The sequence below is a fragment of the Delphinapterus leucas genome, chromosome 8, assembly GCF_059928025.1.
Source record: "Delphinapterus leucas isolate spDelLeu-1000000601 "Yukka" chromosome 8, BTC_Dleu_Yukka2, whole genome shotgun sequence".
In the NCBI taxonomy this organism is placed as follows: domain Eukaryota; kingdom Metazoa; phylum Chordata; class Mammalia; order Artiodactyla; family Monodontidae; genus Delphinapterus; species Delphinapterus leucas.
The window spans coordinates 101,840,215-102,128,572 of record NC_143136.1 but is presented as its reverse complement, the minus strand read 5'-3'; the positions used below and the strand labels follow the sequence as shown (position 1 = coordinate 102,128,572).

The 288,358-nt window shown below is 43.4% G+C and overlaps 3 protein-coding genes, 1 long non-coding RNA gene and 2 pseudogenes across 8 annotated transcripts; 1 reads left to right on the top strand and 5 right to left on the bottom strand.

Moving 5' to 3' along the window:
• Positions 1–5,769: 5,769 nt before the first annotated feature.
• LOC111183414 (ubiquitin-conjugating enzyme E2 N-like) lies at positions 5,770–6,671 on the bottom strand (annotated as a pseudogene).
• A 67,516-nt stretch (positions 6,672–74,187) lies between these two features.
• On the bottom strand, positions 74,188–107,026 carry LOC111183404 (vomeronasal type-1 receptor 3-like; annotated as a pseudogene).
• Positions 107,027–109,480: 2,454 nt separating this feature from the next.
• On the bottom strand, positions 109,481–114,553 carry DBI (diazepam binding inhibitor, acyl-CoA binding protein). The gene is made up of 4 exons (XM_022590623.2): positions 114,422–114,553; positions 113,276–113,393; positions 111,149–111,211; positions 109,481–109,770 (listed from the first exon to the last, which is right to left on the bottom strand). The coding sequence occupies exons 1-4, from the start codon at positions 114,428–114,430 to the stop codon at positions 109,697–109,699; spliced, it is 264 nt and encodes an 87-aa protein (XP_022446331.1). The 5' UTR covers positions 114,431–114,553; the 3' UTR covers positions 109,481–109,696.
• Positions 114,554–114,645: 92 nt separating this feature from the next.
• On the top strand, positions 114,646–201,420 carry C8H2orf76 (chromosome 8 C2orf76 homolog). Of its 3 annotated transcripts, XM_089916902.1 has the most exons (8): positions 114,716–114,748; positions 116,973–117,014; positions 145,498–145,566; positions 148,454–148,598; positions 174,251–174,301; positions 186,443–186,480; positions 193,637–193,718; positions 201,246–201,420. In XM_089916902.1, exons 4-8 carry the CDS (start codon positions 148,466–148,468, stop codon positions 201,320–201,322), a joined length of 381 nt encoding a protein of 126 aa, XP_089773028.1. In that variant the 5' UTR covers positions 114,716–114,748; positions 116,973–117,014; positions 145,498–145,566; positions 148,454–148,465; the 3' UTR covers positions 201,323–201,420. The 3 variants fall into 3 exon arrangements, with proteins under 3 accessions (XP_089773026.1, XP_089773028.1, XP_089773027.1); XM_089916900.1 differs by lacking the exon at positions 116,973–117,014 and having other exon boundaries at positions 114,646–114,748; XM_089916901.1 differs by lacking the exons at positions 114,716–114,748; positions 116,973–117,014 and adding an exon at positions 118,862–127,354.
• Positions 189,695–205,301, bottom strand: LOC111183370 (uncharacterized). Its single transcript, XR_002646972.2, has 3 exons — positions 204,660–205,301; positions 202,751–203,516; positions 189,695–196,184 (listed from the first exon to the last, which is right to left on the bottom strand). It is a non-coding gene; the product is annotated as an uncharacterized LOC111183370 (long non-coding RNA).
• A 39,715-nt stretch (positions 205,302–245,016) lies between these two features.
• On the bottom strand, positions 245,017–287,955 carry STEAP3 (STEAP3 metalloreductase). Of its 3 annotated transcripts, XR_016394187.1 has the most exons (6): positions 287,868–287,934; positions 263,905–264,404; positions 261,443–261,970; positions 256,006–256,170; positions 247,320–247,708; positions 245,017–246,112 (listed from the first exon to the last, which is right to left on the bottom strand). XR_016394187.1 is itself a non-coding variant. In XM_022590627.2 (5 exons), the coding sequence occupies exons 2-5, from the start codon at positions 264,382–264,384 to the stop codon at positions 247,427–247,429; spliced, it is 1,455 nt and encodes a 484-aa protein (XP_022446335.1). In that variant the 5' UTR covers positions 264,385–264,404; positions 287,868–287,955; the 3' UTR covers positions 245,017–247,426. The 3 variants fall into 3 exon arrangements, 2 of the variants coding, with proteins under 2 accessions (XP_022446335.1, XP_022446336.1); XM_022590627.2 differs by having other exon boundaries at positions 245,017–247,708; positions 287,868–287,955; XM_022590628.2 differs by lacking the exon at positions 287,868–287,934 and adding an exon at positions 281,880–282,213 and having other exon boundaries at positions 245,017–247,708.
• Between the last annotated feature and the right edge of the window lie 403 nt (positions 287,956–288,358).

Below are 288,358 nucleotides of genomic sequence, written 5' to 3'. Positions count from 1 at the left end.
GCCCACGTCCTGGGCTGTGGAGCTGTTCCCACTGGATCTCGGGTAGCCCAGGGGCCTAGAGCAAGAATGATGAGTAACTGGGCTTCGGCATCCAAGTAAAACCTACCCCAAACCCCAGACCAAACTGCCTCGGGCGCCTGCCAGCTGCCGCTGCCAGAATCATCAGTACGCATTGTTCCCCTAGACGGGTCCCCTCCGCACTTTCAACCACGGGTTCTGGGGGCGGGCTAGGTGTGGCTCACACCACGTGGACAGGCACAGCGTCGTGGGATCTGTTCCCCAAGCCGCTCTCCCCACAGCCTCCAGCGACAGGGTCATGGGGAGGAAGGTAGCTCTTGGGCTGGATCAGGGTAGAGAGCCTTCACCAGGTCCTGAAAGCTGGCTGACCTTGGCCTCGGGCTCCTCAGCTACTCAACAGGCTAATCACGTGGCCCTCGCGGTCTCATAGGGTTGGTGTGAAGGATGCAGGAACTCCTGAGAAAAACATGGAGCCGGAATGAAGTGCAGTGTCCCTGCTACTTCTCAGTGTGCTGGGAGGCGTCAGGCTTCGGGCAAAGGGTTGGGGGGGCCTGGTCGCACAGGCCCGGGTTCCCACGTCAGCCTCCTCTATCCAACGCACGTGACTTTCTAAGCTTCAGTTTCCTCATCTGTGAAATGGAGCCCGTGAAGCTGGAGGCTGGGCAGGCCTGGCTCTCAGCCCAGTGCCGGGGGCTGGGGGACTTGTGACCATGACACAGAGACCCTGCAAGGTGACTCTCTAGGTCAGGCCAAGCATCACGGACAGAACAGGGGCCACATCCTCTCTGGGAGGCCAACGTCAAGACACACCTCTTCCACGAAGCCCTCTTGAGTCCTTCCAGCGCGGGCCTGGGCCCCTCCTCTAGACAACTAGATCCCACGGCCTCTAGGCCATTCTCTTTAGCTCTTAAGCACTGCAGGGGACACTGTTATTGGGGTGGGAAGTGGACTGTCCAGCAGACTTGCCCCTCGCCCTATTTGAGAGGAAAACCCCTTTAATGTGATACTGGCAGGAAATAAACCGCCCGCTGTGAAAGGGGGCAGGTGTACCCTCACCTAGTTCCTGGGCATATTGACCAGGCTTGGCCAAAAGGACACTCCCATCCAGGGCTCAGAATCTTAAGCGGTGACATCATTCAAAGGGAGAGTTGGACTCTGTTCCCCATGGCTGCGTCTGTGAGCAGTAGTCCTGCAGGCCAGCCGTGGTGGGGTGGACCTTGCCCAGGGCACCTGGGGCTGTGACTTGGCTCTGCTTTTCGCTCCTGGCCTCCTTTGGCACCTGCCCACTTCCTGAGCTTTGTTCTCCCACCTTCCTGCCAATTCTGAGCTCCCTGGCAGCCAGAGTTGGGTCAGGTCTCTGTTGTTCACTCAACACACATATTTGCCTTGCATGATACCAACTGTTCCAGGCGAGCAAATACTCTTTCCCTCAAACGGATTACACCCCCTGGGGGCAGAAATGCTGCCTTCCACCCTGATGTATCGCCCACCGAATGCCTCCCCGTGGGCATGTACACCATGGTTAATTTAATGAACACTGCTGTGTGTTATGTATGAAAGTTGTTAAGAGGGTAAATCCTAAGAGTTCTCATCACAAGGAAAAATATTTTTTTCTATTTCTTTAATTTTATATGTGTATGAGATGGTGGATGTTCACTGAACTGACCTTGATAATCGTTTCATGACATCTGTAAGTCAACTCATTATGCTGTACACCTTAAACGTATACAGTGCTGTATGCCAATGATATCTCAATTAACCTGGAAGAAAAAAAAATTTTTTTTAATCTTGTTTCTTGGTTGAAGTTTCCAAAGGTTTATATTTCCTCTCCCAGAAAAAAGCATGAGTTCCTTGAGGAATAAGACTTTGTATTTTTCATCTTTTTATCCCTCACAGCATCCAGTGCATAGTACAGGCGTACTTTGTTTTACTGTGCTTTTTTTTTTGGCGGTACGCGGGCCTCTCACTGTCGTGGCCTCTCCCGTTGCGGAGCACAGGCTCCGTACGCGCAGGCTCAGCGGCCATGGCTCACGGGCCCAGCCGCTCCGCGGCATGTGGGATCTTCCCGGACCGGGGCACGAACCCGTGTCCCCTGCATCGGCAGGCGGACTCTCAACCACTGCGCCACCAGGGAAGCCCTCGTGTGCTTTTTAAAAAATAAATTGAATGTTTGTGGCAACCCCGTGTCAAACAAGACTATTGGTGCTGCCATTTTTCCAACAGTATTTGCTCAGTTCATGCCTCCGTGTCACATTTTGGTAATCTTTGCAATATTTCAAACTTTTTCATCATTATTATATTTGTTATGGTGATCTGTGATCCGTGGTCTTTGATGTTACTAGTGTAATTGGTTGGGGCACCGTGAACCATGCCCATATAAGATGGCAAACGTAATCTATAAACGTGTGTGTTCTGACTGCTCCACCCACTGGCTGTTCCCCAATCTCTCTCCGTCTTCTTGGTCCTACCTGTTCCCTGACACACAACAATATTGAAATTAGGCCAATTAATAACCTTACAGCGGCCTCGAAGTGAAAGGGGGAGTCAAATAAAACACTAGAAAGGAAGCTTAGTGAGGAAGGCATGTCGGAAGCCGAGACAGGTCGGAAGCCAGGGGCCTTGTGCCACAGTTAGCCACATTGTGGATACAAAGGAAACATTCTTGAAGGAAAGTGAAAGGGCTGCTCCCATGAACTCACGAATAATAAGAAAACCAAAGTGGGGAGGGGTGTGCCTGGAGGGCTGGACACCCTTCTGGAGCTGAGTTACTTAAGAAAGAAGATGGTTTTCCCCTCTCTTTGGATTTCCAGCCCTTGGTTTGGGGCAAAAAGAAAACATCTGCACACGACAGATGAAGGAACTTGCTGTTTTTTGATTTCCCCGGCAGCACGTAGGTAAATAATTATTATCAGTTTGGCGCAGTTGGGTTCAAGGGTGACTACGTGAGTCTTTCAGTACTGATGGTTCTAGGGAAGGGGCGGGAATCTGAGTCATTCCCATAAAGTCTTAGTGCATGAAAAAGCCAGAGGCACCTCCCAGGAGCTGGGACAGGCGGCAGAACAGGGTAGAGCTGGGTTTGGCCTTGGATTTTACAGCCAGCATCTCTGGGCAGTCACTTTCCTTCCTGACATGTTTATACAACAGAGATGGTTGTTGCCTGGATTTAATACATGTTTTACAGTTGGTTATAATTTCTGACATTGGAAATGTCCCCACGTATCATGGAGAGGTCAAACTTCCTTGAAGAGCAGAGAAGAAAAATTCCCCAGGATCGCCATGGCATTGGAAGTTGTCACTATGCTGGGCCATAGCCAACATCACTTTGGATCTGGACCCTGGATAATGTTGCAGTGTCTGGGCTAATTGTCTGTTCATTCATTTATCAGTTTATTTGTTCTACTAATTTGTTCCTTATTTATGACCCTACTTGGTTCTGGTCATTCTCCTGCTCTGATGTCCAGGGCAGCCTAGATGAAAAGATGAATAGTCAAGACGGGAAATTCTCTGACACTTTTTCTTAATTTCCTGTGCCAGCTTGTCTTTCTCAGGCCAGGCTTTAAATATTGGTGAGCAAGGAATGCAAAAGACAAAGCCTATCTGAACCTCACTCGGGCATGTGGTAAAATTGTGTGCAGTCTCCTTGTGGACCAGACAGAAAGAGACCATGTCAGGAGCATGGGTGTTGCCACTTTCTAGCTGTATGTCCTTGGCGAGTTACTTAGTATCTGTGACCCTCCTATCTCCTCAGCCTGCAGAGTAAGGATAAAACTAATATCTACTAGGTACCCAGAACCCTGCCAGGGCCTATGGTAAGCACACGACATGTATAATCTGATTTTTGTCTCACAACAACCATATGAAGTTAGGACAGCCAAGTCTTTCCTTTCATAGAAGAGGAAACTGGGAACTTAGAGAGGTTAGTACTTGTCCCTCGTCACAGGGCTGGTTGATGGTTTAAATGTCTGAAAACCAGTTTCACACATTTTGTTTTGTATTTTGGGTGTTCAAGGTGGAAGGGTAAATTTGGTCCCTATTAGTCCATCATGCCCTTCCAGTGTTTTGGGAAAGCTTATTCCTTAGATGGCCCCTCAGGAAGGGCTTGTAGGACAGTATTCCCCAAGTTATCATGTTCATAACATTTTTCTATGGTCTTTTTACATAGAGGTTTATTAGGTTGATGTAAAATCTGTGACATATTGTTTGAATGTGTTGGCTATGTTATTCCATTGTCTTCTGGCATGAAGAATTGCTATCAAAAAGTCGTATGATGATGTGGTTATATTTCCCTTTTAAGTAACTTGGTCTTTTTGCCAGGATGCCTAAAATAATTTTTTCATAAAGTCCAATAATTTTACCAGGCTATATCTTGAAATTGGCCATATACGTTACTTTCTCTAGGATCATGGTATGCTCCTACACTACGTAGTCACAAATTCTTTTATTTCAGGAATGTTCTCTTGAATTATATATTTTAGTCTTTGTTCTTTTCCTTTGCTTTCATGGACTTTCTTGAAAAGTCCATTATTATACATATGTTGTATCTTCTTTGCTTTATCTTTTACATCTATCGTTTTTCTTTCAGTCCTTATTATCTCTTTTAAAATAGTTTTTAAAATATGTCTTCTTTTCCACCTTGTCTTTATCTTAAGACATTATTGTGTTTGTTCTTTCTTGTGTTCCTTCTATTTTGGTCTTCATTTTTAAAAGATTTTTTTCTTTTTTCTAGTTATGTCCCAAGTTCTGTCACTTCTCTTTTCAAAGCTTCCTATTCTCTAGTCACCTCATTTATAAGATTTTCTAATTTTAATTTATGCTTTTCTTTAATAATTTTTATCATTTTCATAATACATTTTAGCTTACTTTTTAATATTGGATTATAACTTCTATCTCTTGTATGCATGTCTTTCTGGTGTGTTTTATTATCTGGGGGGATATTTATTCTCTGGTTCTTCTATATTATTATATATACATATAATACTCCCCATTCTTCTGTTTCCTCAGAATTATCTTCTTATGGGATTTGATTGGTTTTTTTTTTTTTCTGTTGCTCACTTTTTATCTGCAATGCATTTTTCTTGCTTTTAGCATGTAAATGTGTGTCAGAATAGCTTTTTTGGCTTCATCCCTGTAGAGTTCCCTGGTTTTTTTTTTAGAATAACAAAAAATATTTTACTGAAACATAAGATTTACAGAAGTTTCCAGACAAACCATACAAAATGTTCATAAGCTTTTACTTGAAGGGAGAATTTTACACTTGACAGCAAAGTCACAATGTTATTAGTGAGGGCTGTGATGTTTGTTTAATGTTCCCGTGTTGGTTCAAACAATGAAGCTTGTCCATCTACAGCATCTGAATAAATAGAGAGCATATTCTAAAGAACTGGTTAGCTGCTTTTAACCAGTGCAATTAGATCATCATAAAAAGAGGGAAAGGAGCCCATAAAATAAACATAAAACTACCTCCCCCCCCCAAAAAATAATAAAGAAAACACCCACATCCCTGCAGCTAACCCTGACAACTCTCTTCATTCACAGTGCTTTATACTTAAACCTTGATGGGGGAAATGAATAAAAGCAGAGAGGGGCCACTGTTTCTAAATGTTTCGCAGTAATCCAGATGATACTTCTAGCCTCTGCTCGTGTTTTACAGCAGTGGATCAGGACGAGACCTAGATTTGCTAACGTAATAAATGCTAATGGCTTTTATTCTGCAGTGTTTCTAAGACTATGCCCATTAAATGGAAACAAAAAAGGAAGAAGTCTTGGCAGAACAGGAGAAGTGATGCACACCTGATGATCAAATCGATTTAAACATTATTCGTGGCATATAGCCTAGTCCATGCTCTAGCTGTTTCTATGGCTTGGGCTTTGTTGCTCTTCCACTGCTCCGACTCATCATTTGCTAATGGATCAGCTGGATTGGAAGCATTTAACAAAGGCTTGATCAATAGCAGAACTGTGCGGATCTGCAGTGCTGGGGACCACTCAAAATATCTAAACATATTCTTCCCAACTTGTTTACATTAGGATGACAAATTCTGGTCATGAAACATACTTCAGGGGCTGCCACTGGGTATTCATCTGGAAGGAAGAGTTCAAGTTTAAAAGTTCCCACCTCGGGCTTCCCTGGTGGCACAGTGGTTGAGAATCCTCCTGCCAATGCAGGGGACACGGGTTCGAGCCCTGGTCTGGGAGGATCCCAAATGCTGTGGAGCGGCTGGGACTGTGAGCCACAACTACTGAGCCTGCGCGTCTGGAGCCTGTGCTCCGCAACAAGAGAGGCCGCGATAGTGAGAGGCCTGTGCACCGCGATGAAGAGTGGCCCCCACTTGCTTCAACTGGAGAAAGCCCTCACACAGAAATGAAGACCCAACACAGCCATAAATAAATAAATTAATTAATTAAAAAAAAAATGTCCCCATCTCAAAGGGGGAACCCTGGGGGCCAGCAAGGACCACATGAAAATAACGTGTGTTGCTCTCATCTGGTTCTGCTTTGATGCTGGGAACTGGTCCAACCAGCAAATGCTGGGTTTCCTTGATAATCCCATGGGGCAGCCCGGCCATCTTGTCAGATCCCAAGATAAGCCTCTGGTCTCTTCTCCCTATAGCTCCCTCTTACGTTGTTTTCACAAAATGATTAAAAGCATGGCCTCACACTCTTGGAGATCTGACTATTCGCTTCCCCTCTTCTGCATTATTTTTTTTTAATTTTTAAAATTAAAAATTTATTTATTTATTTATTTATGGCTGTGTTGGGTCTTCATTGCTGTGCGCGGGCTTTCTCTAGTTGTGGCGAGCAGGGCCTACTCTTGGTTGTGGTGTGCGAGCTTCTCATTGTGGTGGCTTCTCTTGTTGTGGAGCACGAGCTCCAGGTGTGCAGGCTTCAGTAGTTGTGGCACATGGGCTCAGTAGTTGTGGCTCGCGGGCTCTAGAGCACAGGCTCAGTAGTTGTGGCGCACGGGCTTAGTTGCTCTGCGGCATGTGGGATCTTCCTGGACCAGGTCTCGAACCCCTATCCCTTGCATTGGCAGGCATATTCTTAACCACTGTGCCACCAGGGAAACCCCCCCTCTGCTTTTATCTGGACCTTTCTTTCCTTTGCTTCTACTCTCCTTATCCTGCTCAATTTGGATTCTGCTTCTATCTGTTTCTTCTCAGTCTGGATCTCTGCTTTGGAAAAGAGCTTTGATTTGTTTGTTTGTTTTAAAGATTTTTTTTCTTTTGATGTGGACCATTTTTAAAGTCTTGATTGAATTTGTTACAATATTGCTTCTGGTTTATGACTTTTGGTTTTTTGGCCCCGAGGCATGTGGGATCTTAGCTCCCTGACCAGGGATTGAACCCATGTCTCCTGCATTGGAAGGCGAAGTCTTAACAACTGGACTGCCAGGGAAGTCCGTGCTTTGTTACATTTCATGAGTTCAAGGGCCCATAGTGCTCCAGTGCTATCAGCTCTGTCATATGGACCCATTGCACTTGCCTCCTTGTTGGATCCTTCGAAACCTAGTCCTCAGAATGGCCCACAGCACTTTCCAGTTAGTTCATCCTAGTGACTTGGGGCTTCTTCTGTCTTAGGAGCCTTAGGAGCCCAGTTGTCGCCCTATGCACCATGCAGTCCTTGTAGCTTATCTACCAGTGGGTTGTTCCCACCTCCTCGTATCAGGAGAATACTGGGGAGATCTTACCACCTAGTTTTGTTGCAGATGTTGTCCGTGGGTCTTCAGTTTTGCTATCTTCGTTGCTCTGTGGGACAATTTGGGAAGATTTAAAAATACCACCACCGTTTTCTAAGAATTCCGGTGTGTGTTGACTATTTTTTTGGTTTGCACAGTTCAGCTCTTAATCTTTTCTGTTGATCCCAAATAAGAACCAAGACTGATACAAAAGTATTACCATACGGGAGATGCAAAAGAAGTGGGGACATCGCTTCCAAATAAAGTGGTCACAGGCTGTGATTTCAGTTCCCATTAAAGAGCAGAACATTTCGACCATAAGAAGTGATGACCTGCCCCCTCCACTCTGGTCAGCCCCTTGGGTGCAGCATTGCATTCTGCTCTGTGCACCAGAGTTTTAACAGACACTCATCTGGAAAGTGTGTTTAGGAAGGAGAGGCAGTTTGAAAGTAGGCTACAAAAGTAATTGTTGAGGGAACGACCATAACTGGTATAATTTTCCGACTGCTGCTCTATGCCAGGCACAGTCAACAAACATTACTGATATAATCTTTACGGCAACTATATAAGTGCTATTCCTGTCATTTCCACTTGATAGATGAGACTTCAAGACATGAAGAAAGTTGTCCAAAGTAACAGAGAAAGCAGCAAAGCACAAATCTATTTGTTTCCAAACCTGTACTTTTAAACATTTCAGTAAGGAAAAAATTAAGATTTTTGAAAACAATTTGGCACCATATGACTCTAAGAATGTTCCAGAAGGAAGGACAGGACTAACGTGAATTGATGACTTTTTACATGCCAGTCACCGTGTAAAAGCTGTCTAACTTCATCCTCAAAAACAAAAACACCAAACAAACAAACAATAAGAAGCATGTTTCAGTACCCTAAAGTATCAGTCAGGACCCCGTCAGGAGATAGAAACCATATTTATACAATGAGAAATTCATTTAAAAACTGTTAACCAGGGGGACTTCCCTGGTGCTGCAGTGGTTAAGAATCCAATGCAACCAAAAAATAAAATAAAATAAAAGGGTTAACCAGATATAAAGTTGTTAATTAGGTAACTGAAAAAGTAAGAAGGAAACTAAGTTATTGCCAATGTAGTAACTGCTGGAAGCATCTAGTACCCTGGGGCTGGTGAAGGGATGGAAGAGATTAGAATTATTAAAACTTAATAATTTTACCTAATTAATAAAATTGTAATTGGAGGAGAGGGCCTGTGGAGCTGACACTCAGATCTCTGGAGTGTAGGAGATGCTGCTGGTCTGGGGCTGAGTCTCTGAGATGCAGCACCAAGGGGCTAGGTTCTACGAAGCCTGGGAAACTGCAGACTGGATCCCGCTGCTGCTATGGGAAGGAACTCCTGCCATGGGGTGAAGCAGTGTGGCTGGAGTGATGGAAAGCGGACGGAGAAGGAGCAAGTCCTGTCCTCCTCCGCCGGCCCTGCATCCTCCTTCCAGCGCCCTTTATGGGCTGAGCCTAAAGTAGCTCCAGCTGGCGATGCAGAAATGTGGTTTCAGCACCCCAGCCTCAGCATCACAAGGCACAGGAGCGAAGGGTGGCAGGAAACGGAGGCTCAGAAACGTGTTTCAGGGCTCAGGGCTGGTGAACCACTCCCACTCCACTCTACTACCCAGCCTTCTGCAGCACTGGCTGCTTTATGGCCACTTTGTTCATTTCCTACAGCCCAGGGGCCGACCTAGCCTCCTTCTGGCACTTCTCTGCCCTTGGCCAGAGCTCTGGCCTCCACGGGAAGCACAGCCTGACATGCGGCCTTGGAGCTCGGGTCCCAGGAGGCCTGGAGCACGCTCTGTGCTCCCCTCCACGCCCCCGATCTCTGGTGACACATTCCCTGACTTGGCCTGAGCCCCTGTCCTGGCAGGCCCAACTGCTCAGTGGTAACTTGGTCCCTTCGTTCCCAGCTCAGCCCGGTCTGTCACCTGCCTCTCAGAAGCCTCAGGCACCATGTCTGGGCCAAGCCCCTGAGGCAGGTCCTCAGAAAAGAGGTCTGCAGAGGGCTTCACACATGCTGGCCCATGTTCTGAGGGGCAGGACATTGGTCCCAAGAACAAGGAGACTTACTCTGGGGTGGTGGGCTTGTGGGGGAGGAGGTGCCCTGTGCCACGCACCCATCCCATGCAGGCACCCCGCGAAATATGTACTGGGGGCAGACTATGCGGCAGGTGCAGTGCTTGCTCTGAAAATACAGTGGTTACGAAGGTTCCATCATCCGCCATGATGGGACTCGTGGCCGAGTGCAGGATCCAGACCATAGCCAAGTCAGGAGAGGAGACAGGTGTGAATTTCATTCTCTCAGTTCTGGTGTGCAAAAAACGTATCGTTAGTTTTCTTTAATTCCTATTCATTTCTATTTTGAAACTTCATTTCATTGGGAGAGTACATCCTTGATGGATCGCCGTTAGTTCGGGGTTCCCTTTCCTTTTCTAGGGTTGCCTCTGGGTGCTGAAAGGCTTGTGTAGCTCCATTGACAACTTATACTGCAGGGTCCCTGAGTGCAGCCCACTGTCCGGCAGGTCCAGCTGCTGTTCTGGGGCTCGCTCAGAGCCCCTTCCTTGGGCTTATGCTTTTTCAAGTTCTGGCCCCAAAGCAGGGCATCGGGCCCTCTCCCTGAGACCTCCCCTTCACTGGGCCTTGATGAATATCCCATAAGTACAAACGTCCCCACAAGCAAATGAATCTCTAACAGCAAATTATATCAGAGCCGTGAAGGAGAGGAGAGGGCACTCTGAGTGGAGAGAGAGCTTGTTCCAGTTGTGGAGAAGCCAGAAAGTTCTCCCTGAGGGGGTGACATTTGAGCTGAGAAGTCCAGGAAAGATCTAGAAGGATCTAGTGAGCAGAGGACACAAGAGCCCATGTGAAGGCTCTGAGGGGGGAACAGGTGCCCTGGTCCGAAGGGCCCGTGGAAGCTGGTGTGAAGGGCGTGGGCCCAGCCGTCCTCTGAGGGAGTTCGCTGGGGTCCATCTAATCAGCGTCTCTCCAGCCGTCTCTGTCCTCCTGGGAGCAGGTGTGTGCTCTGCGGCCACCCTGCGGCTGCCCCGTCACAGGACTGCAGGGAACTGAGAGAGCAGCTCACGGTTTACACGGAGCTTCACCCCATCTGCTTCCAGACTCTGAGGTGGGGTCTCCTCCCCCGTGAAACCCTTCCGGACCACCCCCAGGGAGACACTACCCCAGGTCCTCAACCCACACCTGCGCACCACCTGCGAGGTGGGCCCAGCTGGGCTTCTGCACCCCACCCCCTCTCACTCCGGGTCTTTCCCTCCCTGACCCCACCCTGAGGTTCCTCTTGTTTCTCTCCACTTTCACTGAACTTACGGTGACGAAACAAATAATGACGAAGGCTTTCACACTCAAGCTGAGAGGCTCCATCTGTAAGCCTTCCCAGGAACTTTTGCATTTTTATTTTATTTTTTTCTGTTTTTAAAACCTTTTTATTGGAGTAGAGTTGATTTACAATGTTGTGTTAGTTTCAGGTGTACAGCAAAGTGAGTCAGTTATACACACACCTATATCCACTCTTTTTCAGATTCTCTTCCCATATAGGTCATTAGAGAGTATTGAGTAGGGTTCCCTGTGCTATGCAGTAGGTCCTTGTTGTTTATCTATTTTTTATATAGTGGTGTGTATGTGTTAATCCCAAACTCCTAATCTATCCCACCCCCTTTTCCCCTTTGTTAACCGTAAATCTGTTTTCTATATCTGTGACTCTATTTCTGTTTTGTAAATAAGTTCATTTGTATCATATTTTAGATTCTACACATAAATGATATCATATGGCATTTGTCTTTCTCTGTCTGACTTACTTCACATAGTATGATAATCTCTAGGTCCATCCATGTTGCTGCAGTGGCATGATTTCATTCTTTTTTACGGCTGAGTAGTATTCCATTGTATATATGTACCACATCTTCTTTATCCATTCTTCTGTCAATGGACATTTAGGTTGCTTCCATGTCCTGGCTATTGTGATTACTGCTGTTATGAACACTGGGGTGCATGTAACTTTTTGAATCATGTTTTTCTCCAGATGCATGCCCAGGAGTGGGATTGCAGGATCACATGGTAGCTCTATTTTTAGTTTTTTAGGGAAACTCCATAGTGTTCTAAAATAGGTATCTTATTTTATCCATTTTACAGGTAAGAGAATTGGGATTCAGAGAGGTTAAGGGATCCATCCATCTCAACACAGTGAGGATGGTATCAGACCCCAAACCCCTATCCCTACTGTGACACCCTGTGGCCTTGCTGTGTGTCCCATTGCCCCAGAGGCTCCAGGTCTGGGAAGAGTGTGGCAGCAGGGCTCTATGAATGGTTTTCAATCTATGAATTTTCATTCTATGAATGGTTTTCAGGGCCTGGGTTCAGTCCATCCTTGGCCCTTGACCTCCTGGACCAGGGGTCGGGAATTTCCACAGGAAGTGTCCAAGTATCAAGTGTGATGCACCCTGACAGCTCCCCAGGTGTTCAGTGACAGTCTGGTGGAACCAAGCAAGGGGAGAATAGGGCCTTAGCCAAGGAACCCAAACCACCGGGAAGTGGAAAGGGCTCAAGTGTGTGGTTTTCCCGATGCGTGAACGGGCAGGGCTAGGGGAGCAGCTGAACAATCCAGGGGTGGTGGGGGGCTAGGCAGCAGCTGGGCAGAGTCTTCCTGACCCTCAGGAGAGAGATGGCAGCTCTCCCTCTTTCTCACCCACATCTTACTTCTGACCCCACCATGGAGGGTAAAGCTAGGAGTGGCTAATCCCCGTCTCAGTTCCCAGCACTCCCATTGCAGACATGACTAAAGAACACTGGGCTGCAAACCCCAGGGCACAACCCCTCTCATGTCTGGAGCCTTGGAGGTTCCAATCTTGTTACGTAGGGGAAACCCCCATTAACACCATCAACAAGAGGGGTGTGGCCAAGATGGCAGAGCAGAAAGATCCTGAGATCACCTCCTTCCACGGGCACACGACAATTACAACTATTTACAGAGCAATATTGATGAGAAAGTCCTGAAGACTAGCAGAAAAGATCTTCTACAACTAAAATATATAAAGAAGAAACCATGATGAGATGGGTAGGAGGGGCAGAAACACAGCATAGTCAAGACCCATATACCCGGGGTGGGCGACCGGGAGAATAATTCCAATTCCAGAGGTTCTCCCCAAGGAGCAAGGGGTCTGAGTTCCACACTAGGTTCCCCAGCTTTGGGGTCCTGTACTGGGCATATGAGACCCGAGAATGTTTGGCTCTGAAGGCCAGCGCTCAGAGGGCTACGGGAAACACAGTCTCCACTCCTAAAGGGCGCCCACAAAATCTCACGCTCCAGGACCCTGGGCAGAGCAAGTAATTTGAAAGGAGCCTGGGTCAGACCCACCTGCTGGTCTTGGAGAAGCTCCCATCGGACAGCTCACTGCCACTGCCCAGCGTTATGAGAGAGTACCGTACTGCATACTGCCAGCCTGGGAAAAGATCAAAACTCAAAATTCCAAGTATGGTTTCTATTGAATGCGTATCACTTTTGTACTACCCTCAAGTCAAAAGACCGTAAGGTGAACCATGGTCAGTTGGGGACCAGCTGGAGTCTAACATTAGTGTAATTGCAATTTTCAAAGGAGAGAAAGAGAATGAAAGATATAGTTGAAGAAACAATGGCCACAGATTTTTCAAGTTGGAGTATGATTATAAACTCACAAAACCAAGAATATCAATGAACCCCAGCACAAGAAACACGGATAAAACCACACCACGGCAGGTTATAATCAAATTGATCACAACCACTAATAAAGAGAAAATGTAAAAAGCAGCCAGGGAAAGAAGTTATGCTACATATGAAAATGAATCAGACATTGCAATAAATTTCTCTTCAGAAAAAAATGCAAAGAGTAGAGCAAAATATTTAAAATTTTGTGAAGAAACAGTAGCAACAACAACAATAATTTAGAAGTGGAAAAAGTCTTTTTTAAATTAAGGTGAAATAGAGGATTTTTTCAGACATACAAAACCTGCAAGATCTGCATTTCCAACCCCATGCAGACTCCCAAAACAGAAAAGAAAATACAGAGAAAATAAAATTCTGGAGAAAAGAATTATGTAAAACGTGTGGTTCCAACTTCTTTTTTTAAATTTAATTTTTATTTTATATTATAGTTGATTTACAGTATTGTGTTAGTTTCAGGTGTACAGCAAAGTAGTTCAGTTATACATATACATATATCCATTCTTTTTCAGATTCTTTTCCCATATAGGTTCTTACAGAATATTGAGTAGAGTTCCCTGTGCTATATGTGGTTCCCTGTGCTATATGTGGTTCCCTGTGCTATATGTGGTTCCAACTTCTTGATTTTTAGAAATGGAATAATGACCCTGTAAGATTCTGTGATCCCCTCTAGGGGATCTGCACCCCTAGAGTGGTGCAGTGGGGTCACTGCATGTTGCCACCTGAGACATTTGGGATGAAGGGGGAAGATTCTGGGGGGACCAGGCAGGAGAACGGGTGAGGGATCCAGGTGGGGGGCATGCTGGGGCCTTAGCAGGTTCTTAGGGAGGTATTACTGGCCCTAATTTGGAGTCAGGTCTGCAGACCCAGCCCTATTCGGGATTCTGTGTGGAAGGAGGTTTTTTGCTATTTTAAACCCCAGCTTCTTTCCAAGAGGGATGGGTGGGGTTAAAGGAAAGTCTCTTGCTGGGCTGAGACCAGAGCAGGGGCTGGAAGGGGGCTGAGAGAGAAACTCAGGGGAGCTGACACTCCTCCTGAGGCACAAAGAGAAACTAGGATTTCCGGGAGATGGGAGAGTCTGGGAGGAAAGAGGCTGGGATGAGAGGGGACGGGTGGCCTGGGATGAAGGGCCAGGGGCATACTCCATGTGGAGAAGGGGCTGGGAAGCTCTTTTTTTTTTTTTTTTTTAAATAAATTTATTTATTTTTGGCTGTGTTGGGTGCTCCTTGCTGCACGCAGGCTTTCCCTATTTGCGGTGAGCGGGGGCTGCTCTTCCTTGCTGTGCGCGGGTTTCTCATTGCGGTGGCCTCTCTTGCTGCAGAGCACGGGCTCTAGGCACGCAGGCTTCAGTAGTTGTGGCACGCGGGCTAAGTAGTTGTGGCTCACGGGCTCTAGAGCACAGGCTCAGTAGTTGTGGCGCTCAGGCTTAGTTGCTCTGCAGCATGTGGGATCTTCCCGGACCAGGGCTCGAACCCGTCTCCCCTGCATTGGCAGGTGGACTCCTAACCACTGCGCCACCGGGGAAGCCCTGGGAGGCTGTTAAGAACGGGACAAAGCCTGATGCTCTGTGTGTTCACCCCTCCTCTGTACTTACAGAATCTTTAGTACAAGGAGCCGAAAGGGAGGGAGGGAAAGAGAGAGAGAGACACAGAGAGAGAGAGAAAGAGAGAAGGAGGGAGGGAGGGAGCTGTCTCCCTTCTGGTTTGTGGTGGGCTGAGCCTGAACTCGGGGTAATCCTTCAAGAAATTCGCAGAAACCTTGGGGGACGCCTTGAAAGCCATAGAGAAGAGAACGGGGGTTATGAGGCTATTAGTTAAAAGTATCTTCAGTTGCTGCTCAGGAGAGAAGCGCCCATGTTTCTTTTCGACTAAAATGTGAGGGTTTTTTGTTTGTTCGCTTGTTTTGGTGATTCTGTACAGACACGACCCTGGCCCAACCGTTCAAGCGAAAGAAGGCAAAAGGTCCCATTCTGGGGCCAGTGCAATGGGCTAAAGGCCCCGGGGCGCACTGTCGGGCACTGGGGCTGGGAATGTTTTGGCCTCGCCCTCCGCCTGGTCCTGAAGCATTGCCCAGGCCACATTTCTGGCCTCACCCTGGGCCTGAGCCTCTGCAGCTTTGATGACAGTGTCACCCCTGGGCTCTAGACCTGGCTGGGGACGCAGCCCTCCTCGCAGAGACCATTCCGGGTCGGCAGAGCCTCCCTGGAGCCCCGCCCCTCCCCGTGCCGCCGTCAGAGAACAGGCTGCCTGGAAAGGGTGTTTGTTCCTACCCAGAATAGTGTGTTCAAGGCTCATTTGCCCTCACCTCACCTGGCCATAGATTGACGGCTCCGATGCCTCGGGGCCTGGCTGGACAAAACTGGTCCCGGCCAGGCGGACCCGCCCGCTGGCTCGTCCCACCCCTCCCTCTGGGAGGTCTTTTTCTGGAGGGAAAAGACCTTTTCTGTCTCTCTGCAGCCTTTTCTTTGTCACTTCCTCTCTTTATCACATTTTCTTTCTCTGGTCCCTGCCCCTCCCTTCTGTCCACAAGGGCAATATTTCTTTGAGAAAACCAGCTACTTTATTCACAAATGAGAGTCTCAGAATTAGCCCTCAAACCCTATCTTTGGAAAAAATGATGGGGGGACCCAGCCAGCTGGGGAGGGACTCTGGCGAGGGGGCAGTGCTAAAAGTGGATTTGGAGGGAAAATGTTCATAAGAGTTTTCAGTTTCTGTCTTTGACCTTGCCCATACACCTCCTGCAATAATAAGAATAAATACATAAATAATAATAATGGTTAATCTTAAGGTCACAATTTACCGTCTGTCAGGCGCTGTGCTAGCTATTTCACGTATAATATTGTGTCCAATCACCAGAACAGTCCTACAAAATTGGTCTCATTGCCCCTTTTAGTGGTTGAGGAAACAGAGGCTCAGAGAGGTCACTCAGTCCTACATGGCAGCACAGCACCCATCAGACCCCTGCACAGTCGTGTCCTCTGCACCAGGATGGCTCTGTGTGCTGATTGTTTTTGCTTTAGGAGTTGAGGGACGTGGGGAAAGGGCCGATGCCACCTTGTCATTTGCCACAGGAGGGCGACATGGGGGGCTGTGGAGCCCTGCCTGTGGTTACTCAGCTGGTCAGCAGTGATGAAACTCAAGCATCTGACATCCGGGAGAAGTGGGCTCAGGACCATGCTTGTGGCTCTTTCCCTGGTGTGTCGCCCCGACAAGCCCCTGCCCCCCTCTGAGCCCCACTTTCCCCATCTGAAAGCGGGGACCCTAGAATCCACTTATGGGACTCTGTAGAGCGGTCTGGCTGGGGACACTATGAAGAAGGGCTTTATTTTTCAAACTTGAATTTCATCATATAATTGACTTCTGCCTGAGACTTTCCTAGCTGAGAGCCCATCCTGTGAATCTTGAGGAATTAAGCAAAATGATGCTTAAAAAAAAAAAGCAGCTCTGTGGATGTGGCTGTAATGAAGCTGGGTTCACAAGGTATGTCTCTCCCCAAGATAACCTACCGAACCCCATGACAGAGGGATTGTCTCTTGATTTACAAGTGTTTTCCTTCACCTTTTATTGTCTTGTAATATTTTTTTGAAGAAACAGAAGAGTTTGTACTATAATTTCCTACAACCCGCTCCTTCCATTTCATCCCCGTGGTATTGTTTGACATCTTCCTCTGTCTCCTTTACTTGCTTTAAATTGGTAGAGCTAGCGGCTTGATTAGAATAGGCTTGGTTCGGATTTTGGCCAAGCCTACTTCCTGGTTATTCGGAGGCACATGATACCTGGGTAGCTTTCTTTTTGTCATGTTGGCAACTCCTGGCGATCATTGCCTCGATCCATTAATTCATTAGATTGCCCTCAGAGAGCCTGACTTAGCAGGTCTAGGCTAGGGCCAGGAATTTGCATTTGATCCTCCACAATGGATTCTGTTGCAGATGGTCCACGGACCACAGTTTGGGAAACAGCTCTAAAGAATACTGAGTGGTCGGGGAAGGACCCAAGGCAGTGCTTTTCAGGAGCGTGTGTTTAAATAAAGGACGGCTTCAGGCAATGGCGAATAGCAAGGGGGCAGGGCGGTGGGTTGGTCTGTCCAAGCAGGGAGGACTGCTTTATCACTGACCTTGCTGGGGATTTCTGGGATGTGGTGATAACACACAGGCCACCTGGTGTGTCTCTGCACCTGCCAAGGGACTCTCTCAGGGAGATGGACAGTAGAACGGGGGGCAGTGGGTAGAAGAAACAAATGCCAGGCTGACTTATCTTTCATAACCAGGTAACTGGGAGCCACGTCTGGTTCTTGAGCAATAGGAGAGGGTGTGGCAACGTCACAGTTTTCTCCTGGGTCTCTCCTTCCGCTTCCTGTTTTCATGGACCAAGAGAACAGAAGTGGTCCAGGTTTCCTTGTTCCAAAGGGGCTTTCTAGAACCTTGCCTTGGACTCTAAAACCACTTACACTTTGTTCCTTGTCTCTTTGGTCTTTAAAAAAAAATCCTTCTGCTGCTTTCCTGGCATAGCCAAGTTGGGGCTGTTAATTAACTTGAGAATCCTTGTAGAGAAAGATTAAGAAACGGCAAAGCGAGCGGGTAGCTGCACTCCAATCCCAGAGGGAAAGAAAACATGTTTATGGAGAGGAGAGAGGACAAAGGATGGGGCTGCCTCTCTGTTCCACTTGGCTTTTATTAGGGGAGCATGAGGGCCGGGGGTGGGGTCACCTGGTCAGGGGGCTCGGCCTACATCTTTTTGGCTGAAGGGACTGCTGGACTGTCCAGGCGACAGCCCCGTGCCATGTAGTCCCAGCTCTGCCGTCACTACCTCTATGAGCCTGTGTTGCCATCTGTAAAAGGGAGAAAATGCTGTTTTAGAAGGTTGGAGGCGGGAGCATAAATGGCTTAACAGCATATTTGGCTAATTGTAGGTGCCTAATAAAGGTCTAAGCAGTGAGAGCCAAGGGCTGCTGTGAGGCGGGGGAGCTGCAGACAGAGTGGCTGATGCGTGTCTGTTTCCTGGTGGGGCTTCTGAGCTAGTCTGAGGATTGGCATAGCCGTGTTAAGATGTGATTCAATTGTGTGTTTGTTCAGGGCAAGGGCTGCATTGTATGAACATTTACACCCACTGGAGCTGTGAGAACACCTTGCTGGTACCTCTGGGAATAGTTACTCTGAGACCCCTCAGGCAAGGCACTGCCCCACATCCGGGCTCCCTGGGTAAAGGCTGAGTCCTATTCATTTCTGGGTCCCCGGCACCTCCCAGGGGCACATGGCAGGTGCTCAATGAAATCACCTGCATTTCTTATGGAAGCACTTGTTTGCTTCAAAGATTACATTGATTTAATTTTTTTTTTTTTTTTGGTGGTACACGGCCCTCTCACTGTTGTGGGTCTCTCCCCTCGCGGAGCACAGGCTCCGGACGCGCAGGCTCAGCGGCCATGGCTCACGGGCCCAGACGATCCGCAGCATGTGGGATCTTCCCGGACCGGGGCACGAACCCGTGTCCCCTGCATCGGCAGGCGGACTCTCAACAACTGCGCCACCAGGGAAGCCCTGCTTTAATTTTTTAACGCTTCTTTACTTCATTTTTCCCCCCAGAACATCAAAGTAATATTTTTTGGTTTAATAACCTAGAAAATACAAAGAAGTTTGAAGAAATTACACATAATCCCGCATAAAGTTATTTTCTAAAGTAATGCCTGCTTTCTTGTTAATATACAGTATAAATATCTATATCTATTTATCTATCATCTATCTATTATCTATCTTTCATCTGTCTATTATCTATCTATCATATATCTACCTATCATCTATCTATCTACCTGTATCTATCTATCATCTATCTATCATCTATCATTTATCTATTATCTATCAATCTGTCTATCATCTATTATCTTTCACCTGTCTATCTAATATCTATCTATATATCATCTATCTATTATCTATCTATCTATCATCTTCTATCATCTATCTCTCATCTGTCTATCTACCTATTATCTATCATCTATCTATTATCTATCATCTATTATCTATCTATCATCTATTATCTATCTATATCTATTATCTGTCTCTCATCTATCTATCTATCTTATGATGCCTAATGCCTGGTGTTTACTGAGCCGTCCCTCTGCCAGGCACTGTACTTAGCCGTCTCAGCCGTTATCCTATTTGAAGGCAGGTAGGCTGGCTCTGGGGGTAGCCCTTACCCCCACCCTGTCCTATCTTGGTGATGGGGGTGGGGGGAGGATAAGGCATTAGGTGAAGGGACCGGACCAGCAGATGTTCTGGAGGCATTGAGAGAAGGGTGAGGTCCCCTGAACTAGAAGAGTCAGGGAAGGCTTCCTGGAGGAGGTGAGATTGAACCTGACCTGGAAGGATGGAAAGGGCTTTCTTCTGCTTGAGTGTGAAAGCCCGGGAACCATTCCCAGCACAGGTGCCATTTGACCGTGGTGTGGAGGTGCAGGCGTGAGCTTCTGATTTTTTGGAATGCTGGTCTTATCACAGTCCCCCTCAGAGCAATCCTGGGGAGCAGGAGGGTAGGACTAGTTAAAGCCTGGATGCTGGAATCAGACAGGCCTGGCTGGAATCCTGGCCATGTCCTAGGGCCACAGGAAGATCATGTAGCATCCTCGTGGGTACCTCGGGCAAACAACGGTGCTTGCTTCACAAGGACGGCGTGAGAATCAATGACAGCCTGGTGCCCTGACTCGGATGTAGCCTGGCACAGGGTCCGTGTGCAATAAATGCCGTGGATACTAGTGGTATTTCCACAGGCCAGGGAGGAGACGGAGCTCACAGAGCCACTGGGCCCCTGCTCCCCAGCGGCCATGCTCCCCCTTGCATGGAGACCCTGAGGTGCACACAGGGAGGATGGCCCAGCCCAGATGGAGCTGGTCTCAGGGGTAATGGGCTCAGGAGGGGAGCAGCCTTGGGTGAGGCTGTCAGGGGCAGTGGTTACCGCAGCCCTCTCTGCACGGCCCAGCACACTTCCCTCCTTGCCTCGAGCTCACTGAAAATCCAGCCTCCCTTTGGGGTCAGGAGGCATCTTAAGGTCTTGGCCGTGGTCTGGGGTAGACGACTGCCCATTCAGTCTCTTCCCGACTGCATGGCTAACCACACCCTCTGCTCTTTCCCTTGCAAAGGAGCTGGGGGCCCTCTGCACCCCAAAGTGTGGTGGGGTCCTGCAACTCCACTCTCCTCCCCTCAGTGTAGTGTGCCTCCTTTCCTGCCTTGCTGGCCCCCTTGGGAGAGGGTACACTTAGCCCAGCCCTGAGGGGTCAGCCAAGGTCACCCCGACTCCCAGCCCCCTCCTCTCTGTGACTCATCACAAGCCTATTGCACTTTCCTTCCTGAGCTTGGGGAAGCGTGGAGGGCGCGTCCCGGGCCCAGCGATGGATGGCCACACACGGGGGCCCCGCCTTCCACTGGCCCCTCTGGTTCACTGTCCGGCAGTTTCAGCTGCTCCCATGACGCTTAGCCCCTGCAGGACGTGCTGGTCATTTTCTTTGATCACTGCTTTGTACCCCAACCCCATTCATTCTCCAGTGCTTTTCAGGCCAGAACTGAGTGCCTATCACCAAAAACGCCCTTGGCTGTTGGAGCAGAAACACGCGCAGCATTATACGCATGTTTCAGAGGTATTTGGACCCATATTTTTCATCTCACCTATCTCTCTCTCCCCACCATTGTGTCCCATTCCTACGTTTGCTGAGGGCATCTGCGTGTTGCTCTGCCCCGGACTCAGCCACCCTCTTCCTAAGGACTGAGCGGCCTCTGCAGGGTAGCCGGGGCTAGGCGAGGCTTGGGGAGTCGGACCTTACTGTGAGGTTGTGTCCTCCGGAGCTCACACTCAGGTCGATGAGACAAGACCTCTGTCTTCAGAGACACTTCCCACTGCCCTTTGAAAATTACTTTTCATTTTGAAATAATCATAGACTCACAAGAAGTTGCAAAAATAGTGCAGAGACATCTGTGTACCCTTCACCCAGCTTCTCCCAATGGCATCGTCTTACATAACATGTTCTCAAAACCAGGAAATCGACATAGGTACAACTTTACCGATCTATTCAGTTTGCATCATTATTACATATCATGTGCGCATGCGCACGTGTGACTGTGTGTATCTATATATTTTAATAACAAATATAGGTTCATGTAACCATCAAGCTCCAGAACCAGTCCATCACTCCAGAGTCACACACCAGCTGTGTCCCCGCCTCGCCCTCTGCAACCCTGGCAACGACTAATCTGCTCTCCTTCACCGTAATCTTGCCATTTGGAAAATTTTATATAAACAGAATCATACAGTACATAACTTTTTTTTTTTTTGGCCGTACCCCACGGCATACAGGATCTTAGCTCCCTAACCAGGGATCGAAACTGCACCCCCTGCAGTGGAAGCGCGGAGTCTTAACTGCTGGACCGCCAAGGAAGTCCCAGTACATACCTCTTGATTTTTTTTTACCTAACATAAATATATGTGTGTGTGTATATATATAAAGTAAAACATTTAAATAGAACTGAAGGCCATACTCAGTTCCCTTCTCATCCCAGGCCTCAGGTCCTCCCTCCACATGCAAACTTTGTTAACAATTTCTTGTGTTTCCTTTTAAACATTTTTATGCACATATAAGCACACAACTCCTTTTTTGCAAAATTGCAGAATACCCCCAATTCTCGTCCTTTAAACTGTGTTTAGATACAACTGAGATTGGTTAAAGTGATGACCTGGGTCCTCCTGTCTGGCATCAAACCCCTAGACGTCTACCACTTCTTACCTCCAACCGACCTCTCCCTGCACCCTCGCCAGCCCCCTCCCATCCTAGGGCAAGCTGACCATCTCCTGCTGGGAGCATCACATCTAATCCTGCTTCCCCTGTGGCCCTCTGTGGCAGTGCTTCTTAGCCAGGCACTTTTTCCAGCAGGGGACACAGGGTAAGGTCTGAAGACATTTTTGGTCAGGAAGAAGGGGTGCTACTGGCATCCAGTGGGTAGATGCCTGGGATGCTTTGAAATATTGTACAATGCACTGCACCGTACCCCCCACCATTTAGAACACTAGCACAAAGACTCATCAAGCCCGAGATGTCATTTAGAGGTTTTTTTGGCCATGCCATGCAGCTCGTGGGATCTTAGTTCTCCAGGATGAAACCCAGGCCACCACAGTGAAAGCGCCAAGTCCTAACCACTGGACCGCCAGGGAATTCCCCTTACCCGAGATGTCATAGTGCAGAGGTTGAGACACCCTGGTTAGTGTCTAGTGCAGCTGCCAGAGGGTCACTCCTATGCTCAAAACCCTTCAGTGTCTTCCCAGCTCTATTGGCATCAAATCCATGACCTACGAACGACCTATAAGGCCCATTAACACCTCTGACCTCACCTCTCCCACTTCTCTGCTCCAGCTTCACTGTCCGGTCTGCTGACCCTCAAACACACCAAGCACACCCCACACTCTGTGCTTGCCCAGAGGGTCATGTGTTAGGCTTCACCGCTGCATCCACGGCCCTGCTTTACTGTCATCCTCTAGGGAAAGCCTTCCCGGACCACCTGTCTAAGACACCACTTCCCAGCCGTTCCTCCCCTTGCCCTCCGAGCATCTGTCTCCATCTGACATTTATTTGATTGATTTTTCATGGACTCATTCTCCCCATTACAACGTAACCCCTGTGTGTTTTGTTCACTAACGTATCCACGCCCCTAGACGAGTACCTGGGACATAGTGGGCTCTCAATAAATACCTGTTACTAGGTGAATCTTGGCCGAACACCTCACGTGTGCCCGTGGCCCACTGTGAGCCGCGCGCACAGACCGGCTCTGAGGGATGTGCCGGGAAGCCATCAGTCCTGCGGTCCCCAAACCTATGCCACCACCCTCCCCCCGACACACCTGGGGCTTGCTCTGTTGTCACCTGCTCTTTAAAGCACTTGCTTACAGGTATAGCAGCTCCAAACTGTTTTTGCTGGTGACGTTTCAGATGACTGCTGTATTTAGTTTCGGACCTGGAGCTCCCTCTGTTTTCGTTCCTTCATTCTGCCGCCCGGGCCTGACATTGGGGGCCCTCCTCTCTGGGGTGGAGGAATGAGGAATTTGCTTTGCTTGTGTTGGTCCCCTGTTGCCGCTAAATAAAATATTTAAAGGAGCTGCCCCCTCCCTCGGGCTTAGGAATGCTGCTTTTAGGGCACAGAAAAAGCCTGTCCTAGTGTCCAGGCAGCCAAGGACAGACACACGGATGGGCACTCCCTTCTCACCAATCGCAGAGGACAGCTGGGTGACCAGGAGGTCCCAGGTTCCTCATCTGGGGCTCTGGTGAGGTGGTCGGCCCATCTCCTGGACCAGGTCTGAGTGGGCAGGTCAGATGCAGCCTGGGGGGTACGGGTAGGGTCTGGTGGGAGCTCTCCCTGAGGCTGGGGCCTGCTCTGCAGACCTGGGCATCTTCTGCTGGCCTCGGCAATGGCTGCTGCCACTTACTGAGGGTGAGGGGCACAGCCAGAACCCACAGCCAGCGACTGATCCTCATATGCCTCCCACCTTCTGTTCCCTTACCTGTTGAATTGAAACAATACAGTATCTGACTCACAAGGTCCCTGGGGTCTTTTTTTGTTTTTTTAATTAATTTTTATTGGAGTATGGTTGCCTTAGAATGTTGTGTTAGCCTCCATTCCCTGGGGTATTTGAATGAGACGATACGTTTTAATTTTTTTAATTGAGACATAATTCACACATAGTAAAATTGGCTCTTTTTTGGGTGCAGTTTCATAAGCTTTATGTAACCATCACCACCTCAATGGAGATATAGAGTATTTTCATCACCCCCCAAAAGTTTCCTCGTGCCCCTCTGTAGTCAAACCTTTCCCCCACCCCAGACCCAAGCAACCCATCTGATTTCCGACCCTGTCATTTTGCTTTTTCCAGAATGGCATATAAATAGGTATGTCATCCAATAGGTAGCCTTTGAGTCTGTTTTCTTTCATCTTTCTAGCAAAATGCATTGAAGATTCACCCTGGTTTCTGCATCCTTTTCATTGCTGAGTAGTATTCCGTCGTGTGGCTATGTCACAGTTTGTCATCCACCTACTGAAGGACTTCGGTTGTTTCCAGAATTTGGTGACTATAAATAGAGCTGCCGTAAACATTCCTGTACAGGTTTTGGGGTGAATATAGTTTTCATTTCTCTAGAGTAAAATGCCCAGGATTCTGACTACTGGGTCATATGGCAAATGTATATCTGACTTAAGAAACTGACCAACTGATTTCCATGGTGGCTGTACCACTTTGCATTCCCACCAGTAACGTTTAAGAGTCCCAATTTCTCGGCATCTTTGCCAGCACCTGGTTTTGTCTTGTTTTTGCTTTTTAACTTTAGCCATTCTAATAGGTGTGTACTGTCAAGTTGTTTTTTATCTGCCAATCATTGGTTCCCAGTTTTTGCAGGCAGTATTGAAATGTGGGTGGGAAACAGGGCGCTAGAATCAAACCAGCTGGGTTCGAATCCTAACTTGATTATTTACTAACTGTTTAATTTTTCAGCTTTCTTATAGAAAAAAAAAATGGAATTCAAATGGGGTGGTCGAAGGACTTAAGTGTTACAATATAGGACAATGGCTTAGCTTTCTCAATATGAAGCCACTGTCATCACTAGAGTATAACATTCCTTATCTCTAGTTCCCCAACAAGCATCAAGGCGGGTGTTCTCATGCCCATGTTATAGATGAAGACATTGAGGCCCAGTTAAAAGACCACATTTCCCCATCTCCCTAGCAGGCAGATATAGACGCGAGTAAGTTCTGGCCAATGAAGATGTAAGCTTAAGCGTCACGTGGGACTTCTGTAAAGTCTTCCTAAACAGGAATGAGGCATATCTTTTTCTCTTCCTCCTTCTGTCTGGGATGCAGGTTTGTCGGCTGTACCTCTAGCAGCCTTTTAGGACCACCAAGTGATCTTAGAACTATAAACCAAGGGCTGAGGACGAAACAGAGGTGCCTGGGGCCCTGATGGCATCATGAAACCATCCTATTAACCCTGGACTGCCCATCCCTAGATTTCTTTTCTGAGAAAAATAAACTTCTGTTTCATCCGAGCCAACAACAGAAACACAAATTTTAGTGGCTTACAACAATAAGCATTTATTCTCCTGGCCATGGTTCTGCAATCAGCTGAGGCTCGGCTGACTTAGCTGAGCTTGGCTGTAGCTCTACCCCGAGCTGTAGGCTGGCTGGACTTGGCTCTAAGCTGAGGGTTGAATTTAGCTCTTTTCCTCATGTGTCCCATCATTCTTGGACCAGCAGTGACCCAATTTCACAAACACCTTGAAAGCCTCTGTTTGCACGCTAACATGCACTAAAGCCTCCCCCATACGCTCACGTGCCATTGGCCAAAGCACTTGGCCAAATCCAACATCACTGGGGTGGGGAAATATATCCTTTCTGTAATGGGAGCCACATGCCAAGGAGGATGGCTACAGGGGGATGTGAAAAAATTGGGAACAGTGTTACCATACACTACAGCTACCCTGGAGAATTACCATCGTCTCTGCCATTTTCCAAGATGGCGGCGACATGATGTTGAATATGGGATAGAGCTCGTGAATAATGTATGTGCAAAGCTTTTCTAATGAAAAATATTGGAGCTTCTTCATCCGAAAAGCAAAATACCACTTTCCCACCCAGACAGAAAGCTAAGGCAGAAGCAGGAAGATTTGACTTCAGATTTCTGGCCAGAGAGGGAGTTGATGAACTTCTCAAGCATAAGGCTCGTGTGCTTTTTTTTTTTTTTTTTTCTGCATACCTTCCCCAATACCGGGCACAATTCCTGGCACAGAGTCAGGGTCAGACAAACTTCCACACAGTCATTCATGAATATTTCTGATTCAGTCTGTTATCACCAAAGATTCAGTAAGACTGTCATTAAGTTGATATAGAACAGGATTTCTTTTTTTTTATTGAAGTATAGTTAATTTACAATGTTGTATTAGTTTTAAGTGTACAGCACAGTGATTCAGTTATGTATGTATATGTACAGTATATATGTATGTTCAGTTATGTATATACACATATATATATTCTTTTTCAAATCCTTTTCCCTTATAGGTTATTGCAAGATACTGAATATAGTTCCCTGTGCTATACAGTAGATCCTTGTTGTTTATCTATTTTATATATAGTAGTGAGTATATGTTAATCCCAAACTCCTAATTTATTTCTCCCCACCTCCCAACAGGGTTTCTTAACTGCTGTATTATTGACATTTAGGGCCAGATCCTTCTTTGTTGTGGGAACTGCCCTGTGCATTGGAGGATGTTTGGCAACATCTCTGGCCTCTACCGGCTAGATACCAGGAGTACCCCTCCCCAACTGTGACAACCAAACTGTCTCCAGACTTTGTCAAGTCACCCTTGATGTAGAGAGAAGAGCTTACATTGTCCATCCTCTCAATTCTCAGAAGAATGTTCAAAGTGCAGAAATTTAATTTAAAATGATAGAGGGAGGGCTTCCCTGGTGGCGCAGTGGTTGAGAGTCCGCCTGCCGATGCAGGGGACACGGGTTCGTGCCCCGGTCCGGGAGGATACCACATGCTGCGGAGTGGCTGGGCCCGTGAGCCATGGCCGCTAAGCCTGCGCGTCCGGAGCCTGTGCTCCACAATGGGAGAGGCCACAACAGTGAGAGGCCCGCGTACCACAAAAAAAAAGCAAAAACAAAAACCATGATAGAGGGAATTCCCTGGCGGTCCAGTGGTTAAGAATCTGCGTTTTCACTGCCAAAGGCGTGGGTTCAACCCTTAGTTGGGTAACTAAGACCCCGCAAGCTGTGCGGAGTGGCCAAAAAAAAAAAAAAAAACGATAAAAATGAAAAATTGTATCAAAACCGTTGAATTGCATCCATATATTTGCAGCTAAGTAACTTGGAAGTTAATTTTGCAAGTTTGGAGATATTTTATGCAATTTCTCACAACTTTAGAGACAATGGCCAGTACAGGGCAGTTTATTGAACTGTAGGCATCTCTGTGATGGTCACCAGGATTTTATTCTGGTTAAAGGCATAGGATTCTCAATGGGTGGACAAAATTCCATTCTTTTACTTGACAAATAGCTGTTGAGGGTCGGCTCCCAGCACTGTTCTTGGCACTGGGAATACAGCAGAAAATGAGACGCATCTCTTCCCTTGTGGAGCTCACATCCTAGTATGAAAGAAAGCAGTGAGCATATAAGTACATAAATATTTAGCATAAACATTTTAGTTACAGGTGCTGGGAAGAAAATAAACAGAAAATGACTTGAGTGGGCAGCCATTTCAGGCGGCAAATGCTATAGGAGGTGGCCTTTGAACGTGGAGGTTTGGGAGAAGGACAGTCCAGACAGAAGAAAAGCAGTGGTTTCTTTCCATGGAGCAACATTACACAGGATGCAGACTTACCTTCTCACCCTTTCCTTCTTCTTCTCCTTTCTTCTAAATAATCAACTGAGATCATTCTAGTCAAGAGACCCCTATCAGATTCCTTTGCCCAGAAACTTCTGTCAAGCAGGTGTTGTGTCTGGCCAATTCCCCCCGCCTCCCCACCTCGGGCCTCAGTTTCCCCATATGTCCAACGGGAGGGTTGATTCAGACACTCGGGGACTTTTCTGGGCAGAGGGAAGAGAGAAGTTATGGTGCCCGACCTGGGTGTGAATCCTGGCTCCAATATTCTCCAACAAAATAGTTGTGGCAAAGTGTGTCTGCCTCTCTGACCCTCAGTTTCTTCAAAACAACACTCTTGGGAAGGGATGAAGTGCCCCGAGTCCAGCCTGGTGCATCTGAAGCCAGAGCCCTGTCCCTGCACCACTCAGACCCCCAGGGCTCCAGACTGGGACCAGGAGCCAAGGAGCCCGGTTAGAGCATCCATCCGACGTTATGATGACCTTGTTTGCGGCTTTCTGGGTTCTTCAGAAGGCTCCTCAAGCTTTTGCGAGTCCTTGGGTCCAAAAGGCTTCACTGTGGACCTAATGTCAGGAGAGTGAAGGCAAATCCGGGCTTCCTGCTCCTGGGGGCGTGTCCTCGACAGTTCTGGAAAGTCAAACACAATTACGTGATCGTTGGAATATCCTCGTGATAGGAAATCTGTCCTGTGCATTTGGGCTTCCCACGTGTTTGGGTTCTGGGAAGGGAGGCATTTTCTGAATGGAAATCAAGACCAACCCAGGTGGCCAGGTCTGGCTATTGACAGTAACCGAGGTCCTGCCGGAGGAGAACTTGGTGGGAAGGTGTGGGGAGCAGGTGAAAGCAGGGGAAAAAGGAGCCAACAGGGATGGGGGAGGGAGAGGGACCACACGCCCTGGGCATCAGGTGGTCAGGACCGCTGGAAGTCCCCACCCCCATCAGAACCTTGCCCTCAGAACCCAGGCTTAGTTGGGGGCAGAGTCTCCCCTTCCCAGACTCCCTGGCAGAAAGCAGTGACTATGTGACCTAGGTCTGGCCAGTGACATGTAGGGGTGCTTACCTCGTATGGGGCCGGATGCCACACCGGAGGAGCAACAGCCGTCTTAGGGGCAGGAGGGAGGAGGCCACGTGCTAAGGATGGTAGAGGAAAAGCCCGAGTGTACCTCCCCCTGGTGCGTGGGATCACTGTGCTGGCCCTGATTGCCCATCCCTGGACTTCTTGATACTCGAGAAAAAGTAAAGCCCACTCATTTAAGGCCCCAGTTGGGTTCTTGCTGTACCCAGCGGGACTCAGTGCTAACAGACTCCATGTGCCATCCAAATGCTCCAGATCCTGGGCTGGGCACCCTGCCGCGTTACTTCACTCGGTCCTCACAGCCCTCCTGCAAGGGTCACATCTGAGCCCCGTTTGGCAGATGAGGAAACTGAGGCTTGGAGAGGTTTCCCCCGCCTCAAAATCCTACGGGTAGTAAGTGCTAGAGTTGGGGTTTGAACTCCAGAACCACCTGATTCCAAATGCTGCACGCCGTACCTCACACTGTCACTTGAACCATGAATAGTACTCAGGGTTGCAGAACTGACTGTGGGTCTGAATCCTGGCTGTTCACTTGCTAGTCCTGTGACCTGGCGAAGGTTTTCAGTACATCTGAGCCTCAGTTCCTCCTCTGCAACCGGGGGTAATAGCAGGACCTACTGTACAGTGTCATAGTGAAAGGGGCACTGGCTACATGGTGATCCCTGACTTCCTCTGGCTCTGTGGCAGTTCTGCTGGGCTAAATGCATTTTAAAGTGCCCGGCGATCCTCCCCAGCTGTTGCATTAGCTTCTCTGAGGTATTGTATGCTCTCTTCCCAGGTGAGGAAACTGAGGCTTGGAGAAGGTGAGGACCACTCTGAACCTCAGTCTCTTCATCTATAAAATGGAGGTGAGAATACTAACTGCTTTATTTGTTATTATTGGATTAAATGAGATAAGATACAGGCAGAACTCAGACAGTGCCTAACACATAGTAAGCACTCAATTCATGGAGCTGGTGCTATAATTTGTTATTATTATTACAAAACTCCGTGCTGGCCATGCCAATCATCTACTTCATCACTGCGGGGGATTCCAGGGGTGGATGTGCAGCCCAGTTCAGGCTGAGGCAGGCCTCCACCCTACGGTGAGCCTCTGTGTGGCTTTGCTGAGACTGAGCTTGCGATGGCGAAGCCTGGCTGGAGGCCAGGCCCGGATCAAGCCCATCACAGCTCTGCCCGACCCATGGGGACCAGTTGTGACTCCCCACCCCAGACCTTTAGTTCTGGGAGGCTGAAGTCTCTCCATTCTCACAAAGGCCTTCCTCACAGATGCTTGGGACAGATAAAGAACCGGCTCTGTTCAGGCCCCACTGCCAGGGGCTACTCCTGATTTATGGAGAAATTCCACTGTCTGGGGTGTGACCTTGCCTCGATCCCTGCAGGCACCTGCTAAATACGCCAGTGGCAGGGCCCCTGGCTGTCAGGTCACCTTTCTGCCGGGCAGTCCGGGAGGGGGGCCAAGATACACACAGACACACAGACACACACACACACAGACACACACTCACACATACTCACATTCACTGTGAGCGATGCTGTGGGTTCCAGCTCTCAGCACGGTGCTCGGCACACAATAAGGCTTTAAGGCCTTTTTTCTGTGGGGATGGATGGACGGATGGACAGATTTACACAAGACCGACCAGTTGAGTGTGTGTTCTGCAATGCACGTGTTCAGCCTCTGTCTGTTGAGCACCTACTGCATGCAGGCTGTGCTCTAGGCACCACCCGTGCAGTGCAGAGCAAGGCTACACAATCCCTGCTCTCAAAGGGCCACCAGTCCAGGTGACAGGTAAACGAGCAGAGGGAGAATGGTGGCTCTAGCACCCCTGTTTCCCAGGGGAAGCCCATGTTCCTCCATGGCTGATGGTGGCATCTTCTCGTTCTGGTCGCCAACGCAGGGCTGGGACTCAGGCCGACCCTGCACTTACCACCTGGGAATAGGCGCCTCCCTCAGCGTTGTCCCCAGGCCCCTGGCTTGCCCCACACCCCGGACCCAGATGCTCCTGCAGCCTTGGGAGAAGACACTGGACCTCATCCAGGGTTCTCACTGATCCAGGGCTGTGAGGGGATGCGGTCGCTGCCCCGGAAGTTTCCACCTGAGCGTCAGACAGAACAGGCCCGTCCAGGCCATGAGAGGCAAGTGGGAGACAATGCTCATGGCCCTGAAATCGACAGGTTGATGGCGTGCTGGGGCTGGACCAGACCGGCGTGCAATGTCCTCACACCCATTTCATGGTGATGACAGCTCCCCAGTCATGAGATGAACAAACAGGTGCCAAGAGGGCAAGTGACTTGCCTGGGTGCCGACAACAGGGAAGAGCCAGGGTTCCAACCCTCTCCTCTGCTGTTTGCGAAATGTGAAGCCAAGCACGAGAGATACAGGCATGGCGAACGGCCAGAGGGTCCAGGCCGACTCTCGGAGGACGGGGCGCTGGGGTGAAGCCTTGGAAATGGGTTTATCTGAATCAAAGGTGTGGAGGTGGGTGGAGCCTGGGCAGGCACCACACAAGGATCCCAGGTTCCTGCAGTGACAGTCCTTGCCGTATGTGTGCTATGAGATGAGGCCCAGAGGGGGCATCTCCTTGCGGGAGGCCACAGAGCGCTGCAATGGCAGAGCCAGGGCTAGAAACAGTATGCTTAGCCAGGAATCACAACAAACTAAACAAAAACCAAAACAGAGAAAAAACCCAAAGCAGTATTTTAGTCTACCAGGTACTGCAGTTAAAAAAAGAAAGCATCAGCCACCCGTCATGTGGTCTTGTAGGCAAAACAAGTGGCCCTGGATGTCACCCTGGCCTTTGCACCCTGTCCCAACTGTTCCTGCCCCCCTCTCCCTGCACCCGAGACCCAGGGGAACGAATGCTGGGGGAAAAAACCTAGGCCTCGACTTTCCTGAGGCTGAAAGTCGAGTTGCCAAAACAAACTTCATTCGTCTTTCCTCGTTTTTGTTTCCATGTTTAAATAATAATAAGCTGAAAATGAAGCCATTGTGCTCAGGTGTAGCTCGGTCAACATGCCTGCTGAGTCCTGAGTGTGTCTTCTGAAGCAGCTGTCTGGCCGGGCCTTGTGGCCCATCTGGCCGGGGTCCCACCCCCAGATCAGCACCCTCCCAACTCTGGCACTGCCACGATTTTCCCTCCTGCGTCTCATCGAAACTTCTCCACCCAGGGTCTCACTCGGGTCCATTTCTCTGCTAAGAGTATGGGACAGTTCTCCCCAAGACACTGCTGGTTGTGTGTGGTTCCAACCCTGTAAGACAGTTTGCCTTTTAGAGACACAGACTTTCCCAATCTTAAGGTGTGGATGCTTCTTAAGCAGTGGCATTTGGGTAGCAGCTGCGAGGGGAATTCTGTTACAGAGGAAGGGTGTTTGGAGGCCTCATGTCATGTAAGTGCACGCCCTCTGCCGGGCCCCGGTCCTCTTCTGCCTCTTGCATGGCAGACTGGGCAGGCAGCCTCACTCCAGGCCTCCGTGGCCCGCGCAGAGAAGCCCTCGACGGCAGGGCTGGCCTGCTTGACTACCGCTGCGTTCTCTACTCAGCAGTGACCTCTCCGGGGCTTCTCCAGGAACCTTCCTCCTTCTTCCACCCCTGCAGGTAGCCCAGGGAGCCTGGTACCCAGTGGATGCTCCATGGGGGTCACAGAACTGAGCAGGGAACACCTGAGCACCCTCTCCTGCAGTCTGCACCCGTGGCAATCACTTAGCTTGTTCCTTTGCTCGCAGGCCTCTCCCTTCCCACGTGGGCTCTGATGCTCCTAGGGCATCGGGAGAGGCCATGCTGGGGATGGGGAATCCCACAGCCCGTGGCCATGGGCCATTCACTTAACCTCTCTGACCCCCTGCTCTCCATCAGCATGTCTTACAGGCGCGGGGAGCGTTCAAGGAGCTAATGTCATCAAATGCATCTTTCTTTTTGCGTCCACATATAAGCGATGTCATATGATATTTACCTTTCTCTGTCTGGTTTACTTCACTTAGTATGACAACCTCTAGGTCCAGCCATGTTGCTGCAAATCGCATTATTTCATTCTTTTCAATGACTGAGTAATATTCCATTGTATATAGAAAGAGACCCACAGACACAGAAGACAAATGTATTGTTCACAAAGGAGAGCGGGGGTAGGGGGCGGGATAAGTTAGGAGTTTGGGATTAACATGTACACACTACTATGTATAAAATAGATAAACAACAAGGACCAACTGTAGAGCACAGGGAACTCTACTCAATATTTTGTAATAACCTATGTGAGAAAAGAATTTGAAGAAGTATAGGTACATGTAACTGAATTGCTGTGCTGTACACCTGAAACTAACACGATATTGTAAATCAACTATACTACAACAACAAATAAAATAAAATAAGATAAAAAGTTGCTCGGTAGAGCTCCAATTTGTAGTAGGAGTTTAATAAAGGAAGGTGCTCCTCTGTATTTATTATCTTAAAAAAATTTTTACTTATTTATTTGGCTGCACAGGGTCTTAGTTGCAGCATGCGGGGTCTAGTTCCCTGACCAGGGATCGAACCCAGGCCCCCTGCATTCGGAGCGTGGAGTCTCAGCCACTGGACCAGCAGGGAAGTTCCTGTATTTATTATCTTAAAAGGCAGCAGCAGCTAAGAGTTACTGAACACGTGCCACATGCCAGGCACCGTGCTGAGAGCTTTTACACTTCATCTCCACGCCGGTGCTATACGGTAGCTGTCTTTCTTGTCCCCATTTTACAGAAGAGAAAACTGAGCTAAGCTGGACTCAAGCCCAGGATTAGCATCTTTCACATGCTGGAGATTATTCCATGAACTCTGTCAAACCCCAGGGCCAGCCCTTGCCTTGTTCCTCCTGCCATCAACATAGGTTGTGGAGTAAGGGGAGGATGCCCTCGGTCCCCAAAGCCTCAGCCCCGCATGACACACGCACACACACACGTGCACATAGGTACACATCTGCACACACAAACAGGCACACACGGGGAGGCGAAGGCCTTTACAGAAGCGGAGGTTCTGCCAGGCTCTCACACGGGCAGACGTGGGTGCTCTCAGGGTGGGGTAGGGAGGGCTGCTGCCTTGTTCTCAGCTGTCCGTCTCTGGCTGGGTGGCAGGAGGAGGGTCCCAGATGTGGGATGGAATCAAGGCAGTGGCCTGGGGTGTCTGGCTGCCTCTAGAGGGTGGAGGCCCAGGCGGCCACGGGGCCCCAGGGGCCGCCGAGCTCTGCAAACACGAGGCCCAGCCCAGACCTGCTTGGCTGGAAACTGCTGACCTTGGGTTGCTGGGACCAGTTTCTCCATTCTGACCTCTCTGAGGGCAGGGGAGAAAGCACAGGGGGTGAGCCTGGCTCAGGACAGAGGCAGCCTAGGGAGGCCAAGATGCACCCAGGGTTCAACACCCACGGATGCATCTGGAGGTGCACGTCACTGGCCATCCCCAATATCTCGGTCTTGGAGCCCACCAGCCTTCCCCAGCAAGTGGAAAGGCCTAACGCCCTGGCCACACTATCCATCATAACTTCCTACGGTGATGGAAATGTTCTCCACCTGCTCTGTCCTATAGGGTAGCCAGGTGTGGCTACCAAGCACTGGAAATGAAGCTGGTGCCACTAAGGAACTGGATTTTTATTTGACTGAATTAAGTTTAAATATAAATAGCCATGTAAGGTCGCGGCTTCCACATTGGATGGTCCAGCAGGGAGAGGCGGGGGGCCTGAGCTCTGGGATGGTGCAGAGTGGGGCTTGAGTGGCAGCTCCTCTGTTCGATGGCTGTGACCCACCCTTGGCCATGTAAGTGCACCCCCCAGGACCCCCCATAGCAGTCACTGTGAGCGCCCAGGCCAGCACCTGGGAACAGGTGTATCAAAGTTGAACAGATGTGCGGCTACCTGGCCATGGGCCCTGCAGATGGATGCAGGCTCTGGGATTTCTCACCTCTCCAGCTCACCAAGGCACCAAGGGGACAGCTCTTGGGGAACCTAAGCCAGTGGCCCCAATGTCTTGGGCCTGGAAGAGGGGTGCAGGGGCTTGCCAGGTATGTGTGTGAAAACTTAGCATTGAATAGGATCCCTCGGAGCAAGGGGGCTTGATTCATCCAGGGGGGCCCTGCTTCCATCTTATCAGAGATAACATTCCTCCCAACTCTCAAAGCAAATCCTCCAGAAGTGGGAGAAAAATGTTAATGAACTTCCATTAAAATTCCTTCCAAGGCTTGTCCGTCCGGGCAGGCAGGCTCCTGACCTGCTCAGAAGCCTGCGGGTCTGAAAGAGCCAGTTCCTGCGTGGGGCCCCGGAGGACCTGACGGATCCTGGGGCTTGAGCCGAAGATCCTGGTTCGGGGCAAGCATCCCGCATCCAGGCCGGGGAATGGGCCAGGGTCCTCCACCAGATCCACGTTGCCACCCTCCGTTCTTTCATGACAGAAAGATGTAGCATCTGTCCAACACCCGCAAGGGACCAGCATGTCCCCTGCTCTCTCTCCAGGCCTCCCAGCCGACTTGCATGGCTGAGGAAGAGACTCAGGTTCAAAGTGACGAAGTAACTTGCCCAAGCCACAGGTGCTGGGGTTCATGACCCCTAACACAGGAGGTTTTCAGCACTTCCGCTGCCTGCAACACAGCCTGAAGCCAACAAGGCTAGGGACAGTGATGGGTATTTTCCAGACACAAGAGGCAGCCTCATAAACTAAGAACTTTTCTTTCTTTTTATGAATTTATTTTATTTTTGGCTGCATTGGGTCTTCGTTGCTGCTTGCGGCTAGCAGGGGCTACTCTTCGTTGCGGTGCACAGTTTCTAGGTGCACGGGCTTCAGTAGTCGTGGCTCATGGGCTCTAGAGCGCAGGCTCAGTAGTTGTGGCACACGGGCTTAGCTGCTCCGTGGCATGTGGGGCCTTCCTGGACCAGGGCTCCAACCCACGTTCCCTGCATTGGCAGGCAGATTCTTAATCACTGAGCCACCAAGGAAGCGCCCCCCCCGCACCCGGCCTTTTTGTTTTTAAAGAAACACAATAAAACCTTCTTATGCAAGGGCACCTTGCCCCTCCTCCCTAGGCCTCTCCCACAGGAGCAGGACGACCGTGCCACCAGTGATGTCTGTCCCATTCGCTGCCAGCTGCTGCCTGGGTCTTCTTTGGGAATTAATTTCCGCATCCATCTATGAGCCGGTTCCTTTGTCCACAACTTGTTTGTGACAAACCAGTATTGCCCAGACTGACCCCCAACCCCGGACGGGTGACTTTACTGAATTACATTCCGGCGCCATGCCAGCTGAGTGCTTCGAAGATGCTGTTTTAAAAAGGCTCTCCAGAAACGCCCTACTCACTGTTGTAGGGATGTGGTCAGGACATTGTCCCTTCATCCCACGAGACCAATTTTATTAGGAACCACAAAAGACATTGGCTTCAGAGCTCATGTTCAGGAAAGCCTGTGCATCTGACAGTCAACTTGTTTATAAATTGTAGAATATGAGCGCCTTGAAGTTGACCATTTTCCCTCTTTGCTTTGGCCACTAGGAAGCTTGGGATCACATTTGTAGCCCACTTCTAGCACTATGGTGCATGCGTTTTACGTACCGACTTTGCTCTGTTTTGACTTAAACTTTCATTTTCCCCTTTCATCATTTATTTACTTTATATTTTCTTGTTCACACACCTTTTAAAAATCAACTCAAATCCATTTCAGAGAGAGCAGGGTAAAAATAAATAGGAAGCTATGATTGATTGTCTACGTCATCTCCCAGACCAGGCTTTGGATGCTTTTGGTCATTTCCAAAAGTCAGTTCTACTCTCAACCTGAAAATCTCAACCTGGAACAAGTGTTTTGCCTACCAGGTGATGAGTGTGAAGGAAAACACATGCTTGGGTGTAGGATTTCTTAGGATTTTGCTGACACGTCACATGCTTAGTTTATAGTTGAATCTGGCATGCAGGGTGGGTTGGGCAGTCGAAAGAGTCAGGACACTGGGTTTATACTCTTCACTCTGGTGCCAGCCAACTGTGTGATATGGAAGAAATGGCTTCACCTCTCTGACCTTCGTACCACTGGTATGGGGGTGCAGACATGATCCCAAACCCCATTTAAACAGCTTCCGTAGGATTTCTATAAACCACTGATGGTATGGGAGGGCTGGAAGGAGACACAAACTACAGGCTGGCTTACCCAGCCTTGACCTTGGGGTTTGGGTTGGACCACAGGGTCAGAGTTATGACTCTAGTGGTGTAACCAAACTTTAGCCAATAGCAGGTCACAGAATTTTTGGAGTTTTGCTTCATCCCGCAGGGCCTGTTGTAGCTTTGCTCCCCCCTAGTAAGGATCCCACACTTACCAGGGAGGTCGCAATCCTTGACAAGCATGCAGGGCACACCAGTGGGTGCTCAGCACCCCCCCCCCATGGCCCTGCAGGTACCAAGAGGCTGAGCTTGTGGTCCTTGGTCATGGTTAGAAAGCTAAAATCTACCCTATGAGAAAATTTCTAACCATGACAGGCAGGTTTCCCCTTTATGACAATCAGGGATCAGTTATGTCACATTTGCACCTCCCCCTGGGCTGCCAGGAAGCTCAGAACTAAGTATGAACGTCAACTATGACCACTTCGTAGATCATTGGCGCCTGGATTTTGATGTTTCCGTTTCTTTCTCCTATAGCCCTGATTTCCTACCCTTATTTATATTTTCCTGGTTTTGATTTCTTTTTCTAACTCACATGTTTTAACTTTATTTTATTGAAGTACAGTTGATTTACAATGTTGTATTAATTTCTGCTGTACAGCAAAGTGATTCACATATAAATGTATATATATTGTCTTTTTAAAATAAATTTATTTATTTTTGGCTGCGTTGGGTCTTCATTGCGGTGCGCGGGCTTCTCATTGCAGTGGCTCCTCTTGTTGCAGAGCACAGGCTCTAGGCACGCGGGCTTCAGTAGTTGTGGCTCGTGGGCTCTAGAGCGCAGGCTCAGTAGTTGTGGCGCACGGGCTTAGTTGCTCCACGGCATGTGGGATCTTCCCCGACCAGGGCTCAGACCCATGTCCCCTGCATTGGCAGGCGGATTCTTAACCACTGTGCCACTAGGGAAGTCCATGCATATTCTTTTCCATTATGGTTTATCATAGGATATTGAATATAGTTCCCTGTGTCTAATTCATATTTTAATTTTTCCTAGTTTGAGGTCACTGTATTCACCCAGATGTCTATAAAAAAATCTGTAACAATAATTTGAGTTTCCTGAACTTTTTCCAGAATAGAATTAAATCTTAACTTTTCTGGGCCTAAATTTTTACGTCTTTTTAAAAAAAGTTTATTTTTAATTGAAGTATAGTTGATTTACAATGTTGTCATATTTTTAAATTATACAAATATATTCTACTTGAAAAAAATTGAATCAGTACGAGAAAAATCACCTCTTCGGTCCTCTTTGATCACAGGCTAATCCCACTCTCCTACCTGGGGGCAACCCCTGCGTTGACACATACATGTGTCTGAGAAAGCACGTTGCATTGTTGTTGTATGCACGTTTTCACACGTGGCGTGGTACTGGTGGTATCGCTCTGGGACTTTCTTTTTTATTCTAACAATAGTATGACTTGGAGCCCTGTCCCGGTCAAGTCAGAGGAACAACCTCATTATCTGTAACGCAACATGTTATTGTTATTTCATTGTATGGTCATATCACAGTTTCTTAGGCCTGTCCCCAGCTGTGACGTTTAGGTTCTATCTCTTGTTTTTGCTCTTTTAGAGAAGGCTGTGGTCAGCAAGTTTGTATATGGCTCTTTGCATGCGTGTACAAGTGTTTCTCATGGGTACATACCAAGAAATGGAATAGTCAGGTCACTGTATACGAGATTTGAAGTTTGAAATTCACATAGCCAAATTGCCTTCCAAAGTGGTCATATCTATTTACACGCCCCACATCAGGGCATGAGAACGTCCATTTCCATATCCTCTCCATTCCTGAGGTCCTTGAACTTTCTAACTTCTGCCCAACTCATGCAAGAGAAATAGTAATGCATTGCGGTGTTTGCTTACATTTCCCGATTGTTAGTGAGGACGAGTCTCTTGTCAAATGTTTACTGGCCATGTGGATTTTCTATTTTGTTAAGTGTGGTTCAAATCCTTTTTCCATTTCTATTGGGTTCTTGGTCTTCTATTATTGTTGTTGATTTGTAGGAGTTCTTCACCTGTTCTGGATATAAATTATATATATATATATGTATGAATACAAACAAATATTGAAGAATAAACAAAGAAATAAAGAATTCTAGGTAATGTAGGACAAGCGTCAAATCACCACTTTTTTCAGTAAATTTCATGAAAGTTCAGAATAGGGTGAGATCACCAGGGGCCAATGGAGCTGGGAAAACCTCTGTAAAAGTGGACGGACATGATGTGGGCAGGGTTCAGGCTAACGTGCATCCTCGGGATTCGTTATTCATTCACTAATACTTTGATGGGCATCTTCTCCACTGCAAGCCTCGAGCTGGGCGTGGGGAGTGGCCACATGAGGGCGGATGGGCGGGGCCCTCCCTGGCCAGACAGGAAGCAGGGGCAGGGGTCGGGGTGCACATGCCTGGATGGACGGGCTGCTGCAGCTGTGGGAGCACCCAGGGCCAGGGCGGCTACACAGAGGAAGGCCTTGGCCGAGACCTGCTGGATCAGGAGCTGATTGCTGGGGGCAGACAGAGGGTGAGTGCCAGGGCAGGACAGCGGCTCCTGTACATGGAGCCCCGGGTACAAAGGGCCCGGGGGCAGAAAGAGTCTGGAATGTTCCCTCCAGAGCCTTGAGCTTGCAAGGTGGGAAGGGATGGTCGGTAAAAGGCTTTGTCTTCCACTCAACGGGGATCAGACTTTGTTCTGCAAGCAGAAGAAAGACATAATCAGATTTGCATCTTGTAAAGGTCACTCAGGGTACAGAACAGAGGGGAGGGAGCCAGCCTGGAGCCCACGTGGATGTGGGGGACAGTCTCAGGTCAGGGCAGAGAGGATGGCTGGCCAGATGTGGTTCTATACGCTTCATTCAGTGCTGGTTTCTTTCATGATTTTTCTCTTAATACTGGAGTGGTACATGATCATTTCTAAGAACAGAAAATATCAACTAGCAAGAAGGTCCTGAAGGACAGCCACAGATGCAGTTGCCCCGAGAAATGATTGTTCACAGCTTGTGGCCCGTGAATGCGCACACACACATCACCCTGCCCCTCCCCGCAAATATCCTACATGATGATTTAAACTCAAGTCTAATTCTTTCAACAAAATCCATATTGCTGGACATTTTTGTTTGAACTTCTTACAATGACAGGTCAGAAGAGGAATAATCGACTAAAAATGAACCAGAATGAAAAAGAAAAATAGTCATCTAAATCTGACAAGGAATAGACAACCAACAAGGACCTACTGTGTAGCACAGGGAACTATATTCAATATTTTTTAATAACCTAAAAGGGAAAAGAATCTGAAAAACTATATATATATATGTATATATATACACATACACACAAGTATAACTGAATCACTGTGCTGTACACCGGAAACTAACACAACATTGGAAATCAACTTCAACACAAAATTTTAATTAATTAATTAATTTTGGCTGCATTGGATCTTCACTGCTGCGCGTGGGCTTTCTCTAGTTGCAGCGAGCGGGGGCTACTCTTCGTTGCCGTGACTTCTCTTGTTGAGGAGCACGGGCTCTAGGTGCATGGGCTTCAGTAGTTGTGGCATGCAGGCTCAGTAGTTGTGGCGCACAGGCTTAGTTGCTCCGCAGCACGTGGGATCTTCCCGGACCGGGGATCAAACCTGTGTGCCCTGCATTGGCAGGCAGATTCTTGACCATTGCACCACCAGGGAAGTCCTTCAATACAAAATTTACATTGAAAAAACTTAAAACTGACAAGGATGCTTGCTCACAGGTGCACCGAACTCAGCAACACATGCAGAGTCGGGAGCACAGCGAGTGAGCTCTGAAACACGCCATGCCTCCTGCTGGCCAGGGGGACCGCCAGACAAGGGCTCCAAACTGAGCCAACTGGGCATCCCCACCTTGGTTTCTGGGCCCCCAGGCCAAGTTAGGGGCTGCCCTGGGCTCCCCTCCAGACAGGCGGAACCCCACCAGTTTGGTCTCCTTTGGAGTTCTGTCTCATCCTGTTGGCCTGGAGCCTTGTTGGAACTCAATAGACGTGCATTCAACAAATGAGTCAGGGAATAATTGTCTTGATGAAGTAAAGATGTGGAGGGAACTAACCCAGACAGAAACAAGGCACCTGCGAAAGTCACTTACACCCTGTAACTTGCTCCCCAGGAAGAAGTCACTGAGATTTTTTTAAAATTTTGAGGTTGGGGGATTTCTTTTTTTTTTTTTTAACAGCTTTATTGAGGCATAATTGACATACAACAAACTGCATAGATTTTAAAGTGTACAACAAATTTTAACCTATGTACACTCTTGAGACCATTATCACGTTCAAGGTCATGAACATGTCTGCCATCTTCCAAAGTTTGCTTGTGAAGGCCTTTTGTAATCCCTTCCCTCCCAAGCCCCATCCCCGTGGATCAGCTTTCTCTCCCTGTAGGCTGGTTTGCATTTTCAAGACTTGAATATGGATGGAAACATCACATAGTCTATGCGCTCTGGGGCCTGACTTCTTCAAGGGGCATATGGGAGATGCAGGCCTGTTGTAACTTGCCCCAGTGGGTCTTACCTTCACTCCCATTTCATAGACCCTCACGAGCTGGGTAAACTGCAAATGTCACACAGCCCTGTAGCGGTGGAGCCAGGATATGAGCCCAGCTCTGTGTGACCCCCAAAGCCACTCACTTTTTCTGTTACATTCCTGCCTGTAAGAAGCGCCTTGGAGCAAGCCCAATTTCTGCAGAGTAAGTGCTAGCCACTGCTCTGGGTCCACCCCCTGCACCTCCACTTCCTGCTCTGCCCCTTCTGTCTCTACACCTTCTGTGGGAGAATCGGGACCTTGCTCCCTAAAATCTAGAGCCACCTCCATCCCGGGGAAGGGGAGAAACCGCCCTGCACATCCCCTATAGGCTGTGTGCAGCCTGAGGGCAGGCAGAGTGCACACCACACTGTACCTCACACGGAATGGTCTTCAGTAGATTTGTGTTGGACTCCTTTCTCCGTTTTGTCTCTTCCATGGGGCAGCCTTTTTGGGAGACCCCACGCTGAGGTCCAAGCCACCTCCGCATTGAGGATTTCCAAGGTGCCCCAAGGCCACAGTTGATCTCAAGTGTTCAGCTTCCATGTGCCCTCAGGGGCCGGGACCTGGGCTGCCTGGATCCTGGCCTGGTGCTACCTGCCACGGGGTCATCAGCCTTAGCCAGCCCTGACCCCTTGTCCAGCAGCACCTCATCCTCTGGGAGGCCCGGAGGCCGCCGCAGTCGGGCCTGGGCAGGGCTCAGGCCTCTGGAGCAGCCTAGGCTCAGCATCTGGATGTGCCCCAAGCTTCCCACATCCCCAGCGGGTGTGCCAAGCATGAGATCTGGAGTCCCTTGAGCCAGGGATCGAACCCTGGCTGTGCCATTACCGCTGGAAGACCCTGGACAACTTTCTCATTCACCCACCCACCCACTCATTCATTCATTCATTCGCTCGTTCATTCACCCAAGCCTCTGTGCCAGGCCCACAGGCGAGCAAGACCCAGGCCAGGGACGATGTGCACAGTTGTGCAGGTTGCGTCCTGCCCCAGGACACCAAGCCTCACCCTGTGGTAGCATGGGGCTGCTTCCTCCTGGGGGAAAGATTCTGTGCGGTGGCCCTGGTCCCTTCCCTCACCTCAGGAAGTCCATGGTCAGGGGCAGTAGGGGCTAATGATGTGCAAGTATGCTTGAAACCCAGCACAACCAGGGCCCTGCAAAGAGGAACACTGCCTTCAAGGGAGTTGCCCCAGTAGTCCGAGCCCATCAGGGGTGGCTTCCTGGAGGAGGTGGCATTGCCACAGAGACAAGATGACGTGGAAATAAGAGGAAAGCTGACACAGTGAGCGGAAATCATAAGCATAGGGCTAGAGATGTGTGTGCCCAGTAGGTAGAGAGTCTGTATTTCTGTGACAGAAACACATGTGGGGTGGGTAGCAGCAGGACCCAGGGGAAGGGGCTGTGCTCCACCCTGAGGGCAAGGGGGAAGCACGGGAGGATTTTATTCGAGTGCGTGGAGTTCTTGGCCTCGACTCCTTCATCTGTACAGTGGACACAGCAGTCACTGCTTCTCCAGGTCGCGGGCAGAACCCAGCACATGGTAGGTCCTCAGTACGGGTGCAGCCACTGTGTCTGCCTTGTCCAACCAGGACGAAGGTGCGGTGCCACACCCTCCGGCCCTGGAGCCCTCTGTGCTGGGGTCAGGTGATGAAACCAGATCCCCCCGGTCCAGAGGGCTGGGCGATGTGCCTCTCCACCACCCTCCCAGACGCAGGCTGTGGCTCTGACATCTGGCTCCCCTCCCCTGGTACCTGGTCCTTGAGGCAGGGCCGCGGCAGCCGGGCAGGGCCGTGCCAACCAGCCTGCAGCAGGCTGGGCCTCCTGGGACTGGCACCCACTCGTGGGAGAGGAACCAAAGACCGGAGGTGCCTGTCCCGCACCCCTCATCTCCGAGGGCGGGGGCCAAGCAGCCGCGGGGACCCCCCAGCCTCTCTGTCCCCAACCGGCTCAATGGCCCCAGCATCTCCTGCCCCAACTGCTTGGTTTTATATAAGCAAAATTATATTTTAAGCATTTTCACATCGATTGTTTTTCTGATTATGCAAGCAATACATGCTCATTTTAGAAGCCTTGGAAAATATAGAGAGGAAAAATAATGAGTCCATCACACAGAGACAAACATGTTAAATGAACAGTGTCATTCATTCCTGATCTTTTCACACCCGTGTGGGTAGACACACACACACACAGCTGGGATTGTAACGCTTATACGATTCTGTGTCTTGCTTTCTCGCTGATTATTTTATTGTGAGTGTTTTCTTCAGTTATTAAAGATGGTTCAAAAGTTTGTCGACGTTTTATTATGGAAAACTTCAAATGTACCTGAAGTTGGAGAAAATCACCTAAGGAACCCATGTATCTGCCATCAGCTATGACATTTACCAACAGTCTGCTTATTTTATCTATTCTGCTTCCCCCCAGCTTTTTTGGTTTTTGTTGGACTATTTTAAAGTCAACCCCAGATAGCCTGTCTTTTCACCCATACATATCAAAAAGCATTGTAAAGGCTCTGGAAGAAGGCTTGTGCTGTATCCAAGGGGTCCCTGGCCTGGGCGTTGGGAGACCTGAGTTCGAGTCCTTAATTTGGGTCTTCACTGCTGTAGGAACATGCTCTAGACCCGTTTTCTCTGTAAAATGGGGACGATGGTGTCTGCCTTCCCCCAGAGTGGGGGTCATGAGGCGTTGGTGGGATGCAAATCTCCCCAGAGTTCTGCCGTGTACCAGGCACGTTGCTAATCCATTAAATCTTCACAACAATCCAAGAAGGTCGTATTAGTATCCTCATTTTACAAAGGAGAAAACAGAGACTCAGAGAGGTTAAGTGACTTGCCCAAAGTCACACAGTATTCAAATTCAGATCTGTTTGACTTTTTCTGCTGCACTAATTGGTAATAGGTCCAGGGAGCATCAGCTTCTTAAACAGCTACCTTTTGGTGTCTCCAGCAGAAATGGACATTTTTTTTTTTTTGCGGTACGCGGGCCTCTCGCTGTTGTGGCCTCTCCCGTTGCGGAGCACAGGCTCTGGGCGCGCAGGCTCAGCGGCCACGGCTCACGGGCCCAGCCGCTCCGCGGCATGTGGGATCTTCCCGGACCGGGGCACAAACCCATGTCCCCTGCATCGGCAGGTGGACTCTCAACCACTGCGCCACCAGGGAAGCCCAGAAATGGACATTTTAAGTACCAGGTTTGGTCATGAGAGATGCGGCCAGGCTGGGGACAAGGAAGGACCTCAAGTCAGACCAAGTGTAGCTGGATATTATCCAGAGGCATGGAGGTGGGTCTGCTAGGGGCTGGCTGAAACAGAGAACCTTCCAAGGGTTGACTGCAGAGAGGCTCTGGTGGGACTGAGGGCAGGGTTAAGATGCCAGCAAGGGCAGGAGTTGCCAGGACCACGTGGCCACGTAGGACCCCAGCCTCTGTCTAGCCCCAGGGCTGGCTGGAGGAGCCAGGGAAGTTGATACCCATCTCTCTGTCCTCGCCCTCCACAGTCCTGTGGGCATCCCCATTGGCAAGTCCGCCTAGGAGCTAAGGGCACGGGGACAGTGGCTGCAGCCCCCAGCGGTCAGCCTGTTCCGCTTCTCAGAGCAAAGAGCCGGGGACAGGGCCTGCCTGGGGGCAAGTGGAGGAAACCAGCCCAGGAAGGCACCCACTGGCGGGCAGAGCCAGGTCCTGGGGTCTCTGACTGCAGGCCCCGGGGGTCCCAGAGTTGGTGTAAGCCTGCTGGTGGGCAGGGCGGGGTCCCGAAGGTTGGCTGCAGGGCTCTGGGGGTGCCAAGGCTGTGGCCAGTGCACTGGTGTGGGGGGCCGGGTCCCAGGGCAGCTGTGAGCTCAGGGGTCTCAAGGCAGCCAGCCTGCTGGTGGGGGGCTGTGTCCTTGACCGGGAAGCTGCTTGGTCTCAGACATCCAAGTTGGCTGGTGCCAACAGGCTGTTGGGAGGGTCCGCGTCCCAGCACTATGAGCTGGAGGGAGGATTCCATGATGCGCTGGCCAGCGCCTTGTGGTACAACAAGCTCCCCAGAAGGGCTGCTGCCGACATCCATGTCCCCAGGGTGAGACCCCGTTACCTCCTGTCCCTCTGGAGTTTCTCCAAGATCAGCAGGTGGCATCAACCTGGACTCCTTTCAAATGACTGGGGCAGGGTCCCAGAGTAAGATCCGTGTGTGCCCTTTAGGAGTGGAGTCTCCACAGACATAGAGAACAGACTTGTGGTTGCCAAGGGGGAGCGGGGAGGGAGAGGGATGGATTGGGAGTTTGGGGTCGGTAGACGCAAACTATTACTTTTAGAACGGATAAACAGCAAGGTCCTAATGTATTTAAAAAAAACAAAAGAATGGGAACTTCCCTGGCGGTCCAGAGGTTAAGACGCCGTGCTCCCAATGTTCGATCCCTGGTCAGGGAACTAGATGCCGCCTGCCACAACTAAGGAGCCCGCACGCCGCAACGAAGATCCCGCGTGCCGCAACTAAGACCCAGCGCAGTCAAAGTAAATAAACAAACAAACAAATAAATAAGAATGTCTATATGTGTATAACTGAGTCACTTTGCTGTACAGCAGAGATTGGCACTACACTGTAAATCAACTAGACTTCAATTTAAAAAGAAAAAGAGAGTGGAGTCTCTATTTCTGCCTGCCCTCTGAGGCTCCTGCAAGGAAGACCCACTGGCTCTCAGAGCCACATCTTTGGGGCTTGTCTTTCGGACGCAGGACCCCTGGGATGGGGAGCCCACTGTGAGGCTCAGACCCCTTGCCTTGCCAGTGTAATCACCCCCCGTCTGTGGGACACCCCCCCGGGCTGGTGGGTCTTGACTGTACTGCCTCTCTACCCCTCCTACATGTCTTGTGGTTTCTTCTTTATACTTTTAGTTGTAGAAGATCTTTTCCGCTCGTCTGCAGGCCTTTCTCGTCAGTGGTTGCTCTGTAAGCAGCTCAGCCTGGGAAGAGGTGAGCTTGGGCCCTCCCCCTCCGTCGCGGCCACGCTCCTTTCCTGCACACCCTGGGACCGTCCATGCCCTCACGGCCTCCATCCTGAGAAGTGACGTTATTTCCACCTTACAGGAGGCGAGCCCGACATGGGCCCTCCATCGCCAGCGCCCTGGGGTCACTGGACGGCGTGTGCTGAGCACCCACCGTGTCCCGGGTACCACGCTTGCCTCCAGGGACGGGGAGAGATGCAAGCCCACAGCCCTCGTCCTCCGCGAGTCCCCAGCCTGGAGGGCTGACGACACGGAGGAACACACACACGTGACAAGGATTTGTGGTGGAGGCTGAAGGACCGCGGACCCGAGCTCAGAACTGATGCGTGGCTTCCTCCTGGCCTCGCAGAGCAGCAGGGGTGGGCGTCTCACCGCGGGCTGTGTGAAGGCTGTGGGACGCGGCCCTGGGTTCCGTTCCACGGGCTGGCGGGGCGGGCCTTGAGGAGGCCTAGGGGTGTGTCTCCCCGTGTCCGTGTGGGAAGATGGGCGGCTGTCAGTCCCACTTTCTAGGGGAGGTTGGGGGACCCCGCACTTCCCAGCCGGCCCGGTGCCTCTGTCGTGGGTCCCGCCTGCACCTCAGGCCGGCTTCTGCCCTGGTTCTCCTCTTTCCACGAGCAAACACTGCTCTGGGCACCAGGGAGGCAAACGGAGTGATCGCTCCACAGTGCCGCCCTCTGGAAGCTCCTAGAAGACTCCAGGGCTCACAGCAGGAGGGAGTGATTCCCCAGAGGCTTAAAGGGCCTCCCCACCTCTGGGCCTGGCGCTGAGGGTAGGATGATCTTCAGGGCTTCCCTGACCTCATGGCCCCCAAACAGGTATTTGCAACCAGCCTTGACCTTGACCACCCCCACCCAGCCTGGGGTGGCTCTTGACGAGTTGGTGAAAACTGGCTCTTGGGGAGAGACCCTGGCCCCGCGGGGGGACCCTGCCGAGCCCCTCTAGAGACCCCCGCTGGCTTAGAGAGGATTACTACCCACAACGGCCAGGGCCTCCTCTCCTGGGCTCCACACTGCGGTCCAGGCTGAGGGGGGAGGGTTATGGGCCTCTGGCCAGGCCCGGCAGACCTCCAGAGGGAGGAAGGTGCCGAGATAGCCCAGCCCACCCAGCAGTGACCCTTCCCTTCTTGGCTGTCATAACCCTGGACAGAAAAGGCCAGGCTTCTTCCTATACACACACACACACACACACACACACACACACACACACACACACACACAAAGACACACACACACACATACACATCCCCATGACACATACTCAAAACATCCTTCTAGAATGCAGCCAAGCGAAGGCTAGCTTTCCAGGGCCTGTCTCTCGCCAGCAGCCTTGGACAGCCCTCCATCCACGTTCTGAGCCTTTGAGCTGAGTGACCCTGGGCCACCATGTGGCTAACTCTCCACATCAGCTTCCTAAGGCTGCTCTACAAAGGACCACGAAGCAGGTGGCTTCAAACGACAGACTTTGATTCTCATGGATCTGGAAGCCAGAGTCCAGAATCAAGGTGTTGCTTCCTTCTGGAGGCTCAGAGGGAGAATCCATCCGTCTATCCCAGCTTCTGGGGGCGGCCGGCAACCCCTCGACCCTCGGCTTGGGGCTGCATAACTCCGACCCGTGCCTCTGTCTCGCATGGCCTTCTTCTGTCTGTGTCGCTCCTCTGTGTCTGTGGCTCAAGTCTCCCCTCCTTTCTCATAAACGTAAGACCTACCCTAAATTCAGGATGACCCCTCAGCTCAAGATCTTTATGTTAATTACATCCGCAAAGGCCGATTTCCAAAGAAAGTCACACTCGCAGGCACTGGGGGATGGGACTTGGACATATTTTGGGCGGGGACATTATTCAACCCACTACAGTCTCTGAGCCCCTTTTCCCCCCCTGTGAAAGGGGGTAGTAGAGCCCCGAGAAGACGTGGGTGGGGATTGCCTGAGAGTAGTGTGCAGCCCAGCACGGGGCTTGCCAAGATGCTAGTAGCTGGGGAGAGGGAAACGGGCCCTAAGACACTGGACCTTTGTGTTTCAGGCCCCCAGGCTGGCAGCACAATGAGAACAACTTCCCAGGGTGAGGCTGTCATCCTCAGGGGAGGAAGAAAAGAGCAGAGCAGGGAGCAGAGAGAGCAGGAACGTGGGGGTCAGATCCAAGTCGGTGGTGGGGGCGCCATGCACCTGTCACGCCAGGGACAGTTGGGCAAGGGGACAACCACCCTGTGACCCCCCCCCCAGATGTAGGGCAGGCCTGGGGGAGGCCTCTGGGGGAAAAACACGCAGCAGCTCATCCAGACATGCAAACAACCAGAACACCATCCACGGTTTGCCAGTTTGGGGCTATACGTATTTGGTGGGAATCTTTCCAGTTAGTTAAAAGTATTTGTGCTTCTCGTTTTGTGTGGAGATCTACAATCATTTCCCAAGCAGCTTCTCTCAATTTCTCTTTGAGAGAGAGAGAGAGGGAACCCTAGACTCTGCCCCAGGGCCTCAACTCAGCCATTAAGTCAGCTCAAGATTAGAGTTTAACAGAGGCCAGAAAATAGACCAGCTGAGGTCGCCAGAGGCTGGAGTCCTGGCAGGAAAGACCTGTGGGCTTGCGATTTCACCTTCCTGGGTGACCTTGGCCCTGTTCTCTGACAGGCAAGATTAGGAGCCTCAGAGGAGGGTCCCCGAGGTCCTTGCTCCCTGGTGTAAGCCCGTACCAACAAGGAGGACCCACCGGAGTCACGCTCAGGGGTCTCTGTTCAGACCCACACCTGCATGGGCTCCTCTGCCACCTGATTCAGGGACAAGGATGCTGCTGGGAGGGTGACCTGCCTGGGGCTCCCCCCCGGGCATCTGTGCCAGGAGCTGGGTCCTGGCAGGCCGCATTCTACCTTACATTTTAACTAATTTAATTGTAAATTTGAATTAGTTAGCTGACATTTTTCAAATGTTTAAAAAATTACATAAGTATTATATAAACATGTTCTGTTTATAATCAAATTGAACACTATGGAAGTATACAAAATATAGAGTAAAAATCCCCCTCTTCTTCCTCACCTCCAGAGACAAGCATTGTCCAAAGTTGAGCGTGGATCCTCCAGATGGCTTCTGTTTACACACACACACACGCACACACACCTGCAGATAGGCTCATTCTGTAACTGGCTTCTTTCGTATAATGATACAATAGACATTCTGGGTTGCTGCATGTCAATCTGTCATTATTTTAATGACTCTTAACATTTTTGTTGTGGTATGTATTTTATCAATTCCCCTATTAGTGGACATTTAGGTTATTTCCAACTTTCCACTAGAACAATGCTGCAATGCATATACCCACGCATGCCTTCTTTTTTGGTACGTGAGTTTTTCTATATGTTCCATATCTTGGAATAAACATGCCAAAGGGTATTTGCATGTTATGTGTGGATAAACACCAATAAATTGCTCTCCTGAAAGACTAAACCGATTACCGTCTCATTGTGAAAACGCTCATTTCCCCAGCCGGCGGCAACACTCCATAGCATCAGGACTTTTCATTTTCGCCAGTTAGAATCTTTTTATTGTGTGAGTTGCATTTCCCTGATGACTGTTCCGCTGAGCATCTTTTCCTGGCTACTGGCCGTTCGTATTGACTCAGCTGTGAGTTCTCTCTTTCCATCTTCTGCAATCTCCTATTAGGTTAGTTATCTTTTACTTATTCCTGTGTAGATTTTGCTTCCTTTTCGAAAAGGGATACATGTACCTGATTTTAAAGATTCAAATAAAACAAAAGACATAGCAGGAAAATGAAGTCTCCCTCCCACCCTGATGCTCAGACCCCTGCCCAGCGTCCGGGGCTGCGTCTCCACGGGGCCCAGGGGCAGGGCACATATGGCCTCCAGGCTCTTTGAGGGTTCGAAACCCAGAAATGTTTTCATTGTAATTTCTTTTACAGTCAGAAGAAAAAAAAATAAACATCTAATAATGAGTCGAGCCTGGATCATATCTGTCTTTATACCAAGGCAATTATAAAGCATAATTTAAAATAATTTTTAAGGGAGGCAGAATCATTTAAGGGAGGCCTGCCTACCGGTGATCCCATTTACCAGTTTCCTGGGCATCATTCTAAAAATATTTTATGCAGATATGTTTTATTATTTGAAAATATTTATTTTTTTATATCCCTAAATAGCATGGAGACAAAGTTCATGACTTTTTTTCCTCCCCTTTAAGAGGACTTTAAAAAAAATTTTATTTTATATTGGACTATAGTTGATGTACAATGTTCTGTTAGTTTCAGGTGTACAGCAAGCAGATACGTTTTAAATATTTACTTACTTATAAATGGTTTTTCTTCCTTTTTATGCAATGTTTTAAATATAGGAAAATAAAGGAAATAATAAACACTCACGACTCCAATACCCAAGAGTAAATGGTAAGTAAATACAATTTTAACCATACTTGCTTTCAGCTCTTTTTTAGTTAATAAAAGAAATGGAATGTTGATGCGTAAAGCTAACCCCCTGCTGCGTTTTTCCTCTCTCTCCCACTATCCTGCAGTTGCCATGGGCCGCTCAGAGCCTGCTTGAGTTCAGACCATGAACACTGAATCCCATGGTCTGGACTCTCGTGCCTAGCAGAGTGGGCTGCACCCTCCTCCTGAGATCCTTCCCTGGCTCCTGGGATACCTCACCCCCGTCCGGCTTTCCTCCCACTTCACCCCCTGCTCCTTCCCAGGCTCCTTCACTCGTTAACCCTCATCTTCCCAACTGCTTCTTCTGGAGGCCCCGGGCTCTGTCCTTCTCAAATCTGTCCACAACCTCTGGGTGATCTCATCTGGTTTCCAGGCTTCAATGCATTTATACGCTGACTGACATCCAAATTAATATCTCTACCCCAATACTTTCACCAGATTCCACACCCATACAGCCAACTGCCTAATGGACACCCCCCCTTGGATGTCTGGTGAGCATCTCTACCCGAGGGACCAGAGGCAAACTCATGAGGTCCCTCCCTTCTGCTCCCCCTCGTTTCTGCCCCACCTCAGCCGATGACCTTGGCCTCATTCTTGATCCTTCTCTCTGCATGTCATCCATCAACATCAATGAGCAAATCCTAATGGCTCTACCTTCAAAGTACATGCAGAATCTGAGCACTCCTCACCACTTTCACTGCTGCCACCCTGGTCCGAGAGGCATCTGTCACTGTCTGCAGTATTACGAAAGGACTCATTCATTCATTCATTGTCTCCCCCACTAGAATATACTTTCCAAGTGGGCGAGGATATTACCGGTTTCATTTATTCTTATCACCTGCACAGAGAACAGTGCTGACATATAAGAGGTATTCAAGAAATACTTGTTGGATAAAAGAATATTTTAATTATCTGGTTTATTTCTGTACTTTATTCTGTTTCATCGAATGATTTGACTGTTCTTTTTTTTTTTGCGGTACGCGGGCCTCTCACCGTTGTGGCCTCTCCTGTTGCGGAGCACAGGCTCCAGACGCGCAGGCTCAGCGGCCATGGCTCACAGGACCAGCAGCTCCGCGGCATGTGGGATCTTCCCGGACTGGGGCACGAACGCGTGTCCCCTGCATCGGGAGGCGGACTCTCAACCACTGCACCAACAGGGAAGCCCAGTTTGACTATTCTTGTCCCAATACTTCAGTCTTTTAGTTACTTAACTTTAAAGTATGTTTTGATACATAGTAATTCCTTATACCTCCTGAGTATTATGCTTTTTCAAGATTGACTTTGTTATCCTCATGCGTTTCTAATTCAGATGAACCTTCAAAGAGCCACCTAGTCAAGTCTCACTAAAAGTCCTGTTGGTGCTTTAACTGGAGTTAAATTTATAGACTTAGAGATTGAGTTGGGAGGAAAGAACATCTTTACCTAAGGACGTCTTCCTGCCCCAGGACATTAGAATTTCTCCATTTATTCAGGTCTTTTACATTCTTCAATCTACTTTTAGAGTTTTCTTTATATCAATCTTGCACATTTCTTGCATTTCTGAGAAACACTCTATTGGTCAAGATGCATTTTTTTCTTTTAATTCAGTAGTGAATTCACTATGCTAATATTTAAGACATACGCATGTCAGTGGAAACAACTTAAAGGTCTGTTGACAAATGAATAAATCAAGAAGGTGTGGTACATATATACAACGGAATACTACTCAGCCATAAAAAGAATGAACTAATGTCAATTGCAGCAACATGGCTGGACCTAGAGATTATCCTGCTAAGTGAAGTAAGTCAGAAAGAGAAAGACAAATACCATATGATATCACTTATGTGTAGAATCTAAAATATGACACAAATGAAATTATCAATGAAACAGAAACAGACTCACAGACATAGGGAACAGACTTGTGGTTGCCAAGGGGGAGGAGGGTGGGGGGAGGGAACGTTTGGGAATTTGGGATTAGAAGATGCAAACTATTATATAGAGAATGGATAAACAACAAGGTCCTACTGTAGAGCACAGGAAACTATATCCAATCTCCTGGGCTAAACCGTAATGGAAAAGAATATGAAATAGAATGTATATATATCAATATATATTCATATATATATGTATAACTGAATCACTTTGCTGTACAGCAGAAATTAACACAACATTGTAAATCAACCATACTTCAGTAAAATAAATTTTACGAAAAGAACTATGCATGTCAGGATTATAAAAAGAGGCGGAAGAGCCTTATCTTTATTAAGCTGTGGAGCAGTCTGTCTTCCACAGGGACTGCATCTTCCTTGAAAGTCTGGCACAACTTGTCTGCAAGACTGCCTGGGCCTGCTATCTTTTGAAGTATAGATCTTTGATTATCTTTTCAATTGTTTTTTGGTTTTATATATATTTTACTAGAGTTTGGGTTTTTAAAAAATATTTATTTATTTATTTGGCTGCATTGGGTCTTAGTTGCGGCGCGCAGGTTTCTCTCTAAGTGTGGCACACAGGCTTAATTGCCCCTCGGCATGTGGGATCTTAGTTCCCTGACCAGGGATCGAACCCGTGTCCCCGGCATTGGAAGGCGGATTCTTAACCACTGGACCACCAGGGAAGTCCCTAGAGTTTGTTTTTTAGAACAGTTTTAAGTCACAGCAAAACTGAGTGGAAAGTACAGATGCCCTGGATATACCCTCACCCCCATATGCATAGCCTCCCCTATTATCAATGTCAGTCACCAATGGTACACTCGTTACCAAGGATGAAGCTGCAAGGACACATCATTATCACCCAGAGTCCACCATTTACATGAGGGTTCACTCTTGATGTTGTGCATTCTATGGGTTTGGACAAGCGTATAAGGACCCGTATCCACCACTATAGTCTCACACAGCATAGTTTCCGTGCTCTCTGTGCTCTATGCACTCAGCCCTCCCTTCCGCCTAACCCCTGGCAATCACTGTCCTTTTTGCTGTTGACAGAGCTGTGCCTTTTCCAGAATGTCGTATAGTTGGAGCCATGCGGTCTGCAGCCATTTCAGGTGGGCTTCTTTCACTTAGTTGTGTGCATTTAATAACATTCCTCCGTGTATTTTCACGGCCTTCCCTATTCCCGTGTTTCTAATTCCTCCTTATAGTGAGAAAACTGGTCCCCTTTAACCTCACGGTATTTACTTATTTGCTCAATCAATTAACTGTTTTCTCAGTGTAACTAATCTGGTCACTCCAGCCACCTCCACGACCTGCCACCTCTGTACCGATCCCTGGAGCCTGGGGACCACCAATGCCAATGTCCCAAGGCACCCCTCCCTCCCCGCTCTGCTTCCTCGGGTGCAGACGTCTCCTTGCTGGGATGGGAAGAAAAGGGCAGATGGAAGACCAGAATGATATAAAGGGAAGCCTCCTTCTTAAAAAGCGATTTGAGGATGGGCTTTCTATTATAAAACAAGCCCTCACATCTGACACGATTGGGATTAGTAATTGAACCATTTTGAAAAGATTGGTTCAAGTAGAAACTCATAAAACATGTCTGAAAAACCATGGGCAGGGAATTCCCTGGTGGTCCAGTGGTTAGGACTCTGCACTTCCACTGCCGGGGGCCCAGGATCAATCCCTGGTCGGGGAACTAAGATCCCGCAAGCCAGGCTGGGCGGCTAAAAAGAAAAAAAAAAAGAAAGAAAAACTGCAGGCATGTGTGTGTTCCTTAAATCTGTTGTTTTGCTTTCAGAACACAGACCCACCTTTATTTTCCAATATTTTCATGTAGGGCTAAGACCCCTCCTTCAATGTGGGTCATCCTTCATACATAAACCACAACTATAGGACACTGCGTATCATTTCCAGTTTCAATTTCCTTAGTGTGATCCTTAAAGATGTTTACAAAGCTCTCAGAATGCAAAACTATTCTACATTTGTACAATGACCCCCAATCTGACGCTATACACCTCCCTTGCCCATATTCAATTTAATAGCGGTTGTTTTTAGTGACTTGCATTTATTGGGTCCTTCCAAGGCATTTAATCTAAGTTTTATAGAAATAACACTTTCTTTTCACACTCTTATTTCACAGATGTATAGACTATTCAATTAAATTATATACTTACAACAATAAATATAACTGGCACAGACATGTTTGGAACCTGACACAACTAAATATTGGCAAGCATACAACTCAGCTAGTATGAGCAAAAGTATATGACACACTATTGTATATAAAATAGATAACCAATAAGGACCAATAAGTATAGCACTGGGAACTATACTCAATATTTTGTAATAACTTATAAGGGAAAAGAATCTGAAAAAGAATAGATATATGCACATGTATAACTGAATCACTTTGTTGTACACCTGAAAAGTACAGGTCACTTTTCTGCACTGAGTCAAAGTTGCCCAGCATATTAGATGAGCTAGGACTGTGTTCCCGACCTGTTTGCAAGCTGTGTCAACCTAGGTCTCCAAGGAAGAGAGCAGTGTGTTGCCCTGGACTCTGCATGCAAAGAAGGACGTACAAGGCTGCTTTTTGCTCAGCAAGGAGAGAGGAGACTTGGGGTACTCAGTGTAGTTGCATGGAAAACGGTGCGGACGCCAGAGACCTTGGAGTCCTGAAAGGCATACTCGCATTCCATTAAAGCAGAACGACGACGAAGGCCTCGTGCACAATGCTGCACGCCTAGCCTCCCTGATGGAAAAGTTGGACCTTACGCTGAGACTAGTGGTCACCTTGCAGTTTCCCAGAACTACCGAGGTCTGAGAGATGAGCTCCTACCCAAGAATTGCAAGCACCCTGTTTCTTTGGCGAAAATACTCTTTTCCTCCCAGAGGCGTGCCTGCAGTGAACAGAAGCCGGGCAACTTCAGTGTTTCTGAAACACCTTCAGGGCTTCAAGTGTCCAGCTTTCAAGATGGGAAAAAACAGCTTTCCCCATCAGTTCCCAGTTTCAAAGTTGAATCACAGCGTATGTATCTGCAGTTTCTGACAAGTGGAAAGGGACACATGCGACACACCTGGGCCTTCCATGAATACACTTTTGTATAAAGGGAGTTCTTCACGTGGGGAATTTCCTAACTGGTTTAATGTGCTGGCTAGGCACAGGTGAAGTTGGATCTTCCAAAGCCCCAGCAATGTTAAAACTGTGCTTTTTTCCAGGCTGGATCTGGAGTCAAGTTTCTGCTTGAGGTAGAAACACACAGTTTTGTCTGTTGGTCTGTCTTTAAGTGAACTACCTAGAAGCAGAATTGTTTCTTAACAACTGTCCTTGTGTAAAGTAAGTTATAAAGGTGGTGGAACACAGTTAGTAATTTGTTCCGTGAACTTTTGATCTAGCTGGCTTAGTTCCTCTGTGTTACTGAGCTAGAGTGAGTGGGGTCATTGCAATCGGAGGCAGAGGGCTTTCAGGCGGCTACAATTACCATGTCTCTCATGAGCCGCTTTGTCTCTTGCCATAAAAGTGATAGACTGCACCCCCTATTTTCTCCTGCTGAGTGGCAGATACAACCGAAGGGTGATGCGCGCTGCAAGTTGTTTCATTAATAGAGCCGTAGAGCATTGCTTTCAAGAGGTACATGGAGGCTGCACAAACTCTGTGTTCTAAAGCAACCAAGAGCGCAGGGCCGTCCCATGCTGTGGAAAGGATTGCTTCCGCTAGAGGAAGACTGTGTTGTTTCCCACTAGCTGGCGGAGGAAACTTTGATGCACTGTGTTCTTTCAGGGCCAGGGACCTGAACCCAGGTGGCTGAGACAGATGCTCTAGGCCTGGACCGACCTGTCATGCTACGCGTTGCTAAAAACTAGTTGGCAGCTTTGCTCAAAAATCCCTCGCGTAAGTGTGAACATAAGCAAAGGTCTCTGGAACCCGCCTACAAGGGAAAGTTTCCCGTACTGAACAAAACAAGTCTTGACTGAGCGACTCGCACAAGGTTTTCCTAAGAATTTTCTTTCTGCAGGGCAAAGTGATAAACTGTGCGTGGCAGAAGCAGGTAGTGTTTTGTTCCAGTGGTTTGGAAGGCTAGAGTTTCTCATGAGCCACTTTGCGTTCTTTCCTCCACACAGGTACACAGGACTGAGAGCATGGGCATTGATTCGGCTTTCACAACCCGGGTACCTGGAAATGATTTCCATGCTATCCTGGAGACCGGGTACCATGGACCCAGCCCAGAGTTGATCTAAGCGTGTTCTCTGTGCATGCAGTCTGAAATGCTATTACCTAGTGTCTTGCTCTATAGAGACTTGGCAGGCGAGCGCTGGTCATCCCAATGGGAAGTTGGGGGGTCTGTGTGACAGAGACATCAAAACTTTCCAGAGGTGCAGTAAATAGGTCCCTCCTAGAAGGAATGTCTGGTACCTGTGTCTTGCCACGAGAAGTGATACTTACTACGCACTGTGTTATTTCTTCAACTGAAGCAACGTGTGAAGCGTGAGTCAGGGAGGATACGGTTTAGGAGATGGGCAATGTTGCTTTCTCTATAGTGCTTGAAGTCACGCTAACCCCTGTAGTCTAATAGCTCGGGCATGGTGAAGGTCACCCGAAAAGAAGGAAGAGGCTTGTTTCCCACGTAGGTAGAGTCTTTGCTTTGACAGGTTAGATGAACGAAGTTTTGTACAGAGAGTCCTCTCCAGGTAGGGAGTTGGTACCCCGTATTTAGAGTTGCCGTGGAAATGTGTGAACATCCTGCAGAAGGCCCGCTTTTCCCCCAGTTGAGTGGAGAGGAGCATCGAAGCTTTGTGTTTCAGGCCCAAATACGAGTAGAATACCTTCCAGGGTGCTGGGAAGAAAGCTAGTTTCCTGTTTAGCAAATGTGTGTGCTTCTCACAAGCCTGGGGAAAGAACATTTATGCACTGTGTTCTTTTACAGACTTTAGCCCAAGGGGCGGAAGCAAAGTGGTGTTTTCTTTCACAGGATCGTAAAAGCTTAGTGTTACTCAAAGCTACTATGTGACTTTGCTCCAACAGGTACCAAAGGGAGAATGTATGCGAAGGCCTTCGGACCACCTACAAAGGTGGTTTCCCATGGTAAAGAGAACACAGTTTTGTTTGTTTATTTGTCTTTAAGTGAACTACCTAGCGGCAGAAGGGTTTTCTAACAGTCGTCCTTGTGTAAAGTGAGTATCAGTGGGGCAGAACACAGGTAGTGATTTGTTCCCAGAAGTTGTGAATCGAGCCAGCCTCGTCCCTTAGTGATGCTGAGCTAAATTATGTTGGCTCAATGCGATTGGAGGATGAAGACTTTCAGAAGGCCACAGTTACTATGCCTCCAATATAGGAATATTTTGCTTGGTTTCTGCCATAAGTGTGATAGACCGTGCACCCTCTCACAGAGTGCAATACACTGTCGAAGAGTAATGCAGGTTACTACGGGCTTTCTCCTGTGGGCAATGTGAATCTGAGGTTCTCTGCCTGGTCTTCCAAAGTGATACGCAGGGAGGAGGAACTAACACAATCCATAATTTGCAATGTCCTGGGTCTTGCCTCTGGCTACAAATTGAGAAGAAAACCCTGACTGAGGACCCTACCACGGACACCGCTAGGAAGAGCCAAAACTAATTACTACAACCTTTGTCCAAATGCACAGCTGAGAGAGAATGGCCATGTCAACAGAAGAAGTAAAGGCCTTTGAGACCAGAGCCAACTTTGGATCCTGCCTCAAAGGCCAGAAATATGATCTCTAGTATCTTATAAAATGAGTAGCCTACTCCATTTCTATGGTTCTTCCTTCATAATCTGAGTTTTGTGTTTGCAGAGAATGTCCTCGTGCGGGCCCAACATCCCTAGCTCTTCCTTTAGCATAAGAGTGAGCTATGTGGCTTTGTTCTCCCAGCCCTGTGCCAGGGAAAGACAGACATTCCCAGAAAATTCTCAAGGACTGAACCTGATTGTAGATCTGCCAGAGGCCAGGCCTGCAGGAAACAGAAGCAGGTACTGACAAGCCTTCCAGAGCTGTGACTTCCCACACTGGTCACACACACACATCCATGGACATACAACTTTCCTCACGCTCAGAGGGGAGATACAGTGGCAGGTTCTGTTCCTTCCCAGGAGCTACACCTCTGCAAGCTTCTATTAGGTGAAGTGGCACACTGGTAGCCACACTTAAGTATTTATTTTTTAGGTTATCCTCTACTATTTACTATTAAATCTTCCTAAGCCCAGAGTTACTTCCTGAGAAGAGACTGAAGAATTTAATTTTACATCAGAAGACTAAAGAGTAGCTGAAATATGCTGGCATGTACCTCCACAGGCAGATTTGGGAAAAGTCACAGAGTCATTGAAATAAAATGAAATACATTTTTGATTCTCAAGCAGTTTGGTCAGTCTTTCATTTGCACTCATTTATGAATGTACTCATTTGCACCTATTATGTAATGGGTATTGGAAAGAAAACAATAACAAACTCTTGAAGAAAAATCTGTCCTCATGAAACTTCCAACTCAGTGAAGAAATAGACAATTCACAAAAGACAGTACTTGTGTGCATGTGAAATGGCAATGAGGGCAGTGAAGGGAAATGAGACAGGGAGGTGGTAGGGGGTGGTGGTCATTGTAACTGTTCTGCTTTACAACCAAGGGCTTGTTAATACTTAAACACAGTCCAGGGTTTGATGGGCTGTTTCCTGTTTAGCTTTGCCTGTTTTGCTCTGTTTTACATCTCTGTCATTCTTTGGTCCAGAAATATATGAGCACTGACCCATAGAACAGATGTGCTGATCTGGACAAAGTAATGACCACACTGAGGTTCCAACGCTAGTAAGGTACCTCGTGACTAATGTACATGTCTTCGAAAGTAGAAGAGCAGCCTACCCCCAGCACAAAGCCCACAGGCATTTCCTGCTTCACTTCTTCTACTAATCCTGGCTAAAACTTCGGGAGTTGGAAGTTGGTTCTTTTGGACAGTAGTCCACCTTCTCCCTAGGTTTCTGGCTTCCTTAAAATAAAGCTACTTTTCCTCTAAGCAACACTTGTCTCTTAGTGTTGGCTTCTTGAGCAACGAGCGGCCAAGCCTGAGTTTGGTAATATCATGACCGTTCCTACTGGGAATCACTGCAAGGTATCTGGGAGCAGTCTTTGGAGCAGAGACCTGAAGGGAAGGAGGGAGACTACTATGTGAGTGTTGGTGGGGGGAGGATTCTAGGCAGAGAGAAGAGTTAACGCCAGGCCCTGGGGCAGGAACATCCTGTCACACTCAAGGAGCAGCAAGAGCCCTGTGAGGCTGGAGCAGAGTGAGGCTTGGCCCAGCTGTGAAGGGGTAACCAGGTGTCAGATCCCGTAGGACTTGTGGGTGATGTGTGCGTTTAGGCTTGACCTCTGATGAGTGGAAATCCATGGGGAGAATGGGTTGAGGAGGGACCTAACTGGATCTCTTGTGCTGGGTGGAGAACAACCTGCAGGGTGAGGGCAGGAGGAGGCTGGTTAGCAGCAGCAACAGCCATCCTGTCCAGAGGGGATGGCAGCCCTGACCAGGTAGAATAGGGGGAAGCGAGTCAGGGTCATATTCGGAAGCTGCAGATGGAGCCTATGCTGATTGGGAGGAGATGAGGTGGAGAGAGGGGAGAAGTCAAGAGAGACCGCAAATCTGGGGCCTGAACCCCTGTCAGAAAGGACTTTGTCACGGAGCGGGGAGATTGAGGGAGAGCAGGTTCAGGGCGGAAGTCTAGTTTGGCTTTGGTGCATTCGATGTCCGCACGGAGATGTTGTGGAGGCAGCGGGTGGGTGTAAGTCTGGACCTCATGGAAAGGTTTGGAATGGATAAATGTATGTAGAAGTCATGACAGTATTCGCTGTCACTAATGCCACAAGGCTGGATGAAGTCAGCAAGGGGATGTGTTGCTGAGAAAGAAAACTGGTCCAAGAGCTACATCCCAGGTCAAAACTAATGCTAAGGGGTTTGGAGAAAAATAGAGACCATCCATGGAGTCAGAGAAAGCAAGGCATGGAGTTTAGAAAAATACACAAAACAACAAAAACAATGATAAAAACCGTAGAGTGTATAGAACTGGAACCTAAGTGAAGCAAGCATTTCAAACACACGAAGCCAATAGAGAAAAGTGAGGATTGAGAAATCTTTTACTGTGATAGAATTGTTCCACAGTGGGATTGTGATGGACACACAGCTCTGTGCATTAACACACACAAAAATCAAAGAATTGGTAATATCATGACCGTATTTAAATGAGTGAATTTATGGCGTGTAAAGTCTAGCTCAAGAAATCTCCTTCAACATAAAAGAGTAATTATTTAGCACACATCCACCCAATGGTGCTATACTCCCAGGTATTCTTCACTCAGGGGAAGTGAAAACAGATATTTAGACAAAAAGACACATGTATAAATACTCAAAAATATTTATTCACAATACCCCACACTTGAACTAGCCCAAATGTCCATTATTAAGAGAATGGATAAAGATTTTGTGACTTACAAGGAAAAATTATTCAGCTCTAAAAACAGAATGAACTGCTTATTCAAATAAAAACATGTGGCTCTTAAGAACCTTACTTAGGGCTTCCCTGGTGGCGCAGTGGTTGAGAGTCCGCCTGCCGATGCAGGGGACACGGGTTCGTGCCCCGGTCTGGGAGGATCCCACATGCCGCGGAGCGGCTGGGCCCGTGAGCCGTGGCCGCTGAGCCTGCGCGTCCAGAGCCTGTGCTCCACAACGGGAGAGGCCACAACAGTGAGAGGCCCGCATATTGCAAAAAACAAACAAACAAACAAAAAACAAACAAACAAAAACCTTACTTAGAGCAAAAGAGACAAACATCAAATTGTACATTGTGATCTATTTCATTTTTGTGAAGTACAGCCACCGCCAAATTGATGGAGGTTTGTAAAAACTAAAGCAGAGGCTGCATGGGGTGAGAGCGCGTATGTTTCAACTGAAATGCGACAGAGGGGTCTTTTCTGTTTTAATGGATAGGCTTGATACGTATTGAGTTTTTGGATACTGTAGAGGTCATGAATTTTAAAGATTTGTGAAGCCATAAAGTTAAGAATGACACATTTCACTATATTTCTATTATATATCGATACAAACACAGTAAGAAAGAGGTAAAGAAAAATTACCATTAGACAAATAACGGAATCACATTTTATTTACAAATCTCCCCATGTCCCCTCCTCAACAATGACCGGGTACCTGACCAATCCAGGATGCCAGTTGCTGGTTGGGTTCCAGGTGGAATGTTGGGGTTTGTTGTGGCTGGTGGTCCCACGGTAACTGGGCAGAGCCCTGTGGTGGATCAGTGCCATGGAGGGGCTGCCATCCTCTGTGGAGCTTGGCTTTGGGCTGATCCTTGGGAAGCTGGGTGACACGCTGGTGTTGCTGCTGCCTGATAGCCTGAGTTCACGGTTCATTCTCCAGTGGGAGACAGCGGTGTGTCTGCCTGTCTTCAGCTCATTGGTGGGTCTCTTATTTACATTCAGACTTGTTCAGTCTGTCAGAAGTCGACTTTATGTAAGACGTGAAAAGCAGCTTGCAGAAATGCTGGCTGCACCGACTGACAAGAAATGCCAACTCACTGACAAGCTTTGTGCTGCTAAAAAGGAGTGTGCGGGGATCGAGACATCTTTAGGGAATGTCATTAAATATACCCAGCCTCACTGACACAGAAAATTGAGGAGGGTCAACCTGATTTTGAGGGAGGAACTCAAGTCTCTGGTTCAAGAACTGATAAAAGAGAGATTCGCGCAATCTAAACAAGAAGAGATGGAGGAGATGCTAAAAGTGCTCAAGTCCCTGGAAGCGGTCGTGAGAATCACCACATCACAAGGGGCTTTTCCAAACCAGCCAGGAGGCCAAGCACCAAGCCCTGATGGCCTCTTCCCCAGGAGTGGGCCTGGGTATTAGCCGGGCTGTTCCCTGCCCTCCACTCAGGCCTCCCAAGCTGCCAGGCTGCATTCACCCCCCTCCACCTGAGCTACACGGAGGCCAGAGGATGCAGGGGAGCCTCCTCCTTGGGCTGAAGTTCCTCCAACTTTACATGCTGAGCACAGCAGTGAATTCCTTCATGGTCAACTTCTTTCATGTAAAATGTATTGGAATTCCTAGAACGTGCGCCCAAATCGACAATAAAACAAATGGCCACAATGGCGGTCTCCTTGACTCTGTCTCCACATGTTGGGGCTTGAGTTGTGCAGAATCCCCATCCTACAGTCCTTTTTCACAGCATGGGAAGGGACACGTCAGGTAGTCACAGAGCCCTGAGAGAAATGAGGAATGTGGTCTGAACCATCACACAGAGTCACGGCACGGGAAGTGCTGCCCTTGTAAAATAATGCCAACCCACCTTTGACCTGGAGACTCAGCCTGCAATTGGGTTTTGAACTCTGGGATCTGACTCCATGGCTCTTGACTCCCCTCACTATCAGGTGACCTTGGGATGGTACGAGATCCCACCTTTCCTTACACTTCTGAGGGCAATTGTCAGCAGTAACATCCTATGAACCATTGACTCCGTTACCTCCCGCTTCCCAAGGCTGGGGTTCAGCATTCTTTAGCCAGGAAGTCAGGGACCATGCAAGCCACATGAGCCCTCCAAACTGCCCTAGCAATTAGCCAGAAACTGTCTAACCCAGATGAGAAAAGAGATGAAAAACATATACATTATTGGGATTATCTCGGTCAATCCTCATGAGGACAAAATAAGGTAGTGTCTGCTAGGACTCCATATTATAGAGGTGTAAACTGAGATGCAGGAAAGTTCAGTCACTCATTCCTAGTTGACCACTCTTGCAAGTAAAGGCCAGTATTCACAGGACTCTGCTATGAAGACACCGCACGTGAATGTGAATCGCCTGGGTCCCATGGGAGCCAATGGACCAGGGAGCAGAAGATGTTTTAAACTGCCCTGAATGTAAAGTTGACAATAAAACCATTTGTGGTGAGGTGTGATGAGGGTTCCTGAAGATGGCATATGTATTGAGAGTGCATTTTTGGGGGCCCTTTCTACCCACCATAAATCCAAGTGGTTCTGTTCAAATTCTTCAAGGTGAGTCAGGAGCTTTCTGTTCCGTGCAGGTATGGAGAGCTGCAAATAAGGGTAACAAGGAAGCATATGGATCTGGAAGTCTTTGACTTGGATGTCTCCTGATGTCTGCAGAAGTGTTCTTTAGTCTCCCGCCTGGCAGGATTGAGCATGGCTGCCAGGATTCTGGAAGCTGATCAGGGAAAGAAGAGATGGGGGTTCTGTTTACAATATGAGATTAAGGCTCTTGTTTTCAGCTGGACAGCTTATCGCCCTACCTCACCTTTGCTGTTAGCATGATTTTTATGAGATTTAACCAATTTTTGTATTTATAAAACTGTGACCCAATTTAATCCTGAATGTCCTAACTTAAACCTTTATATAGCTATACTGTGTTTAGACATTTTCCTATTGCAGGATGTGTAATGTGTCTCCAGTTTTGGAAGGAATTTAAAAAGCTACTATAAACATTTAGTTACACAATTTTGTGGACCTATTTTTCTTTGGGGTAAAAACCTGGTGGCAGAATGGCTGGTTCACGCAGAAGTTGTGTGTTTAAATAAATTTTTTTCCAGCACATTTGTACCATTATGCCATCTTATCATCAGTGTAAGAGTTCAAGCTGCTCCATAACATTCCCAGTATTTTTTTCTTAGTTATTACAATGGATCTTGTTGTTAAGGTTATTTAGCATAAAAGTCAATATGTTTTGGGGGGGGTTACTTGTATTTTCTAAAGAAAGATGTTGCCCATTGATTTACCTACCAGGGCCAGGTAAATCTCAATGACAGATATGTGTACCACATGCACGGTTGAAGCCCATATTAGTTATTTCATGGCTCTACTAGGTGAGTCCAAAGCACCAATAAAAATTGGTTGACTCTGTCTTCTTAATTATCTTTTTTCTGCTAATTTACTGTTTCTGTGTTTTTCCTACATTTACAGCTGATAAGCTTGTGCCCATTATTGGCAACAATGGTTTGAAGATCATTTTTTAAATGACTTTTATTTAGATAAAATTCACATAACATAAAATTCAATATATTAACCATTTTAAAGTGTACAGTTGGGACATCATCACAATGGCAGAATTGGAGGCTCCAGACTCTCCCTCCTCCCATGGATGCACTAAATAAATAGCTACACAAGAATCAATTTCTTTTGAGAGAAATGTAAAAACTAGTTGATTCTCCTACATACAAGGATGACTGGGAAAATACCCAAATGTTGGGGAAAGCTGAGATACATCTGTGCCATAAACCGAATATCCAGCTCTGAGCCTTGCCATCAGGAGGGAACCCTCAACTCTTATCTTCTCCCTAAAGGAGCACAGGGTTGGGACAAAACATCTAGGGTACCAACATTTATAGTTGCCTTTTGAGGGACTGGTTCCTAAATCACCTAGCTCTGGAAGCTCAGGGTGCTCAATTCATGAGTCCTCAGGGACCACAGATAATAAAACGGTGATTTTAAATGGGTGTGCAAGCACTCCTATGGGCTATTTCTCCTAGCTCAGCACAGAGCGAGCAGACAAAAACACCCAGCTCCCAGTTTCTCCCTGGCAGGGTGTAGACTACACATCTAATGTTCCAACTTTCCCAACGGCTCCCTGAAAGTCAGGCTTCAAATTAGCTTGTATCTTAGAGCTGTCAGGGTCCTCTGGGACTTTGAATGGGCATGTAAGCACTTCCTGTTGCTCTTTCCTCCAGTAGGGGGTGGAGAACAGGCCTCCAGCTTTTCCATGGAAGGAGCTGGACTACATATCTAGTACTTTTCTGACTGCTGCCTGTTTCTTGGGTGATTATGAGGTTCAGCATTCACTAGTCCCTTGATATCTACAGAGAACAAATCAATTGTTTATATCCATCCTTGCACTCACTTGGGACTCCTCTCCCTATCTCATCCCAGAAGTAAACCAAAGCTCACAGATTTTTCCTGGAGGATGGTTCAATTCACATCTACTGTCCTAACTTTTCCAGGTGCTGCCCAAGGGTATGTCTTCTAATTTGCCTATCTTTGAGAAGTGATGAGACAGACCATTACTAGCTTCTGGGATTTCGAATGGGCAAGTGGGTACTTAATGCAGCTCCTTTCCCCAGCTAGCTCCAGAGATAGACTCATGCCACCAGCTAACCCACCCTTCTCTGAGAGCTGACAGAACCCAACGATCACTAGACTTTTAGCAGTGACAAGGCGCAAAACCATGTTATGAAAGAGTGTGCAGCCTGAACAAGAGCTCAGGCATTTTTCCCAGATCCTGTTCCCAAGTTAGTGCAGAGTGAGTGGGAGAAAAATTCCAGTTACCAGCCTGTACCTGAGGAGAAGAAAAAATGGAGTGCACATAGAACATCAGCTTTTCTGGCTGATACTTAACAGAGTGAATTCTAGCTCATCTGTCTTAGGGCGCTGATGGCACTTGGCATATCCTAATCCCCTGCAGGCCACTATAAACAACGATGGCAGTTTGGAGAAGCACAGATTTGAGAAGAACCAAAATTTATGGACTAGCTGACTGGTGAGGTTTTCCTCCTAGGTGTTTTTTTTATTTCTATATATTTTTAAAATTATTTATTTATTTGGCTGTGCCAGTCTTAGTTGCGGCACACGGTATCTTCGTTGTCGCATGTGGGATCTTGGTTGCGGCATGCAGGATCTTTAGTTGCAGCATGCGAACTCTTAGTTGTGGCATGTGGGATCTAGTTCCCTGACTAGGGATCAAACCCACGCCCCCCTGCACTGGGAGTGTGGAGTCTTAGCCACTGGACCACCAGGGAAGTCCATCTCCTAGGTATTTTTTAAAAAATCAAATGTACAGAAACCAAAACAGAGATTCAAGGAAAATGAAGAAACAAACAACTGTGCCCCAGAGAAAAGCATGAGATAAATCTTCACAAACCAACTCTACGAAAATATAGATAAGTGATTTAGCCAGCAGAGAATTCAACATACCGATTATAAAGATGCTCACCAGAGTCATCAGAACCATGCATAAGCAAGTGAGAATTTCAACTACAAATAGAAAATATTTTAAAAGTACCAAACAGGAAAGTTATATAAGCAGTATGGCAGTGTGGTTTGTTCATTTTTTTCTTTCTCCTTCAATTTACAGCTACTTGAACATCTGTAACCAAACAAAAGTGTCTCTGCAAAAAAACACCTGAGAGACCCATCCATCTGTAGATCTCAGAAGGAGCTGGAGATCCAGGGGAGTGGCTGTGATGCTGGCAGCAGCAGAAGTGGCAGCAGCAGGGTGGCACTGGGCTAGTGCAGCCTTTCTGGTAAAGGAAGTGGAGAGTGAAGGTGGTGAGTGGGAGGCCAGGCTGTGCATGCTGCAGCTAGAGGGATCTGTTTCTAAGGAGAGACTGCAGTGACAGTGAGAGAGAAAGGAGAGGGTAGATGGCAGATGAAGAAAGCTGAAGGAATGCATTTCCTGCTGTCTGCCCCTGGAATCTGGCAAAGATCTGCCCACAAAACTCTGGAACCCCAACCTGTAGGATTCTCCCGAGGGCACACACAAAGAACCAAGTATTAAAGACACACTTCCCTCCGTTCTGTAGTACAACTTTTTTTGTTTTGTTTCTCCACCAGATTTTTTTTGCATGCTCCCAACCTTAGCAGCTAGTCAGTTCTTATAAGAGAAGTCAAACACTTGTGCTATAGTGCCACTTTGGTAAAAGAAAAGGAAAACTCCTTATTACCAACCTGTTAGACAGTTAAAATCAAAGTAAGCAAAGTATTACCCAAATAAATAAGGTGTTCTCTACTTCCAGTGTGGTGGAGGAAGCACTTTTCTTCAAACACACACACACACAGAAGACAATTTCCCAGCAACCATACCCAAAGACAGGGGAAACTGTGATCTGATAAAGAATTCAAAACAGCTGTTAGGAAGTAATTCGACGAGCTACATAAAAACTCAGAAAGGCAATGCAATGATCTCAGGAATAAAATTACTGACAAAGGCATTGCCAAAGACATTGAAATTCTAGAAAAGAACCAGAAATTCTGGAGTGAAGAACTCAATGAATGAGATAAAGAATGCATTAGAAAGCATTGCAAATAGAGCAGATCAGATGGAAGAGAGACTATGTGAGCTCAAGGATAAGGATTTAGAAATGATTCAGATGGAAGAGAAGAAAGAACTAAGGTTTGAATTAAGGTTCAAAAAAGTGACAAAGCCCTACAAGAACTCTCAGATTCCATCAGAAGAGCCAGGATAAGATTAATGGGCATACCAGAAAGAGGAGAGAGGGAGAAGGAAGCAAGAGCTTATTCAAAGAAATAATAGCTGAGAACGTCGCAAACCTGGGAAAAGAACTGGATATGTAAGTCCATGAACCCAGTAGAACACCTTATTATTTCAATGCAAAAACGCTTTCTCCAAAAAGCCACGTTATATTCAAACTGTCAAAAGCCAGTCTGAAAGAATTTTAAAGGCAGTGAGAGAAAGAAAGACGGTAACCTACCAAAGAGGGTAACCTACCCCTTATGTTATCAGCAGATTTCTCAACAGAAAATCTACAGGCCAGGAGGGAATATTCAAATTACTGAAAGATAAAAATTGCTGCCCATGAAAACTCTACCTGGTAAAGTTATCCTTCAGGTATGAAGGAGATATAAAGAATTTTCTGAAGAAACAGAAGTTGGGGGAGTTAATAACCACTAGACCTGCTTTATAAGAAATGTTGAAAGGAGCTCTTTAAGCTGAAAAAAATGAGGCAAAAGTGTACAAAATTCTGATTAAAGTAATAAATACATAGAAATTAGAAACCTTTAACTCTTTTTTAGAGGAGTATGGTAAACAGTGATAGCATAAATATTAAAGAAAAAGAATATGAATAATAACTATAGTTACTATAACTTGGTAACAAAAATCACAGCATAAAAAGAGATAACTTGTGACGTCAAAAATATAAAAGGAAAAGAGTAAAGGATGGAAACTTTGTAGGTAAATGAAGATGAACTACTACCAGTAGGGAAAGGACTATATTTTTCCATGAGATTTTTTTTTGTAAACCTCATAGTAAACACAAAGCAAAAACTTAGAGCATAGACACCAAACCTAAACAAGGGGAGACAGGGCAGATCACCATGGAAAACTTACAAAGATAGACAAAAGAAAAAAAAAAGGAGAGACAAAATAACCATAAGGCAGAAGATAAAATGGCAGTAGTAAATCCTCACATAACAATAATTTTCCTAAATGTAAATGGATTGAATTCACTAATTAGAATGCACAGCATGGTTTGATAGATTAAAAAAAAAAAAAACCTAACTATATGCTGCCTATCTGAGACTTATTTCTGCCTGAAACATACACATAGGTTAAAAGTAAATTGATGGAAAATGATATTCCAAGCATACAGAAACCAGATAAGTCAAGTATACCCATACTCACATCAGACAAAATAAACATCAAGCCAAAAAGGATAACATGAGACAAAGAAGGTGACTGTACAATTACAAAGAGGTCAAAACATCAAGAAGATATAACAGTCTTAAATATATAAGCTCTCAATGTCTGAGCACCAAAATATATTAAGTAAATACTAATAGAACTTAAGGGAGAAATAAATAACAATACAATAATAATAGGAGATTTCAATAACTTACTATCAGCAATAAATAGACCATCCAGTCAGAAAGCCAGCAGGGATACTTTGGAATTGAACCACACTTTAGAATAAATGAACTTAACAGATATATTTACATAACATTCCATCCCAAAGCAGCAGAATACACATTCTTCTCAAGTGCACAAGGAATATTATACAAGATTGTCTTATCTATACAAGATAGATCATGTTATAGTCCACAAAACAAATCTTAGCAAATTTAAGAAGATTGAAAGCATACCAAATACCTTTTCTGATCACAATTGTATGAAACTAGAAATCAGCAAAAGAGAAGTGAGATGATGAACAAGTATGTGCAAATTAAACAAAACACTTCTAAACAAACAATGGCTCAAAGAAGAAATCAAAAGGGAAATAGAATATCTCAAAACAAATGAAAATGGAAACAACATTTCATATCTTGTGGGATGGAACAAATGCAGTTCTGAGAGGAATGTTTATAGCAATAATTGAATATATTAAGAAATTATAAAGATCTCAATTAAGCAGCTCAATTTTACTTCTCAAGGACATGAAAATTAAGCACAAGTTTAGCAGGAGGAAGGAAATAATAAAGATCAGAGCAGAAGGAGATAGAGACAAGAAAAACAAGAGAAAGGATCAATAGAACTAATATCTGTTTCCTCAAAAAGATAAACAAAATTAACAGTTCTTCAGCTAGACTAAGAAAAAAAGAGAGAAGACCCAAATTAAAAATGAAAGAGGAGATATTACAATTGATACTACAGAAATATATAGGATCATAAGACATTGCTATGAACAATTTTATACCAACAAATTACATAACCTAGAAGAAATGGATACATTTCTAGAAATACACACCCTACCAACACTGAATCAGGAAGAAAGAGAAAATCTGGGCACACCAGTAATGAGTAAAAAGAATGAATCAGTATTCAAAAAACTCCTAACACAGAAAACTCCAGAACCAGATGACTTCACTGGAGAATTCTACAAAGAAGAATTAACAAGGATCCTTCTCAAACTCTTCCAAAATATTGAGGGGGAAGGAATATTTCCAAACTAGTTCTATAAAACCAGAATTACCTGGATACCAAAACCAGATAAGGCTACCACAAGAAATGAAAACTATAGACCAATATCACTGATAAATATAGACTCAAAATTTCTCAACAAAATATTAACACACTGAATTCAAGTACACCTTAAAAGGATTGTACACATTGACAAAGTGGGATTTATCCCTGGGATACAAGAATGGTTCAACATATTCAAATCAATACATGTAATACATCTTATCAATAATGGAAGGATAAAAATCACATAATCATCACAATAGGTGAAGAAAAAGCATTTGACAAAGTACAACACCCTTTCACAATAAAATCTCTTAACAGATTAAGGAACATACCTCAGCTTAATAAAGGCAACATACAGCCAACCCACAGCTAACATTATACTCATGCAGAAGAATTGAAAATGATTCCTCTAAGATTAGGAACAAAACAAATATGCCTCCTCTCATCACTTCTATTTGATATAATACTGGAAGACCTAGCTAGAGCAATTAGGCAAGACAAAGAAATAAAAGGTATCCAAATCAGAAAGAAAGAAATAAAATTGTCCCTGTTTGCTGATGGTATGATTTTATATATAGAAAATCCCAGTGAGTTGATCAGAACACTGTTGGAATTAATCAATGATTTCAGCAAAGTGACAGGATACAAAAATTAACATACAGAAATCAGATGTATTCTTTTACACCAATGATAAAGCAGCTGAAAAAGAAATAAAGAAAACATTGTCATTCACAATAGCAACAAAACAAAGCAAAACAAAACATCAAATACTTAGGAATAAATTTAACCAAGGAAGTGAAAGATTTGTACAATAAAAACTACAGCCTTGCTGAGAGGTACAAATAGAAAGATATTTTATGTTCATGGGTTGAGAGAATTAATATTAAAATGGCCATAATATCCATGGCAATCTACAGATTCAATGCAATCCCAATCAAAATATAAAAGGCATTCTTTGCAGAAATAAAAGAAATATTAAAAAAATTTTAAAATATTTTTAAAAAATTTTAATATTAAAAAATATTTTAAAAATTGTGTGGAACTACAAAAGACCCTGAATAACCACAGCAATCCTGAGAAATAAAGGAAGCATGGAGGTAGCATGCTTTCTGATTTCAAACTATACTATAAAGCCACAGTAATAAAAACATAAAGGTACTGGAACAAAAACAGACACATAGACCAATAGAATAGAAGAGAGAGCCCAGAATTAAATCCAGGTATACATGGTCAACTAATATTAGACAAGAAAGCCAAAAATACCCAATGGGGAAAGGCAGTGTCTTGAAAGGTGTTGGGAAAAACTAGAGGAATACACACAGAAAAATAAAAGTGAACCCCTGTCTCACATCATTCACAAAAATGAACTCAAAATGGATCAAAGACTTAAAACTTAAGAACTGATATCATACAACTTCTGGAAGAACACATGCTAAAGAAGCTCATTTATATTGTCTTAGCAATGACTTTTTGACAAAAGCAAATAACACAAACAACAAAAGCAAAAATCTACAAATGGGACCACATCAAATTCAAAAGTTTCTGTACAGCAAAAGAACAATTAACAAAACAAAATGACAACCTACAACGTTGGAGAAAATTTTTGCAAACCATATATTTAATAAGGGGGTAATATCCAAAATATATCAAGAACTTATGCAATATAATCATAACAACAACAATCTAATTAAAAAATGCGCAGAAGACATCAAAAAGTTTACGAATAAGAAATGCTGGCGAGGGTGTGGAGAAAAGGGAACCCTCTTACACTGTTAGTGGAAACGTAACTTGGTGCAGCCACTATGGAGAACAGTATGGAGGTTCCTTAAAAAACCAAAAATAGAATTACCATATGACCCAGCAATCCTACTCCTGGGAATATATCTGGAGAAAACTCTAACTAGAAAAGATACATGCACCCAATGTTCATTGCAGCACTATTTAGAATAACCAAGACATAAAAGCAACGTAAGGTCCATAAACAGATGAATGGATAAAGGAGTGGTACATATATACAATGGAATGTTAGCCATAAAAATAAATGAAATGATGCCATTTGCAGCATGGATGGAGCTAGAGATTATCATATTAAGTGAAGTAAGTCAGACAGAGAAAGACAAATATCATATGATATCACTTATTTGTGGACTCTAAAGAAAAGATACAAATGAATTTATTCACAAAACAGAAATAGACTCATAGACATAGAAAACAAACTATAACTGCAAAACTGGCCTTCAATAATCAGGGAGAGGTAAAAAAAAAAACCCAAAAAACAAAAAACAGGTCCAGAATGTTTATGGATGAATTCTACAAATCATTCAAAAAAGAATTATTACTAATCCTTTTAAAATTTTCCAAAAGTCAAAAGTAGACAGAATACCACCAAACACGTTGTACAAACTTAGAATCACCCTGATACCAAAGCCAGACAGGACACTACAAGAAAAGGGAACTACAGGCCTGTATCTCTGAGAAACATACATTCAAAAGTCCTCAGTAAATATTAACAAAGCATGGGCTTCCCTGGTGGCGCAGTGGTTGAGAGTCCGCCCGCCGATGCAGGGGACACGGGTTCGTGCCCCGGTCTGGGAAGATCCCACATGCCGCGGAGCGGCTAGGCCCGTGAGCCATGGCCACTGAGCCTGCGCGTCCAGAGCCTGTGCTCTGCAATGGGAGAGGCCACAACAGTGAGAGGCCTGCGTACCGCAAAAAAAAAAAAAAATTAGCAAAGCAAACTCAACAATATATCAAAAAGATTATATACATGATCAAGTGATATTTTTTACCTGGGACACAAAGTTTGTTGAACATAGGCAAATCAGTCAGTGTGATAAACCACATTAACAGAATGAGATAAAAACCACATGACTATCTCAATAGATGCAAGCAATTCATTTCACAAAGTTCAACATCAATTCATGATCAAAATGAATGAATGAACAAAATAGGTATAGGAGAACTACCTGAACACATTAAAGGCTCTTTAATGAAATCCCAAGGTCACATTTTCAACAAGGAGAGAAAACCGGACGCTTTCCCTCTAAGTTCTAGTAGAAGGTAAGGATGCCCACTCTTCACCACTCCTATTCAAAATAGGAAGTCAAAGTCAAAGCAAATTAAGCAAGAAAAAAATAATAAAATGCAACCAAATCATAAAGGAAGAAATGAAATTGTCTCTGTTTGTAAATGAAATGATCCTATATTGTAGGAAACCCTAAAGACTCCATCCATTAAAAAAAAACCTGTTACTACTAATAAACAAATACAATAAAGTTTCAGAATACATAATTAACACATAAAAATCAGTTGTTTTCTTAAAACAAAAAAGCTTTATCCCAAAAGTAAGTCAAGAAAATAATCCCTTTAACAGTAGCATTAAAAACAATAACAGACCTACTAGAGAATGGACTTGAGGACATGGGGAGGGGGAAGGGTAAGCTGGGACAAAGTGAGAGAGTGGCATGGACTTATATATACTACCAAATGTAAAATAGATAGCTAGTGGGAAGAAGTCACATAGCACAGGGAGATCAGCTCCATGCTTTGTGACCAGCTAGAAGGGTGGGATAGGGAGGGAGGGAGGGAGGGAGATGCAAGAGGGAAGAGAAATGGGGATACATGTATATGTATAACTGATTCACTTTGTTATAAAGCAGAAACTAACACACCATTGTAAAGCAATTATACTCCAATAAAAACGTTAAAAAAATAAAAATAAAATAATAAAAATAAAAACAATAACATACCTAACAGTATATTTACCTGAGACAGTGAAAGTTCTGTACACTGAAATCTATACAACATTGATAAAATAAATTGAAGAAGATACAAATAAACGTAAAGATATTAGTTGTTCATGGTTTGGAAGAATTCATATTGTTAACGTCTACACTACTCAAAGTGATATGCAGAGTCAATGCACTTCCTGTCAAAATTCCAATGGCATTATTCAAAGAAATATTAAAAAAAAATAACATTTTTATGGAACCACAAAAGACCTCAAATCATTAAAGCAATTCTGAGAAAAAAGAACAAAGCAGGAGGGATCACATCTCCTGAGCAAATGTGGAAAAAATTGAAACTCTAGTACACAGTTGGGAATGTAAGTTGGTGCAACTATATCGAAAACAGTGGTGTTTTCTCAAAAATTAGAAATTGAACTATTGTATGATCCAACAATTCTTCTGGATATAAATCCAAAGGGAAGGAAATCAGTACTGGAAGAGATATCTTCCCTCCCATACTCACTGCAGCAGTATTCACAGTGGCCAAGATATGGAAATAACCTAAGTGCCTGTCAATGGATGAATGGATAAGAAATTTGTATCTGTATATCTATATCCACATTTATATAATATATTAAGGAATATTAATCACCCTTAAAAAAGAAGGAGGTAAGGGAATCCTACCTTTTGTGACAACATGGATGAACCTGGAGGACATTATGCTAAGTGAAATAAGCCAGAAACAGAAAGAGAAATACTGCATTTTCTCACTTATAAGTGGAATCTAACAAAGTTGAATTTGTAGAAGCAGAGAATAGAATGGTGGTTACCAGGTGCAAGGAGGTGGGGGAAGTGGGGAGATGTTAGTCAAAGGGTATAAAGTTGTAACTATATAGGATGCACAATTTCAAGAAGTCTAATGTACAGCATGATGGCTATAGTTAATAATACTATATCATAATACTGAAACTTGCTAAATGAATAGATTTCAGCTGTTCTCATCCCCACCCCCAAGAAAGATAACTGCGTGAAGAGATGGATATGGTAATTAGTTTGGCCATGGTAATCATTTAGCTGTGCATGTATATCAAAATATCATGTTGTACACCTTAAATATATACAATTATATAAAAAAATATACAATTTAGTGCTTTTTGGTGTACTCGCTGTCTTGTGCCACCATCACCACTGTCAAATTTCAGAACAATTTCAGCACCCCAAAAAGTAACCCCAAATCCATTAAGCAGTCATTTCCCATTGTCCCAGCTTCCAGCCCCTAGCAGTCATGAATCCACTTTCTGTCTCTATGAACTTGCCTATTCTGTATATTTCACACAAAGAAAATCAAACATTATGTGACCTTTCCATTTGGCTTTTTTCATTGAGCAATGTTTTCAGTGTTCACCCATGTTGTAGCATATATCAGTACTTCATTCCTTTTTAATGGTAGAGTATTATTCCATTGTGTGTATATGCCACATTTTGTTTATCTATTCATCCATTGATGAACATTTAAATTGTTTCCACTTTTTTGGCTATTATGAGTAGTGCTGCTATAAACATGCATATCCATGCAACACATGTATAGTTGTATTTTTCATTTATGTTGGGTATATACATAGGGGTGAAACTGTTAAGCCAAAAATTAACTAACTTTTTCTGGAACTGATAAAATGTTTTCCAAAGTGACTGCATCATTTTATAATCCACCTGGACTGGAGGGGAGGGTTGCAATTTTTCCATTCTCACTCATACTCATTATCTCTCTCCTTCAATGTAGACAACCTAGCGGGAGTGAAGTCCTATCTCTTTTCAGTTTTGATTTGCATTTCCCTAATGGATAAAGTTGTTGGACATCTTTTAATATACTCATTGGCTATTTGAATTATTTATTCCTATATCCTGATGTGTTATCATCACTAATAACTGAAATGTTCTCTGATAGAGTATTTTTTCTAAAGTACTCTACTGATAACATTTTTTCAAAGGTATAAAATGATTTACTCAATGAGTATGATCATCTAATTTAATTTTCATTATGTTGGTTCATATGAGTTGCTTCTTATTGGTATGTCCTCTATTTTTGAAATAAACCCTTCTCTCTCACTTTGTATATGCCCAATTCATAACTTACATTGACTTAGTTTTAAAATTTTATTATAATGTATGTAATAGCCACACAAAAGCTTTCCATGGTTCCCCCCCCTGTTTTATACAATATATTTGAAGGAAGAATCCTTACATCTTAAAAATATGGGTAAAGGGTTCTTTAACACAATTAGAAATTTTGTTCAATATTTCCAAATGCTAGAATTTATGTTTTTCCAATTTCCCATTCTTCTTAATTAAATTTTGGTATGCTATATTTAGTAGATATAACATATTCCTCTCAGTTACCAGTTTATTAGTATAAGGTTGTTTGTATTAGTCTCTACAGGTTTAAAAAAATCTCTATCAATAGTTTTACTTACTGTTTATTCTTAATATTGTTTAAGAATATCTTTTCACATTTTTCTCAACATTGCACTAACCCCATTTTAATACTGATTTTATTTTTATTACATTACATGTAGTGCCTATTACTAATATTATATTATACTTTATTATTACACAGTAGCTGTATTGATTTTATGCTTATTTTTTATAAATTACAGAGCTTGACATCTAGCACACATATTGTCAGACGCTTTTCTTCTGGTATAAGAATTTGTAACAATCTCTTCCCCCTAACTACTCTTGAATCAAATACTGTGCACACTTTGATACGGAACATTTCCCATTGTCATTCAGTCTAACAAAATTCTGTTTATTCATTAAAAACACTGCTCAGTTTTTAAAGTATTTAATATTTTAAAGTTCCTTAACGTACTGTTTTTTTATTACTTAATGAGTAGCAAATTTAATCATTGATTAAAATATTTCATATTTGTTAAAACTTTCTTTAAAATCAACTTATTTCAATTCTTCCATACGTGCTGAAAAATGTGACATAAGTCCAGGTTCAACATATATCCATTCGGTCAAGCTTGTTCATTGTATTATGAAAATTTTTGCATCCTTAATAAATTTTATCTGCTTTATTAACAATTATCACAAAAGATCTGTTGACATTTGCCACTATATTCAAAGAATTTCTTAGTTGATTTCAAAATTTGGTCAGATTTGCTCCCTCGGATATTTCAAACAGCAGTAACTCCTCCCTCTTGAAAAAAATGAACCTTAGCCTTCGCCCCTCGTTGCCATTTCCTCAGGTCCTCCATGGACAGTGAACAATTGTACCAGAGAATCATTTCCCAAAGGTATATGTGGTGCATCGTTATGCCTCTTTCTCCTCAACAGGCCAATTGGGATCATTGCTTAATACTGAATATTTTACTTTTGAAGAGTTTCCAACCCAGTTGGTTTCCTTTAAGACTCTCATATTTATTAGCTGCAAATTTAATTCTTATTAAATCCTCTTAATATACTTCTTGTGCTCACCTTGCCTCACAAAGGTCATTCTATTTTAACCTGAAAATATTTGAAATGTGCCACTCGCCTACTCACCAAAATCACATATTTCAGGGGCTAACTTTCTTCTTAGGATATAAGGCAACATGACAAAACTTGCTCCTAGACATCCTGCAGTGTCTGATGACCTTTTTTCCCTCCAGCTCCATCCCAGGCCACTTGCTGGGAGTCCCTGTTTTTCCTCCTCACTTTTCTTGATCATCACGCAAGGTTTTCCATTTCATGAAACTCTTCTTACACTTCTGTGCTCAGAAGTTCAATTCTAGGTCAATTTTAATTAATTGATTTAAAGTTACATACCTGTGTAAGCTTTCTATAGTGTTCAAATTATCAGAGGCCTTATTTTTTAAATGAATTCTTCTAAATTCTCCATCGCAACATTTAATAAAATGTAAAGTAAAAAGTACTTTGCAGAACATTTTGTCTGTACCTGCTATTCCTACCACATAAGGTAGACATCAGAGACTGGATGTATCCTTCATATTCTATTATGTGACTGCTCACTGTGCTGCTTAAGTCTCTGAGACGGGGTGCACGAACCTGGCTCTGGGCAGGGAAATGCACCAAGCAGAACGGCCTGACCTCTGTGAATGGCTGCACCCCTGTGAACTCAGGCCAAGACTTGCTTTCCAGCAGAAGCAGAGGGGCCAGTGGGAATGTGGACAGGGCTGCAGGGACATTTCAGCTCAGGGGCCTGGCATGCTCCAGCCCAGTGCCTTGGGCAGGGCTGCAGTAGTCTCAGCAGCCCAGGGAAGCCACTCCTTCACTGGGCTGTGGGGACAGTGACATGGAAATCCCACACTGTGCAGTTTCCCTTCTGCATCCCCGACAGCAGCAGTGGCCCCTATGGCTTCCGGGACTCAGTCCACAGCAGCTCCAAGGTCAGGGCAGCTGCAGGACCAACCAGCAAGAAGCACTGGTGGGCCAAGCCTTGTGATTGGATTCTTACTAGCTCACCTTATTTTTTATTTATTTATTTTTTGCAGTGCGCGGGCCTCTCACTGTTGTGGCCCCTCCCGTTGCGGAGCACAGGCTCCGGACGTGCAGGCTCAGCGGCCATGGTTCATGGGCCCAGCCGCTCCGCGGCATGTGGGACCTTCCGGGACCGGGGCACGAACCCGTGTCCCCTGCATCGGCAGACGGATTCTCAACCACTGCGCCACCAGGGAAGCCCACTAGCTCACCTTTTGGCTCAAATGTTTGGAGGATTTAAATGCCCTGTATGCTCAAAGTTTGCACCTCAGATAAAATGGATTTGCCTCTTGTGATGTGTTTAAGAAAATCAAGGACAACCTATCACGAGGGTATACTAAGTAAAGATGCAGAAGAACATGCAATATGCCTTGATGGTCTATGCATATATCATAAAGACTGCAGAGGTGAATGGTTTGAAGTAAACAGATCTTGCTCTGAGCACCCAACAGAAAAGCATCAGTTTCCTGGTTTACAGTTTTTCTTGTCTTTTCAAGATGCTTGAAAAACCAAGAGGATATGAGGATTTGTCTCTGGAAAAACAAAAACAAAAATGAAGGTATTCTCAGCCAGAAATTTGAGTTCTGTGAGACTTGGTAATGCAGAGATGCACAGAGAAGACAAAATATCCTGCTGAAGAGAGGACCATTAACACAGAATTCAGTGTGCTGAGCGTGCATATAAAGGGCACACAGGTGTTTGAAAATGCTGTTCATCTCTTAACTGTTATCTATTGTACATAGGTAATACCGACAAACAGTTTGTATTCAGATGCCAAAATTAACTGATTTAAAAGTTCATTTACTTTTTATATGCTCAACATCACTAATTACTAGAGAAATGCAAATCAAAACTACAATGAGGTATCAGCTCACATGGGTCACAATGGCCATCATCAAAAAATCTACAAACAATAAATGCTGGAGAGGGTGTGGAGAAAAGGGAACCCCCTTGCACTGTTGGTGGGAATGTAAATTGATACAGTCACTATGGAGAACAGTATGGAGGTTCCTTAAAAAACTAAAAATAGAACTACCATACGACCCAGCAATCCCACTCCTGGGCATATACCCGGAGTAAACCATAATTTGAAAAGATACATGCGCCCCAGTGTTCACTGAAGCACTATTTACAATAGCCAGGACATGGAAACAAATGTCCATCGACAGAGGAATTGATGAAGAAGATGTGGTGCATATATACAATGGAATATTACTCAGCCATAAAAAAGATTGAAATAATGCCATTTGCAGTAACATGGATGGACCTAGAGATTATCATACTGAGTGATGTAAGTCAGAAAGAGAAAGACAAAGATTGTATGATATTGCTTATATGTGGAATCTAAAAACATGGTACAAATGAACATTTACAAAACATAAACAGAGTTACAGGTGTAGAAAACAATCTTATGGTTACCGGGGGGGAAAGGGGAGAGGGATAAATGGGAGATTGGGATTGACATATACACACTACAATATATAAAATAGATAACTAATAAGGACCTACTGTATAGCAAGGGGAACTCTATTCATTACTCTGTAATGACCTATATAGGACAAGATTCTAAAAAAGACTGGATATATGTATATGTATACCTGACTCACTTTGCTGTACAGCAGAAAGTAACACGACACTGTAAATCATCTGTACTCCAATAAAAATTAAAAATAAAATTCTCTAGAGCTGCACAACTAGTTGTGTTTTGACTGTTCTGGCTTTCAGTTTGGAGTCTCTTTATCACCCCCAACTTGATGTTTCTGCCTTTATCTAGTTTTTAATCAAAGACCACATAAGTTACTTCTTATGAATAAAAAAGTCTAAAATGTGAAACCAAGAAACATGATTAAGCAGTAAAACACTCTCGGAATGTAGAACATGATCTCAGATTCTTCTGCTTTTCCCCCCAAGAGTGGAAAATAAAGTTCTACATAGGTAAACTATAATATGTGCATGTTTTTAAATTAAAGGCCTAACAGTATCCCAATGCAATCCAAAAAGTAAATCAAGATACACAATACAGTTTAATCAATTAAATCTAGGATTGTCTAATGAATTGTAATTTATTAAATATACTGTTTCCTCATAAATAAAACTGCTCAACAGTTAATCAGCCGTGAATCATCTTGCAGCTATGTCGCTTAAAAAAAAAAAAACAATTTTAATGCTGTCAGCTACAATACCTTTTTTTTAATAGTTACTTTCTTTTTGTTCTTTTCATGTAATTATTTTACTGTGCTTTGCATCTCCAGGCAGTTTCCCCATACTTGGGTAAAATGATAAGCAGGTTGTAAACTTAAAAACTCATGAAAAGGGGGCTTCCCTGGTGGCGCAGTGGTTGAGAGTCCGCCTGCCGATGCTAGGGGACGCGGGTTCGTGCCCCGGTCCGGGAGGATCCCACATGCCGCGGAACGGCTGGGCCCGTGAGCCATGGCCGCTGAACCTGCGCGTCCGGAGCCTGTGCTTCGCAATGGGAGAAAACTTATGAAAAGGGTAAAATAAAATTTTCTTAAGTGAAACTTGGATAATTTGAGGAAACATTTATATACTTTTAAAAGTCGGACTTTAATTGGAATGCCAGGTTCATAGCAATTTACATCTTTATTTTTCCAGATAATCTGGAGATTAGCATTCAATAAATGATTTTTAAATAAAATATGAAGATTTGTTCATTTGTAATTTATGACTGCATTATTATTGTAATTGAAAATGTATAGAGAATTTTAAATTTAGTCCTATGTGGAAAGAAATGTATTAAGCAAAATTATGTGAATAAATATTACACACACACAAACACACACGCAAAAGAAAACCTCTGAGAGGAAAGAATAAACGACTGCACATTGTAAACAATAAGACAATAAACATAAATTGTAGAGCCCTCTGACCACCTTAGGGAACCGTGTGTTTTTTCCACAACAGGCAGGGCTGAGCCTGGGTATCCTGGGGTCACGACTATTGAGAACAAAGGGGCTGACTGTGGGAAAACAAGCAGTGATTAGTGAAGAGCTGTTCACCAGCCACTAACTGAGATTATGAAAAACGGTCAAATACAATGGAAATATAGAGGAGAGGGTGTAAAAGGATGCAAAGCTGCTCACTAAGACAAGGATGCTTTGGGTGACTATAGGCTCAGGGGAAGATCTGGGAGAGAGGTGATTGTTTATGAATATCCTGGACCGACTGCTTGTGCCTCCACAGGATGAAAACCATGGAGTCACTGGCCTGGATCATGAGTCTCAAACACACAACATCATAGGATGGCAACAATGCCACATATAATGATGACATGATTATGGCAGTAACTACCCCAGAACAATATCCCAAGTCCTTTACCTTTGTGATGCTTTTGCTGTTCCACATGCCCGTCACATACAAAGAAAAATAGTAGTTACCAGGCTGTTCAGGATCCAGCACAGAACGGTGGAAAGCCTGAGGTATCTGGGAGCTTATAGGTTCAGCTCTGACCACCTGGAGCTCCTGGGGCTGATCATTATGCCTGGAAGATACTGAACAGGCAGATGGTACTAATACACCCACTCTGCCCACTCTGTGAAAGCCAAAAACAAGCCTGCATCCAGTATCACTGAGGAAATGTTTCCATCCCAAAGTGGCCATTGTCTGTGGGATCCCTTCAGAGAGGATGACCAAGGAGTTGGCTACAGTCAGACACTGGAGTATCTAATCTGACCTTGATATGCATCTGGCAAAATAAAGGAAGCTATAATGGTAAAGAAGAAAGACGTTCACCCGAAATGCAACTATGGCCTGAGATACGAAGATTATTCCTATCACCAAATTTGTGGAGGCCCTGTGTCATTTACCACTGACTGATATTCCCATCCATAGGCCTGTTTTATTGTGGTAACTGAAACCCACTAGTGTCTACTTACCATTGTTTCTGACACACACACATTCCTTTTAAAACTCATTTTTTATTCTCTAGATTTTTTGCTATGCAAAGAAATAACCTGTATATCCCTAGTGTGAGAGTTTTTATTATTAGTTTTTTACATATAACTTTTAGAATTCTGTGAAGCATTTTGTTATTCCCACTTTAGAGGTGAGGAGATCTGAGGCCCGGGAAGCCTAAATGACATCTCTTTGTAAGGGGCAGAGTCAGGGGTTGACAATGTGCTTAATTTACCACTATGCCTTCTCAACTTTGGGCACAGTTATGTTTGTCTAGTAAACTGCATATATTCCTAGGATTTATGTGTATCTTGTCATTTTTTTTATAGATGGTTATACATTTTTGAAAAATTGTGATTATAGGAATTTTTAATTTAGATCTAATTATTTATTCTACAGGCAAATATCACCTATAATTATTCAGAGATCCAGGTAGAATATGGATACCCTGATATTAGTACAATCCTAAAAGAATAACCATATAAGACTAAATGAAATTTATTGAATTCACGAGTGTTTCCAAGCTGGAATTAAAAGAGGAGACTCTTTTCATCTTAACCAAAATGGACATAAGACCAAACACCTTCCTTCTGGCGTGGCACTGGGCTCAATGTGATGGTTATGACAGTCCATGAGGGTCCTCATGTCCCCACAGAACTGCCATTATCTGTTCCCCTGTAGTGTCAATGACAGTAGAGATTTGGGAAGTTGAGAACATCTTTCAAAAACTTTGTCTCAGCTACCAGTTAGCACAAACAACCACGATTTTCTAGTGAGCATCTCCAGAGACACTGATTAGAGTATTTGGAACAGGCTTTTCTTTTTCATCGTCCCTGGAAGCAAAAAAGGGCTCAAAGGGACACAGCAGAGAATGCTGAGGTCTAAGACATGAGGACTGACAGCAAAGCACGGGCGCCTTACTGGAGTCCGTGCTTCCCTGACATGATGTTCTGCCGAAATCTAATTTCCTGTTAATCGACAGATTCCTGGACCGAGCTATCATTTAATTATGAATAGAGAAATGGAATCACACAAAAAACTTGGTTAGAGCACAGGAAGAACTGGAAGTCAAATATTGATATTAGAATATAGAGAGAAATGTATACAACTCAATGCAAATTAATGTACAAATGCACATGATATATATCCTAGGAATGTATATTTTATCACTATTTATCCTCATGAAGATAGGGATTCTAAACAATACCTATAAATGAAACAGACATTTGTGAAGCGTTCCCTCACACACATAAAGGCACCAAGTTTTTATAGTCGAGGGAAATTCTACCAGTGAAGAGCTAATTGATAAACAAATGTTACCCAAACTATTCAAGAGTTATAAAGTAGTCAATCTTCTGAATAATTTTTAGGATGGTAAATATGTGTGATACCGGAATTTTGCCTAGATTGAGTCATAGAAAATACTGCAGACAAAGAAGATATGTGAATATGAAAGTAAAAATATTAAATATTAGAAATAATTACATCAATACGTTAAAACATTATACTGTGATCAAGCACCTTGTGCAGTGAGTGGGAAAGTGTGTTTCAGTATCAATAAAATTAATTACATCGGTATTAACTAACAGGAGAGATCCATTAACACAATTAATCACATTAATAGAAATAATGAAAATGCCATGTGATTATGTTCAGAGATGTAAAAAAGAGATTGACAGAATTCTAGAGAAAATTATACTTTAAAAATCCAATCAAATGGAGTTGGGGTGAGATATTTCTGAAAACTATCAAAAAAGATCTGTACAAAGCAAAAATAACATTGCTAGTTTAGGTAGGAAGATTTAACAATATCAAGAAACCAACAAGCCTTTAATCAATTTATAAATTGAGTTTGACTTCTATATTGATACCATTTGATTGTGTCGTGCAGGTAGAAATTTTATTGACAAGAAGAATAAACAAATAATATTTGTGAAAAATCTGAAAAAAGAGAGTGACGTACCCTAACATGTATTATAAAGAACTGGATGGGGCTTCCCTGGTGGCGCAGTGGTTAAGAATCCGCCTGCCAATGCAGGGGACACGGTTTTGAGCCCTGGTCCGGGAGGATCCCGCATGCCGCGGAGCAACTAAGCCCGTGCGCCACAACTACTGAGCCTGTATGCCACAACTCTTGAAGCCCGCGCGCCTAGAGCCCGCGCGCCTAGAGCCCGTGCTCCACAATAAGAGAAGCTACCACAACGAGAAGCCCGTGCACCGCAACGAAGAGTAGCGCCCGCTCGCTGCAACTAAAAGAAAGCCCGCGTGCCCAATGCAGCCAAAAGTAAATAGATAGATAAATTTATTTTAAAAAAAAGAACTGGAAATTAAAATAGTTTTGTGTTGATTCATGGATAGAGTGAGAGATTACTGGAATACAAAATTCAAAAGAAAAGTAAACGTATAAGGAAATTTAATATAAATTAAAATACATAACTTTATGGATAATGTCAGGAGGCACACACAAAACAGCACAAGCAGAAGACACCAACTCTTTAAAAGAAAAAAAACATGTAGAAATAAGAAGCATCCTTGATTATGACAAACAGACCACCTTCTTCAGAGCATATGCTAGCACAAAAACTGCTGTTGAGGAAAATAATCAATAAACAATCAATAATAAGAATAGGAAAGAGTTTTATTTGAGCTAAACTGAGGACTAGCCCAGAAGCCAGCTTCCAGATTGCTCTGAGAAGTTGCTCCAGAGAAGCATGGTTTCCAGCACAGTTTTATACCTTGTCTGAACAAAGAACATTAACAAGTCAGGGATACATTTCTTCAAAGTAAAAAAAAACAGACCAGCATGTACACAGTGAATCAATATGGCCTTGGCACCTGGGAAGGGAGTCTTATCATTAAAGAAGTACCAGCATTGGCTTCCCAGAAAGAGAGGCATTTAATCTTTATTTTTAACATGGACATTCTTTATTTCTGGTCAATGTGCCCTTTTCTTTAATAATTAAAGCGTATTTACAATGTATGTTTGATAGGCCACAAAGAGGCTATTTTAGTTAGCATAAAATGCAAGTGAACTCATGTATAAGCCAGAATGACTTCCCTATATCTTTCTCTCTCTCTCTTTTTTTTTTTTTTGCGGTACGTGGGCCTCTCACTGCTGTGGCCTCTCCCGTTGCAGAGCACAGGCTCTGGATGCACAGGCTCAGCGGCCACGGCTCACGGGCCCAGCCGCTCCGCGGCATGTAGGATCTTCCCGGACCGGGGCACGAACCCGTGTCCGCTGCATCGGCAGGCAGACTCTCAACCACTGCGCCATCAGGGAAGCCCAACTTCCCTATACCTTAATATGAAAAAAATTCTTTTATTACTGCCTACACAGAAACTTTTCTTTGTGAGAAATTTTTCTCCGAGAAAGTAGAAGACCTTTCTGGCTAATGTCAAGAGGCACACACCCAAAGACAAAACCAGAACAGGGCTGAAGAAGGACAGAGCACCAGGGTCCTTGGCACCAGGATATGGCTGGGCTGACAGAAGTCCTGCAGGGGATGGAAGGGGGTGCCTGCTACACATGAGGATCCTTGAATTTCACACTTTTCTTGGGGTGTCTGTATCTTTCTGTGACCCTCTTGTCTATGATCAGACATTTCTGTTCCTCAGAGGTAGGTTGTTGGATTCAGGTTGGGACACTCATCACTGCCTTTGCTCCAGTAGCAAGGAGTCCTGTAGTCCCAGAAATGCTCACCTCTGGGCTCTCTGGGTCTGGAGCTCCTCGTTGATGTGACTCCCCTCCCAAGTGTACAGTCCATGCCTCAGGCCATTTTTTCTCTAAGATTAGGCCAAGGGCTGTAAGGCTCTCCAAAGTTCCCCCGTCTCTACTGTGGGTGAAGGTAGTTCCATTTTAGGTGGGTTTGGACTCTGTCAGGGGATGACACTGACATGGGTTTTTACAAGAGATCCAGCTACCCTTACAAACCACTCTGTGAGACCCCAAATCCTTTTTCTTTCTGATGTTTTTGTTGCTTCATTTTCCAGTCACATACATAGGAAAATAATGTTAAGAAACCTTTTGCCTTAAGCTCTGTCCACTTGGAGATCCTGGAGCTGATTGAGAGAGCCTGGAAAGACTTAAGAGGCAGGAGGTACAAATAGATACGACCTCTGCCTACTCTGTGGTCACAGAAATCAAGTTTGCATCCAGAAATCAGTGAAAAAACGTTTCAACCCCACATTTGTGCTTTACCAGAGGATTCCTTTAGGGAGGAGGAACAAGGAGTTGTCTAAAGTCAGATGCCTGAGAATCAGATCTGTGGGCCCTAGTGTGCATCCAGTATAATAAAAGAATATACAATAGTAAAGAACAGTGAGATTCTCCAGGGTTCCAACTGTGGTCTGGGATAAGACGCTCCTGCTTTAAGTTTCTGAAGGGTATTTTGTCATTCCCAGAGATTGGTATCCAAGTTCCGAGGCAGATGACCCTTCATGGAGACATGCTTGAGCTGCATTTATCATGTGAACCGACAGAAAATTCTCCAATTACCTTTGTGTGACATGTCGAGATATTTAAAGTTTTTTTCTAAGAATCTTTGAAGATACTGACCAGGGGTCTTGGCTTTCCCCAGTCAATAGAAACTGACTAGAGGCCAGACAAGAAATTCAGGCAAGGCTTCACTGGGGCCTCTGAAGTGGCTGCAGGAGGGAGCGAGGACAAGTGACAGGTTCCCTTGCTCACTCGCTATGGGTGGGGGGGTCGCACGAGCTGGCTCCTTATAGGGGGTGAGGGTAGGGGTGTGTCAGGGGTTGGGCGGGAGGTGGCTTAGGTAGTTTGCCCACCCCTTTGTGGTGTTGAGTGGGATGCTGGGGGGCATGCGCAGTATGGGGCTATTGCTCCCAACACCAAGTTTTTGCTCCAGGCTCTGCAGAAATGGCAGTTGGGTTTTTTTTTTTTTTTTTTGCCTTTTGTATCTTTTGGGTCCAGAATTTGCCCCCACTGGGCATGCACACAGTTATTTTTAGTCCCACGTAGTTTCTTTGTATTTTGTAGCTCCAGGAGAGGTGTGTCCAGGTGCAAGCTTTGCAGCAGGACAGCAAAGGGTCCCAGTTCCCGGGCCTGTCTCAATTTGAGTGCATAATCTGTAAAGAGCAATTACAATGTATAAATCAGTGCTATGCAGGCAATCACGTGTGTTAATTTCCTTGTCCTTCACAAATCTGTGACTCAGGCACTGCTATTTATTGCATAGTAAACACAAAGAAAATGTAGGCTTGTCTAGATTTCACCCTCTGGTTAGGAGAGGGGACTTGAACCCAACTGTTCTGGTGGGCTGGGCTGGTAATAAAGGCAGTGCAGTTAACTACTATGCTATACTAACACATCTAGTTACCTGTGTGCTTCAAATAATCCACATCTATAATTAGATTTATTTTTATACCTAGTCATTTTATTTTATATTGAGGTATTATAAGTTTTGAGTTGTGGCAATTCTCCATTTATGTGTAAAGAGTTATTTTGTAGGCCAATAATGATTATGAGTAAAGCTTTAGAGGTCCTAATAAAATGTAGAGGCATAGATTGCAGTATGACGCTACGGGAAACTACCTCATGAAAAGTTGTATTTAATAAACACAGGAATGACTCAAGATTAGGATGGCAATAGAGAAACTCAGTTGCTTTTATGCTTGGTAATCCAGGATATTTATGGGAAGAGACAGACTTTATCAAGGATTTTGTAAAGACTTTGTTCTTTATCCTGAGTATCTAATATTCCAAGCATCCCACATCCAGTCTACTAGGTACCCCACGTAAAGAAATAAAATCACCATTTACACAATTTTAATGTTTCCTAATTTACATATGTATTACTTTAGAACTCTAACCAAATTACACAAACTGAAACATTTTCAAAGCTTTACTATAGATACTATTCAGATTCTATTCCAAGTAAGGAAAAAGAGGAAATCACTATCGAGGCATTCTTCAGCCAACACCATCCTCTTAACACCAACTGTTAAGAGGCAGTTCTATGAAAAGGATTGTATTTGTGAAATATCCAATGGTATTTTAATAACAGATTATAATGTAACTATCACTATAATGACTCAATGACTTTAGAACATAAGACACCTCAATTAAACTTTTCCAAAAAAGCAAATGGACTTCAAAAGCTTCTCTATATTGATACTAGATATGTTGAACTGATTATATATGTTTAAAATTATTATATCTAATGTTATGTTTTGCTGTAAACCACTTGAAATAATTCTATCTTTATTTCATGTTATATATTCAACAAATAAGGTGATTGGTTCAGTTTTTCAGTGTTCTCATTTTATTTAATTATGCACATATAAAATATTTGTGAATCTCAGCAGTCAAAATTATATTAAAATATACACTCAGAGAGTTTCTACAATTCTGCCTTATCTCTTCCCTGCGGCCGATAAGTAGACACTTGTATTCTTTTTTTTTTTTAGATGTTGGGGGTAGGAGTTTATTAATTGATTTATTTATTTTGGCTGTGTTGGGTCTTCGTTTCTGTGTGAGGGCTTTCTCTAGTTGTGGCAAGCAGGGGCCACTCTTCATCGCGGTGCGCGGGCCTCTCACTATCGCAGCCTCTTTTGTTGCGGAGCACAGGCTCCAGACGCGCAGGCTCAGTAGTTGTGGCTCATGGGTCTCGTTGCTCCGCGGCATGTGGGATTCTCCCAGACCAGGTCTCGAACCCATGTCCCCTGCATTAGCAGGCAGACTCTCAACCACTGCGCCACCAGGGAAGCCCTTGTATTCTTTTTGATTTTATTTCCCATTTCTACACCAAAAAGCAGGCTATATCATATTTTCCACATACAGTGGAGATCACTCTATATTAGAATAACAGTCTTTCTCTGATGTTTTTTAGCTGTACCTTATATAATCATGTGTTCTCCCCTCATCTCCCAGGCCCCTTTCATCAAGGCAAGTCCATATGACAAATTCTGCCTAATAGGGTAAGAGTAGAATTGATGCCTCACTTCTGGGCCAATCATGTTAGAGCCAATGTGTGACCTGCTTTCTCTCTCTTCCTTTGCAATCATGATCAGAGAGTCCCAGTTGTGGGATGGGAGTAACTGCATTCCTGAGTAACCCGTGGTAGTCAACACACCTAGAGGGTCAACCACCCAGAGCAACTGAGAGATAATAATACGACTTTTATGTATTAAGCCTCATGAATTTTTGTTTTTTGGTCTCAGACACCGTAACACATGTGGAACTTCATTACATCTGTCACGGAAGCTTCTTAAAGCAAAGACTTATTATTCCACTTTAACACACCTATGAAACATCTTTCAAATATCTGTAGTTGGCCATGGAAAAATCTCAGGTAGTTGTAAAATTTATTTATCGAAGAGACCACAGTTTCCTATCACAATAGAATCAAAATAAAAGTAGTCAGATAGTAAAAGTAATACTAAAGTATAAAAAAGAGTTTAATCACTTAGAATGTGATTAAAGCAAAAGCTATATATAAATATGTAACAACTAGGGTAAACTGAAAACAAAATGGCATTAATAATTATTGTCGCTATCATCAAGAAAAATGTAAGTGATAAAATTATATATATGAGACCAAAGTAGTAGGTTTTAAAAAATCAGTAGAAAACAAAATTGTGTAAAAATAAATGAATTAAATGTTCAACTTTCTAAGCTAAAAGAAGTGAAACATAAACCAAAGTGAATTAGAAGGTTCAAATCACTTCAAATAAGGTAGATATTAATAAAAGTTTAAAGAAATAATGAGGAATTAACAAAATGAAGAAAGATTATTGTATCAATATTAATCGAAAAAAGCAAAATTTTACAGGGAAGTAAAGAAATAAAAAAGAACACATGCAGACTTTTGATTTCTGGTTCAGCATGTGAAAAGTATAGAAACTGTCACCCCATATAACAAGTAAAAAACTGAGCAAACTGAAAATAACTCTTCTTAGATCCATAAGAGAATTGAGGTCACAGGGCAAACTGCTGCCTTCAAAATGGGAGAGACAGACAGGTGGATACAAAGAATCTCATTTACAGAGCAGAAACTCACAAGGAGAAATCTCCACAGGAACCAGGGTAGGAAAATTTAAACTGCAATCTGCAAGTTGCTAGAGGCTCATTGTGGGCAAGTCTGAGAGTTAAAAACTTGGATTGAGTACTCACTCATAGGAGGAGTCCCCCACTTTTGTGCGTCTAACCTACAGAGTTCATCCCTACCAAGTTTTCACACTGAAAATTAGAGAAAATGTGCTCCACTTTCAGCAGAAGTCGGGTGGTAGGGGTGGAGTACCAATTTTGAAATAGGCCAGAACATTCTGTTCTTTTTCGAAAGGCAAATATTCCTAGACATTAAACCTAAGTATTTCTGGAGAGGAGCTGAAAGGAAGGGGGGAAATCCAGAAAATAGAGACAAGGAGGGAGTGTCTGCAAAGGCGGGTTCTGCTCCCATCCTGGGGGAGAAGCTCACAGGTGAGAGGCTCTGAGCAGATTTCGCTTTTGAAATGAATGGTGCTGTCCCAAAGTACGGCCACGTGGGGGGACAGACCTTCCAGAGTCACTTTCAAAGGCAGGGGTGCTCACACGTCTTTGTGTGTAGGGGTATGAAAATCTACAGGGTGGAATGGCACATATTTAGAAACCACATTCAAATTATAATAACTCACTTTTAGAAGAGGGAAAAAAACCCTACCTCATTGCAACACAGCCTACAAAAGTAAGGCCTGACACAAAGCTTTCCTGAAACTGACACGAGCTTCCAAGGAGGAGGAAGGAATATGCTTCCGAGGCGGGGACGTGGTTCACGGGTTTCAATGAGGCTGGCGAGTCGAGGCTTCAGCGCGCCCTCTAGAGGCCAAGGATCCAAAGTACAGCGCGAGCTCGCCCCGCCCCTCCCCCTGCCCCGCCCCTAGCGGAGCCGCCAGCCTCGCAAAGGGGCGGTTCAGCAGGGACCCTGCAAGAAAAAGCACTGGGCGGGCGAGGCAGGGGTCCCTCCAAATGTGCGTGTGCCTCTTCTTGTTCTGCCTCCGGTCCGGGTAGGAACTGAGTAATAGGGGAAGGGGAGAAGGAAGGGGTGGGAGAGGAGGAAGCATATGCTTGCTTTATGGGGACTCATTTTTTTTTTTTTTTTTTTTTTTTGCGGTACGCGGGCCTGTCACCGTTGCGGGCTCTCCCGCCGCGGAGCGCAGGCTCCGGACGCGCAGGCTCAGCGGCCATGGCTCACGGGCCCAGCCGCTCCGCAGGATGTGGGATCCTCCCGGAGCGGGGCACGAACCCGCCTTCCCTGCATCGGCAGGCGGACTCCCAACCACTGCGCCTCCAGGGAAGCCCTGGGGTAGTTTACTCTTATGGGACTTGGTCCCCTCCCTCCATATTCAGCTAGAGGAGAGAGGGGTAAGAGAAGACCCTCCAGGATCACCTCCTGTCCTTCTCTCCCTCTCCTGTAGTGAAAACACCCCTTAGGTCAAATTCTGCATCCTCTTTATATTGTAGTTAACCAACAGTCTGTTCTCAGCCCCCCAAGCTTTGCTTTTGATAAGTAGTGGGAAGCTTTTGGAAATCAGAAAAACTTTTTGTCTCTGTGAAGTCAAGTTTTCAAGATTGCTGTCTTCCTAGCATTAAAAAAAGAATCATTTTGAAAGGTGAGCAATGACACGTTCAAAAGACATTTCTTCTCCGGGTCTATAACTTCAAAAATGACAGCAGAAGATTACTATTATTTTGCCTAATTCTAAGTACCCAGGTTTTGTATTCTAATATAATTCTACATTAAAGGGAGTCAGGACTCCGCTAGAAGGTAACTGATTCCATGTCCAGGGAGTAGCAAAAGGTGAGGAGGGGCCTGGTGTATCTTGCTGTTGGCCTCAAACAGCAGGATAGTTGTAGTTGTTAAGAGCAATTTTAGTGTAAAAAGGCATGAGACTATAATGCTACCTAGAAAGGGAAAACTTTATGTAATGTGTACAAAAAGATAGTATTTTAAATAAACTTCAATAATACGGACGGTGTTGATACTGTATGGATCTCTTATTTCTTGAGGCTCTGTTTATAAAACTGCATCCGTCCAACATATTCTCTGTGTTTGCAAGTGGAAACAAGTGAGCACAGGCAATGTGAGCAAGGGAGAGATGAGCAGGGAGAGTAGCAAGGACCTAGCAGCACTGATGGCCACACAAAGTCACAAAGTAGAAAGAGCCCGAGAGTGTGCTGCAAGATGATGGATTAGGCAAGACTCTAAAAGAAGAGAACTGCCTAGACTGCATTTCCTGAGTTCTGGGAGATAAAACCTCTAGTTGTCCTAGTTAATTAAAAATGAGTCCCCAGGGCTTCCCTGGTGGCGTAGTGGTTGAGAGTCCGCCTGCCGATTCAGGGGACGCTGGTTCGTGCCCCGGTCCGGGAGGATCCCACATGCCGCAGAGCGGCTGGGCCCGTGAGCCATGGCCGCTGAGCCTGCGCGTCCGGAGCCTGCGCTCCGCAGCGGGAGGGGCCACAACAGTGAGAGGCCCACGTACCACAAAAAAAAAAAAAAAAAAAAAAAGAGTCCCCATAAAGCAAGCATATGCTTCCTCCTCTCCCTCCCCTTCCTTCTCCCCTTCCTTCCCTTCTCCTTCCTTTTCAGGTCTTTTTACTGTATTCCTAGAAGTTATCAGAATAAACCCCACCATAATCCCACAAAGGTAAAAAACAGCTAAAAGGGTGATGATTATAAGATGTATCCCATGGTGTATTTGTGGGTATTTTCTTTCAGTCTACATCTTTTTCTTAAAGGGCCAGATACTTAATATTTTAGGCTTTGCAGGCCATGTGGACTCTTCTGCGGCTACTCAGCTCTGCTGTTGTAGTGCAAAAGCAGCCATAGACAACCTCTGAATGTAGGGCACGGCTGGGGGCCGATAAAACTTTATTTACAAAAGCAGACGGTGAACCATAATTTGCTGACTCTTGAACGAGAGTATGTGAAGCTTCAAATAATCAGTCGTGATAAGACTCTAATTTTAGTTTAACTTGTTGAGGAAATTTATTGAATTAAGTCTGTAATCGGTGTTCAAATATTTATGAAAAACTGTTCTCTAAATGTGGTTTATTAAAATTGTGTTGTGTTTAATAAAGGCTGCATTCATTTCCATACAAGTGGTAGGAATTATTCCTCTCTAATCATAAAAGCCCTTCTGATATTAAAATAGTCTACCCACGTAAAGGGCAGAGCTGAATCTAAACTCCCTCATTTTTCATTTGGTAAAATAATGAATTCCCATTCATTCATGTGTGACAGAGACTGGCGGGCTACCAAGCAAATCCATTTCCTCTTCTCACGGGCACACACAGCCAGACCACATTTCCTGGTTCCCTTACAGTCTGGGTGCCGTGTGACTGAATCCTAGCCAGTGTGCTATCAGCACAAGTGATACATGTCAGTTCCAGACCTGGCCCGTAAAAACCTCCACTTTCTTTCCCAGTCTGCAGGCTGAATACAGAGAACTCCAAGGCTGTAGGGGAAGGCAGAGCCAGGGCCCTGGAAAGAGCCATCCGCTGAGTGGGAAATCGGTTTTGGGCTTCCCATGAGTGAACAATTAAATTCTATTGTAAGAGTCTCTGAGATTTTTGGTGTAGCTCTTATAGCAAAAAACATTATTGTAATTATGGTAATGGTGGATTGCAATGAAGATTTATTAATATAATTTATTGTGAAATATCTTTGAAGGGGGTAAGGTGGAGTACGGCAAGAAGTAGATGGAATTTTGACATCCAGCCACCCAACCATTTAACAAATATTTATTGAGGATTTATGTGGCTAAGCTCTGAGGATACAGAGATGGAGAAGACACAGTCCCTGTCTTCAAGGACCTCACCAGGAGGGAGCAGGTAGTTGTGTTAACAAATAATTGTAATACAGCACCCAGAGTCCCAGGATAGAATTGTATCCGTGGGCGTGAGTGGGATAGAGGAAGGAGTTACCAGTTGGGGGAAAGGAGGGAACAGCTTCTTTCAAGAACGCACAACGGTGCCACAGCCTGAGGTCAACTGGATCTGTAGTTGTTGGGGGAGGGGAGAAGTACCAGGAGGTAAGCCAGAGAAGCAGACACCCCTCAGGTCCCACCAGGCAGGTGGCAAGAGGCAGGCAGTGGGGTCCAGGATTGAGCTCTGCATAAAAAGCTCAGGATTCAGCAGAAGTCTGCTCTCACAGTGCTCTTTCCAGCCACCACAAGAAGAGGCTGTACAGTGAGCTAGGCAACAGGACCTGTGTAAGCTTGCTGGGACCCCTACAGTGACGGTTGGCACCATCAGAGTTCTTCCCTTGGCTTCCTACAAAGGTCTGTGCTTCCTACTAAGGTTCAGTCTCTCAGTAGGCCCTGAATGTCTACTGTGTATCCAGTACAGCTCCAATTCCATTGTATGGTAGGCGGTGGGGACCACAGACACATAAGCAGATCATTTAAATTCCGTGCATGTGATCAGTCTGCCAAGAGACATACTTGCAGGATATCATAGGAACTCAGTGAAGGGGTTTGGCTATACGTATATAATAGGTAGGGACTTCTTGACCTCATCTTCTGGAATTTGTACACTAAGTCTTTGTTCCCTCCTCACAATAAAAACTGCTGTACTTACTGAGTAGATGCTGGGTGCCAGGCGCTTTATGCATCTGAATACATTTGATTTCATCCAGTCCTCGTAACAACCCCCCTTCCAGATGAGTAAATGGCGTCTCAGAGAGGTTAGTAATAAGTGGCAGAGCCAGGATTTGAATCCAGGCCTGCTGGCACTGAGGTGAGTCCCATACTTTAAGCACTCTGCCCTAGGGCTGACTCCCTGGGGGCTTCACACTCCGCTCATCAGGCCCTCAGGCCTTCCTTCTTCCAGACCTGGGCCCACTCCATCCAGGGAGCAATTATGCCATCTCTGCATATCCCTCTGAGAACCATAGCTGGCTCTCTCTGGACTGTCTCCAGCCCTGTTCTGTCTTCCTACACAATTGTGGGTAGGTCCCCATCCTCCTTCCAGGGCCCTGGGCTGTCAGGCCTACATGTGACAGCCCAGTCTTCTCCTACACAGATATTTCATGGTCACTGTCACCTGCACAGCTTTAGACTTGGGGTTTCTCCACCTGCAATGCCTTCTGCCTCTCACACAAATTCTAGTGCCTGTGATGTCTGCCTCAAATTCTGCCTTCTCCAGGATAACGTCCTGGCACGCCAGGACCTCTGCCTTTGAATTACCTATTATTTTCATTGCTAGAACATGAACTTAATTGTTTTCCCGAGACATCTCTCTTCTATAGTACTTTTTTCAAGTATAGTTTTCACATATATGACAGCCTTTCTTTCTTCGGCAAGACCGGAAGTGTATCCAAATTTTATTAGACTTAAAATGTAAGGTGTAATTAAAATACAACTTAATTTCTGTCTCTAATGCTGCTTTTTTTGTTACTTTAAAAAACATTAATTTTATTGAGGTATAATTGAATACAATAAAATGCACTCATTTTAAATATACATTTTGATGAGTTTGGATAAATTTATGTATTCACGTAGACCGCCACAATCAAGATAGAAGACATTTATATCACTCAAAAGAATTCCCTTGTATTCCTTCTCAAACAGTTCTGCACTTCCATTCTGGCCCCAGGCAATCACTGATCTGGTTTTTGACACTGTAGATTAGATTTGTCTCTTCTAGAGTTTCATGTAAGTGAAGTATAAAATAATGTGCTCTTGTGTCTGACGTCTTTCACCCAGGCTGATGTTTTGGATATCCATTCGTGTCTCAGTAGTTCCATGTTACTGCTGAGTAGCAGTCCCGTTGTATGAGTACACAACAATTTTCTCTTCCATTCTCCTGTATGGATATTGGAATTGTTTCTTGGCCATTGAGAATAAAGTTGCTGTGAACATTTGGGTATTAGGTTTTGAGTGGACATGTGTTTTCATTTGTCTTTCGTCAACACTAAAGAGAGGAATTGCTCGGTCATAGGGTAAAGGTCTGTTTAACTTTATAAGAAACTACCAAACTGGGAAGTGGTCACACCATTTTACATTCCCATTAGCAATATATAGTTGCTCCACATCTTCTTCAACGCTTAGTAGTGTCAGTCTTTTTAATCTGAGACATTTTAGTGTATATGTAATGGTATCTCACTGTGGTTTTAACTTGCATCTCCCTGATGACTAATGATGCTAAGTATCTTCCCTTGGGCTTATTACCCCTTTGTATATCTTCTTTTTTGAAGTGACTTAGAATCTCTTACCAAGTTTTAGAAATTGGATTCTTTATCTTCTTTTTATTATTGAGTCGTAAGAACTCTTTATATATTCTAGATACAATTTCTTTGTCAGGTAAATGTATTGCTAATATCTTCCCCCCAGTTTAGCCTTGCCCTTTCATTTTCATTTTCTTAATTACATCTTTGAAGAGTAAATGTTTTATGATGAAATGCAATTTATCAATTTTTTTCTTTATGGTTTGTGCTTTGTGTTTTTTGTGTCCTATCTAAGAAAGCTTTGCTTACCCCAAGGTTTCAAATATTTTCTTATGTTTTCCTCTAGTAGTTTTATAGTTTTACCTTTTATATTTAGGTCTATGATCCATTTTGAGTTAATTTTTTATATATGGTATGAAAAAAGGGACAGCTTTAATTTTTTTTCCGTATGGATTTCAGTTGTTTTAGCTCCATCTGTCAAAAAGTCTATCCCGTTCCCCACTGAATCATTTTGGGACCACTGTCAAAAATCAGTTGACTAATAAAGCTACAGTCATCAAGACAGTGTGGTATTAGGTACTAGAATAGACAAGGAGAATAATGGAACAGAAAACAGTCAATTGATCTTTGACAAAGGAGCAAAGGGTAGTCTTTTCAACAAATGGTGTTGGAATTACTGCATATCCACTTGTTATAAAAAATTATTCTAGACATTAACCTTACGTGTTTCACAAAAATTAACTCAAAATGGGTCATAGACTTAAATGTAAAATACAAAATTATAAAACTCCTAGAAGATAACATAAGACAAAATCTAGGAGATCTTAGATTTGGTGATGACTTTTTAGATAAAGTACCAAAAGCATGATCCGTGAAAGAAAATTTAAAACTTCTGCTTTTTGAGAGACACTGTGAAGAGAATGAAAAGACAAGCCACAAACTGGCGGAAAATATTTTCAAAACACATATCTGATAAATTGAAAGTTAGCAGAAGAGTAGCTCTTGCATCCTGTGATATTGCTAAACTCTGTTATTAGTTGCAGCTTTTTTGTAGACTCCTTGAGTTTTTCTTTCGATGTAATCATATTATCTCTGAATAAAGATAGGTTTACTTCTTTGTTTCCAACCTAGATATTTCTTTTTCTTACCACAGTGCCTTGTTAGACCCTCCAGTACACAGTTGAATAGAAGTGAGAGTGGTCATTTGTACTTGTCCCTAATCTTAGAGGGAAAGCATTCAGTCTTTCACCATTAGGTATGATGTTAGCTGTAGTTGTATTGTTTATACGCTTCATCAAGTTGAAAAAGGTTCCTTGTGATCTTAGTTTGTTGAGAGTTTCTGTCATGAATGGGGAGATGACGTTTGTCAAGTGCTTTTCCTCCATCTTTTGAAGTAATCATATTTTGTTTCTTTAGTCTTTTGGTATGAATTAAAGCAATTAGTTTCTGAATGTTAGGCCAAACTTGTATCGCTGAAATAAATCTCACTTTATCCTTTTTATATATCACTGGATTTGATTTGCTAATATTTTGTTAAGCAGTTTGATATCTATGCTATCTTTTGTCTTTTTTTCACTCACTGTAATATTGTGAGATTTGTCCATATTGTTGCATGAGGCTGTAGTTTGTCCATTTATTATGCCACTGTGTGCACATTAGCTATCTATACTCCTGTTGATGGGCATTTGGGTTGTTTCCAGGTTTTGGCTATTGTGAATAGTGTTGTTATGAACATTTTTGTACATGTCTTTTCGTGAACACGTGTGTGCATTTCACTTGTGTGTGTACCCAGGAATTGAATTACTGGGCCATAGGGTATATGCATGTTTAGCTTTAGTAGGTATTGCCACACAGTTGTAAAAAAAAATATTTGTGCTGATGAGAGTTCTGGTTGCTCTACGTCCTTGCCAACTCTTGACATTTTTTTTTTTTCTTTCTCATTTTTGCTATTCTGTTGGCTGTGTACTTGTCTCACATCATGGTTTTACATTTCCCTGATGACTAGTGAGATTGAGCAACTTTTCATGTGTTGTTTGGCTACTTGGATAGCCTCCTTGAGAAGTTCAAGTCTTTTATTCATTTTTCCATTGGGTTATCTGTCTTTTTGTTATTGATCTGTAGGAATTCTTTATATATTCTGGATATAGGTATTTTGTAGGATAGACATATAGCAAGCATATTTTCCCACTCTGTGGCTTGTCTTTGTACTCTCTTAATGGTGTTTCCCACTGTGGTTTTAAATGAAATTCTATTTAACAAAAAGTTTTTCCCTCGTCTCAAATAAAAACTGGGTTTCTGGCTGGCCCTATAGTTTGATAGTTTTCTCGTACATAATAAAGTGTCCTTAGATGGAGTGAAAGAAGCCTCCCACAAAGGATACAAATGTATGATTTCACCCATATGAAGTTGCAGAACAGGCAAAACTAATTTATGGTAGAAAAAAATGAGAGCAATGTTTGCCTCTGAGAGCATGATGACAGATAGTGGCTGGGAAGGGACATGAAGGAACTTCCTGGATCAACGGTTGTGTTCTATATTTTCATAGGGATCTGGGTTGTACAGGTACATGCACTTGTTAAAACTTATCAGTTGGTACATTTAAGATTTTTGCATTTTTTGTGAATAAATTTTACCCCAAAGAAATAAAAAAACTGTAAGCAAATGTTGAACTCTACTTAATAATATATATGCTTAAGTATTCAGGGAGAAGCATACTAATGTCTGCAACTTACTTTGAACTGCATCCAATAAATCATTCAGGTCGCTGGATACAGTAGTGGATGGATTGCTGTATGATAAAACAACTAGAGTAAAATGCTGTGGTAAAAATGGAGTTAGGGGATACTCGGGTGATCACTGTAAAAAAAAAAAGAGTCTTCACTTTTCTGTAGGTTTGTAACGTTTCATAACTAAATGGACAGAAATAAGTTGAAAGTCCTTAAAAAGTCCTTCAAAGTTCCGTGTGGCTAAAAGAAGGCCAGTTTTTCCTGCTCTGCATCACCTGCTTCTGCAGACCCTCCCTCAATCTGTGTGTCCCTCTGTTCTGGCCTGGGGCCACCCCTGCAGGAAAGCGGCTTCCTCCCTCCCAGCCAGGAACACCATTCCTTCCGCCCATCCAAGAGCTCAGGATCCTGTGCAAGCATGTGCGTCTTGACTGTTTGCGTGGTGCAGGAGGATTGCGTCCTCACATTCAGCCCGCAGAGACTCCAGGAAAGGCTAGGCGTTTGATGTCCCCCCGCCTGTGGCATCCGGCCAGCCCAGCCTAGGGGATGCGCCTCCGCCCCATGCGGTTTTCCTGGGTGCAGTCCAACTGGGAACTCCTGCCGCCTCCAGGGGCTTCCTGGTTAACCATTTAACACACGTGACCTCGGTTAATGGAAAACATCTGGCCTTATGCTCCCAGGCAGATTGAGACTTTGGAGAGAAGAGCTGGAACTGAGAAAGAAACGTCTGCTCCAAACAAACGAGCTGAAACTGTGCAAAAGATGGCAGAGAGATTGAGACAGAGGGAGGGAGAGTCTGGAGGAGCAGAGGCCCCTAGAGGGAGGAACCTGGAGAAGACGTCAAACCCTCTCACTTTCAAGGGAGTCTCAAACTGCAAAACACCATTTTTTACCTGCCAAATTGTAAAAACAAAATAATTTTTAAGTGATAATACTCAGTGCTGGCAAGGATGTGATAGTGAACGAGCATTTTTGTACATTACCAGTAAGAACTTTTTATGGAAATAATTTAAAAATATGTATAAAAGATCATACATTTTGAATCAGTAAATTAGGGTGAAGAATCAACATGTTTTCAAAGACCTGTATATAAAATTGTTTAACAAAGTATTATAATAATAGCAAAATTGGATATTGTCCATCAGGGTACTAATTAAATTACAGTCCAACAATGTAATGCAAATATTATGCAGACATTTTTCACGATATGCTTTTAGAGGAGAAAAATCAGGTTACAGAATTTTATATACAATGTGATTCCCGTTATATGCTATACGATTATGAGAAGTAACTTGTTCTCTTTTTCATATTTCCGGTATTTCCCAAGTTTTCTGCAATGCATGCACATTGTTTTTCAAATCAGAGAAAATTTTTTTTTAAAAGCAGCATAGTCTGGGACTGGGGTATGAAAGTGATGTCTGTCTAGGGATTTGGGATATAATGTAAAGAAACTGTATCTTAAAAGGCTTGTTTATAAACTCGTAAAAAAATCAATTTGCAAAATCTTTTGCTTATAATATGAAGTCAGTGAAGGTTCCAGCTTGGGATCATATTGATGGAAATGTTAAATTGGTGGGTAGAAGGAACAAAGACTACAGCTTAAGAGCAGAGTTCTCTCTGTATTGGGCTGGAGCAAATGTACTACAAAATTCCTGACTGTAGTTGTAAGCACGTGATATGAACTGTTCATGGTGGTGAAGGTTACTGCTACTGCTGTCTTGCAACATAGATGGCATTAGTTGCAAATTCTCACTAGCCACAGGGGAAATGAGGAGTCACTGGAAGGGAAGGATCAGGGGGGAAGGGAACTTCCACTTACGGAGCTCCTATAGTTTGCATTGTGCTGTGAGTTTTGCAAGCATTATCAATCATCTAATCCTTAGAGTAGCCCTGTGAGATGTGCGTTATGTTGTAGCCAGGAAGTGACAGAAGCCCATGTCAAACTAGCTTAAGCAAAAAGAGGATGTAGTGGTTCAGTTATCTGGAAAGGACCGTTTGGTGGAGGCCACATGCAATATGCCCATAAATCTCTGGCAGGTTATGTCTAACCCAGAATAGCTGCCACCGTGTCTCCCATCCCACAGGCCTTTCCTACATTGTGATTATGATACTCTTCACATCAAGAATGGGGTCCGTGTTCTTCCTCCTTGAATTTGGGTGGGCTACGACTATGGCAGAGGTGATACCGTGTGACTTTTGAGGCTAGGTTATAAAAGGCAGTACAGATTCTACCTGGGTCCCTTGGCACACTCACTCTGGGAGCTCAGCCACCATGCTGTGAGGAGGCCCAAGCCATATGGAGAACTGTGTGTAGGTGCTCTGGCTGACAGCCAGCATTAACCACTAGACATGTGAGTGAGGAAGCTCTGAGGTGACCTCATCCCCACCACCATCTAGCTGCAACCACATGAGCCATCCTGAACAAGAGCCGCTCAACTGAGCCTAGTCAAGCCCAGAACCAAGAAAATGATAATGAAAGTATAGTTGTTATTTTAAGCCACTAATTTGGGGGGTGGCTTGTTATACAGCAACAGATAAAGTGTCCAAATAAAATCTCAGGTAAGAGGTTTTATTGACATCATTCTTTGCTATGGCAAACAGCTTCTTCCATGCTTCTGGGAAAGATGGCAGCAAGCAGCTCCCGCTTATCATGTCCCTACAGTTAGAGATTTTGGAGGATGGGCAAACTTTCCACTGAGGCCTGGCCACTTAAGGTGTTCTAGGCCGCTGGCCATGAGATCATTCAAAGAGGGTCGAAAGACCCAGACAATCATTCTTCTCTAGGATTTTCATGCTGGGACCTTCAGGAAAAATGATCCCTCCTATACTCTAGGACCTTGATGGGCTAATTCCCCAGGAATAGGGGAGGGGGAATTATACCTCAAAAGCAGGGGTGCTGGTCCAAGCGCACATGAGCACAAAGGATATACAGTTTAGTATTGGGGAAGAGTCTTGGCTACCTCAACCAGAACCTCTCAGATCTTAAAACCATAAAAAGATTAATTCATGGGCTTCCCTGGTGGCGCAGTGGTTGAGAGTCCGCCTGCCGATGCAGGGGACGCGGGTTCGTGCCCCGGTCCTGGAAGATCCCACATGCCGCGGAGCGGCTGGGCCCGTGAGCCATGGCCGCTGAACCTGCGTGTCCGGAGCCTGTGCTCCGCAATGGGAGAGGCCACAACAGTGAGAGGCCCGCGTACCGCAAAAAAAAAAAAAAAAAAAAAAAAAAAAGATTAATTCATTCTTTATTCATTCAAAACACTTTTGTTGATTAATAATAGCTATCATGTATTCATTTTTCTTTTGTGTATTAGGCATTTATTAAATCTTCACTCAATTCTGCACCATATAGATTAGCCCTATTTTATAGACAAAAAAAAAAAAAAAAATCTGAGGCTCAGAGAAAGTAAGAAACTTACTCAAGGTCAGAAAGAATAAGCGTGGCCACTTTGTGATTCAAATTATATGGCCTGGTGAACTGGCAACGTTCCTCAGGGCCACACTTAGGCAAAACTGTGTGAAGGGCTGAGATAATGAGTCCTTCCAATCCCCTCCCACTCTGCAGTCGCCCCTTTCTTTTGGCAAATCTCCTACCAGATGCTCATGCCCTGGTGCCGGTGGGTGATTTCTAAGCATGGTCGCCTTGGCAGCAACCTGAGCCCTAGCTTTTTCATGATTTCCACCAGAACTGTGCTCATTCCCATGCCTTTAAGGCCCCTGATTTCTAACAGAGGTGAGCCCAATCAAGTATTCACAAGAGAGCCCTCCACATAATGGTGTCTCATTTGTACTTGACCAAGACATTCAGGGTCTTCTAAAGAAAGGCTACTGGTGTAAGAGACCAGCCCATGAGCGGCCACACGGGGATCAGTGGGCATATCACTTTCCTAGGGCTCCTGTGACAAATCACATAAACTGGGTAACTAAAAAAGACCAGAAATTTATTCTCCCACAATTCTGGATGCCAGAAGTCCAGATGCAAGGTATGGGCAGGGTTGGTTCCTTCTGGGGAGTCAGAGAAAACCCATTCCACGCTTCTCTCTTGTCTCCTGGTGTTGCCGGCAGCCCTTGGCATTCCTTGGCTCCTAGATATGTAACTCCAACCTGTGTCCCCGTATTCACGTTGTCCTCCTCTTTGTGCATGTCTTGGTCTCAAATTTGCCTTTCCTTCCTCTTACAAGAACAACAGTCATTGCACTAGGACCCAGCCTTAATCCAGGATGATCTTGTCTTGAGATCCTTGTTTCAATTACAATTGCAAAGACCCTCTTTCCAAATAAGGTCACATCCACAGGTGTTGGGGTGTGTGTGTGTGTGTGTGTGTGTGTGGGGTTAGGACTTGGATGTATCTCCTGGGGGAACACAATCTAACCCACTCTAACAGGGCATTTTGGGGCCCTACAAGTCACACACTAGGCTACCCTGCACCAAGTGCAGGGTTCTGTGCTGTTTTTGATATCTCGCTGATTTCTCTGGAAAGCCTTTGTGGGGCTATCTTTACAGCTACATAAAAAGGAAAATATTTTCAGTCTAGACTTACACTAGTTCATTGATTACTTAGCAAGAATACTTATCAAAAAAATCACAAAATGGGACTTCCCTGGTGGCGCAGTGGTTAAGAATCTGCCTGCCAATGCAGGGGACACGGGTTAGAGCCCTGGTCCGGGAAGATCCCACATGCCACAGAGCAACTAAGCCCGTGCGCCACAACTACTGGGCCTGCGCTCTAGAGCTCGTGAGCCACAACTACTGAGCCCACGTGTTACAACTACTGAAGCCCGCGCGCCTAGAGCCTGTGCTCTGCAACAAGAGAAGCCGCCGCAATGAGAAGCCCGCACACTGCAACGAAGAGTAGACCCTGCTCGACGCAACTAGAGAAAGCCCGCGCGCAGCAACGAAGACCCAACGCAGCCAAAAATAAATAAATAAAATAAATAAAATTAAAAAAAATCACAAAATAAGAAAAAAGCTGTAGGTCGACTAATTCCTGGTCCTCCAAGGGTTGAGTTGTATTCAAGGCAGGTGGGTGTTGCGAAGCAAGGGGGATTCTCTGTTTGGAGGTGTACAGAGAGGGCAACCAAGGGCACTTCTGTTGCAGTTTCTGGTTTACAGCTCTTTCAGAACAAGGAGGGCATCTGAGTTACCCTTAGACCTAGGATCCTGATGGGGCTTTGCTCATTTTGGGGGTCTGTTCTTAGTTACCTCAAGCCCTTTCAAAAGAGAGGTTGTGTGCAATCACACAAATAAATAAATAAATAAGGGAAGAAACATTTTGACCGTCTCTTCCCTGGGAGCTGCTGAGGGCAGAGGTGCTGTCCTGTCCTGAGCCAGCGCAAAGCCACAGCCCCTTAAAGCCTGCCTCCGCTGGTTATTTCTCTGGGCTCATCCTCAACTCCGAATACCTGTAATTTATTTATTTATTTAATTTAACATCTTTATTCGAGTATAGTTGCTTTACGATGGTGTGTTAGTTTCTGCTTTATAACAAAGTGAATCAGCTATACATATATATATGTTCCCATATCTCTTCCCTCTTGCATCTCCCTCCCTCCCACCCTCCCTATCCCACCCCTCTAGGTGGTCACAAAGCACCGAGCTGATCTCCCTGTGCTGTGTGGCTGCTTCCCACCAGCTATCCACTTCACACACTTAGTAGTGTATATATGTCCATGCCACTCTCTCACTTTGTCCCAGCTTCCCCTTCCCCCTCCCCGTGTCCTCAAGTCCATTCTCCACGTCTGCATCTTTATTCCCGTCTTGCCCCTAGGTTCTTCAGACCACCCTTTTTCCTTTTTTTAGATTCCATATATATGTGTTGGCATACGGTATTTGTTTTTCTCTTTCTTATTTCACTCTGTATGACAGGCTCTAGGTCCATCCACCTCACTACAAATAACTCAATTTCGTTTCCTTTTATGGCTGAGTAATATTCCATTGTATACATGTGCCACATCTTCTTTATCCATTCATCTGTTGATGGACACTTAGGTTGCTTCCATGTCCTGGCTGGCTATTGTAAACAGAGCTGCAATGAACACTGTGGTACATGACTCTTTTTGAATTATGGTTTTCTCAGGGTATATGCCCAGTAGTGGGATTGCTGGGTCGTATGGTAGCTCTATTTTTAGTTTTTGAAGGGACGTCCATACTGTTCTCCATAGTGGTTGTATCAATTTACATTCCCACTAAGAGTGCAAGAGGGTTCCCTTTTCTCCACACCCTCTCCAGCATTTATTGTTTGTAGACTGTTTCATGATGGCCATTCTGACCCGTGTGAGGTGATACCTCATTGTAGTTTTGATTTGCATTTCTCTAATGATTAGTGATGCTGAGCATCCTTTCATGTCCAATACCTGTAATTTAATTTTACACACCTTTATTCATCTGGCTGTTTAAACCGCCCCCTCACAACTTCCCAGCCTGATTCCTGTCAAGCCGGCCATCCCTGGGGCCTTCTTGTTCCCCACCTCTGGCTCTCCTTCCTTTCTACGCTGGACACATGACCTTCTGCTCAGCCCCATTTTATTGAAGAAACTGAGGCTTACAGAGGTGACCCAACTTGCCTTATGTCCATGTAACTAGGGCAATGGCTGAGCCAAGGTCCCCAGATTGCAATCCAGTGGCCTTTCCATGTCCCCCAAGATGCCTGGTCCCTGATCCATAGCAGCAGTTCCCAGGCTTTTGGATCTTGGAACTACTTTGGAATAGGGAGAACACCCTAGGCCATGGCTGACCCCCAATTATTGAAGCGCTGCTAAGAAGGGAGCAGCAGTTTGTGTCCTCAGGCCAAGGCTTGTCCACACAGTTGGGGAGGGAAGTACTGAGGGTGAGGATAAGGGAAACCCTCCAGGCTGCTAGCAAGTTGCTGTTTGCTGGACATCATGCTAAGCACCTTACCCATTTTATTGGCTCATTTTCCAGATGAAGGAAGTGTGGCTCTAAGAAGATAGGTGATTCAGCACCTGAGAGCCTGAAGTGGGATTCACATGTACGTCTGTCACCAAAGTCAGACTGGAGGTAAGATGTCCCACCCAAGTGTGGGGTGTACCTGAGGAGGGGGTGAAGACTGGTGTCCTGCCTGCTCCCCACTGCCTATCGCATTTTTTCCCCAGACCTGTGAGCCCTCCCTGGGCTGTACATAGACTCCTGAAGAGGCTACGAGAGCAGGCACAGCCCCCAAGGCTACTGGTGACATGTTCTCAGAATGCCAGACCAACATTGCTTTCGGAGAAACCGGTACCACTACTTTATAGTGAGTGGGGAGGGCCTCTCCTAAACATGGCAGAGCCTCGGAATCACCCGAGGTGCTTAAAAAGTACAGCTCGCCTGGACCCCACTGCAGCCTTGGAGAGGTGACCTGCTTTTCGAAGCCACTCTTCAGGAAGGAGCTGCCAGCAGGTGTGGGATTCCGCAGCGTCTTACGCTGGCCCAGCAAGATAAGGGTCACCACCGTCATCGGACAGCCGAAGGAGGTGCAAAGGGAGGGGTAGCCAGCGGTCACGAGAGGCAACGTGATGGAAGGGGATGAGAAAGGCCTTCCCCGGCCAGAGGTCTCTGGGTTTGGATCTACTCATCACCTGAGTCTTCATTTCCTCCTTTGAATAATGGACACGGTAACCCCCATCACACAGCTAGGAGGTGTAGTCCCCACCTCAAGGCACCATGGATGACATTCAGAACTGAAGCAAAGAGACTGAGAGGGAGCCTGGCACTGCAGGTCCTCCGCAAAGGACGGCCACCCATCAGAGGCCAAGCCAGGGGTGGGCAGAGGGGCCTTGGGTCTGCCTTTTCACTCCAGTGTTTCTCTGCAGTCGGCATCCGCTGGAGAAGGGATACGAGTCATCACAGTACAATCTTAGCGGAGTGTCACTAACTGCAGGGGGCCGGACTGTGCTATCTTTATCAGGGCTTCCTTAAGCTCAGGCCCACTCTTCCGGGATCCTGGCTGGCAGCGAGGCAGTGACATGGAGCCTGAGCACAGGCTGCCTTTCACAAGCTAGAAATGGGGCAGGATACTAGGCAGGTGCTTTTCTTATCCACACCCTCTCCAGTGTTACCAAAGGAGTGATAATTTGCTCTTGTGCTAGGTCCCTGACTCTGATAGATATTGCAAGGGATGCTGCCAGGGACAAAAATTAGTTTGAAGGAGGGTGAGAGAGAAACTCCTGATAAAGTGCTACACACCAGGGCACCTACTGTATGCCAGGAGCTTCTCACAACCCCGGGGTGGGTGCGCTAGGCCCGACCCTGGATCAGGTCTGTTTGGACAAGCACCATACCTTGGCCTCTATGTAAGACTGTTTGTCCTTTGGTTTACTCCTGAAACAGCCAATAACCGAGCAAAGATGATCCAAATATGGGTACAGGTGAGTGGCTATGACTCCTTATTGCCTCCCTTGGGGCTCACAGATGCCCATGAGTTGGGTGGTCTTGGCAGCCTGGGTGGAGTGAAGCCAGGTGGGAGAGGACGGTGGGCTCCCTGCCTCATATGTCCTCAGTCGCATCCGTGCCCAGGAACTGGTGCTGCACAAGTGACACTGCTATTCAGGATGTCACCTCCCCTGGGCCGCGTGTCTGTGTTTTCGACCTTGACCTTACTCCTTTGTTGGGGTGACCTTACCATCTACATCTGAGCTGTGGGGCTTAGCTTTCCTTGGGCAGCCTGGGCTGGAACAGGACGATTAGCTACTCTCAATAATTACTGATACAGTCAGACTGACCATCTGAATGCCTTTGACCATGTCGACTCCCCAGCAGCTCCCCATCACCTACGGTCAAATTCTGTACTTTTGGGGCTTCCCTGGTGGCGCAGTGGTTGAGAGTCCGCCTGCCGATGCAGGGGACATGGGTTCGTGCCCCGGTCTGGGAGGATCCCACATGCTGCGGAGCGGCCGGGCCTGTGAGCCTGCCGTCCGCCAGCCCCACCAGATGCCTGTCCTCCCTGCTGCTCCTGTGTCTCCCATCACAGTGCTGTTCATGCCTGTGAGGCCACCTTGGATGGTACAGGTATCTGGACCAGGGAGATCTGCACCTGAACGCTGGTTCTGAGTTTCTTTACCAGCTGAGTGACCCTGGCCAAGTCACTGTAATGCTCAGGTCTCACTGTCGAGCAAGGCTGAACTATGTCTAAAACCAGGGTACAGGCTCAGGACGGGAGAACTAAACTTCCTGGCCTCAGAGAGCCTCTCCTGAATTCCTTTCGGCCTTAGCATCCTCACCCGCAAAATGGAAATACGAGTGCTTCCCCTGTAGGACTGTGGAAGTGACTGACGGGGAACATGGGGCAGGGAGGGTCTGACAGCTGTCTCCTTTTCTTCCTTTTTACTATGCAACTGCCTGCATCCTCCAAAGTCAAGCTCCAGCCTTTCTTCTCTGCAACCTTAACCCCTTGCCCTTCCTAGGTCCTGATTGCCCTTCTCCCTGCTAAGCCCTTGCTTTCCCCACTTGTTTTTTGCCTGCCCAGCTGCCTGTGGCCAAGCTTCCACACGGACTCCGGGAATGCTCCCTGCAGATGCACATTTCACCCTGACTGGGGCTTCCACCCTTGTTTGCTCTGCAACCATGGACTGGTTGGACCTCAGACACTCATCAACCCTGCCTTCGTCCAGCATTGCGGCCAGCAATGTTCCTGACAGAGGGTTGGCAGTAGCTGCAAACCGACATCTCAGCCTGCCTGACCAGTGTGGCTGGAGTTGAGGGAAGGAGGTGGGAAAGGCCACTTCTATAATCCTTTTCCTCCACACGAGAGGTGAGCACATGCCAGGTCTCAACAGGTGGGAGTGCCTGCCCACCCTCCAAGAGGAGGGTGAGAAGGGTAAGTTCAAACACTTCCAGATGAAATTGTTAGAAAAAGTGAGGAAGAGAGATCGCAACAGAGTACATTATTTCAAGAACCCAGGTTATCAAAGACTTAAAGTAACAAACATACTTTTAATTGACCTATTGATAAAAACTACTCAGCAAGGATCAGTAACCATTTCAGCCCCTACTCTGTTAGTGTCATATCCTGGGCTATTTTGAGCAACTGGGTTAACTAATCATTTACTAACTTCATCCACAATATTAGAAAAACAAGGTATTAGATCAGTTTAGGTGAAATGTGTGGCTGGCAGCCAAACCCAGTCCCTTATATTCCATATTTTTTCTTTAGTTCTTCTACTTTGTCGACATAAGCTTTCATGGCATCTTCCCTGGAAGTCCCTGTAAGGCATCAACAAGATTATTTGTCACAGAGGCAGCATGGTAGAAAGGTAGCAGACTTTAGAGCCCTGGTTTAATGCTCTGAGGCTCAATTTCTCACCTGTGAAGTGGGTCGTGGTTCTACTACCTACACCTCACAGACCTGGCCAGGATTTGACTTGAAGTCCTCAAGGAGCCTGGTCCACAGGCAATGCTCCATAAAGCACTGAGCCCATAATGTGTGTGCAGCTGTCCAGGGCCTGTCACTGGCCTGCTGGCCATGTGAGTCCCCCTACTGTCATGTCAAGCCTAACGTGGGGAGCTACAGTGACTATTGGTCCTGCTGACTTTCACAGTTGGCTTTGACCTATCACCTATTTCTCTGTCGGGCTCTTATCTCCCAGAGCTGTTAAGCTGCCAGGGAAAAAACAAAGCCAGGCACCCTCTACTCCCCAGAGAGAAGCTGTGAGAAAAGTTCTGAGAACTCTGAGCACAGCAGCTGGCTCTCGGAGGGGAATATAGAGGACACTGGAGATACCCCTCAGAGACAGTGATGCCCAGAGTCCTGGATTCTACGGTGAAGGAGAGATACTCACTGAGAATCAGAGTGTGTTCTGGAGCAAGGGCAAGTACATGGGGCCTGGGAATGGTATGGAAATGCCCAATAAGAATGGACAGTCAGACGGGCATTCCTCTTCCAGTTACTTGCAAATCCTAGGAGTATATTTTTTGTATTCTGGCCCCTTTTGAATTCAAGTGTTTCTCATTTGCAGGAAGACAGAGGGCTTATTCAGAAACAAGCTAGCTAGGGCACAAAAGCTGGCAGGCACTTTAGTGCCAACTTTTGGGTCTTACGGCTGCAGGTGGCACGTGATTAAGTCAGAGCTGGGATACTTCTTGCCTGCTGTTGCTTAGCGCATAATAGCTCCATTCACCAAGGCTACGATGTGCCAGCAGCTTGCCACGCATTAGTTCATTCCTTTTTTTAAGGTGCCTTTCTGGCTGGAAGGGAACTGGGGAGGGCTGCTTGGGCTAGAGGGTCACCGCCTGGCCTTGTGGGGGAGAGGGAGGTTTGGACAGGAAACCACCCCTTATTCTAAATACATATAAAGGCCAAGCCAACTCTTATCACCTCCCAGTCTGTTAGTGGCCTGGTCCCCAGCCCCTCCTCTCTCCAGATGATACCATGACTCAGAGATGGTGTTTTTGGAAAAGGCATAAATGGTATTAGAAGAATAAGTAGGCCGCCCAGTTTTTTTTCCATTCTGGCCCCGGTCAAACTGGTTCCCCAGCATGTGCCTCATCCACTGTGTTCTCTCTCCTCACCCCTTATACTCCTTAATGAAGAGTATTTCATTACTGGGCTTCCCAAATGAGGGAAACGTATTAGAACAATTACCTTTCAGCTCATTCCAGGCATCCCACTTGGCCTTGCCTTTGAGGTCCAACATTCCAGGCCGTTCTTAAACAAGAGAGGGAAAGACATGAGACCTGCTGCAAGTTCTAATAAGGAACTTTATCAATCGTCTTGCCATGAAAGCTATATTTTATTACACTATTCCTTCTAGGCTCTGCTATGGAGTTAAATGGGTCTAGTACGGCGGGTTCTGCCTTCAGAAACCCACATGTACAGAAATCCAAATTTAAAATCTAGAGAAAGTAGGAGGAAAACTGTTCTCATTACTAGAGAGTCCTTGTCTTATAAATTAAATAACTCCAAAATTTCTTTTAAGAACCATACTTTATTTTTTCTTTTTTTTTTTAAACAAGTACTACAATCCATTCATCTGGTTTAAAATTCAAACACCACAAGGGGAATACTATAAAGTTTCCTCCCACTTTTCCCACCCTATTTCTCTCCCACATTATTATCAGTTTTCTGGGTGTCCTTTTCTGTGAACTGTCTGTTCATATCCTTGCCCCATTCTGCTACCAAATTGTTAGTCTATTTCTTGTTGTTTTGTGGGAATTCTGTTCGTGAGGGCAAGATTCCTTTAAGTTATACCATGGTTTTACCCATATAGACCTGTTATCAGTTGCACTTGGAAAACACACTTACTACTTCCCTGCTGACCTCGTTCACTGTCACACTGAGAAGAAAGCCAAGGGGAGCAATCGCAGTGCCCATAGCCTGGACCACTGTGTCTGAGAAACATCAAGTCTCCCCCCAAGTGCTTGCCAGGAAGCATTCCCAGGGATACCTGAGCGAAACTGCACCTGCAGGATCATCAACAGGATCCTAGAACTGCACATCCTAACAGTCCTTTCGTGATGATGGAAAGGCTGTACATTTGCATTGTCCAACTCAGGGGCCACCTGCCACTTATGGCAGCTGAGCACCTGGAATGCGGCTTGTGTGACTGGGGACTGGACTGTTGATTTTATTTAAGTATTTGCCATTTAAATTTAGATAGCTGCACGTGGCTAGTGGCTACTGTATTGGACAGTGCAGCCCTAGAGTGAGCTAATCAGGAAGTGATAAGATTCCCAAGCCAGTCTACCTATACTTATGTGAAAGCAGGGCAGAGGCCGGTCTCTGTGAAAATTGTGTTGGTCAGAAAAGCTTCTCAGCCATTCTGGTCACCCCCATTTCATCTCTCCTGCCTCCCTAGGAAGATGCAGAGTTTATAAACCCAGGGTAAAACTCACCTTCACCACAAGACCTTTTGGAACTAAGCCGACCCTGTAATCTTTGATTTGGCACTGCCCAGGATCCTTAGCAGCCAGCCCACCAGCTCCACCTTCTACTCCAACTGCAGTGGAATTGGGGGCTACACTTGCCCTCCTGAACAGGGGCGGGGTGACCTCCTTCTACGCTACTATGGCCACCACCTCTGAATCCTTTCATAGGCTGCATCGTGCTGTTGCCATATACTCCTGAGTTTCAGGAACTTATGGGCAGAATGAAAACTGTCCAAGGCAGAAAAGACAGGATTACAGAATATGGTTGTCCAAACCAAGGCCTCAAAATCCGTACCAAGATTTTTTGACAGGGACCAAATGGTCATCTGGAACTGCTATCAGCAAAAACGCTTCTGACCTGCCGCAGGAAGCCAGCTGCTTCTCTGCTCCTGCCATCAGGCTTGGCCTAGCTGCCAAGTGCTCTGACTGATCCTGCCCATCTGGGCTGGAAGCAGTATGGTTCAAAAGAACTACTACTGATCTGAGAGCTTGGAGCAAATTTCTCCCAAGCTGGGATCTTTGCTTCCTCCCAAATAGATGGAAAATGCTGGAATGAATAAAGTTCTTCCCAAACTAGGATTTGCATACTGCTATATGAGCCACCAAGAAACCAAGAACAGTGCAGGGTCTGTGAACCCCATCCAGGAACATGATCTCTGGGGAACCTCTCCCAGCTTAAACCTCAGGAATCCCATGAACTGCCTTAAGAGTAGGGCAGTAGGGCTGTGGGTGGTTTTGAGAGTGAGGTTCCCACCCAGGGATTAAGAGTTCCAGCACCAACCAAGGCTGCTGAGCCAGCTTTGATGAGTCTCGGCCCTCACTCATTTGATGAACCTCAGCATACCTGTATTTATGTCACCCATAGTTGCTTGTTTGTAGCGGCTGTAGATGAACAGCATCTCATCGTCTGCTGGCTTGGTCTTGAGGTGCTTAACTTCCTCAGCAGCTTTCTCAAACTCAGCCTAAAGTCGAGGGAGAGAAGAGGCCTGAATAGAGCACAGTTGTGGGGATGGGGGGGCTGGAAAGGCAGCACTCCTCTTGCAGTGCAGGTGAGGAAAAGCAGTCTTTCCTCAACTCAACAGCACAACTAGAAAGATTCAGCAAAACCAGGAGGGGAAGCACATCGGTTCACTCATTTGATGAACAACTATGCATTGGGCTCTCTCACTATACTAGGTATCAGGTACTGGAAACAGAGGTGAAGGAGACAGCCTAGGACTGCCTGCAGTGGGCATACACTTCACAGAAAAGGCAGCGTGGCCAACTCCCTGGCCAGAACAGGGTCCCAGGACAGCCCTGACTTGCGGATAGGGCTGGCACTGCGTGACTGAAATAGCTGAGAAAGGAACAGGGCATGAGCGCAGCGGTGTCATTGACCAGAGCCCGCTGGCCCCCTCCCCCTGAGAGAGGGCATCCAGCGCCGACCTCTGTCCCAGTGCCTGACTGGAGGGAGGGTAGAGGAGCCAAAGGTCGCCCCACACTGCTAGGTCCCAGAAAAGCGTCTACAGTCGAAGGAGGGAAAGACCTCTAGGTCACCCCTCCTCACGCCGGACACTCAGCCCCTACTTTCCCTGACCTCCAGGCTCTCAACCACAGCCTCCTTGCTTCTCCACTCTGTATGGCGCCCCTACTCCTGCCGTGTCCTTCCGAATGGGGCACACGGTCCCCTTACTGTTTTGATCCATGTAACCCACTACATCCTATCTGTCTTCCTAGGACCCTCGCCTCCAACCCCAATTCCTGCTTCACCGCGAAGTCCTCCCCATGCGCAGCTTGCCAGCAGTTGCGGGCTAAGTAGCGGTGTTGTGAGTCCAAACACGGAAAGTTCCGCTTACAGGGCTCTCTGTCCAAAGAGTGCGCTGGGCATGGGTCCAGGAAGAACAGCAGAGCCGGAAGTTAAAGACCTTGCCCGGTGGTGTCTGCGGGATGATCCCCGCGCCAGCCTCCCGCCCCGTGGCACCTTCGCAGCTAGGCTGGGCACGCGTTATACCTGAGACATGCCGGCGGCGTTGCAACGATTCCAGGAAGCCCGCGAAGACGGCGAGGAGCAGTAAGCAGTCGCACAAGAGTCAACTGCCAGCGCCTTTAGAGGCGCAGCCGCAGGCCTCCCCAACAGCGCTCAGGAGAGCAAGAGGCAGCCAATCAGGAGCCAGCTGTACGCTGGGGGCGTGCCCAGCCTCGGCTCACTGCCTGCCTCTCCGCAACGCAGGAAGGTTTGCTCGCGCATGCGCACCAGGGAGGAGCCGCAGGGGACGCCGGGAGCAGGTGGGGACTGCGGAAGTAGAGCGCTTTCCATTGTGAGGGCGGTCAGGCCGTGGTGAGGATTCGGTCGCGGGCCACTGAAGGGGGTGACCTGCGAGGCAGAGGAGGGGGGGTGGAAGCTGAAGGGCGGAGGTTTTAAAATTTGTTTTATTAAATCTTGTGTCCGGCCGGAAGTTGCACCGTTGGACAAGTAACCTCTCGGGCTTGGGGAGGGCGAGGGTCCCCACCCCTCTCGGGGGACCAGAAGAGGCCCTCTGGGGATGGTCCCTGGAGAATCTCGCGAGGGTGGGAAGCTGGACTGTGTTCCCGAAGGGCAAAGCCGAGACCTCTTCATTTGAATTTTTGGCACGTTCTGTGGCTTGCTGGTGGCCGTAGTTTGCAGTCCTGTTTTGTTTGTGTGCAGTAATCCATCTGGTGCGTCGAAGTCAGGGACAGTGTCTTAATTTGTCTGGACTTAACAAACTTGGCCCGGACTAGGTGCTCAGCAGATATCTGTTAAGTAAATGATTCCTTCATTCATGAATGCGTACTGAATGGTCGGGTATCTTGCGCAGTTCTAGACCTTGAGTATACAGCAGTGAATAAAACATAAATCCCTGCATTCCTGGAACTTACATTGGGGATAGTAGTGAATAACATCAGTTAAACAGGGAGTTTGCTAGGGGAATAGGGAGTTGGAAGTTTGCAGTTTTACATGGGGGGGAGGGTGGAGGGTTAAGGGAAGGTAACATCTGAGAAAGCCCCTCAAGGAGAGGAGGGAGCGTTCCAGGCAGAAAGTTAGTGTAAATGTGTGAGCAGGGAGTGAGGGAAAGATAGGAGATGAGGCTGGAGAGTTAAGGAGGTGGCAGGCTGGCTCCATGATGCAGAACTTTTACTTTTATTCTGAGTGAAATGGGAAGTTAGAGGCTTCTGAGCAGAGAATGAGGAGACTGAGGGGGGCAGCTTTGCAAGGTTGTTACAGAGGCCGATGTTCTCCATGGGAGAACGGAACAGCACAGGTGGATGGGAGAGTTTGAGGGTGATGCCTAAGAGACCCAAAGGGGGAATTTTGTGGCAGCGGTTACAAAGGAGCTGGGTGCAAGGAGGGAATTGATGGAAAATAATTCTCTGGAGATCTTTTAAAAAAGAGAGACCATTCCTCTCCAATTCCTAATTTGTGACGAGATGAGTGGAGTACAAATCCACGCCCCCAGCCCCCCTCTCCCCCGTGCCGTTAATTTATAGCTGAGGTGTTTAGACTAAAGAAAGTCTAGGTAGAAGCTTTCAGATATAAGTTCCTAACTTAATAGAGGTCAGGCTTTGTGAAAAGGGAAGAAATGGAGATGCAATAGCAGGGAACACATCTAGTCTTCAAGTCTATGAATAATCTTGTTTTGAGAAAGCAAAGCCAAACTAACAAAAATTTTGGAATTAACTTTGGGGAAATTACATTTGAATTGTAAGAGATGTGAGTGTCTTCCAAAATGACAGTTCAGAACTGTCTTCACTCCTAGGCTCAGATGGAGCTTGGATTCACTTTTGCTCCATCATCTGGTGCTTACAGCCATCTTGATGGAAATTCAGATTATTCCCTGTGTGGGTCAGATTTGCAGTCAAATATATCTTCCAGTCAGTAGGTTTTAACACGAGGTTATTGTGTTTGGCACATCTGAAAAGGTTAGGTACCTCTGATAATGTAATTTTGTTTATATTCCTCCAAGGTTGGCTGGTGTGATTGAGTTTTGAATGGAGCTAAACATTGCAGAGAGCACGGCTAGTGTTTTAAATTAACTTGGCAGTCTCCAGTTTAAGTGGGGTTGATTTGTTGGTTCCTTTTTTTGGAAGATACTCCACTTTCCTTAAAAACCAACCTTGCACATGGTGGTTTTGTGCCCAGGTTAGTCTACAAAAGTTGCTTAAAGCAACTAAAGTATGGAACTAGTAGGGATTGTGGATCCCAGGGAGCAGGGTGCTATGTGATCTTGACAAGGAGGAGAAGAGTGTTTTTCCTTGTTAGAGGGCCCACCCTAGGCCAAGTTTTGAAATAGCTGAAGGCATGCTTTTTGTCTTACTGCTTCCTTCCCTCACTTCTCAGTGACCTATTTTTTGTAACCTCCATCTGTGGAAATACTGCCTTATGCCCTGCATTACCACCTCTAGTCTAGGGATTTGAAATGTCATTCAGCTTTTAGCATAGAGGGTAACAAGTCAGCAGCTGGGATTTAATTTTTAAAAGTAAATTTTAGAGTGTATTTGGGGTTAATAAATTGTATGAATTTTTTAATTCTATGTTTTGACAGTACTGGAAAGGAAATTGCTCCTCATATCCCGTGAAAAGACAAGTTCGTTGGCTCTGTTTATATCCTTTTAGCAACAATCACAGTTTGTAATTATTTAATTATTTTTTGTAATTATTTTCTTTACATTTATATTTATTTTAGTTTACTCTTCTACTGTCTGAGCCCCCTTGCCTACGTAAGCCAGGGAAGACAGGGATCACTGTGTATAAATCAACGCTCTGTCTCCAAGTGCCTGGCACTTGTTAGGCACTTAAATTTTGGGTGAATGAACAGAGTGCTTTTTTCTCTGTGAAACATATTCCTTCTGATTAGCCATGAACTTAGAAACTAAGTTTATTAGAACTGAATGTGAAACTGTGGGTTAAAGTAGATGAACTCTTGTGCAAGGACCGTGTAGTCTCTGTTACACCCCCAGCCTTGGAAACAGAACACCTGATATGTTAAGGGAAGATGGGAACCTGATGAGCCAGCTCGTTAGCCTGATTGACCGTCCTAGTTAGTGGAGAGGCCATTATCATTATTGCAGCTTGCCCTCACATCCTTGGGTTGCCAGTTTTGACTACTCACAGGCTTCACTTGCTGGGTCTCAGTGGAAAGCCAGATGGGCAAGTTATATTAACAGGTGAAAGCAGTTCTTGCCCGGTAGGTGTGGATAATAGTTTAATATTTCTTGGTATAAACTAAACCTCTAATTTCTAAGAGTAACCTAACCATTAAAATGTGAAAATCAATAAAAAGCTTTACAGTAAAGCTTCACTAGAAGGCAAGGGTTAGAGTATTCACAAATGATGGATTATATTCATTTAGTATTTGTTTTCCAGTTTCTTGGAATGTGACTCCTGAGGCATGGCTCCACCAAAGCTGGGAGGAGAACAGTGTGTTTTAAAGGGAAGGAGGTATTATTGAACCCAACTGGGGTCTGCTCGCCCGATGGGCGGCAAAGCCAGTCTACTAACATGGGCTTGTGGTGAAGGAATGCACAGCGTTTACTGTACAGCAGGGAACCATGCAAGGGAGTGGGAGAAGCCTCCTAGCCACTCCAACTTGATCTTTGAGTTAGGGGGGTTTTTAAAAGGGGAAGAACAAAGAGGCTGGGATTAATCATTGTTTTGTGACATTTCTTAATTGTAGTTTCTAGTTTTGGGAGTCAAGATGTCTCTGGTTTACCATTCTCTGGCCAGGTGGTCCATGGCTTGGGGATCTGTTAGCTCATCTTGCCCTGGAGAACCAACCTGAGTTTGTACGTTAATGATGATGTCTATAATAGCAATTTTAGTACGCTAAAGATGTTATCGACAACAGCAATTGTAGTCATCTGACTCTGGTTGATTAGTGCTCAGTTAGCACAGGTTTGGGGTCTGAGGGGACAAGAAAGGGAATAAAATTTTGGGTAAAGATATTAATCATAAACTCGGTAAGGGAACTCAGTTTTAGGGGGACTTGGGTTCAGAGGCACTTGCAAAATGCTTCTGGGACAGGAGTGGAGAGAGCTGGGCAGAGTTGGGCGCCTTTGTTTTGTGAAGAGTGGGGAGGTGACAGCTGAGGGGATGGCGTAAAAACGTACCCTAGCTTTTCTTTCCTTTCTTTTTCTTTTTTTTTTTTTATTCCTTTTCCCCTCTTATGTGTCTTTTCCTTTTCTGATGATGTAACTGGTGAGGGGAGCCCTGGCAGCTGGAGGCCTCAACCAGCCCTTCCCCTTTGCCATTCTTTTCTTCCTTTGGGTGTTCGTATTCAGAGAAGTTGCAGCAAGTTGGGTGAGAGGAGAATGGGGGTGTGTGTGTGGTTCTCACCTTTCCCCTCTCCTGATTTTGCCCAGCCAGCATGGCTCGGGGTCGGGGTTGGTTTGGGCTTAGTTGAGACATGGAGACCAGGGCTTGGATGGGGGTCAGGGTTCCTGGCGGAAAGTGTCCTACACTGGCCGGGAGTAAGGAAGGAAGGAAGGGAAGACTTTAGAGTTACTTATATGTAAGTTGGTCATGCAGTGGTCAAGTATTCTGTTTAGAAATACTTATGACTATGGGCAGGAATAATGAAGTGTTTTATGAAGTTATCTTGTGCTCAGTACTGTAGTTCTTGTTCAGCTTCATTAGAAGTATAAACTCTCTTCTAAATCTACATTGTCTTCTTCATCTTTGCCTATTAACCTAGCTCCTAGTTGCACATGACAAGCACTTGGTAAATGCTTTGGAACTAGGTTGTTAGAGATGATTTTTCTAGTGAGCTCTTTTATTGCCTGTCAACAAAAAAAATTAGAAATATTAAAATCTGATGACAAATGATTTGGCTGATAATTCTTTTGGAGATAATGCCATTTTAAAAAAGTTTGTTTTGAGATAATGCCATTAAAAAAAACTTATTTTTATTTTGAGATAATTGTAGATTTATGTGCTCCCCAGCTCCCCTAGCATGAGGGATCTTAGTTCCCCGACCAGGGATCGAACCTGTGCCCTCTTCAGTGGAAGCACTGGACCGCCAGGGAAGTCCCTATGTGCTCTTATTGTTAAACAACACAGAGATCCTTTGTACGCTTTACCCATTTATCCCAGTGGTAATGGCTTGTACAACTATAGTACATGCCACAAACAGTACATTGACATTGATATGCTGAGGATACAGAACATTTCCATCATCATCCTTATGTTGCCCTGTGATAGCCACAGCTGCTTCCCTCCTGGCAGCCAGGAATGTGTTGTCTCTATTGCTATAATTTGTCATTTCAAGAATGCTCTATAAGTGAAATCATGTAGTTTGTAATCTTTTGGGATTGGCTTTTTTACTCAGCACAACTCTCCGGTGGTTCATCCAGATTGTTGTGTGTACCAATAGTTCTTTCTTATTGCTGAGTGTATTCCATCATATGGATGAACCAGTTTGTTTAACCATTCACCTGTTGAAGGACAAAACTGCTGCTAGTACAGAATCTGTACTCATGTACAGGGTTTTCTGTGAAAATGTTTTCATTTTTCTGGGATAAATGCTCAGGAGTGCAAATCTGGGCCATATGGCCGTTCCATGTTTGGTTTTGTAAGAAACCGCTGTTGTGGCTACACCCTTATACATTCCTACCTTATACATTCCTACCAGCAGTGAATGAGAGATCCAGTTTCTCCATATCTTTGCCAGCATTTGGTGTTAGCACTTTTTTATTTTAGGCATTCTGATAGGTGTGTAGTGGTATCTCATTATGGTTTAGATTTGCATTCCCTAATGACTAATGATGTTGAACATATTTTCATGTGTTTATTTGTGCAATCTGTATATCCTGTGAAATTTCTCTGTGTCTTTTGCACGTGTTTAAATTGGATTTTTTTTAATGTTGAATTTTGGGAGTTCTTAATATAGTCCAGATACTATTCCTTTGTTGGATATGTGGTTTGCAAATGTTTTCTTCCAGTTTTTATTTTGTTTTTTCATCCTCTTAACAGTCTTTCACAGAGCATAAGTTGAAATCCAGTTCTTCCAATATTTTCTTTTGTGGATTACACTTTTGGTGTCAAGTCTAATAAATCTTTGCCTAGCCCTAGATCCTGAAGATTTTCTCCTATTTTTTGTAAAAGTTTTATAGTTTTGCATTTTAAAATTAACATAATGAGGTTTGAGTTAATTTTTGTATAAGGTGTAAGATTTAGGTTGAGGTTCTCCCCCCCACTCCCCTGCCCCCTTGGATGTCTAATTGCTGCAGCACCATTTGTTGAAAAGATATCTTTCCTCTATTGAACTGGTTTTGCACATTTGTCAGTAATCTATTGGGCATATTTATGTGGTCTTTTCTGGGTTCTGTCTTCTGTTGATCTATGTATCTATTCCTCCACCAGTACCACACAGTCCTGATTATTGTAGCTGTATAATAAGTCTTGAAATTGGGTAAAGCAATTCTTCCTACTTTATTCTTTTTCAAAATTGTTTTAGCTATTCTAGTTATTTTCCCAATCCATATGAATTTTAGAATAATCTTGTCCGTGTCTACAAAAGAAAAAATCTTGCTGTGATTTTGAACAGAAATTGTGTTAAACTTGCATATCAGTTTGGAGAGAATTGATATTTTTACCATGTCTATGAACACAGCATGTTTCTCCATTTATTTTGATCTTTGTTTCTTTCATCAGCAGTTTGTAGTTTTCAGTGTAAGTCCTGTGCATGTTTTGGTAGATTTATACCTGAACATTTAATTGTTTTTGAGTGATTGCAAATGGTATTATGCTTTTAATTGTGTCCATGTGTTCATTACTAGTATATAGAAATACGATTTTTTTTTGTATTTGTACAATTGTTTATCTTGTATCCTGTGACTTTGCTGAATTCACTTATTCTAGAAGTGGTTTTTTTTTTTGTGTGTGTGTTTGTTAGATTCCTGTTCCTTGGCATTTTCTATGTAGTTTCATTTGCATATAGGGACAGTTTAATTTCTGACATATGTGCCTTTTATTTCCTTTTCTTGCCTTATTGCACTGACTAGAACGTCCAGCCCTATGTTGAATAAGAGTGATGAGAGTGGATATCCTTGCCTTGTTCCTGATCTTCGGGGGAGGGCATTCAGTCTTTTACCATTAAGTGTAATGTTAGCTGTAGGTTATTTTGTAGGTGCCCTTTATCAAGTTGAGGAAGTTCCTCTCTCTTTCTGAGAATTCTCATTATGAATGAATGTTGAAATTTGTCAGATACTTTTTCTTCATCAATTGATATGATTTTGTGATTTTTTTTTCTTTAGTTTGTTAATGTGGTAGATTACATTGCTTGCTTTTTGAATATTGAACTAGACTTGCTTCCCTGGAAGAAACCCCACTTGGTCGTGGTGTATAATTCTTTGTGTATATTGTTGAATTCTATTTGCTAATATTTTAGGGATGTTTATGTCTGTATTCATAAGGGATATTGGTCTGTGGTTTTCTTTTTTATAATGTCTTTTTCTGGTGTGTTATCCTGTAACTATTAGCTTCATAAAATGAATTAGGAAATGTTCCCTCCTCTTCTGTTTTCTAGAAGTGATTGTGTAGAATTGATGTTAATTCTTTAAGTGTTTTGTAGAATTCTCCAGTGAAACCTTCTGGGCCTGGTGATTTTTCTTGTGGGAGTTTCAAAATTATGAATTCAGTTTCCTTAATAGTTCCCATTCAGATTATCTATTTCATATTGGATTAGCAGTAGTAGTTTGTGTTTTTCAAGAAATTGACCCATTTTAGTTGTGAAATGCGCATATGTAGATTTGTTCATAGTATTCCCTTATTACCCTCATGGTGTATGCAGACTCTTTGATGATATTCTCTGTTTTGTTTCTGATATTGGTCATTTACATCTTCTCTCTTTTTTTGCCAGTCTTGCACAGGATTTGTCAATTTTTTTGATCTTTCTAAAGAACTAGCTCTTTTTTCATTGACTTTCTTTTTACCATTTTTCTATTTTCAACTTTATTGATTTCTGTTCTTTATTTTTTCTTTCCTTCTGCCTACTTTGGGTTGTTTTGCTTTTGTTTTTCTAGGTTCTTGAGGTGAGAGCTTCCTGACTCTCCACCGGGCCCCCTCTGACACTACCTGCTTTGTTAAATTAACATTTGTTAAGTGGAGCACAGATTGCTGGATGGTGAGCTGTGGCCAGCAGAGGACCATAGAGAAATTGAAATAAAGAATTTTATTACTCACAGGTCCTGGAGGGAGTACATGGCACTCCTCGAGGGGCCAGATGGCGAGGTCAAGACTGGGTGCAGAGAGGGAGAGAGAGAGAGAGCAACAGGGCCTGGAGCACATGGCTTTATTAGGGTCTATGGGTGGAATGCTTTGGGGTTCCCAGGCTAAGGCCAGATTGGTCAATTCAGATGGGAAGTACAGGGTTCTAGTAAGCTCCATGGGGGTTTTATCTAAGGGATGTGTAAGGGGCAGGCCCTGGGAGGCAGGGGAAACTGGTGATCACAGGGGCTGTTGGAGAAGTCATATCAGGAGCTTGTATTTGCTTGTGACTCTGAGGGCTGCTATCTAGGGCACATGCTTGCATGAGGGGGCAAGTTTCAGTTTAAGGTCCCTATGGGCCACACAGCCAGCAAAATGGATGCCGAGGCAGCAATACTGTGGAGTAGCTTAGCTAAACTCTCCACAGCGCCCCAGTGTGGAAGGGGAAGGCCTTTTATTACTGTGGAGGTGGAAGTCTGAGCTCTGCAGGTGGTCTCCACTGACTGAGATGCAGGGAGTCAAGCTCATTATTGTCCAGCTCCCTACTCAGCCTTCTCTGATGTGACCCTGGCAGGGGCTGGGGCTCCTCATTAAAGCCTGGGAAGGGTAGACATCTAGGCTCTAGCTCTGCCTTTGCTCGTGGCGGTGGGGCTGCAGATTTTTATGTGATTTCTGGCTGGATTCGAGGGCTCATTTGTCTAAAAGTTTTCTGTCTTGGCTAGGCTGTCCCTTTCCTGGTCCTTTGGCTAGAGAGAGCAGGCTTTGTTCAAGCTTTTTTTTTTTTTCCCTGCACCTGTTCGTGTTTCTGGGTTGCTGACTTCTTCAGCTCTGTGTCTGAGACATATGAAAACCCAGGGACCACTCCACCATGTTGTTCCTCAGGTCTACAGGTCCCTGGCCAGTCTGCCACCCTCCCTCCACTTTTTTGATCCTATGTTTGTTTTATAGATAATGTCCAGGATTTTTAGTTGTACTTTAGCAGGAAGCATAGGGAAAAGTACATCTACTCCATCTTCCCAGAAGCAGAAGTATAGAACAGTACCGCTTAAAATTCATTAGTATTATTTTCTCTGTGAATTACACTAGGTTCTGAATTTGTAACTTAAGTTCTGGCTATTAAAGTTGAATACAGACTCATTGTTCTCCATTCTTTTCAGGAGAGCATTAGTTCTGTTTTGGCTATGTGAAAGCTGTTACATGTGGTTAAGCTTAAAACTTACCAAATTCAATAGCAGGGTATTTTTCTTCTGAAAAAGCCAAGTGGTAGGGGAATATAGCCAATATTTTATAATAACTATAAATGGAGTAGAACCTTTAAAAAATGTACAGCGGTAACTTATATAATATTGTATAGCAACTATACTTAAATGAAACAAAAAAAAAAAACAAAGCCAACTGGTCAGATACTTATTGGTTTGCCATTAAAAGTGAGTTTCAGTAAGGCCAAATTCAACTTTAGCTAGTGCTTGTATAATGTACATTTTAAAATATTACCTTAGAAACAGTTTATTTTAAAAAGCATCCTTCCTGGGATGAGTGATACAAAAAGTAAGTTTTGAATTTATCTTAACAGTACTTTCTGATTAAGTGTGAAAGTAATGGGAACGTTGCTCCAGTGAAACTGGTTGTTCTGTATTAGAGTCTGCCAAATACATTATTTGTGTGATATAATAGGTAGCTCTTGATGGAAGTCACAAGACGTTATGTTCTGGTCTTGGCTCTGCTACTGAATTAGCAGCATTGTTCTTGACTCACACATCCTTTGTTTCCTCATCTGTAAAATGGGGACACTTGGACCTGCTTTGCTGATAGGTAATTGAGGATTATTAATGATGTTTCTAAAGCATTTAACACAATGTTTGACACATGCTGAGTAGCTATTATTATCATCATTAATGCTGTTTATTAAAGCAGAAACCTTGAAGCAAATTCATAACAAAATTAGAGGTTAAAGAACTTGCTCCTATCCTCATTATAAGGTCGTAGAGTTGAGACTGAGGAGTCTGTGGCTTTTCTTCATTGACTCCATTATAATTTTTCAGGAACTGTTTGCAGTACCATTTAATATGGATTGGTGTAATAATAGACAGGTTTTTTTTGTTTTTTTTTTTTGGCCTGTTTGAGTTGGGTTCCTGGACCCAGTTCCAATGTGTGTGTGTGGAGACTTCCCCACATCAACAATCAATTCTTGGATGCTAGCAGGTATACAGAAGTTCAACTCATTTCTGACACTGTCTGCCCAGAGATAGAATCAGATTCCATAGACAAAGGGCTCAGTCCCACAAGACCTCCCTCCACTTCAGAAACCAGTCACAAGTTGTTAACCTGTGCTTTTGACCAGCTACAGATTGGAGGTTCTGATGATTCCTCCAACTCAGGATGCCAATTGCAAGTCCAGGTTGTAACCTATACTTCTGATTAACTGGCCGTAAATCAGAGGTTCCCACGACTCCCTCTTGGGGTTCAATTAGTTTGTTAGAAGGGCTCCCAGAACTCAGGGAAACCTGTTTACTCACTAGATTATTGATTTATTATAAAAGGATATAAATCAACAGCCAGATGAGATACGAAGGTCAAGGTCCTGAACAAAGGGGCTTCTGTCCTCATGGTGGATGGGGCCAAGCATGGGGGCATGTGGAAGTGTTCTGGTTTCCCAATGTGGAAGCTCTCTGAAAAGGTCCAAAAAGCTGTCCTTTTGGGTTTTTTATGGAGGCTTTGTTACGTAGTCATGATTGACTAAATCACTGGCCAGTGGTGATTCACTCAACTTCCGGCAGGGGGTGGGACTGAAAGTTGGTTCTCCTGACAACCAGCCCCCACCTTTGGGTGGGATCCCGAAAGTCACCTTCCCTGAAGTGTTTTCAGGAACTGAGGACAAGAGACCAAATATCATCCCATCGTTCAGGAAATTCCAAGAGTTTTAGGAGCTGTGAGCCAGGAACTGTGGATGAAGACCAAATACATATTTTTCCTACAAATCACAATAATGCAGTGGTAGTGAGGCTTCACTGTAACTCTAGTTCATGTTTTAATAATTAGGTTACTTTTGAAAATGAAAGTTTTAGTTTAAGCAAACATAATGTTAAAACAGTCACTTTTGCCCCTTTACCCACCACCTCCCTCTGTAAGAACACCTTTCCCTTCTATATATGTCTTTGCAATTTGGCATTTGTATTAGTCTCTTGGGGTTGCTATAACAAAGTATCACAAATTGGGTGGCTTAAAACAACAGATATTTATTGTCCCACAGTTCTGGAGGCTAGAAGTCCAAAATCAGTGAGCAGGGTTGATTCCTTCTGAGGGCTGTGAGGGTGAATCTGTTCCATGCCTCTCTCTTAGCTTCTGGTAGCCCCAGGCATTCCTTGGCTTGTAGATGCATCACTTCAGTCCACCATCTTCGCATGGTGTTTTCCTGTGTTTCTGTCTTCACAAGGCCCTCTTCTTTTATAAGGACACTGGTCATATTGGATATGAGGCCCAGCCTACTCCAGTATGATCTCACCTTAATGAGTTACGTCTTCAACAACTGTATTTACAAATAAGGTCACATTCTGAGGTCCTGGGTGGGAGTTAGGACTTCAACATTTTTTTTAGGGGGGACACAGTACAACCCGCAACAGCATTCATCTAAAAATCAGAAATAAGCAAATTGGTACTAAAAACACAGCCCTTTTTGCCTCATGCATTATTGTATCACAGTGGGGGGAAAACTGAGAGCAAAGGAGGACTAAGTGGGGTTGAGTCAGTCAGGAAAGGTCCTTCTGATGAGGTGACATTTACATTGAGAACAGAAGGACAGGGAAGATCCAGTAAAGCAAGCATGTTTCAAGCTAGGGAACAACCTGTGTAAAGACCAGAAATAGCTCGATGTGTTGGAAGAAGTGAAAGAGGGGCCAGTGTCACTGTTGTGTGGTGGCCTGGGGGAGATGGGGTCTGGGGCCAAATCATGCAGGGACTTGCCATGGTGATGAGTTCACTTCTTTAGGGGTTCTGGGGAGCCTTTGAAGAATTTTAAGCAGGGGAGACATACTCAGGTTTACATATTTAGAAGATCACTCCCGCTGCTATATGCCACATGGATTGAGGGGACCACACTGGTGGTGGAAAGACCAATTGGGGAGCTTTTCTATTTTTCCAATAGAGACAAAGACAGTGGAGGCTTGGACTAGTGTAGCAGTAAGGGAGATGGAGAGAAATGGGGAAATTCAAGGTACGTTTTGGGGAAAGAGCTGAGAAGATTTGCTGATGGGTTAGCTAGAGAGTAGGGAAAGGAGGAATCCTTTGCTGATGGCTTGAGTAACTCAGTGAATGATTGTATAATCGACTGAGATGGGGAAATCAGGGTTGGGGGTAGGTGTGAGATTTAAACTGCCAAGTTCAGCTTGGGGTATGTTAAATGTTAAATGCCTGGTGATATCTAAGTAGAGAAGTTAAGTAGCCAACCCAGTTTTGACCTCAGGGCTGGAAATGTTAGGAGCACTAACATTTCAAGTTCTTAAAGAGGAGAGGAGCCTGGAAGAGATCTAGAAAAGGAGCAGTGCAGTAAGAGACAGCTGGAGAAAGTGGTGTCACAGAGGCAGAGAAGGATGAGCAAGTTCTTCAGCCGTGTTGAGTGCTTCGGAGAAATTGAGTGTGATCTTCCTTCACTGGCATCAAAGTGATATGCAGATAAGGACAGAGACATGTTCAGTGGATCTGACCCTGTGCTGTTTTAACTGAGAGGTGAGTGCAAAGTCTCGTTTAGAATGGATTGAAGGGAGAATGGGAGGTGGGGAATTGGATCAGGCATGTGTAGGCAACTCTTATTCTGGAGAGCAAACACACTGGCCCTCTGCTGGGGGCAGACACTGTCCTCCAAGGCTGTAGGCTATACAGACATCCTGGGAAAAGATAGCCCAGAACAAAGGCCACTAGTGCCTTGGCTTATAAGATACTCATGGAAAATTGTCTTCCACTAAGAGCCACTCCTCATTTCTGCACCATATTCTGGTGAATTTTCCTATGGGTGTGCCACTTTCTCAGCCACTCTGGTTAATCTGACTGACAGGGGCTGGAACTAGGTCGATTCCGTTTGTCTCAGACAGCATTTAATTAGGGCTACTCTCAGTAAGACTCCAAGCAGCAGGACTAGGCCAACCTGCAGTATTGACCTTCGCCATGCCCCCAGGGTCCTGAACAAATCTCAGGAACCACTCGTGAGCCTTAGAAAACGAGGGAGCTTTCTCTAGGTTTCTATGTTGACCTTCCCACTTGGTCTGAGGCATCAGTCCAGGTGCAGCAGCTTGTGCTAGCCTTGGCACAGACCACCCTGGGCAAAAGGCAGAAGTTTATAGAGGCTGCCATCCATAATGACACTGGCAGTGAGGGCGAGGTGGTGTTACTTATCACTTCAGCTAAGGCTGGGGACAGATTTCATACCACCCTTTCTAATTGGATGACTCATTGTGGGGAAAACTGCCCATAGGGTGCACTTAACCCTCCTGGAAGCTTTCCTGAGTAACCAAGGGCTGTTTTGGAGAGATTGCCACCATTGATCTAGTTGATGGTCATGTGAGAGCTTACTCATGTTGTTTTCTGAAACACCTGCAGGTCTAAGATGCAAATAACAGCATTGTGGGGAGAGAGGCAAGTTAATACTGGAGACCCCCCCTCGCCACGCACACACAAAGACACAAAATCACAGGCCTGGAAGTGGTGGTGTGACACTGGAAAGAAATTTCTTTACAATTGGGACCCACATGGTTCAGAGCACACAGGTTGTCAGGGCCTCCAGTGTGACCCTTAGCCTGATAGTAGGCACAGGCTCCAGACGCGCAGGCTCAGTGGCCATGGCTCACGGGCCCAGCCGCTCCGCGGCATGTGGGATCTTCCCGGACCGGGGCATGAACCCGCGTCCCCTGCATCGGCAGGCGGACCCTCAACTACTGCGCCACCAGGGAAGCCCTTGATAGGTGTTCTGTAGGAGAGGTACAGGAGCTGGGACAGATGTTCTGATACACTTGTTGGTGATGGTTATCGTTGTGGTCAGAGCCATCTGTCAGGGGTGGCAAATTCAGGAGTCAGTTAAATTTAAGGTGCTTATACCAGTTTGGGGGAACCTTGTCAGGGTATTCTGCTTCATGAGAACAGCTCCGGGGCAATTCTGAAAGATAAAAGATAGTTAACAAATGATCCTTCCCACCCCTATCTCCTGGGGCACAAGTTGTTCTCTTCCCAGGTGGTGAGGTTATTTCCCTCCCTCCACCTCCACAAAAATGTGTGTGTCCCATTCCAGAAGCTATAACTTCACCTTTTTTCTAATCAACTCCTATTCCCTGAAGGGAGTTTTTATAAAACTTACGGAGACCCATTAGGTCCCCCACTCTGGCCTGAAGCGTACTCCACCGATGTGATCTACATCATTGTTAGTCCAAGAGAATCCAGGAAGCTGAACCAGAGTTATGTTCAAATCCCCTAAGCCCCCTTTTGGCCACCTTGCCACATGGAAGATGTACCAGTCGGGCTGGCTGGGGGTACCTGAAGGGGAAAGAAAGAAGCATTATGCACAGGAACGGTCTGGGTGGAATCCCAGGATTTCACACTGGTCTCTATAACTGCCCCTCCGCTCTCTTCCTCTTTGTCCTGATCATTTCCCAGGAAACCAGAGAGAGGATGATCCCTTTCTGGGGATAGCTGTGTTCAGTGAACAAACTGCCATTCTAGGGTGTGTTCCAGGAGGAGATGAGGGAGGTAGAGTGAGAATTCTTTTTTAGTTGATTTCTTAGGCGGCGGTTTCAGTGCTTAACAGTCCCGAGTAGCTGTGGGTGTTAGGGAGGTTTGGGAGGTCTACTGTTTTGGGAAGAAAGAAATTTTCTTCTACTCTTCTGAGGATTGTTTCCACGATTCACAGCCCTTTAGAGAAGTGTCTTTGATCTGCCACTCTGTGGTTTTCTAAGAGGTAGATCAAATAGCTGGGCCTTTGGCAACAGCTCAAGAGTAAGTAAAACCTAAGATTCACCTATGGGAATATTAGCCAGAGCTATGGGAACAGCCTTCAGTTCTGCCACTGAGCAGAGTGAACATGTCTGGTTTTGGTTTTTCACAGCTGGAGCTCGGCTGAACATTCACAGTAGGCCAGTGGACACTGCTGGGTTTCAGCTTAGCCAAACCATCTGTGAACTAGGCCCAGGCATTTAGGGGAACCTTGCTGTGAACAGAGGGTCCTGTTGAGTCAGTAACTTTGCTTCAGGTGGTGGAGTGAAGAAGAAAGTTTTCCCCAAAGGGAAAGCTGCCACTTTTCCAAATCAGACTGACATGCACATAGGGCTCAACTTGCTAAGTTGTTAAACATATCATTTCCATTTGATAAGGGAACCTGTTTGGTTCTTCGCATCTTATTAGTCATTGAGCTGGAGTTGACTCACTCCCGAATGGGAATATTAGGCTGAAGAATCACAAGCTGTGTCAGGGTGGTGAGGAGCCCAAGACCAAAAGGGGCCTCTGGGTGGAGGCTGACTTCCCTTTGCTAGAGGCTCCAGTTCGCAAAATCATCAGTCACAGTGACTGGTGGTACCTCAAAGGGGTTGTCGGGTTGTAGGGCCCAAAGGTAGAGATGTACCGCAGCTTGCTAGACCACTTTCAATGCAGCTCATTGGTTTGGGCTCCACTCAGGATACTGCCTTGTAGGTTAAAAGACCAAGTAGAGTGTCCAAGTGAGGACTTTATCAATCAGGGTTCAACTGGAGAAGCAGCAGAACCAGTAGAACACACACACACATACCACACACATATCACACTAGGAACTGGCTTACTCCATGGTGGGGACTAGCTAAGTAGGTTAGACGTTCAGAGGCCGGTAGTCAGGAACGGCCCATGAGGAGCAGACTGGACCCCACAGACAGCAGCTGAGGCTCATGGTCTCAAGCAGCGCTCAGGAGGGAGGGCCCCGGGGAAGGGAGAGCAAGTGCAGACTCCGCTGTGATTTAGAGTCTCTGAGCTCAGGGACGCCTAAGTCCTCCTAAAGGGCTTCTAACAGACTAAGTCAGGCCCGCCCAGGAGAATCTGCCTTTTGATTAATTTAAGGTAAGCTGATTATGGACTTTAATTACATCTACAAAATGTGTATGCTACAAAGTACATATAAAATGTGCTTCTTCCTCTAACATTCAGGAGAAAATATCCCTTGTGGCTCAGAGTAACCAGAAGCGTGCTGGAAAGGGCATTCTGGGGACTGTAGCTCCGCCTGGCCACACTGACACATCACAGAGCCATTCCAGGCACACACTGTCTCCAGTACCCAAAGAGACCAACGAGGTGCTAGGGTTCTTTTTTGGTGGTAGGAGGCTGAGGAGACAGCTGTTGTTCCTTGATGGCCAAAGGGACTGGGCATTATGAATCCACCCACATAATCCCACGAAACTTTACTTGTTGAGTAGAGCCCTGGATTTAGCTGGTGGAGGTGTGATAACAGCACAGGACCATTGAGACTGAGGTCTCTGACTTGCCAACCAACAGGACATTTTTTATATGTTGAAAACCTTGAACATCAGTAGGTAGGGCAATTGTATGACGTCCCAACCCACCCACTGATGACAAACGGCAGGGGAGCTTCTCCCACTAGCATTTCTCTACCTATAGCTCTTCCTGATGGGGGAGAATCTCCTTTGGCACTGTAGACAGGGAAGTATAAGGATATATATGCATCATTTGTACAATCAGATGTAGAAACAACAACAGTACTTTGAATTGGCCTGGAGCATCCAGTCTACTCCCTCATGTTAGTTTCCTTTCCCCGCTGTGAATTGTGTCCAGATCCCACTAGCTGAATCTGAGTACCTCCTCCTGCACAGGGCCAGGTAGGACAGATATGGGTGCCTGTATCCACAGAGCCATAAACATTTGAGTCCCTCCTTTCCCTGAAGTTCCTCAGTATGCTTGGGTGCATAAGGCCTTCAGTCTGTCTTGGGGACAGAGAGACCTCAGGCCACCCCTAATGCTCCTCCTTAAAGCAGATGTCAGGGTAGGGGGCAAGGGTAGGGATCAGGGTTACAGAGGGGGAGAGGAGCTCTGTGCCAGTTAGCAAGGCACACATATGTTTAGTTTCATATGACCCGGTGGCTATTCATGGCTCAATTTAATGAAATTTTCAGTTACCCAAAAGCTCTAGATCCCCATTGATGACATAATTTGTTTCAGCTCTGGGGACTCTACTTAACAGCTACAGCCTCATTGCCTCTCATCTGGGGCCACAGGGCTTGCGCCTCATTGCCATGGTTGCATCCCTTCCCCTCCCACCCCAAGGAGAGTGATCAACAACCAAAGGACCGTTGGGCAGTTTGTTTCAATCCTTCCTTTTGCTGCTCATCCTCTAAAGGTTAATTAACCCTTACAACCCCACACCCACCACTTGGACAAGAACATTTGCTTCTGGATCCCAGGGAGTCTTCTTATATGCCCTAAACCCGTGGGACCTTTGTCTTTTCTGTTCCAGAAAGCCATGTTTCTGCCAGCATCCCATCCTTGTCACACACTGTCAAGAACTGTGAAGAGTCTTGAGATTTTATCCTACTCGGAAGCTGACAGATCAGCCTGTCACAGTTTACTGGTTGCTGGCAGAAGACATGGAACTCCTGGGTCTGAGACAAAGGACTGCATTACAGCACAGCCAATAGCATGAGCTCCCTGTTCCTGTCATTTCCTCTTGCCCCGTGAGTCCACAGCTGTAGAACCCTGAGTTTAGCTAATCCAAATATTTTATAAAGAACTGCAAGCAGGGACTCCCCTGGTGGCCCAGTGGTTTAAACTCCGTGCTTCCATTGCACGGGGCACGGGTTCGATCCCTGCTCGGGGAACTAAGATCCCGCATGCCACACGGTGCAGTCAGTAAATAAATCAATAAATGTACTATTGAAAAGATAACGTAGCAACACTTAAAAAAAAAAAAAAAAAGAACTGCAAGCGAACCTGCCCAAACTTAGCCCAGAGAGAGACGTTATTTTTATTATAGTGGACAACAAACCAACCTGCCCTCTATTCTGGAGGGAGAGAATATCTCTGTCTTCCTGGGTTGTTTGCTATACACACATCCTTGAAAAGCTATCTGAGAGCTAGAGCAGCCAGCGCCTCTGCTCGCAAGACGTGCAGAAGCGTGAGAGCACCATGGAGAATCGTCTCCCGCACACACTGTACAAGGATTAACATTCTCACTGATGATTGTGTATCACGAAAAATCGAATTTACGTTCAGTGTACCTTGTTTAAAACAAGAAGGAAAGTGCGTGAAATACTCTTTCCAAATGGTTTAAGTCTCAAACCCTTTGGAAAACTCAACTGCCCAGAATAGTTAGCTCTCTGAGAGTCTTACCTGCTGTGAGCAGAGAAAACAGATTATGATTTTGTGTATTTGCCCCAAATTGAAGGTCACAAAGGCAGGTCTGTGGAATTGTAGGTGTTGATTTGTCATTGGGTGGTGTACTCAGGGTGAACAGCGAGGGTTTATTTACTAGAATTGATTGACTCTTCCTCGGGAAAGGCCAGCTGCTAATGTCATCTTGCAGTAAAGCAGTTATAGCATGGAGAAGTATTTGTGTGGTCGTCTGATTTAACTAATATTTGTTTTGCACCTCCTATGTTATCTTAAGCACCTAAGGTGTGAGACTTTATTTTTTTAACCTATCTTAAAAATGGCTGAGGTCAAAGACTTTAAATCTTTCATAAGTTAATACATTGAATATCTCTTTCTCAAAAGTTTCACGTCAGTGAAAGATGAATAAACTGATTTTTCTAATATAATAGGTTTTTTTATAATTAAAAAAATATTTATTTATTTGGCTGCGTTGGGTCTTCGTTGCTGCACGCAGGCTTTCTCTAGTTGCGGCGAGCAGGGGCTACTCTTCGTTGCAGTGCACGGGCTTCTCATTGCGGTGGCTTCTTTCGTTACAGAGCATGGGCTCTAGTCACGTGGGCTTCTGTAGTTGTGGCGTGTGGGCTCAGTAGTTGTGGTTCGCGGGCTCTAGAGCGCAGGCTCAGTAGTGGTGGTGCACGGGCTTTGTCGCTCCGCGGCATGTGGGATCCTCCTGGACCAGGGCTTGAACCCATGTCCCCTGCATTGGCAGGCAGATTCTTAACCACTGCATCATGAGGGAAATCCCTATAGTAGGGTTTTGATATGAATTATACAACTAAACATTTGGAAGAAAAAGACCAAGAGGTTTTCAAATGTTTATTTGATCCTCACGCGGTCCTACTCTATAAATGTATAGTTTCATTTCTTAAAAATTATGCTTTTGAAAATTTTTAAAGCAAATTTCTGTTAACTTTTTTCTTTTTATTATAACGACAAGCTTTTGGTATTTCATTGTTACCAAGATCTATTTTTAGAATAAAATTTTGTTTTCCATTTAAAAATTAAAAAAAATTATGCTTTTGAAGTAGGCTAGAATAGATTAAAATGGAATTAACATTTTAGGCATAGTCTTAAATGTGACTTGATTATAATTTGTCATTCTTATGAACTTTAGTTACTAATTTGCCAAGGTTGTATTCTCTTTAAAAGGTGAACATTTCTCATTCACCTACTTAGCAGTGTGCTAGGTGCTCAGTATTTTTAAGAAGAGTGATAAAGAGAATGTAGGGTTTTTTCCTCTCCCTCTCTGGAGGTTTTTTTCCCTCTCCCTTAAACAACTTTTTAAGGGGTAAAATGACATATTTGGATGATATTTAGTAGTACATATGTTTATTTACTCCAAAATCATTGTCACAATCATTTACATATTGAGTAATGATGAATCTTAGCAGAACTCTTCTTTTTCCTACTTTTATACCTGACCATCTATGCCAGTTTAGTTTCCTCATGTAAAAGAAAAATAAACTGTATTTCTTCTTTTTATTGATTTGTTTCAAAAGGAAGGCAAATAGACTCTTTGCCCTGTAATATTAGTTCCTAAATCTAGAGGAAAATTAAGCATTTAGTGTGAGTAATACACATATATATTTTTGTATGTGGTTAGAACGTTAGTTTTTTGAAAGTTGTACCTTTTTCATATGGGTAAGACAAGGTTTAAAGCAAACTTCATATATGACCATTTTGATTTTACAGTACTTAAATTTAGGGAGTAGATATAACTTTACAAAATATTGTAGTTTTTCAAAAGGATTCACCTTAGGAGTCTGTTAATTTTCAAGTCGCGTACACCGTTCTCCTGCCTGTTGTGGAAAGGAAAGTCAGCCAGTGCACTCTTTTGCCTGGTGGTTGTAAAGTCGTCTCCATGCTAACTGCCCGAGTGCTGAGTGCTTTTCTACACTTAAAGCTTCTAACTCTTAAGGACATTTTGGATTGTCTTCCATTCTCGGACAAAAAGGTCAAGAGCATGCTTTCTTCAAATACTGGAAAGCACTTTTTTTCTTTTTTCTTTTTGGTAATATAGTCAGTCCTCATTATTCACAGATTGTGTATTTGTGAATTCGCCTACTCACTAAAATTTACTTGTGAGTAAAAGCAATACTCAGGCACTTTCTTGGTCATTCCCCGATGCGCATTCTCCAATGACACATTTGAGTCAACAAAATTCATGTTACCAGCTGAGGTCAAACCAGGCAACTTGCTGCCGTCTTGTTTCAGCTCATATTGTAAACAGTTGTCTGCATTGTGCTTTATTTAGTGCCATGCTTTTCACATTTTTATGCTTGTTGTTGGTGATGTCACTGTTTAAAATGGCCCCCAAACGTAGTGCCATCTAGTGTTCCTAAGTGCAAGAGGGCTGTGTGTGCCTTACAGAGAAAATCCGTGCATTAGGTAAGCTTTGTTCAGGCATGACTTGTAATACTGTTGGCTGTGAGTTCAGCGTTTATGAATCAACAATATGTGTCAAATAAGGTGTCTTTAAACAGAAATGCACATAAAACAAGGTTATGTATTTATTGGCTGATGAAAGTGTTGTGGCTAGAGGAACCAGAGGCTCCCCAGAACCTGGCCCTGTATTTCCCTAGGAGCAGTGGTTCGGTATTCACGAATTCAGTGTTCACGAACACTTTACAGATATTATCCACTGCGAGTAACCAGAATTGGCTGTAGTTACTTTTTATCCACTGTGAGTAACCGGAATTGGCTGTAGTTACTTTTTATCCACTGCGAGTAACCAGAATTGGCTGTAGTTACTTTTTTTGTTGTTTTTAGCTGAGAGAGGTCGTCAATGGAGTACTTTATGCATTTGCATGTTTTGTGCTTATCATGATGCTGGGCTCTGAGCTTTTTGTTCAGCTCAGGAGCCACCCCCAACCAAGGTGGTTTACAGCTCTTTAGCTCAGAACTTTGCCTGGGGGAGAGGAGCCAGCTGAGAGCTGAGAGGTGTTAGGCTGTTAGGGAACCTGGCTTGCAGCTTGTCTGGACTTTCCCTGACCATTCCATGCTGAATTTCCACCTTCCCTGCTCACGCTGCTGGATCCTGGGCCATAAAAAGCAGCTTCAACCTGACCTGTAAGGCTGGTCCAGGAGGGGAGGGTGCTGGACTACATCTATTCTTGGCTCTGATGATGCAGTGGTTACCTGTCAGGGACGTGGCAGCTCCATGTGAGGTCATTCCTGCATGGGTTTTGTGTTTGCTTTGCTTGTTTTTAAGAGTTTTGCTTTGCTTTGGTTATGGGTTTTTCTTCGTTATCTCAAACCAGCTGGGTAAGGTACCAGCCAGAACAGGTTTTTTTAGGCAGGGAAGTTTAAAGACCTTCCTAAGCCCTAGGCACTGTTACTTTTAAGATCCCCACCCTACATCGTAAAAAATGGACCTATATCCTGTATTAAATCTAACATATAATTATAAGTAGGGTTGAGTTGCTGTTGAAATGTTATGTGTTATAGGTAGTTACTTAAATGTTAATTTTGATTTTTAAAGGTTTTCATATTCTGGAGCAATAAGGTTTTTCTTCAGGTCTTAAACGTTTTCATGACCCTGGAAAAGCTCATAGGCGCTGGGTAGTATGTCTGTAATGCAGGACTGATGTGTCAGGAGGAATTCCAGTGTTCCTCAGCCCTGCAGTTATCCAGACATCGATGGGGGCTCTAATGTGCCTCATGACACACATGTTGCTGGGTTTACAAAAATAAACCATGAACAGATGACTGCAGTATGACATGGTCAGGTGCTGTGAGAGGACTGAGGGGTCTTTAGCTGAGCTGGGGCAGAGGAGGAGCTGACTGTGATGCTGTCCTGGAGCAGGTGGTCCCAGGCCGGGTTTTGGGGGCTGCCTGTGTGGTAAGGTGAAGAGGCGAGGGGCACAGGGAGTTTGGGGAAAAGCTGGCGGTGGAAAGGTGTAGAAGAGGCTTGGAACAGCCTGGTACGTGGGGAAATCATGGGCAGTTGTTGCTGCTGGGGTGACATGCGCAAAGTGGGTTGTGGTGGTGACGAATACCATCACAGGGGTGGGGAGGGGCTGAGTATGGAAGGCCTTTCGTGCACCTTGGACAGGTGTAGACTCATCCTGGGCACGTGACCTGCTCCCCGTGCCCCTCACTGCTGAATACTTTTCGGGTTTAGTTGACGTCCCTCAATACGTATCAGTAGTGTAACTAAGTTTCTGACCCTCTCTGTTCTGTATAGTGTTTGATAAGTTCTGTTTTGTTTGCTTTGTTCAGTTAGCTCTTTTTTCTTAAAGGAAGTAGAAATACTTTAGCTTTAAAAGTAACTTTTTGTTGCTGTATACCACATACATCAGGAAAGTGCAAATGTAAGTATACAGAGAAATTAGCCTAATTTCAAAACACATAATCATTATGAAAACATCAAGCAATATTAAAGATATATAAAACAAGTAACAGGCAAGAGCTAATATTCACTAATATGTCATAGCCATCTTTTAAAGTTAGTATCCCTGGATCCATTTCACCCTTTAATGTCTGCAAGGGGATTTTATTTTATGGTGTGACGTATTTACTTAACTAGGTCTTCACTGATGAACATTTAGATGGATTCTTATTTTTGTAAACTATTAGAAACACGTCAATGAAAAAAATCTTCTTTGAATGTACATCTTTGTGCACTTATCTTCTCTTAAAATGATTTTACTATGAAAAATTTTAAGCATATAAAAAATTGAGTAGTATGATAAGGTCCCACATATACCCAGCTTCAGCAGTTACCAGTGTTCTACAATTTTTTAAATAATCTACACATCCATAATTGTTTTTCTTGTCAGAGTATTTGAAAACAAGTACCAGTCATAATACCGTTTCACCTATATACCTCAGTCTATTAAGTTAAAGACTCAGAAGCATAATAATATTAAATAAACAGAGTTGATATTAATTCCTAATATCATCTAATATTATGCAAATAAGGATCCGTGCAAGGTCTAAACATTGGTTGATACAGCTCTTTTAAGTCTCTTGGTTTATAACCTTCCTTTCCTTCTATATCTCTCATGCTAATTATTTGTTGAAGAAAACAAGTCATTTATTCAGTAGAATTTTCCACAGTCTGAACTTGGCTGATGACCTCCTTATGGTGTTATTTAACTTGTTCTTCCAGACACCATCATAGCCCATAAGCCAGGAGTTAGATCTGGAGGCTTGATTCATTTGTTAAGTTTGATTACTAAGTTCAAGGGTTGTCAGCCCCTGCAGTATTCATTCTAAAGTTTCCCATCCATCTTTTACCTAATGGTTTTGACACCCTTTTATGATCATTGCCTACATTCATTATATCATTAGGGTTTTCAAAATGATGGCTTTTAGCAACTTTTGAGGTAATTGTAGATTCACATGCAGTTGTAAGAAGTAATACAGAGTGATCCTGTATGCCCTTCATCCAGTTTTCCCCAAAGGTAACATCCTGCTTCAGTGTAGTCTGGTATCACATCCAGGGAATTGATGTTGATACAATCCATGGACCAGATTTAGATTTCACTGGTTTTACATCTTCTTATGTATGTATGTATGCACGTGCATGTGCATTTAGTTTTATGTAGTTTTATCACATATGTAGATAAATGTGGATAACACCATGGTCAAGAATCCATTCCATCACAAGGATCTCTCATGTTACCCTTTTATAGCCACAGCCACCTCCTTCCCTCCCCGCTGACCTCCGGAACACTGTTCTCCATTTCTATAATTTTGTCATTACAAGAGTGACATATAAATGGAACTACGCAGTATGTAATGTTCTGAGATTGGTGGGTTTTTTTCAGTTTAAATTCTCTTAAGATCCATCAAAATTGTTATGTGTATAACAGTTTATTCCTTTTTATTACTCAGTGTTTCATGATATGAATATACCACAGTTGGTTTAACCATTCACATGTTGAAGGACATTTGGGTTTCCAGTTTTGGGCTATTACACGTGAATATGCTATGAGCATTCGTGTATAGGTTTTTGTGTGAACGTAAGCTTTCATTTCTCTGGCATAAATACTCAAGAGTGTATTTGCTAGGTCTATGATAAGCACATGTTTAGTTGTGTAAGAAACTGCCATTCTCTTCCAGAGTGGCTATACAGTTTTGCATTCCCATCAGCAATGAATGAAAGATCTAGTTTCTCTGCACCCTCACCAACATTTGATGTTATCACTGTTTTATTTTAGCCATTTTGATAAATATGTAAATCATGATTTTTAAATTCTATCATTCCTTCAGTGCTTTTTAGCTGTAATTCTTCTATAAAGAAGAACTTTTTCATCAGCCATTTGGTAACCTTGAAATACAGTCTGTATAAGAATTTGATTATTTTTCTTATTTTCAATGCCCACCTCCCCACCTTGGTAAGCCAGTTTTCAGAAAAACAAATAAGTGCCCTTTTAGCTTCCAGAGTGACTAATTGGCTTTTTAAACCATATCATTATAAACACATGGATTTTGAAAATATTTGATGTGATTATCTTCCAGGTAAATTAGTAGAAGAGAAATTGCCACGTCAAAGGGTAGGCAAATTTAAAATTTTGATATAGATTACCCCACTCCTCTCCAGAAAGGCTGTATCATTTTATGTTCTTAGCAAGAGTATATAAAATATTTATTTTTCTATACCCTTGCCAACACTGGTGTGGCCAGTTTTTAATTTAAAAATATTTTACCAATCTGATGGCAACTTGATATCTTAATATTTCTATTTTCAGTTCTTTAGTTACTAGTAAAGTTGATCATATTTTCATGTTATTGACTTCTTAACAATTCAGCCAATTGCCTATTAATTACTTTTACCCATGTTTCTATTAAGATACTGATTTTTTTTACGTTTTTTTGTTGTTTTATCTGTCATCCTTTTCCTTGATGGTTGCTGATTTTTATTTGTTTAGAAAGGTCTTTCCTTAAGATTATAAAATTTTATACCCATTTTTTGATGCCTTCCTGTAATTTTACAGTTTAGTTTAAATATTTGTTCCACATATGGTTTATTTTGTATAAGGTATGACATAAGAAACCAGCATTACCTGTTTCCAAATGTGTGACCAGTTTAATACAGATTGGAAAAGAAAAAGTAAAACTGTCACTGTTTGCAGATGACATGATACTATACATAGAAAATCCTAAAGATGCCACCAGAAAGCTACTAGAACTAATCAATGAATTTGGTAATGTTGCAGGGTACAAAATTAATGCACAGAAATCTCTGGCATTCCTATACACTAACAATGAAAAATCAGAGAAATTAAGGAAACAATCCCATTTACCAATGCAACAAAAAGAATAAAACACCTAGGAATAAACCTACCTAAGGAGGTGAAAGACTTGTACTCAGAAAACTATAAAACACTGATGAAAGAAATCAAAGAAGACATAAACAGATGGACAAATATACCATGTTCTTGGATTGGAAGAATCAATATTGTGAAAATGACTATACTACCCAACGCAATCTACAGATTCAGTGCAATCCCTATCAAACTACCAATGACGTTCTTCACAGAATTAGAACAAAACATTTAACAATTCGTATGGAAACAGAAAAGACCCCAAATAGCCAAAGCATTCTTGAGAAAGAAAAATGGAGCTGGAGGAATCAGGCTCCCCAACTTCAAACTATACTACAAACTACAGTAGTCAAGACAGTATGGTACTGGTGCAGAAACAGAAATATAGGTCAGTGGTACAGGATAGAAAGCCCAGAGATAAACTCGTGCACATATAGTCACCTAATTTACAACAAAGGAGGCAAGAACATACAATGGAGAAAAGACAGCCTCTGCAATAAGTGGTGCTGGGAAAACTGGACAGCTACATGTAAAAGAATGAAATTAGAACACTACCTAAACTGTATACGAAAATAAACTCCAAATAGATTAAAGACCTAACTGTAAGACCGGACACTATAAAACTCTTAGAGGAAAACGTAGGAAAATCATGCTTAGACATAAACCAGAGCAAGATCTTTTTTGACTCACCTCCTGGAGTAATGAAAATAAAAACAAAAATAAACAAATGGGACCTAATAAAACTTAAAAGCTTTTGTGCAGCAAAGGAAACCATAAACAAGATGAAAAGACAATCCTCAGAATGGGAGAAAATATTTGCAAATGAAACAACGGACAAAAGGATTAATCTCCAAAATATACAAACAACTAATGGAGCTCATTATCCAAAAAACAAACAACCCAGTTGAAAAATGGGCAGAAGACCTAAACAGACATTTCACCAAAGAAGACATACGGATGGTCAAGAGGCACATGAAAAGATGCTGAACATCACTAATTATTAGAGAAATGCAAATCAAAAATACAATGAAGTATCACCTCACACCGGTCAGAGTGGCCATTATCAAAAGATCTAGAAACAATAAATGCTGGAGAGGGTGTGGTGAAAAGGGAACCCTCCTCCACTGTTGATGGGAATGTAAATTGATAACAGCCGCTATGGAGAACAGTATGGAGGGTCCTTAAAAAACTAAAAATAAAACTACCATATGACCCAGCAATCCCACTACTGGGCATATCCTCTGAGAAAACCATAATTCAGAAAGAGACATGTACCACAATGTTAATTGCAGCACTATTTACAGTACCCATGGAAGCAACCTAAGTGTCCATTGACAGGTGAATGGATAGAGATGTGACACATATGTACAATGGAATATTACTCAGCCATAAAAAGAAACGAAATTGAGTTATTTGTAGTGAGGTGGATGGACCTACAGTCTATCATGTAGAGTGAAGTAAGTCAGAAAGAGAAAAACACCGTATGCTGACACACATATATGGAATCTAAAAAAGAAAAGGTACTGATGAACCTAGGGGCAGGGCAGGAATAAAGATGCAGACATAGAGGACATGAACTTGAGGACACAGGGGTGGGGAGGAAAGCTGGGGTGAAGTGAGAGTAGCAATGACATATATACACTACCAAATGTAGATAGCTAGTGGGAAGCAGCCGCATAGCACAGGGAGATCAGCTTGATGCTTTGCGATGCCCTAGAGGGGTGGGATAGGGAGGCTGGGAGGGAGGCTCAAGAGGGAGGGGATGTGGGGATATATGTATGCATATGGCTGATTCACTTTGTTGTACAACAGAAACTAGCACTTATACTCCAGTAAAGCAATTATACTCCAGTAAAGATGTATTAAAAATTTTTTTAAATGTCTGACCAGTTTTCCCAATGCCATTGATTAAATAAACTATCTTTTCCCCACAAATGTGAAATGCCATTTTTTTTTTTTTTTTTTTTTTTTTTTTTGCGGTACGCGGGCCTCTCACTGTTGTGGCCTCTCCCGATGCGGAGCACAGGCTCTGGACGCGCAGGCTCAGCGGCCATGGCTCACGGGCCCAGCCGCTCCGCGGCACGTGGGATCTTCCCGGACCGGGGCACGAACCCGTGTCCCCTGCATCGGCAGGCGGACTCTCAACCACTGCGCCACCAGGGAAGCCCTGAAATGCCATTTTTATGCTAAATTCTCGAATCTTGAGTCTATTTCTGAGTTTTCTATTGTGTTCTATTGATTTGTCAGTCTTCAGTGTCACAGCTTAAATTACCTTAGATTGATTGTCCTTTAACATTTCTGTTTTTGCATTTTGTAAATATATGAACATCATACTAGCTTGTTCATGTATTACTATTACATATCTGACTGTTGTTACTTTGTAGTGTGTTTTAATAATTGGTGCTGCTGATCTCTTTTTTTCTTTTATGACTTTGCTAAGTTCACAAGCATTTTCATCCAGATTAGAAGTATTTGTGATAAATCCAGACCACCATTTTATATTTTGATTGGGATTTTATTTAATTTATAGTTTAATTTAGGGAGAATTGATTTCTTTACAACTTTGAGCTTTCATCGTTAAGAACATGGTCTATCATTTCATTTATTCAGATCTTTTTTCATGTCCTTGAATATTTTTTGTTAATTTACCCCTAAATTATTGCTTTTGGTTTCTCTGTCCCTTCATTTGAGGAATGCGTTTTAAACTTGATCAGATTCATTTTTTTAAAGTAGGTCAAGCCTTCTGGGAAAATGTCACATTTATAGTTTGTAATACTGGCTTTCCAAGCTGTCTCTACAGTATGTCTGGCTCTGTAAACTAACAAGCTGTATTTCCGACAGTCCTTGAGGCAAATTAAATAATGGCTTCATTCTGATAGTAGCTAATATGGTTTAGTTACTGAGTATAAATTACAACAAATTTCTGATGAAGATGACCATATGTTGTTGACCAAAATTAGATATTAATGCAAATTTGGAGTTTTAAATTGAAAACTTCAGCTATTTAAGTACAATATATAGGCAGCTTTTTATTAAGTGAAAAAAACAAACCTACAACTAGAAAAGTTTCATAAGGCATGCATGTGCTAGCTTGCCCAGCCTCCTTGGTTAGACCATTTATATCATTTATTTCATTGTACCTGGGAATCTTGTATCTTTATCTGCTGCCTACATGAGCTGTCTTTATGCCCAAACCTATTTAATCCCAAGTAGACTGTTGATAAAAGCAGCTACTATTTATTGAGATCCAGCTGTGTGAGATCCAACTATGTGTTGGAGCTAAGAGGTAGACTCAATAATTAAGTTAGATCCGTCCAGCTCTGAACTCTTTGGGAACTTGGACTGCATTATAGGCTTCCCAGCACGTTTGGGTGTATGTGTGTGGTGTGCTTTGGAGGGCTTCTTTGTTGTTTTGGGGGCTTGGTGAGAGGAGGAAGAAGTTGGTCATAATTTTCACAAACCCTGTTAACACTGCTTCTAAAATATGGAATCTTTTATAATATCCCTTTCTTGAGAGAGATTCTTTATTAAGTACCTCAGTATATTTTAAATTGTAAATGTCTTGCTGAACTGCCATTATTTGGTAGATTCTAGGGTCAGAATTTTTGGGAAGTACTGTAAAACCAGATTTCATAAAAAATAATGTATTTTTTTGGAAATTTTTATGTTCATATCTTTGTCCACTTTTCTGACATGTTTTACATTTTCATTGTTGGTTTGTAAGGGATTTTTGTTTTGTTTGTTTTGTTTGTTTTTCGGTCATGTTTAACCACACCAAAGAATGCAAATAAATAAAAAGATATTATTGTACCTATTGATATGGATAAAAGTAATAATAATTTTTCTATTATAATACCTAGTGTTTTGCAAGGAATACACTGTTCATGGGAAAACTGATGTGCCCCACTGCAGAGCAATTTGGCAGTATCAAAAAATCTAACAAATATGCTTATTCATCTTGAGCCCAGGTTTTCTACTTCTCATGAGTCATTTCTCATGTGTGTATATTTGAAAATAAGCTAAATGTCCAATAATAAGATGTTGGAGGTAAAAAGTATGGAATGTTGTACAGACCTTAAAATCATTGAAGAAAAATATTTAATACGTGGGAAAATGTGCATAAGAAGTTAAGTTAAAAGGCAGGTTATAAAGAGCTTGTACTGTATGTTCCTAATTTAAAAAATTTTGTATATATAAGTGAAATAAAGTATGTAGACTTTGGATTCTAAATCAAACAAGCTAACTGTAAAAAGACATTTTGGAGACAGAGAAAATCAAACAGGGACTAAGTATTAGATGAAACTGAGTATTTGCTATTAGTTTTGTTAGGTATGATAATGACATTTTAGTTTTTTTAAGCATTCAGTGTTAGAGACACATACTGAAGTGTTATAGGGTGAAATTATATGAAATCTGGAATTTGCTGCACAATACTCAAAAATAAAGGAATTAGATAAAACAACAACAAATAGTGTAGTAGCTAATAATGGAATTATCAAAAGATTTAATTTAATAATGGAATTGTCAAAAGATTTAATTTAGAGGGAAAATATTATTTTTAGTTCCTTAAAAACCACTTGTTGAATTATAAACAGTATACCAATTATAACTGCAAATTATCTTATGTATTAAAACAGTCGAACCTTTGCTTTTCATGCATAATATGCTGTGTATCCTCTCAAACTTAGTAAAATATTTGTGTAAGCATTCTATGATTCAGAGAGACTTTCTAGGCCAAATTAGTGTGGCTTATTTGTGTATATTATGAAGTATTTCGGATACACTAAAAGGCTTAAAGAATAGTAATTTACACTATCCCTATACCTAACATCCTACTTAAGATATAAAATGCAACCAGTATAATTGAAACACCAGTTTTACTTCTCCCTAATTGCATAATCCTTTCTCTGCCTCAGAAAGAACAATCAATCATCTCCTTTTAAACATAATAAAAGCTATGCTTTTGAACTTTATGTAAATGGTAGTGTATTCTGATGCTTTTGCGGCTTGATTTTTTTCCATTCACCTTACTCTTTCTGAGATTTCATCTGTGTTGATGTGCATAGTTCAGGTTCATTCATTTTCACTGCTTGAACTAATTTCTTTGTATGAAAATGTCACAATTATCTATCCTCCTGCTGATGAACATTTAGCCGTTTCCAGTTTTTGCGATTAACAAATGATGTTACTATTAATGTTCTTTTACAGTTCTCCTTGGGCCGTGTGGGAGAGAGTCCCCAGGACACCTACCTATGAATGAAATTGCTGGATTGAAAGGTATGTGAATCTTCCGCTTTACTAAATATTGCCAAATTGTCTCCAAAAGTAGAACCTGTTTGGATGCCAGCCTTAACTGGTTCTGCACCCTTGCCAACACTAGGTATTGTCAGACTTTTTCGTTTGTCAGTTTGATGAGTAATATATCTCATTGTTATTTTGAATTTCACTGATTACTGGTGAGGTTGGACATCTTTTCTTATGTTATTAGTATTACAGGGTTTTTTTCTTTTGGAATTTTATTTTTAATATAGCAGGTTCTTATTAGTTATCTATTTTATACATATTAGTGTATATATGTCAATCCCAATCTCCCAGTTCATCCCACCACCACCACCACCCCCCACCCCCCCACCCCCTGCTCCCTGCTTTCCCCTCATTACAGGCATTTTTTTTAGTACTTGCATATTATGGCTGTAAGTTGTATGCAAAGTTGAAAGCATGAAGTAGTTGCTACTAGTTAGAAATATACCATAATTTTATTTTTAAAACATTGGCAACTTTGCAGATTTTTTGGAGGAAATAGTTTGGGATGATTTTTCGAACAGTGCATTAGAGAGCGCATGGGATTTGGAATTAAATTGGTGCTTGAATCCTGGCTTCATTTTTTATCAGCTATATGACCTTGGGCAATTAGTGCAATCTCTCTTCAGTCTTTCCTCATCCTTAAATGAGTATAATACCTCCTGGTTTGATGATAGAATTAAATCTGTAACAGTTTTTGCCTGGTCATCAAAGAAACACATGGTCTTGTGTTACCCTGATGGCAGATTATGTGTTTTCTGTTGACTAATTCTGGACGCTTTTTGTCGAGTGCTGCTTTCAGTTGGTCTAATTGGGAGCAGTACTTGTTGGAATTAAGCGTTTGGTTTTCCAGAAGGAGCTCAAAATAGGGGACTCCCTTCCAATCCCACCATATACACAACATCACCTTTTTTGGATGAAGACCTGCCTTTGGTGTGGTCAGTGGTGGTTCATTTTGCCTGCCTCACGATCTCTTCTGTTCCACATTATTGTACAGTATCCATTTTTTCATCACCTGTCACAATTTGTTTTAAAAATGGAACGTTTTCATTATGTTTAAGTAGAGAATCGCATGCGGGAATATGGTCAAGAAGGTTTTTTTTACTTAACTTATGTGGAACCCAAACATCAAAGCAATGAACATAACCAAGCTGGTGCAAATGATTTTCAACACTTGATTTGGATATTTTGAGTATGTCGTCTATCTCCTGCATGGTGTAATGTTGATTCTTCTCAATTAATGTCTTGGTTTGATTGCTACCAACTTCAGCTAGTCTCCCCGACCATGGAGCATCATCCAGCGAGAAATCTCCAGCACAAAACTTTGCAAACCACTTTTGACACGTTCAATCAGTCACAGCACCTTCTCCATACACTGCACAAATCTAGTTTTTTGCATTTTCGTTTCGTTTTTACCTTTCTTGAAATAATAAAGCATAATATGCCGAAAATGTTGCTTTCTTTCTTCCATCTTCAATATTAAAATGGCTACACAAAAATTCACCAATTTTTTTTTTAATCAATTTATTTATTTTTGCTGTGTTGGGTCTTCATTTCTGTGCGAGGGCTTTCTCTAGTTGTGTCAAGTGGGGGCCACTGTTCATCGCGGTGCGCGGACCTCTCACTATCGTGGCCTCTCTTGTTGCGGAGCACAGCTCCAGACGCGCAGGCTCAGTAGTTGTGGCTCACGGGCCTAGTTGCTCCGTGGCATGTGGAATCTTCCCAGACCAGGGCTCGAACCTGTGTCCCCTGCATTGGCAGGCAGATTCCCAACCACTGCGCCACCAGGGAAGCCCCGATAATTCTGTTTTTTAAATGCACTCTGATATGACAGCTGTCACAATACAATCTAACAATTGTTTTGAATGAAGTTAAAGACAACCAAGTGCTACTAGAGCCATCTTACAGAAAAAACCGAAAGAACCTTTGGGCCAACCCAATACATAGTTTTAGGATGAAATAAACATATTCAAATAATAGTGTGGAAGGTGGATGATACCGTGGCACATGATTAAATCCTTCCTGAAATCTGGCAACATTTGTGAAATTAAAATGCAGCCTGGGGCTTCCGTGGTGGCACAGTGGTTAAGAATCCACCTGTCAATTCAGGAGACACGGGTTCGAGCCCCAGTCTAGGAAGATCCCACATGCCGCAGAGCAACTAAGCCCATGCGCCACTACTGAGCCTGTGCTCTAGAGCCCGTGAGCCACAACTACTGAGCCCGCATGCCACAACTACTGAGCCTGTGCTCTAGAGCCTGTGAGCCACAACTACTGAGCCCGCATGCCACAACTACTGAAGCCCGTGTGCCTAGAGCCCGTGCTCCACAACAAGAGAAGCCACTGCAATGAGAAGCCTGCGCACCGCAATGAAGAGTAACCCCTGCTCCCCGCAACTAGAGAAAGCCGGCGCGCAGCAACAAAGACCCAACGCAGCCAAAACAAAAAGAACAAAACAAAACAATGTAGCCTGATAGTTGATGCTAATATAAGTGTACTTCATCTCAGGGCCAAATGAGGAGATCGCTGGTGTACCAAACCAGAGTGGTCACATGTTTAGTGCAACCCACTTCTCCCCATACATGCACACCCACACCCTTGAGTCAATTGTGTTCATCTTCTGTGCCCTGTCAGTTTTTGACCAGTCAGAACATCAGTGACTGTGATGAAGCTGTCCAGGATCGCAGTGGGTAGGTGGGAGTGACCTTGGGACCCTTTGGTTGTCCCGGAATCTGGCGTGGGTGTGGGGACTGTGTTGCTAACTGTGCAGTGTGGGAGAGATGGGCTGGGTGCCCAAGAGCTGATGGAGGAAGTACAGGCTTGTAGATAATTATGAGTTGATGTTATTGTCCCCTTGCCACAGGAATTTCTTCACATGGCTTCCGAAGATGTGACCATTACGGTTCGCCTCATTCGTTCATTTGAGCATCGCAATTTCAGACCTGTAGTATATTATGGAGTTCATTTGGACCAAACTGTAAAGGAATTTATAGTATTTCTAAAGCAAGGTATGAGACATCTCAACCACTTTGTTTTATTAGTGTTTTGAAAAATATTGTTGACTATTAGAATGATAGTAATCTTTAAAAAACACTTGGAAAGATATTAACCTGTGTTCTAAGCCAGGTGTGAGGCTGGCTCCTGCTCTGGGCCTTGGCATCAGCGGCAGTGTTTCCCTGAGGCTTATTTAGCAACATGTTTGCCCTCATCAGAGATTGTCACTATCATGTTTGGCTTCTCCCTTTTTTAATTAAAAAAAAAATTAAGGTCTGTGTTTGCTTGTAACAAACGGGTTTATGTATTTGGAGACTGATTAGTAAGAGAATGTCGTGTTACCCGGCTGAGCACAAGAGGGCCTTCTGGGGAGTGTGACAGGAAGGTGGCAGACCTCTGTACAGCCAGGAAATCATGAGAGCTGCTGGTCATTGTGGGCACAGAAGTGACAGGCAGCCTCACTGGTGCTACTGTATCATTTCAAGCTTAACATACAGCAGGCTTGAATTTAGTCTTCATTTTGATTGGTCCTTTGTGGGTTTCTAACCTCTGTTTTCAATTACTGAAGCGTTCCAATCATCAACATTTGATGAAACACCTAGAATAAGCTTTTATTATTATCTTATGGTATAATGTACAGATCTTTGTGTACTGTTCTATGAGTTTTGACAGATGTAGTACTTTATATCCAACTTAATTTTTAAAAACTGACATAATTTCAGACACAGAAAAGTTGCAGAAACTCCTGGATGCTCTTCACAGATTCCCCAAATGTCAACATTTTGTTAACATTTGTTTTTCTCTCTCCTCCACCTTCCCCCTTTCTCTCTTACTCTCCCACTTCATTCTTTTCTCTGAACCTTTTAGAAGTATGTTGCAGACATGATTCCCTTTTACCTCTAAATATTTCAGTGTGTATTTTCTAAAAACAAGGAATTCACTTACATAAACATAGTACAGTGATGAAAATCAGGAACTTAACGTTGAAACAATGCTATTATCTACTTTACAGACCTTATTGAGATTAATTAATTCCTTTAATCTGAGTTAATTTCTTTATCCTGGAGTCTTTTATTGTGTTTCATCACATTGGCAATTTTGAATAGTACAGTCCAGTTATTTTGTAGAACGCAGGTGGGTTTTTCCAGTGTTTTCTCATTATTAGATTTAAGTTATGCTTTTTCTCCCCTCCACAGTTTCCCCTATTATTAACATCTTACATTAGTATGCTGCATTTGTTGCAATTAATGAAACAATATTGATGCATCATTAATTACAGTCCATAGTTTATTCAGGTTTCCTTAGTTTTCAATTTCAAATCATTGAAACAATGCTGACTTCTCAGTGCATTTACACCAGGATGCACATGCTGTCGACTGCCCCCATTAGTGGCAATGGTGACTTTAATCAGTGGGTTAAGGTGATATCTGCCAGGTTTCTCCACTGTACATTTTTATTGTAATTGAAAATTAACTTGTAGGGGTATATTCTGAGACTATGTGAATGTCCTGTTGCTTCTCAAACTTTCGTCCACTAGTTCAGCATCCTTTGATGATTCTTGCCTGAATCAGTTATTATGATGATGATTGGCAAATGGTGATTTTTCTTATTCCATCATTCCTTTTAGATACATTAGTTGTTTTTCTACAGTAAGGAAGAGCTTTTTACCCTACCTGCCCATTCTCACCCCCCGCCCCATTTATTTAATCTTTTGTTTATATCACTGTGGACTCAAGGATTCTTACTTTATTCAAAGGATTATAATTCTTTACTATGATTATTTTATTTTGATGCTCTAATCATCCCCATTTTGGCTGGTGGTAGCCCCTTCAGTCTGGGTCCATGTCCTTTTAACATGTCCCCAATCCTTCTTTGAGCACTTCCTTACTTTTTGGTCTAAGGTGTTCCAGACATGTCCTGTTCTTTCTCTGCCCCAGCCCTGGGATCAACCATTTCTCAGAGGAGCTCTGATTCTATTACTGGAGAATGTTATCGGGAGACCAAGATCTTGTTTTATGTGTGTGGAATGTAAGTGTGTATAGCTAACTTTAAGAAATGTAGTTAATTCTTGACATTTTATTTCCTGATTGACTTTGTAAAATTTCTAAACTCTTCTCCCTTACTTTTTTTTTTTTTTTGTCTAATTTTGAGTGGTTTCACTGCTCAGTATTACTTGCTTAAGAAGAAAGTGAGGTATATAAACCCATAGGGAAAACGAACTAGTCAGTCTACTTGTTATGGAGAGATTGAGAGCTGGTACTGAGATACTGCCAATTAAAGAGGGTCCTGCTTTTGAAAAGATATCGCCAAAAGCATATTCAGGTTTTGAAATAAAAACAAATCCCTACATTTTTTATTTTAAAATCTTTGTGTGTGTTATGGGTTACAGTGTTTCTTACTGTTAATACAGTGAGTGCTGTGGTGTTCTTGGTACAGTGCAGAATAGGTTCTCTGAAGTCCTTGAGAATAAGATGTAATCTTCAAGCTGCTCCAGTGCCGCCAGGGGCAGATGTATTCTCCCGGGGGTCACTGTGTTCTTTCCTTCCCAAGTACCATAGAATGCTCCCCATTAGAGCAGTGGTGTGGATCACAGCTAGATGCTCAGCCCAGCCTACTCACATCTTTCACCTGTGCTACTAATAGTATATCCACTACTTGTTTCTATTGTGCATGTGGGAAATGTGTTCTACTGATTAAAAGGTAAACTTTGGGGTTCAGACCTTTTTCGCTTGTGTGCTCTCTGCCTATCTTTGTCATCTGATTTGAGGTACTGTGGAACTCTGCAAAGCTGGTGAATTTACCCTTTATGAATTGTGTACATAACAAAGACCAAATAGCTTATTACTGAGAAATTTTTGAACTAATAATAATAATAGCAAGCATTACTATGTATCAGATACTGTGCTAAGAACTCTAAGTAGGTTATCTCATTTCATCCTCACAGCATCCTTCTACATTAGCAACTGTTATTATCTCCATTTTACAGATGAAGAAACTAAGGAACACAGAGAGAAGTGAAGAAACTTGCCTGAGATTACGTGGCTAATACAAGGCAAAGCTACAGCCCAACCCAGGCTGTTCACCTGTACATCATGCACTCCTAAACACTACACTAAGTTGCCTCTTTATTTTTGTCTACTGCCTTGCTTGCTTAAGAGGATCCCTGAAGTAAATGGATTCACTCAGTGTCAAAAGAGTCTTTGAATTTAGTTCATCTTGCTCTAGTGTTTTTTTAAATTGAAATATAGTTGATTTACAGTGTTTCAGGTGTACAGCAAAGTGATTCAGTTATATATATGTACATATTCTTTTTCAGGTTCTTTTCCATTATAAGTTATTACAAGATATTGAATATAGTTCCCTGTGCTATACAGTAGGTCCTTGTTTACATATTTTATATATAGTAGTGTGTATCTGTTAATCCCAAGTTACCAATTTATCCTTCCCACCCCTTACCCTTTGGTAACCATAAGTTTGTTTTCTATGTCTGTGAGTCTTTTTCTGTTTTGTAAATAAGTTCATTTGTATCATTACTTTAGATTCCACATATAGGTGATATCATATGATATTTGTCTTTATCTGACTTACTTCACTCAGTATGATAATCTCTAGGTCCATCCATGTTGCTGCAAATGGCATTATTTCACTCTTTTTTATGGCTGAGTATATATATGTACATGTATTCCATTATATATGTACCACATCTTCTTTATCCATTCATCTGTCGATGGACATTTAGGTTGCTTCCATGTCTTCGCTATTGTAAATAGTGCTGCTATGAACATTGGGATGCATGTATCTTTTCAAATTAAGAGTTTTCATCTTTTTCAGATATATGCCCCAGAGTGGGAATGCTGGATCATAGGGTAACTCTAGTTTTAGTTCCTTTTTTTTTTTTTCTTTTTTTGCGGTACGCGGGCCTCTCACTGTTTGTGGCCTCTCCCATTGCGGAGCACAGTCTCCGGACGCGCAGGCTCAGCGGCCACGGCTCACGGGCCCAGCTGCTCCGCGGCATGTGGGATCTTCCCAGACCAGGGCACGAACCCATGTCCCCTGCATCGGCAGGCGGACTCTCAACCACTGCGCCACCAGGGAAGCCCTAGTTTTAGTTCTTTAAGGGACTTCCATACTGTTCTCCATAGTGGCTGCACCAATTTTCATTCCTACCAACAGTGTAGGAGGGTTCCCTTTTCTCTACGCCCTCTCCAGCATTTATTATTTGTAGACTTTTTGATAATTACCATTCTGACTGGTCTGAGGTCTGGTCTGACTGGTCTGACCTCATTATAGTTTTGATTTGCATTTCTCTAATAATTAGTGATGTTGAGCATCTTTTCATGTGCCTGTTGGCCTTGCTGTAATGTTTTGAACACTTAAAGCTGGAAGGATGTTTGACATTGTGGCATAGCGAATCTTGTACACAGACAGAAATGTTCATTGTGGTGAATGACCTTTTGGGGTTATTTTAGATGCCTTCTTGCCTTTCTAGCTGTTTTCTTCTTATCATAGTCACTTTTTGCCATCCATAGCTTAACCTTGTCTCTTCCCATAATTGTCTGTATTTCTCCCTTAGCCAAGAAACTTTGGTTAAATTTGATCCATTCTGCATTGAGAATCATTGTACCACTACACCATGCCATTAAAATCTAAAGCTGTATAAATATAGTACATAAGTATAGTAAATATAAACTAACACTTACAAATAAGTATAAATATATCAATAATAAATACTTAAGATTATATTTATATGTAAGCATATAAATATAACAAAACAAATCTATTATTAACATATCTGATGTTAATCAGATATTCTGAACACAGAGGTACCATATACCATAAGGTATATTACCTCATATAGATGACAAATTTTCTAGATTCAGAATAAATAAACGAGCCAATTATCTAGATAATATGACATTTTAATTATTCATTGATTTGGAAGCATTTTAATACTTTGTAATACTTTAGATCTTGATTCTGAATGTAAAATTATTTCATCTGTTAAATAGAGGAAAGCTGTGGAGATTTTATCCAACCTTCCAATTCAGAACTCATTCTTCATACCCTGTTACTCCTGGTGATATGTTACTTTGTGGAGCAGTCTATTCTATTGGGTGACTACTAGAATAGTTAGAAAGATTTTCTTTATCTTTTTAATTTTTATATGTTTGTTTATATCTAATTCTCCCCTCCACAGTTTCCCCTATGATTAACATCTTACATTAATATGCTGCATTTGTTGCAATTAATGAACCAATATTGATGCATTATTAGTTACAGTCCATAGTTTATTCAGGTTTCCTTAGTTTTTACTGAGGTCCATTTTCTGCTCCAGGATCCCATCCAGGATACCACATTACATTTAGTTGTCATGTCTCCCTAGGCTCTGTGAACTGTGACAATTTCTCAGATTTTCCCAGTTTGATGACTTTGACAGTTTTGGGGAGTACTGGTCAGGCCTATCATAACATGCCTCTCTGTTGGAAGGTTCCTGATGCTTTTCTCATGATTAGACTGGGGATTTTTGAGAGGAAAATCACAAAGATAAAGTGTCACTTTTATCACATCATATCAAGGGCACCTACTTTCTACATGATTTATGACTGTTGATGTTGACCTTGATCGCTTGGCTGAAGTAATGTAGGTTTCCCCACTGTAAGGTTGCTCTGTTGTCTCCCTGTTCATAACATACCCTTTGGAAGGAAGTCACTATTCACAGTACACAGTTGAGGAGTGGGGAGTTAATTTACTTGGAATTCTTTTGCATGGGAGATTTTATTTATTTTGTTACTCAAATTATTCTAGATTTGGTCATTGGAAACTCTTTCAGCTGGCTTCTGTGCCCCTTTGACATATGCCATCTGTGTGTAGTTCTGGTACTTTAAGATGTTCCAGGCTAATTTTGTATATCCTGAGCCAGTCCTAGAATCAGCCATTTCTCTAGGAGCCCTGGTGGTTTTATTGGAGAATGGTATTAGAAGCCAAGATCTGAGTGCTAGGTATGCTCTTTACTACTGGGGTTTCATTTCTTCTAGGCTCTCTTAACTGACAGAGCAAAGAAATATATGAACCTGTATACTTATGCATAGGTATAAATATTTTCATGTTTACCATCTGAATCTGTATGTTAAACATGAATTCTTACTGATGTTTCCAACTCTAATCCATTATCACGTGGATCATTCCGGCCTTCTCCCCTTGCTTATCTGTACATCCCCAATCCAACAGTGAGGAACCTGACTCCTAACATCTGCCATCCCTTTACTTACTTGTTTAATTCCAGTATACAGGTATAGCTGTATCAGAGTTGTTAATTGGAACTCTGTGGGAAACAACGTGATATTAACTAGAGTTCAGTGCTTTTGTGCAGTTCCTTTTGCCTTAATCTTACAAAAATCTATTCATTGCCAAAGTTATTTAGGTCAGCGCCATTTTTTCACCCTCTTCAGTAAGATTATTTCATCTACTTGCAGTACAGCTGTATTCTCTTGTCACCCTCTGCATTCTTTCCTGGGATCCCCTGTCCTCCTAAATGTTTTTTTGTTTTTTGCTTTGCATACATTAAGGTTCACTCTTTGTGCTGTTAAGTTCTATGGGTTTTGACAAATGAATTATCATACAGAATAGTTTAAGTGCCCTAAAAATTCCCCAGGCTTCACCCATTCATCCTCTCTTCAAGCCCCTGGCATCCACTGATCTTTTTACTGTCTCTAGTTTCGCTTTTTCCAGGATATCATGTACTTGGAATCATACAGTATGTAGCCTTTTCAGACTGGCTTCTTTCCCTTAGGAACATGCATTTAAGGCTCTTCGGAGTCTTTTCATGGCGAGTCACATCTTCTTAATCCCCTTCATCTGGAGCAGCCCCCACCTTCATTTATCTGTCATCGCATTGATTTTTTTAAAGGAAAATCCAGGTCTGTGTTTTATAGAATGCCCCACAACATGGGTTTGTCTGATTGTTTTCTTATGATTAGATTCAGGTTAAACATTTTTGGCCGGATTACCATGTAGCTTGCAGATCTACAAGCCACGACCTGTGGGGTCAATCTGACCTGCCACCTGTTTTTATAAACAAAGTTTATTGAAACACAGCCACACCCATTTGTCTACATATTATATGTACTGCTTTTGTGTTTCAGTGGCACTTACACAGTTGTGACAGACTGTATGGCTCACAAAAAACTAAAATATTTATTACTGGTCTTTACAGAAATAGTTTGCTGATCCCTGATGTTGGTGATTCCTCCTAGTTGCATCTCATCAGGAAGCACTTGGTATTGCTTTGCCCCACTATTGGCGGTATTTATTTATTTATTTATTTAACAAACTGGATCACCAGTTTATTACAAAAGGATAAAACTCAGGAACGGCCAGGTGGAAAATATGCATAGGACAAAGCATGGGGAAAGGGTGCAGAGCTTCCATGCCCTCTCGGAGTGCGCCATTCTCCCTGGTATCTCCGTGCGTTCACCGACCTGGAAGCTCTGGTGATACGTATTTAGGTCATTTGGTTAAGGTGCTGCCTACCAGATTTCTCTGTTGTAAAGGTATCTTTCTAACTAATAAGTAGTGTGTGGAGTGATAAACATTGAGACGATATGCATGTGTTGTTTCCAATAGTTTTAGTGTCTATTGATGATCCTTACCTGAATCACTGGTGGTTGCAGAAATTGGGATTTTTTTCTAACTCTGTGACTACTTCTGCATTTATTATCTGGCATTCTTCTGTAAAGAAGCACTCCCTTGGTGCCCCTCCTATTTAGAAAGGAACAGGATAATTTTGTAGTAGCAAATTCGTAGCACATTATCACCTTATCACAAAGGGGCCATTCCTTCAATACAGTGTTGAGGTGATGGTCTCTTGTTTGTAGTAGAAAATGTACTGTAGATTCTTTAGTTTAAATACTTAACTCTATAAATTTGAAACACAAAATAATACTCTATCTTTTGTGGCTATGACAACAGAATGAAAATATAACGACGAAGAAGGTATGCTAACTTAAGGATAGTTAGTGCTTACCTCTGGGAAGGGAGGTTAATGGGACTACAGAAGGACATAGAAGAGGTTTCAACTGTATCCATAATGTTTTATTTAACAAAAAAATAGTAAAGATCTGAAGTAGTTACGACAATATGTTAACATTTGTTAAATATGGTTGATGGGTTAAATGAACTTTTGTTCTATTCTCCATACTTTTTAATGTTTAGATTATTTCATGATTAAAGTAAAAAGCATCTTGATATAGCTTAACTTTGAAGTCTTACTCTAATACCTGATAGAACCCTTCATCAGGGTAGAATGTTGGCACAGTGTTCTGATTAATGTTAGGTCTTTGGTATTCTTGCCTGTACAGATTAGTCATTGAATTAGTCAGTTTCTTTTTTTCCCTTAGGTGTTTGTGCTTGCCTAAAAACCTTTAAATGTAGATCCAGCATCTAATAAAAAATTACAAATTATACCGCTTCTATTTTTAGAGCCTTTACTATGAGGTAAAGAATTATTTTGTTGTCCATTGGTACTTTAATAATTTTCCAGACTTTGTTGATTTTTATATTGAAACATGTGTTTTAACATCTCAGACTCCTTTGTGGCATCCTAATTGCCAGCAGTATATTTATTATGTTGCCTTATTTTTCTCATAATTAATTTTTCTGTGGATGCCTTTTATGGGGACCTGAATGGATGAGTAAAATTACTGGTTGCCTTCTACTGAACTTTCCAATAATGAAATACTAAGTGGGTTTTTGCAGAATTTTGCAATCCTGAACTCTTCTGTAAAAGTTCATTAGATTCCAAAGTTAATAAATTCAAAGGTGGGAAAACATAAAGTGAAAGAAAAACTTAGTACAAAGTAGGAAATAATTTTCAGAATATAATAGATATGTTACAGGCTTTTGCTTTCAGCCAAGGTGGAGTAACAGGGACTGAACTTTTTCTTTTAATTGAAACAACTGAAAAACTGTGCAAAATACATCAAACAGTGATGTTCAGATATTGGACATCATATAGCACAAGATGGGATAGCAGAAACAAACAAGGTGGCCCCTATGATTGTGCCATCTTACTGCGGGAGAGAGCATGTAGGCCACAGAGCAGGGTGGGGGAATCCAGGCAGAGGCTGGAGAATTCTATGAGTTTATGAGTCACAGCTGGCATCCTGGAGTGGAGTCTGGACAGAGTTCACAGGGCAGAGTACTGGAATGGAACGAGCTGCACAAAGTGAGAGCTCTAAAGATTTGCAGAGCCTGAATCTTCAGTTGAATACGATCAGCATGTGTGTGTAAGGAAGCCAGGTAGAGAACTGCCTGATGGTAGCAGAAGGCAAAATACTCAGAGCTCATGCAGGGCTGGGAACAGTTTGTAGTACACCAGTCAGGATGGAAAACCTTGTAATTAATAGGGTATTGGGTGGAGTATCTAGAAAGGTATTGCTGCAATAGTAGGGCAAAATTAACCCTTGGCTAAATTCTGATCTTCTCTTACCTAACAAAGCTCAAAAGTAAGACTCAAAAGGATGTTTCCAAGTAATTTCACTGTGTTCCAGAACAAAGCTCAGCATGTTTATAGGAATACAAATATATCCAGTATTCAACAAGATAAAACCCACAATGTCCTGCATCAAATCAGAACTTACCAATCATGCAAAGAAACAAGAAAATATAAATCATAATTAGGAGAGAAATCAATCATTTGAAACCAAACCAGAAATGCTGTGGATGGTAGAATTAGCAGACAATGACAATTAAAACAGTTTTTATGACTATATTGCAAATGTTTAAGAAAGTAGAGGAAAGATTGCACATGTGACAGATGGAAGATATTAAAAAGAAAAAAAAAAAAAGAAGAAAAGGCCCAGATTGTCCAGATTGAACTGCAGATGAAAAATACCATGTCTGAGATGTATATGCACTGATTAGGGTTAACATGTAGATCAGATGGGCAGAAGAAAAGATAAGGAAACTTGAAAACATAGCAACAAAAACTATCTAAAATAAAGCACAAAGGGGTAAAAGACTGAGAGAAAAATAAATAGAGCAGTAGAGGGGTATGGGGTAACCTCCAGTAGCCAAATATACATGTAATTGGAGGCCATGAGGAGAGGAGCTGGGACAGGGGAGGGAAGACCTATTTGAAGAAATAATGATTGAAATTTTACAAGTGAGGTGAAAGCTATAAGCCTACATATCCAAGTAGTTCAACAGATCCCAAGGAAAAGAAACATGAAGAAAGCTATACCATGGCATAGCATAATCAAATTGCTTACATCTGGTAATAAAGGTAAAACATTAAAAACAGCCAGAGTAAAAAGGACACATTACATAAAAGGAATAAAGATGAAAACAACAACAGCCTTCTCATCAGCATCAATGCATGCCAGGAGACAGTGGAGCATCATCTTTAAAGTATTGAAGGAAAAAAAGTCAACCTAGGATTCTGTTCCCGTTTTTCAGAAATGAAGGCTTGTCAGACATACAAAAGCAGAAAGAGCCTAGCACCAGGAGATTGAACTATAAGAAATGCTAAAGGATCTTCTTCCAACTGAAGGAAAATAATACCAGATGGAAATCTGGATGCACACAAAGAAGTAGTACTAAAAATTCATAAATGAAGGTAAACAGGAAATGCTTTTTTTCCTTACTTTAAAAATATTTTTAAAAAGATATTTGACTATTTAAAGAAAAACAGTAATGTGCTGTGGGGTTTATGGAAAATATATGGCAGCAATAGCACAAAGGCCAACAAGGGAGAAATGGAAACATGCGGATATAAGATTCTTTTACTATATATGAAGTGTTACAGTATCTCTTGGAGGTAGACTGATAAGTTAAAGATATTTACTAAAAACCTTAAAGCAAATACACACACACACACGAATTAAAGAATTACAGCTAATAAGCCAACAAAAGGGGGATATAGTAGAATCATAAAAAACTGTCAAATAGTCAATTTAAAAGAAGGTAAAAGAAGCAACAAGCATATATAGTACAGCACAGAGAAATATAGGCATTATTTTATAATAACTTTAAATAGAGTATAATCTGTAAAAATATTGAATCACTATGTTGTACACCTGAAACTAATATTGCAAATCAACTATACTTCAAAAAAAAAAAAAGAAAAAAGAAAAGGGAGATGATAGTTCTGTTCTGTTCTAATCTGTCATGGAAACGGTTTGGAGATTCCTCAAAAAACTAAAACTAGAACAACCATATGATCCAGCAGTTCCACTCCTGGGCATATATCCAAAGTAGATGAAAACGCTAATTCAGAAAGATACATGCACCTCAGTGCTCATTGCAGCATTGTTTACAAAAGCCTAGACATGGAAGCACAACCCAAGTGCCTGTCATCTGCCTTTTCTTAAAAAGGTAATTCAGTTCATGCATCTTAATTTAAAATTATTCTTGGTTGCTTCATATTGTGTCTATGATCTCTTAAATCCTTAGGTTTTGTTTTTTTATCCTGATTGCTACTGTTAAGCCATGTCTCCCAAATGAAATTTCGGGAGGTAGTTGGGTTTTGGACTTAGACAAAGGGCATTCTCTTCCTCTCCCAGTCACTAGGCAAAGGACATTCTCTTCCTTTCCCAGTCACACTGTCTTTCTCTCCCCTCCTAACTGATTTCTCCTTGGTCTCTCTCCTGTGCTCCAGACTCAGTTTCGCCTGCTAAACTAACAACTTCTTTTGTGTTTCTACTTGGTACCTACAACATCACATTTTGTAATGATTGCTCACCAGCTGTCCATGTGCTCATTTAGATAGAGCTCCTGACCAATATGCTGGAGGAGAAATTAATAGATGTCAGTTCTAGGACAGAGCATCTAAGATCTGGTGTCTGGTCCTCCTGCTTACCCCTACCCAAGAGACCATGGATGCCTTGTCTTTCAGAAGGAGCAGAAGTTTTGAACACTGTTTATGTGGTTAAATTTCTCATCATTTAAATAGTTTTATGTGTCTATAGTCAAATACCTTAAAATGCTTTATATTGAAAAAATAAAGGAAAGTGGAAGAGGAATTAAAGAATAGATGGACAAGTAAAAAACAAATAGCAAAATGGTAGGTTTAAACCCAGCTATATCAATAATCACATTAATTGTAAGTGGTTTAAACACCCCAACTAAAATGCAGACATATAACAGGAAGTCTCAATTACAAGTTGCTTGCAAAAAATGTATTTTCTTGTATATAAAGATAAAGATCAGTTAAAGGTAAAGTTATACTATGCTAATACTAATCTAAAGAAAGCTGTTAATTTCAGAATAAAGAATATTACAGGGATAAAGGCTCTTAATTTATTATGATAAGGCATTAATTAGTCAAGAGAACATAATGATCCTAAATGTTTATGTACCTAACAACAGAGCCTCAAAATACATGAAGTCAAAACTAGTAGAACTACAAGGAAAATTAGGTGAAGCTGCAATTATTGTGAGAGATTTCAGCACCCCTCTCTCAGTAATTGATGGAACAAGTAGAAAATTAGTAAGGATATAGAAAACTTGAATACTATCAACCTAAATTGACCAAATTGATATTTTAAAAACACTCTATCCAACAATAGCAGAATATACATTCCTTTCAAGTGCTCAGAGAGCATTTACCAAGAGATCATATTCTGACCCATAAAAACAAATCTTGATAAATTTGAAAGGATTTGAGTCATGCAATGTTTTCTTTCTTCTGGGTTTATGTTTTAATATGCATGCTTCTGATGTAACTTTTTTTTTAAATAATGGGTTTATTGAGATGTAATTCACATATCATAAAATTCACATGTTTAAAGTGTACAATTTAGTGGTTTATAGTACATTCACAAAGTTGTGCGATCATTACCACTGTCTAATTCCAGAACATTTTCATCGTGCCAAAAAGAAACCCTGTACCCACTAGCAGTCATTCCCCATTCTCCCCTTTCCCTAGCCTCTGGCAACCACTAATTTACTCTCTGTCTCTGTAGATTTTCCTATTCTGGACTATGTTTAACTTTTTGAAGTGTAAAAAAAGAATTCTTTTTTTTTTTTTTACCACCCCATCCCTCTGCATTCCCCCCTTGGTGTCCATATGTTTGTTCTCTCACATGTCTGTCTCAATTTCTGCCCTGCAAACCGGTTCATCTGTACCATTTACTAGGTTCCACATATATGCGTTAATATATTTGTTTTTCTCTTTCTGACTTACTTCACTCTGTATGACAGTCTCTAGATCCATCCACGTCTCAACAAATGACTCAATTTTGTTCCTTTTTACGGCTGAGTAATATTCCATTGTATATATGTACCACATCTTCTTTATCCATTTGTCTGTTGATGGGCATTTAGGTTGCTTCCGTGACCTGGCTATTTTAAATAGTGCTGCAATGAACATTGGGGTGCATGTGTCTTTTTGAATTATGGTTTTCTGTGGGTATATGCCCAGTAGTGGGATTGCTGGATCATATGGTAATTCTATTTTTAGTTTTGAAGGAACCTCCATACTGTTCTCCATAGTGGCTGTATCAATTTACATTCCCACCAACAGTGCAAGAGGGTTCCCTTTTCTCCACACCCTCTCCAGCATTTGTTGTTTGTAGATTTTCTGATGATGCCCATTCTAACTGGTGTGAGGTGATACCTCATTGTAGTTTTGATTTGCATTTCTCTAATAATTAGTGATGTCGAGCAGCTTTTCATGTGCTTCTTGGCTATCTGTATGTCTTCTTTGGAGAAATGTCTATTTAGGTCTTCTGCCCATTTTTGGATTGGGGTGTTTGGTTTTTTTAATATTGAGCTGCATGAACTGTTTATATATCTTGGAGATTAATCCTTTGTCCGTTGATTTGTTTGCAAATATTTTCTCCCATTCTGAGGGTTGTCTTTTCGCCTTGTTTATGGTTTCCTTTGCTGTGCAAAAGCTTTGAAATTTCATTAGGTCCCATTTGTTTATTTTTATTTCCATTACTCTAGGAGGTGGATCAAAAAAGATCTTGCTGTGTGTTATGTCAAGAGTGTTCTTCCTCTAAGAGTTTTATAGTGTCCGGTCTTACATGTAGGTCTCTAATGCATTTTTAGTTTATTTTTGTGTATGGTGTTATGGAGTGTTCTAATTTCATTCTTCTACATGTAGCTTTCCAGTTTTCCCAGCACCACTTATTGAAGAGACTATCTTTTCTCCATTGTATATGCTTGCCTCCTTTGTCATAGATCGATTGACCATAGGTGCGTGGGCTTATCTCTGGGCTTTCTATCTTGTTCCATTGATCTATATTTCTGTTTTTGTGCCAGTACCATACTGTCTTGATTACTGTGTAGTATACCCTGAAGTCAGGGAGCCTGATGCCTCCAGCTCCATTTTTTTTTCTCAAGATAGCTTTGGCTATTCGAGGCCTTTTGTGTCTTCATACAAATTTTAAGATTTTTTTGTTCTAGTTCTGTAAAAAAATGCCATTGGTAATTTGATAGGGATTACATTGAACCTGTAGATTGCTTTGGGTAGTATAGTCATTTTCACAATATTGGTTCTTCCAAGCCAAGAACATGGTATATATCTCCATCTCTTGGTATCATCTTTAATTTCTTTCATCAGTGTCTTATAGTTTTCTGTGTACAGGTCTTTTGTCTCCCTAGGTAGGTTTATTCCTAGGTATTTTATTCTTTTTGTGGCAGTCGTCAATGGGAGTGTTTCCTTAATTTCTCTTTCAGATTTTTCATCATTAGTGTATAGGAATGGAAGAGATTTCTGTGCATTTATTTTGTATCCTGCAACTTTACCAAATTCATTGATTAGCTCTAGTAGTTTTCTGGTGACATCTTTACGATTCTCTGTGCATAGTATCATGTCATCTGCAAACAGTGACAGTTTTACTTCTTCTTTTCCAATGTGTATTCCTTTTTCTTCTCTGATTGCCGTGGCTAGGACTTCCAAAACTATGTTGAATAATAGTGGTGAGAGTGGACATCCTTGTCTTGTTCCTGATCTTAGAGAAAATGCTTTCAGTTTTTCACCATTGAGAATGATGTTTGCTGTAGGTTTGTCATATATGGCCTTTATTATGTTGAGGTAGGTTCCCTTTATGCCCACTTTCTGGAGAGTTTTTATCATAAATGGGTGTTGAATTTTGTCAGAAGCTTTTTCTGCATCTATTGAGATGATCATATGGTTTTTCTTTCCTCAATTTGTTAATATGGTGTATCACATTGATTGATTTGCGTATACTGAAGAATCCTTGCATCCCTGGGATAAATCTCACTTGATCATGGTGTATGATCCTTTTAATGTGCTGTTGGATTCTGTTTGCTAGTATTTTGTTGAGGATTTTTGCATCTATATTCGTCAGTGATATTTGTCTGTAATTTTCTTATTTGTAGTATCTTTGTCTGGTTTTGGTATCAGGGTGATGGTGGCCTCATAGAATGAGTTTGGGAGTGTTCCTTCCTCTGCAATTTTTTGGAAGAGTTTGAGAAGGATGGCTGTTAGCTCTTTTCTAAATGTTTGATCGAATTCACCTGTGAAGCCATCTGGTCCTGGACTTTAGTTTGTTGGAGGATTTTTAATCACAGTTTCAATTTCATTACTTGTGATTGGTCTGTTCATATTTTCTGTTTCGTCCTGGTTCAGTCTTGGAAGGTTATACCTTTCTAAGAATTTGTGCATTTCTTCCAGGTTGTCCATTTTATTGGCATAGAGTTGCTTGTAGTAGTCTCTTAGGATGCTTTGTATTTCTGTGGTGTCTGTTGTAACTTCTCCATTTTCATTTCTAATTTTATTGATTTGAGTCCTTTCTTTTTCTTCATGAGTCTGGCTAATGGTTTGTTAATTTTGTTTATCTTCTCAAAGAACCAGCGTTTAGTTTTATTGATCTTTGCTGTTGTTTTCTTTGTTTCTATTGCATCTATTTCTGCTCTGATCTTTATGATTTCTTTCCATCTGCTAACTTTGGGTTTTGTTTCTTCTTCTTTCTCTAGTTCCTTTAGGTGTAAGGTTAGATTTTTTATTTGAGATTTTTCTTGTTTCTTGAGGTAGGCTTGTATAGCTATAAAATTCCCTCTTAAGACTGCTTTTGCTGCATCCCATAGGTTTAGGATCGTTGTGTTTTCATTGTCATTTGCCTCTAGGTATTTTTTGATTTCCTCTTTGATTTCTTCAGTGATCCCTTGGTTATTTAGTAACATATTGTTTAGCCTCCACGTGTTTGTGTTTTTTACGGTTTTTTTTTCCCCTGTAATTGATTTCTAATCTCATAGCATTGTGGTCAGAAAAGATGCTTGGTATGATTTCAGTTTTCTTAAATTTACTGAGGCTTGATTTGTGACCCAAGATGGGATCTATCCTGGAGCATGTTTTGTGTGCACTTGAGAAAAAAGTGTGATCTGCTGTTTTTGGATGCAATGTCCTATAAATATCCATTAAATCTGTCTGGTCTGTTGTGTCATTTAATGCTTGTGTTTCCTTATTTATTTTCATTTTGGATGATCTATCCATTGGTGTAAGTGAGGTGTAAAAGTCACCCACTATTATTGTGTTACTGTCGATTTCCTCTTTTATAGCTGTTAGCAGTTGCGTTATGTATTGAGGTGCTCCTATGTTGGGTGCATATTTATTTATAATAGTTATATCTTCTTCTTGGATTGATCCATTGATCATTATGTAGTGTCCTTCCTTGTCTCTTTTAACTTTCTTTATTTTAAAGTCTTTTATCTGATATGAGCATTGCTACTCCAGCTTTCTTTTGATTTCCATTTGCATGGTATATCTCTTTCCATCCCCTCACATTCAGTCCGTATGTGTCCTTAGGTCTGAAGTGGGTCTCTTGTAGACAGCATATATATGGGTCTTGTTTTTGTATCCATTCAGCAAGCCTGTGTCTGTTGGTTGGAGCATTTAATCCATTCACGTTTAAGATAATTATCGATATGTATGTTCCTATGACCATTTTCTTTATTGTTTTGGGTTGTTTTTGTAGGTCTTTTTCTTCTGTTGTGTTTCCCACTTAGAGAAACTCCTTTAGCATTTGTGTAGAGCTGGTTTGGTGGTGCTGAATTCTCTTAGCTTTTGCTTGTCTGTAAAGCTTTTGATTTCTCCATCAAATCTGAATGAGATCCTTGCCAGGTAGAGTAATCTTGGTTGTAGGTTCTTCCCTTTCATCACTTTAAGTATATCATGCCACTCCCTTCTGGCTTGTAGAGTTTCTGCTGAGAAGTGTGCTGTTAACCTTATGGGAGTTCCCTTGTACGTTATTTGTCATTTTTCCCTTGCTGCTTTCAATAACTTTTCTTTGTCTTTAATTTTTGCCAGTTTGATTACTATGTGTCTTGGCGTGTTTCTCCTTGGGTTTATCCTGTATGGGACTCTCTGTGCTTCCTGGACTTGGGTGGCTATTTCCTTTCCCATGTTAGGGAAGTTTTCGACTTTAATCTCTTGAAATATTTTCTCTGGTCCTTTCTCTCTCTCTCTTCCTTCCGGGACCCCTATAATGCGAATGTTGTTTCCTTTAATGTTGTCCCTGAGGTCTCTTAGGCTGTCCTCATTTCTTTTCATTCTTCTTTCTTTATTCTGTACCACAGCCGTGAGTTCCACCATTCTGTCTTCCAGGTTACTTATCCATTCTTGTGTGCCTCAGTTATTCTGCTATTGATTCCTTCTAGTGTATTTTTCATGTCAGTTATTGTATTGTTCGTCTGTTCTTTAATTCTTGTAGATGTTTGTTAAACATTTCCTGCATCTTCTCGATCTTTGCTTCCATTCTTTTTCTGAAGTCCTGGATCATCTTCACTATCATTATTCTGAATTCTTTTTCTGGAAGGTTGCCTATCTCCAGTTCATTTAATTGTTTTTCTGGGGTTTTATCTTGTTCCTTCATCTGGTACATAGCACTCTACCTTTTCATCTTGTCTCTCTTTCTGTGAATGTGATTTTTGTTCCACAGGCTGCAGGATTGTAGTTTTTCTTCTTTCTGCTGTCTGCCCTCTGGTGGATGAGGCTATCTAAGAGGCTTGTGCAAGCTTCCTGATGGGAGGGACTGGTGGTGGGTAGAGCTGGCTGTTGCTCTGGTGGGCAGAGCTCAGTAAAACTTTAATCCGCTTGTCTGCTGATGGGTGGGGCTGGGTCCCCTCCCTGTTGGTTGTTTGGCCTGAGGCGACTCAACACTGGAGCCTACTCGGGCTCTTTTGTGGGGCTGATGGCAGACTCTGCTAGGGCTCACACCAAGGAGTACTTCCCAGAACTTCTGCTGCCACTGTCCTTGTCCTCACGGTGTGGCAAAGCCACCCCCTGCCTCTGCAGGGGACCGTCCAACACTAGCAGGTAGGTCTGGTTCAGTCTCCTATGGGGTCACTGCTCTTTCCCCTGGGTCCCGATGCACACACTGCTTTGTGTGTGCCCTCCAAGAGTGGAGTCTCCGTTTCCCCCAGTCCTGTTGAAGTCCTGCAATCAATTCCCACTAGGCTTCAAAGTCTGATTCTCTAGGAATTCCTCCTCCTGTTGCCGGACCCCCAGGTTGGGAAGCCTGACGTTGGGCTCAGAACCTTCACTCCAGTGGGTGGACTTCTGTGGTATAAGTGTTCTCCTGTTTGTGAGTCACCCACCCAGCAGTTATGGGATTTGATTTTATTGTGATTGCACCCCTCCTACTGTCTCACTGTGGCTTCTCCTTTGTCTTTGGATGTGGGGTATCTTTTTTGGTGAGTTCCAGTGTCTTCCTCTGTACCGTTGTTTTCTGACCACAGTGGAATTAGGTTAGAAATCAGTAACAGATATATCTCTGTAAAATCCCCAGGTATTTGGAAACTGAATAACACAGTTCTAAATAACCTATGGATAAAAGCAGAGAAAAGGGAAACTATTTTGAACTGAATAAAAATGTATACACAAGTTTTCAAAATTTGTGGGAATCTGGTGAAACAGTACTGGGGAAAATTTATGGTACTAAAAATGCCTAATGTAAAAAAGAGAAGAGGTCTCAAATCAGTGACTAGTGACTAGTCACTCAAATCAGTGAAGAGTGACTCAAATCAGAAACTAGAAAAATAAAAGCAAACTAAACCCAAAGTAAGCAGAATAAAAGAAATAAAAAAAATCATAGCAGAAAATAGAAAAACTATAGGGAAAATCAGTAACAGCCAAAGCTGATCTTTGAGATTAATAAAATTGATAAAGTGCTAGCCAGCCTAATCGGGAAATAAATAAGAGAAAGTGAAGACACAGGTTATCAGTGTTAGGAGTGAGAGTTGTTATATCACTACAATTCTCTACAGAGTTTGAAAGAATAATACAGGAATATTTTGAACAACTTTGTGCCATAAATATGTTATCCTAGGTACATGGAAAAATTCCTTGAAAGACTCAACCCAAACTACCAAATCTCACTAAACAGGAACAAACAACCTGAATAATTCTGTATTTTAAAATGAACAGTAACTAAAATACATTTTCACAAAACAAACTCCAGTCCCAGATGGCTTCACTGGTAAATTCTACCGTACATTTAAGGAAGAAATAATCTCAATTCTACAGAAACTCTTCCAGAAAATAAAAGAAAAGGAATTATTATTATTATCTCATTCTCTGAGGTCATCCTTATCCTGATACCAAAATCAGAGAAAGCAATTAGAAGGAAAAAAAAAAAGCTGACAACCAATAACTTTCATGCATAAAGATGTAAAAATTCTTAATAAAATTTTAGCAAGTCAAGTCCAGCAATATTTAAAAAGGAATAATACATTATGCCCATGTGGGGTTTATCTTAGGAATGCAAGGATGGTTTACCATTCAAAAATCATTCAGTGTAACTCGTCATATTATAGATTAAGAAAGGAAAACCATGTGATTATTTCAATAGATGAAGACAAAATGCTGCATCCACTTCTGTTAGAAACTTTCAGTAAAGTAGGAATAGAAGGGAACTTTCTCTACCTGATTAAGGATATTTATGAAAAACTGGCACCCTACATTATACTTAATGATGAAAAACTGAGGGCTTTTCTCCTAATATAAGGAACCAGGCATGGTGTTTTTTAGAAATCACTTCTATTCAACACTGCATTGGAGGTTCTAGCCAGTTCAGTAAGACAAGAAAGAGAAATAAATGGCATCCAAATTAGAAAGAAAGAAAATGTCATTATTCACTAGTGACATGATTATCTATGTAGAAAATCCTATGGAGTCTATAAAAACAGTACTAGAACTAGTAAGTTGAGCTTAGTAAGGTTGAAGGATATAAATCAATATACAAAAATTAATTGTGTTACTAGCAATATATAGTTGGAAACTGAAAAAGAGTAATAGCATCAAAAAATATGAAATACTTAGTGTATATTCGATAGAGCTATAAGAACGTTACACTGGAAACTCCAAAACATCACTGAGAGAAATTTAAAAAGACCTAAGTAAATGGAGAGATAGACAGTGTTCATGGATCAGAAAACTCGATATGGTTAAGACACCATGATTCCTCAAAATAATGTGTGGATTCCAATGCCAATGAAAATCTCAGCAGACTTTCTTTTTTCCTTCAGGTAATGTCAAACTTATCCTAAAGTTTATAAACAAGTTATTCTAACTTGTTCAGAAATTATAAGGAAAATAAAAAAGACCTATAATATATAAATAAATAAATAAATATATAAATAAGTCACAAAAAGCTGGAAGACTTAACGCTATCTGGTTTCATGACTTATTACTATAATGCTATATCAAGCAAGATAGTGCTTGTGTATTGACATATAGGTGACATATATATCAATGAAAAATAGTCCAGAAATAGTCCTACACGTATATGTTTAATTGGTTTTTGAGCAAGGCATTTTAGGGGGAAGAGGTCATCTTTCTAAAAAGGTGTTGGAAAAACTGGATATCCATATGCAAATAAATGAACTCAACTCTTACCTCCTACCATACACAAAAACAATTTTTGTTCAAGACCTGAATTTGAAAGCTGAAACCATAAAACTTCTGAAAGAAAACATAATAGAAGATCTTAGGGACTGATTTTGGTAAAATTTCTTAATACAGCACAATAAGCAAAAAAGAAAAAAACTTAGGCTTCATCAAAATTAAAATGTTTTGCTTTTTAAAATACACTTAAGAAAATGAAGAGGCAAACCACAGACTTGGAAAGACTTTGTAAAACATATAAACAAGGGATTTGTATCTAGAATAATAATAACTAGAAAAGAAACCAAGCTGTTACCACTCAGTAATAAGACATACAACCCAATTAAAAATGGGCAAAATATTTGAACACGCACTTCATCAAAGAAAATGTATGGATGACAAATAAGCACATTCAGTGATACTCATCATCACTGGTCTTTAGTGAAATGCAAATTAAAACCATAGTGAGAGCATAACACACCCACTAACATGACTAAAATGAAAAAATTTTAGAAATTAAAAACTAGTTTTCAGCTAGGATGTGGAAGAACTGGAACTCCTTATATGTTGCTAGTGGGAATGTTAAAAAGGTACCACTTTGGAAGATGATTTGGCAAATTCTTAACAAGTTAAACATGCGCCTACCATACAATCCAGCCAGTTCCACTTGTAGGTGAAATGAAAATGTCTGTCCACGTATGAATACTCATAGCCTTATTCGTAGTGGTGCCAAACGGGAAACACCCTTTTTCATAAGGAAGTGTTTGTTCTTTTTCTCCTCCTCTTCAAGCATTTTTGTATGTAAAGCCTTTTTCTCACCATAATGTGTTTAACGTCTAACCTTCTCTTTTGCCACCACGGAAGATACCAGCTTTATCCTACCCTTCTTAGTGCAGCAGATGGGAGTTGGGAGGGCTGGATTCTAGTCCTGGTTCTTGATGCTTTGCGCTGACCACCTGCCTTCCTGAGACCTCAGGGTTCTTACCTGCTGATTAAAGGGATTAAACGATACATATTCACTCATGTATATTTTTGAGCACCTGCCATGTGCCAGGCACTCTTTTAGGTACTGGCAACATGATGAAGAAAATAGGCTGTAGTACTTGCTCTCACTGGAACCAGTATTCATTAACCTGTAATGTGCCAGGCACTGTCATAGGTTTTGGGAAGATAGGCCACTGTGTCTTAATCTCTAGGAATTTATGAATTAATAGGAAAGAGAGACCAAACTAAGTAAACAGACAAAACTATAATTGTAAAAAATTTTATGAAGGGAAGAATATGAGAGAAGACCCCTGTTTTAGTAGGGCTGTCAGGGGAGGCCTCTTTGTGGAGGTGACAGTTGAGCTGAGATCTAAAGAGAGAAAGAGAAAAGGGGCTCCTGTTCGCCTGTCATCGTCTCTCCTCTCAGAAATCTAGACCGAACGTAAGGCAGTGATTTGGTGTCTTGACTGTAGACATCTCTAAGTGCAAATAGTTTCGTTGAGCTATCTGTTCTGTACCTCAGCCCTTTCTTCAGGGGTTTTCGCTGTCTAGTTCAGGGAATATAAATGGCAATAAATTAAATTTAATTCTCCTTTCCGATGTCTAGTCAATACTTCTTTGGCCCAGAATTCATAAGTAAGTGAGAAACAAAAGATAAAATGAAGATCTGTGCTCTGCTAAGCCTAAGACAGACGTTTCAGATGGGGGTCAGGCAGGCAAATTTGGACTTCAGACAGGTTTCCTTTGGCCTACAGTATTTTCAAGTCAGAAAAATTCACCTGATCCCCCAGACTTTAGCGCAACAGATTAGAATGTATGGGCTGCAGCCCCCTTTAACGGGATGCTTGCTCATACCTCACAGTCCCCTCCTGTTTGCCCGGCCTCATTTACTCCTGTCATCCGGTTGGCCTCCTATGATTTTGTTTGTCAAAGAATCATCTCAACAGGTTTTTGTCTTGTGTTTAAACATGCCTGGGACTGGCCTGCTGTGAGTCTGATCTACTGGTGCAGCGGGCTGGGTGATTCTGATGTCGGCTGGTGAGACCATAGCCCTGGCTGTGAACATACTGGGTTGGCCAAAGAGTGCCTTTGGTTTTTAAGTAAAAATAAAAGACACATTTTTCAGTTACACCAAGAACTTTATTGAACAACGTATTCACCATTTTGTTCCACTACCTTCTGCCATTTTTCAGGCAACTTCATGATTCCATCTTCCCAAAACTTTTTATCTTTGTGAGCAAAGAACTGTTCCTGGTGCCTTTTACAGTCTTCCAGGGAATTGACATTTTTTCCATTAAGTGAATTTTGTAAAGACTGAAATAAATGGAAATCCGAAGGCGCAATGTCTGGTGAATATGGCGGATGAATCAGAACTTCCCAGCCAAGCTATAACAGTTTTTGCCTGGTCATCAAAGAAAAAACATGCAGTCTTGTGTTACCCTGATGGAAGATTATGCATTTTCTGTTGACTAGTTCTGGACGCTTTTCATCGAGTGCTGCTTTCAGTTGGTCTAGTTGGGAGCAGTACTTGTTGGAATTAATCGTTTGGTTTCCTGGAAGAAGCTCATAATAGAGGACTCCCTTCTAATCTTACCATATACGCAACATCACCTTCTTTGGATGAAGACCAGCCTTTGGTGTGGTTGGTGGTGGTTCATCTCGCTTGTCCCAAGATCTCTTCCATTCCACATTATTGTACAGTATCCACTTTTCATCGCCCGTCACAATTTGTTTTAAAAACGGAACATTTTCATTATGTTTAAGTAGAGTATCACATGTGGAAATACGGTCAAGAAGGTTTTTTTCGCTTAACTTATGTGGAACCCAAACATCAAAGCTATGACCATAACCAAGCTGGTGCAAATGATTTTCAGCGCTTGATTTGGATATTTTGAATATGTTGGCTATCTCCTGTGTGGTATAACATTGATTGTTCTCAGTTAATGTCTCGATTTGATCGCTGTCAACCCCAGCTGGTTTACCCGACCATGGAGCATCATCCAGCGAGAAATCTCCAGCACGAAACTCCTCAAACCACTTCTGACAAGTTCGATCAGTCACAGCACCTTCTCCATACACTGCATAAGTCTTTTTTTTTGCGTTTCAGTTGCATTTTTACCTTCCTTGAAATAGTAAAGCATAATATGCTGAAAATGTTTTTTTTCTTCCATCTTCAATATTAAAATGGTTACACAAAAATTCACCAATTTTGATAAGTTTTTTTAAGAATGCACTCTGATATGACAGCTGTCACAATACAATCTAGCAAAATTGTTTTGAATGAAGTTAAAGACAACTAAGTGCTACTAGAGTCATCTTACAGAAAAAACTGAAAGAACCTTTTGGCCAACTCAGTAGCTTTTTACAGGATTCACAGGAAGCATGTGCTCTCAAGAGTAGGGACTTGTCTTGGTAACTTCTTATTTACCCTGTATCTGGAATATTTGGTAGTAGGTAGTTTAAATGCATATAACGTAAATGAATAAATTATATTTTAATTTTGGTATGTATTTGACCTTTAAAAGGTAAATGTACTTAAACAGTTTTCCTAGTTCAGATGTGTGGGATTTTTTAGAGTTTTCTTTGATAACACATTCCTGTGGTTTTAAGATCAAAATGTAAAAAGGAATAGAGTGAGAAGTCTCCTTGCCACTTCTTTTATTTTATTTTTTTAATATTCAGCTATCCTACTTCCTTTTTATTTTATTTATTTATTTATTTATTTATGGCTGTGTTGGGTGTTCGTTTCTGTGCGAGGGCTTTCTCTAGTTGCAGCAAGTGGGGGCCACTCTTCATCGTGGTGCGCGGGCCTCTCACTATCGCGGCTTCTCTTGTTGCGGAGCACAGGCTCCAGACGCGCAGGCTCAGTAATTGTGGCTTACGGGCCTAGTTGCTCCGCGGCATGTGGGATCTTCCCAGATCACGGCTCAAACCCGTGTCCCCTGCATTGGCAGGCAGATTCTCAACCACTGCACCACCAGGGAGACCCCTCTCCTTGCCACTTCTGCTCTCTATCTGACCAGTGCATCATGCTCCCTCCCATGAAAATATAAGCAAATGCAAACATATATTCTTATTTTTACCCCCTTTTACTTAAAAGGTTGGCTTACTAAAAATAAGCCTCTGCCTTATGCCTCCTTTACTCTTGACATATCTTGAAGATCTTATCATATTAGTGGAGAGCTTCTTCCTCATCCTTTTTTGTTTTTTACAGTTGACAAATATGTTTAATTGTTTGGGCATATTATAGTTTATTTAGCAAGTACCCCCACTGAAGGATATTTGGATTTTTCCAGGCATTGCGAACAGTGCTACGGTTAGTACCTTTGTATGTATGGTCGTTTCATACACACACGCACAAGAGTGTGCAAAGTATATACCTCTATGGTAAATTCTCCAGGTGGAATTGCTAGGTCAAAAGGTATATGCATATGTAATTTTGATATATGTTACTTAATTGCCCTCTGTAGGGGTTGTGGTTTAATTATTATTTAAAACTAATTCTAGTATTTGGGACACTGTTTAAAATTTTTTTTTACTTTGTTTTTGTTCTGTTTTCTTTGCTGAGTTAGAGTTGTTACATGGTAGGTTGTCTGAAATTTGGTAAGAGTATTAAGATCGTTCTAGATCATTGATTTCCACTACTAACTTAACCCCCCCAAGGGGTTCTCAGATTCATGTGCTAAATGAACATCAACTGTATAATAATGTCTCCCACATACATACTGTATATTTCAAATGTATAAGATGCTATTTTATAATAAAATGCTAATTCATTTAATACTATGTCCTTTTGAATATTTTATAATAAAAACAATCTTTCTCTTACAGATATCCCTTTGAGGACCAGCCTGCCACCACCATTCAGAAACTATAAATATGGTAACCAATTTTTCTTAGTCTTTTAAGATATATATTAATATAATTTCACATTAGTTTTATATTGATGTGAATTTTAAATTTGGTTTTCAAAAATGAATTTTCTCTGTGTATATAAAAACCACTATGGAAGTTATTTAGAAATATAGGAATTCTAGTATATCATTAAATTGTAATTGTGTCGGGAAGTGTATGAATTGTATATTCCTCCTATTTGTGAGGAATAGCATGTTTGGCAAACTGTTTAAGATGAATTTCTTTGTCAGGTAATCAGAAAAGAAGAAATGATTAAAGACTAGGAATTATAAGAAGAGGTTTAACATTTTAGATGCCAGTAACTTGAGCATGTTACATAGTAATTTTATATGTTGCAATTATTGATTTTAAAATGTAGTAATAAGGCAAGAAGCTGGGTTTCATTATTTATTATAAAGATGGTACAGTTATTAACCTTCAGCGTAGTGCCACTCACCAAACTTTGAATTTGAGACTTCACTTGAGAATTACAATGCACCTAATAAATATTTCTGTTAATTGGTGCAGACATTTTTAAAGCATAAATTTTTTATTACCCTAGATCATCTTTGGAGTGGTTTTTAATTCTGCTGCCATTTAGTAGAGCAACTTCTGACCTAAAATACTTTGAAATCACAATCTTCACCGTGTGTATGCATTTTAATATCCAGAGACTAATTGTGAGGTCACAAGGGGTAGTCAAGCAGAAGTTAAAGGCACTGAGTGGAAAGTACTTTGATTTATTGGACTTAAAGAATTTACATACTAAATATTGAATAAGAGAAAGGAATAAAAAGCGTGATTAATTAAATATGAAACTTCTCCATTTTCATCTTTCATGGCTTTCAAAGTATCCTGCCTTGAAATATAACCTTAAACTTGAATCAGCCTGCAGATGCCACTTAAAGTTAGCATAGCTACATATAGTTTCCCTTTTTGCATGGTGTGGGTGTGTATTCAAACTTGTGTTCCATGTAAGTTATTTTAAAAGATCAGTTTTAGATCATGAAATCATCAAAATATCTGACTGTTAATCATCACGGTGGTAAATAATATACTCCTGTCAATTTCTTCCCTTTATGTATGTTAGTATTTGTTTTCTGTTTTTACGTGCTCCTATATTGTGTGCTATATGTTTTTTTAAATTAATTAATTAATTAATTAATTTGGCTGCATCGGCTCTTTGTTGCAGTGCGCAGGTTTCTCTCTCGTGGCGTGCGGGCTCGGTAGGTGGGGCGCAGGCTGTAGAGCACATGGGCTTAGTTGACCCGCAGCATGTGGTATCTTAGTTCCCTAACCAGGGATCGAACCCGCGTCCCTTGCATTGGAAGGCGGATTCTTAACCACTGGACCACCAGGGAAGTCCCGGGTGCATATATGTTAATGAGTGTAATCCTCTTCTTGTATTGAGCCTTTTATCATTATAGAGTGTCCTTTCTTTCTTTATGGCCTTTGTTATAAAGTCTATTTTGTCTGATATAAGTTATTTCCACCTCTGCTTTCTTGTCCTTTTCATTTGCCTGAAGTAGCTTTAAAAAAAATTTGTTTTTGTTTTTGTTTTATTTGTTTATTTTTTAATTGAAGTATAGTTGATTGACAATGTTATGTTAATTTCTGCTGTGCAGCAGAGTGACTCAGTTATACATATATATACATTCTTTTTTATATTCTTTTCCATTATGGTTTATCCCAGTACATTGAATATAGTTCCCTGTGTTATATAGTAGGACCTTGTTGCCCATCCATTCTATACGTAATAGTTTGCATCTACTAACTCCAGAACTCTCAGTCCATCCCTCCCCCACACTGCTCCCCCTTGGCAACCACAAGTCTGTTCTCTATGTCTGTGAGTCTGTTTCTGCTTTGTAGATAGGGTTCATTTGGGTCACATTTTAGATTCCACATATAAGTGATATCATATGGTATTTGTCTTTCTCTTTCTGACTGACTTAGTGTGATAATCTCTAGTTGCATCCACGTTGCTGCAAATGGCATTGTTTCGTTCTTTTTTATGGCTGAGTAGTATCCCATTGTATACATGTACCATGTCTTCTTTATCCATTCCTCTGTCAGTAGACATTTAGGTTGTTTCCATGTCTTGGCTATTGTGAATAGTGCTGCTATGAACATAGGGGTGAATGTATCTTTTTGAATTATAGTTTTGTCCGGATATATGCCCAGGAGTGGGATTGTTGGATCATACGGTAGTTCTATTTTTCAGTTTTTTGAGGAACCTCCATACTGTTTTCCATAGTGGCTGCACCAACTTACATTCCCACCAACAGTGTAGGAGGGTTCTCCTTTCTTCACACCCTCTCCAGCATTTGTTATTTATAGACTTTAATGATGACCATTCTGACCGGTGTGAGGTGGTACTAGTTGTAGTTTTGATTTACATTTCTCTAATAATTAGTGATGTTGAGCATGTTTTCATGTGCCTATTGGCCATCTGTATGTCTTCTTTGGAGAAATGTCTATTTAGGTCTTCTGCCCATTTTTTGATTGGGTTGTTTGGTTTTTTATTGATGAGTTGTATGAGCTGTTTGTATATTTTGGAAATTAAGTCCTTGTTGGTCGCATCATTTGCAAATATTTTCTCCCATTCTGTAGATTGTCTTTTCATTTTGTTTATGGTTTCCTTTGCTGTGCAAAAGCTTGTAAGTTTGATTAGGTCCCATTTGTTTATTTTTCTATTGCCTATTGCCTTGGGAGACTGACCTAAGAAAACATTGGTATGATTTATGTCAGAGAATGTTTTCTTCTAGGAGTTTTATGGTGTATTGTCTTATGTTTAAGTCTTTAAGCCATTTTGAGTTTATTTTTGTACATGCTGTGAGGGTGTGTTCTAACTTCATTGATTTACATGCAGCTATCCAACTTTCCCAGCGCCACTTGCTGAAGAGACTTTTTCCCATTTTGTATTCTTGCCTACTTTGTCAATGATTAATTGACTGTAGGTGTGTGGGTTTATTTCTTGGCTCTCTATTTTGTTCCATTGATCCATAGGTCTGTTTTTGTACCAGTATCACACCGTTTTGATTACTGTAGCTTTGTAGTATTGTCTGAAGTCTAGAAGGGTTATGCCTCCTGCTTTGTTCCTTTTCCTCAGGATTGCTTTGGCAGTTCTGGGTCTTTTATGGTTCCATGCATGAAATATCTTTTTCCATCCCCTCACTTTCAATCTATGTGTGTCCTTCACCCTAAAGTGGGTCCCTTGTAGGCAGCATACTGTAGGCTCTTGTTTTATTATCCAGCCTTTCACTCTATGTCGTTTGATTGGAACATTTAGTCCATTGACATTTAAGGTAATTATCGATAGATAGGTATTTATTGCCATTTTAAACATTGTTTTCCAGTTGATTTTGTTTTTCTTCCTTGTTCCTTTTTCTTTTTCCATTGTAGTGGATAATGTACCTCTCATATTATTCTACCTTATTAACATTCTCTTGTCCTGTTATTTCTATACTACTCAGATGAATTGACAGGAAAAATGATACATTTATCTGTGAAGAAATTAGAGAACCGCCATGGCTTTGATAGATTTCAACTGACTGTCTTTATTTGGCTCTTTAACAATCTGCCACTTTGTGTTTGACAAGAAAGGCTGAAGTGTTACTTTCTCACCTGTCCTTGTCCTGCAGTATTGCTACACTCTATGGGATTGAACACACTGGGTGTTGGGGAGTGGAAAGGGCACAGACTCAGATTTCATTTTTGTTAGTTGCCATTTCTGTGCCCTTGGACAAAGGTCCAGTTCTCTCTGCCAGGCCACCAAGAGTCTGAGATTTCTCAGAGCCCTTCCTCCCATTTAATTGGCATCTACATCTATTACTGGCATCTACCCTGGCCAGACAGTGTGTTCATAAAGCACAAGGGATGTTGTTTTATTTCTAAAACCTTATCGTTTAGGCATGGTGCATGTGTGCAGTAAATGTTGATTGTTGTGCAGTGTGGGACTGCTAATCCTGTTTGTTTCTAAGGCTGTGTGAGATTAGATTAAACAATGCACGTGTGAACACATTACATACTCCACAAACATAAGATCTTGTTTTTATTTTTATGAGGTTGCTTTCCTCAAGGAATTTGCATTAAGGAAACAATATCCACAGAAGTTGTTTCTGTTAATAATGAAGATTATTTTTTTAAGAGGGAAAAACAAATGAAAGAGATGATTTAACAAAGAAAGAGACATTAATACAACATCTTTTGCTAGCTTGTCATTTCTCCTTTCTTACCTTCTTCCCAAGTCTTACCAATTTCTGCTGGAGAGAAAAATCTGGTGAAAATTTCTTAAATTTTCTTCACCACATTTCTTAAAAATGTGGCCTCCTTCTTGTGGGGTTCTAGAACCTATCAGAACAAAGATATTTCTAATTTAAAGACTTGTTAGCAAAATATATAGAACATGATTAACATTTGGCAAGGTCAAACTACAGTTTTGCAAGTTGATTGCAAGGTCCTTTTGTTTAAAAAAAAAAACTACTGCTGGCTTCTTTAGTCTCCAGTAACAAACTGATATATATTTGCAGTGAGAAAAAGAGTGTAATAGGTAACTCAGTATAATAGATAATTCACAAGTCACATTTGTTTATTTTCTTGTGTACATTGTAAGCTTATTTTTAGCAGTTGTGGCATATTTACATCCTAAGTGTGTGTATTTTACTTAGGTTAGATTTATTTTTATTTCTTAACAATACATATAGTCCAGGGATTAGGCTGACCTTATATTAAAAATTGCAATAGGTAATTGAAAGTTGACTATTTAAAATAATGGGCAATTCAGGGTGCTCGTTCTTAACTGAATAGGTACCCTGTTCTTCTGTATTATTAGAACATAGTTAAATCAAGGTTTGTTGTTTTTAAACAGATATATTTTTTTATTCAAACAGAAAGTCACAAAAATTATAATCATCCTCATCAGTTCACTCAGTCCCATGTAATTAATTTTTTTTATCTTGATCTTTTGTTAGCACTTTTATGAATTCATCAGTTTTCCATTAGAGTTCTGAAAATGCTTATTCACTCAGTTCAGCGTATAGTCAGTTACCAGAAACCTGTGCTTGTCAGACTCTTTTCCATGAATTCCTTGAAGATGAAACCCTTTTATAGGAACATTTTTGCAAAAGCATCAGAGTACACCCAGAACTGTCTGTAAATGACAGAAGACTTAAAAATGACCACGGTTAAAGATTTGATGAAAGTTCATGATAATGCAGTTGACAAGGAAATTTAGTTATTTCTGAGATATACATTTTAAAATAATAACTAGAATTATGACTTATAACATTATACAAGAACTTATAATACTTTTAGGAATTTCATGTAATGTCTGAAACATTTATATTAACATATTTCCATACAAATAACCCAAAGAAAGTTTAGTATTAATTGTTTTTTGTTAATTTTTGAATTTTATTTTATTTATTTTTTTATACAGCAGGTTCTTATTAGTCATCAGCTTTATACACATCAGTGTATACATGTCAATCACAATCGCCCAATTCAGCACACCACCATCCCCACCCCCCCTGCCGCTTTCCCGCCTTGGTGTCCATACGTTTGTTCTCTACATCTGTATCTCAACTTCTACCCTGCAAACCGGTTCATCTGTACCAGTTTTCTAGGTTCCACATACATGCGTTAATATATGATATTTGTTTTACTCTTTCTGACTTACTTCACTCTGTATGACAGTCTCTAGGTCCATCCACGTCTCAACAAATGACCCAATTTCGCTCCTTTTTATGGCTGAGTAATATTCCATTGTGTATATGTACCACATCTTCTTTATCCATTCATCTGTCGATGGGCATTTAGGTTGCTTCCATGACCTGGCTATTGTAAATAGTGCTGCAATGAATATTGGGGTGCATGCGTCTTTTTGAATTATGGTTTCCTGTGGGTATATGCCCAGTAGTGGGATTGCTGGATCATACGGTAATTCTATTTTTAGTTTTGAAGGAACCTCCATACTGTTCTCCATAGCAGCTGTATCAATTTACATTCCCACCAACAGTGCAAGAAGGTTCCCTTTTCTCCACACCCTCTTCAGCATTTGTTGTTTGTAGATTTTCTGATGATGGCCATTCTGACCGGTGTGAGGTGATACCTCATTGTAGTTTTGATTTTCATTTCTCTAATAATTAGTGATGTTGAGCAGCTTTTCATGTGCTTTTTGGCCATCTGTATGTCTTTGGAGAAATGTCTACTTAGGTCTTCTGCCCATTTTCAGGTTGGGTTGTTTGTTTCTTTAATATTGAGCTGCATGAGCTGTTTATATATTTTGGAGATTAATCCTTTGTCTGTTGAATCGTTTACAAATATTTTATCCCTTTCTGAGGGTTGTTTTTTCGTCTTATTTATGGTTTCCTTTGCTGTGCAAAAGCTTTGAAGTTTCATATGGTGCCATTTGTTTATTTTTGTTTTTATTTCCATTACTCTAGGAGGTGGATGAAAAAAGATCTTGCTGTGATTTCTGTCAGAGTGTTCTTCCTATGTTTTCCTCTAAGAGTTTTATAGAGTCCGGTCTAACATGTAGGTCTCGAATCCATTTTGAGTATATTTTTGTGTATGGTGTTATGGAGTGTTCTAATTTCATTCTTTTACCTGTAGCTGTCCAGTTACCCCAGCACCACTTATTGAAGAGGCTGTCTTTTCTCCATTGTATATCCTTGCCTCTTTTGTCATAGATTACTTGACTGTAGGTGCGTGGGTTTATCTCTGGGCTTTCTATCTTGTTCCATTGATCTATGTTTCTGTTTTTGTGCCAGTACCATATTGTCTTGATTACTGTAGCTTTGTAGTATAGTCTGAAGTCAGGGAGTCTGATTCCTCCCGCTCCATTTTTTTCCCTCAAGACTGCTTTGGCTATTCGGGGTCTTTGGTGTCTCCATAGAAATTTTAAGATATTTTGTTCTAGTTCTGTAAAAAATGCCATTGGTAATTTGATAGGGATTGCATTGAATCTGTAAATTGCTTTGGGTAGTATAGTCATTTTCACAATATTGATTCTTCCAATCCAAGAACATGGTATATATCTCCATCTCTTGGTATCATCTTTAATTTCTTTCATCAGTGTCTTATAGTTTTCTGCATACAGTTCTTTTGTCTTCCTAGGTAGGTTTATTCCTAGGTATTTTATTCTTTTTGTGGCAGTGGTCAATGGGAGTGTTTCCTTAATTTCTCTTTCAGATTTTTCATCATTAGTGTATAGGAATGGAAGAGATTTCTGTGCATTTATTTTGTATCCTGCAACTTTACCAAGTTCATTGATTAGCTCTAGTAGTTTTCTGGTGGCATCTTTACGATTCTCTGTGTATAGTATCATGTCATCTGCAAACAGCGACAGTTTTACTTCTTCTTTTCCAATTTGTATTCCTTTTATTTCTTTTTCTTCTCTGATTGCTGTGGCTAGGACTTCCAAAATTATGTTGAATAATAGTGGTGAGAGTGGACATCCTTGTCTCGTTCCCAATCTTAGAGGAAATGCTTTCAGTTTTTCACCATTGAGAATGATGTTTGCTGTAGGTTTGTCATATATTGCCTTTATTATGTTGAGGTAGGTTCCCTCTATGCCCACTTTCTGGAGAGTTTTTATCATAAATGGGTGTTGAATTTTGTCAAAAGCTTTTGCTGCATCTATTGAGATGATCATATGGTTTTTCTTTCCTCAGTTTGTTAATATGGTGTATCACATTGCTTGATTTGCGTATACTGAAGAATCCTTGCATCCCTGGGATAAATCCCACTTGATCATGGTGTATGATCCTTTTAATGTGCTGTTGGATTCTGTTTGCTAGTATTTTGTTGAGGATTTTTGCATCTATATTCATCAGGGATATTTGTCTGTAATTTTCTTCTTTTGTAGTATCTTTGTCTGGTTTTGGTATCAGGGTGGCCTCATAGGAGTGGGAGGAGTGGGAGTGTTCCTTCCTCTGCAATTTTTTGGAAGAGTTTGAGAAGGATGGGTGTTAGCTCTTCTCTAAATGTTTGATAGAATTCACCTGTGAAGCCATCTGGTCCTGGACTTTTGTTTGTTGGAAGATTTTTAATCACAGTTTCAATTTCATTATTTGCGATTGGTCTGTTCATATTTTCTGTTTCGTCCTGGTTCAGTCTTGGAAGGTTATACCTTTCTAAGAATTTGTGCATTTCTTCCAGGTTGTCCATTTTATTGGCATAGAGTTGCTTGTAGTAGTCTCTTAGAATGCTTTGTATTTCTGTGGTGTCTGTTGTAACTTGTCCTTTTTCATTTCTAATTTTATTGATTTGAGTCCTCTCTTTTTCTTCATGAGTCTGGCTAATGGTTTATCAATTTTGTTTGTCTTCTCAAAGAACCAGCCTTTAGTTTTATTGATCTTTGCTATTTTCTTTGTTTCTATTGCATCTATTTCTGCTCTGATCTTTATGATTTCTTTCCTTCTGCTAACTTTGGGTTTTGTTTTTTCTTCTTTCTCTAGTTCCTTTAGGTGTAAGGTTAGATTGTTTATTTGAGATTTTTCTTGTTTCTTGAGGTAGGCTTGTATAGCTATAAAATTCCCTCTTAAGACTGCTTTTGCTGCATCCCATAGGTTTAGGATCGTTGTGTTTTCATTGTCATTTGTCTCTAGGTGTTTTTTGATTTCCTCTTTGATTTCTTCAGTAATCCCTTGGTTATTTAGTAACGTATTGTTTAACCTCCATGTGTTTGTGTTTTTTACGTTTTTTTCCCCTGTAATTGATTTCTAATCTCATGGCATTGTGGTCAGAAAAGATGCTTGATATGATTTCAGTTTTCTTAAATTTACTGAGGCTTGATTTGTGACCCAAGATGGGATCTATCCTGGAGAATGTTCCGTGCGCACTTGAGAAGAAGGTGTAATCTGCTGTTTTTGGATGGAATGTCCTATAAATATCAATTAAATCTATCTGGTCTGTTGTGTCATTTAAAGATTCTGTTTCCTTATTTATTTTCATTTTGGATGATCTGTCCATTGGTGTAAGTGAGGTGTTAAAGTCACCCACTATTATTGTTTTACTGTCGATTTTCTCTTTTATAGCTGTTAGCAGTTGCCTTATGTATTGAGGTGCTCCTCTGTTGGGTGCATATATATTTATAATTGTTATATCTTCTTCTTGGATTGATCCATTGATCATTATGTAGTGTCCTTCCTTGTCTCTTGTAACATTCTTTGTTTTAAAGTCTCTTTTATCTAATATGAGTATTGCTACTCCAGCTTTCTTTTGATTTCCATTTGCATGGAATATCATTTTCCATCCCCTCACATTCAGTCCGTATGTGTCCCTAGGTCTGAAGTGGGTCTCTTGTAGACAGCATATATATGGGTCTTGTTTTTGTATCCATTCAGCAAGCCTGTGTCTGTTGGTTGGAGCATTTAATCCATTCACGTTTAAGATAATTATCGATATGTATGTTCCTATGACCATTTTCTTAATTGTTTTGGGTTTGTTTTTGTAGGTCCTTTTCTTACCTTGTGTTTCCCACTTAGAGAAGTTCCTTTAGCATTTGTTGTAGAGCTGGTTTGGTGGTGCTGAATTCTCTTAGCTTTTGCTTGTCTGTAAAGCTTTTGATTTCTCCATCAAATCTGAATGAGATCCTTGCCGGGTAGAGTAATCTTGGTTGTAGGTTCTTCCCTTTCATCACTTTAAGTATATCATGCCACTCCCTTCTGGCTTGTAGAGTTTCTGCTGAGAAGTGTGCTATTAACCTTATGGGAGTTCCCTTGTATGTTATTTGTCGTTTTTCCCTTGCTGCTTTCAATAATTTTTCTTTGTCTTTATTTTTTGCCAGTTTGATTACTATGTGTCTTGGCGTGTTTCTCCTTGGGTTTATCCTGTATGGGACTCTCTGTGCTTCCTGGACTTGGGTGGCTATTTCCTTTCCCATGTTAGGGAAGTTTTTGACTATAATCTCTTGAAATATTTTCTCTTGTCCTTTGTGTCTCTCTTCTCCTTCTGGGACCCCTTTAATGCGAATGTTGTTGCGTTTAATGTTGTCCCTGAGGTCTCTTAGGCTGTCTTCATTTCTTTTCTTTCATTTTTCTTTACTCTGTTCCACAGCAGTGAATTCCACCATTCTGTCTTCCAGGTCACTTATCTGTTCTTCTGCCTCAGTTATTCTGCTATTGATTCCTTCTAGTGTAGTTTTCATTTCAGTTATTGTATTGTTCATCTCTGTTTGTTTGTTCTTTAATTCTTGTAGATGTTTGTTAAACATTTCATGCATCTTCTCGATCTTTGCCTCCATTCTTTTTCCAAGGTCCTGGATCATCTTCACTGTCATTATTCTGAATTCTTTTTCTGGAAGGATGCCTATATACACTTCATTTAGTTGTTTATCTGGGGTTTTATCTTGTTCCTTCATCTGGTACATAGCTGTCTGCCTTTTCATCTTGTCTATCTTTCTGTGAATGTGGTTTTTGTTCCACAGGCTGCAGGATTGTAGTTCTTCTTCTTTCTGCTGTCTGCCCTCTGGTGGATGAGGCTATCTAAGAGGCTTTTGCATGTCTCCTGATGGGATGGACTGCCGGTGGGTAGAGCTGACTGTTGCTCTGGTGGGCAGAGCTCAGTAAAACTTTAATCCACTTGACTGTTGATCAGTGGGGCTGGGTTCCCTCCCTGTTCGTTGTTTGGCCTGAGGCAAGCCAACACTGGAGCCTACCTGGGCTCTTTGGTGGGGCTAATGACAGACTCTGGGAGGGCTCACGCCAAGGAGTACTTCCCAGAACTTCTGCTGTCAGTGTCCTTGTCCCCACGGTGAGCACAGCCCCCCCCACCCCCTTCCGCCTCTGTAGGGGACTCTCCAACACTAGCAGGCAGGTCTGGTTCAGTCTCCTATGGGGCCACTGCTCCTTCCCCTGGGTCGCGATGCGCACACTACTTTGTGTGTGTCCTCCAAGAGTGGAGTCTCCGTTTCCCCCAGTCCTGTTGAAGTCCTGCAATCAAATCCCGCTAGCCTTCAAAGTCTGATTCTCTAGGAATTCCTCCTCCCATTGCCGGACCCCCAGGTTGGGAAGCCTGACGTGGGGCACAGAATCTTCACTCCAGTGGGTGGACTTCTGTGGTATAAGTGTTCTCCAGTTTGCGAGTCACCCACCCAGCAGTTATGGGATTTGATTTTACTGTGATTGCGCCCCTCCTCCCGTCTCATTGTGGCTTCTCCTTTGTCTGTGGATGTGGGGTATCTTTTTTGGTGAGTTCCAGTGTCTTCCTGTCGATGACTGTCCAGCAGCTAGTTGTGATTCTGGTGTTCTCGCAAGAGGGAGTGAGAGCACGTCCTTCTAGGTCGCCATCTTGGTTCCTCCCTTTTCTGGGGTTTTATCTTGTTCCTTTTTTATCTTGTTTCATTTCATTTCAGTGAATTCCTTGTTGAATCAAACAGCGTGATTGATAGAAATGAATTTTAGTTTAAGGTTAAGAGTTTATTCAGACATAATAACACATGTAATCATAATACATTAATTAAATGATTAGATAAAACTGAGTGGAGAATTGGATACTTTCTGAATTGAGTAAAGCAGATTAGATGGTGTGAGCCTGTGTAGTATTTCCAAACCAGGAAATAGTAGTAGTCTTTGGGTATTAGCAGCCTTGCTCAGATTACCAGTGATCCTTGATGGTGTTTGAATTCTGAGAGTGGTAACAACTTGTTGGTATGACTTGACCTCCTGTCACTGAATCTATTCTGAGAGATTAATAGATTAGTAATAGTAGTAGTACTAGACATTAACAAAGTCTGTCTTAATTTAAGACAGACTGTTTTTTTTTAAACCTTATTTGCTAATCTTAGCATTTAGTGACTCTAACAAACAGGGTAGAATAATGTCATTCACCTGTCTTCTAAGGGAAACTGTGCTGAGTTGACTTCAGGTTATGGTACAAACACTGTTGTGTGTGTCAAAGGCCAGTGCTTTAAAATATCTTTATACAGTGATCTTTAATTTTAATGATATGCAAATGTAATTTTTACTTTACTGTGTACTAGAGGTTTAAGTGAACCTGATCATAAGGCAAAGACTCAGATTTCTCAATTTCATAGCTGCCACCTTCCCCCATCTCACTTTAATAGTTTGAAATGAAGTTTTAGAATAGTTTTAGTAAAAAGACAACTTGTTCTTTTTTTTCTTTCAGATAAACTAAAGATTGTTCATCAAGCACATAAATCAAAGGTATGTTTTGTATGTACAGTATCTGGCACACATATAGCAAGTAATCAATTTTGGTTGACTTAGTGAATAAATGAATGAACACGTGTACTTCTAAAATATTTTCCATATAATGGCATTTTTAATTTTGTAGCTACCCTTCTATAGCCTTACTTTTCCATTAAAGGAAAAAAAAAATAGACCTCTAAGTCATATTCCTGTTAGTAGATCCTTTAAAAGAAAGTGTTAATTTAAAAAAAGCAACGTTATATATCAAGCAAATGTGTAACATAAAATAAGCATAAAGCGTGGTAAAATTAATTCCGGTTACATATAAAGGAAGTCAAGTATTATCTGTCAGTCCAATTTCTTTGATTTTCTTAGTTCTGTACCAGAAGAAGAGAGCCAAAAGCAGATGAAAATAATGTGTTTTTTTCTGATTTGACTCTTCCGGTATATAAGAGAAGGCCCCGGACTGTGGCTCTTGGGAACAGACCTATTAGTTCCACAGAGGACATGGCCTTCCCCAAAAGAGGACTGATTAGTTATGTGTTTATAGTATATTTCCATTTCTGTTTTCTTACCTTTTTAGAGCGATGTTTTTATGTTTGCTTCTCATACAGATAGACCAGAGTGATCTTTTTTCTTGAATCTCAGTGACCTTGTGTAGACTTCTCAGTAAAGTAATAACCTTCTCTATTATACAAACTACTCAAGGACAAGGGACTGTATCTTATTCTTCATATCTCCAATACCTAGCACAATGCCTCATTCGTAGGAGTGTTTCCATAACAATTTTTGAAGGAAGTATTTTATGAATTCATTTAATTTCATTCTCTTCTCTAGTCATAGATGCCCTCCATAACCTCAATCAGCTTTGAAATAAACATATAACAAAAGATCGTAAAGAAGTTGGCCTGAGGGTATGCCTGTTGACTATGAATTAGTAACTCAAAAACATTTTTTTTCTGATGGCTTAAAACAACACACATTTATTCTCTTATAGTTCTGGAGGTCAGAAATCTGAAATCAGTTTCCCTGGGCTAAAATCAAGCTGGGTCTTTCCAGTAACTTTATTTTTTTATACCGAGGATTATATATACAAATTTGACAGTATCCATTGTCAAACACTTTAAAATTTAGTGCTTGTGTGTGTCTGGGACTGTGGTGTGGGATCTGTACTTTGTATCGATGCTAGAATTGTATCTGTCCACAGACTCCATCCACTTTCTTTTCTCCAAGCCAGGACCCTTTACAACCTTGTCCCTAAAACGTGGAGAGTAGGAAGCTTGGTCTGATTGTAGAAGGGAAATATATAAAATGAAGTCAAAATGAAACAGTATGCTCTTTGAAAAGGTTGTCATTCTCCATTTAGTGTTGCATTTTTACATCATGGAGCTCATGTTTCCTAAAAGGAATGATAAGTAAATTATTCCTTTATCCTTAATGAAGACCTAGTTCATAATATTCAAATAATCAGTATTATTACATTTTAAAAAAATCAGAAAATTTTCCTGCTATAGTTGGAAATATCTTAGAATTGTTTCTTATATTTAAAACATATGTTCCATTTTGGCATGTTAGAGTTGAAAAATTTGGGCCTATTTTTTAGTTGAACAATGTATTTACTTAAAGAAAGAGTCCCAGAACAAATTAAGTCACTTAGAATGTTTCTGGAATCTGGCTTTATAAACTTTCATCTAAACCATAATCATTCTAGTTAAGTACAGACTATATACCCCAGAGATGGTTCTTCAAATTTCCACTTTAACTTTTGTAAGGAAGAAGTCAATATATTTTCACAGATATGGTTTTAAGACTTAAAAATTTTACCCACACGTCCTCATTTGTGCCTTTTCCAACTACCAGACATTTTTCTCATTTTTCCATGTGCATTCTACTCCTCATTTGCAGGGCCTATAAGCATCACTGGCTCAGACTGTCAGTTTTCCAACCCACCTGTAATTTTAACCTCCTTCCTTAGCCAAAGGGAGAGACTTCCAAATAACTCCTGTATCTCAATGAACTTGTTCACGAAAGGCATTTTCCCCATTTCCCAAATTTTCTAGGTCCAAAGACTTTCTTAATTACAATTACCAGGTATACACAGAAATTTCTTGCCATCACAATAAAAAGGTGACTGGATACCTTCCCACCAGAGCCTCCTGTTTGGATGATGAGCTCAGTGTTTATTGAATGAATCAATAGTTACAAATAATTACCATAATTTTATTTATTTATTTATTTATTTATTTATTTATTTATTTATTTATTTATTTATTTGTGGTACGCCGGCCTCTCACTGCTGTGGCCTGTCCTGTTGCGGAGCACAGGCTCCGGACGCACAGGCCCAGCCGCTCCGCGGCGTGTGGGATCCTCCCGGACCAGGGCACGAACCCGCGTCCCCTTCATTGGCAGGCAGACTCTCAACCACTGCGCCACCAGGGAAGCCCATGATTTATTTTTTATCAAGAAAGTGTATTTGTGTGTCTGTGTGTGTATTTTGATTATAATCAGTAGGCTACTTGTAAAGTCATAATTCCTATCAAAAAGATTTGAAAGAAAAACCATAATTTCTATCTTATATTTTATGAGTTTGGAAACCAGATAGCTATCCTTGTTAAAAGTTTATGAAAGGAAGAAGTCACACTCTGGAATAAACTCAGTAAGAAATATGCAAGATCTTTAAGAAGAAGACTTTAAAATGCCAGTGAGGGTATTCAGTTGTCCAGACTCATTGAGCTGAACTTCTCTTAAGATATATGCATTTTCTTTATGTGAAATTTTACCTCAATTTAACAAAAAAGTAAAGCATGTAAAGAGGGGTACAAGATGAGACTTAAGTGGAAATATTAGGATATTTGGATGGGAAGATGCAACAGCAAGAAGATGTCAGTTCTCTCATAGTTAATTTACAAACTTAATGCCACCCAAATAAAATTCTACAGTTGTATGTATATATGTATTTTTGTATATATATATGTGTGTGTAGATGTGTGTGTGTGTGTGTGTGTGTATATATATATATATGAGCTAAAGAAACTGATTATAAAACTAACATGCAAAAAATAAATAATGAAGAATAGTCAGGAAAAAGAGAAATGAAAGTGACTAACCCTGGCACATATTAAGACATTTTATAAAACTATACTAGTTAAAACAGTGTGGTACTGTCACATGAACTGTTAGTTCAATGGCACAGAATTAGAAGCCCAAAAATGGACCTAATTATATATAGGAATTTAATATATATTAAATATTGCATTTCAAATTTATGGAGAAAATATGGAGGATTCAGTAAATGTTATTGGAAGAACTAGGTAGACATCTAGAAAACAGTTAAATTGAATCCATATCCTTTTCTTTATGCCAAAATACTCATTGGGTTAATGACATAAATCTAAGATGAAACCCACAGGTGAGGGTAGAAATGAAATAGATTAACATGAGTGAATAATTTGTTCAGGCCACGGGATGGGTACAGGAGGGTTCATTGTACTATTCTGTATACATTGTATGTTTGAAATTCTCTATGATTAAAAGTTTAAAAGATGAAATCAATTAAAATATTTGAAGTAAACATGGAATTTTAAAAGTAATCTTAGACTGAAGGTCCAAATATGATAGGAAAATAAAAGATTGATACATTTTACTTTATTCATTAATTTATTCAACAGACATTCAGCGCCTTCTTTTTAAAAAAAGACACTATAAGAAAAATGAAGGAACAACTGAAAAACGGAGAGAAAGTTTTCTAACTTATATTACAGAAAAGGCCTAATTTTACAATTCCATTTAAAAAATTATCCTACAAGTTTCTTAAAAAATAGAAAATATTCAAATCTTTACTTAAGATAAATACAAATTAAGACTATACTTAATTTATATCTGCTGGATTGGCAGAGATCAAAAGATTTTGATAATACACTGTGTTGGTGAGGGTGTGGGAAACAGGGACTCTCAGTGATGGGTAGCATTGGTATAAATGGGTACTGCTTCTTTGGAGAGTAATTTGGCGGTATCTGTCAGAATAAAAATTGCCCTTACTCTCTGACTCAACAGTTCTACTTCTAGGAATTTATCTTACAGATAAAACTTATGCAAAATAATATATGTACAAGGATATTTGTTGCAGGATTGTGTATGGTAGGAAGAGATAGGAAACAACCTGAATGTCCATAAATAGGGACAGAGAGGGAGAGTTAATACTTTCACTGGAATATGCTGCAACCTTGATAAATTATGAGGCAGCTCTTACACTGATTTTGAATGACTTTAAGATATTTTAAGAGAAACAAGTAAGGTGTTAGAACACAGCATATAATATGCCATTATTTGTGTGAAAAAGTTTACATGCACATCTCCACCTGCAGGTACACATACAGGGACAGTCTCTGGAAGAATACATAAGAATTAGTACAAATCCTCTGGAGAAGAACTAGTTGGATGGGGTTGGGAGGAGACTACTTCTCACTCTGTCCCTATGTACTTGGAGAATTTTGTATTGTGAGTACGTATTACCTATTCTAAAATGATTTTTTTAGACTCCGCGCTCCCGATGCAGGAGGCCTGGGTTCAATCCCTGGTCAGGGAACTAGATCCCACATGCTGCAAAACTAAAGACCCCCCAGCCTGCAACGAAGATCCTGCGTGCAGCATGGAGCATCCTGTGTGCTGCAACTAAGACCTGGTGCATATTTATTAAATAAATATTATTTATTTGTTTAATAAATAAATATTAAATCAATAATTAATGATTTCTTTAGTGAAGTTCTTTTTCCCCCTTTTAATCTGTGTGTTTTGGAGTTTAAGCCCCTGTGCTCTCTAGTGAGTGAAGCTTTGGAGCATGGCTTCTGGGTCAGCTCTTTTGGCTGCTGAGAGGCCTTATTGTTGAGCCTCCCTCTCAGCCATATTCTAGAAAGAGAATCCGTCACTAAACAGCTGCGTTCTGGTTGACAGGTGGTACTGTGTGCCCAGCTAGTGCTCACTACTAGGTGCTGTTTAGGGGCAGATAGCAATCCTCCTGTATTTATGATGTTTAACTGAATTTGTGAATTGCATTGGAGAGCAATCTCATCTACCCCCCACCCCAAATCACACGAGAAATGTTAGTTAACATGACATGGGACCAAGTGTTTGTTAGCAAGGTGTTTAGATATGTGGACTTTCAGCAGAGGCAAATTTGCTTCTCTCAGAAGTCAGACTGTTTTTGTTTTTGCAAAAGCAGAAATATAGACCAATGGAACAGGATAGAAAGCCCAGAGATAAACCCACGCGCCTATGGTCAACTAATCTATGACAAAGGAGGCAAGGATATACAATGGAGAAAAGACAGCCACCTCTTCAATAAGTGGTGCTGGGGAAACTGGACAATTATATGTAAAAGAATGAAATTAGAACACTCCCTAACACCATACACAAAAATAAACTCAAAATGGATTAGAGACCTAAATGTAAGACTGGACACTATAAAACTCTTAGAGGAAAACATGGGAAGAACACTCTTTGACAGAAATCACAGCAAGATCTTTTTTCGTCCACCTCCTAGAGTAATGGAAATAAAAACAGAAATAAACAAATGGGACCAAATGAAACTTCAAAGCTTTTGCAATGCAAACTACAAACAAGACAAAAAGACAACCCTCAGAATGGAAGAAAATATTTGCAAACGAATCAACAAAGGATTAATCTCCAAAATATATAAACAGCTCATGCAGCTCAATATTTAAAAAACAAACAACCCAATCAAATAATGGGCAGAAGACCTAAGTAGACATTTCTCTGAAGAAGACATACAGATGGGCAAGAGGCACATGAAAAGCTGCTCAGCATCACTAATTATTAGAGAAATGCAAGTCAAAACTACAATGAGGTATCACCTCACACCAGTCAGGATGGCCATCATCAAAAACTCTACAAACAACAAATGCTGGAGAGGGTGTGGAGAAAAGGGAACCCTCTTGCACTGTTGGTGGGAATGTAAATTGACACAGCCGCTATGGAGAACAGTATGGACGTTCCTTAAAAAACGAAAAATAGAACCACCATATGACCCAGCAATCCCACTACTGAGCATATACCCTGAGAAAACCATAATTCAAAAGGATACATGTACCCCAGTATTCATTGCAGCACTATTTACAATAGCCAGGTCATGGAAACAACCTAAATGCCCATCAACAGACGAATGGATAAAGAAGATGTGGTACATATATACAATGGAATATTACTCAGCCATAAAAAGGAATGAAATTGAGTCATTTGTAGAGACGTGGATGAATCTAGAGACTGTCATACAGAGTGAAGTAAGTCAGAAAGAGAAAAACAAATATTGCATATTAACGAATATGTGTGGAACCTAGAAAAATGGTACAGATGAACCAGTTTGCAGGTCAGAAGTTGAGACACAGATGTAGAGAACAAATGTATGGACACCAAGCAGGGAAAGCTGTGGGGGACGGTGGTGGTGTGATGAATTGGGAGATTGGGATTGACATGTATACACTGATGTGTATAAAATGGATGACTAATAAGAACCTGCTGTATAAAAAAACTAAATAAAATTAAAAAAAAAAAAAAAAGTCAGACTGGCCAAAGCTGGAACCTCAGCCCCCTGGCTGACTAGCCGCATACGCTGGGCCTATATCTTAACCTCTCTGATTCCTCCTGGATTATTGTGAGGATGTGATGATGATGATGATAACAGAACAGTGACAGCTAACAGTACTCCCTGTGTGGCTGACACTGTCCTGAGGGTTTTATATGCTTCATCTCTTTTCATCCTCTCCACAGGGTAGTAAGAAGATGCATCCCTCCCCCTCCTTTTTTTGTTTTTTTAACAGATGAGCACATAAGAGCACCTCTAAGAGAGGTTTGTTTGTTGAGACCTCTGAGAGGTGGTTGTTGAGACCACGCAGCTGGATATTGGTGGAACCTGAATTTTAACCCATCTCCAGCTCCAAAGCTCTGTGTTCTAGCACTGTCTCCCCAGTGCTTTATGGAGTGTGTGCATTTAGCAGGTACTCACTGTGTATCTGTTCACTTCTCTCCCTACAATGATGGGAGCAGAATGTAAATTATTGCTGTGACCCAAAGTAACAATTCGGTTGTCTTTGAGGAATCTTACCAAGTATGAAACACATGTAAGTACTGGTAAAATGCAGATTTTCTTTCTGTCTAGACAAATGAACTTGTGTTGAGTTTGGAAGATGATGACAGACTCCTGTTAAAAGAAGACAGCACCCTGAAAGCAGCTGGAATCGGTGAGAAGGAGTGTGTGTGCCATGTAGAGTTGGAGGGGGCCCTGGCTTTCCTGGCCTGTATGGTGATACCTGGCTGATTATATTTGGATAACTTAATGCAATGTAAATGGTACCCTTGGTGCTCTTTACACTACCGTATAGTTATTCAGAGGAAAAGGACAAGAATGATGTAGATTCAGATCATTTGACTCAGGGAAGTAGATATCTGCTCTCCAAACATTCAGAATGCAAATAGTTCTTTCCAGAAGGTATGCTCAGAATTCTGCAGAGGGCTATTTTAAGTGATTGACAGGTTACTACTCACTTAATAACCTACTTACTCATATCAGCGTCATTTGAGCAGATAGTTTAAGAGAATAGGGCCTGGTAGAACTCATGTGGAATAATGAAGTGAGATGTTGTTTGTGTACCATGCAGCATAGTTTCTGTTAGTCATCCAGATCACTCTGGGCCGACCAAGTCATGGAATTTCAAATAGGAGCCTAGTGTGTACAGTTGAAAAATTGCCTGATTTAGCCTTTCAACTTGGAATATGCATGTAGTTTTAGTTTAAAGAAGTGCTGTGTGACATGTTTTATGACCATTAGATGTCACTATAATTCTACTTATGTGTACACTTACAAATGATGTGGCAGTTGGATGAAGTTTGTGAGAGAGATGTGAGCAGTTGAAGGCATTATGCCTCTGACATGCCTTTGTGGTCAGCGACTCTAATGAAACAGCACAAATCATACTTACTTTCTAATTTTTTTATATGTGCTGGTTAAGGAGCACTCTAAAGTTCATGAAGTCCATGTTAGGAAGCCTTACATTTTTTTGACAGGTGTTTTATTGAGTTATTTTAGTCACATCTGTCAGGAATTCATTTTTAAATGACACATGTGGCTAAATTGGGTTCCTGACATATCTTCCAATTTAAATATGATTTTAAATACCATGTTGTATAACGTCAGACTTGTTTACTGTGTTTAAGTCTACACTATTGGCTAGATTCAGTGTCTTTCCTTATTGTGAATACATAAGATTGATTGCTGTTATTTGGAAAAACAATTTTCTATTTGGCATTTATTTCTTCAATTGCTATTATATTATTATAGCAGGTGGCACTTAACAACTGCTTGTGGTTAAGCATAAAACTATAATTAGTATAATAGACTGGTATTGATATAGGAATTGACAGATAGCTCCATGGAAAAGACTGGAAAATCCAAAAACCAACTAAAAGAAATTTCACAGTATAACAAAATTTTGACATCTCAGATAAGTGGGGGAAAGAATGAATTAGCCAGAAAACGTTGGGCCCATTGCTAAAACATTTGGGAAAATCAAATTTAAATTCTTAGTCTTCATTCCAAAATAAATTCTCTATAGGTTAAATGTGATAATGTAAAAAAATTTTCTTAAATGTAGGTCAGTAGTTTCATAATCTTGGGGAGAAGGGCATGCCCTTAGAAAGGGCATGCCTTTGAAGCCAGAAGCCATAAAGCCGGGAGAAATGATAGATTTGACCACATAGAGTTAAACGAGAAGCAATAAACTGTGAAAAAATATTTGCAGCATATATGACAAAGAAAAAGTTATTAGCCTGACTTTATAAAGAGGTCTTATAATTAGTATAAAAAGGAGAAATAAATTCTACTGATAGAAGAAATAGCTAACATAAAAAATAGTACAGCCTTATTAGAAATGAGAGAAATGCACATGAAAATAGATACTATTTTATGTAGTTTTCTACTCTAGTGGTTAAGAATTAGAGGCTGGAGTCAGAGTGCTTGGGTTCACAGCTTGACTCTGCCACTTACTGTCTGGGTGACCTTCAACAAGCAGTGATTATAAGACTAGCAGATGTGAAGAACAGTGGTAGTATCTGAGGGAGTGTTAGGAAATGAATGTTCTCTCGTACTATTGTTCGGAAGCTGTATTACCTCTAACTTTCTGTAGGTCAGTTTGACCAATAAGACTTTCTCAAACTTAATTTTCTGTCATATCTATTACCAAGCCAACAGAAGTGCTTCCTCAACTCTGTGACTCCCCCCAGGTTGTGATATGCCTTCTGAGGTGTTATCTCTCACCTTCTCTGTTTGGGATTCATTGATGTAGAGCTTTGTTTATTGAATGGAAATAGACTATATTGTGTGATACCATTATTATTTTAAAATGTATGTGTTTACATGTATGTATATGGAGAAAAGATCATATGCTAAAATTATAGAAATGGTTTCTCTGGGTGGTGGCATTGCCAGTAATTCAATCTTTTTCCCTTTATTCTCCACATTATCTAATTGTTCTTGCATTGATAATTTAAACTTTTTTCTACTATTTACATGTATTACTTGTAAAGTGAGGACCCAATTTTAAGGAATAAACTCCTAAATTTGGAGAAAGTTGGTTTGAATGCAGGCTCCACATTTTGCTTGCTTTGTGACCTGGAAGCCATTTAGCCTCTCTGAACTTCTCCTTTGATTTCTGTAAAACAAAACGGAAATAATTAAACCTATTTCAGAGGGTTGTCATGGGTTGAGTAAAAGAATGTATATGAAAGCATCTAGAGCAATGCATGTAAAGGCCCTCAAAAATACTTAGTTTATTTGGAAGCCATCTTGGAGAAAGCAATTGGCAAATGTTTTGAATTTGTTAAAACATCAAGTTGTTGGTTTAATTGTTACTAATTTCAGACTTAAGTAACGAACCACCTATAAAGGTGTAAATCAAATCCCTCTTTTTGTCATTCTTGTTTTAAGGCCATAGATCTTAGATCAGCATCAGATCCTTTTTGTGGGTTCTCCACTGGTTTCAGGGTGGTACTTCAAACTGCTCTCCTGCCATGGCAAGCCTGCAGCCCTGCCTGAGGGTGACTTTGGTCCCTGTGGGGAGTGATCCCCTCTCCTGCATGTTCCCCTTTGTTGCCTAGAGCAGTGCAAAAAATTCTAAGTGCAAGTAGATGGTAAAAGTGATACTTGAAGTGTGTGATTTTTCTAGGGAATTTTCCCTCCCCCGGTGTCATGCCTGGTTAGGGTTTTAAGAGGTTTAAGAGAAAAATTCGAAGTCGTCACTCTCTCCCTTTTTACCACTTGATCTTTCTGTAGAGCTGTCACTCTGCTATCATAGCCAATTGCCATGGGAATAATGCCAATGTAACAAATGTATCATTAGGATTTTTCTGTAAAAACCATGAAAGGAAAAGAAAGACTGTGAGGGGGGAAATTAGGGGAACAAACTGGTTTGAAGATTTCTTTTCTCACCGAGAAATTCTCTGGCCTTTTATCTACATTGTAGATCCCAATTGTATATTCTGCCTACGCTTGACGTCAGGGGAGGTTTTTGCTTGTGGATTTAGTTCTAAAATACATAAATAAAAAGATTTGCTTTGTGGAAGGAAGAAGAAGGGCTTACCTAGAATTGTTATTTATAATTTAAAGATTTTCATCTTATTATTAACAATTGTGGTTTTATGGACTAATTCCCCTAAGTAATAAATTTGCGTGTTAAATATTTTTGGGGTTATATTTTATCTCTTTCATTTCGCTACATTCTACTGCTGCTATCTTTTGGGTCTTCTCTGGTTTAGGAAGGAAACTTGGGTAGGGTAACTCTTCTAAAGTCAGTTATGTTTCATTGGAAATATTTTAAAACAAGATACAGGCGGCCAAACCATAAGTGCTCATCTGTGGGAAGAGTTCGCATCAAGCCAGATCTTGTAATAATTCCCAAGCTCCCTTGTGGTTTGTTTTCGTCTTATGTGTCACTCCTGTTGTCTGCCCACAACCAGAACCCAGTCTTTGTGCCTAGCACCTCTGGGTGATCTTGGATAAGCAGCTCATATTATAGGATTCCTTGGCTTCCACTTCTTTATCAGGATCATATTTGATTTGTGTTTCCTGAAGGTTTGGGTCCCTTTCCCATTCTCTTTTCGGTAGTAATATCTTGGGGCATACGTGCTTTTCTCCTTTGACAGCGCGTTAAACTGGCTGTTCACGTTAACATCATAACAGTGGTGGTCTTGTACTCGATTAAGTAGGTGGTGGGACCAGGGAATTTGAGATCCCAGAGCAAGAGGGTCAGAAGGAACCTCCCAGACATGTTTCTTCCCTTTTTGCCCTCCCCTCGTTGTTGTGGAAATCACAGTGTCCAGTCTATCAAAGGTCAGATTCATTTTACTATTTGTTTTCTTCAAACTAGTTTGAAATATTCTCTGCCAGCTTGAAAACAGATGCTCAAGCAGCTACGAAATAAAAGACACAGTAGTTTGGAACTATCTGTTGGATTGTTGACCTCCTTTGGTGAAAAGCTAAAAATATAACTCAGCAGAGAGCATGGTTTTGAATGATTTGTAGATTAGGATTTTGTGAAACTTGCAAGGATGGGGGTATAGTCCTGGACCAGGGGAGAGGGTAAAACTTTGTCCTTTTGGTCTCAAATTGCTGCAGAAATCACACCTGGCCCTTCGTGGTTTTTTTGTTTCTGTTTTTGTTTTTGCCAATAATCTGCAGTTATTTTCACATTACAGCCCGCCGGATGATAGTCTGCCCCGATCATTAATTATCTGTACTGCAGTCAGGATGCACGTCTCAGTCTCTTTCCTCAGATGACAGTTGCTGTGCTGCGCACAGCTTTGGTACTGACTAGTACAAGCCTAGGGATTTAGAAACTATACACTAAATCCTTGTTGGTAGGCGAGTTTATTGAAATAAGTTAGTTGAGGAGTTTAAGTACATTGCACTTAATTTTTCTTGAGATTTTACATTTCAAATTGTTTTTCTTATATTTAAAAAATTTGAAGTCATTATTTTACTGTTCAAGGTGTATATATGTGTATTTTATAATGGAAACTTTATAAAATTCTTAATTTCATATCCAACATGTGATATCCTAGCTTGCATTCATTTTATTAAACTTGAAAGTCAGTATTAAAATGAACCACAAATGTATTTGGAGAGTTCTTACTTGATTTCATTTGATAGTAAGACAAAGGGATGAGCTGGAGTGTATTTATTGGATTTGAGAATGCACATTCATTTCAGATTCACACGCCAAAGCACTGTGCACCTGAGTGCACTGCTGCCTGCAGCACATTTAATTTAAAATCAGGTGCCCTAGGGGACTGGCATGTGGTAGACTTCCCGAGGGTTCTTCTGGAGCCATTTTAAATAGAATTTGGGAAGCAGGAATTTAAGGGATAATGGTGGAAAGGGTGGTATGTAGAGGTCTTGAAAATCGTTCGTTATTTGTTTTCATTTTAATTGGCAAGTAAATTTGCAGTCTACGTGAAATCATTCAGACGTTTTCAACAGAGTTCTATAGATTTAAAAAAAACATTATATTCTATTTCTGTTTGAGGACCACATTACTAAAGTTTAAAATCCATTTTATGTCTTTCTTTTGAATGTTCAGAGCAACTAACTCTTAATGTGTGTGTTATTCTCCAATTTGTTAAGGGTGAAAAATTTTATCAGCCTGGACTGTTTGACTTTTTAACCCATTTGTCAATCTAGTTTTCCTGAAAAAATTCATTCATCTGAAAATAAAATCTTTACCTAGATGATCTCATTTTGAGTCTGTATTATATGTATTATGTAGATAATGGATTGATCTGTAAGTTAATTAGAACGAAGAGAACCTGTGTGTCAAAACAAAAATGCTTTGTCAGTTCTTTCTTTTTATCCGCTTAATTCTAAACCTGTTATTGGTGTCCTGAAGAGCCATAACGATATATTAGTTTCTCAGAAGGGGTACAGAGATAAATGTCAACTGCAGTAAGTAAAATTGTAATTACAGTTAGTGTGTATTGAGCAAAGTGCTGTGTGGGCAAAGCACGATGTAAAGTTCTGTATGTAAATAGCACATCATGGATGAAACCTTGCATTGTGATTATTAAGAACAGGGGGCTTTTGCTCATTCTCCATTAGGAGGAGGATATTAGAATCACTTGCAAATTATGTAGTGTACCTTTGGGCTTGCTTCTCTTCAAAAAAGGAAACCCCAGGAGCTTTTTATATGAAGGATAGATCTCAAAATATCTTCTCTTTGAATGTTGAATTTTTTGAAACCCCTTGATTCCAAGTGTAGAGCTCTTAGCTGTTCTTTCAAATGCTATTTTCTTGTAAAATTTCACTGTACATTAACTTACTGTTTGCCCAGGGCGCATTTGTTTACAGGCCTTCTCATTGATTACCAGCTTCTTTCTTCTGTGTCTCCCCATCCCCTACACCCTCCACACACATCCAGGCTTATTGTGACAAGAGCTTGTAATCTGGTTTTTATTAAGATTAATCTTCATCTAATCTTGAAGATACAGTAGGACTGGAATGAGGATCTGAGACTATGGGTGATTTTATTTTCCTCTTTCAGTATTTCTATATTTTCTGTAAAGAGCACGGTAATTTAGGTTTGAGAAACATTAAATTTGGTATTCTTAAAAGCAGCAAAAAGCATTTTTAATGAAATGTCATGCTAAGTTCTTTAATTTCGTTCTTCTGTGATAAATTCTAATGAGATGAGAGCTGTAAACTAGGAGACCAGTGGTAATCCTTGGCATCCTTCCTTATTATCCTATTTATTTGGCTTGAAGAGTTTCACTTGTCAGTTTTAGGAGGATATGTTAATTGTGTGATCAGTATTCCTTACAAATAATCTTGTCTGTTTTCTTGTCAAGATTCTGAAGGCCCTTTTGCTCTTTCTGTAAAAGCTAAGCAGACTGTATTAACTTCTGGTTTAATTTAAAAAACAAATGTGGAACTTGTTGGCGTGACGCCTTAAAGAATCGCATGTTTAATAATTGGAAGGCTTTCCATCAGGTTTGTCTCCAGTCTGAATTAATAATGTTGCTGACTTATTGTTTCAGAAGACAGAGTCCTTGACCTGTTAAGTTGAAAGAATTGTGACTGCTCTGAACCTTTGTGGGTCCTTTAGCTGTGCCATATCCCCTGTGAATAATTAGAGGTATTTGAAGGTATTGCGGTAGAAGCCAATTTGTGTCTTTCACTTTGCATATTGTTGAAGCCTCATGAATTAGTCATAAGCAGGCAAAAAATTAACTTCTTCAGACACATATTTTGATGGGTCATGAGGGAGAATGTAAAGTGATCTGTAAAATATTCTACTGATCCTCTAAGTATTAAATTATTATACCTACAGGCCAATTTCAGAGAGGGGAAAAAAGAAGTGTTTTCCTCCTTCTTCAGTAACTGAGTAGCAAATTTGAAAAAAATAAAGGCTTATTATTTCTAGGACTGTTAAGAGGACTATAAATGAGCAATTTTATGATTTCCTGAAAACCAGATTCATGTGTTAATTCTTGTTTCTAATGTTTTTGGTTATTTTTCTTTTAAATCAGTTGAATTCTAGAGTCTTATAACTACAACTTATACTTCTTGTTGATTTTGTGAAATGTGAAATCAAACAAGTAACTCATCTTTCTAACTTTAGGCAACTAAAGCACTGAATCAAAGAAATGGATTTCCATACTTGTTTAAAATCTAGTTTTACATTCAACTTTTTTTCCATTTTCTATTTTTCTTTTTTTTTCAGCCAATGAAACTGAAATTGCATTCTTCTGTGAAGACGACTATAAGAACTACAAAGCTAATCCCCTTTCATCCTGGTGAAAACTTCACAGGGCTTCCTTTTTGCATACTTGTATTAAGCTCTTTATTCCACTAGTGAGTTTTTTAAATTGACAAATAAACTTAAAAAAATTAATCCCAAGCTCTGCCATTTGAGGTAAAATCTGTGGTGTGTTCTCTCTTCTGCAGGTCTCATTTTTTTCTTTCTTGTTTTAAAATAATATATTTATTTATGGGGAAAATGTGATTTTTTTAAGTGAAAGAAATAGTGATTCAAAAATCACCATGGAGTGTTGGTTCTTTAGTTATAATTTGTTTTTCTGAAATTAGAGGTCATTTTGGTGACTTGCATGTTGGATTCTTTAATAAGACTTAAAGGTCATTCTGTTTATTTTGTGTTTTCTCCATAGTTTCTAATTAGACCCCTGTTACTATCTTTGGCTAGCAGGGATTGTAAGAGTCTCTTATGACCATGAATGCCATCTTTTCACTTACCATGTTACACACCACCACACATGAAATTGAATTGGGTATATTTTAGGGAGGTTTTCTGATGTTAGAGGGCTTTTCTTTCTTTTCGTATTAAGCCCACACAAATAACATTGCTGAAATGTTTTTTTCTGAGCTGTGTTTCCTGACTTCAGGAGCAAACTATAATAGAATCAAACTCATTTATTTGGAGAGAGAAGATAGCAGGATGATTGCACTTCTGGAAGAAAATTTTTCATTGAGAACAAGTCTAAGTCATGGGTGATACATTCTTTCAAAATAACATAATACTTTAATGACGGACTACCAGCACCCGAAGAGTAGTGAATTCAAGGGGGCCTTTCAGCCAGCATGCATCTAATTGGAACTCTGAGAGAGGTTAGTTGGCTCTAGAATTTTTCCATGAAGCCTTAAAACTGCTAGAAGGGCAAATTGGTTTCATTGTGGTATAGGCTAATTTAAGAAAACCTATTCTGCTTAAAAAATCAAACTTGAAAGTCTGGATAACATAACCAGAAGATGCGTTGCTTTGTTTAAAGACAAAGTACTTGGAATAGAGGAAGATAAGGGCAGAAGGTCTGTTGAGCTAGGCCTTATAAGCTATGCTGAGGAGTTGGAAATTTTATCTAGTAGGTAGTTGGGAGCCAGTGAAAAGATTTAAACAGATAAATTACATGATTAGATTTGTATTTTAGAACGTAAGCTTTGACAGCAATGTCCAAATGGCAGAAAGACTAGAGGACAGTTGTTGTAGACCAGAGGAAGTTTGGAAGGACTCCCCTAGGACTTGACAGAAGGGGGGAATGGAGAAGAGGAGACCTTGTTGACATAGTGCTAACATTTGGTCATGCATTAGATGGCAGGCATTGTGTTAGGTACCTACATGTGTTATTTAATTTTTACCACAACTCTCTAGTCTTGATAGTATCTTATCTATCTATGGCTGAGGAAATTGGGGCCCAGAGAGGTATGGTAACTTACCCAAGGCAATGCAGTAATTTGCACTGGGAGTGGATCCAGGTCTTTCTTAAATTCCCAACCTTGCCCATTTCATCCTGTGGCCTCCCAGGAGAGGTATGAGGTAGGATCTTTGGGACTAGGTGAATGGCTGGTGTGGAAGGTGTAGGAGGAGGAGTGGAGACTTCAATGATTCTTCCTGGAGCGAGTGACTGGATCGATGGTGACAGCATCAACCCAAATAGGGAATTTAGTAAGTAGAAGAACAGGTTAAAGCATACTCCATTTGATTATTTTGCAAACATTCAATTTACACACACTTTGTTTCTTTTTTAAGAAAAATTAAGCATACCTTTACCTGTATGTTTTCTTTTTAACAAATAATGCAAAAATATGTACATATGTCTAATCCTTTGTTTTGGCGTGTATTTATTTTCCTTATTAGAAAGTTACATATAGGCTTTTTTCACTTGTAAACACAGATGTAAAAATCAGAAACTAAAATACATTACGACTAAAAAGGGCTTTTAACCAAGAGTGAAAGATTGGTTCAAAACATAGAAAACTTATCAATGTACATAATTCTTAAAATATATAAAGAAGGGCTTCCCTGGTGGCGCAGTGGTTGAGAGTCTGCCTGCCGATGCAGGGGACACAGGTTTGTGCCCCGGTCCAGGAAGATCCCACATTCCGTGGAGCGGCTGGGCCTGTGAGCCATGGCCACTGAACCTGTGTGTCCAGAGCCTGTGCTCCACAACAGGAGAGGCCACAACAGTGAGAGGCCTGCATACTGCAAAGAAATAAAATAAAATAAAAAATAAAAAATAAATATATATATAAAGAAGAAAGAAATTGTGCTATCTCAGTGTTGCCCCAAAAAAGCATCTGATGGTGGGCAACCCCATACGTGAATAGAAATAGAATAGAACAGAATCCCCTTAACCTGATGAAGGTTACTCAAAGAAAACCTACTAATGGAGAAGTGCTTAAGCAAACCTATTAAATGAATAGGACAGGGAGGACACTATTACCAGTACTATTCATAATTGTTCTGCCTCTTATTGTAGCCAGTGCAATAAGAAAAGAAAAGTAGTGAGAACCACAGACATTGGAAAGGAGACTACACCTTCATTTGCAGACAATATGATTGCAAGGGAATCAACTGACAAGTTATAAGAACTAATAAGAGACTTTATGAGTGCCTGATAATGAACTTAAATTGTGCACAAAAGCTATAAAATGTTAACTAGAGTATATAAAAGATGTAAATAGAGAGATACTACATGTTTATAGATGGAAGCTTTGATGTAGTAAAGATGTCGATTTATACCTAATCTGTACTTCAGTGCAACCTCAATCAAAATCCCAGGATTTATATTGGGATTTGACAAACTGATTTTAAGGTTCATTTGGAAAAGCAAATGTATAAGAATAGCCAAGATCAATTTGGAAAAACAAAAAGGAGGGGGGATTGCCAGCAGATGTCAAAATATATTTTAAAGCTGTAGTAATTAAAACATCTTGGTTGTGATACAGAAGTAGACCAAAAAATCAATGAATAGAAACTGACTGCTGTATATGGGAACTTAGTATATAATAAAGGTAGTATTTGTAATCAGTGAAGAAAGATGGATATTTATCCCTTGCCTAGGCATTAAAAAAATGATTAAGGACCCTACCTCCTACCATTCACTAAAATTTCAGGTGGATTAAATAAGCATGAAAAACAAGATGATGAATTTATTAGGAAAAAAATGGATTATCTTTATGATCTTGGGGGTAGAGATGGCCTTCTTAAAACACAAAATGTGCAAGTGCCATAATTTTCTGAGTTTGATGTATCTATATGAGAAACTAGATTCCCCCTCCCCCCAGAAAAATTATAAACGGGTTGAAAGGCCAGTAAAGACTGGGAAAAACTACTTGCACTTACAAGGTAGACAGAGGATTAGTTTCCAGAATATATGAAGAACTCTTACAAGTCAATGAGAAAAGGACGAACCTGCAACAGAAAAATGGACACATTTTGTAAAGAAGAAATTTGTAAAAAAAAAAAAAAAAAAGGAAACATATACGGCCTATAAAAATGTGAAAAGATGCACATCCTGTTATTCAAGGAAATTAAAACAACAACAGAGTATCATTTCCATTCATCAAGATGGCAAAAAGTAAAGGGTTTGATAACAAGTATTGGCAGTGATGTGTGCCTACGCTGCCAGTGGGAGTATAAAGTCATGTGCAGTCACTTGGTCAAGCAATTTGATGTGCTATCTATTGAAATAACAAATGTACATCTTCTCTTGGCCCCGCAGTTCCACTTCTTAAAATTTGTTCCAAAGAAACCCCCTCTCATGCCTGCAGGAGGAGGTATTTATAAGGGAATTCACTGCAGTGTTATTTATAGTAGAAAAACACTGTAAACAACCTAAATGCTGTGAGTATCTAAATGACGTTTGGTATATCTATACTCTGGGTTACTACTGAATCTGAAACAATGGGGGACATTCATATTACTTACTGACATGGGACAATCTTTGAGACATCTTGATGGATAAAATTGCAGAGAGACTCATAAACTGATGTCGTTTGTTTAAAAAAGGCACAAAATGATAATATATATATAATGTGTACATATAATACGTGTGTGTATATGAATATACACATTGTATACACATATATACATATACACAAAAGATTATACACCAAATTGATAACATCGATTACCTTTGGGGAGGGGCCTAGAATTGGGAGGTAAAGGTGGTAAAAGCCTGTATCTGTATATTTAAGGAGAATGTATTTGTGTTAAGAATTAGTAAAAACTAATGCATGTGTAGAAATTAAAAGAAGCAGGAAAAAAATCGATCAAGCAATTGCCATTAATATTTTGGCATATTCCATCTAGGTTATTTTTGCTATGTATTTTTTTAATGTTTCTGATCTTTTGAGTGTGTTTTAAGTTATACAAGTAATATATGCTTGTTAAAAACAACTCAGGTAAAAAGTAAAAATCCCCTTCAAAGGTAACTTTTTTGCATAACTTGGTGTTTATACTTTAGGAGCTTTTTTTCCTGCACACGTATCATTATTTAAATGTGCATTTTAAAGCATTATCATTTGATTATTTTAAAATATCATTCTCTTATATATAGAAGTCTCATTTTCTTTTTGAATCATCATTGTATACCAGATACTGCATGTGTTTTATCCATTATTCAAGTCCTCAAGTTGGGTAGAGCTGTGAGTAGCCCCATCTGTGAAGTGGAGATGATGATGCCCACCTCACAGAGTCTTGGGGATCAAGTGAGACACTGCCTACATGGGACTTAGTAGGCAGGGCCTGGCATGAGGTAAGTGCTCATCAGATGTCTTATGATACTTATTATGAACAGTGCAGCAGCATCAACTTCAATTTGGAGCCCAAAACCTTGATGCTCTCAGATGTTAAGCCACTTTCCCAAGGCCTAAAATCTGGAAGGTCAAAGAACGTTCTGCCACTCACTGAAAACAAGGGGTGTCGGGCACTTGGAGAAACATGGTATGAAGGTTGTCAACCACGGGCCGAGAGACTGTGTCCAATTTTTGTTGATTGTCACCCCTTCTCCAAGCATTTTTGCCATTCTCAGTTGAATTTACTTTCTCTTCTTGTGCCAGAGGAACATACAGGCCCTAGCCCCACTTAATAATCACCTAGTTTTATGGGAATCTGAGGAGCTTTTTGCCACAGCAAAGGTGTTTCATTCCCTTCCCTTTCTGCCTGTTCCAGATGCATGCGGGAGAGGTGGTGATGCTCCTGCCTATGCGGGACACTCAGAGAGATGGCCTGGCCTGGGCCCCTTGGGAAAACTGCTGCTCACTGCTGAGGAGGGCGGGCGAGGGGAGAGTGAGGCTTTCCCACTTCCTGCATGTGGCGGCAGGGGCTGGAGGAGCCTGAGGTTGCTGAGCTACATCTCTAGAGCAGAGAGAAGTCCAAGTATGATGGTGTCCAAGGATCCAGACTCTGGTCCTCTTTTCTTCGCTGTGTGGGCATGCATGTGTGTTGGGGGAGGGGCTCTGATTATTGGCTACAGGTTGCTTCCCTTCATTTTACTCTTAAAAGGCTCTCATGGTTAATCAGATTAGCAGAGGTAACTGAAGTACGTGGCATAGTTTCTTACTTGGATTGAGGTGAACATTTTGAACTCCACTGTCGTGATGGGGGGGTCTTGGGTATCTGTGGCCCTGGAAAGTACCCATCTTTCATGTTGAACCCCCAGCATGAAGCTCATGGTCACTATCGACCTTTTCCCTCTGTACCTCCAGCATTTATGGGAAGTGAGGACATGGTAGAGGAGAGCACAGCTTTTGTCATTTCCCTCCATCAAAGGAGATGTATTTATTCAATGAATCGGACCTGAGACCAGTCCCCCATCCGCAAGTGTGCATTTTGGGTTATAATACTAACACTGATTTTGGATAATGGCCTTTGGAGACTCATTTTTTGGTTGTTAGTGAGAGGATCATATAATGTATAATGATTTAAAAGAAACATACGGGGCTTCCCTGGTGGTCCAGTGGTTGAGACTCTGTGCTTCCACTGCCGGGGGCACAGTTTCGATCCCTGGTTGGCATAGTTCCTTTTAAAGGAATTTCTCTCGGCGGGAAGCACAAGAGAAGAAAAAGACCTACAAAAACAAACCCAAAACAGGGACTTCCCTGTGGAGGTCCAGTGGTTAAGACTTCACCTTCCAATGCAGGGGGTGGGTTCAATCCCTGGTTGGGGAGCTAATATCCCCCATGCCTTGTGGCCAAAAAACATAAAATGGAAGCAATACTGTAAAAAGTTCAATAAAGACTTTAAAAATGGTCCACATTAAAAAATCTTAAAAAAAACAAACCCAAAACAATTAAGAAAGTGGCAGTAGGAACATACATATCGATAGTTACCTTAAATGTAAATGGATTAAATGCTCCAACCAACAGACACAGACTGGCTGAATGGATACAAAAACAAGACCTGTGTATATGCTGCCTACAAGAGATCACTTCAGACCTAGGGACACATACAGTCTAAGAGTGAGGGGATGGAAAAAGATATTCCACACAAATGGAAATCAAAAGAAAGCTGGAGTAGCAATACTCATATCAGACAAAAAAAAAAATTAGACTTTAAAGACTGTTCCAAGAGACAAGCACACTACATGATGATCAATGGATCAATCCAAGAAGAAAACATAACAATTGTAAATAGATATGCACCCAACATAGGTGCATCTCAATATACAAGGTAAATATTAACAGCCATAAATGGGGAAATTGACAGTAACACAATAATAGTGGGGGACTTGAACACCCCACTTACACCAATGGATAGATCATCCAGACAGAAAATTAATAAGGGAACACAAGCCTTAAATAACACATTAGACCAGATAGACTTAATTGATACTTAATGGACATTCCATCCGAAAGCAGCAGAATACACTTTCTTCTCCAGTGCATGTGGAGCATTCTCCAAGATAGATCACAACTTGGGTCACAAATCAAGCCTAGGTAAATTTAAGAAAATTGAAATCATATCAAGCATCTTTTCCAACCACAACGCTACGAGATTAGAGATCAATTACAGGAAAAAAAACTGTAAAAAACACAAACACATGGAGGTTAAACAATATGTTACGAAATAATCAATGGATCACTGAAAAAATCAAAGAGGAAATTAAGAAATACCTAGAGAAAAGTGACAATGAAAACACAACAATCCAAAACCTATGGGACGCAGCAAAAGCAGTTCTAAGAGGGAAGTTTATAGCAATACAATCCTACCTCAAGAAACAAGAAGAATCTCAAACAACCTATCCTTAAACCTAAAGCAACTAGAGAGAGAAGAACAAACATAACCCAAAGTTAGTAGAAGGAAAGAAATTGTAAAAATCAGAGCAGAAATAAATGAAATAGAGACGAAGAAAATAGCAAAGATCAATGAAACTAAAAGCTGGTTCTTTGAGAAGATAAACAAAATTGATAAACCACTAGCCAGACTCATCAAGAAAAAAAGGGAGAGGATTCAAATCAATAAAATTAGAAATGAAAAAGGAGAAGTTACAATGGACACCACAGAAATGCAAAGAATCATAAGAGATTACTACAAGCTACTTTACACCAATAAAATGGACAACCTAGAAGAAATGGACAAATTCTTTGAAAGATGCAACCTCCCAAGACTGAGCCAGGAAGAAATAGAAAATATGAACAGCTCAGTCACAAGTACTGAAGTTGAAACTGTGATTAAAAATCTTCCAACAGGGACCTCCCTGGTGGTGCAGGGAGGTTAAGAATCTGCCTGCCAATGCAGGGGACATGGGTTTGATCCCTGGCCCAGGAAGATCCCACATGACACCGAGCAACTAAGCCCGTGTGCCACAACTACTGAGCCCGTGTGCTGCAACTACTGAAGCCCACGCGCATAGAGCCTGTGCAATGAGAAGCCACTGCAATGAGAAAGCCCATGCACAGCAATGAAGAGTAGCCCCTACTCGCCGCAACTAGAGCAATCCCGCGTGCAGCAACGAAGACCCAACGCAGCCAAAAAAATTTTTTTAAATCTATAAAAAAATAAAAATCTTCCAACAAACAGAAGTCCAGGGCCAGATCGTTTCACAGGTGAATTCTATCAAACATTTAGAGAAGAGTTAATACCTACTCTTCTGAAACTCTTCCAAAGAATTACAGAGGAAGGAAGACTCCCAAACTCATTCTACAAGGCCCTGATACCAAAACCAGACAAAGATATCACGAAAAAAGAAAATTACAGGGCAATATCACTGATGAACATAGATGCAAAAATCCTCAACAAAATACTAGCAAACCAAATCCAACAATACATTAAAAGGATCATACACCATGATCAAGTGGGATTTATCCCAGGGATATAAGGATTCTTCAATATATGCAAATCAATCAATGTGATACACCACATTAACAAACTGAAGAATAAAAACTGTATGATCATCTCAATAGATGCAGAAAAAGCTTTTGACAAAGTTCAACACCCATTTATGATAAAAACTATGTCCAGAAAGTGGGCATAGAGGGAACCTACCTCAACATAATAAAGGCCATATAGGACAAACCTACAGCAAACATCAAAATAAGCAAATGGGACCTAATTAAACTTAAAAGCTTTTGCACAGCAAAGGAAAGCATAAAGAAAATGAAAAGACAGCCCTTAGAATGGGAGAAGATTTATGCAAATGAAGCAACCAACAAGTTATTAATCTCCAAAATATACAAACAGCTCATGCAGCTCAATATCAAAAAAGCAACAAAAAAACCAACCCAATCAAAAAATGGGCAGAAGACCTAAATAGACATTTCTCCAAAGAAGACATACAGATGGCCAACAAACACATGAAAGAATGCTTAATATCACTAATTATTAGAGAAATGCAAATCAAAACTACAATGAGGTATCACCTCACACTGGTCAGAATGGCCATCATCAAAAAAATCTACAAACAATAAATGCTGGAGAGGGTGCAGAGAAAAGGGAACCCTCTTGCACTGTTGGTGGGAATGTAAATTGATAACAGCCACTATCGAGAACAGTATGGAGGTTCCCTAAAAAATGAAAAATAGAGCTACCATATGACCCAGCAATCCCACTCCTGGGCATATATTCAGAAAATACAAAAACTCTAATTTGAAAAGATGCATGCACCCCAATGTTCATTGCAGCACCATTTACAATAGCCAGGTCATGGAAGCAACCTAAATGTCCATCGACAGAGGAATGGATAAAGAAGATGTGGCACATATATACAATGGAATATTACTCAGCCATAAAAAGGAATAAAATAGTGCCCTTTGCAGACACGTGGATGGACCTAGAGATTGTCATACAGAGTGAAGTAAGAAAGAGAAAGACAAGTATAATATCGCTTATATGTGGAATCTAGAAAAATGGTACAGATGAACTTATTTGCAAAGCAGAAATAGAGTCACAGAGGTAGAGAACAAATTTATGGTTACTAAGGGGAGAAGAGGGGGTGGGATGAATTGGGAGGTTGGGATTGACATACATACACTATTATGTATAGCACAGATAACTAATGAGAACCTACTGTATAGCACAGGAAACTCAGTGCTCTGTGGTGACCTAAATGGGAAGGAAATCTAAAAGAAGAGTGAATATATGTATATGTATAACATTCACTTAGCTGTACAGCAGAAACGAACACAACATTGTAAAGCAACTATACTCCAATAAAAATTAAGAAATAAAAGGAATATGCAGGGTGTGTGTCATGCTGCTCTACAGTGTGGGTTTTTAGAGAGCAGTGACCCGACTCTATTCTGTGCTTCTGGTTCTTCACATGAGTATTCAGTAAGTAATGTCATTCATAGGCAGCGAGATTTAAGATGGAGAAAATCCATTTCAGGTCCCAGGTGATGTCATACGACTCCTGAAATACGTGAAGGCAAACCGTTTGGAAAATGCTGGGAACGTTGCCTTAGAGATTCAAGGCTTTGGTTTTAGCCTCATTCCTATTAAGTCCAATACACAGGAAAAATGCCACCCCCATTAATCATATTCTTGTGGTCCATGAGTGAGTAGAGTATGCTTGAGGCTCTGATTCTTTCACAGGACTAAGGCAAGTGATAAGGATAAGATTTGGGGTGCTTCTTCCCCCCATTTCTCACTTCTTGGGAAATGAGAGCCAGAAAGATCAAGGACTGTCATGTTCAATCCTTTTGTTGTTAAATCCTATTTAGTGAAATACAAGAATCCCATTTAATTTCCTGATCATTGCCCCTTCCTCCTCCACGTAACCCCCAGTTTTGTGCCTGATGCCATCAGACTGTACACCGCCTGCCTCCCCACCCCCTTGTTGTAGGGCCAGTGCCAGTCCCCCTTGTTCCTTGCAAACTCAGATCAGCTCCTGGCTCATGCCAATACTACTCCTGGCGTCATTTGATATAGGCAAGCCTTCCAGTACCAGGGGCCTCGCAGTCACTGGCCAGCTCAGCGGTCTCAGCCACCTGCTCCTACAGTCAAACTTTAGCCTAGTTATCATCAGTAACCACATCCTCGTCCACGACTTCGTCTCAGCATCATGCCTCTCATTCATCAACCACTGCCTACTGCCGTTCCCTTTCTTTCCCTCTGGTGCTCTCTCCCACAGCCCTTCAACCTCACAAGACTCCACCATCGTTGACTCCACTGTCTTCTCACTGTCCCTCCCCTAACCTAATTGAGATTTTCTCGTCCTCCATTATCCTGCCTTTGTAGGACCCTCACCATCCCCAAGCCCCCAGGTTTAATTCCACGCTCTGCCTTCTCCACACCTGCCCTGAATAGCTTGCATGGCTGCCTGAGAACATGTTGACTGACAAAGATTTAGTTCATGACTTCTAAGCTCAAGTGAGTTCCTAACGCTGCCCTGCGGTTCTTAACACTTCCCTGGTTCCATCGCTGTCCTTGGCCCTCAGTTCTAACACCTCCTCTCTTTCTAACTCTGAGCTGTTATCCTTGCTTCCTATTTCACTGAGAAAACAGTGGTCATCAGAAGACAGCTTGCTTCTGTTCCACCACAGTGACGGTGGTGAATGAGCAGTGCTCCTTTCTGAGTCTGTCCTCTACTCGTGCATCCATCCCGCCTCTCGAGCTCCACCGTAGCAGTCAGCCTCTCCCTCTCCTGTGTCGTCTCACCTCCCCTCTCCACTGGATCATTCCCAGCAGCATGTAAACGTGCTGTAACGTCTCCCATCTTGACCATCCCACAGCAGTGGTCCCATTTTCCCTTTACAGCAAAGTTCCTTAACAGGGTTATACATACCCTCTTTTTTTTTCTGCTTTCTCTCTTCCCATTTTCCCTTGAACTCTCTCCAGTTGGGCTTCCATCCCCATTATTCTACTGAAATGGGTCTGGTCAGGATCACCAATGGTTTCCCTGTTGCCAAAGGAATATGATCACCAATGGTTTCCCTGTTGCCAAAGGAATATGATTCTCTGTCTTCAAATTACTTAACCTATCAGAAGCATTTGACACAGAGATTGACTTGGCACTCCTACTTGCAAACACGGTCTTCATTTAGCTTCCTCATGAGCCCCTGGCAACTCATCCTGATTTCCTCTGCTGGTCCTTCCTCATCTTCTCAACCTTTCTACTCCCTCAATGACCTCATGCATCTCACAACTTTAAATGACTACTAGATGCTGTGGACTCCTGACTTTATGCAACAGCCCAGATCTCGCCCATGAATCCTGCGTGTGTACATCTAACTGGCTACTCTCCATTAAGATGGTTAATAGGCATCAACTAATAGATATCTCAGACTTTAACATGTCAGAAACCAAGCTTCTGAGCTTTCTCCCCAAACCTGGTCCCTCCTCAGTCTTCCCCAGCAAAGGAAAGAACTCTAGTTGTCCATGTGTTCGGGCCAAAAACTTTGGAGTCATCTCTCTTTCTCCTCTTATACTACACATCCAGTCCATCAGCCAGCCCTGTTTGTTCCACCTTTAAGGTATATCCAGTGTCCAGTAGTAGCCTTTTTGTTTTTTGGGTTTTTTTTTTGCGGTATGCGGGCCTCTCACTGCTGTGGCCTCTCCCGTTGTGGAGCACAGGCTCCGGATGCGCAGGCTCAGCGGCCATGGCTCACGGGCCCAGCCGCTCCGTGGCATGTGGGATCTTCCCGGACCGGGGCACGAACCTGTGTCCCCTGCATCGGCAGGCGGACTCTCAACCACTGCGCCACCAGGGAAGCCCAGTAGTAGCCTTTTTCACTACTACCACCTGGTCCGAGGCACCAGCATCCCTCACCTGGATTATTGCAGTAGCCATCTAACTGGGTTCCCTGTTGCCACTCCTACCCCACTACAATTCTCCACCCAGCAGTCACAGTGATTCTTCTAGAACATAAGTCAAATCCTGTCATGCTTCAGCTTAAAAACCTCACTCAGAGAAAAAGCCAGTTTCCTGCTGAGGCATACAAGGCCCTAAGTGATCAGCCCCTGCCACCTCTGTGGCTTTATCTAACATCTCCCCTCATTCTGCGATAGCCACCTTGGTCTTGGTTCTCGTCCTGATACATGCCAAACATACACCTCAGGGCCTTTGCACTTGCTCTTCCCACTGCTTGCAATGCCTTTTCTCCCAGTTATTTTTATGGGCTGCCCCCTCATTTTTGTCAGATATCTGCTCAAATGCCATTAAAGAAGCCTTCCCTGCTCACCCTGTATAAAATAGCAAATGCGTGCCCCCTGCAGCACTCCCTGTCTCTCTAACTCTACTCTTAAAAAATCCTTTTCTAGTCAGTCTCCTAACAGGCTATCTGCAGTATGTAGAATTGTGCTGACACTTAATAGGCCAGCACAAATATTTCTTGAATGAAAGAATGACGTTAGGATTATATTTGAATCTTAAAGCAAAACTTTATATAGATTCTTGAAGCTCATCCCTTAGCAAAGTAGACCCGATAAATTCTAGACGCTTTTTTACTTGAACGACAGTCATCTAGATTTGTATACTAACATGGACTGGGCCCTGCGGTAATCGGCCAGCAGTCCTGAATGCATATGTGCTTCTAATGCAGTTGAGGAAATGAGATTAAAACTCTTGTTACAGTTGGTGTTTATGCGTCTGAAGCTGGTTGCTGCCACACCTGCCTAGGCATGCAGCTGACAGCTCTCTTCGCCGTGCAGTCTCTGTGTGTGCCTGGAGGCCATTGTGTACCTCGTGTGACGGCTTTTTTACCAGCTGGAAAAAAACGCGGTGGTGGGTATTCGCAATAGGCAAGATAAGTGTCCTAGATTGTCATCTGTTTCTGTTTGAACTGTCCCTGGAAAGCCGAGTAGAAAACTGCACAGCGAATTCTACAACTGTACAAATTACAGCAGGGCTTTTTCCCCACTTGCCTTAAAACAAAGTTAGTTGTTTTAAAAGTGATTTAGAAGTGAACTTGTGGTGACATTTAAGATTATACAAATTGAAAAAGGCAAATGGTGCACTTTTGCCTGCATTGGAATTATTTATCTTTCAATGTTTGCTTTAGGAAAGCATGAGGAGGAGGAAAGAGCATTGGCTCTGAAGTCAGACAGCCCTGGGTTGGAAGGACACACACACACTGTCACTGGCGTGGAGGTGTAACCTTGGGCAAGCGGTTCGGCCTCTCCGGGTCTCAGTCTCTTGTCCTGTTAAATGGGGATAATAACACAGGATTGCTCTGAGCTTCGGTAAGATGGCCTAGCTCTGTGCCTGGCACACACATACTCTATTTTGGGAAGAACTATTGTGTTGCTATTTTCACAAAGGAGACTCTTCGTCCCAATTAGGGACAATCTAGACAGATGAGATTATCCTGCATCAAACGTTGGGCAGTAGAGCCAAGCCTTTACAATCCAGCTATTTCCTGCTGCTTGCCAATTCTCTCTGCTTGACCTGTTGCTTCCAACAACACAGCCCAGCAATGTTCTTGGACCCAGGGAAGAATTCATTTTTCTTTTTTCCAAGAAATCTTCCCATCCCCTTTCCTTTCCTGAGGAGCGTTGTCCCCGCATGCAGCTCACCCTTCGCACATTACCTGTCAAGTGTTTCGTGTGCATGTCCCCTTTCTTCTGGTTGGCATTGTTCCCAATTAGGACTGAGTTAATTAACAACAGCAGAACAATTTAAATTCCCTTTTTAAGAGAATAAGGCCAGCCCTTTCTCTATTCTCTGGGTATAACTTGCTTACAATGGGGAGGAGATCGGGGGTGGTAGAATGAATGGGTTCCACAGAGGTGGATATGGATGTTTTTCAAACAAATATCCTGTTTGGGAAAAGCAGTCTTGCAAAAGCCGGTTTCACCATTTGAATTTTCTAGATACCTGCCTGGGCTTCGTTATTGGTGCTGATTAATGCCGGGCCATTAATATCAAGATCTTATAGAGCAGCTCTCCCTCTAATATAACACCTTTCCTGCTGTTTTAGCCAATATCCACTACACAGACCAGAAGTCCAGGCAGCAGGTCAGGAGGAGGAAACTCTGCTATGGACACCAGCAGGTGTCAGCCGAGGCTGCTGGGCCTCAGAGCCACCAGGGCAGAGAGGGCTGAGGCGTCCGTCAATGACTGTGCTTAGTGGGGAGGTTTGTACACCTGTTGAGTCGGCCCTGCAGTCCGTCAGCTGAAAGTCAAAGCCTTCGACCAGTAAATGGTATGTTGTACTCATGTACAAAGTGACTGTGTGGTTTCTACTGCCTAAAATTTTGATTTGTTTCCGAAACCAGTGCCTAATTATTTCAAAGCCAATGCCTTACTTTTAGTCAGCTATACCTTTATAATCTTGTTTATTTCTACAACGAATACCAATAATGTGTTAACGTTTCAGAAATTGCTCCTACTTATTTGTTGAGGAGGATTATTTTTTAAAGCTAAGGACTGAAAGGTGGCAAGCAAGTTTTAATAGAGGCTTTGTTAAAAGCTTCCAAGTACAGCAAGTCCCTCGCATGCGAACGAGTTCCATTCTGAGAGCACGTTCGTAAGTCCAATTTGTTCTTAAGTCCAACAAAGTTCGCCTAGGTACCCAACTAACACAATCGGCTGTATAGTGCTGTACTGTAATAGGTTTATAATATTTTTCACACAAATAATACATAAAAAACAAACACAAAAATTAAAATATTTTTAATCTTACAGTACAGTACCTTGAAAAGTACAGTTGTATAGTAGGACAGCTGTCATCCAGGGGCTGGCATCAAGTGAACAGGCCAGAAGAGTTACTGACTGGAGGAGGGAGAGGAGGTGGGAGATGTTAGAGCTGAAGGGTCGTCAGCAATAGGAGATGGAGCGCAAGCTGCAATGTCACTCACTCCTGACGTGGATGGCACAGGATCTGGTTCCTTGCTGGATTCAATTCTACCTACCCTCTTGAAAAAACGATCCAGTGGTGTCTGGGTAGTAGCTCTTTTTTTCTCATCATAGATGACAGGGTAGCACTGGATTGCCTTCTGAACTGCTGCTGCAACCTTCGTGTACTGTTTACGTTCAGGTCCTGTGCCTCAAAAACTAACAGGGCCTCCTCAAATAAAGAAAATCCCCTTGCCACTTCCTGCATCGTGAGTCTCTTCGGTTCTTCAGTTACTTCTTCCTCTTGTCTCTCTTCGTCCTTCCTCTGGGCCTCCAATTCCTGGCGCTTCTTAGCAGTACCAGCTACATCACCGCTGCTTTTACGCTTGCTTCAGGACATCCTGGGCTTGAAATAAAGATACTGTACTGCTGTACTCTATACAGTCCTGTAAAGTACACAAAAGCACAACCACTTGTAGAGGATGTACGCACGTGACAATGTATGCCAGACATGTTATCTAACTTACGTGATCTGACAAGCAAACGCACTTCCGCATCTTTGAAAGTTTGCAACTTGAAGGTTCGTATGTAGGGGACTTACTGTATACTGCATTATATACAACTTCCTTTGTTTGGCTGAGGTGAGATACTTGAACCAATTCCTTCCCAAACCAGTGAAGTTTGTGCATACATGCCACTTGGTGGAAGGCCTTGGAAGCTCTCTTTTTGCGAGCTTTAAAGCAGTGCCCACAGCTCTGGGAGCAAAGACTCCCACCTCAAGGACACAGGAATTACTTTGCACGAGGGAGGTAGTGTCTCTCTTCCCTTCTGAAGGCTGGATGTTCTCACACGTGATTAGGCAATGCCATTAACCCTGAATAGTTTACAAAAAACCCTGTGGTTTTTTTCTGAATTATTTTAAAAACTTTAAAACATCACTTTAAGTTAGTGAACAGAATTAAAATCCAATCTGCCGTGGTGCAGAATTGCCTCCGTGGGTTCTTTTCATGGTTTAGCTTCAGTCTGGCTATTAGAAGAAAATTTTTTGGGCAGACAGAGGGCTGAGGTGGTGCGAGGAGTGGGGCCTGAGAGTAGGTTTGAGGTAGCAGGGTCTCTTTACAGCTTTGGGGACTCTGTTGATGTCTAATTTCAGCCCCAGTGCTGTCAATGCCACTCAGCTCTTTAATGCATGTAGCACAGCTGGTAGATGCTTTCAGACTAAGATGCTGATGAAAGACTTGGTCAAGTGTAAGATGAAACACAGAGTCTGGAAAGGAGGAGAAGATTTGATGTAGGAGCTAGTCCAACACTTCCCCAGCTCTCCCTTTTCCAAATTCTTACAGCCCTGGGCTGAATGGGACTCCACTGACCCAGTGAGCATTCTATGGTCTTAGGTCTCCTATATTTGATGGAAATATGTTGGGACCTGTTGTGCAAAGGCATGGTGACTAGCCTTCCTCAGAGTCTCCAGCTCAAGAGGACAGAGTAGTATAGAGACAGGGATTTGTGTGTGGTCCTCTGTATCCTTCCCTCCACTCATTCCAAGGTAGTCAGACTCTTTGGTGTCCTAGCCCAGGGGTGCTTGAAGGGTTGAAAGCAGAAGCAACTTGAAGATAAATTCTTTAAGTCTTTCCTGAAAGGCTTAGCTGGTCAGGCAGATTTTGGAAGGGAGGGTGGGTGAGACTGGGGAGCTGGAGTGATTCCCCAAGGCAGGCGAGGATGGAGGCCTGTGGGTTCTACCATAAACAGGTGTCTGCATTCTCGCGGGGGTCTGGCCTCAGAGGCAAAGAGCTAGCCCTAAGCAGGGACAGCACTCCAACTCCACCCAAGACCCCAGGCCTCCACTCTTCATGTGAGCAGCCAGGTTTCTCAGCCTTTCAGAACCACAGGGATTGAGACAACAGGCATTTCTGGGAAAGCCACTGTGAACTGAAGACGAAGAGTCTCTGGAATGCTTGGCCCCAGGACCTTTGCATACCCTCAGGCAGAGAATAAGGAAGCTCAGTAATGACTGAGGTTGAATTTCAAGCCAGATAGGGACTTGGAATTGGACTTCAGAAAAATCAAAAAAATATGAAATTTCTTTTACACGTATGTTTGCAATTGCAGATTCATACACGCTATACCAAGTTGGCCCAACCTAATATTTAAGGAAGGGCAATGTAGCCTCTTGGTTACCAACCAAAATGATAATTTAATAAAAATGGAGAACAGAATTAAATTCTACTCCCAAATTATCAAAAGAAACACCTCTCTTTTTTGGAGAATTAAAAAATATATTTATTTTATTTTTACCAAGTTAAAAAAATGTCCAGTGGTACTGAAAGCCTTATACTAGCTTCCTGACCTAACTCCTCTCCCTAGTCTCAAAACCCAAGAGCAACTATTTTAAACTCTTGTATTAGTTCCTTCTGCTGTCTATCTCCACAGTTCATCTTCTATGCTCCTATTCCTTTCCTTGATTTGTCCATTTGTGGAAGAATCTATTGACTCACCTATTATAGGTAGGTGAGGATTTAACTCTTTTATGCTACTTTCACATTTCTGCCCCCTGTTTTCACACTGTATTTGAACAGTTTTTAGTTAGATCAACATTCGGTGTTTACACTGTTATGATTGTATACCATGATTGTGCCTTTTCTTGGGAATTTGTAAATGCTTTCCACCTTCACATGTGTAGTTGTCTATATACACATACATATGTTTCCGCATCAGATTGGTCTAAGCCTTTTGTAGTTTTTCCCAACTATTGAAGCACATCAGATAACCTCTTCTCCCTGGCCTGCTGCTTTCTGAGACCTCTGTCCTGCTCCAACCAGGATGGGCTGCTCCTTGGGTCTGCTGTAAAAATATTACAGGGGGCTTCCCACTGTCGTCATCTGGGACTCCCCTCCCTAGCTTTCCTGTCCTCTTTGTTCCCTGAATACTTTACTGTTTTCTTGTCTCACTTGTTGCGCTGTAGCACAGCTTCTAATAGTTTCCTAAAAATGAGCACACAGAAGGTCCATGTTTTGAAATGTTTGAAAATGTCTTTGTTTCTTCTCTCAGACACTGTTTGTGGGTATTGAAATCTAGGCTGAAACACTGATGCTCAGAAATTTGAAGGCACTGTCCCATTGCTTTTAGCTTATAGGAAGATGTTGAGAGGACCCGTGCCATTCTAAGTCTTACTTTTTGTAGGTAAACCATTTTTTTCTCTCTAAAAGCTTTTAGAACATTCTCTTTATCCCAGATGTGATAAAATCTCGCAACCTGGTGCTTGCGTTTTAAGGCTTTGAGTTGGGCATTTGGTGGACCATTTTAATCTAGAAACTTGTGTCTTTCAGTTTGGGGAAGTTTTCTTGTATAGGTTGATGATTTCCTTTTTTCTCTGTTTTCTCTGCTTCCTGGGTTTCTCCTCTAAAGCCTTTATCTTTTGTCTTCTGATTTGCCTTTCTGGGAAATTTACAAAGTTTTATCTTCCTACTTTTCTATTGATTTTTAAAGATTTCTGCTCTCATGTTTTTGATTTTCAATTTTTAGTTTTCTATTTCCTTTCTATAGTGTCCTTTTCTTATTTTATGGGTGCAATATCTTCTCTTTTCTCTCTAAAGATGTTAGGTGTAGTTTTATTGAAATGTTCTATTCTGTTCCTTACATTGTTTCTGTTTCCTCTGGGTTCCTTTTCCCAGTTTGCTTTAGTTTCTTTCTTGTGTGGTAGAGGTATTCCTCAAATGTCTGTCCATTTATATTAAGCTTGAGGTGCTAAACAGCTTCTTAAAAGCGCTCTGTGGGTGGATGGGACCTGCTGAATGGTGCTGCAGGACCCAGAGTCCAGAGGATAAATTTCCAGTCTCCTGCCTGGGGACAACCCGAGGTTCCCAGGGTCCAGAAAGGTAGTAAGCCAGCTTCTTATCACTTTCTGTGAGCACTTTACTCAGAGCTTCTTCATTCTGGCAATTCCTACTCCTCTATTCACTGTCCATCTTCAAAAATTGGATGAACTTTCTTAATCTCTTTGTCTTCATAGGCTTATACCTATGCTATTCCTTTATCCTCATTCTATTGGAGTTTCCAGAGGAGATGATATAATGAATATGGTCGGTCTATCGTGTTTAACTGGAAATCTGCTTGCATGCTCTTTCCCTGTTTCGTTTTTAAAAATTGAAGTATAATTTACATATAGTAAAATGCAAAGACCTTAAGTGTACAGTTCCATGAGGTGTGACAAATGTGCAATCTATATCCCTACCTGTATCTTTACAGAACGTGCCCATCCCCCAGCAAGTTCCTTCATGCCCCTTTTCAGTTCCCTCCCTGCCTTTCCACCATCAAAAGCCACTGTTCTGATTTCTGTCACTATAGATAAGTTTGGGATCCTCATTTTTGAATGTTTGAGGGAAGTATTTATATTGTACAAATCATTCTCCCAACTTATCTAACTGAAGAACAACTCTATTATTATTATTATTATTATTATTATTTGTGGTACGCGGGCCTCTCACTGTTGTGGCCTCTCCCGTTGCGGAGCACAGGCTCCGGACGCGCAGGCTCAGCGGCCATGGCTCACAGGCCCAGCCGCTCCGCGGCACGTGGGATCTTCCCGGACCGGGGCACGAACCCGTGTCCCCTGCATCGGCAGGCGGACTCTCAACCACTGCGCCACCAGGGAAGCCCAGAACAACTCTATTATTACAAGAAATCGAAATATAAGTGAGAGCAATTCTGTTTTATTTTAAAAAAAAAAGCACAGAATTTTGTCCAAATCTAACATCCTTCTTCAGGAGTAAAGAGAGATTTATTGTTATCTAGAAAGGCTTTTGAGGAAATCAGTTTCCTCCATAACCAACAGAACTTCATATCACATGTTTAGTTAAAAACTCAAGTAGTCAAAAACGATCCTTAATATCTTTGAACAAACATCATGCCCTCTTTCCGGATCTTCAAGGTCACACTCCCCTTTGTTTTTCTAAACAAAACCCAAGATCCCCCTTGTTTCCAAATGGATATCTGACCTCTTATCAAAACATATATGATTAGCCATCCTTTCAAATACCTTCTGAAGTGTGTGCACTTGTGGCACAAGGCCCTCAGGGCACGGGTGGCAGGGAGGGTGGATCTTGGGTGGTGTATGTAGAGGGGACCTGTGATAAGGACTGCGTTGTTCTAATTGCCTAGCTTCTGCCTGCTGGTTGTTCCCTTCATGTAGACCTTCCATGAATGACAAAAGCCATATTTTAAAATGCTAAGTCTGAGTGTCTTTCCCACAACAAGAGTCAGCAACCTCTGTAGGACAAGCTAGGCCATCAGAAGAGAGACCCAGCAGCATTTAGTGAGTGCGACTAGATTTACGCACTTAGTCACCCTGCTAGTAAGTGATGTAGCTGGGGTTTAGAGCCTGCTCACAAGCAGCTGTCACACTGTCTTTGTAAGTAAGCCAGGAGGGACTCTAAGGGTAAAAGAGAGGTTCCTTAGACTCACCAGCTGTACTAGAAAAAATTTCCTAATTGTAGCTGGAGCGAATGATATCCTTCTTTGCCTTTCACTGCTTTCTGATACCTCCTCAAGACGAGTCAGCTCAGAATTCCTGGAATTAACATTTCACGAGACGGCCCTCCCCTTCTCTTTCCACTTCCAGTGCCCTGCTTTGGGCCCTCGTCATTTTTTTTTTTTTTTTTTTTTGTGCGGTACGCGGGCCTCTCAATGTTGTGGCCTCTCCCGCTGCGGAGCACAGGCTCCGGACGCACAGGCTCTGCGGCCATGGCTCACGGGCCCAGCCGCTCCGTGGCATGTGGGATCTTCCCGGACCGAGGCACGAACCCGTGTCCCCTGCATCGGCAGGCGGACTCTCAACCAGTGCACCACCAGGGAAGCCCCCTCGTCATTTTTATCTTGACCACAGAGACACTCTCCTGTCTGGTGTCCCTACCTGCAGACTCTTGTCCATCGAGTCCATCTGTCATGTATGCTACCAGGTTAATCTCTTAAAAATGTTACGTCTGACTATTTCCAAGTCCACACTCTAGTGTGGCGCTGGGGACTTCTTGATTTAATCTCGTGGCACATCTCTAGAGCCCTCAAGCCACAACTACTGAGCCCACATGCCACAACTACTGAAACCCGTGTGCCTAGAGCCCGTGCTCCACAACAAGAGAAGCCACTGCAATGAGAAGCCCGCGCACCGCACAAAGAGTAGCCCCTGCTCGCCGCAACTAGAGGAAGCCAGCACGCAGCAATGAAGACCCAACACCGCCAAAAATAAATAAATAAATAAGTAAATTTATTTTAAAAAATAAAAATAAAAAAAAGGGAGACAGGACAGAGCCTTTGGGAAAAAGCCCCATTAAAGCCAATTACTAAGACTTTCCTCCAACGTCCCCAAAGATGTCTGCACATAGCCACAAAGAATCCATTCCGAGTTGCATGACCCTGATGAAGGTCTTCCTTCATCATATGATTTGTTGCAATAAAAATAAGGAAGGAACTTTGAAGCGGTTAAGGTCACTTTGTACTGAGACTATGGTGCTCTATCATGTTAAATAAAACGTCAGTTAGTTATTGTGTCATTCTTTTCAAATGATTTTATGCACAGTGGATGGTTTTATTATATATGTATATATAGATGAATTGGATTTGACTATTGATTTTTAAGAATTTAGTAAGAATATGCAAACAAATGTGTATATCTTATTTAAAGAAACCCAAGAAGGAAATTACAAGAGTACTGATGTTCAGTAAAGACTGTGATGGGTATTTTGGATATGAGTAACCTTACTCGATCTTCTCCACAATCCTGGGACAATGATATTAAACCCCTTCCTTACAGAATAAAATACTGGAGCTCATTAATTTGCTGGCGGTCTCTACAGCCACTAACACATACCACCTGTAGATAGTTAAATCTAAATTCATTCGTGTGAAATTCTGGGTTAAATTCTTTAGAAAATTGTCAGCCATAAGATTCTGTTGGCAAATACAGTATATTTATTTTTCTTTTTTATCTGTGTATATGTTTTCTAAATTTAATTTTTAAAAATTTTATATGATTTTTACAGGTCACTTTCCATTTACAGTTATTACAAAACATTGTCCATCTGCCTTGTGTTGTACAATACATCCTTTCCATGTATATGTTTTTAAGTTTCAAACATGAAAAATATTTTAGCCATTAGGCTTCGAAAAAATGCATAGTATAGAAAATGCATGTGGGCTGATGTACGTCAGTATTTCCATATGGTAAAAGCCTGAGAAAACCTGGAGCGGTATTTTTGGGGTGGAGGTAATTTGACAGTATATACCTAAATCAATGTTACACAAACCCAATGACCCACTGAGGCCTCTTTGGCGATTCTATGTGACACAGTGGCACAATAGTTAAGATCAGAGGCTCTGGGGTCCATATGACTCTGGGAAGTTTACTTTGAGCCCCATTTTCCTCATCTGTAAAATTAGGCTAATGGTGCCTACTGCATGGGGTGTCATCAAGATTAAATATCAGATGTCTGTCCAGTGCTTAGCACGGTGCCTCTTAGTGGTGTGGCTCGGCAAGCAGTAGGTAGCTCTTGTCATTGGCTGGAGATGCACTCTCCTTCACGTCGGTTAGCGAGGTGCACTCTTCTGGCTATGCAGATTGAGAGGGTATGCAGAAGCTGAGGTTGCTGCTGGGCAATTATGGAAGGCTTCTAGGAACTCCAGGAGGGAGCAAAGATGTCACTTGGAGGAGAAGTGAGCATGATGTCTGAAACCATTTTCATATTATGGGTGAGCAGAAAGGCCAGTTTCTACCAAGAAGCCAACACTGGATGTCTTAGTTGTGCTCCCAAATGTCTGTGGTCATTTCACTGTGTAAATAGGGCTTGTATTCTGGACTTCCTGGGAAGTCTCAGTTTCCAAGATTCAGTCCTATCGTCAAAGCCCAATTTCTGAACTTTTGGTTTTGATAATATGGAACCTAGAAGTGGAAAAATCCTCCAATGTCAGTCTTTCGACACTGTAAATTAGATTTGGGACATGGCAAAGAGAAATGGGAGCAGGTGGGAGGGGTACAGGAAGGACAGAGGGAGGAGAAAGGCAGGACCAGGGCAAACCCTGGGCTGGACACCCAGGAATGTTGGGAGAGGGGGTTGCTGTACTGGGGTCGGGTGAGCACATTACATAAACCAAAGACTGGGAGGGCAGGGTGATGCCAGCAGAGACTGCTGAGTGCTGACCCTTGTACCCCCCACTTGCCCCTGCTGCCCCTTGGTGCCTCCAGGGGCATCCAGCCTGAAGCCTCGAGGGAGGAGGTCATCTCTCTGGAGCCCTGGCCTCCTGCCAAGGGCCCTGTGGAGAGATTTCCCAGGTAGGGAGGTGGGCCTATTAGGGCCTCACTCGACTGTGAATGCCCCGTTAATTATTAGAGACACTCACCTAAGGTGGGCAGCTTTCTACCCACTCCTGTGCTCATTCACAAAGAGAGAACCTCCGAAGTGGACACTCTTTCCGAGGGACTTGGAAGAATTCTCCCAAGGGCAGGAATGCCATCTCCTACCTCAGCCTTGATGTTTTAAAAGAGTGAAATGAGAGCATTTCGTGATTCTGGGCTTCATGCTTTTACCCTATTCCCCATTTCATCACACTGCTCAGTGCTCTGAAATTTGGATTATTTTTTAATCTTCCTTTCCTACTTTTGCTGTTTTGGTATTGAACTGATTATGGAGAACTGCGTGTGGATGTCTCTTAGCACCTTGCCTCCAGGGATGGAGCTCTGCTTTCTAAACATCACCTTTAATCCTTTTATGGAGGAAGCCTGTACAAGGTGCTCACCCCATCCATCAGGGCCCATTGGCACTGACACTTTACAGGCCTTTGTAACCTGGCCCACACAGAACGGGAGATTCGGAGGTGCCAAGATCCCAAATCTATTGCTGCCCCTCTAGCCATCCATCTCAGGTGACACTGGTGCTTAAAAGAATAAATACATGGAAATTAAGCCCGCTGTGCCTGCAAAAGAGAAGATAAAGCAAGTTGGCTGTAGGCTGTCACCTGGCATCACCTACTGAGAGGTGCTGAGTCACCTCAAGACTAAGGATGGAGAGGAGGCTTGAGTGACAGTCCCACGGGTGGCACCTTGTACAACAAAGCTTCAGTTCAAAGTGAAAACAGATTCTCTGCATTGGAGCCAACCTACCAGTGTAAAATGTTTTACTCTCAATACGGGCATGTTTGTGATAAATAGATCGACAAGGAATGCCTGCTTTCATTTTTCATTTATATGTTCTCCTCAGGGCACCTCTCACTTTCCATCTTAGTGGCCTTTCCAGAACTTTCCAGAGCATATACAGCCTATTCCTGGTGTGTCTGGGGATGATTTCTGGTCATGGCACAGTGAGAAAGTTACTCTTGTTTCACTTCCCCTCCTGGTTGTCTGGTGGAGTGGAGAGGAGGCCTCACTCTGGTGTTGGGATGTCCTTAAGATTTCCCTCCCCTCATTCCCTCCTGTCTGTTTTATATTTTTAAAGATACTAAGGCCACCCCACTAAGCATTTTAGCAGGTAGATATCTAGCTAGGCTTTAGTAAACCTATTTTGTTTTTAAGGTTTTATTTGTTTTAAGATTTTATGGTGGGTAATACTGGTTTTCCATTTACCTTAGAGGCATTTATTTAGCAAACACTCATATAGCACTTACTCTGTGGAAGGCCTTTTTCAAACACTTGACAAAGAGACAATCCTATGATTCTCACAACTTGATTATAAACCTCTGTGATAAGAACTATAATCACCCTCATCTTAGAGATGGGGAAACCGAGGACCAAGAGGGTTAAATCAGGTTAGGCAGTGGGGGAAGCAGTGTTGAAACCAGGGCAGCTCGGCTCCAGACTTTGTGTTCTTAACCTCTGTGCACTGCTGTCTCTCCAAAATGAACATTTTAAAAATTGATGCATTCAACGAAAAAAATGAGTTGATTCGAAGAAAACATGGATATGAAGAAAATGAGGTTCACACACTGTTTGGAAATGGCAGAAATTGTGAAGGTGGACTAAAATGAACACAGCTGGTAGCTCCCCTGGCCTCTGCAGGGTGAGGAAACGACGGGCTGACCAAGCACTGGACCTCAGACACAGACACTGCGCACTGACCCAAAGGATCCCTGGAGCTGCAGGTAAAACTTCTTGCAGGTTGATTCTGTACTAGAGATGTCTTGCTGCAGCAGAGGACGCATTTGTAATAGTACGTACATACATCCACAGATACATGCACGAACACATGCACACGCACAGGCATAGGCACACTGCTGCTTTCACTGCGGTTATGTACCAGGAATGGAGCCACACAGCTTTCTCAGCACCATTGCACCATTCTTTCTTTTCTTTTTTAATTGAAGTATAGTTGATTTACAATGTTGTGTTACAAAGACAAACAAAACAAAACAAAAAATACAGTGTTGTGTTAGTTTCTGGTATACAGCAAAGTGATTCAGTTATATATATATATATATATATATATATATATATATATATAGAGAGAGAGAGAGAGAGAGAGAGAGAGAGAGAGAGAGAGATAGATAGATATACACATATATATGTATATATATGTTATTTTCCAGATCCTTTTCCATTACAGCTTATTACAAGACATTGAATATAGTTCCCTGTGCTATACAGTAGGTCCTTGTTGTTTATTTTATATACAGTAGTGTGTATATGTTAATCCCATACTCCCAATTTATCCCTCCCCACCCCTTTCCCCTTTGGTAACCATAAGTTTGTTTTCTATGTCTGTGAGTCTGTTTCTGTTTTATAAGTAAGTTCATTTGTATCATTTTTTTAGATTCCACAAGTAAGTGATATCATATATTTGTCTTTGTCTGATTTACTTCACTCAGTATGATAATCTCTAGGTCCATCCATGTTACTGCAAAAGGCATTATTTCATTCCTTTTTATGGCTGAGTAATATTCCATTGTATATGTATATCACATATTCTTTATCCATTCATCTGTTGATGGACACTTAGGTTGTTTCCATGTCCTGGCTATTGTAAATAGTGCTGCTATGAACATTGGGGTGCAGGTATCTTTTCGAATTAGACTTTTCATCTTTTCCAGATATATTGGCAGCTTAATTTTAAAATGACCTCCTTCAAGTGATGCTAAGAAGGTATCTCCCGGTTATCCTGAAATTGATTGTTCTGAGATTGTCCTGGCTCTTAGTTCTGTAGATTTTTAAAAAGCTGCTTCACACTCAGCACCATCTCCAGTGACGTGATGAGTCCTAGGAAGTTGTGAGCTGCAAGAGGAGAACAGCAGTATCTGTTTTGTCCCCTGCGCTGTCCTAGAACTTAGCACGGTGCCTGGCATAGAGTAGGTGCACAGGAACCGTTTGTTGAGTAACTGAATGAATGAACAAATGGTGGATGAAAGGGAGAATTACATTTTTAATTTTTTATTCTTTGTGTGCAGATCTGATAAACACTTCATATAAACATATTTGTAAATTAAGAAACAGTAATGGGAAGTACACTGTTAACCCACTACATAGCTTAAGATAAAAGCTTGTGGATACCTTCCCATCCTCCTTTCTTCCCTCTAAATAAAACCCGCCCTGAATTTTGTGTTTCTCATTCCCTTGTTTTGGTTTTTTTTTTGGCTTTTTTTTTTTTGCGGGACGCGGGCCTCTCACTGTTGTGGCCTCTCCCGTTGCGGAGCACAGGCTCCGGACGCACAGGCTCAGTGGCCATGGCTCATGGGCCCAGCCGCTCCACGGCATGTGGGATCCTCCCAGACCGGGGCACAAACCCGTGTCCCCTGCATCGGCAGGCGGACTCCCAACCACTGCGCCACCCGGGAAGCCCTCCCTTGCTTTTTGAAACAGTAGTTTAAAAAAATCACATATGTATGTGTTCCATCCTAAATCTTATGTTTACCACCCTTACTTCCTTAAAACAGTTTTTAAAATCACATATGTATGTATCCCTAAACAGTATATTGTTTAGTTTTTGCTTGGTTTCTGAAATTTATAAAAATGTTATCATACAGCTTATTGTTTTTTGCTACTTGCTTTTTCACTCCACATTATGTTTCTAAGTTTCACTGGAGCAATAGGTGGTTTATTTTCATTGCTGAAAAATAGGACATCGTTTGAACAGTACAATTTATTCATGCAGTCCCCTGTCAATGGAATTTAGGTTGTTTCTAGTTTGGGGGCAATTATGAACAATACAGCTATGAACATTCTTTTTTTTTTTTTTTTTTTTGTGGTACGCAGGCCTCTCACTGCTGTGGCCTCTCCCGTTGCGGAGCACAGGCTCCAGACGCGCAGGCTCAGTGGCCATGGCTCACGGGCCCAGCCGCTCCACGGCATGTGGGATCCTCCCAGACCGGGGCACGAACCCGTGTCCCCGGCATCTCAACCACTGAGCCACCAGGGAAGCCCCAGCTATGAACATTCTTAAACAAATTTTTAAACTGTTAAAATAACATTATACACACATACATATACATGTACATATAGCATAAAAAATGAAAAGTTCATGAATTAACAAGTGAGCCCCTCTGAATGCCACATGGCAAGGAGACTTGACTCTGACCGCAAAGCCGGCAATGCTCACAGTACCCTCCCTCCTCCAGCCTGACTTTTGTGCTAGTCAGCTCTTCACTTTTCTTTGTTGTACTGTCGCCATTCCTAAACACTACAATTTAGCTTTGCTTGTTCTTTTTTTCCTTTCTTCAGACATCTTTTTTAGATCTCTTTTAATCTGTAGGCCCCCTTTCCATCTCTTCTTCCTCTTGCCATGTTGAAATATTAGGCTATTGTTTTCATCTGTGCATTTCATCTGGCATGCTTTTATTATGTGCTGGGATGTTATTCTGCTCCTTATTTTTTCTTTAAATAACTGCATGGGATTTGACTTCAATCCTTTTCTGTTACTTATGCATACATAATATTAGATTTCCCTAACTTATAGAAAGGAGATATAATTTAAGAGTTGTTCTACTTTTACAGCTTTAGAATATCCTCTTCCGTGGTTTTCGTTAAGCATTAAAGAACTATGGCATCTCACTTCCTGAGATCTCCTGACTACTTTTAACAGGATCCTCTTTTTTTCCCCCCTTTTCTCTATTTTCCTGACCTGCTCCCTTTGTATTCTATTCCTGGCAGTCCCTCCTCAGTTGGCATTTGTCCTAGATGGGAGCCTGAGCTTGTCAGCTCTGAGTATTCCTCAGGTCCTGTCTCCACTGCCCCCTTCAGACTCCGCCCTTGTACCACTGCTCTGGGGGTAAGCAGACCCCACCCTGCATCTAGTGCCCTTCTACAGTTGGCCTGCTGGATTACTTATTTGAGGTTCTTAGGTCTGTCACATTCTCTGTTGCTTCCTCTGACACAGCTGCTGTGATGTGCAGGTCTTGTAGGTGTGTCTTCACCCAGTCAGGTTTTAGGGTTTGTGGGTTCTGTGTCATTTAGTTTGTGGTAGTGATTGCCCTTGGGTTTTCAGTTTGGCCAATCCTGGCTGCTCTGTGTATCCTTATGGAGAATTTGAAGGGATTAAACTGTTACACTACCAAGGTTACTGCCTTCCCAGAATCCCCATGAATATTTTTATAGAGTTTATTGTTGTATACCAATAAGAATTTTTCCGAGTATACTTATGGGAGAAATTACAGGTTCTTAGGGCAAATATCTGATATTACAAGGTAATTGTAAATTGTTTTCTAGCGATGTTGTATCAATTTATGCTGTCATTGTCGGAATACAAAAGTCCCTGTTGATCCACATGCTTGCCAATACTTGGTATTGTCAGACTTCTTGATTTTTCATATTTGCTAGATGGAAATGGTTCATCTTCGTTTGCATTTCCCTGAATCATAATGAGGTCAGACATCTTTTCATATGTTTATTTATCCTGCATTCATTCTTTTCAATGAATTGCCTTTCATGTCTTTTGTCCAGTTTTCTTTTGGGTAGTCATTTTTTAAAATTAATTTTAGTTCTTAGAGAATATACTTTTCTCTGTTTTTATTGCACATATTTATGGTGCCTTTTGATAAGAGTTCTTGATATTTTACTCAGGTAAAATTCATATAACATAAAATTCACCATTTTAACATGTGCAATGCAGTGACTTTAAAAATTTTACTATAGTTGAATATATCACTATTTTCTATTACGCTTAGTGCCTTTTGTGTCTTGTTAAAGAATCTTTCTCTGCCCCTTTGTCATAAAGATATTCTGTGCTTTCTCCTTTGAAACTTGAGTCTTTATCTGGAATTGTTTTTAGTAAGTAGTGTGAGGTGGGATTCGATTTTTCCCTATTTGTGTAACCAATTACCCCAGCACAATTTATTGATAATTACCTTCTTTTTTCCAGTAACCTGTGATGCTACTTCTGTCATACCATATTTCACTGACTCTAAGAAGCTCTCCATGTAAGATGTAACATTATTTTGGTGCAGCTAAAAAAGAAAAATTGCTGTCAATTAAAAGATGACATAATGCTTTCTTATTACTTAACATGGTCTATTTTATACATTTTTTTTTTTTTTTTTTTTTTTTTGCGGTCCGCGGGCCTCTCACTGCTGTGGCTTCTCCCGTTGCGGAGCACAGGCTCCGGACGCACAGGCTCAGCGGCCATGGCTCACAGGCCCAGCCGCTCCGTGGCATGTGGGATCCTCCCGGACCGGGGCACGAACCCGTGTCCCCTGCATCGGCAGGCGGAATCTCAACCACTGCGCCACCAGGGAAGCCCTATTTTATACATTTTTGAAAAGCATTTTTATCATCTATCACTCTTTTGAATCCACATAAGTAAAATATATGTGAATTAAATTGGTTAAAGTAGTCCTAAAATTTATTCACATTTACTTCTGAATCACTTTCTTTTAATTGGGATATAATTCACACACCATAAAATTTACCCCTTAAAGGGTACAATCCAGTGGTCTTTCAGCACATCACAAGGTTGTATGACCATCACTAACATCCAATTCTAGAACATTTTCATCACCTTGAAAAGAAATCTTGTACCTATTTGCAGTCATTCCCCATTCCCACTCCCTTCAGCCTAGAGTTCCATTCTGGACACATAATATAAAAGGAATCGTGTGATATGTGGCATTTTGTGTCTGGCTTCTTTCACTCTGTATAATGCTTTTTAAGGTTCATCCATGTTGTAGCACGTATCAGTACTTCATTCTTTCTTATTGTTGAATAATATTCCATTGTATGGATATACCACATTTTTGTTTATTTAGTCCATTTGATGGACATTTTGGGTGATTTCCACTTTTTTGCTATTATAATGCTGCTATGAGCATTCATATACAAATTTTTGTATAAACATGTGTTTTCAATTTTGGGGGGTGTATACCTAGGAGTGGAATTGCTGGGTCATATGGTAACTCTGTGTTTAACTTTTTGAAGTACTGCCAAACCGTTTTCTAGATGTCTAGGTCTTTTGCCTATTTAGATCCAAAAAATTGGGTTATTTGTCTTTTTATTGGTGAGTTGTAAGAGCTCTTTATAGGGGACTTCCCTCATGGTCCAGTGGGTAAGACACCACACTCCCAATGTAGGGGCCTGGGTTCGATCCCTGGCCGGGGAACTAGATCCTGCATGCATGCCTCAACTAAGAGTTCACATGCCGCAACTAAGAGTCCACACGCTGCAACTAAGAAACCTGTATGCCACAACTAAAGATCCCGCGTGCTGCAACTAAGACCCAGGGCAGCCAAAATAAATATAAATAAATAAGTATTTAAAAAAAGAGTTCTTTATATATTCTGGATATAAGTTCCACATCAGATAAATTATTTGCAAATATTATCGCCCATACTGTGGATTGTTTTTTCACTTCTTGGTGATGTCCTTTGAAGTACAGAAGTTTTTAATTTCAATTCATCTATTGTCTTGTGTTGCTGTGCTTTACATGCCATATCAAAGAAACCATTGCCTAATCCATGGTCGTGAAGATTCACATGTATGTTCTAAGAGTTTTATCGTTTAGCTCTTTTCTTTAGGTCTTTGATCCATTTGAGTTAATTTTTATCTGTGATGTGAGGTAAAGGTCTAATTTCTTTCTTTTGTGTGTGACTATCCAGTTGTCCCAGCACCATTTGTTGAAAAGACTATTCTTTCACCATTCAATAGGCACCCTTGTTTCAAATCAATCGACCATAGGTGTATGGGTTTATTTCTGGATTCTAAATTCTATTTCACTGATCTGTTTGTCTATCTTTATGCCGGTCTTGTTTACTGTAGCTTTGTAGTAAGTTTTTGAAAGTCCTCCGACTTTGTTCTTTTCAAAATTGTTTTGGCTATTCTGTGCTCTTTGCATTTGCATATGAATTTTAGGATTGGCTTGTCAATTTCTGCAAAAAAAAAAAGCTGGATGGAATTTTGATAGGGATTGCATTGAATCTGTAGATCAGTTTGGGGAATATTGTCATCTTAAAAATGTTGTCTTCTAATCCATGAAGATGGGGCATCTTCCTGCTTATTTAGGTCTTCTTTAATTTCTTTCAATGATGTTTTACAGTTTTCAGTGTACTTAAGTGTACTCACACCTTTTCGCTAAATTTATTCTTAAGTATTTTAGTCTTTTTGGTGGTATTATTAATGGAATTGTTTAATTTTTATATTGTTCATTGCTAGGACATAGAAGTACAACTGATTTTCACATATTGATCTTATATCCTATAACTTTGCTGAATTCATTTATTAGCTTGAATTTTTTAGTGGATTCCTTAGGATTTCCTATATATAAGATCATGTCATCTGTAAACAGAGGTAGTTTTACTTCTTCCTTTCTAATCTGGATGCCTTCTATTTCTCTTCTTGCCTAATTGCCCTGGAGAGACTCCAATACAATGTTGGTAAGAGTGAACATCCTTGTTTTCTTCCTGATCTTAGGAGAAAATCAAGTAGTCTTTCACCGCTATGTTAGCTATGGGTTTTTCATAGTTTCCCTCTATCAGGTTGAGGACGTTCCCTTCTATTCCTAATCAATTGTGTGTTTTTTTGTTTTTTGTTTTTGCGGTACGCGGGCCTCTCATTGCTGTGGCCTCTCCCGTTGCAGAGCACAGGCTCCGGACGCGCAGGTTCAGCGGCCATGGCTCACGGGCCCAGCTGCTCTGCGGCATGTGGGATCTTCCCGGATCGGGGCACGAACCCGTGTCCCCTGCATCGGCAGGCGGACTGTCAACCACTGTGCCACCAGGGAAGCCCAGTTGTGTGTTTTTATCATGAAAGGATGTTGGGTTTTGTCATATGCTTTTTCTTTTTTTTATATCTAGTGAGATAATTATGTGATTTTTGCCCTTTATTAATATGGTGTATTACACTGCTTTTCCACTTGGTCATGATCTATAACTCTTTTATATATGTTACTGGATTCAATTTTCTAGTATTGAGGATTTTTTGTGTCTATATTCATAGAAAGGATACTGGTCTGTAGTTTTCTTGTGATATCTTTGTATGGTTTTGGTATCATGGTCATACTGGCTTCACAGAATGTGTTGGGAAATATCGAAGTTTGCTAGAGCTGCTGTAACGAACTACCATCAACTGGGTGGCTTAAACAATAGACATTTATTGTCTTATAATTCTGGAGGTAGAAGTCCAAAATCAAGGTGGCAGCAGTGTTGGTTCCTTCTGAGGGCTCTGAGGGATGGGTCTATACTAGGCCTATTCCTTGGCGTATAGATGACCATCTTCTCCCTATGCCTCTTCATATTATCTTCCTCCTATGTGTATAACTGTGTCCAAATTTCCCCTTTTTATAAGGACACAATGATATGTTACATACAACTATAATCTGTAATCCATACATATTGGATTATGACCCACCCTAATGACCTCACTTTAACTTATTACCTCTGTAAAGACTATATCCTAATAAGGTCATATTCTGAGGTCCTGGGGTCTTAGAAATTCAACATGTGAATTTTGGGGGGACACAATTCAACCCATAATAGGAAGCGTTCACATATTTTTTATATCTGGGAAGAGTTTGTGAAGGATTATTGTTAATTTTCTTTAAACATTAGGTAGAATCCACTAATGAAGCCTCCTTGTCAGGGGCTTTTGGGTTTTTTTAAATTTTTATTTATTTATTTGGCTGCATCAGGTCTTAGTTGCGGTGTGTAGGATCTTTTGTTGTGGTGTGCGGGCTCTTCATAGCGGTGCACGGGTTTCTCTCCAGTTGTGGTGTGCAGGCTCCAGAGTGCGTGGGCTCAGTAGTTTCAGTGCGTGGGCTCTCTAGTTGTGGCGCAGGCTGTAGAGCATATGGGTTTAGTTGCCCCATGGCATATGGGATCTTAGTTCCCCGACCAAGGATCGAATCTGTGTCCCTTACATTGGAAGGTGGCTTCTTAACCACTGGACCCCCGGGGAAGTTCCAGGGGCTTTTTTGTTGTTGTTGTTGTAGGAAGTTGTTTTGATTACTAATTCAATCTTTTTACTTGTTACAGGTCTGTTCAGATTTTGTTTCTTCTTGACTCGGTGTCAGTAGTTTGTGACTTTCTAGGAATTTGTCCTAGAAGGCTATCTAATTTGTTGGCATACAGTTGCTTATAGTATTCCCTTATAATTTGTTTTATTTCTGTAAGATCAGTAGTAATGTCCCTGCTTTCATTTGTGATTTTAATAATTTAAGGCTTCTGTGTTTTATTTTTGATCAGTCTGTGTTTGTCGATTTTGTTGATCTTTTCAAAGAGCCAATTTTTTGGTTTTGTTGATTCTATTGTTTTTCTATTCTCTATTTCATTTATTTCCACTCTAGTCTTTATTTTTCCTTCCTTCTGCTTTCTTGGAGTTTTGTTTGCTCTTGCTCTTCTAGTTTATTCAGATTATTGATCTGAGATCTTCTTTTTAAATATAAGTATCTACAGCTATAATTTTCCTCTAAGCACTGCTTTAGCTATATCCTATAAGCTTTGGTATGTTATGTTTCTATTTTCATTCATCTCAAAATATTTTCTAATTTCCTGTGTTATTTTATTTGACTCATTGATATGTTATTTAATTTCCAGATATTTGTGAATTCCCAAAATATATTTTTGTTATTGATTTTCTAATTTCTTTCCACTGTGGTTGGAGAATATACTTTGTATAAATTTAGTCTTTTAAAATTTATTGGAACTGGTTTTACATATAATGTAATTATTGATAAAGTAGGATTTATGTCTCCATCTGGCTGTTTGTTTTCTATATATCTTCTTTTTTGTGCCTCAATTTCAGCATTATTTCTTTGTTTTGTGTTAAATAGACATTTTCTAGTGTACCATTTTAATTCCCTTGTCATTTCTTTTACTATATATTATTTTCTTACTGGTTGTTTTTAGAATTGTGATTAACATATTAACTTATAACAATTTAGTTTGGGTTAATACCAACTTAATTTCAGTATTATACAAAACTTTGCCCCTATATGCTCCTTTCCATCCCCCCTCCTTTGTGCTGTTATTGTTGTGTAAATTACATCATTATACACTGTGTGCCCATCAACTCAGATGATAATTATTGCTTTACACATTGTCTTTTAAATCAGATGGGAGAAAATTACAAATAAAAAATACATTTATATATTTACCTCTGTAGTTACCTTTATTGGTGTTCTTTATTTTTCATCTGGGTTTGAGTTACTGTCTAGTGTCCTTTCAGTTCAGCCTGAAAAACTTCCTTTAGTATATCTTGCAGGGCTGGTCAGCTAGTGATGAATTATCTCAGTTTTTATTATCTGTGAATGTCTTCTTTTGCCCTTCATAGTTGAACATATTTATAATGGGTATTTTGAGGTCTTTTCTGTAAAGTCTGATATCCAGTTGTTTCCAGAGGCAGCTTTTGTTGCTTTTTTTCCCATGGTGTATGGGTTACATTTTCCTGTTTCTTGCATGCCTCATCATTTTTTGTTGGAAACTGGACATTTTAGATAATATACTGTAGCAACTCTGGGTTCTGGTCTCCCCCTTTCCCCCACCAAGATTTGTTATTTTTGTTTGTTTTTTAGTGACTGGATTATTTTAGTGACGTTTATTTTCTCCCTCCCATAAAGTGTGAAGCCTCTGACGTTGCTCCTCAGGCAGTGAAACCAAGCAGGACCCTACAGGGCTCCTGGGCTCAGAAGCCTTTCTGTGTCCCCCATTCCTTGTTTGTAGGGAACAGACTCCAGCCTCCATGACCTTCCCTGAGTCCCAAAGGGCAGATTCAAACAGTTGCTAATCAGGGAAGGGAGGGGATGCAGAAACAAGGGAGGAACAGACAAGAAACAATAGTGCAGCCTTGGGGCAGGGTCCTCAAGAGATACACATAACAATATCTTTATAGAACTGAAACCCCCAGCAAATGGAAGATGTCAGCATTCTTCATTCCAGAGAAGACCACCTGAAGCCAGATTAAAGGAACCAGAGAAGCTCATCAAGAGAGTATCTGAGACCAGATTAAAGGAGGGCAGGCCCTGCACACACCCTAATCTTGTCAGGAACCCCACCCTTGAACTATTTCTATAACACTCTCACCAAATCCTCCCAGGTCGGGACACACAGTTTTCTTCGAGGGCAGGAGCCCGCTGTGTCCCCCTTTGCCTGGCAAAGCAATAAAGCTATTCTTTTCTACTTCACCCAAAACTCTGTCTCCAAGATTCAATTAGGCACTGGTGCACAGAGGCTGAGGAGGCCCAATTTGGATATTCCCACAGTCACCTTGGGATGACAGTGGTATTGGTAGGGTTCTCCTTCTCTCTTTCTCTGACCACACCCAGTTGTTAAACCCCACTCATTGCTAGCTTATTGATCTATTGTTTCCAATAATGCCCCAGGGCATAAATGTTCTACAAACTAATCCAATCAAAGTATGGCTCCTTTGAAAGAATAGTTTCTGAGGTCTGTGTTTGATACTTGTTCTGACTCCAAGAGGGTTCCTCCCAGCAGTCTTATTCCATAGTTCTCTCATAAACTAGCCACCCTACAGTCTAGGTTGTGTTTTCTTTTAATTTTTTAAAAAAATTTATTTATTTATTTGGCTGTACCAGCTCTTAGTTGTGGCGTGCAGGATCTTTTTTTTTTTTTTTAGTTGTGGTATGCAGGATCTTTTTATTTAGTTGTGGCATGAAAGCTCTTTAGTTGCAGCATGTGGGATCTTTTTAGTTGCAGCATGTGGGATCTAGTTCCCTGACCAGGGATCGAACCCAGGCCCCCTGCATTGGGAGCACAGACTCTTAGCCACTGGACCACCAAGGAGGTCCCTAGGTTGTGTTTTCTTAAAAATCCATGAATCTCTCCCTCATTGCATTTCACCTAAACCTTCACTGTTCTTGACAGTGCTCTTAGGTTTGAAGTTTTCCATGCTCTGTTGAAAATAAAATCAGTTCCTTTGGGAAGAGATTAAGAGCTACCTATTTTATAGCCTGCTTCTCCACCCAGGCAAAATCTCTGAGCCAGGGCTCTAGAGCTGCAGGTGGGGATGTTGAAAATCTTCTCTTTGATCATACCCCTTCTCTAGGAGCTGAGCGATCACTGGAATGTGATGGCGGCAGCCTGAAGTCCTTTTATCTTGTCTCTTCTGGCATGAAGCCACCCACCTCATCACTTGGGGCAAGGGCAGTTGGGCCCCAGTGTTCTCAGCATGCCACAACCAAGGTACAACCTCTATTCTATAAGTGGGGGCTGAACAGAAGAAGGGAGCTCCCACCTCTCAACGACACTTGCTTGGAATTAGCCTCAGCAATAGGCAGCTGGGGATAGGATGAGAAACACTGAAGTTCCTTCAGCTGAGCTTGAGGAGAGGGAGCCCTGTGTCCTTGGCTGCAGGAGTCTGGAGTCTTTACCTCACTGAGCTGGGAGAGGGAGGGAGGGAGTGGTCTTCGTTCAAGGACTGCACATTCTTGCCTTTCTTACCAATTTTGGGGGGAAGGTTTTCTTAAACATATGCTTCTCCATTTGCTATTTGCCTTTAGGACCATTTCCAGAGGCTTTACATGCTTGTTTAAATAATTTTCACAGTTTCACTGGGGAGTGGGAGCTCCTCACACTGATGCTGGAAGTTGATCTCCTTCATTTTTCAAGGATAGTTTTATTGGATTTAGGATTCTTGGTTGACTGTCTTTATCTTCCAGCAATTTAAATATATCATCTTTCTGCCTTCTTGCCTCCATGGTTATCTCAGTAAGGTCAGGCTTCCATAACAAATACCATAGACTGGGTGGCATAAACAATAGAAACTAATTTTCTCATAGTTCTGGAGGCTGGAAAGTCCAAGATCAAAGTCCAGTATGGTCATTTTCTATCTCTTTATTGATACTATTTGGTGAGATACAATTCTCATGCTTTCTTTTAGTTATTTAGACATAGTTTCCCATTAAAAGAGAGTTAGCTATTAAAGAATAGCTGAATTCTCTTATTATAATTTGTAGATTCTTTTGGGTTTCCAGTATATGCAATTATATTATCGGTAAATAATGACAGTTTTGTGTCTTCCTTTCATGTTCTATATACCATTTATTTCTTTTATTATTTTCTTCTTTTGCACTGGCTAGTACCTCTGGTACAATCTTAAATAGGAGTGGTGATAGCGGACATCCTTACTTCTGATTTTAAGTGAACTGCTACTAACATTTCACTATTAAGAATGATATTTGCTATAAGTTTTTAATAGATTACATTTATCAGGTTAAGAAAGGTCCCTTCTGTTACTATTTTGCTAAGAAATTTAAAAATTAAATCATGAATAGGTATTGAATTTTATCTTTTTCTGTATCTATTGAGATGATAAAAATTTTAATGCAGTGAATGATATTTATAGAATTTATATTAACCTATACTTGTATTCCTGGAAAAAGTCAAACTGAGTCATGATGTATGACCTTTTTATATATCACAAGGTTAAGTTTGCTAATATTTTCATTTAGGAGTTTTGCATTTATGTTTAGGAGTGAGACTGACCTATAATTTTTCTTTCTTATATAATTCTTGTCTCTTTTTATTATTACTCATTCCCTCTTAGAATAAGTTGGGGAGTAGTTTATCTTTTTATAATATTTGGGAGGGTTTATATAAGATGGAATTATTTGTTCCTTGAAAGTTTAGTAGAATTTTGCTGATAAATCATCTGGGCCTTGGGTTTCTTGAGGGGGTTTTTTGGTGGGAAAATTTTAAACTACTGATATGAATTCTTTAATGACTTTAGGAATATTCAGACTTTCTTCTTTTGGTAAGTTATATTTTGTCCATTCTAAGTTGTTCAATTTAATCACATAAACTCTGTAGTATTCTTTTATCATCTCTTAAATTTCTGTTTCATCTATAGTTTTGTCTTTTTATACTTAAAATTATTCCTTTGAGGCTTTTCTGTTTTTTTTTTTTCCATGACCAGCCTCATCAAAGATTTATCTGTTTGATTAGTTCTATCAAAAAATCAACATTTGGCTTTGTCAGTCCTCTTTAATGATCTTTGTTTTCTATTTCACCAGTTTCAGCTCTTATATGTAGTATATTTCTCTTTTTACTTTTTCTGGGTTGGATTCTTAGTGCATTATTTCCTATTGAGATTATTGATTTCCTTCTAAGTAATATTTTTTGCTGCATCCTCAAATTTTTGGTATGGAGATATTTAATTACCATTTAGTTTTAAATTTTTGAAAAATTTCCATTATAATTTCCTCTTTGATTAATGATTTATTTAGAAATGTAATTTCAAAATGTGTGGGTATTTAAAATATAGCCTTTATTCTTGATTTCTAACTTTTTTGCACAATGTTTAGAGAATGTAGTCTATATGATATTTATTCTTTGAAATTTATTGAGATTTGCTAAGGTTTAATATGTTTTCAATTTGTTTTCTTGAGGGGAATATAAGTTCCCTATTTTTTATATGAAGCTTGTTGTGTTGTACACACACGTACACACATAATTTTTTGTATGATGATGGATTTGTCCACAGTGTTTTTCTTCTTTATGATTTTGAAGCTATATTATTAAATGCATACAATTATAAAATATTTAATTCTTCCTTTTATCATTCCATAGTGACTCTTTCTATCCCTAATAATGTCCTTTGTCATAAAGTATACTTTATATGATTATAACCTAGCTACCTCAACTTTCATTTAGTTTGCTTTTGTCTAACATCTTTTATTATACCTTTATCTTTACCTAAAGATAAAAATAAATAGCATATAACTATATTGAAAATCCAATCTAGTCATCTCTATCTTTTAATTCAAGGGTTTAATTCATTTATATTTATTGTGATTATTGATATATATGTGGATTTGTTTCTAACACCTACTTTTTGATTTCAACATGTCCTGCCTTTTCTATGCTATTTTTCTCTTTTCTTCATTTTCAAGAATTGTTTGTTTGCTTTCTTATTTCATTTTTCCCCTCTTAAGGTTTTGGATGTTATATTTTTAGCTTTTTAGTGATTTCCCCTGACATTTTTCCAGGCTTATTGAACAAAATCTAAATTAGTCCATAATTTCCCCCTGCTCCCAAATACAAGGGTCTCAGAACATTTTAACTCAATCCTTTACTCAATCAACTTACACATCATTGTTATCTGTCTTTTAGTGTGCCCTTAAAAAAAAAACTACATAAATAAACATTATTATAATTTAAATAGATAAGGCTTATTTATATTTACCTTCACAGTCACCATGTCTTTACTCACCATACCTTCTTGCTTTTCAGATTCCCCCTTTAGGATCATTTTCCTTCTACATGAAGTGTACTTTTTAGAAGTTCTTTAGGTAAGAACTATTGGTAAACTCTCTAAAGTTTTGTATTTTTCCTTCTTTCTTGAAAATCAGTTTTTCTAGATTTACAATTTTAAGTTGACAATTATTCCCTCTCTGTACTTTCAAGATATTAGATTGCTATTTTCTGATTTCCATTAATTTGTTAAGAAGTCTGTTATAATTTCACAATTTTAAATAATCTGTCATTCTTCTCTGGCTGCTTTTAAGGGCTTCTTAGTGTGTCTAAGTGTGGTTTTGTTTTTAAAGTTTGCTTTCCTGCTTGGTGGTATGCATTGTTTTTTCTGGTTTTTTGGATTTCAGTCTTTATTACCTTTGGAAAATCCTTAGTCTTTATTTTTTAAAATTTGCCTCTCCTCCATTCTTTCTTTCTGGAGCTCCAGTTATTTTCATGTTAATCTTTTTATTTTAACCTCTGTCTTTTAAACCTTTTATATTTTTTAATCCATCTGTCTCTTTTTTGCAATCTGGGTAATTTCTTCAGCTCCGTTTTAGAATTCATTAATTTTCTTTAGTCTGTTGTTAAATCTCTCAAATTAGGTTTGTTTCCAACAGTTTTTCATTTCTGAAGGTTCTATTTTTCATCATGCCTGGTCCTTTCACAGTGTCTCATTGCTTACTTATTTTCATGACTCTACTTTTTAATTCCTTAGATATTTAGTATATCATTATTCTATTTTGATAATTCTTTTCCTTGGAGCTGTGTTTCTGCTGATTCTCCCCTGTGGTTTGTGGATCTTAGATACTGAGTTCCTATTTGGTTAATCTGAACTGAGTTTGCTTTTCTCCAGAAAGGACTTAAATTTGCTTCTGCCAGGAGCCACGGAGAGCATTGTTTTGTTCATTTATTTGCATGTGCATGTGTATTCCCATTTATTTTCTGCCTGGTGATTTCTCTTACCTCCTGAGAGTTCAGCAGTGTATTAAAAAGTATGTTTTGTTTTGTTTTTTTGTCCAGGAACTAGTTGCTTTATAACAGATAGACTCTTCAGGAAGTTAAGCCCTAATAAATTCTTTAGTTGGGGAAAAGTTTCAACTGTTGGGTAAAATTAGATTTTCAAGAGTAGGCTCTGCATATGATGGATATTATAGAAATAAGCTAGGTTTCTGATCCAATAAATAAAATCAACACTCAATAAACAAGGGGTTGATTATTCACTTTATGGGAGAATTAGCAGTGGAAGCTTTTGGTTGCCAGGTACATCAAAGGTTCCATTTACGACTGTTCATTTCTGAACAGAGAAAGCAAAAATGAAGCCAAAGCATTTTGAGTAACTATTGGAGATCAAAGTGAACTAAGATAAACTGTCTGGAACTATTACAGAAATTGGTGGGGGAAAATAGAATTTAACTGAACAAAAATTCTACTTTGCACACTCTCCAAGAAACACAATTAGTATGTTTCATCTTAGACAAAAACTGTTCTAAACAAGGTGTTTTTTTTAGGTTAATCTTACCATGTTTCTCTGGTCAGGTCCTCTTTCACTTTCTCCAACAATTACTTTTAAACTTCTCCTCCCTCTTCAACCCTCAGGGCCAAAACAACTTCCTTCCCTGTCACTCTCAACAGATGGCATTGACTACTTTTCTACAAAGGGTATAGACATCATCAGAAGAGAGCTTCCACACCTTACATCACCAGGAGTAAATCCTTCCCTCATTGGCCCCTATTCTTTTCTCCTAATTTTAAAAGACAAGCTGGTACTCCTCGCTAAAGCCACCTGTTCTCTGGACCTCATCTCTTCCCATACCTTCTAGGACTTTGATCTCTCTCTCTCTCTCTCTCTCTCTCTCTCATCTTCAACCACTCCAGGTCATCTTGTTCTTTTCCAGAAACATTTAAAACAGGTTCAGGTCAGAACCATGGGAAAAAAAATAATCAGCTCTCCTTCTAACCCCCTATATCTACAATCCTCTCTTCCCCCACTTCACAGCCAAATCTCAAAAGAGTATCTAGAACTAGCCTCCATTTCCTTACTTCTCACTCATTCCCAATCTTGATTTTATCCCCAACATTCCATTGAAACTCTTACCCTAAAGTTTCCATATTTCAAATTCTGTGGACATTTACTGGTCTTCACCCTACTTGACTTCTCCATAGGATTCAACACTGTTTCACACACTCACGTGAGCGCACACACACTGTCTTACACTTCTTTAGCCTTTATTTTAAAATGTCATTTATAAAGAGGGTCAACAGTGTTTAGTTGAATATCGTTGTATTTCTCTCAATACCAACTTATTTATTGTAAGATTATTACTTATAATAATTACTACTCATTATTAGTATTATATGCATGTTAGTGTAAATTAGATTTTGGATTTATTTATACTTTATATTTGAATCAAGACCTTATATTGATTAAAAAAACTACACACATAAGTAGGTTATATTATTTCTGAATTTCGTCTTAGGTTAGTAGAAAGGAATTTTCAACATATTTGTTAGAAAAAGTTGGTGCTAGTCTGGTGGGATTGAGAGTTTCTGCTCTAGTGATGCCAACTTCCTCTTTCTAAAGAGATCCAGGGCAAGTGGGCTTCTGTACTTCCAAGGGTCCCCCTTCATCGCTTTTGAAACAGATTCAGCTTTTCAAGTAGCTGAATGATAATTCTTCTCTTTAACTAATATGAGTTATTTTGGTTGCTCTTTAGTTCTTATGTGAACTACCAAAATAATGGATACTTTTTCATTGATTTTATCATTTCTTTTTAAACTTAACTCTCCCAGCATTATGCGTGGGAGGATGCAGAGTAGAAAAACAAACCTTCAAGCACAAGATTTGTTTTTTTCTTTTTGAAAATTATTTGTTGTGAAGTGTTTTTCTGGCCATGTTTCTTATTTTGGAAAACTCTTTTTCATGGGCTCAAAATGGCAAAGCCATCTTTTGGTTATTGTTCCCAAGAAATGGTTTTTAGTCACTAGACTGCTTTCTGAATGTAGGTTTCCTTCTTATTTCCCAGTACAGTACGACATTTCTGGTTGCTTCAGTAGAAAAGCAACTGACTGCATGACAGGTGGGTGTTCTGTGAAGAGTTCCTGTTTTCCTGATGGACCCAGGGCTGATGTGTGGGTCTACCTGGAGGCATCCTACATGGAGCACACAGAGTGCAAGGCTGTGGCTCTGGTGGAGTGTTTTCTCCCTCTGCCTTTAAGAGAACAAGGGGCTTGCAGCAGCATCAGCAGTATACAGAGGCATATCTCACCAGGGCAGCCAGGGAACCAGAGTCCAGAGGAAGCTTAATGGGGCAGAGATGCACTGGTCTGTGGGCCATAGACTATAGCACAGCAGAGACAAAGGAAGCTGTCTAAGCCCTTGTTACTCTGTCTGAGGATCAATACCATGTGTGTAACCTGGGAACTTATTAGAGATGCACAGTCTCTGGGCCTCATCCCTGACCCATGAATCCAAACCTGTGTTTGAACAAGATCCTTATGCAACTCCTGTGCCCATGATAGTTCGAGAGGCACTGCTGCTCTAACCTACATTAAAGCCACAGCCTTCAGATCACAGCACAGACACTACTGCTCCCTCCAGGAAGCCTTCCTGGTACTCCTTTCACATATCCTGGCACTTTGTCACCTGGATCTCGTCCATATCCTTACTGGCCTTGTCTCTGCAGGTCTGCATGTCCCTTCCTCAGAGGTGAGCTCTAGCCCAGATCATTCTGTGCTCACTTTGCACGCTACCTGACTCAGAGCAAACTCCAATCAGAAGGCTCACCAGGCCAACAAATGAATGAATGGGCAGGTGATCAGTGCAACAGAAATAAAAGCCTGAAATTCACGGGAAGTTAGGTGTTTATTTTTGCTGCTTCTCCGACAAGCTCTACAAGGTAAAAACAAAATACACAAACAGTTCCAATAGCATAGATTTTAAACGTTCAACCTCAGACCATGGCATTTAGGGTTTCCAGAGCACTTTGGTTCAGGCACTTTTGTACCCAGAGGCACATAGAATTTCCCAGGCTGTAAGGGAGTGACTTGCTCTCATGGGGGTGCTGTTGCCAGCTGCCTGATGAGGTAGGGGACAGCAGCAGACACCAGGTCAAGGCCAAGCACACAGCCCACCCTGCCTCTCATGAGCTGACTGTCCAGTTTGGGGGTGGCCAGGTCCTCTGCTGCACCTGTCCCCTCCTGAGGAGCACCTGCGGCAGGGGGTGAGCGGGGAAGGGAAGGGAGCACATTAAACTTGGCTCTGTGTCAGCATCTTTGGTATAAGGAAACATCCTGGGCCTGGGGAGGGCCAGAGAAAAAGGGCAGCCAATACTGACCAGGGTTGATAATCCTTGGTGGATCCCAGCTGCCCATGTTCTCCCTGCTTCCTATCAGCAGGAAATTGATGGGCCCCCATTTTGTCAAGCAAATGCTGACATGTCTGCTTTGCCCGCCTCCCTTCCAGCAAGCCTCTGAGGCCAAGGCTGCCACTCCATCAGGGCCCACCTGGGAGGCAAGCTTGTGCCGCTCAGCCTTTGAGCTGCAGATGGAACACATCTGCAGGAAGCAGGCAGCTTTGCCTGCACTGCCTCACCTCCATCAGTCACTGGCCCAATGAGATATGCTTGCACTTGGCTCTTTTCCCTTTTCGCTAAAGGACCCTAATGTGCTTCACAGCCATGAGCTAGTGCAGTCTCTGTGGGGAGGCAGGAGCATCCTCTCCTGTGGCGCTCTTGGGTCAGCTTTTGCCAGCTGACTCTATTCCATCCTAAGATGCCCTCTGGCCCCGGAGACCTAAGAATATAAGCGTGACCAACACCCCCATCCTGGGTACGTCTCACTGATGTCCTCCATCAGGGCCGCGCCCCTCTGTGTTCAAAGATGACACATCATCCTGATTCTGCCATGGGCTGGGGGCTCAGCCGAGAACAGCTGATTCTCTCTACAGGGGAAATAAAAACAGTTTCAGTATGAATCAGTGAGGGATGGCATGTGATTCAAGGATACACGTCCTGCAGCCTCTTGTGCTTTGGAGCAGCAGTGTTTCAAATTTGTGGCTTTGGAGGAAAAGACCCTTCCAGCTATTTTGAAACATAAGCCTGCACTAGGAGGAACTTGGAGCCAGTGTGGTTTTCAGGGTGCTTGGAAGGCAGGCTCTCTGCCCAGTAGCAGCAGAAGGTATTTCTACTGGTTCCACAGAACCAGTTCAGTGAGGACAATCCATCCTTCAGCCCTCTGGATGGGGTCCCAAGAAGGGCGGGGCTGTCATGCTCAGCGCTCTGGGTCTTGTTTTCCCCTCCCCCTGAACCAACTTTTAAAGGGTCTGCTCTAGGCCTTCCTGGGAGACATTCAAACTAATGATTTACAAGGTGAGAAGGCACAGCGGTTTAAAGAATGGGCATCACCAACTTAAAGGAAGGAAAGAAATTACACTTGTTCTCAAGACAGGGTTCATTAGTGGTTCTGGCAAGGAGGTGACTTCAACACTCCCACAGGAGGATCAATTTGCAGCTGCCGTGGTGACTTCTGACTTTCAGAAGAAGATCTCCCAGCTCCGGGAGAATTAGGGGGAGCACACTCAGATCCAATCCCTCCCCCTTCCGATCCCCCAACCTTGGCAAAGGATGGACCTTCAGGCGGCACCCAGGACAGACACAGGCTCACCCCCAGTGCCCTCAATCCCGCCTGGCCTCCTGCTGCAGCCAAAGAAGGAGCTGCACCCCCTGCTCACTGGTGACTCGTCAGCCCTGTGCACCCAAATTGGGCTCCAGGCAGAGCTCCTGTCTGTCCTGCCACCTTGGAGCCCCAGTTCTGCAAAAGTCTTGGGAAAGTAGCAAAAAGGGGCAGGCGGGGAGGTGCACAACTGGATGGAAGCCACCAAAGTGCAAGCCTCTCACTGCCTTTTCTGTGCAAAAAGTCTGTGCATCTCTCTGTAAATGTCACAGTAGTATGAGCTGCTGTTCTCCTAACATCTGACACTTGCTTTTAAATCTACAGGTTGAAATCTCAGGGACTCAACTTTTTAGCTAAGTAAGTATAATTGCAAATCCTGTTATATATATGAAATACATATGGACATACATATCACACACAGGTGTGTCATTCTGAATATTACCACACACGTCCCAGGAATTCAGACCTCAACCCACCAATCCGTGTGTAATTCTGTTGTCCTGCATGATCAAGGCGAGAAGTCCTGAGAGACTCTGGGCACTGTCCTGCCTGTGTCTGGCTTCCGGAGCTGGGTGCAGGCACCTCACACATGGCTTGTCTTCTGGGCCAGGGCGCAGCCCACTGGCAGTGTGAACTTGACGGCGCCATCCTTCTCCCAGCCCCTCCGGATCTTGGAGAGTCTGCGGCTGAAGCAGGGCAGGAGAAACAGGCCTTTGGCCAGGATGACAACACAGGGCACCAGCAGGGTTAGTGTGAAGGTGGGGGGCAGGTAGAACTTGTAGCGACTCTCCTCAAAGGCGCGGGTCCAGCCGTAGGTGAGCGTGTGCAGGGTGCTCAGCACCAGGCCCACAAAGCCCAGAGTGGACTGCCGGAGAAAAGAAGGCTAGAATGAGGGTCAGGGTGAGGACGGACACAGCGATCCTACCAATGGCTCGTCTGCTTATTTGGCAGAGGGGAAGGAAGGAGGGCAGCTTTAGTAGGGCTCTGTGTTCAAATCCCAGCCCCATCACTCACTCTCTGGGTGATCTTATTACTGTCTAAACTCTCTGAGCCTCAGTTTCCCCAAGAGAACAATGCTCATACGTCAAAGTATATAAGGATTCATTGATTCATAAGGATTCTATAAAATAACAATGCTTGGGGACTTCCCTGGTGGTGCAGAATCCGCCTGCCAATGCAGAGAACACGGGTTCGAGCCCTGGTCCGGGAGGATCCCACATGCCACGGAGCAACTGAGCCTGTGTGCCACAACTACTAAGCCCTCGTACCACAACTACTGAGCCCGCGTGTCTAGAGCCCGTGCTCCGCAACAAGAGAAGCCACCACAATGAGAAGCCCGTGCACCTCAACGAAGAGTAGCCCCCGCTCGCCGCAACTAGAGAAAGCCCGCACGCAGCAACAAAGACCCAGAAGCAACAGAGACCCAACGCAGCCAAAAATAAATAAATAAATAAATTTATTAAAAAACAGAAACAAAAAAACCCAATGCTTTTCCCCAAACTGTATTATTCATAACTCTGGTGGCTGCCAGAGGACTTAAGATGTAATTAAATTTAAAGAAGTTTAAAAACATGTTACTAGTTTTGTGTATCTTTTCATGTGTACAGAGTAATGTGTCTGCTAGCATATCAAAATCATAATTTCACAGATAATATTTGGCACAAGATACGGCCAGGTAAAAAGTGAGTAGATCTTAAGTTGGCTTAAAGATAAGCACAAAGGAAAAATTTACTTGGCACATGGATTTGGCACCAATAGTGAAGATGACTCACAAGGGCTTGCAGGCTAGTTGTCCTGACACTGTATATCAAGCCCACAGCATCACAAAGATGCTTTCTGTGGGTGCTGGTCCCTCACCTCCTGCCCATGCTCTGAGCTATGAACACCCCAGGTACAAACCCCGCCAGGATTACTCTCCTGTCCGGAAGGAGATTAGTGATGCTGGGGAGATCAAGACCATCACAGATCCAAATGGAAATGGTCCAAGCCGTCGTGCGGCAGAGCATCTTGCCCCTTGAGCCAGGTGTGGGCTTTTGTGGGTCACTTCCAGCCATGAGCAGCTCCTTGTCACCCCATGTGCTATACAATCATGACTTTCTATGGGAAGTGTGATGTGAAAATAGCCAGGAAGTGATGATCTGTAACTCTAGCCTCTGGGAATCTTTTGCACGTAGGGTTTCTTGCAAACTACAAATGATGCCTTCCGGATTCTACTGTTGGCGCTAGTCTCAACTGACACTGTGACCCTCGGCAAGTTGCTTAATTAGCCTCAGTGAGAAGGAAGTGATTACAAAAGTAAAGTCAGAATTGTAGGGAAAGTGCTGTATAGATGCAGCATTCTCCAGCCCCCAGACCTGGCAGGCAGCGGTGCAGAGCAGAGGGCAGCCAGGGTTAGGACTTCGTGGAGGGTCGAGAGGAGGGGCACAGGGCACCAAGAGATTCCGGGCGGGAGAGACCTGTGTTTATTACACAAGGAATGAAGATAGCAGTGACCCATCAAGCGATGAACACATCTGCATTTTCTCCAACGAGACACTGCAAGGGTTTAATTGAAACGTGGCAGCATGACGATACCTCAGGGTGCTCTTTACGGGTTGGTTTTGAGCTTTCCATAGAGAAACTGTAATCAGGCCTCCTGGATTTCCTTCCAGCCCAGCTTGTCAGCATCAATCCAGGGGCTTGGCTGAGGGACACTGTCTTGTTTGCACTCCCCCCAGACACGGCTCTAAGTGGGTCTGATTCTGCTACCATGTCTCATTCTCACTCCTCCCTAGCATGGGGGGTGCTTTGTTGCTTACACCTTCTCCAGTATAAACACCAGGGTGGTGAACCTCAGTAAGTGGAAGAACATGGTTCAGAAGAATTGTTTGTAATGCTTTTACTAAAAATACTAATGGCTATACATACAAGTTCATAGACAGGTGCACAAGTATAACATTTTTGACCCTAAACAAAATAATAGCTGCTAAAAGATCCCCAGTCTCTATCCTTCCTAGCCGCCATCTCTGGTTCTCTTTGGCTTTGTGACCACTTAAGGATATGTTTATTACATCCTTAACAACTTCCTGGCTCAGCACAGCCTGTTGGGAAAGGCCATGGTTGGCTCTATGCTCCTATCCATGGCTACTTCACGTGTCATGTGCAAACGGTCAGCCCCCAGATGGAAGCCTCTTTGACTGTGAGTCACGTGTAACCAAATCCTTGTCACCTCCAAAAGTGTCTATCAAGATTCCAAATCTCGTAGCAACTTCTGAACCACACCAACTTTTTCTAAGTTCTGATCTATTGAAAATGAAGACTGGGGTTAAAAAAGTCCCCAGCATTGAGAAAATACTGGGGATTAATATCCAGACTGTATAGAGAACTCTTAAAGTCAACAACAACAAAAACAAACAACCCAACTCAAAAACAGGCAAAGGACTTGAATAGAAATTTCTCCAAAGAAGATATATGAATGGCCAATAAACACATGAAGAGATGCTCAACATCGCTCATCGTTAGGAATGCAAATCAAAATCACTTCACACCCATTAGGATGGCTACTATTAAGAAAACAAGAAAACCAGTGTTGGCGCAGATGTGGAGAAATTAAAACCCTTATGCACTGCTAGTGGGGATGTAGAAGGGCGCAGCTACTATGGAAAATGGCAATGGAGGATCCCCAGTGAATTAAAAATACAATCACCATGTGCTCCAGCAATCCTACTTCTGGCATACACCCCAAATAACTGAAAGCAGGGTCTTGAAGAGTTATTTATACACCCATGTTCACAGCAGCATTATTCATAATAGCTCAAATGTAGAAGCAACCCCAGTGTCCCCTGACAGATAGATGAGCAAAATGTAGTATCTCTATACAATGGAATACTATTCAGCCTTAAATAAGAATAAACTTCTGTCACATGCTACAATATGGGCATCATGCTAAGTGAAATAGGCCAGTCACAAAAAGACAAGTACTGGATAATTCCACTTATATAAGGTGCCTGTAGGAGGTAGTAAACATCCCTGGGCCAGAATGTAGAATGGTAACTGCCAGAGGCTGGGAGAGGAGAGCAATGGGGAGTTAGTGTTTAACGGGGACAGCATTTCAGTTCTGCAAGATGAAAAGAGCTCTGGAGATAGATGGTGGTGATGATTGCACAACAAAGTGAATATACTTAATATTACTGAACCGCACACTTCAAAATGGTTAAGGTGATAACTTTTGTTATGTTACTTTACCACAATAAAAAAAAAATTGGGGGGCTTCCCTGATGGCGCAGTGGTTGAGAGTCCGCCTGCCGATGCAGGGGACGTGGGTTCGTGCCCCGGTCCGGGAAGATCCCACGTGCCGCGGAGCGGCTGGGCCCGTGAGCCATGGCCACTGAGCCTGCGCGTCCGGAGCCTGTGCTCCGCAACAGGAGAGGCCACAACAGTGAGAGGTCCGTGTACCGCAAAAAAAAAAAAAAAAAAAAAAATTGGGGGAAGGAAAGGCCCCAGCGTTGACCATCAGGAATAAATCTTGAACTAGCCTGACAACCACCTTGTTATTCCCCCACCAGCTTCCAAGTCCCAAACTGTTGCTCCCCTCACTCAGGCGAATTTACTGGGCTTTGCTGAGATGGCTGGGACGTGCCTTTTTACCCCTGAGAGTTTAGCGGCCTGAGGCGTGGTTTTCAAATCTGGCTACGTGGTAAAATCATCTGGGGAGCATGGGGAAAATCTTAATGCCCAGGCGCCGGTCCCAGAAAATCGGATTAAATTGGATAGGGATTGGAGCTCAGGCATGGTAGCTTTTATAAGCTCAGAGATGAGGCTGACATGCAGAAAGGACTAAGAACCACTAATTTAGGAGACTCTTATCACCTGAGCCCTTCTAACTTCAGGTTCGGAAGTCTTCAAGGTCCCTCTGCCCAGGCTATTTGATTGGGGTGGACCCGGTCCTTTCTGTTCCTTAGACAAAGACCCATCGAGGGCCTGAACGGGCTCACACTCTGCATCGTGAAGCTCTCCCAGATGCTGCAGCAGTGAGAAGCCACCCAGGCCTGGGAACTGAGTCCTGGTGGCCCCAGAAAGGCCTTAGCACCTCCCTCAGTGACATGCCCTGGGGCTCCAGTGTTTGGCTCATGTTCACCACTGTCCCCTGCCCTAATCTGGAGAGTGATGGATTGTGCTGGGCAAACAAGACCTGCCCTGGGAGAGTATGAAGACCTTCTCCTGCCCATATAACCTCTTCCCTTTGCCATCCAGAATCCCATGGTGATTCCAGATGGCAGGAGGCCCCAAAGACCAGCCAGTAACAAAGGGCCTTCTGACTTTCCAATCCCAATGGGAAGCCTGGATGAGTCCAGCAAGTTTGTTTCCCTAAAACTCTCTCTCCTTGGGAACAATTTAAAAAATCCCAGAACAGTCAAAGGAAGCCAAAAGAAAAGGAGGCATCCTCACGGGGCAATTAATAACGCCCACAACAAGCTAGGGCCATTTTTATTATATGTAAGCTTGTTAGCAAAACAGAAACAGCCAGGTTGTTGGTGGCTGCTGGTGGTGATCCATTACCGTGGCGGGAAGGGGCTTTGGACAATTGCTCACAAAGCTGGGGTCAGAACAGGCCTCTGTTATTATCTCAGGCAGGTGGCAGGAGTGGGCAAGGCCACAGGAAGCTCCTCTAACGATGGGGCAGAACCAAGGTGCTAAGAGCCGAACACTAATTTCTCTGTCCAGCGGAGCTGCACCGACCTGGGTAGTTGGCAATCTAAGAATGTTTAACTGGCTTAATTAGGAGCAGTTAGCACAGCCGAAACCAAACCAAAACAGTAGGAACAAAAACGCCCAGACAAACAAAACCCCAAATTAAAAACTTCGAAAACAGCCTCAGGAACAAAAGGATACACGTAAGCACAAGTCACGTCTGTGGAATCCACACCCTGTTTTGATGGCTTTCTAGCTCAATAAATCATTACAGACCCAGGGGTCAGGCCAGGCCCACTGAGAACCACGGTGTCTCCACAGCCACTTTCTAAGCCCTGGTGACCTGTCACAGTCATTCGTGGCTGGGAAAGGAAATGGGGTCCAGGTAGTTCCTTGTTCTAAAGCAGCGCTCACCTTACAGGAGAAGGTTGCAGCTCACCTCAAAACCTGTACAGCCACTATTGGGTGCATGTATACATGTCCTCAGCACAAATCCTCCCAGTGACTACAGGAGGTGGATACAGACAAGTCAGGATGCAGGTGCTTGGAGACGCTAAGGAGCTGTCTAGTGGTGCAGGGCTGGTAAGTGGTGGTCTTGGGACTGAAACCCAGGTCTGCTGGCTCCATAGCCTGCGTCCCCCACCCCAGAGATTGTCACATACTGCATCACGTGCACTTAAGTCACCCAAGGAGCCTATAAAAATAGACTCCAGAGCCGACCCCGGGCATCTGAGTCCACAGGTCAAGGGTAGTCCTGGGTATCTGCATTTCTCCAAGAGCTCCGTGACTTCAAACTTTCCGATGGCAGCTCACATTAAGAATCACATTTTCATTACTGCCCGGTACACAATGAAGTATGCCCACATATGTATATATAACTACTGAATTGATACAACTGAAAAAATGTCTATGCTTAGAACGTGTAAAGAACTCTGACATTTTTGGAGACGTTCTACTCTATTTCATGTTTAAAAAGCTTGTTGTGGGCTTCCCTGGTGGCGCAGTGGTTGAGAGTCCGCCTGCCGATGCAGGGGACACGGGTTCGTGCCCCGGTCCGGGAAGATCCCACGTGCCGCGGAGCGGCTGGGCCCGTGAGCCATGGCCGCTGAGCCTGCGCATCCGGAACCTGTGCTCCGCAACGGGAGAGGCCACAACAGTGAGAGGCCCGCGTACCGCAAAAAAAGCTTGTTGTGGTCCCCAAAACTGATTTCATAACCCACCAACAAGTGTCAACTGCAGTTTGCAAACACTGCCCCAGACCATTCTGCGGCTCTGGGTGGGAGTCTCTTGCCTGTCTCTTGCTGCCTCCTACTGACTCAGAAATGGGTGGCTTAGTCAGAGATCATGGAAATGTGGCTACATGCCCCGAGAATCACAGCAAATTGCTTTGTATTTTTCTTTTACACGTAATCTTGCACAGTGGCTCACAACACATCTGTAGGGAACTAACTCCATTTTACAAGAGTGTAAAGTGAGGCTCGGGGAGCGCACGTGATCTGCTAATGGTTACAGAGCTGGGATGTGCCGGTTCCTCCTCTGTATCAGCACTCCAGGGAGATAGAGCATTTGTGGACAGAATGTGGGCATTTGATTTCCTCACGTAAAACCCTGTCTTTCTACCCATCTCTCGGCTTTCCACCCCCCTCTTCTTGCAGCAGCAGGACTTTCCTATTTGTATTTCAACTCTTCAGTATGTAAAGTAGAACAGCTGCTGAGTCCCGGTCAGCTTTTGCTAACAAAACCAAATTCCCCGGCTTTCTCTGGCAGCTGGAGCTGGAGCTTGTAATCTACAGCTGCTTAAGGGAGCAACTTTCCGGTGAGGGGAGCGAACTGCAGTCTGTTTTAGTTGTGGATAAACTATGCACCCCAGCATACTCCAGGCAGGAACACGAAAATCCCAGATTTGGGTGTGCGACACGTGAGGATTAGTGGCAGAAAAATAAAATTCTTTCTTCCCCCTTTTGCCGGCATGTGTCAGGCCTGAGCACACCTCCAGAGACCTTCCGAGATGAGCAGAGCCAGTGAGATTCAGAAACAGACACACTTAAAAAAAAACCCCAAAAACCCACAACTCTGTTTTGTTCTAGGGTACGCATGCATCCCCAATGAGGGATAATTAATTTGGATTACATAAGAGCACTGCCCTGTTGGTGTCCCTCTTGGAATCCCATACTGTGTCCTTGCTGCACAGAGAAGATATGGGACAGATTTTTTGTTGACATCGGGGGTGGGTGTGATATCTGTTCCCTGCCCTGATACCGTATGGATGGCAGAACCCAGTATTAGTCAGCACCCATCAATGGAGGGGATGAGTTAATCTGCCAGCACCTGGGGGCTGAGCACGTGCTCTGTGTGGAGAACAGTGGGAGATGCCAAAGGAATGTAAAAAATGTCCCTGCCCCAGTGGTCCTTATAATTAAAGCGTGGCTATACCCGTCTCGTTGCCTCTTGCATCCCAGGTCTAGCATGACGCTGGGCATGCAGTATGTGTTCAATAAACACTGAATGAATAAATGCATGAAGAACCTTTGCCACTAGTAGCATCTTCCAAAGTGTGTTCTGTGGAGTGTAGACAGCGAAAGAAAAACGGGGGTGGGGGGAGGACGCCAATACTGAAATAAGTCTGCTTAACAAGGTTTGCTTGCTTGTGCATTGTGACTTGTGAAAGTGCATTGTGACTCGCTGAGCGGGAAGCAAATCTTTTCCCAGATTTATTTTATTTTTTTTTATTTTTTGCGGTACGCGGGGCTCTCACTGTTGCGGCCTCTCCCGTTGTGGAGCACAGGCTCCAGACGCGCAGGCTCAGCAGCCACGGCTCACGGGCCCAGCCGCTCCGCGACATGTGGGAGCCTCCCGGACCGGGGCACGAACCCGTGTCCCCTGCATCGGCAGGCGGACTCTCAACCACTGCGCCACCAGGGAAGCCCTCCCAGATTTGTTTGACTCTACATGTCCTTTTTAATATGAATGGTGTCCTTTGGGAAATGCTGTGTTTTATTTCCTAGAAACTGAAGGTCCTAATCTCACCTCCCATCTACTCTGCATGAATCAAGAGGTTAAAGGAAACAACAGGGCCGGGTTCAGCTGAGGGTGCTGGCTGGGCAGTTCGGCTCACCCAAGGGCTCACTGACTGCCCAGACAGATCAGTGACACGTCCAGTGACTACGTATTATGGGATTTTGTTTGGGAAGCCCAAGAATTGTAGATACTGAGAATGTGTAGTCCAGGGTTCAGCATTCTGCTGTCTGAATTTTATACATGCCTAAATCTGGCATCTCCCGGTGTCACGAGGATGAGCTCATCCCAGGCAGCCCCTTTATCAGGAGACTTGGGTGAGCCTGCCAGGCTTGGGGAGGCCCGGGCACCTGAGTGAGCGGTTCTGTTGCACAGATTACGAAAGCCCAGGCGGCGCGTGGGTGGGAAGGTGCTTGCACAGGAGAGGCAGGGCCAGGGCCACGCTGAGGCTCACCAGCAGAGACAGAACTACTTTACCTGAACAAAGCTGAACTCCCTCCAGTTGAGTGAGTTTGCGATGGATGGCAGTGAGGTGACAGCCAGCAGAGACAGCGTGCCAAGGGCCAGCACTCCCAGGGACAGGTAGATCTCCATCCGCCAGACTTCCTCCTCGATCCAGAGGTGACTTTTATTGGTCAAGACCTGGTGTGGATGGAAAGGAAACCATGAACACTGTGGCCAAGGTCGATGCCCTGGGATTCGGGCGAGCAAGGAATTTAGGACGGGAAAAACGCAGTAACGACCAACATTCCCAATTTCCACTCCGTGTAACGTGTGTCTGCCTCTGTTTTAAGCACTTCTCAGGTATCAGCTCACCTGAGCCTTACAGCAACCCTGTGAGGCAGAGGTCACTATTGTACCCATTTTCCAGATGAGGGAAATGAGGCACAGAGATCAAGTAACCTTTCCATGGTCACACACAGCTTAGGAGATGGCAGAGCTGAGATCAGGACCCAGGCAGCTGGCTCGGAAGACAAGGCTCCTCCCTCCCCACGGCTTTCACAAATCTGTCTGGGGCCAGTCGACCAGAACAGTCACAATCCAAGAGTAAGGAGCCAGAGAATCTGACAAGACATAAAGAACCTTCAAATATGACCATCTCACAAGGTTTTCTGGTGCCCAAATCCCCAGCAGGAAGGAGGCGCTCTCTTAATTCAGAATCCCTTCAGCCAGACAGGCTGCTGCCTCTGCTGACTACCTTCAGCCTGTCTCACCCTGGATCCTTGGTCCCCCAAGCTGCTCCTGTCACTGGCTCATATTCCAGACACACATACACCAAACCCCTCAATATTTCCTAACTAGCCCCCAGCTCCCATCTTCCCACCCAGTTGCCCATTTCTGTCTGAGGAATGTAGCTTTGAGTCAACCACTGCCAGGCAATAGAGGCCAATATCCATTCGCCAAGCAAGCCCATGAGCACTTATGAAGCACCTAGCACACAGTAGGTGCTTCATAAGCACCTACTGTGTGCTAGGCCCTGGGCTGCAGAGAGCAAAGATACCTGCCCTCACAGAGTTCTGGAATCCGCCAGTGAGCCCCAGGCACGCACCAATGGGGGAGCCCCTGCAGGCCCAGAGGTTTCTACCGCCTCCCTCCCCACTCAGAGACCCCTTGCACCTCACCCCACCTTTCCCCCCCAGCCTGGCCAACGCTCACTCGTACCGTGCACACGAGGAAGAGCTTTTATCAAGATCCTTCTGTCAGAACCATCATTTCCAAACTAGACCACATTGCAGAGTTCCTGGACGTCAAGATGTTTTCTGAGAAACACCAGGAAACGCTGCTGCTTCAATTCTACCCGCACAACAAGGAACAGCATTTCCATTAGGATATGTGGCTAGGCTTTAGTAGGTAGGTCTCTGCTTTGCAAAACAGAGTGACTCATACAGGTTTTTGAGAAACTATTTCAGCAGGAAAAAAATAACCCAAGTGCAGTTAGAAGGTATAATATTAAAAATGAATCTAGTGGTCTGAGCAAAAAAGGTTGAAAGGCTTATGAGAGAACGTTGAAAGGAACTGAGAAAATGCCATCCACTGGGTACTTTTCCTGCAATTTGAGAGAAACGAGGGCCTTTGTTCTATTTCAGGGCAGGCTGGCTCTCACTGGTACCTTTAAGCCACAAAAGGACCAGGAGTCTCACCCTGACCATGAGTCCTGTGAGACTCTGGGCAACTCCATCTCTGGGCCTCCGCTTCTCCACTGACAGAGCTGGAAGAGGTGACGTCTAAAATCCTGTGATTTTGCTGTGTGCCAAGCGAACGTCAGCACTAACGAGAAAGGCGGGGCCGACGGTACCCTGCAGGGGGCAGGGGAGTCTCCCACGTAACTGAGCCCAGAGAAGGCTAACTCATACCTTCCCTGCACTAACGACGGCCGCTCAGTGGGTCATCCCTGAGTTGTAAGTTGTTTGTTCTTCAAATATACTTCATTAGTCGCTCCTTTCTGCATTTTGGTAAGATCAGGAAGTTAATGTCCCAAGTCAGAGCTTGGACGATTACACACACCACATCTGCTTGCAAAATGTCTTGTCTCTTCCTCTAATATTTCCACTCAGCCGCGACACTGGGAAGGGGTGGGATGAGGAACCTGCATAAGTATCTGGCTCCTGGCCACCTTCGGTAGCCTGTGGGAGTCTCACCCAACTGACTGAACTATAGTGCTGTTCTCAGGGCTCCCCAGCGAACAGCGTCACAGACGGCAAACTGGGACGTGGGTGAAACAGCTCTCCGCTCCCCTACTGATGCTCTCATGTTCAGAGCTAATCAAGCTGGCCGCCTCGAGCCCGACCAGGACAGTGCTCGTCAACAAGAGATGGAACGCTGCCATCCCCGTGTGGGGTTTCCTTTCCCTGTAGGTTGCAAGCTCGAAGCTGAAGGGCCCAAGGGCAGGAGGCTCAGATGTGAGGTCTAGACGGTTCTCTCTGACAGCCTGGACTAGATTTGGGGTGACAGGGCGGAGAACACAGTGTGTGGGTAAAACACTTTCTTTCATCTTTATCTTGATTTCGGATTTTGATCTTGACATGCGTTTCTAAGGCACCACTGATGTGCGTTTTGGCCGCCCACCCCTCTTCTGGGCTGCTCTGCTCTGTTAATCCCTCCCCCCCATTTCCACGCCCCTCCCTGACAAGCCGCATCAGCCCTGGCTCTGCCCTCCAGAACTCTGCAGAACAAGGTTCAGCCCCTTTGCCTGACAGGCCTTGCTGTCTGTCTCTGATCCTGTCCTATGGGAGTGATGGTTGCCTGGCAACCTCCACGGGGGCCTGCAGCCTTACAGGGCTTTGGAACTCAGGGAAAATTACCTCACACGGGCCCCAATGTGCCCTGGTATTTGCATCATGGCAAAACGATATTAACGTGATATCAACGAGAGCCTTGGCAGGGTGGAGAATTTGGAGAATGGCAGTCAGAGGGTGGGCAGGGGGAGGAGAGGGCAGGGGTTTTGCCTTGCACTCTAGTGGGGAGGGGGCATTACCTTCTTCTTATCCACTGCCTGAAACACCCGCCACCTCCTGGGCAGCAAACATTGTTCCACTCTCCGAGGAGCCACGCAGAGCTTCCTGCCCAGCAGGCTGACTCTTCTTAGGAGTAAGAAAATATCATGAAAGAGCATCAAAAAACATTAGCACTGGGTGAGACCTCCATTTACACCAGGGCCCTGAGGACCAAAGAGGGGTTGTGACTTGCTTATTAAGGTCAAGATCTTTGTTCCAGTCAGTGATGCTGGAGGACAAGAGTCTAGGGCTCTGGCCTGCAGGCCTCCACGCCACCCCACGCCAGCTAAGGTGAGGGACGAGACTGTCTGATTTCATCCCGTGGCCTCAGGGCCCGGTAGAGTAGAACTCAGCGAATGAATGTGTTCTGGGATCATTCATTCAACTGTTAATTTGGACTTGTTTTCCCCGTAGAAAGCAGTATGGGCATGAACACGGATTTGGAGGAGATTGGCTGGACCTGGATCCCAGCTCAGCCACTTACTGGCTGAGTGACTTTGACCAAGTTACTTAAACTCTCTGTGCCTCAGTTTTATCATCTGTAAAATAAGGGTAGTACAGCGCCTGCCTTATAGGGATAAGAGTTCAATGAATTCACACTGGGTATGTAAAGCTCTTAGATGGTACCTGGAACACACTAAGCGCTTTTTAAGTGTTAGTGACTATTATTTTTTCCCTTCCTCTCTCATTTCCAGCAGGTGTCTTGCTGCTTTGCCTGAAGTCTGGGGTTCCTCCTTTCTCTTATGAAAGCCCAAGCCTACAGATGGAATGGTGCCAGGTGTCCGTGGGTGGGGAATGACAGGGCATTTGAGAAGCTGCCAGCAAGGAAGCAGGAACTAGAGTGAACAGGGGCTGAGGTCTGTGGAGCCTTGCCTCCTGGCTCTGCTCTGGGAAGTGGTCAGGCCTCCGAGGGGATGGCCGCATGGTGGGTGTACCTGGGGAGGGCCCAGCCTCAGTAAGATCCCTGCTTCCCAAGCAAGAACAAAACTGCAGCCGGAACCAGGGGTAGAAGAGAAGTGTCTCATTGGGTGGCTGAGTGTCCTGGAGTGGGTAGGACCCTCGCACCAGGCCAGAGGCTGAGGGCTAGAGGTGGAATTAAGCAGGTTGGGGAAAATAAAGAAAGGCAGGGTTGCTTGCAGACCTGAGCTTGGGACTCAGAATCAGGCCCCGTGAGCTTGTAAACCCAGAGGAAGCATCTGGGGGGACTATTTCTGTGGGTACAGGTGCCAGGGGATGCTGCCTGTGATACCACCTGGCTTGACCCGAAGGCCCTCCACTCCCAGGAATCCTGCTGGCAAAAGAGCACCCTATGGCTTTGCTAAATGAATAATTACTGTGCCCTTCCGCCCCCTCAAAATACACATGCTGGGCTTCCCTGGTGGCGCAGTGGTTGGGAGTCCGCCTGCCGATGCAGGGACACGGGTTCGTGCCCCGGTCCGGGAAGATCCCACATGCCGCGGAGCGGCTGGACCCGTAAGCCATGGCTGCTGAGCCTGCGCGTCTGGAGCCTGTGCTCCGCAATGGGAGAGGCCACAACAGTGAGAGGCCCGCGTACCGCAAAAAAAAAAAAAACACACAGAAAAGCCCCACATGCTCCTGCAGCCTTTCCCGTCTCAGGGGATGGCAACTCCATCCCTCCAGGTGCTCAGGCTGAAAACCCAGAGTCGTCCTCCACCACCTCATGAATCCCATGTCCATTACAGCAATTCTGTGTACCCTGGCTACAGAATATGCCTTCAACACCTTCTTGCCTCTCTGCTGCTCCCAGCCCACTCCAAGCCTCCGTGGCCTCTCATCTGGGCTCCTGCACGGCCTCCTAACTGGTTTCCCAGCATGTGCGTTTGATCTTTGATTGTCTGTTCTCCACCTGGCAGCAGCGTGAGGCAGTTAAAAGCCCAGACGGCGCATCACTCCTCTACACAAAACCTTTGCTCGTCTTCAAGTCCAAGGCCCAAGCCTTTCCTCAGCCTTTAAGGCCTCTCTGGTGTGGCTTCCGCCTCCCAGGCCCCGCCCACCACCCCGTCCCCTCGCTCCACCAAGAGGGCCTCCTTGCCGATCCTCAAAGGTGCCAGACAGCTCCTGTCCTCCTGTCCTTCCGACCTGGGCTCACATGTCCCCCGCTCAGCCAGGCCTCCCTCACCACGCTTTAATATTGCACCTCCCACCCCCCGCTTGATCTTCCTCCTTAGCACTTCGCTACCTTCTACATACCCTCTGTAACTCACTTTAAGTCTCCCTGGCTTGGGGGTAGAGCGCTTTTCACGTTCTGTTCGCTGATACGCCAAACCTCGGACAGCAGGATGTGGGCGTGATCCAGTCCGGGCAGGATCGGCAGGTGACAACTGGCGGGCTGCACCCACGGGCGCCCCCCGCCTCCCACCCCGGCGCTGTGATTGGCAGGAAGCAGGCGAGCACCGTACCTGCTTGACGGCCTGGTTGACCAGCTCGTAGCGGTGGGAGCGGCGCAGCGGCAGGCAGAAGCTGTAGAGCGCGTGCAGGGCGGCGCAGAAGAAGCTGAGCAGCCCCATCTGCTTGCGGTGCTGCAGCCAGTGGTCCAGCCAGTCGGGGAAGCGGCGGTACTTGGTGCCGCGGCGCAGCTGCAGGGCCGCCGCCACCACGCCGGGCAGGTACACCAGCGACAGCAGCACATAGGCCACGCAGGGGAGCGTTGTGTTGACCACGGACACGGGCAGCTGGTAGAACTTGTTCTTGCCCTCCTGCAGGTAGGGCTGCAGCACATCCCGGATGAAGTTGTACGTGTAGAAGAAGACGAAGAGCCCCAGGGCCAGGAGAGCAGGCACCTTCCAGCCTGGGAGGAGGCGCAGGGGCATGGCCTCCACCTCCCGGGCCGAGGCCAGGGAACCCATGTCCACGGGGGTGAAGCCCATGGCCTGCGCCAGCTCCAAGACGGTGCGTTTGGCTTCTGGCTGGTCACTGCAGATGGGCACCTGCGGGGAGGAAGGTGGGGGGGGTCAGGTGGGGTCCCTGGAGGGTTGAGCGGGGCCTCGGAGAGCATCTTGGCCAAGCTCCTCACGGAGCAGCTGAGGAAACTGAGGCCCAGCGATCTGCCAGGTAAGGGTATGGCTGGAGCACAAGGAGGCCCTGAATCCCAGCCCGGGGCCTTTCCTCGGCTCCCCATGGGCTCCTAGTCTCTGGCCCAGCAATGCCCACTTCTTGAGGAAAACGGCCAACGCTCATCCAACAGTGAGCATCTCGCCCAGTTCACTGCCATCAGCATCCACAAGCAAAACGCCCATCTAGGCGGCCCCCGGGGGCCCTTGGAGTAGGTGCCTCAAAGGACTGTGGCCTGCCCTGGGGGTCATTCAGCAACTGGGCTTTGCATATGGCCCAGAAGGTGCAGCTCTGGCTGCAGCTCCATCCCTCAGTCCAGAAGTGTCCCCTTTGACCATGTCCTCTGGCCCCGTACAGCCTTCAGCCAACACACAAGGCCTTCCACAAGCCAGCCCCAGCCTTGTAGCCCGCTGCTCCCCTCCACAAGCCCCAACGCAGGCCCACTGGTGTCCTCTGATCCCTGAACATTCCAGGGGTCTTCCTGACACCGCTGTGGTCAGGTGGTCTACCAACACTGACTCAGCACCCGCCAGGCGTTACACATGTGAACCCTCAGCCTCGTCATAAGCCTGCAAGTAGGTACTATTGTCCCCATTTGGGAACATCGTTTGGGAACACTGTTCCTCACCTCTGTGCCTCTGCAGGTTGTTCCCTCAGCTTGAAAAGCCCTTCCTGTTCCCTGTGCCTGACATTGTAAGGTAGGGCAAAGGCCAAGGCTGATCTCGAAGTCTTCCCCAGCCAGCCTCTAGCTCTGCTCCCTCCCAGGCCCTGCTACCCTACACTCCCCCGCTGTTCCTTGCCTGTCCAAATGTAGGAGTCCCAAGATGCAGGCTGCATGGAGGGCCCTCCAGTCAGGGGTGGCTGGGTACCTGTGGGCTCCCCACGGCCTGGCATGGAGCTGGGCAGAGAAGGCATCTGAGCTGGACTCATTGGTGAAAGTTCTCAAACACATGTGGAGCCTGGCATGCTTCCCTGAGGCAAATACAGGTTGCCTCTTGGCATTAAAAACCACCTTGTCGGGCTTCCCTGGTGGCGCAGTGGTTGGGAGTCCGCCTGCCGATGCAGGGGACACGGGTTCGTGCCCCGGTCCGGGAAGATCCCACGTGCCGCGGAGCGGCTGGGCCCGTGAGCCATGGCCGCTGAGCCTGCGCGTCCGGAGCCTGTGCTCCGCAATGGGAGAGGCTACAGCAGTGAGAGGCCCGCGTACCGCAAAAAAAAACCCCAAAAATACAAACAAAAAGACCACCTTGTCTTGGTTAGAGCTCCTCCTGCCAACAACAGTGTGCAGCAATGGCTGTTTTCTGGAGCCATTTTCCACCCTCAGAAAAACCTGCTGTTGACTATTCTGAGAAATCCACGCAGTTTTTGGAAGCCCCTGGAATAAATGAGAGAAAATTTGGGACATGCCTGCTCCCTTAGGACCTGGTACATGAGTATGTTACCTTCTTCTTTCTAAGTGCAATCCTAAAAGCAAAATCTCTCCTCTGCTTGGCTCCAAATAGTAAAAAGAAAGCCATCGACCTTTTCCTCCTTGTCTTCTTGCAAATGAAATTACCATAGAAGAAAGAACATGATTTCAGGTTCCTATGAACTGGGTTCAAATCCCAGCTCACCAAGCTGTGGGACCTAGTGTGAGTAAGTTCATTAACATCTCTGAGCCTCAGTTTCCTGCTCTGTAAAATGGGACTTTGCAGGGCTGTGAGATGAGCTGAGATAATGTACATAAAGAGCCTGGTACACCAAGGGCCCTCAATGGAAGTTAGCCATTTACATTTATTGTTATGATGACTGGCATTCCTCCAGCACCTACCTGCCTGTTTCCATCCCTTGGGCCAGCCTGCAGGGTCCAGGCAGAGATGACATTGAAGGCCTTGACCACTGTGCAGGTGGGGAAGAGGGAGGCCAGGTACTCAGCATTGGACTCATGGTGCCGAAGGTGCTCCTGCTGTGTGGGGTTGCTCACGTCCACCAGGATCTTGCCGGCCAGCTGGTCACTGAGACCACATAGTGTGGAGTAGTGTTCCCGGAACATAGCCACGAAGATGACCTCTGGGGACCCCACTGCCTCCTCCTGGAGAGTCACTTGTGCTGCTGAGGGGAACAGCCCAGCCGTGCGTTTGGGGTTGCGGCTCCCCACCACCACGCTGAAGCCGGAGCCCACCAGGCGTGTGGCCAGGGAGCGGGCAAAGTCCCCGCTGCCCAGGATGCCCACTTTGGGAACCTCCCTGGGGGCCTCGGCAAGGCTGCCGTCACTGTCCACCAGGTGGTGGCTGATGAGTGGCTTGTCCATCTCTCCTGATGTTCTGGTGGCTAGAAGAGAAAACAGGAACTTGATCAGTGGAGGGCTTCTGGACTGCCCCTCCTACCAGCTCCCTCTCTTGTCCACTGGAGCTGCACGGGGGTCCAACATTCATCCAACAGGGCTTTATGAGTATTAACATGTGCGAGCACGGGGGCACAAGCTGAACAAGACCCAGCCCCTTCCTGAGGAGGACACAGCCTCCAGAAAAGGAGAGGAAAGGACCTCTGCCCTCCACACTCTGTCCTTTGTCCTGAGTTATTTCCTTGGTACAAATTTGCAAGCGTGAGAGTGCTGAGAAAGAAGGGTATGGAATTTCTGTGATCGATGCTATGCAGTGCCATACGTCTTTTCAAAAGGATTATGTAATGGCCGGTGTTACTACCCAGGAGTGACCCAACCTCAGCATCACTGGGTTTATCCGATTACCAGGAAGGGTAGACATGTTCCTGTGCTTGTTTACATTTTGCATTTCGGGATGGTGTCTCTGATGCTCTTCTTTAAGTAGATGGACGAGCAGCTTAAAGGCGGGGACCTCATCTTATTTGACTTTGGATCTCACCATTTGTCCCAAGGCCTGGCACAGAGCTGGTGTTCAATGTTTGCTGAATGAATGAACACTGAAATCCTACTCTCTGAGGGTGGGATTGGAGTGGGACATGACAGTGAATGGGACCCTAAGATTGGGTGGGTGCCCTGGGAGCTCCTTTACTAAGTCTGAGATATGAGGGGACATGGAGGAAACCCTGGACTCGGGCCACGGATTTATAGTAAACTTGGGTGGGAAAATTATCTGTTTTAATGGTCACCAACTTCTAACTGAAAGTTGCTATTTTCTTCAAGTATGAATGTAAGCAGCAACACAGTAGTATTAGCCTACCTGTGAGTTTGTCCCCAGTAATGACCAATGTCACATCACAAATTTAATTGTGAAAGAACTCTCCAAATACAATTTAAACTCATCATTAATTTAAAATTATGGTAGGTGGAACACTTCAATACAGAAAGCAAATATTAACATATCTGAAGGGAAAATAGACAACATTATAAATAACAGTAGGGGACTTCACTACCCCACTTTCAACCATGGATGGATCAGACAAAAAAAAAAATCAGTATGGGAACATTGAACTTGAACTGTACTTTAGACCAAATGAACCTAACAGACATATAGAGAACGTTCTATGCAATAGCAGCATAATACACATTCTCCTCATGTGTCACAGAATATTCTCCAGGACAGAGCATATGTTAGGTCATAAAACACATCTTAACAATTTTAAGAAGACTGAAATCATATCAGGTATCTTTTCTGACGACAATAGTATGAAACTAGAAATCAATAACAGGAGGAAGATTAGATAATTCACAAATATGTGGAAATTAGTACACTCCTGAACAACGAATGAGCCAAAGAAGAAATCAAAAGGGAAATTAAAAGAAACTATCTGAAACAAGGAAAAATTGAAGTACAACATACCAAAAAGTATGGGATGAAGCAAAAGCAGCTCTAAAAGGAAAGTTTATAGCTTAATGCCAAAATGAAGAAAAAAGAAAGATCTCAAACAACTTAACTTTACACCTCAAGGAACTAGGAAAAGAACAACAAACTAAGTCCAAAGTTAACAGAAGGAAGGATATAACAAAGATCAGAGTGGAAACAATTGCAATAAAGGCTAGAAACACAAGAGAAAAAAAAATCAATAAAACTAAGACCTGGTTTTTTGAAAAGATAACACTGACAAACCTTTAGGTAGATTCACAAAGAAAAAAAAAGACTCAAATAAGATAAAAAAAGAGAGACATTACAATGGATAACACAGAAATACAAAAGATCATGAGACTATTATGAACAATTATATGACAACAAACTGGACAACCCAGAAGAAATGGATAAATTCCTAAAAACATACCATTCTACCAAGATTGACTCATGAAGAAATAAAAAATCTGAACAGGCCAGTAATGAGTAAGGAGATTGAATCAGTGATGTAAAAAACTCCCCCAAAAAAGAAAGGCCTTGGACTGGGGGGCTTCACTGGTGAATTCTTCCAAACATTTCATGAAGAGTTAACGCTAATCCTTCTCCCACTCTTCCAAAAAACTGAAGAGGAGGGAACACTTCCAAGCTCATTTTATGAGGCCATCATTACTCTGATATCAAAGACAGATAAGGACACTACATGAAAAGCAAATTACAGGTCAATATCCCTGATGAACATAGATGCAAAAATCCTCAATGAAACACTAGCAAACTGAATTCAACAGCACATTAAAAGGATCCTACACCATGATCAAAGTGGGATTTATCTCTGAGATGCAAGGATGGTTCAACATAAGCAAACCATTAAATGTGAAACACCACGTTAACAGAAGAGGGACGAAAATGATATGATCATCTCAATAGATGCAGAAAAAAACATTTACCAGAATTGAACATACTTTCATGACAAAAACTCAACAAATTAGACACAGAACTAGGAATGTATTTCAGTATAATAAAGGCCATATATGCCAAGCTCACACCTAACATCATACTCAATGATGAGAAGCTGAAAGCTTTTTCCTCTAAGATCAGGAACAAGGGTGCCCACTCTTGCCGCTTCTATTCAACATAGTACTGGAAGTCCTAGCTTGAGCAATTAGACAAGAAAAAGAACAAAGGCATCCAAATTGGTAAGGAAGAAATAAAATTATCTTTGTTTGCAGTTGACATGATCTTATATATAGAAAACTCTAAAGACTCCACCAAAGAACTGTTACAACTAAGAAATTAATCCAGTAAAGTTGCAGGATACAAAATCAACATACAGGGCTTCCCTGGTGGCACACTGTTTAAAGAATCTGCCTGCCAATGCAGGGGACACGGCTTCGAGCCCTGGTCCGGGAAGATCCCACATGCCGCAGAGCACCAAAGCCCATGCACCACAACTACTGAGCCTGCGAGCCACAACTACTGAAGCCCTCATGCCTAGAGCCCATGCTCCGCAACAAGAGAAGCCACCGCAATGAGAAGCCAGCACACAGCAAGGAAGAGTAGCCCCCGCTCATCGCAACTAGAGAAAGCCTGTGCCCGGCAACAAAGACCCAACTCAGCCAAAAAAAAAAAAAAAAAGAATCAACATACAAAAATCGGCTGTGTTTCTATATGCCAACAATTAACTATCTGAAAAAGAAATTAATAAAACAATCCCATTTACAATACCACCAAAAAGAATAAAATACTTAGGAATAAATTTAACCAAGGAGGTGAAAGAGCCGTACACTTGAAACTACGGAACACTGATGAAAGAAATTGAAGAAGACATAAATAAATGGAAAGACATTCAGATTCAAAGTAATCTATATAAAAATCCCAATAGCATTTTTCACAGATATAGAAAAAAATCCTAAGATTTGTATAGAACCACAAAAGACCCCAAAGAGCTGAAGCAATCTTGAGCAAGAAGAACAAAGCTGGAAGCATCACACTTCCTAATTTCAAATTGTATTACAAAGCTATAGTAATCAAAGCAATATGGTACTGACATAAAAACAGACATAAACCAACGGAACAGAATAGAGAGCCCCAGAAATAAACCCATGCATATATGGTCATTTAATCTTCAGCACAGGTGCCAGGAATACCCAGTGGGGAAATGACAATCTCTTCAATAAATGGCATTGGGAAAACTGGACATCCTCATGGAAAAGAATGAAACTGGACCCACATCTCATATCATACACAAAAATCAACTCAAAATGGATTCAAGACTTAAACTCAAAAAAAAAAAAAAAAAAAAAGGTAAGACCTGAAACTGTATTACTGTCTTAGAAGAAAACACTGGTCTTATCAATGACTTTTTTTGGATTTGACACCAAAAGTACAGGCAACAAAAGTAAAAGCAAACAAGTCTAGTCTGACTAAGTCAAACTAAAATGTTTTTGCACAGCAAAGGAAATAATCAACAACATGAAAAGGTAACCTATAGAATGGGAGCAAATATTTGTAAATCATATATCCAATAAGGGGTTAATTTCCAAAATATATAAGGAAATCATATAACTCAATAGTTAAAAACCCAAATAATCCAAGTAAAAATGCAAAGGAACTGAACAGACATTTTTCTAAGGAAGACATACAAATGGTCAACAAGTATTATAAAAAGATGCTTATCATCAGTAATCATCAGGAAAATGTAAATCAAAACCTCACACCTTTTAGGATGACTAGTGTCAAAAAGTCAAAAGCTAATAAGTGTTGGCACACATGTAGAGAAAAGGGAACCCTTGTGCATTGCTGGTGGGAATGTAAATTTGTACAGCCATTATGGAAAACAGCATGGCGGTTCCTCAAAATATTAAAAATAGAACTACCATATGATCCAGCAATCCACTACTGGGTATTCACCCAAAGGAGATAAAATCACTATCTTGAAGAGATCTGCACCCCGTGTTTATTGCAGCATAATTCATAGTAGACAAGATAGGGAAACAACCTCAGTGTCTGTTGATGGATGAATGGGTAATGAAAATGTGGTGCATACGTACAATGAAATATCATTCAACCTTAAAAAAGAAGGAAATCCTGACATTTGCATCAACATAATGAACCTGGAGGACATTACACTAAGTGGAATAAGCCAAACACAGAGAGACAAACACTGCATGATCCCACTTACATGTGGTTCTGAAAAAGTCAAACTTAGAAGCAGAGAGTGGAAAGAATGGTGACCAGGAGAAAAGGGGAGATGTTGGTCAAAGGGTACAAACTTTCAGTTATAAGATGAGAGAGCTAATGAATATTATGGTGACTACAGTTGATAATACTGTATTACATACCTGAAATTTTCTAAGAGAGTAGTTCTCAAGTGTGCCCAACACACACAAAAATGGAAACTATGTGAGGTGACGGATATGCTAGTTAGCTTTATTGTGGTAGTTAGTTCACAATGTATATGTATATCAAAATATCACATTGTATACCTTAAATATACACAGTTTTATTTGTCTTTCATAACTCAATAAGGGTGGGGGGAAATTAAAAACTAAAATTATAGTAAATATTAGATTCTGTCACTAGATCTTGTTACTTAACATAAAGAATCATGCATGTTACTATTGCACGTCTTTTAAAAATATATTTTAGGGACTGTGTTTCAATATAGTATGTATTCTTTGTAACCCTATGTAATTTTACGTATGGAAGAAGAGCGTTATTCTGAGAAGTTTAGGGGCTTCACCAGTCTATGAACTCATGGGGGTCCTCGGCATAGGAGGGTTAAGAATCCCTGCCTGGAACCAGTGGAGCTGCAGGGATGGCTTTTTAACACCCTCTTCCCACTTTCCACAGAAGCCTCCTGGCACGCGCCACACACCGGGTGAGGTGGGAGCCACAAGATCTAACACAAGGGGGCGCAGGGGAACCAGGAGGATGTGTCCTGGCTCTCCCACGAACCAGCTGTGTGTCCTTGGACAAGCCCCTGTGCCTCTCTGGGCCCCAGCTTCCACCTTTGTAAATGGAGGTTACAACCTCTGCTCCGAGGTGGCAGACAATGCAATCTTAAAAGGCTTTGAAAACTGACCTGGACGTTTTACAAGGGGGCAGCAGCAGCTCCTAGCTATGGGATGGCCACCATGTGCCAGACACTGCTCTAGGTGATGTGTGATGCGTTGATGAGTGGCGGTCATCCAGTCCTCACAGAACCCCATGAAGTAGGGCCATTATTATCCCCAACTTAAAGAAGACGAAATGGAGGCTCAGAGAGGTTGAGAAACCTGCTTCAGGTGGCATAGAGGGGAAGCGGGGGGGAAGGAAGAATGGGACGCAGGTCTGTCGGCCTCTGTAGTCTGAACTTCCCCAAGAGTCTTACTGCCCAGATGGAGGACAGTGACCTGTCCAGCAAGTAGCAGAGCTGGGACCACTCTGGCTGAGAAGAGAGGGTCAGTGTGGAAGCAGACGCAGTGACCGAGAGTCAGGGACACGTGTTGCTGTCCTGCGTCCGCCAAATACAGGCAACTCCCCTAGCGTCTCACGCCTCTTAAGTGGTTTCAGAGCATCGCCCTGTCTCTATCACAGACACCAGGGACCGGCTGAGCTAAGCCCCTTCAGGGTCATTTTTTGGGGGACACACAAATGGAGGGGCCATGACCACACAGACATACAAGCACCAGCCGGAGCCTCCACGCTGCTCAGGCCAGGCTGACTGTGGGCTCAGACGGGGATTGCCACTCCCTGAAAAACGGGAAAGAGCGTTTTCTGCCTGGTCTGGGTACAGGATATTTTTCCAAGTGGTGATGATCTATGCTTTGTAGATGCAAATGGGCCTCCCGAGGATCCCCAGAGCCCAGGCTTAGAGTCGTGTGTCCATGGGCTGCTTTAGCACCCGACTTACTGTCGGGTAAGCCTGGGTTCTAGCTCTCACTCTGCCACCTTGGGCCTGTCAGTGCCTCAGCTCCTCAGCTATAAAAGGGAGAGATCACAGTACCTTCCTTATGGGGAGGTTGTAGGAATGAAGCCAATGTGGGTATAGCACTCAGAACAGAGCTCTCTTGGTACATAGTAAGCACTGGGTGGATGGCTGTCGGCAATGACGCAGACACTGGTTGCCAGCACTGTCCCAGCAGCGGGGGTGAGGCAAAGTAAGGATGTAGAGACCCTGTCAGCACCTCTGCAGCCCTGGGGAAGAGGGGCGAGTGGTGACAGGGGCCTTGCAGGTGGCCTCAGACTCCCAGGCCAGCGCCGGGGATTTGGGCCAAGGTAACTATAAATCCCTCCCCGGGGACTCCAGCTTTCCCTATGGGTCAGTCATGACTGGGACGGATACCCCAGGGCTTTCCCCAGTCCCTGCCTCAGCCACCTGGAGACACCAGTCCTGAGGCAGGTTTTGTCCCTACGGGGAGGGAGAGTCACCACGCTGAGGCCTTCAGGTCGTCTTCACATTTGCTAGCAATTTGGAGGATCCCAAGTAGATCCCCTCCTGGACAGAAGCCTCTCCTCTGGCTTTGCTCTCTCTCTCTTCTCCCTCCCACCTCCTGGGCAACTACCACGTGCTGAACACTTAGGAACATAAGGATGAACAAGACGTGCTTCCCACTTTCGGATGGTTTATAATCATGTGCATGTTGGGTGGCGTGTCCACCCACGAGTGGATGCAGGGAAGAAAGGGATGGGGCTGCCAAAGGGGCAGCCCGGGAGGGCTTCATGGCGCACACAGCATGTGCTGGTCCTTGCAGAGCCCCGAATGATTTATAGCCTCACGGCAAACCTGAGCCAGCCCAAAGAGAAAGTCAATGAGACCTGGACTTTGCATCCTGTCCTCGTTTATCTCGAGACTTAGCATCACGACGGGGAGAGGAAAGGTTTGGGGCTGGCACTCAAGGCTCACTGCTGAGAACCTCATTCAGTCCCCTTTTGGGGACCCCAGACGAGGCAGCTGCAGCAGAGGGAAGCCAAGGGCATGGGCCTGGTGGCCTGGGGCTGGTCCCAGCTTTGCCCCAAACTGGCCCTGGGACATGGGAGCATCTGGGGACCCTATTAAACATCCCAGACTTACGGTCCTAAGGGGCCCTGCTTTTAGCCGCAGGGTAAATGGAAATTAAACGTAAAGCACCTCTAAAGTGCTCTTGCTACCAAAATTCGATCCTTGGGACAGGAAAACGCCAGGTTGTGACGCCTCCTTCCCCTCCATCTCTGACACAGGGACACAGCCACCTGGGCAGAGGTGCTGGGTTCTAATCATAGCCACGCCCATCACTCACTATTCAGGTGCCTCAGCACCTTAGTCCCCTCACGTTTAAAATGGGGACACGAATTGTACGTCTTCCATGCCTTGTTGTGAGGATGAAGCTAGTTAACAAGAGCCACCTTTTCTGGCTGGTGCTATGTGTATACGTGTGTGTGTGTGTGTGTGTGTGTGTGTGTGTGTGTGTGTGTGTATTCTCTGAAGTGCTTCACGGGCCTTTCAAAATTCTTCCACCCTCCCAGTGCCCAGCACAAGGCCTGCTGCTGGCGTGATGCTGGCGAGGGTAGGACAGGTGGTAGAGTCCTGGAGGCCCCAAAGGTCCAACAGAGTCCCTGTTGCCTGTCCATGTGGCCCAAAGGTGCGAGTGCCTAATCCTGGCTGGGCCCTGGCTCCCTGGCTGTTCTATTTACAGATCTGGGGGTGGGGGGAGGAATCCAACAGCCGCTGGGCTGGGGGGGGCCTGCGCCCTGCACACACAAACCTGCCCGTTTCCCCCTCCCAGGCTGCGGACGAAACAGCACGGAGGCCCGGGTGTGCAGGCACTGGCACCAGCTACGGTTCCCAGTCCCCTCTGGGTCTCTGCCCACCTTGCCTGGTCTCACCTCCTTCCTGGCAGGGCCCCGACATGGGCTGTTTGTGGCTGGGAGCCAGGCCTGGCCCACTGGCCTACCTGCCAGCTCTCGTCCGCTCTTGGGCAGGCCAGTGGGCCAGGCGTGGCCCCCAGGCACGTAGGCAGGCAGGGCGTGGACAAGCCTGCAGCCTGTTCTGCACGCAGCACGCAGCCCTTCAGACCCCAGTGGCCGGAGCAGGCCACGGCCGGGAAGGGATCACCATGGAGTTGGGTGTGGGTAGGTGGCGGTGGGGTGACCAGCTGGGCAGCCGGCGGCCGGATGGTCTACAAGCCAACTGGGGTGCCGCGCACCCCCTCCCAGCCAGGAGCTGACTTAGTTAGCACTTCTGGCCTCGGGGACTGACAGAGGAATATGGCCCAGTTCTTGTCCTCAAGCAGCCCACAGTTATCTTCAAACTTTAGTTTTAGATTTTAACATTAAATCTGGGGGGACACATTCCTATTACTGCTCTATTTATTTATAAATATATTTAAATATGACTGGTGCACTATAACGTTATATACAGAATAAATCGTATATAAACAAATATAAATGTAAAGAGATAAGGCTAAAATTTAAACACAGACAGAAGCTTTGAGCTTTCTTCCTGCTCCCAGGGATGACCCCTTACCATACCTGGGGAGGTCCACACCCTCCTAGACACCTGGGTCCCCGCGGAATGACAGGCGCCAAGACGCAACTGAACAAGGTCTCCTGAGAGAGGACGCTGCCTTCAGGCAGGGCAGCTGGGCGGCTTCCTGCAGGAGGTGGGTCTGAGCTGAGCCTTGAAGGATGTGAGAGGGAGCCTGAAAAAGCCTTCTAGAAAGAAGAGCCTGTGTGAGCAAAGGCCCAGAGGCCGAACAGCAGGTGTCCACGGACAGCTTGTGGCCCCGGGGGCAAACTGGTGTGCGTCTACAGCCAGCACCCGGGAGTTGGCAAGCCATAAATGAAAACACAAATTCTTGCCCAGAACTTTTTTTAAACCTAAAAATTATAGGGATGAAAAGAGTATGGATCCGAGAGGCTGAAACTCTGGGTTCTATCCCGACGATTTCCTCACCAGTAGACACTGGACAAGTTACATCTTCCCTCTAGCTTCATCGTCTGTAAAATGACCGAGGGCTGCCCGGCTTCGCTCAGTGAGCATGGGGCAGTTAAGGGCCTGGGGCTTTGCCTGTGGCTGGGGGCTTCCCTATGTCCTTTGCCTGTTGGCTTCTCCGTGCACCCCTGCGCCACCCCACTCCCAGTCAGCTTTGGGAGGGTAGATAGAGATCACCATGCTTGTTCCATGGCCTGACTCCAAAACCCAGCTCTGTGCCTGGCACACTGCAGAAGTTCCGTGCATATTTGTGACCAGAGATACACATCACGGGAGCTTACAGCTTCACACCTTACTCTATTTTGTCCTTTGGGGGCAGAAATCCTTCCAAAATGCAGTGCATATTTCAAGAGAAAGCAGTCAGGTCCTCACCCAGAACCCAGAGATCAACCTGAGCTGCAAGAAGGGATGTTCTTGAGTCTCGTCTTGTTTTCATAGGAAAGTTTTATAGCCTTATATCCTCCCTCATTGTCAGGATATTTATCACAGCTGTCAGCCTGCTGGCCTCTTAAATAAAGCCCACCCGGGTCCTGCTCATTTGCTGTGGACAAGAATTACAGATAACACACTATCAAGAAAGTGAAAAGACAACCCACAGAATGAGACACCAATTTTACAAATCATATATCTGGTAAGGGACTTGTTTCTAAATATATAAAGAACACTTACAACTCAATATTAAAAAGACAACCTGTATAAAAATGGGCAAAGGATTTGAGTAGACATTTCTCCAATGATATACTAGCTGTCAATAAGCACATAAAAGGATGCTCAATATAATAACCACCAGGGAAATGCAAATTAAAACCATGGGTTACCTCTTTACACCCACTAGGATGGCTTAATCAAAACAAGACAGAGAAAATAAGTGTTGGTGAGGATGTAGAGAAATCAGAACCCTTAACCACTGCTAGTGGGAAAGTAAAATGGTGTAGCCACTAGGGAAAAGAGTCCGGAAGTTCCTCAAAAAGTTAAACACAGAGTTTCTATATGCCCCAGCAATCCCACTCCTAGGAACATATATAACCTAGAGAAATGAAAGCATATGTACACACAAAAATATGTGCACCCGGGCTTCCCTGGTGGCGCAGCGGTTGAGAATCTGCCTGCTAATGCAGGGGACACGGGTTCGAGCCCTGGTCTGGGAAGATCCCACACGCCACGGAGCAACTAGGCCCATGAGCCACAACTACTGAGCCTGCGCTCCGCAACAAGAGAGACCGCGATAGTGAGAGGCCCGCGCACCGCGATGAAGAGTGGCCCCCGCTTGCCACAACTAGAGAAAGCCCTCGCACAGAAACGAAGACCCAACACAGCCCAAAAATAAATAAATAAACAAATGTGGGGTTAAAAAAAAAAAAAGGTTGGCCCAGTTAAAAAAAAAAAAAAATAGGTGCACCAATGTTCCTAGTAGCACATTCACAATACCCAAAGAGTGGAGACAACACAATGACCATCAACTGACGGATGCATCAACAACATGTAGTTTATGCACACAATAGAATAATATTCAGTAATGAAAAGGAATGAGGTACTGATACATGCTACAACATGATGAACCCTGAAAATATTATGCTAAATGAAAGGAGCCAGTCACAAAAGGTCACATATTGTATGATTCCATTTACATGAAATGCCTAGAAATAGGCAAATCTATAGAGACAGAAAGTAGAAGAGAGGCTGCCAGGGAGTAAGGGGAGAAGGGGTGGGGAAAATGATACAGGGTTTCTTTTGGAAGTGATGTAAGTGTTCTAAAATTGACTGTAGTGATGGTTGTACAGCTCTGTGCATACACGAAAAACCACTGGTTGTTTACTTTAAATGGATGAATTATATAGCATGTGAATTATAGCTCATTAAAGTTGTTACAGAAAAGCTGAGAGCTTCCCTGGTGGCACAGTGGTTGAGAGTCCGCCTGCCGATGCAGGGAACACGGGTTCGTGCCCTGGTCCGGGAGGATCCCACATGCCGCGAAGCGGCTAGCCCCGTGAGCCATGGCCGCTGAGCCTGCGCGTCCGGAGCCTGTGCTCCGCAACGGGAGAGGCCACAACAGTGAGAGGCCCGCGTACCGCAAAAAAAAAAAAAAAAAAAAAAAAAAAGCTGAGATACCACACAGCTTGTTATTAATGTGTGTAAACTAAGAATAAACATGCTTTGGTGAGAGTTTAAGGACTCTTCAGTGAGCTTAATGCGTGAATTTTGTGACATCAATGCTGGTGATTCTGCAACCTTCCAAAGTTATTTCCTAGCTGTTTTCCAAAATTTGAGGTTTCTAAGCCCCAGGACCTCTAGCAAAGTGAGGCTTATGTTGGTGTAGGGGAGATGGTACCATGGGCTAAACAGCCCTCTTGGCTACTGAGTGGACCCTGCAGCTTTTGCCCACACAGCTACTTCTCTGCACTCCACCCCATGCCAGCAGACAGCTGTTCTAAAGCCACACTGGACGGCATGCAAGGAAGGGTACTGAGGCCTGCGGCCCACCCTGCCAGCTGCCAGGGTGGGTCAGTGAATAGGACAGATGTGTTCCAGTGAGAGGGGACTGGCAGGCATCATCTATCATTCATCCAAGTGGCTGAGGGTTTATATAAAGACATATGGCTAGAAACGCACACAACTGCAAATCTGCTTGCGTTAGGTCTGATCCATTCGTCTTTCCCCACCTAACTCATTCCCTCCTTAATGAGGCAGAAGATCAGCCCCCGAGAGCCATCACTGGTCATGGGGAAGCTTGCCCAGCAGAATGTGGTCTCAGGAAAACATCTGGATGCTCTGGATTTACTCAGGATCAGACGCCTTCGTAAACTGCGAGATAGGCCAGCAAGAACCCAGGCAGCTATGGGGTCATATTTCAGCTGCGCCCCTTATTAGCTGGGTGGCTTTGGCAAGTCACTTTACCTCTCTGAGCCTCAGTTTTCCTCATCTGTACAATGGAGTGATGTTACTTACCTGAATGAAATGTAGGAAGGATTAGATGAGATAAGCCAAGTGCCATGGTCTGAGCCTGTTAAAGTCACACAATTTTCAAGATGTTCCTTTCTGCCTAGGGTTTTTAAAAACCTTTGGTCTGTGTAACGCATAAATAGAAGCACCTAAATCAGTACATGGTGTTCTCTACTGAATGGAAAAATTTACTCTAAAATTTTCTAAAAATAAGCTCTGAGATAATGGTCTGGAGATCTGCACACATTTCTCACCAAGACAACTGGAGGAAAAGACTTGCTGCTCTTTGGGACTCAGGAAGAGGTAAGAAGAGGGGGGCAGTAGAGCAGGGAGGGGTATAGTAGGGAGAGGCTGGTGGTCAGGGGCAGGGCACCAGGGTGGTCTGGGACTGGGCAGTGAGCCCTCTAGGGGTTGCTAGTCCCAACACCGGGCTCCCTGCCGGGCTCCCTAATGGCTCCTCATGCCATTGAGGTCCCCGGCCACCCTTCCTCACCAGCATCCCCAGCTCCTGGATCAAACCCTATGAGCTGCCTCTCTGCCTTCCCACCCCTTGAGAACAGCCCTTTCCCACTGACAGTATTTCTCTCCTTCCTGCCTGTTTCCTCCCCGGACTCCAAGTTCCTTGAGGGCGAGAAAAGAGTAAAACTCACTTCTGTAATCCCAGCACTTAGCCCAGTGCCATTAGGTCAAGCCTGAGCTACACTGGAGTCATCTGGTGGGCCTGTTAAAACATACTGCTGGGCTGCATCCCCAGGATTTCTTTCTTTTTTTTTTTTTTTTTTTTGCGGTACGTGGGCCTCTCACTGTTGTGGCCTCTCCCGTTGCGGAGCACAGCCTCCGGACGTGCAGGCTCAGCGGCCATGGCTCACGGGCCCAGCCGCTCCGCGGCATGTGGGATACTCTCGGACCGGGGCACGAACCCGTGTCCCCTGCATTGGCAGGTGGACTCTCAACCACTGCACCACCAGGGAAGCCCTTCCCCAGGATTTCTGATGCTGCCGGTCATAGGACCCCCGGCTGAAAATCACTACAGTAGATGTTCACAAAAGGTCTATGTGAGGGGTGAGTGAATTAATGCATCACTTCTCGAATTCTTATAGTCGGGCCCAGCTCTCCATAAAGCCCTCCCTGACCCACAGGGCCCCTGGTATCAGTATCTCCCCTTATGTTCCTCTTGGTCTTGAGGGTCAGGTGTGTGTGCCCCATTGCTGCACACCCTGGCCTCCCAAAGCTGGCTCCTTCTGGTAAGGAGAAGGTGGTCCAGGCCATGGCGGCATTGCCCACTCAGCCAACGAGGCAAAACCCTCCAGGAGAATCGCTCCCACGGTCCCCTCCCCTCCTGTACGTGGGTCACCAGGCCCACTGCAGGCTGAGGGTGAAGACAGTAGTAGAACTGGGAGACCACACAGACCCTGGGGACCCAGGAGCCCCCAACACAGCAACTGGGGTGATTATCCCAGAGTACGAGTTTCCTGGATGACCTAGAATTCAGACGGCTTGACACCATATTCATGACTTTCTGTCACTAAGATTTAATAGCCAGGCCTGGAGCAAGTGCTCACGGGCACAGAGGCAGGAGGGTGGTCAGTGCTGGTTGCGAGGGGGAGGGAGTCGGTGGTCAGCGCCAAGACCAGGGGCGCAAAGCGGGAAGATGCTAGGGTCCCCATGCTGCACAACCCCAGGGGCGTGATTTACATTGTGATCCGTGTGAACAGGGCCCTCTGGAGTTGCACAGTGCACAGCCTGTACAGTTTTATGCAAAGGCTGGTCCTGCCAATTCTCGTCTGAAAAATTTCCTCATTTGTTATTCCCTGAGTACCCACTGTGTACCCAGCAGGTGTTCTGGCAGGTGGCTAGAAGACGGTTTGTCCTCTTGGGACTCTTAGGGGAAAGGCCAGCTACACCCCGCAGCCAAGAGAAAAGTGCTTGCAAGAGGGCGTGCCCAGCTCTGTGGCAGCCAGGGAGGAATGCCTGTCTCTGCCCAGGGAGGTCAGGGCGCTGGCATGTGGAAGCAGCCAGCTCCCTGGACCCCTTAATCCCGCCAGGCTAGAGGCTATCGGCAGTGGCCGCTGAACCTGCAGCCTCAGCACCTGGGGTTGGGTGGCTTCTTGCTTTCCAGGGACACCCGCTGCTGCAACCCCTGGGACCAGATGGGTCTCGTGGGATGTTGCTGTCCCCACCTTCCCCCTTGCCGTGGTGTAAATCTGTGGATTCAGCAATGGGCACCCTGCTCCTGGGGAGGCTGGAGGACGGGAAAGGGGCAGAGGCAGGCAGCCAAGCCAGAGAGAGGCAGCTCCCAGGGCTCCTGCCAAGGAGCTCAGCCTGCCTCACGTGGCCAGTTTCTTGGGTTGGGGTGCATATGCTTCCCCAGCTCTGCCCTGCTGATGGGCCACCTTTTCCAGGTGGCCTCCGCACTCTTGTCACATTACCATTGACTGCACACACCGGTTCACTCATCTGTCACCCTGCCAGACTGGGGGCCACTTCCAACTCATTTCTGTGTCTCTAGCATCCAGCCTGGGGCCTGGCACCATGTAGGTGCTCAATCAATGTTTGTGGCTTGAATGACTTAACTGCTAGATTCTGTGCCTGAGGGCAGAGTGCGCTTGAGTGAGTCCTGGCTGTTATCCCCAGAACCTAGCTGGGGTCCTCCTGCACCCAGTGGGGATTCAATCATACAATGCGTTTCGAGTCCCTCCGGTAGCCTGGCCATACTGTTAGAACTGGCCAGACATTTCACTATTTGATGAACTTTGTAACACGAAGACCAATGCACAGCTGTGCTTAAACACTGCAAATAAACAGAATAACACAAATGCAGCTTAGCTTATGCAACTCTGGCAAAAGTAGGAAATCAAACCCCATACCCGAGGCACAACAGGGTGCAGCCTGGTAAGTGCATACCCAGGGAAGGAGGCTTCAGGGATGCTGGGTCGATGGCTCCAGGGCCCAATGAGCCTCTGAGCCAGGGGGTAGAGCGGTCTGCCCAGTCTCCATCAGGGAGAAGCGTCTGGGGCAGGTGAGGCTCAGCTGCGGCTTCTGGCAGATGGCGTCCGTGGCTTTTCCCAACCAAGGCCCACCTGATCTATAGTCTCGACTCTGGCCATCCCCTCTTATGCTTTTTTCCCCCGCTCAAGTCATAGATTTAATCTCTGTGCCTGGAAATTCCTTTCCCTCCAAAGGACAAAATTCACAGTGCAGCAGAAAGGCCACTCCTCTGTGAAGTCCTCACCCTACCTCCCCTTCAAGGCAGGATGAATGCCCCTCCCCTAGTTCCCTTGGCTCTCTGCAGCACAGGTAACAGGATGGAACCAGCACACGATGGCAGGTACTTTCCTTAGTACCTACTTGGACTTAGAGGTCCAAGCGGTGGATGGCGGTGGGGTCCCTAGCCCCCTTTAATCTCCGTCACCCCTCCCCATGTGCTAATGTTAGTATGAAAACTAATACCCTTGGTATGAATAATTTACATTTCCCAGTCAGGTAAAGTGAATAACACCTCCTACAAAATCGTTCCCATTTTATAGATCTGAAACAAATAATCTAAGTAAAAAGCCGGCTACTTGCTATGCAAATAGAAGCAGCTTTCAGGGAAGTCCCCTAGTTCCCCCTTCCCTCCACATGACTGCCCCTGAAGCCACATCATGTAGAAATCCCAGGACTTTCCGGGGCTCTAAGGTTCGCTTGCCCTCCCCTACCGGGATGCAGCTGGGAGGTCACATCCCGGCATCCAACAAGTGCCTGGCAGCTGCCACATCACCATCGATCAGGAGTCAAAGAAGAGAACTTACTGTGAGGCGAGGCCTGACTCAAACGGTGGGGAGACCCTGACTGTGGACTTGTACACTCAGGGGATCATTACTTCCATTTTACAGATGAGAAAACTGAGGTTGAGGCCCCACTGTTGGCTCTTGCCCTAGTCCCGTCCAGTCCCTGCATTCAAGCTGCCTCTGGGGCAGTGAGGCTGGGCAGCTCGTGGCCGTGGGCATGAGTCATAGCCGGTTACCTGGTCTACATGGGGCTCTGAGGTGGTCTTGGCTTCCTTGTGGCTCTCCCTCTGCCCTGCTGAGCTGCCCAAACTCATACTTTCCAGCCTCTCGTTCTCAGGCTGTATCTGCAAATCTGGGGCTGCCCTCTTCTCCTAGATTCTAAACCAAGGCAGCGCAGGCCCTCCCTCGCTGATCTCAGGTTAATGGGTCCAGGGGGCAAGAAGGAGGTGCTACCTGAGTCCAGGTGCCCCTCACACACACACACCCTCCCCGCCGACAGCTGACTTGAGGGGAGACAGCATAGAAGATGCCAGTCTCAAATCCAGGTTTAAAAGCTGGGTCATAGCCACACACATCTTAATTGGTGCATTTCTATTTTCTCTGTGGGCATTTTGCCTTTCTGATGGACTCTTACAAACATTTTACTGTTACATTTCTTGTAATACTGCCTGGAATCGTTATTTAGACATCATTAAAAAATCATTATAGTTTTAAAAAGAAGGCTGAGAAGCTCCTACAAAAGAGAATACAAGAAGCACGGGTGCGTACACGCTCATACAAGCCTGTACACACACAAATACACACATGTGCAAGTTTGGTTGGACAGAAAAGAGAGGTTTATCACCACAGCGCTTGCAAAATAGAAGTGAATGAATAATTTTTAGGGCTTTATACAGACATTTAGATGTTTGAAACATTCTAGAAAAATCCGGTTTGATTACTTACACCAGTCGTTCTCTGATAAACCAACCCAGAAGTGGTTAACGATAAGTAAAATTTACAATCCCCAAATGGACCTGCCTTCCACAGAAATACATCATAAACATGAACCTTTTTTTTTTGTAACACACCAGAACCCGCAAAGCTCTTGTTCTCATTAACTGAAGGCACGGTGTGTGATAAATCCTTAAACCCCTTATTCGGAAAAGGTTCCTGACTTAATGTGTACATGACAAGATCTCCCATTTTGGCAAGAACTTCACCAGACTGTGCTCTTTGGTGCCAGTTGCCAAACGGGGGCTCCCTGAGGTGCTGGGGTCCACTTAAGCAGGCCAGGGGCTCGTGGGGCTGGAGGGAGGGGCCCACACACTGCCCAGGCCACCTTGGCTCTCACCGGACTCACCAACGACAGGCTGATGTGAGGGTCTGAAGCACGGGTCCTTGACAGCCCCACTGTGATCTGGCCACCCGTTCCTGCTGGGGTCTCCCTCTGACCTGCGAGCAGCCTGACTTTGGTTTTGAAGACAGGCGGATGCTGAGAAGGCGTGGGACCTGCCACGGGCCAGGCTGCCGGCCCCCTCAACCTGCACTCCAGTTCCTGGCTGCAGGGAGTGGACGGGGTGGTGACTGATGCTCGGTTTCAGAGTGCACTGCGGGAGAGCGGCTCTGTCTTCATATTTCCTGTTTAGGGAGGAAACCTCACTGGTGGTAATTAGTGGCTCAGAGTCAAGTCTCTTTGCTATAGGAACTGAGGCAGGACAGACAGCAGAACCCAGGATACATAAAATGAATAAACGTCATCCACTGCAGGGCGGACTGCCTCACCACAGGGCTGTGTGTATGTGTGTGTATGTGTGTGAGAGAGAGAGAGAGAGAAGGAGAAAGAGAAAGAGAAAGAGAGGGACACCTTTACTTCTCGGATACAAAGCCGAACGTAATGGCTGCAGAAAATGGCAATCTACCAGTTGCTGGATGGGTGATGCATTGCAATCACTGTGGCTGTCATTGGCTTAGTGATAACTCTCCTTACATTTTGTGCCAGCAAAGGCTTCACAGTCGTCTTTACTTGCTAGTCTGTGCCCATGGTGGGAAGACAGACAGACAGGAGGACCCACAGAAAGACAACCCTGTTCGGAGGGCAAAGCATGGATGGGGTGGGCCCGCCCGTGCCGGTGACCCTGCCCTGCCAGCGACCCTGGAGGCCACACCAACAGCACAGAGGGAGGCTAGAGGTTTGGAGGCTTTCGTATCATTGAAGTTAATTATGCCAAGTTCAGTCTCACGACAGGTGTATTTGATTGTTTTCAACCTGTTGGAAAACTGGCGATCTTGGGAAGCTAGCTCTGAGTAACCCTGGGCATCTGGGCCTTTGATGACCAGAATACATCACCCTAGGCTCCTGACAGGTTTACTCTTATTACCAGCAATAGATCAGGGCCTGCACGGTTCTCCGCTGTGGCTCCTATGACTTGTCACTTCTACTCGAGCGCACCTGCGTGTGGGCAGGGGCATTCTGGCATCTTCTGTAGTCCAGCCTAGGCCAGCACGTGCAGACTGACTTCCCCCTGCTCAGCTCACCCTGCCTCCTTCAGTCCCCGCTGCCCCCCACTTTTGCCAGGGCTGCTACCTCCACCTGAAGTCCTGACAGCCTCGTGGCCATCCAAATGCCGCTTCCCTAAAGACCCAGCCTGGGCCCTTGGGCCTGCCGGGAACCTCCCAGCCCCCCAGAGTCCTGCAACCCTCTCCCCTGCTCTGAATACAGAGGCAGCTGTTCAGGTGGGAGATCTAGTTAGACAGACCTAGGTGTGAATTCAGGTTTGGCCGTGTACCAGCAGTGTGACCTTGGGCAGGCTATTTTCCTCCTCTGTTCTGATGGTTAAGTGAGACAGCGAACATGAAAGCCCCAAACCCACATCTTAGCATTGCTCTTACTTACGCATGTCCTGCGTTGCACTGTGGGCCACCGGCCACAGGCAGCCCTGGACTCTTCTCCCTCTGCCGCCTGGTAGCATTCTGTATCCTCACTCAGCTTCCCAATTGACTACAAGCTCCCTGAGGGCTCTCCACTCCTGTGTACCTACCCAGCCCCAAGCCTCAGTGAGGCTGATAGACACCTGCGGGCTGGGGGCTCTCAGGCAGTGCTCTAGAACAGTGAACACCAAATCGCCCAGGAGTTTCGGCAGTGGACTTCTGGGCAGCTCTATGTGTGGAGCCGCTGCCTGATGCAGTGGTTGGCGTGGGCTCAGCATGCTCTGTTCCCATCAGAGCTACCGGGTGGCCTCCCATCCCCTTGGAGAAGCTGCACAGCCAGGAAACCGCACTTCCTTCTGAAAGCAAACCCGCCAGGTACGAGCAGACAGGATGTCCTGGCACACCCCCATGGCTCCAGCTGTGATGCCCTGTCCCCTGAGGTTCTCCCTGAGTTTCCCCCAATCTTGGATGCCCCCTCTCCCCTCGCTTGCCACACATAGCCACGCCAGATCAGAATGTTCAAGAAGAGTTGTAGCAAAAGTTACGGGAGGACAAAAGGCAGCCAAGCCAGAACTTACAAAGCAGTCAGGTCTCCAGCCTCCAGGCTTCTAATCCAGCAACACCAGGAGGGCGGGGCTTCCCCGAATGGAACGCCCTGAGCCCCCATCACAACCATTGGCCACCTGGCCCGGCACGTCTTGCTTTCTTCCCTTCCAGTTCCAGGCGCCACCTGACTTCCAGCCAGAGTGGAGCCATCTCCGCAGACCAGCCGCAAAGGGCGTGCCCTGACCTGCAGCGGCGGCTCAGGCCGCGTCCAGTGCATTACCGACCCACGTACACGTCCGACTGGGCGCCCGGGCTCAGCACAGGCCCCTTGGATCCCAAAAGGCCCGTTTGGGTGACTCCACAGGCCCTGTGTCTGGCCGTCCTGTCTTTGCGCAGACTCCCCCTGGAGGGCCCGTCTCACAGGGCCACCTGAAGCCCCCTAACATCCTCAGCTGTGAGCCCTGAGTCATTCAGCTTCAGAGAGACCTTCAGCCCGACTGCAGGGCATGCTGTCACCCTCCCAAGCCCGCCAGTCAAATCACAGGCCTACCCTTCCCACAGCCTGATGGCCACCATAGGCATCGGACGCTCCAGTAACGGGAACGGTCTTCCCTTCACAGACCCAGCACACCGGCTCCCGGAAACCTGCTCTCTACACATGAACCAAGAAAGCTTAGGCCCACTCCCCGTGGAAAGCTTAGGAAGCCCATTCACCAGTCCGTAAATTCCTCTACATTTACCTGTGACTGATTTGATAGTCTTGGGGCTGCATTTTTCACAGTTTAATCTCCTAATCGGAGAGTTCCAAAAGGCTTAAAACTGTGCTGTGCTCCGACCCCACCTGGCTCTCGTTAAGTAGAAGAGGGAACAAGGAGTAAGTTACTGCCTGATTGCAGGACAGTCAGTGCTCACCCGTTGCACGTTCTGCCCGGTGACTGTGGTGACCGATAAGGACAGACTGATTGGAAAGAGTAATTCTCTAGTACAGTTTTCCACACCTGAGGAGGAGGGAAACATTTTGCTCTGGGTTGAAGTGCCAATGCAGGGGTTTAGGATCCTGCATAAATTAGCAGCCACCGATCCCACCCTGACAGCAGGCACAGTGGTCAATACCTCCAGCTAGGCGGGAGCCGTCTCCGCTTTGGAATCCTGACTTGCATTAGCTGTGGGACCTGGGCCTCAGCTGCCCCACTTGTATTCAGAAATAAGTGGAGGGCGTGGGTTTTCGTGGGATGATAAATGGCAACCGACACTCATCCTGCCAGAAGTGGGACTCAGCCAGGTCCTGAGTGCCTGGCACCAAGTCAGTAAACGTTGAAAGAATAAACGATGAGGCAGAATTTGGACAAGCATATAGTTAGTGGTTAGGAGCACAAATCTGGGCTCAAAAGAGTGGAGTCTCGTGTTCTTGGGAAAGTTACATGGCTGGGAGAACAGCACCGTCTACTTCGTAAGAGAGTCGGAAGGTTTAAGTGTGCTCACACATAACATGCTTGGCATGTGGGAAGCGGGGCCTTCAGTGATGATGACAATCGCCATTTCAGGTGTGAAGGAAGAGGTGCTCATGGCACGCCAAGGATGTGAAGGGCTGACATGCAGAGGTCTGGGAACAGCGGGGCAGGTTGGACGGGCAGGTGGGTCCAGCTGCAGCGAGCAGGCAGAAGGAAGTCAGACTTGAAAATCACCTAGAGCGCCCTGTCCCCCCAACCCTTGCCTCCCCACCTCCAAGTTCTGTAATCTCCACAGCTCCTAAATTGAGGCCTGGGCCCGAGGTCAGGTCTGCAACAGAGAAGGGGAGCATGGAGGCCACGCTCTAGTGAGCCGAGGGATTCAGAGTAGAAGAGCAATGAGCCTGGAAGGTCCCCAGCTGACTTTAACACAAACTCTGGGGGAAGGGGGAGGGATCTGATATTTACTGCACTCCTAAAGCCCAGCACTTCACACGGTGCACATACACCACCCCCGGCAGGCATTATTGTTCCTGTTTTACAGGAAGATTATGTCCCAAGCCCTTAGCAAGGTTTCATAGACGAAGCAGGTTCAGAGAACTGAGGACTTGGCCAAGGCCACATGGTAAAGAGCTGTGATTCAGACTTGGGGGTCCACCTGACTGCAAAGCCAGGTGCCCTCCCCTGCAGTCAGCCTCTCCACTGCTCAGGTGTGCGGCTTGGGCTTTAGTCCTTAAATTTCCCCTTTTAACTACCTGAAGCCCTGCCCAATACTCTGAGACGTCCAGCGAGGGAATGGCCCTGAGTTAAGGACAAGAAACTTGAAGGGGAGAGGAATTTACCTGTTTGGCATCTCTAGGCTGGAGAGGGCACACCTATGGTCCCAGTGTGGCCAGGCCTGGTCCTGGGGAGCTCAGCGGGCTTGAGGCTGGCTGTCCAACCCTCTAGTGAACAAATGGCCCGGCATGAGCTCCCTGCGAGCTCTGAGGCCAGGGTCACCCCATGCCAACTCCAGGCCTTCCTCCCCCAGGCCTGGCTGAGGCTACCTGTCCACCATTCAAGGCCTCCTTCGGGGAAACCTTTCTACCCCAGTGATAGCCCCTGCCCCACTACGTCCATTCATCCATCAGACATTGATTAAACACCTGCTCCAAGGTGACCCCTCTGCCGGCCACTGGGGATAGAGTGGGAATAGAGATGAGTTAGATACAGTCCCAGCCCTCCAGGCACTCCTGACTGGATGTAGGAGGGGTTCACTCTGCAGAATTGGATTCAGCCAGCTGTGGGTAGGACCTAGGCACCTGTTTGTTTTTTTTTAAGAAACCATGCAGGTGACTGAAGGGGCACACCCAGGTGAGACTCTTTGGTCTTGTGGATATTCTGACCCCCAGTACTGCATCCTTCAGGCTGCCACAATCCTCTGAGAACATGGCCTGTCTCTTCTCCCACTAGCAGGCTCCTCTGGGCTCTCAAGTCAGATAAATCCTACTTTCGCAACTTGCTACCCGGGTATCCTTGCAAAATACCCATGCTCTCTGAGGCTCAGGTTCCCCGTCTTAAATGAGATAATTGGTGCCTTCCTATGCTGAGGATTAACTGGGATATTGTGCGCAAAGCAAGATGTCTGGCACAGATGAGCGCACAATAAATGTCTGCTATTAATTATATCATCACTGCACTCTGATGGACAGAAATATTTCCCTGTGGGTATTTCCAGAATCCCTACTTCTGGAGCTTGAGAGGCGGCCCTGGAAACCTGCGAGGCCTCTCCGCGGAGTCCTCTGACGGGGCTCCAACGAGACCTGTCTGCATTTTCCCCGTGGACCCAGCCTCCTGGCCCTCACAGGAAATATCAGCTTGTCGTACCCTCCCCTTCACCTATCCAGAGTGAACAAAGTTTCAACCACACCTCTCTGGGCAGCCTGCCCCCGATTTCGGGGAAACGGGCAAGGGAAATGGGGTAAGTCTGCCAGGCTCCGCGGGCAGAGCACACTGGTGCGTCCAGCCGCCTCCCGATCAAGGTCGGGAGCCCCCGCCCCTGCCGCCTGCCCTGCCCGCCCACCCCTCCCGCCCTCCCCGGAGACCGTGGGCCCGGAGCTGCGGGGAACCGGGGGCCGGAGGACTTGGTGGGTCCGCGGGCTGGGGCGCGAGAAGAAGCAGCCCGGGGGCTTAGCGTGGCCCCTTCAGTCCGGCCCCCGGCGCAGGCCGCGTCCGGCCTGCCCGGCCAGAGTGGCGCCCGAGGTTTGCGTCCCTGGGGAAGGAAGGCGCCCACGGAGTGGGGGACCCAGGACCCAGGTTCGCTGCCGCCGGGCACACGTGGCTCGGTCCCAGCGGCCCAGGTCTCCAGCACGCGCGCGGCGGCGCGCGACGAGGGCGCTCCGGGGCGGGCTCCGGGGCGGGGGGCGAGCGGGCGACGGGTCACTCACCTCTCAGGCCCGCCGCTCGGAGCAGCGGCGGCGGCAGAAGGTCCGCGGCGGAGGCGCTGGCGCTGCCCGGAGGCTCCTCCTCTCCCCCCCGCCCCGCCTGCCCGCGGGGCCGGACCTGCGGGGGAGGTGGCCGCCCGCCAGGCCTCTGCTGCTTATCCGGCTCGGCCGCCTCCCTCGGGGCCACAATCGGAGAGCCGCAGGGTCCTCGGGCGGCAGGCACCAACGATCCTCCGCCCCTCAGCCCCTGGCCTGAGCTTCGGACACGTGTTGATCGGCGCCCCCTTCCCCGATTTAAAGGGTGCAGAACTCCCGGACCAACTCTTAACCGGGACAAGGGGGTCGTGTGGAGGCCAGGGTAACTTCTGGGACCCACTCGCTCCCTTCACCTGAGGGACATCTCAAATCCACGTCCATTGTATAACCGAGGTTGAGTGGCAGGCCAAGTTCACACAGGTGGCAAGAGGCCAGGGCACCAGAGTCAACCTGGCTTC

Excerpts from the sequence above, each read along its gene's own strand:
- DBI (XM_022590623.2), bottom strand. Across the intron at positions 111,212-113,275 it reads TATGGGTGACATAAATACAG|AACGGCCTGGAATGTTGGAC; the intron begins GTATGCTGAGGT and ends CTCTTGTTTAAG. Across the intron at positions 109,771-111,148 it reads TGCCTGGAATGAGCTGAAAG|GGACTTCCAGGGAAGATGCC; the intron begins GTAATTGTTCTA and ends GATGCCTTACAG.
- C8H2orf76 (XM_089916900.1), top strand. The coding sequence starts at position 148,466 with ATGGCTTCCGAAGATGTGACCATTACGGTTCGCCTCATTCGTTCATTT. Across the intron at positions 148,599-174,250 it reads TATAGTATTTCTAAAGCAAG|ATATCCCTTTGAGGACCAGC; the intron begins GTATGAGACATC and ends TTTCTCTTACAG. Across the intron at positions 193,719-201,245 it reads CCTGAAAGCAGCTGGAATCG|CCAATGAAACTGAAATTGCA; the intron begins GTGAGAAGGAGT and ends TTTTTTTTTCAG.
- STEAP3 (XM_022590627.2), bottom strand. The coding sequence starts at position 264,384 with ATGGACAAGCCACTCATCAGCCACCACCTGGTGGACAGTGACGGCAGC. Across the intron at positions 261,971-263,904 it reads CAAGGGATGGAAACAGGCAG|GTGCCCATCTGCAGTGACCA; the intron begins GTAGGTGCTGGA and ends TCCTCCCCGCAG. Across the intron at positions 256,171-261,442 it reads TCAACCAGGCCGTCAAGCAG|GTCTTGACCAATAAAAGTCA; the intron begins GTACGGTGCTCG and ends CATCCACACCAG.